The 288,358-nt window shown below is 39.3% G+C and overlaps 1 protein-coding gene across 1 annotated transcript; it reads right to left on the bottom strand.

The window, feature by feature from the left end:
* Positions 1 to 50,864: 50,864 nt before the first annotated feature.
* RORB (RAR related orphan receptor B) lies at positions 50,865 to 219,184 on the bottom strand. The gene is made up of 10 exons (XM_075828171.1): positions 218,823 to 219,184; positions 96,910 to 96,995; positions 85,692 to 85,833; positions 80,149 to 80,550; positions 67,374 to 67,495; positions 65,052 to 65,184; positions 62,545 to 62,652; positions 61,354 to 61,464; positions 57,053 to 57,165; positions 50,865 to 54,137 (listed from the first exon to the last, which is right to left on the bottom strand). The coding sequence occupies exons 1-10, from the start codon at positions 218,827 to 218,829 to the stop codon at positions 53,982 to 53,984; spliced, it is 1,380 nt and encodes a 459-aa protein (XP_075684286.1). The 5' UTR covers positions 218,830 to 219,184; the 3' UTR covers positions 50,865 to 53,981.
* Positions 219,185 to 288,358: the final 69,174 nt, after the last annotated feature.

Below are 288,358 nucleotides of genomic sequence, written 5' to 3'. Positions count from 1 at the left end.
TTCTTTGCTCGGTTCCGGTTTGAACTCCACTACCGACCTGCCGACAGGAATGTGAGGGCCGACGCCTTGTCTAGATCTTTTGAAACCGAGGACGCCATGGAATCTCTACAGAATATTATTGACCCATCCTGCATCTACTCTGTGAATCCCCTGCAAGTTAGAGACATTCCTCCAGGTAGGACTTTTGTATGTCTGGCTGACCGAGGAAGAATTCTTCGCTGGGGTCACAGTTCTAAGTTGGCAGGTCACGCGGGTGCTCGTAAGACCCAAGATCTAATCACCCATCAGTTCTGGTGGCCCACGCTACCCAAAGACGTTATGGACTTTGTCTCCTCATGCACGGTATGTGCAGCAAATAAAGTTGCTCACTCCAGACCTGCTGGTCTGCTCCAACCACTGCCTGTGCCCGTTGCTCCCCTGGCAACATGTCGCTATGGACTTTGTCACGGATCTTCCTTCTTCTGCGAGTTGCAGTGTGATCTGGGTGGTGGTGGATCGATTTTCCAAGATGGCTCACTTCATTCCCTTGACCGGTCTGCCGTCTGCTACGCGATTGGCTGACCTCTTCATACAGCACATCTTCCGTCTGCACGGCTTACCCCTGGATATTGTCTCGGACCGTAAAATAGGACTTCTCTTCGGCCTATCATCCCAAGTCCAATGGGCAAGTCGAGAGAGTTAACCAGATAACTTTGTTTCCAGGCGCCATGATGATTGGGTGCAGTTACTCCCGTGGGCAGAGTTCTCTTATAACAACCACATCAGTGAGTCGACCACTTCCAATCCATTCTTCATAGTCTACGGTCAGCATCCTCATATACCTCTTCCTGTTTCTACTATGTCCCATGTTCCTGCTACTGACTCGACCTTCAGGGACTTTCTACAGATTTGGCAACAGATCCGTTCCTCTATCCTGTTGACGGTGGACCGCATGAAGAGAAAGGCAGATACAGGAAGACGGACACCTCCACAGTTCCTTCCAGGAACTAAGGTCTGGTTGTCTTCTAGGAATATCCGGCTGAAGGTGCCGTCGTGCAAATTTGCTCCTAGGTTCCTCGGACCCTTCAAAATCTGGCTACAGATCAACCCAGTATCCTACAAGCTGCAGCTCCCCCCTACCCTCAGGATTCCTAACTCCTTCCACGTCTCCCTGCTGAAACCCGTGGTCCTGAACCGCTACTCCAGGGCTCCTAGTTCTACAGTGGTTCCTGGCGACTCATCAGGGACTTTCGAAGTAAAGGAGATTCTGGCTACCAAGAAGGTGGGAGGAAGGACATTTTATTTGGTGGTTTGGAAGGGGTTCGGCCCAGAAGAGAGGTCATGGGAGCCAGAGGAGAACATCGATGCTCTTGTCCTCGTGAGGAAGTTTCTCTCCCGCTCTGGTCCCAAGAAGAGGGGGCGTAAGAGGGGGGATACTGTAACGTCTATGGCCACGGTCCGTCGTTCTGCCTTAATCCCCGACGGCCGTGGCCATGGACGTCTTACCTGCTTGAAGCGTCGTCCTCCTGTGAGGCGCCGGCACTCACTTCCAGACTTCGAGTGTCTCCGGCGGGCGCCCGCGCGTGCACGGCCTTAAAGGGCCAGTGCGCGCATTTTTGCAGGAAGTCTGCAATATAGCCCAGGATGCCCTGGGCTATAAAAAGGGCTCTGCCCTCTTGCTCTTTGCCAGAGCGTTGTTTGTTACCCAAAGTTTGTCATGCTTATGGTCTCCCAGTGTCTTACATTTTCCCAGTGTACCTTGTTCCTGTATCCCGTATCTTGTTTCCGTGCTACCCAGTCCTAGTGCCGTGCTGTGCTATTGCCGTGCTGTGTCTACTCTTGATTTGCTACGCCTCACCTGACGTCTTCCCGCCGCCTGGTCCTGAACGTGCCTGCCTCGCTACTGTCTACGATTGCCTCAGGTACCCTCACTGAACTATTTGAACTCTGTACTTACCTGTTTGGCCAGCTGCCATCCCGCTACGCGGTACGGCCCAGTGGGTCCACACCCCGCACCGTGACAGGTGTGAGGAGGACGCTGGTACAGCGTTGAAATGCGTAGCCATTATTGTTTACAATAAATAGATATATATCTAATTATTCCCGTACTTTCTATCAGCCACGTAGCAGCGCCTAACAAGATCCTCAATTTTTCTCTTTTCTCCAATCATTTAATTAAAGGAACAGGCACTTCCTAACAGTACCCCCCTTTCTACGCGGGACCCCCGGACCCTTAAATCTCGGCCTAGGTTTCAAAGGAAACTTTAACCAGTTCAGGACCGGGCTATTTTGAGCCTTCAGGACCAGACACCGTTTAGCCCTTTTTAGCACGCGTTCGTTAAATGGGTATAACTTTTTTATTTGTTGGGCTAGCGACGTGATTTTTGTGATGTTTTTTCCATAGACAATGCAGGTTTCTTTTTTTATAAACATCCTTTTTGCTATTTTAGAATTTTTAGGCTTAAAGTTTGAAAATAATAGTAAAAAAATAAGCTCTTTTACGTTATTTTTTTGGGTAATAAAATAATTTTACCCTAAAATAGACCTTTTATTTGTGATCGTCATTGTCTACCATAAATTTGAATATATTACATGTCTATATTAGGGTAATTGGGTCAGGGATAGCGTTACGACAATAATTGAAAGTTTTTTTTTAGGTGGGTATTTTATGTGTATTTATTAATTTTTTTTGCACTTTACTTTACTTTTATTTTTTATTGCTATGTTCTGTCCCACAAAGGTCAAAAAAGACCTTTGGGGAACTTTTATATATTTTTTTTCTTTCTTTTACACCATCTTTTTCCAATGTAACTGGGGCTTCACAGCAGCCCCAGTTACAGGAAAAATAAGTCCTCTCATAGTGACTATTGTCACTAATAGGGCTGTGCTGGGTCTAGTTAGACCCAGCAGCAGTCTGCCACTAAAGGCATCCCGGTGATCATGTGACCAGTCACATGAACACCGGGACTAATAGAGACAGCGGCACGGCTGCTGTCTCTATTCCTATACACAGCATTCATTAAGCGATGTGTAAAAGAGATCGGAGAAGACAGAAGCAGCGAAAGCTGCTTCTATTCTCTTCTCGTGGTCCCCGGCAGTCATTGACTGCTGGAGACCCGACATTCAGCTGCCTGATCGCTCGGGCAGCAAGCTAAAACCTGTGCCGTCAATAGTCTATGGCGCGGGTTTTAAGGACCCTGACAGCTGGCCATAAATACACAGCCAGCGGTCGGGAACCAGTTAAATTAAAAATCTTAACCAACCGACTACATACACTGAATGGGCAGGAACCCACGTTCGTTCTTCTGCCCCATACCCCTTCCAGTGCACCAAGTAGTGGCGAGTACCCCTTACCCTTCTAGAATCCACAATCCTCTGAACCTCAAACTCCATATCTCCTTCTACCTGAACTGGAGGAGGAGGTTTCCTGAGTGGATTAGATGGCTGAATTTTTTTTTTTAAAGGAAGATTTGTGAAAAAAATCATGAATTTTAAAATGTTAATGACCTCAACAATTTCATATAGATCAATTAACCTAGGGGCAAACTTACGAGACTGCACTTTCAGTCAAAGATTTTTAGTAGAAAGCCACACCTTTTGACCCACACTAAACAAAGGACTCAACGTACATTTTTTGGTAGCGTTTTTCTCTTGAATAATTTGGGAATTCTTCTTGTTCAATTGAAGCTGAGCCCAAACTGTGCACAGTTTATTTGATTCAACTTCTACCTCAGGTTTATTGCTAGAAGAGGTGAAAATGAACCAAATAGTGGATAAAAACCATAATTATAGAAAAACGGTGAGGTATCAAGAGAAACATGGTGGCGATTATTTATGGCAAATTACGCTAATGGAAGATACGGGACCCATTCAGCCTGGTTATCAGTAATATAACACCTATGATATTGTTTTAAGGTTTGATTAAAGCGCGCGGTTTGATCATTAGTCTCAGGGTGGAATGCAGAAGGGGACTATAACTGTACACCAAGTTTCTTACAGAAAGCTCTCCAGAAGCTAGCCACAAATTGTACACCTCTATCAGAGACAATATTTTCCGGAGTACCATGCAGAGGAACCACTTCATCAATAAATAACTTAGACAAAGTTTTGGAATCAGGGAGTTGAGGCAACGGGACGAAATAACACATTTTACTGAAACGGTCCACCACAACCCAAGTTACAGTTTTCCCTTCAGAGGGAGGCAAACCGGTGATAAAATCCATGGACAGATGAGACCAAGGTTTCTGTGGAACAGACAATGGCAGCAGTTCACCCATAGGACGAGTCTGAGGAGTCTTAGTGCGAGCGCAGACATCACAATCAGAAACATAGGAACTCGCCTCACGAGACAAAGACGGCCACCAATAGAGCCGCGAGACAATTTTTTTTAGCACCCGTTATCCCTGGATGGCCACACAAAACAGAATCATGTAATTCATTGAGCAAACGGAATCTGAACTGAGGAGGTACAAACAACTTTCCAGCAGGAATGGTTTGCGGAGCGAGTTGCTGACATTCTTTAATTTCAGTTGCAAGATCAGGTGATATTGCAGAAACCACTATCCCGTTAGGTAAAATAGGTTCAGGATGAATGTCAGGGACCTGTGAGGAAAAGTAACTTCAAGATAATGCGTCGGCCCTGACTTTTTTAGACCCGGGTCTGTAGGTTACAATAAAGTCAATAAGAAATATGTAAAAATATTTTCTTGAATTCTAAATAAATTTTAGAGTATACATATATAGAGAAAAGAGAAGTTTGGATAGAATTACTTTTTCCAAACAGGATGTATACATTTATTTAAAAAAATCTCCTGGCCAGGAAACAAGCACATAAATGACTATATCATTATGGCCATTAGCATATTCCCCTTCATGCAAGATAAATTACCTATATAGTTTAGCAAAATGTGTTTGTTTTGTGTCAGAAACCGCTGGACTCAGTTCACACTTGCGGTTCTATATATTTTTTTAGATTTTAATCAGAAGCTGGCACAAACACTTCATCAAGCTAAATGATAATCAGAATAAGGGCTGAAATATCAGTTTTATGCCTGTTCTCATCTATATGCAGTCTGAGTTTAACAAAAATGGGGCGGAAGTACGCTACTGACTCTTCCTTTAGATTGATTCTTATCATTAAGATCAGGAGTAAATGGTAGTCTATTTTTAGACCATAAAATATTTTTACATATTTCTTATTATCCCAAAGAGTGCCTGTCTTGTTTCCGGAATCTTTTTTATTTTTTGTTTTGCATATTATTCCTTTGCGAAACGGCACCGTGCAATATTTTTACTGCATATTTTGGGAATTTCTATTAGATATGGTTTAAAACCAATTTCCTTTCTTTAGTTTACAATAAAGTCAAACCTGGTAAAAAAAAAACAAAGCAAGGCCCATCTAGCCTGTCTGGGATTGTGTCTTTAGGCTGATTCTAAAAAAGGTCATGTTTTTAGGTCAGGTTTTTAGTCAGTACAGTAATTTGTTGTCTAGCTCCCTTTAGAAAGTGGTGCCACTCTTCAAATGCCCATTTAATAGCAAGAAGCTCTCGATTACCTATATCATAATTTTTTTCAGTGATAGAAAATCTGTGAGAACAAAAAGCACAGGGATTCAATATAGTCAATATAGGAGATCCTTGTAGCAAGGTTCGGATAGCACTAGGTTTAGGCGTGGGTGCATAAGTAGGGGCCCAACCCGATCCAATAGAGAGAAAGTACTATGCACACCAGACACTGTCACTGGCTATAAATAAATTATTTATTTGGAAAAAAAAATCCCTTCTTGTGTGCATAGTACTTTCTCTCTCTAGGAGATCCTTGAGACAACACAGCCCCCACACCTATTTCTGAGGCATCAACCTCAACAATAAGGCTGGCTTCACACGACCTATTTTCAGACGTAAACGAGGCGTATTATGCCTCGTTTTGCGTCTGAAAATAGGGCTACAATACGTCGGCAAACATCTGCCCATTCATTTGAATGGGTTTGCCGACGTACTGTGCAGACGACCTGTTATTTACGCGTCGTCGTTTGACAGCTGTCAAACGACGACACGTAAAAATACAGCCTCGTCAAAAGAAGTGCAGGACACTTCTTTGGACGTTTTTGGAGCTGTTTTCTCATAGACTCCAATGAAAACAGCTCCAAAAACGGACGTAAAAAACGCCGCGAAAACGGTGCGAAAAACGCAGCAAAAAATGCGAGTTGGTCAAAAAACGTCTGAAAAGCAGGGTCTGTTTTCCCTTGAAAACAGCTCTGGATTTTCAGACGTTTTTGGTCACTACGTGTGAACATACCCTTAAGGGTATGTTCACACGTAGTCAACAAAAACGTCTGAAAATCCAGAGCTGTTTTCAAGGGAAAACAGACCCTGCTTTTCAGACGTTTTTTTACCAACTCGCATTTTTCGTGGCGTTTTCACGCCGTTTTCGCAGCATTTTTTATGTCCGTTTTTGGAGCTGTTTTCATTGGAGTCTATGAGAAAACAGCTCCAAAAACGTCCAAAGAAGTGTCCTGCACTTCTTTTGACGAGGCTGTATTTTTACGTGTCGTCGTTTGACAGCTGTCAAACGACGACGCGTAAATAACAGGTCGTCTGCACAGTACGTCGGCAAACCCATTCAAATGAATGGGCAGATGTTTGCCGACGTATTGTAGCCCTATTTTCAGACGTAAAACGAGGCATAATACGCCTCGTATACGTCTGAAATTTGGCCGTGTGAACATACCCTCAGGGACTAGAAAGATCAGGTTGAACAAGTACAGGTGCTTCCATAAAACACTGTTTTAGGCCTCGTGCACACTTCCGACACCGTTTTCACGGCCGTCTTTGACGGATCCGTGTGCCCGTTTTAGCGACAGTGTGCACTCCATGTTTCCGTTTCCGAGCGCTGAGCATGGTACTGTCCAGGGTGCTGAAAGAGTTAATGGGCTGCACTGATCGGCGGTAACTCTTTCAGCACCCTGGACAGTACCATGCTCGGCGCTGAGAAAATACAATTTTAATGTAATAAAAATAAAAAAAAATAAAGTTCATACTTACTTTCCTCCCGTCCGGCCTCCAGCGATGACGTTTCATCCATGTCACCGCTGCAGCCAATCACAGGCTGTAGTGGCGGTCACGCACGTCAGGATGACATCAGAAGGCCGGCCTCCAGGGATGACGTCCCACGTGACTGCCTCTGCAGCCAATCACAAGCTGCAGCGGCCCCTGCAGCCAATCACAGGCTGCCGCATCAGAAAGGAAGGCTGGACTGGAGGAAGAAGAGGGACTCGTCACCAAGACAACGACCGGGTACGTATGAACTGATTGATTTTTTTTTTTTCATTTTTAATCAGCAGTGATTGATAGAGACAAGTGGCTGCAGATTAGTGTAATATTTCTGTAATGTTTTTCTGCCCGCCCGGCCGTTGCTAGGCAACGGCTCCGTCACACACGGACAGCACACGGATGCCTTCCGTGTGTCTTCAGTTTTTTTGACGGCCCCATTGACTTGCATCGGCCTCACGGTCACGGAATCTCGGACCAAAGTAGGACATGCTCTACTTTGGATCGGAACGGAGCAACAGGACCGTCCAAAAAACTGAAGTGTGCATGGCCCCATTGAAATGAATGGGTCCATGTGCTAGCCGTCAGAAAAATGGCTAGCACCCTGAAGGAAAAAAACTGAAGTGGGCATGGGGCCTTAAGATTTCAAAGGCAGAGACCACACTAGGTTTCCAATTTACAAGATCAGAACCCACTTTCGTAAGATCCGTCAAAGGTTTGGCAATAAAGGAAAAATTATAAATACATTTTCGATAATAATTAGCAAAACCCAAAAACCGCTTCTGCAACCTGAAAATCTAAGAAATTAGCCGCAGAACCACAATCTACAAAAGCTTGACCAGAAACACAAATATTATTAAACCATACATTAATAGGCAAAATGACTTTTTTAGAAAATGTGGAAAAACCTGCCTGCCCAGGTGGCATTCTTGGGGACCATGTGGGCTCTGAATTTTTTCCACAGCTGGACATTCTGGACACTTGGAACAGTTCTTGAGTGTATGACCAGCGTCCCCGCAATAGAAACACAGCCTCATGCGTTTCTGAAAAAGTCTCCGTTCTTGAGAAGACATAGTGGAGCCCAAGTGCATGGGCTCTTGTGCATCAGATGAAGGGTTCTCAGCCCATGGAAGGGGAACGGCCATCACAGATCTTTTATTTCTGTGCTCACGTAGTCGTCGGTCCAGATGCACAACAAGGGTCATGGGATCCTCTAGAGTTAGGGGTGGAGAATTATTTTTTTGAGAGATCTTTCAAGGTTTCTGAAAGGCCTCGGTGGAATTGACAACGAAGTGCAGCATCATTCCACTGTGAATAAATTGACCATCGTCTAAACTCTGAACAATAATCCTCGACAGGACGCAGTCCTTGCTGGAGAGATAAGAGCTTGGCCTCAGCCACTGCAGTGACATCTGGTTCTCCATAAATTAATCTCGGGGCTGCAAAGAAGGTCTACACAGAAAACTGTTCAAGGGCAACAGGTCCCAATGAAAATGCCCAGGTCTGAGAATCTCCATGCAAAAGTGTAATGACGATACCCACTCGCTGTTGCTCAGTTCCAGAGGAGATAGGTCTCAGTTGATAGTACAATTTACAAGTCTCTTGAAAATTAGCAAAAGAGTTACGATCACCAGAGAAATGATCAGGTAAGTTCACTTTACAAAATTCTAATATGCCTGGGGCATAATAAAACCAAGATTTCCAACTGCTATTTGAAGTCAGAAAATAAAGTAAAAATTATTAACTTTAATTAACATGAATGCAAACGGCCAAACGACACAAAACCTACAGGGTAAAAATTGGCCAATGTGGTCTAGCAATATATGACAAGTACGAAGTGTAGCTAGAGTATTAGAGTGAATACGTTTGGTGTATGACAGCACGGGTGTAACAGTCAGCGGCTGCAGTATGCTGAACAGACACCCAAGAAAGCCAATATCGATTCATAATAAAACCCAGCTTTCCAACTACTATGTGAAGTCAGAAAATAAAGTAAAAATTATTAACTTTAATTAACATTAAATTGGTAACAGCCTCGGGCTTTAGGGCAACGATCGGAGACCACTAGCAGTGGTCTTGGATCGTATTTAACCCCTCAGATGCGGCACTCAATAGCAAGCGCCACATCTGAGTGGTTTGGGAGGGAGGGGGCCGCATCGGAGCGGTTTTCCCGGTCATCGGGTAATCTGCCTCTAAAGCCAAGGCTGTTAGCAACAGCCTTGGCTTCAGAGTGATGATCGGAGACCAATAACAGTGGTCTCCGTTCATGTGATCACTGTTAGGGCAGATTCACACGAGCGTTGCGTTTTTGCGCGCGCAAACAACGCAGCGTTTTGCGAGCGCAAAAACCATTTGACAGCTGCGTGTGTCATGCGTGTCTGATGCGCGGCTGTGTGATTTTCGCGCAGCCGCCATCATAGAGATGAGGCTTGTCGACGCCCGTCACTGTCCAAGGTGCTGAAAGAGCTAACTCTTTCAGCACCCTCGACAGTGAATGCCGAACACAACAGCGAAAAACCAGTAAAAAAAAAGTTCCTACTTACCGAGAACTTCCCGGCCGTTGCCTTGGTGACGCGTCCTTGGTGACGCGTCCTTGGTGACGCGCCTCTCTTGACATCGGGCCCCACCTCCCTGGATGACGCGGCAGTCCAAGTGACCGCTGCAGCCTGTGCTTGGCCTGTGATTGGCTGGAGCTGTCACTTGAACTGAAGTGTCATCCCGGGAGGTCGGACTGCAGGAAGGAGACAGGAGTAATCGGTAAGTTAGAACTTCGTTTTTTTTTACAGGTTCATGTATTTTGGGATCGCAAGTCACTGTCCATGGTGCTGAAACAGTTTAACTCTTTCAGCACCATGCACAGTGAATCTCTCCCGACGTCGCGGACCGGAATTTTTTTTGCCGGGTTCGGCCAAAACGAGTTTGGCCGAACCCGGTGAAGTTTGCCTCGGTTGTCGGGGTTCGCTCCTCGCAAAGACACTCCGTTTGGATGCTTGGAAACAGAAAAGCACGTGGTGCTTTTCTGTTTCCATTCATCCTTTTGACAGCTGTTGCGCAAACACGCAGTTCGCACGGAAGAGCTTCCGTGCGATCTGCCTGGTTTTCACGCACCCATTGACTTCAATGGGTGCGTGATGCGTGAAATACGCAGAGTTATTGAACCTGTCGCGTATTTTGCGCAGCGAACAAACGCTGCGCAAAATACACGGACTGTGTGTACTGCCCCATAGACTTCTATAGGGCATTGCGTGCCGCGCGAAAACCACGCGGTCTACACGCTGCCAAATCACGCTCGTGTGAATCCCCCCTTAAAACAATTCACAGTGATCACAAAATGAAAAACAAAGTATTTCTCCTACCTGTCTCTCTCTCTCTCCTCACACTTGTTACTCTGTAAGAGACAGAGAGAGAATTTTACTGTGACACCAAAGACACAAAATTACAAAAAATCTAATATATAAAATGTATATAAACTTCAATTGTATACCTAGGCTACAGTTATCCTTAGTGCACGTTCACACGTGGCAGAGTTTTTCCGCTGCAAATGTTGGTGCAGATTCGGGGCAATTACGCAATGAATCTGCACCAACCTTTGCATATTTGACAGATAGTTCAGACGTTGCAGAAAACACAGCGGACTTGCCACATATTTCAGTATTTGCATTGCAAAGGCTGAAATCTGCAGTGAAATTCTGCTTCTTCTCCGCAACAGACAGTGCATGCTGCGGACAGAAAATTCTGTACCGCAGCCTATGGTCCGCAGCGGAGTTTTCCACAACACCTGCACTAACTTGCCTAAAAATGTATAGAATCAAATGTAAAAAACGTTCGCTGGAGAATTCCACTGCGGACTGTCCGCAGCGGAATTCCACAGCAATTCTGCCACGTGTGAATGTGCCCTTTGGGTTAGTCTAGGGTTATTCTAGGTTCTATTCTAGAGTTAGTCTAGGGTTAGTCTAGGTTTAGCCTAGGGTTTTTGTGTAGTGTACGTGTGTGACGTCTGTGTATTTTTTTTGTGCAAAAAAAAAAAAAGTAAAAAAAAAATATATGGAAAAAAAACACGTTTTTTAGTCTACGTGTTTGTTCGACATCAGTTTTTTGTGAAGCGTGCTTTTGTGACGTCCGTGTATTTTTGTCTGTGAAAAAAAAAAGTAAAGAAAAAATAATACATTTGTCTGCGTGTGCGTCTGGTTACAGTCTTTGTTGTACGTGTGTGTAATTACAATGGCCCATAGAAGGTTCACGGTGGAAGAGGCATACGCCATGTTAATTTCTGACTCTGATGAAAGCGATACAGAAACCGCGTCCGAGTCCACAAGCACAGGGCAAGTCGCAGAAGTACCACACGGGCGATTCTATTCCCCTAGAATATATTGAGTGGATACCCACAGAGTCATTTTCCCCTAATATCGAAGAATTTATTGCCACACCAGGGATAAATATTAATGTGGAAAATTTTACAGCCCTTTTTTTAAATATTCATTACAGATGAACTATTAGAGCTGGTTGTCAACCAAACCAATCTGTATGCTCGCCAATTCTTTGCTGAAAAGCCAACGTCCTCCTATACAAAGCAGTGGCACCCCACAAATACTGGCAAACGTAAAAAAAATGTTGGGCTCATCCTCAACATGGGGTTAGTGAAAAAGCCCTCAATCCGGTCATATTGGGCAACAAGCCCTACACATGCCACACCTGTTTTTCCAGCCGTTATGACCAGAAGCAGATATGAAGTGCTAATGCGCTTCCTTCATTTTAACGACAATCACCAGGCCCCCCCCCCCTGTAGTGATCCAGGCCGTGACCGCTTGTATAAAATAAGGCCCCTGATAAAAACTTTGGACGAGTCATTTATGCCGGTGTACAACCCCGAAAAAAACCTAGCGGTGGATGAATTGCTGATGAGTTACAAAGGCAGGCTCTCATTCCGCCAGTACATCCCCTCAAAGAGAGCAAAATATGGTGTTAAAATCTACAAGCTGTGAGAGCGGTACAGGCTACACATCTGCCTTTAGAATCTATGAAGGCAAAGACCGTGATATTAACCACATTATTAACTCATTTACTTTCACACCGTTTTTGTAGGGAGAACCAAAAGGGAGGGTTGCTTATTGGATAATGTTTCACTGTAAAAATGCAGCAATACTGTATTTTCTGAAAAAACCTATTTTTTATTTCTTTCCACCTATTAAAAATACTCACTATACCCCTAGATGAATATTAGCAGGACATTTATACTTGTCAAAATGACCTGCAGTACCACGGCAAATATAGCGTGGTTCCCTAAAATCAGCTCTGGCATAAAAAAAAGTCTAAATGGACTCCTTCTATGATATGCCCTATAACGGGTCCATATAATAGATTAGACACACATATTTGGTATCGCCATACACGGGAGAAATAGCAGAATGTGGAAAGGTGTCACTTTTACCAGTATGTCATATGGTGTTTCGAAACGGCTTAAAGGAACAGTGTCATCACAAATTATTTTTTTATATGTTAAAGATGTTAGTGCTTTATTAAAAACGTTTATATTCATTTGTGTGTTTGTGTTTTACTTTTTCTTATTTTTACACTTTTTCTTCCCTATGGGGGCTGCCATTTTTTGTTCCATTTCTGTCTGTGTCGATTAACGACACATACAGACATGGAATACGGCAGCCACAGTCCCATAGGGACTGCGAACGGCTCCCGTCCCATTGACTTCCGTGTACGGCGTCTGTGTGGGAACTGCGCATGCGCCGCTCCCACACAGTCCAATTCGAAATTGGCGCCGTCCGGCGCCATTTTCCTGTGGACCGGAAGTCGCGGCCGGACAGTAATATTACTACTTCCGGTCGCGGCTTCCGGATTTGTGCACTTGGACCAGCGGCAGCAAACGGAGCGGACGGGCCGGAGGGAGCCGCGGCGGCAGGAGCAGGTAAGAGATTTCAATGTATGTTCGTGTTTGTGTGTGTTTACTACTGTATGTAAACCTACTACGCTGTGTGTTAGCTCAAAAAATGGCGACACACAGTGTAGGAGGTTACACCGTTCAAACCCCTCGTTTATCCCGGCACTAGCCAGGATAAAGGAGGGGGGGATGCTGAGAGCTCACTAGAGCGAGAGCTTTTAACCCAATGTTGCAATGCTGCAATTTTGGGAAATAGCTCCATCTAGTGACCAAAAATGGGTAGTATTATAAATTAGAAATAATTTATAATATTTCCTGACTCGTGAAAAAAATAAAAAAAATTTGAACAATTTTTAATCACCCACACACTAAATGTTTAATAAAAAACAAACAAACATGTTTTTCGGGCAACACCATGCCTTTAAGAAAAGTGACACTTTTGTAAAAAAAAACAAACATTTTTTGGTCCAAGTTTGGGCAAATAATATAAAAAGTGTGAAGGGTTAAAATAGAAATTGAACCACTAGAAATAGAATTTGGGGTGTGTATTTTTTTGTATCATGGTCATTTTTGGTAAATTCTGACAATCTGCTTCTCCAGTACTATGGCAAATGCAGCATGGTGCACTAAAACTAATTCTGGTGTGACAGGCCTCCAAAAGCCAAAATGGACTCCTTCTATGATATGTCCTATAACGGGTCCATATAATAGATTAGATACACATATTTGGTATCGCCATACACGGGAGAAATAGCAGATTAATGAAAGGTGTCACTTTTACCAATATGTCATATGGTGTTTCAAAATGGCTTAAGAAAAGTGACACTTTTCTAAAAAAAAAAAAATGCAATTTACATTTTTTTGGCCCAAGTTTGGACAAATTCTGTAAAAAGTGTGAAGGGTTAAAACAGAAATTGAACCGCTAGAAATAGACTTTAGAGTGTTTGTAGAACACAATGTTTTTTTACCATTATTTATTGGACTTCAAGTCCATTACCCATACATTAATACCATGGTGTAAAAAACTAAATTAAGACATTTTAGTGCGCAATTGAAAAAAGGGGCACTTGTGTTTTATACTATATTTCTGGTCAAAAAAAATAAACTACACCTCAGTCAGGTATCCTTATGATCAGGATAAATGAAAAATCACTACATTTGTATGATACAATTACTTTTATTTTCAAACTTTAAATGATGAAAAACCAAAATTTTTCTTTTTTTTCTGTCTTTCCACGGTTATAAAAAAAGTAACAAAAATGTAACCTATACATATATACCACAAAAAGGAAGCACTACATGTCCCAAGAAAACAGTGCAAAATTCACATCGATACATAAAACAAATACAGAGTTATACTGCGTTCTTCCATCTGTGAATAGCAAAACTGCGAAAATTGCTCTGGTCACTAAGGTTTAAAACACCTTCAGTATTAAGGGGTTAAAGGAACAGGCGCTTCCTAACCGCTACTACCACTAGGTGTCTCCCTTCCTGTAATCTACTGTCCATGCCCAGTTGTCAAGCACAATCAATATCTAGTTACATATAAAAGGAGATGGACTGCAGAAAGTGGGAGTGGATCTCTTCACAGCTTGCCCATAGAAGTCTATCGAAAGATGAGGGGGGAGCAGGAGGAGGTAGCAGAAGCAAAGACACAGACATACTGCCGATACAAGTGTCTAGAGAGGGGAGCTGGGAGCAGGATGAGGGAGTAGGAGCAGAGAAAGACACAGATATGCTGCCCATAGAGTCTATGGAGAGGGAGGGGGAAACTGGAGGAGGGAGCAGGAAAAAAGAAAGACACAGACATGCTGCCCATAGAATTCTATGGGGAGGGAAGGTGGGAGCAGGACGACGGAGCAGGGAGAGGCACAGACCCATAAAAGTTTATGGAGTGGAGCAGGAGAAGGGAGCAGGAGCAGAGACACAGACACTGTCCATAGAAGTTTATGGCGAGATGAGGGGGAACAGAAGTAAGGGAGCAGACTGAGAGACACCGATGCTGCTACCCGTAGAAGTCTATGGAAAGGGGAGGAGGGAGCTGGAGTAAAGAGGAGATACAGACACGCTGCCCATAGAAATCTTTGGAGAGGAGAGGGGAAAGCAAGAGGAGGGAGCAAGAGCAGAGAAACAGATACTGACCATAGAAGCCTATGGAGTGATGAGGGGGAAGCGGAGGAAGGGGGCCGAGAGAGAGGCACCAATGCTGCTTCCCATACATGTCTATGGAGACGGGGGAGGAGGGAGCAGGAAAGGGGAGAAGGTGTAGAGAGGAGACTCAGACACCCTGGCCATAGAAGTCTATGGAGAGGAGAGGGGAGAGCAAGAGGTGAGAGCAGGAGCAAAAACACAGATGCTGCCCACGGAAGTATATGGAGAGGGGAGGGGAGCAGGAGGCGGGATCAGAGTGAGAGACACAGATGCTTCTGCCCATAGACGTCTATAGAGAAGTCTATGGAAAAGCGAGGAGGAAGCAGGATGAGGTTGTAGGTGGCTATAAAAACCTATGGAGAGGGGAGGAAGGACTCTTTGTAAGAGTTAAATATCGCTCCAGAGCTGGATTCTCAGCTACACTGCTCATTACTTCTGTGTGATCTCCCCCATGATGCTGCAGCTTTTATATATATATATATATATATATATATATATATATATATAGAATCAAGCAAATAGTAGGAGCAGCACAGTGTGAAAAACCAAAAACGGCTGGTGCTAGCTTCAGATATCAAGGAGTGATGTGACCAGCCTTTATACCTCTATCACTCATGCGAGGGGCATGACTAGTGTGGATAAAGCATTGAGTGGTACTGAATTCTCCTGTGAGTGCAGGGAATTCCTGATGGGTCTTCTTGATATAGTGTTAACCTGTAACTACTTCCTTTTTAATGATGAGTATTTTATGCAACTCCATGGCAGAGCTATAGGGCCCAACGTGGCCCCTACATATGCCAATATCGTTATGGTTGATATATAGGAGACGTCGGTCTATGTATCCCACCACTTCACTTCGGTACTTGGGTGGTGGCGATACATAGATGACGTCTTCCTCATTTGGACAGGTGATCTGCCTAGTTTGAATAAATTTTTTGACTATTTGAATTTGATTGATTCCGATATTAAATTTACTATGGTGGTGTCTGATACCTGTGTCCAATTTCTTGACACTATGGTCTATATACAGAACAACAAACTTATGACGGATTTGTATGTGAAAGAGACAGATTGTAACAACTTGCTTAGTTTCGATAGTCATCACCCTAGGGGAATGATCAAATCTCTACCGTATAGCCAGCTTTTGAGGGTAAAACGGATTGTTGATGATCCGATATGTTTAGAACATAAACTTGATATGATGGTAGGGAAGTTTCTTGACAGAGGGTATCCGTAAAGACTTTTGAGGAAACATATTATGAGAGTGCAGCGAGCTGATAAGACACAATTGAGACAGGGCAGCAGGAAGAACCAACAGACCGCTGCTAGACTCCCTATGGTCTCTACATTCAGTGTATGCCGTTCAAATGTGGCTGGAATCATTAAAAGACATTTTGAGTAATTTTTATGACGGAGTGGTAGAATTTCAATCGCCCCCTTTATTTTCGTATAGAAGATCTCGGAATCTGAGGGACAAACTTGTTAGGACGGATGTTAGTGCAAAGAATAGTCGGGTCAAAGGTGGACTACAGGATCTGACACGTAATGGATGTTTCCCCTGTCTGTTATGTGACAGTTGTGCGATTATTCTGAAGGGCAGTTTATTCATACATCCCACCACTGGTAGAGCTTTTAAAATTACTTCACACTACACATGTAGAAGTGACTTTGTCATATATATCCTACAGTGCCCTTGTAATTTGATATACGTGGGCGAAACCACAACTGAATGTAGGTTAAGGCTAAACAATCACAAATCGAGCATACGGACGAAGAAAGTTGAACTCCCCGTACTTAGACATTTTGTGGAGATGGGACACAATGCACAACAGCTTATATTTTGCATTATTGACAGGGTTCTCCCCCCTTAAGCGGGGAGGAAATAGGGAACTGATCCTCAAACAACGGGAGGTTCAGTGGATCAATAGATTGAATTCTCTCCACCCAAATGGCCTTAATATGGATTACCCTTTGAATGTATTCAAATGACGATTTTGTGTTTATTTTTAGGACAAATTGGTCCGGCTACTTTTTGAGAAGCTTTTCATCCTCTATCCATGCAGTTTGTTTGATCTGGCCTTTTCTATCCTTGGGGATTCTCTTGCCTGGTGATACCTTTCTATGATCCATTTAATACTCTGAAAAATATCGGTTTTGATGTATGGGAATAGGAGTAATTATATTGTAATTGATTTTAATGTACTTACCTGTTTTACTTCTTCTTTTGTAGATTGAAGGTACGAGATTAATATTGGAAGACGTTTGCCAACTGGAACAAGGAATGCTGTACACATATGATTTTCTTTTTTCTCTCCATGAGATTGACTTTGAATTAAAACATTTTTTCAACCGTGTGTAAGACTATGGTGCGCTGACTATGCACAATTTCACTGTATCCATTTGTCAGTACATTTGACTTTATATATTGTTGCAGTCGTGAATGCTAGCCCTACTGATGGGGAGTTTTTAGAACTGGATGTGTGGTACTGAGCTTCCTTTTTTCCCAAGATCCCGGAATGAAGTGACATCTCGTACCTTTGTGCTGATGATACATCAACACATTGGTGGAGTAGCTCTTCGTGACACCTGAGGCTTCTGCATTGTGTATGCGGGTGATCTCTTGTCCCTAGGGACGCAAGGAGTTAAATGTTGAAAAACCTACTACTTATATCTATTTATAGCTCTTGCATACTTCGTTCGTAATAAAGGAGCATGATATTCACGACTTTACTATAAGTCCTTTAGTTGTAGTTGTAGTCTGACCATATATTTATAATAATGGCATATTTGCCTTCATTAAATATGGCGTAATCTGAAGTTCTGTACCTTAGTACGACTGCACGGGATTTTTGTCTCCAAGCAGTGACGTATTCGGGTCAGCTGTTGCATCGATGTGCAGTGTCATAGCAACCTAGTACACACGTGTTAGCATTACCCAATGGACAGTTAGTGTTGGGGCATGCGCAGATCGGCGACGATGGCGCCGGAAATTTTAGTTTACACATCTCGTGGCCAGGATTTCCTTGTTTATCCAGATTGGTGAGTGTTAGCTTTTGTGTATTGTATTGTGATTATTAATTAATATGCAATCAATGTATTTCACTATTTTATATACACATATTACACTTGTCAGAATTTTAAGTTTTCAATACTTAATGTCAGTGATTGACTCATCCACATATGTATTTGGTGTTTTGATACACTGTTACACATTATCATATCTTTAAATGTATTGTATAATTGCTACGATTTAGAACACTTGTTAATTGAGCTATTGCTCTTCCTATATGTGTCAGTGTGTGGTTTTTATTAATTGCTTGAAAATGCTTCCATGGAGGAAGTGAAACTTTGCTGTGTTGGGTGAATAAATTCATATTTTTGCTATTGAGTGCTGCTTCTGGGCTCTATTTTTGGTATTTATATATATATATATATATATATATATATATATATATATATATATATATATATATATATATATATATATATACACACACTACCGTTCAAAAGTTTAGGGTCACTTAGAAATTTCCTTATTTTTGAAAGAAAAGCACAGTTTTTTTCAATGAAGATAACATTAAATTAATCAGAAATACACTCTATACATTGTTAATGTGCTAAATGACTATTCTAGCTGCAAACGTCTGCTTTTTAATGCAATATCTACATAGGTGTATAGAGGCCCATTTCCAGCGACCATCACTCCAGTGTTCTAATGGTACATTGTGTTTGCTAACTGTGTTAGAAGCCCAATGGATGATTAGAAAACACTTGAAAACCCTTGTGCAATTATGTTAGCACCGCTGTAAACAGTTTTGCTGTTTAGAGGAGCTATAAAACTGACCTTCCTTTGAGCTAGTTGAGAATCTGGAGCATTACATTTGTGGGTTCGATTAAACTCTCAAAATGGCTAGAAAAAGAGAGCTTTCATGTGAAACTCGACTGTCTATTCTTGTTCTTAGAAATGAAGGCTATTCAATGCGAGAAATTGCCAAGAAACTGAATATTTCCTACAACGGTGTGTACTACTCCCTTCAGAGGACAGCACACACAGGCTCTAACCAGATTAGAAAGAGAAGTGGGAGGCCCCGCTGCACAACTGAGCAACAAGACAAGTACATTAGAGTCTCTAGTTTGAGAAATAGACGCCTCACAGGTCCTCAACTGGCAGATTAATTAAATAGTACCCGCAAAACGGCAGTGTCAACGTCTACAGTGAAGAGGCGACTCCGGGATGCTGGCCTTCAGGGCAGAGTGGCAAAGAAAAAGCCATATCTGATACTGGCTAATAAAAGGAAAAGATTAATATGGACAAAAGCACACACACATTGGACAGAGGAAGATTGGACAAAAGTGTTATGGACAGACGAATCGAAGTTTGAGGTGTTTGTATCACACAGAAGAACATTTGTGAGACACAGAAGAACTGAAAAGATGCTGGAAGAGTGCCTGACGCCATCTGTCAAGCATGGTGGAGGTAATGTGATGGGCTGTGGTTGCTTTGGTGCTGGTAAAGTGGGAGATTTGTACAAGGTAAAAGGGATTTTGAATAAGGAAGGCTATCACTCCATTTTGCAACGCCATGCCATACCCTGTGGACAGCGCTTGATTGGAGCCAATTTCATCCTACAACAGGACAATGACCCAAAGAACACCTCCAAATTATGCAAGAACTATTTGGGGAAGAAGCAGGCAGCTGGTATTCTATCTGTAATGGAGTGGCCAGTGCAGTCACCAGATCTCAACCCCATAGAGCTGTTGTGGGAGTAGCTTGACCGTATGGTATGCAAGAAGTGCCCATCAAGCCAATCCAACTTGTGGGTGGGCCTTCTGGAAGCATGGGATGAAAGTTCTCCCGAGTACCTCAGCAAATTAACAGCTGGAATTCCAAAGGTCTGCAATGCTGTAATTGCTGCAAATGGAGCATTCTTTGACGAAAGCAAAGTTTGAAGGAGAAAATTATTATTTCAAATAAAAATCATTATTTCTAATCTTGTCAATGTCTTGACTATATTTTCTAGTCATTTTGCAACTAATTTGATAAATATAAGTTTGAGTTTTCATGGAAAACGCAAAATTGTCTGGGTGACCCCAAACTTTTGAATGGTAGTATATATATATTTATATTTATATTTATATATATATATATATATATATATATTTTTTTTTTATATATTTATATATATATATATATATATATATATATTTTTTATTTTTTTATTTTTTATTTTTTTTTCTTTATTATATATTTTTATATATATATATATATATATATATATAGCAAATCCAAAAGTCCAGCAGCACTGGCAATCTGTAGGTGCAGGCCCTAGGGAACCATGTGTGTGTGTGTGTGTGTGTGTGTGTGTGTGTGTGTTATAGATAGGGAGAATCCTGCTCTCCTATCTCTTTATCTGTGTGCAATGTATAGCAGACTTGATAGCTGTTAGGCTTCGCCCACTAGCTCAGGTAAAAATAAAGATTAGCGTGAGAGCCTGCAGAGAGGAAAATTGCTAAAAAAAAATTAGGATACAAGTCATATAATGGTCAAAAATAGTGTTATTCCTCATTACAGTACACACATATGACAGTTTATTCTTAAAAGGAAAGGCACCTAAAAGGTTAGGTACGCTATAAGCAGTGGTGGATTAAGTAGACCATGGGACCCAAAGTTAGGCCCCCCTTCTCCACCGCCGCCCTGTAACTATTGTTAACACTTCCTTTTTGTCCAGACATTAACAAATGAATGTTACTACTCCCCTTGTCAAAAGACTGTGTCCCCACATACTGACAGTCTCCAACCATTGCTGACAGTATTGCACCGTGAAGGGACACATTCTCCTGACAAGAGGAATAGTAACACTTATTTGTCTATCAGTCCTGGACTGCACAAAGACTTTTTTGGGAAATACAAGGATTTCATATAATAAACATGTCAGGAGAGATGACAGATTGTCTATAAATCTAGTGACTCACAGGTGACGACGTAGTTTTTTCCTCTTTTCTTCTCCATCCGGTCCAGACTTCATGACGACTTTTCCCGGCCATGACCCATTTCTGCAGAATTTGCCATTCAGATGTCTTTGGCTCCTCACTTTTCCAACATTTCCACACCTATAAACAACGATAAAATTATCATGGTGCCACACACTGTGCCCCTAAATATAATACCACCAAACACTGCGCCCCTGAATAAAATAGTACCAAACGCTGGGTCCCTAAATATTATATCAGCATAGACTGCGCCCCTGAATATAATTGTGTCAAACACTGTAAAGCACCACATACACACAGCCCCTGTAGATAGCGCTACACACAGACCCCTGTAGATAGAGCTATACACTGACCCCTGTAAATAGCGCTACACACTGAACCCTGTAAATAGCGCTACACAGCCCTCCCCCTCTGTAAATAGCGTCAAATAGCCCTCCCCCTCTTGTATATAGTGCTACACAGCAATCCCCCTCAGATATAGTGATACACAGCGCTCCCGCTTTTATATAGTGCTATACAGCAGTCCCCTTTGTATATAGTGCCACATAGCGCCACCCCCCTTGTATATAGTGCTACACAGTGCCTCCCCCCCTTGGACCTGCAGCTCTTGTAATTGCTCAGTATAATGTCCCCCATAGCTGCCCACACAGTATATTGCCACCCATAGCTTCCCCATACAGTATAATGCCCTCCATAGCTGCCTCTACACAGTATAATGTTCCCCTTAGCTGTCCTACACAGTATAATGCCCTCCATAGCTGCCTCTACACAGTATAATGCCCCCATAGCTGCCACATATTATAATGCCCTCCATAGCTGCCTCTACACAGTATAATGCCCTCCATAGCTGCCTCTACACAGTATAATGTTCCCCTTAGCTGTCCTACACAGTATAATACCCTCCATAGCTGCCTCTACACAGTATAATGCCATCCATAGCTGCCTCTACAAAGTATAATGCCCCCATAGCTGTCACATAGTATAATGCCCTCCATAGCTGCCTCTACACAGTATAATGCCCTCCATAGCTGCCTCTACACAGTATAATGCCCTCCATAGCTGCCTCTACACAGTATAATGTTCCCCTTAGCTGTCCTACACAGTATAATGCCCTCCATAGCTGCCTCTACACAGTATAATGCCCCCATAGCTGCCACATATTATAATGCCCTCCATAGCTGCCTCTACACAGTATAATGCCCTCCATAGCTGCCTCTACACAGTATAATGCCCCCATAGCTGCCTCTACACAGTATAATGCCCTCCATAGCTGCCTCTACACAGTATAATGCCCTCCATAGCTGTCTCTACATAGTATAATGCCCCCATAGCTGCCCAACACAGTATAATGCCCCCAAAGCTGCCACATAGTATAATTCCCTCCATAGCTGCCTGTACACAGTATAATGCCCTCTATAGCTGCCTCTACACAGTATAATGTTCCCCTTAGCTGTCCTACATAGTATAATGCCCCCATAGCTGCCGCTACACAGTATAATGCCCTCCATAGCTGCCTCTACACAGTATAATGCCCTCCATAGCTGCTACACAGTATAATGCCCCCATAGCTGCCACATAGTATAATGCCCTCCATAGCTGCCTCTACACAGTATAATGCCCTCCATAGCTGCCTCTACACAGTATAATGCCCTCCATAGCTGCCTCTACACAGTATAATGCCCCCATAGCTGCCACATAGTATAATGCCCCCATAGCTGCCTCTACACAGTATAATGCCCCCGTAGCTGCCCCACACAGTATAATGCCCCCATCGCTGCCTCCACACAGTATAATGCCCCCATAGCTGTCCTATACAGTATAATGCCCCCATAGCTGTCCTATACAGAATAATGCCCTCCATAGCTGCCTTTACACAGTATAATATTCCCCTTAGCTGTCCTATACTGTATAATGCCCTCCATAGCTGCCTCTACATAGTATAATGTTCCCCTTAGCTGTCCTACACAGTATAATGCCTTCATAGCTGCCTCTACGCAGTATAATGCCCTCCATAGCTGCCTCTACACAGTATAATGTTCCCCTTAGCTGTCCTACACAGTATAATGCCCTCCATAGCTGCCTCTACACAGTATAATGCCCCCATAGCTGCCACATATTATAATGCCCTCCATAGCTGCCTCTAAACAGTATAATGCCCTCCATAGCTGCCTCTACACAGTATAATGTTCCCCTTAGCTGTCCTACATCGTATAATGCCCTCCATAGCTGCCTCTACACAGTATAATGCCCCCATAGCTGCCACATAGTATAATGCCCTCCATAGCTGCCTCTACACAGTATAATGCCCTCCATAGCTGCCTCTACACAGTATTATTCCCTCCATAGCTGCCTCTACACAGTATAATGTTCCTCTTAGCTGTCCTATACAGTATAATGCCCTCCATAGCTGCCTCTACACAGTATAATGCCCCCATAGCTGCCTCTACACAGTATAATGCCCCCATAGCTGCCTCTACACAGTATAATGCCCTCCATAGCTGCCTCTACACAGTATAATGCCCTCCATAGCTGCCTCTACACAGTATAATGCCCCCATAGCTGCCCTAACACAGTATAATGCCCCCAAAGCTGCCACATAGTATAATGCCCTCCATAGCTGCCTGTACACAGTATAATGCCCTCTATAGCTGCCTCTACACAGTATAATGTTCCCCTTAGCTGTCCTACATAGTATAATGCCCCCATAGCTGCCGCTACACAGTATAATGCCCTCCATAGCTGCCTCTACACAGTATAATGCCCTCCATAGCTGCTACACAGTATAATGCCCCCATAGCTGCCACATAGTATAATGCCCTCCATAGCTGCCTCTATACAGTATAATGCCCTCCATAGATGCCTCTACACAGTATAATGCCCTCCATAGCTGCCTCTACACAGTATAATGCCCCCATAGCTGCCACATAGTATAATGCCCCCATAGCTGCCTCTACACAGTATAATGCCCCCGTAGCTGCCCCACACAGTATAATGCCCCCATCGCTGCCTCCACACAGTATAATGCCCCCATAGCTGTCCTATAAAGTATAATGCCCCCATAGCTGTCCTATACAGAATAATGCCCTCCATAGCTGCCTCTACACAGTATAATATTCCCCTTAGCTGTCCTATACTGTATAATGCCCTCCATAGCTGCCTCTACATAGTATAATGTTCCCCTTAGCTGTCCTACACAGTATAATGCCTTCATAGCTGCCTCTACACAGTATAATGCCCTCCATAGCTGCCTCTACACAGTATAATGTTCCCCTTAGCTGTCCTACACAGTATAATGCCCTCCATAGCTGCCTCTACACAGTATAATGCCCCCATAGCTGCCACATATTATAATGCCCTCCATAGCTGCCTCTAAACAGTATAATGCCCTCCACAGCTGCCTCTACACAGTATAATGTTCCCCTTAGCTGCCTCTACACAGTATAATGCCCCCATAGCTGCCACATAGTATAATGCCCTCCATAGCTGCCTCTACACAGTATAATGCCCTCCATAGCTGCCTCTACACAGTATAATGCCCCCATAGCTGCCTCTAGAGAGTATAATGCCCCCATAGCTGCCTCTACACAGTATAATGCCCCCATAGCTGCCACATAGTATAATGCCCTCCATAGCTGCCTGTACACAGTATAATGCCCTCCATAGCTGCCTCTACACAGTATAATGTTCCCCTTAGCTGTCCTACATAGTATAATGCCCCCATAGCTGCCTCTACACATTATAATGCCCTCCATAGCTGCCTCTACACAGTATAATGCCCTCCATAGCTGCTAAACAGTATAATGCCCCCATAGCTGCCACATAGTATAATGCCCTCCATAGCTGCCTCTACACAGTATAATGCCCTCCATAGCTGCCTCTACACAGTATAATGCCCCCATAGCTGCCACATAGTATAATGCCCCCAGAGCTGCCTCTACACAGTATAATGCCCCCGTAGCTGTCCTATACAGTATAATGCCCCCATAGCTGTCCTATACAGAATAATGCCCTCCATAGCTGCCTCTACACAGTATAATATTCCCCTTAGCTGTCCTATACTGTATAATGCCCTCCATAGCTGCCTCTACACAGTATAATGTTCCCCTGAGTTGTCCAACACAGTATAATGTTCCCCTTAGCTGTCCTATACAGTATGATGTGTATGTACCTAATAAAAAAAATAACATAATTACTTACCCATTCCCGACGGGTGGGGGATGTTTCTCCTCCTCTGCACTGTCCAGTGAGTGACTCGGTGCAGACAAGTGACGTCACTACATCGCGCCTGCCTGCGCCGAGCCGCTCACGGCAGAGTGAATGCTGGAGGCGAGGCTCCAGCATTCAACCCAATTGAATCTGCGTCCTGGGGACGCAGGTTCAGTTGGAAGCGGGACCAGCGCGGTCCACAGCGGCAGCTAGTAGCACTAGAGCGCTGCATAGTTTTTTAAGATTATGTGCAGTTCGGGCGGCCATGGGCTCCCTGGGAGCCTCGAGCCCCCTGGGAGCCTCGGGCCCCCGGGCAGCCGCCTGAACCGCCCATATGATAATCCGCCATTGGCTATAAGCTATTTAATGTTTGTATGTTACATTAGGATTAGAGCTATATAAAAATGTAAAATAAAAGCATTTTTAATTTCAATCTCTCTCTCATATCTCTACATCACTACACCAAGGACTCTTGGTGGAGTGCACTTGGCTTTGAGGCATGCTAAGACTTACCTTTTTACAGAAGCTAAAGCATAATATTAATGAGAAAGCTGAACTTATTATATACAATGTGAGAACATATGTCTACATTTCAATAGTAGTAGAATCCAAATGTCTAATTTAGGAAACATTTGTCCTCCCTTATCGACTCACTTGTAATGCACTCTAGGCTGGTGCCTACCATGTTTACCTCTTTCACCAACCCTGGCTAAATAGCATTTATTTATATATGTCCAAAACTACTTTCACAATGTAAAAGCTGCTTAAATCTAATGCAATTGCATGAACTACTAAAGCTATAGGAATGCCTCTAAATCTAGACCTTTTTGGACTATTGATACAAATGTTAATTTAGACCCTTTAGCCGAAGCAAATAAGTTATACAATTTCTTGTGGGCATTGAGAACAATTCTCTATAAGCTTGGTCATTTGGGACAGTTTGGCTTTTGTAAACCATTGTTTGTTGTTTTTATTATTTTATGAATGGAAAAACAGAACAAATTATATGAAATCATTTTTTCATTTATCATCCATAAGGTCTAACGTCGTTTATGAAATAAAGATAAGCTGGAATTTGCGTTTGATACAATAATCAAATTGGCGTCAGTGATTTGGCTTTGTAATACAAACCACCCCATGGTGAGTATGATTATCTCACAGCACTCCTTCCTCCAGCCATTCCCCCATGTTGTGTATGCGTTGCCTAATTGTTGCTGAATATTGGTATAATGATTCACTGTTCCTTATGTCAGTATTAACCAGCTGCTTATATAACATATAGTTAAGTGTGTGCTTTTTACTAGGTAGAAGCAAATTGTGTACTAAAACGTAAATAGTTATAAAACAAAAACCTTAAAAGAAAATGACTCCCATAAAACCCCAAGTTGTGCATTACCATTAACATTCCCATTCCTGCTGTGAATAAAATAACTGAAGTTACGGATGCTTTATTTTGTCAGATAATTGAATGTTTACCAGTGCTATCCTGCGGTTTAGTTGTGGGATATGATAACAAATATATACTTTTTTCTTATTTGTATTCTTACCTTATCAGTTCTTGTGCCTGGTTTGCTGCAAAAGGAAGGGTATAGGAACTATAATAATGCTGCAGAAATTGTGCTTATGTTAGAAGATTCATATTTGGTTATATGTGCAGTGATTTACTGTTTGATTGATTTTGTTGCACAGAATTAAGATTGCAAAAAAAAATAATCTTGAATTCACAAATTTTTAGAGAATCATGGCATTGGAAGATCACAAACAAACCTGCGACCCAATTCCTTACTATGAATCACAATATCACGAATGCAGGGCCAGCTTAAAGTTGGTGGAGCCTCCCTTCCACCTCTGGGACCCAGACCCGACCTGATGTCCTATTGCAGATTTATATAGAAGAGATGGCCAAGCATGCGCATGGCTATCTGCACTGAAGTACCGTATTTTTCGGACTATAAGACGCACCCAGGTTTTAGACAACAGAGAAAAAAGTATTGGTTAAAAACAATAATTTGTTCAGTTTCACCACATTCTGAAAGCCATCACTTATATTTTTCCATCCATTTTTCTCAGCAAGTTACGCTGTTGCCATAACTCGAACATATAAGCAGGAAGACAGCAGAGCCAGGTAAGATAGATCGGGGCTTAGGGGGCCCCGTTCTAGAGATAGATGCGGGTCCCAGAGGTGGGACCCTCATCTATCTGACATTTATGACATATCCTGTGGATATCAAGAGAAAAAGGATTTTTGAAGCAGCACTAATCCCGAGTATGGTGCGGTGCATGCTGTCAAGCCAGGCAAACCCACTCCGGCATGATGTAAATTTCAAGTCAGGCTTGACAAAGACCCCTCACTCACTATGGGTCGAAACGTTGCCTGTCGTTTGTGGATGTCTTGACAATAAAACCACTTTGATGATTTGAAGACGTGTGCTGTTGTCCTACTACTTCTTTGAAATATCCTGTGGATATGTCATAAATGTCCTTCATGGGAAAACCACTATAAATGCTGCGGTCGCTATTGACCGCGGCATTTAACTAGTTAAACGGCCAGGAACAGCACCATCACTGTTGCTAGCCGTTAGTGCAGCGTGTCAGAAGCTGACGCCTGCAGTGTATGGAGCGGGCTCATCGCGTGAGCCCGCTCCATATATCATCCCCTCCCCGCTCCATGATGGGCCGGCACATCACGGGTCGGGAAGGGGATAAGTAAGGAGCGGTCAGGGGGCCCGGCACTGCCGTGTTCCCTGACTCCCGACTATAAGACGCAGGGACTTTTTAGCAAGATTTATTCTTGCTAAAAACTGTGTCTTATAGTCTGAAAAATACGGTATATAGGAGTTATGAAAACGGACAAGTCAAACATTTAAAAAAAAACTTTTTGGATGTAAAGAATCACCAAGCTACTATCTGGGAGGGTGGGTCATGTAATTCCCCTAGGTGTTCAAGTTGATAGATGTCTCAGTCCCTTTAAGGTAATAGATCTTAGAGGTTCATAAACCCCTTTCTTACAAGAACCTGATCTTACATCATATCTATACTGATAGATATATGAAATAAATTAATTGAGGAAACCTAAATGTCCAATTCTTTAATCTCACAGGGCTTCCTGCAACTCCTCATATCTCACATTTCCCTAATTTATTTACTTATTTAACGCCAACAAATTCCGCAGTGCTGTACAGAAGTTGTCCTCATTAATTGTCCACAGTGGGGCTCACAATCTAAATACCCTATCTGTATATTTTCCTCAAATATATAATCATTGTATGTCCATTAGGCTATGCTTTGCCTTGACATGAAGGTAAAAACACATTTGGACCCTCCGGACAACACCCAATTCTCTCTCTCGCTCATCCACCCTGGTATACAAATACTAGTAATTTTACAAAATTACTAGTTTTACAAATTTTAGGTAAATTATACATAAACCATGTTTCAGATTGCTCAGATTACTTTTTTACAGATTACTCTTTAGAATAACATATATTGGACTATATTCAGGAGGAAATGTGCTGTATTTTAATGACACATTGTAAAAATATATTTTGTATGCATCTTTACAAGACATAGTTAGAGCTGCATTGAATATTGATTCCCAACCCTAAGGGTTACACTTACTGCATTATGACAGCTTTTATTTAGTTGAATTATACTATATCTACATGTAGAACTATACTCTCTCACTTAGATTATGAGTATTAATAGTTTGGGTATTTTTTACTCTTAAAACATACTAATCCAGTATGTAATTATCACAGATCTTCATTATAGTTTTAAGGAAACAAGTCACCAGCATTTCACCTATAGAAATCTACTAACCCCTTGCTGGCCGCTGCTGTCAAAAGTTCATTGGCATTATCCCCTCTCCTAAACTAATCCTCCGATCGTAAATAACGATCTGCAAACATTTTGCGCCTTTTAAGGTAATAATCCGGCAGCCTCGTTTGTTCCTCTTCTTATGCCCGCCCACCACCAAAAACTGGCCTAGCCTGAATGCCGAAATATCGTCTGAGCTAGCGGGTATGCGCCCGTCATGTATGGTCCGACACCCGTCCCTGCTTTGCCTGGCCCTCAAAACTAGTTACTGCACATGCACCGCTATGGTGTTCCGTTGTGCGCATGCACAGGAACACTAAAAAACAGAATACTAATGGTACAGAGTCTACTTAGGAGATAATTATAGGTTACATAAAAATTATTGTTCACCCACTAATCGGTGAAATGCTGGTGACAGGTTTCCTTTAACTGAATATGTGGGCCTGTTAAAGCGACTGTCACTATGCATATGATGTCAGTGCTAAAAATCTCTATTCAGTCCTGACATCCTTTCCTTAATAGGCAGTTGCAATATGGGGAAGTGCTCCCTACACTGTACTGAAGCCTGCAATTAGACACCAGCACAGTTTAAGTGGATGAAGCTGGGGGACACAGATCCTTTCTGAAGCCGGGAGATGCTAGTGAATGAAAGAGAGGTGAGTATTTATTCTTCTTTACCCCACCAATGATTTAAATGGGTTGTCCTAGAATGAACAATTATCACCGATCTGCAGGATAGTTGATATTTGTCAGATCACTAGTAGCCACACGGCTGGGTCCCCCCACCAATCACAAAATGGGGGTCCCGAATCCCCAGATCCTACTCACTCCTGTAGATGGGTGATAATTGTAGAGTCTGGGAATACCTGCTTTAACCCTTTTAGGACGCAGCCTGTTTTGGCCTTGTGGCAAAGCCGATTTTTTTCAAATCTGACGTGTCACTTTATGTGGTAATAACTTTGGGAATGCTTTTACCTATCCAAGCGATTCTGAGATTGTTTTCTCGTGACATATTGTACTTTATGATAGTGGAAAAATTTGGTCGATAAATGAAATATTTATTCGTGAAAAACACCAAAATTTCGAGAAAATTTGCAAAAATTAGCATTTTTCTAAATTTAAATGCATCTGCTTGTAAAACAGATAGTAATAACACACAAAATAGGCACTAGTTAACATTTCCCATATGTCTACTTTATGTTTGCATCGTTTTTTTAACGTCCTTTTATTTTTCTAGGACGTTACAAGGCTTAGAACTTTAGCAGCAATTTCTCACATTTGCAAGAAAATTTGAAAAGGCTATTTTTACAGGTACCAGTTTAGTTGTGAAGTGGTTTTGAGGGCCTTATATATTGGAATCCCCAATATATCACCCCATTTTAAAAACTGCCGTTTTTAGGAATATCCCACATGTGGCCCTAGTGTGATAATGGACTGAAGCACTGGCCTCAGAAGCAAAGGAGCACCTACAGGATTTTGGGGCCTGCTTATTTTTAGATTATATTTTAGGCACCATGTCGGGTTTGAAGAGGTCTTTTGGTGCCAAAACAGTGGAAACACCCCAAAAGTAACCCCATTTTGGAAACTAGACTCCTCAAGGAATTTATCTAGGGGTATAGTTAGCATTTTGACCCCACAGGTATTTTGCTATATTTATTGGAGTTAGTCTGTGAAAATGAAAATCTACTTTTTTTCTGAAAAAACATAGAAATTTGTAATATTTACAAGGAATAAAGAAGAAAATGCACCTCAAAATTTGTAAAGCATCTTCTCCTGATTACGGAAATACCCCATATGTGGTAATAAACTGATGTTTGGACACACAGCAGGGCTCAGAAGGGAGGGAGCACCATTTGGATTTTGGAGCGCAGATTTTGCTGGGTTGGTTTTTAGTGCCATGTCGCGATTGCAACGCCCTGGAGGGAACAAAACAGTGGAAACACCCCAAATGTGACCCCATTTGGAAAACTACACCCCTCAAGGAATTTTTCTAGGGGTATAGTAAGCATTTATACCACACATGTTTTTTTGCAGAATTTAGTAGAATTAGGCCGTGAAAATGAATAAAAACATTTTTGTCCACTAAAAAAGTCACCCTAAATTTGTAACGCAATCTCCCCCAAGTATGACAATACCCCACATGTGGTAATAATTTATTTTTTTAATAGAAATTAATTAACCTTTGCAGGACTGATCCTTTTTTGCTTTTCCATTTCAGTTTTTCACTCCCCACCTTCCAAACGCCATAACTTTTTTATTTTTCCATGAATTGAGCGGTGTGAGGGCTTATTTTTGGCAGGACGAGCTGTAGTTTTTATTGGTACCATTTTTTGGTACATACAACTTTTTGATCACTTTTTATTACATTTTATTTAGAGCTTTGGTGACCAAAAAACAGTGATTTTGGCGATTTAAATTCTTTATTTCTTACGGCGTTCATAATTCGCTATAAATGCCAATTTTACTTTATTCTGCGGGTCGGTACGATTACGGCGATACCATATGTATATAGTTTTTTTATGTTTTGCAGCGTTTGCACAAAAAAAAAAAGCACTTCTTTATGAAATAATTTCTTTTCTGTGTCACCATATTCTGAGAGCCGTAACTTTTTTATTTTTTAGTCAAAAAAGCGGTGTAAGGGCTTGTTTTTTTGCGGGACGGGTTGTAGTTTTTATTGGTGCTATTTTGGGGTACATGCGACTTTTTGATCACTTTTTATTCCATATTTTTGGAGGGGTGGTGACCAAAAAATAGTGATTCTGGCATTGTTTTTAGTTTGTTTTTCTTGCGGCGTTCACCGTGCGGTAAAAATAACATTATAGTTTTATAGATTGGGTCGTTACGAACGCGGTGATACCAAATATGTGTACTGTTTTTTGACGTTTTAATTTTTTTCCTATAAGAGACTTATTATAGGAAAAAAAATCTTTTATTTTTATACTTTTGTAAAATATTTTTATTAATTTTTTTTTACTTTTTTCCTTACTTTTTACACTCTCTTTTTTTACCTGCAGCTCTGATCGCTGCTAGAATACATTACACTACCTAGGTAGTGTAACGTATTCCAACTGTCCGTGTGACGTCACAGTCACTCTGACAGTAAGGGCTTATTTAGACGAACGTGACGTACGTCCGTGCAACGCGCGTGATTTTCACGCGCCTCGCAAAGACCTATGTTAGTCTATGGGGCCGTGCAGACTGTCCGTGAGTTTCACGCAGCGTGTGTCCGCTGCGTAAAACTCACGACATGTCCGTTATTTGTGCATTGTTCGCGCATCACGCACACCCATTGAAGTCAATGGGTGTGTGAAAATTACGCGGAGCACATGGAAGCACTTCCGTGTGACGCGCGTGATTCGCGCAACAGCAGTAAAAAGTATGAATGAAAATAGAAAAGCACCACGTGCTTTTCTGTTTACAAACATACAAACAGAGTGTCATAATGATGGTGGCTGCACAAAAATCACGCAGCCACGCATCATATGCAGCTGACACATGGAGCTGTTAAGTACCGTTTTTTTGCGCGCGCAAAAGGCACACGCTCGTGTAAATCCGGCCTAAGTCTACGAGGACCAGCCAGAGGCTGGTCCTTATAGGCTTCCATACATGGCAGACCCGGAGTCCGTTATCTGGCCCCCAGGTGCCATCGCAAGCATCAGCAGACCCCACAATTGCATGGGAGCTGCTGATGTGCTACAAACCCCCTACATGCGGAGATCGCAATCGAGCTCTGCATTTAACGGGTTAATTGCCAAAATCAGCTGCAACGAGCCGCTGACTGTAACAGTGGAGTGTCAGCTGTCAGGGACAGCTGACGTCCCAGTTCCCGATGCACACTGTCACAGACACTGTCACCAACAGTGTGCATCGCGAACGGCAGTGACGTCCTGTCACTCTGACAGGAATTCTATCAGGAGGCTGGTCCTGATAGGCTTCCGTACATGGCAGACACGGAGGCCATTACTTGGCACTGGCCACCCGGCCGTACAGTTGCGTCATGGTGCGCCTAGGGTTTAAAAACCCCACAGGGGGCCCAGAAAGACTGCTTGGTCACTTTAAAATCAACAGAATTGTACATGTTGAAACTAACATACACAGTTCTTGAAAAACATGGGGGAAATAGGGGGAGGAGGGATCCTCCAGCTCACCAGCTCAGCGCCCTGCCCTCAGAACTCGCCCGGATCTCCGCGACGGCACACGGCAAACAACAAGGAGAAAGTAGAGAGATGATCCAGCGACGTACGGTGAGTAAAAGGAAATCCTAGTTTCCACTTTATTGAACAGTCAAATTGACAGTAGACACACAGGAGGGTGAACGCAATGTAGGTGGTCTTCCAAGGCAAATAGTAGAAGCCTACGCGTTTCAAATACACACAGTATTCTTAATCATGGCTGATAACAGTCACAGTCACATACACAGTTCTTCTCTGTCTGACATTGAGATCTCTCTCTTTCTCTCTGTTTCTTTCTTTTATCTATATTTTATCTGTAGAAGTTGGGCATTGAACAAGGATATATTGGCAGGAACGAAGTTGGGCAGTATCTTTGTCAGTTAAGGTTAGGATTTTGAATTGTAGTCTCTGTTTAATTTTGTCACGGGCAGGCCTTTGGAAAGGAGCGTGGACTCACTGTATCACTATTGGATTTGGTTTAGGACTAAATCGGAGTGAAGTCTAGAGGATTTCACAATTTTCACCTTCGTGTCCCCCACTGATGATATAGACTTTGCGCAGGAAATCCCCAGGTTGCGACCCTGGAGTATTCTCGAATAGCAACTGCTGACGGTTTGCAGATAGTATTTCCAAATAACACGCACCTGAAAATTTATAAAGCGTAGTCATACAACTCCGAGGTCAAAGCTGACTGAAATTAAGCAACACAATATACTGTAGATAAAAGTCAGGTTACCTTCGGCAGTGACTCACACAAGGTGTGGCAGTTCTGAGCAAGTTAAAATAATGACAGGTACTCCCCTAAATGCTAAGTGCTGACCGGCTCGTATATGCCTGTCCCTTCAAGATGTTGCTTGACACGCACACACGCTGCTATGTAGAGCCCAGGGATGGTAAGACAAGGAGGGATGTCGTCTGCATAAGTAGGCACAGTGCCAGCATTCAGAAGGGACTTACAAGGAGAGGTGGTATTAGAATAGATTGCACAAGTGTCCATCTGTTCATTAATCGGGGCAGGAGAAGTTGTTGCAGCAATCTAGCCAGGATATGAAAAGCACATGGACTTTGGTTGTCTTATTAATGAGGAAGAGACAAATGTAAGCCACTAGATAATGATAGTTGGGGTTTGTGGGATGTGTTGAGATTGTAGAAGAGAAGTTACAATAAGAGAACGGTTGCCCATAAGAGGCAAACTTGGGAAGAAAGTTTTAATTGGGAGTTATCAACAGAAATTATTATAATTTCTGTTGGTGCAGATTGTGAAGGAGGAAAAAAGTTCTGCCTTGTTCATGTAAAGTTGTGAAGGCAAAAAAAGGAAATGTCTGATGAGTGATAGAATGACGGGAAGATGTGAATTCCTGGCAGTCCTCGCCTAAACATATAAATACATGCTATGATATATGGTAAGAAAAATTACCTGTTGAGAAGATATATACTGAGATTATGTCCAATTATTAATTTGGTTAAATTCATGTTAGCACTGTATGTAACCTCACTAGCACTATGTAACCTCAAAAAATAAATAAATAAATAAACTACATGATTCAGTTAAAGGCTGAAAAGACGCTGGTTCCGAATCTGTCACCTGAATCTTGTGGGTACTTCCGCTGTACCCATGAGATTAGCAGGAGGAGCACGGATGTTCTACACAGCCTTACTCCTGCCACAAGTGATGAGATAACGTCAATCCTGGCAGTTTAACCCCTTAGAGGCCACAGTTAAAAGCGACGCAGCATCTAAGGTGTTGGAAATAGATAGGGGGCTCCATCTGTCAGCCCATTGGTGACCCGTGACACAATCGCAGGACGGTAATTGGTTACCATGGCAGCAGGAGGCCTAACAAATACCCCCAGGTCTGCCATCTGTAACTGCTTCAAGTCCCCAAGTGGAGAAAGAAGTTATGTCAAATTGCGTTTCATAAAGTTAAAAAAAAAAATTAAAAAGTACTCACCCAAAATGACAATAAATGAAACCCTATTTTCCTTCAAAGTTACATTATTTAAAAAAAATAAAAAATGGTTAATCTTAAAGAAAATAAATACATATAAGGCACAACTGCAATCGTAATGACCCATAGATTAAAGATCATTTATTATTTATACCGCACGGCTCATGTCATAAAAAAAAAAAGATGATGATGATTTATAAAAATTTGTCAATAAATTATATGTATCCCAAAATTGTACCAAAAGAAACTACAAATCATCCAGCAAAATATCAAGCCATGATATGGCTACATCGGCTGAAAAATAAAAAAGTTATGGCTCTCGGAATGTGGCCACACAAAACTGACTGTTTTTCTATAAAACATGTTTTATTGTGCAAAGTACTTAAACGTAAAAAAGAAGTTATACATATTTCGTATCACTGCATTCATACCAACGTGTAGAATAAAATGAACATGTTATTTTTACAGCATGGTAAACGGCGCAAACAAACCTGGAAAAAACAAAGGCAGAATTGCCGTTTTTTTACATTCCCTTCCAAATAAAAAACTAATAAAAGCTAATCAATAAATTATATATACCCCAAAATGGTGCTGTTGAAAAATACAACTCATCCCGCAAGAAAACAAGCCCTCCTACAGCTACATCGATAGAGAACTAAAATATTTATGGCTCTTGAAATATGAGGATGAAAAAAATTGTTTTGGTCATTAAGGCTTAAACAGGCCGGGTTGTTAAGGGGTTAAGCTTGTTAAGGGCAAATGCTCCGGTAAATAAAATGGTCAACCCAAAATGAAGAGCTCAACCATCAATGAGGTTATCCAGGTAAGAGTACGTGTATGTGGATGTTTTCCATATATCATAACTGTTAGGCCTCATTTACACGAGCGTAATATACGCGCGTGCGACGCACGTGCTTTTCACGCGTGTCGTACGCACCTATATTACTCTATGGGGCAGTGCAGACGATGCGTGAATCTTGTGCAGCGCGAGTGCGTTGCGTAAAACTCACGACATGTTCTATAATCGTGCGTTTTTCGCGAATCACGCACCCATTGAAGTCAATGGGTGCGTGAAAACCACAAAGGTCGCATGGAAGCACTTCCGTGCGAACTGCGTGATTCACGCAAGAGCCGTCAAACTGAATGTAAACAGAAAAGCACCACGTGCTTTTCTGTTTACAAACATCCGAACGGAGTGTCTTAGACATGAGCGAACCGAACTTTACCGGGTTCGGCCGAACTCGTTTTGACCGAACCCGGCAGGTGACAGTCACTGTGCAGGGTGCTGAAAGAGTTTAAACTGGTTCAGCACCCTGGACAGTGACTTCCGATTCCAATATACGTGAACGTGTAAAAAAAAAAAAAAAAGTTCTGACTTACCGATAACTCCCGGCTTCTTCCTCCAGCCTGACCTCCCGGGATGACAATTCAGTCCAAGTGACAGCTGCAGCCAATCACAAGCCAAGCACAGGCTGCAGCGGTCACATAGACTGCCGCGTCATCCAGGGAGGTGGGGCCAGATGTCAAGAGAGGCGCGTCACCAAGGACGCGTCACCAAGGCAACGGCCGGGAAGTTCTCGGTAAGTACGAACCTCTTTTTTTTTAAACAGGTTACTCGATATGGTGATCGGAATTCACTGTCGAGGGTGCTGAAAGAGTTACTGCCGATCAGTTAACTCTTTCAGCACCATGGACAGTGACTGACGTCGACTAGCCTCATCTCTATGATGGCGGCTGCGCGAAAATCACGCAGCCGCGCATCATACACGGATGACACACGGAGCTGTCAAGTGCCTTTTGCGCACGCAAAACGCTGCGTTTTTGCGCGCGCAAAACGCACACGCTCGTGTAAATGAGGCCTTAGGCAGCGGCAGTACAATGTAGAATTGCGCTTTGACCCCTGAGGATGTTTGAGTTGAATCATTATTGTTCATGGCTGGCAAGGATAAAAACCAACAGAGATGTTATGCTTACATTCAAATCAGGTTCATTTACTTCAAAGAATATGATATTACCACTATAGCTTTTTAATGAACATATCTTGTCGACATGACATGAAATATTTTATCAGAATCGAATAATAATCAGGGATTATAAATCACTTGGGACTAGGTGAATTAATCAGACTGTCATTACCTGTTTGACTACAGACAGAGCTTTATAAACAATGATTTCAGCTAAGAAAACAAAGTTTCTTTACAGTTAAATAGGATTTAGAAAGGTATTTTTAAAAGTTGATTCCTTTTTCTTTTTTGCTGGAAGTTTTAAGTAGATCAGTCAAAAGAACTTCAACACCAAGAAACACACAAAAATAAGAAACAGGAAACATTTGCATATTCAGTAGAAACTTTATATAAGAACACTCCGGGGATCAGATCAAACAGAAAGGATATTCTTCCAACATAAATTAATTCCCAAATCTCACGTTCAGAAGTTGTTTTCTTTTAAACAAAGGTTCTCACTGTGTTTTTTTGGGTTGTTTTTTTTTGCTAAATTTTCTTGGTATATGGCACCTCATCAAAAAAACAAACCTCAAGCTCTTGTTTTAATGGATCACTGTAATGTTATTTTTGGGAATTGGTGTAAGTCTCTTACTGGGTAATATTAATGTCAAGGAGTATTATTAAGGATTTTACGGTAATTTAAGTTGGCAATGGGTACTAGTCAGCATAGTATAATTATTTGTTAGGATCCAATACGCTATTATGACTCCCAAGTGTCTACCTTTTGCTTTCAATTAAAAAAAATGTTGTTTATAGCTAACTTAATAAGGTCAATTAAAAAAGATTTTACCTTGTAGCTTAAGATCCGTAGAACAAAACAATTATTTTCATCAATTGATATGACATTCGCCCAACTAAAAGTGTAGAGTTATGACTTCCTATCAGTCACTATGAAGGCCTCTTCTATATAATAGGTTTAAATAATAGATTTCAATTTTAGTCAAACACTATAAGGTGTATAACAGGTTAACCATATAGTGGCAGTGACTAAAGCTGGCCAAGAAGAAATTTAACATGCCCAATCCTTCGCTGGCAGAGGAGATAAGCCTCTGCTATAAGTGCCATGCAGTGGCTTCTCCCTCTCTCTCTCTCTCTCTCTCTCTGTTGAAATAAACATACAAGCTTATGGGAAAGTCCAGGGACAGACATTGCGACAACTATTGTGTATGGCTGTCTTTAGCTATGGGGCTGTGGAAGGTGCAATTTCACCTGGTACTCAATGTCTAGGAGCTCAAATGACCCTCTGTTCCACAAGAGGAAAGCAATGCTATAAATGGACTTTATAAAGATGTAACAGAAATAAACACATAAATAAATAGGATGCAATGACATCTTATTTTATTCGCATAATAGAATTATGCTAAACAGAGTTGTCTTACTAAACCAATAAACACTTCAAATGTATAATGAATATTGAGCCAACATTTATGTCACAATACAATGAAATCATTGTATGCAACAACATGTGACAGCATTGGCAAATAGGGGTTGCCCAGTTAAATATCTAGCTCTAAGGGCCCTTTTACATCAGACAATTATCGGGCAAACGAGCGTTCACAAAACACTCGTTCCCGATAATTGCTCTGTGTAAACAGGGCAACGATCAGCCGATGAACAAGCAAATGCTCATTCAACGGCTGATTGTATAGTTTATACAGCCTAAAATATTATCGTTGTCGGCAGCACATCTCACTGTGTAAACAGGGAGACGTGCTGCCGACATGATAGAAATGTATGAGGACGAGAGATCGGAGTAACGACCGCTCGTCCCCATACATTCCAGATAATAGCTCCTTGTGAAAAGAGCAAACGAGCGCCGATCAACGAGCTGTCTCGTTGATCGGCGCTTGTTTACACGGCACTTGTCGGGCCGTGTCATAGGACCCTTAGGCTCAGGAGCTTCCAGCGATGCCTTTAAAATAGATTCATGTTGTGTACTACATGTCCTGTCCGTTACTAAAGTATATAGATGGACCAGATGATTCTGCTTATGACCGCACCATGTCCAAACAATAGATTGCATACTAAACTTACACAGGCAAAAAAATATAATATAATTTCCCTAGAATTTGTAATATTTGTTAATGACGATAAACCATAGCATTGTATCATATTATTCTTCCTTAAAACTCTTTGATAATTATTCATTGGTTTTAAATTGACCAATTTCTGTGTAAGAAGATACTAAAACCATAAAGAGTTACTTATTTTTTTTTTTTAACACCTTTGCACCCTTGGTGACTAGCTTGTGAGGTCCAGTGGCAGTTGGTATTCTATGGATGGTCTTTAGCAGCTCCAGGTGAATATATAACCCCACTGTTGTGTTAACCAATTTGGGATTTCCCTTTAGACAAGACTAATGATTTTAATGAAATAATTTTACATTTTTGACATTTTCTTTCATCATTTGACCAGCAACTTTACATCAATATTATAGATGTAAATTAGCACACTAAGCAAAGTCCTAGCAGACTGTAAATTTAACCAGAAAAACCTATGGTACCCCCAAAATTATTATTAAAATTATAGTTTTCTATTGGTTTATCTATGTGCTACTTTGGTAAGTGGATTACTCCTGCAATCCTAGGTCTGAGCGAATACGCCCCTTATTCATACCACAAACAACATGATATTAATCTTTACCCTTTTTACTAACAATGAAAGAATACCAGGCATCTTTTTGGTTTTATATATATATTTTTTTAATTTTCATCAGCATTAAAGGAAGGAACATTGATTGTCATTTACAGAAAACATTCAAAAATCATGTGTGCTTTATAATGAATGCTAACAGTTCAGATAACTAATAATTTACATGACAAGAGCCAAAATCTATTACATTCTAAATAAACCATGAATCGCTCATTTTAAAATAGACGCTCCATGAGAAAAAAAAAGGCTAGGACAAAAAGTAAGCAAAATAAAAGAAAAAAGACCCTGCAACTTGGAGTTACTTATAGCAGACTTTAGAACTAAGATAGCAACAAAAGGGTAAATGAAACATTGAATACATCACATTACTGTGCTGTAAGCCACACAGGCAAGTAGAAAGGAATACACTATTTTACATTTAGATTCTAAAAAAGAAAAAAAATTCACTGTACAAAGCATACATACTGAAATCTGTTTTTTTATGACGTTTTAGAGAGTAATTTTCTGTACAAGAGTTTTCAGGAATATGGAAATAAAACATCTGCAATCCTGAGATGTAAGAGTTGTAGTTGACAGTATGAGTAATATATTGAGGAAATTTCACCTACTTTCAAAATTGATCCTTTATTAGGAGACATGAATTGTAGTGACTTACTAGTGACTAGGCGTAAGAGCCATAAAAATATCCAAAAACAGTATAAATATCTCACTAAGTAACAATGCAAGTAAAATGAGTAAACATTTTTAAAATTTAGAGGTGTAGATTTTGAAAAATAGTTATAATTTAGAGAAAAAACATGAGTTATTATTGTATTTAACATTTCCATATTTGGGAATAAGCAATTCAATGAACATAATCAAAGTAAAATGTAAACTTTATCTGGCCCTTACCTCTAGAAGACATGTTAAAGTTTTGAAATAATAAAAATGTCCATATCTGTACATCATGCATTATTGATTGGTTCATTATAGAATTGGTCAGCTTTAAATCCCCTAGTTATAATAATCATTATAAATCATTTCTCAAAAAATATTTAGGAAACAAACTGTTTTGGATTTTTAGGGACTATTAATTCAACTTGTTTTTTAAATTGCAAGATCATTTATGATTTTAATTGAATAAACTTGTCTTTCAATTTATACAGCTAAGAAATAGAAACGCAATGATTTCTCCATGACCACGTATGTGTCAATGTCATTGTTTAAAAGCTAGTAAAGGAAGAATTTTATTTGGTGTGTCGGAAATATTGAAATTTTGCTTGAATTCTTGGTGCCTCTGAGATTCCTAAATTTTGTTTATGACCTGGAAATGATAGGGTTAAAAATCTAGTTAGAAGGAATCCTATAGATTGTGAATGATCAAGAATGACCACTACACATTAAAAAGGGAAGACTAGTAGGGAATGAGGAGTGCAGTAATCTATAATCTATATTGAATGGCTTAGTTGACTATGCTATTCAATACAGAGGCATCCAGTAAAAAAACATATACCGCACGGTGTACTTTTTATTTCAATGGGAACCTTTGGGAAACATATGCCACTGTATGCATATGCAGTGGCATACGTCAGAGTCTTCCATCGGAAGTATACATTGGGGAAATGCTTACCGATGTATACATCTGACCGAAGGCTTAAACACAGTGTGAATAGAGCCGGCCAGATTCTGCACCTTTTGTACCTTGCATTGTAAATGTATAGAAAAGACCATTGCAGAATATATTAAATGTGTGTGTTGATTCATTTAACAAATGGAGAAAAAGAAATAAAAATATCTCCTATTTGAATCCTGGCCCATCCCAATCTCAGTATGAAATTTACTATAATCTGACGGGTATAGCTAATCTGAGTTATTTCAGAGCTACGGCAAAAAAGAATCTTCTATTTATTGAATTATTTGACGTCTTCATTTTGGCGCCCAGACATCAATTATTATGGTTTAGGCTATGTCCACACTGGCAGAATGGCCTCCGTTTTTGCATGGTCCCAGAAAGATATGACAAATGAGTGATGATCCATCATGATCTGTTATGATGAGTTTGACGGATCCGTCATGATCTGTTAGGATCCATTTTATTACACTTACTGAGGTTTCCATTATTTGTACTGTACAAAGCAATGGAAACCTGATGAAAAAGAACGCAAGTGTGAACAGAGCCTTAAAGATACATCTGAATATCATTATAGCTTTTCCTGTGTCTGGTATATTGCTGGAGATTACTTCACTAGCAAATCATCCTCTGCTGTGTCTTGGTTTCTGTAGGATGCAATTAAGGCACTACAGATAGAACATGTGTCACATTTCTACATATGTCAAATGGAGCAGAAGAGTAGTCACCCAGTATATAGTATGTTTATGATGTCATACAGTTTTCTTGTTTTTTTTGTTGTTGTTGTGTGGTTATAAATTATGATATTAGAAAAAACATTGCTTGCAAACATTTTAAACGTATGTATAGATTTAAAGACTATTTACATTTATATACTAGTATGACACTTATGGCCTATGGAGAGAGAGAAAAAAGCCATTTAAGGTGAATTTTTAAGAAATATTAAATTTTGCATTACATTTTTATTATTATTATTTTTTATACATTTTCATAAAAATGCTACTTTATATAGTGATGTAAAGGATGATACTACAGGATAACATTTTGTACGATGTAATAAAGGTGTTTGCCATAGATATGTGAAGTACAATGATATTTAACATTGGCAAAAAAATAAAACTGTGAGAACTTATTTACTTTAAAACGGAAAAAATGTGTGCATTTTTATTATAATTATGGGAACTTTAGTTATATCTTAAGAGCTCATGCACACTATAGTGTTACAGCTCCGTACAACCTACGAGTTGTATGTAGCCGTAATATGGCACCTGTAGAAGTCTATGGGGCCATGCCATACCTCCTAATTTTATGTGGAATCTAAAAGAAAAAAAATCTAATGCTGTATTACTGATACCGTATGGAGGCACCACACATGGGTTCATGGAGTGCCTATGTGCTTCCCCACAGGCTCCTTACATGTGGCTCTACCATGTGAATAAAGCCTAGTAATAACAACCCGTAGGTAGGAAAATGACAGTAGATCCTGTACTTGCCATGAATATGCTCTTTTACAAACCGTTCTATTTTCGTTAATAAGAACATCATCATTGTAATGCATTTAACATTTGTTTTGGTAAAGACCTCATATGGCTTACGGTACAGCTAAGTAAATAAGCTGACAATAATTCCTTCAGGAATAAGACTTAGTGCAAATTCACTTAATTATTTCATGCACGTATATATATTTCAAGTGCATGATAAAGAACTGATGCCTCTGGAAAATAATTCCTTCATATTTAAATTTTAGATTTTACATTTATTTTACCCCAAATTAATTAAAATATTTACATTTTTAGATAATGGGGGGAAAAAAAAATCACATCTCCATAAATTTTGCCACTGCAGTGGTTGTTAGCTTTATGACTGGGCTGCTCAGTCAATGAAAGAACAGTAATCGTATTATACACGAACGCTGCCACAATCATATTCCAATGCAGTGATTCTGGATGATAAAAAAACATAATATAAGTTAAGTCTATTTAGGGTCGTGAGAAGAAGAACAGACCATAATACAATAAAAATACAACAACCGCCACTACTATTAATAATAAATCTCATTGCCAATGATACTGTGATCTTTCTTCTGTTATTTAAAGGGACTAAGAAAATGGCCTGTTCTACTTTTTACAATACTATCCACCATCCACAAAAACAGGCAGAGAGAAAAATGCATCTATCTCAGGTCTAAAGAACCCCAAAAATGTAATAATGTGGAAAACAAGAGGCCGGTATTTCTTCAGGAAAAAAAAAATGAAACAAAAATGTAATATTTAAAGTTTCCCTATCTTTTGATTCTCTACGGAGTTTATTCTCATATAACCTTCACATATGTTTTGGCTTTTGTTATTTATGTCTCCTATATGTATACATGACAATGATGACCTGCACAGACACCGTAAATGATCATAAAATTTAAAAAAAAGATGTATTTACGGTATACATAGCTTACACCTTCAATAATGTTTTGTTTGTTTTTTACTTTAAATAACTATATGTGAGGTCTAATAATAATAATAATAAAAAAAGAATGGAAAATTGACCTGGATCTTCATATGGAATATTACTAACATGAAGAAAAAAAACGCTGGAGCCAGAGAGAATTGAATAATTTCATCTTATCATTTATAAAATGTACATTATCAGGATGGATAGTCAAAACTGCTTTGCACAACAATATAGTTAAAGGGGATATTCACTTTTGAAAATCCTTTGTTGTTACAAGGATCCCACATTGAACTGATCACAGCTGCGGAACCCACTCTAAGCTGCAGGGAAACCTGTCAGAAAGTGTGTAATTTCCCTTGCAGCACCACCGGTGGGGAAGTGATATATTACATCGTGTCTAATGGACATTGTGTGTAATGTATTGTTGTGCATGGTCCTCCGGAGCGACAGATGCTCTTAGTAGCCTTTCTCTGCTCCTAATGAAGATAAAAATGAGGGACTCCCTCTAATTTATTCTACTCTGGATGCCCTAATAAGAAAATGACAGCCCCTTCAACTTCATAATGAACCTTACGAAATGTGTTTAGGCCCATACACAATTAATGAGGGTGGGATGTAAATTGCTGTCTTCCTTACCTTGTCCTGTTCACAACTACTTGCATATTAGATTTGAGAGAACATTTTACAATAATTCATATACAATGAGGTAAACTACTTTAAATAATTATAGGAAAATGGCTAAATTGTATTGCAGAAGATAAGGTGGACTAAACTTTCTGTCTCGCTTTACAATGAACAGGTCATGCCCATGATGATTCCACATATTATTGCTGTAGTATTATCTCTTTGGTGCTAGAAGCCAAGAACCTATAGACCTGTTCATCAATAGTTAATTCAGCATGGAAAACAGTGTGATCAAATAAGAGATGAATACGCAAATGTTACAAAAGCCCAGAGTTCTCTAGTCCTAATTGCAAATATTGAACAGTAAAAGACATCATTGGAAAAAAGCCAGAGCATTTAATTACAGGTCACGTGAAAAGGAATTCAATGAAAATATACGGGTTTAAGAACGTTATATCACGGCATTGTTTTCTGAATTTCAAAATGTTACTTTATATTATACACATTATGTTCCATAGTAAAATAGAAAGCATCTCATAGGCTGCAAATGTGCTCATAGTCAGTAATATGGTGTCGATTTGAGCTATATTTACCAGGATCCTGTCCTGGCGGACAAGATATATAAATAATGTTTGGGCGACCTTGATGAAATGTCCTTTATGCTACAATAGAAAAATATTTACTCACAAAACATTTGCTATTCGGCTTTACATCATCAATAAATTAGCATTTTAAGGAATCAAACTTGTTGGTGGGACAAGTTGACTTAAAATTCTATAAAATTTGTGCTTTCATTAAATACATGATCTATGTATTATTAGACTCATACATAAGAAATAAGACATCATGTTCTCATTCACTATTATTAAATACATAGGGGTCATGGTTTTCGCTTGTGGGATTTAAAGGGGCTTTCCCCACAGAAAAGATGGCCTATCACTAGCTAGAACATGAAATCACTTCCTAGTCAGTTGGGTTCCCACCAATCCTCCCAATAAGGGGGCAATAACAATATTTAACTATACAAACTGCATACATTATTAAACAGATCTCTGACTACTTACTTTGAAAATCCATGTCAGAATGGCTGTATAATCCTTTCTCAAAGCTTTCCTGCCTGATTTTAAAATCAGCATTTTACGAGACCAAGTATATGCATGATATAATCTCAATCTCCGTCCACCTACAACTGACAATATCCTATGAGAGTCCCTCCTCTCTGCACCATGCGGAAATCTCACACATGCTCAGTATCATACTGCATGTTCCCTGGCTCTGCAGTAAAAAAAAGCGGATGGAGTTAAAAGCTGTAATTCCACACTAAAACTGCTGCTGGAAGACAGGCTTTCTCACTGCCGAGCCAGGGAACCTGCAGCTTGTACTGAGCATGTGCGAGATTTCTGCATGGTGCAGGGAGGAGGGACTCTTATAGGGTCTGGTCAGCTCTAGGCGGGAGGAGAATGAGATTACATCATGCATATACTTGGTCTCATAAAATGGAAAGGAATATACAGCCATTCTTGCGTGGATTTTAAATATAAGTACATCCATCTCATCAGGTTTAAGTGATCTATTTAATAATGTATGAAGTTTGTAGCGTCAAATCTGATGACAGATCTTTTTTTAAGTGATGCAGCTCCTTCTCAGTATTTGCCTGCACAGTGCCATTCTCTTCCACCCACTGTAAAGGGGGTACAACACAGCCCTAACCACTTGAATGGAGCTGTGTTGCAATTTCCTGTACAGCGGGTGGACGGTACCCACACTGTGCTGAGAAGCTGCCGAAGGAGCTTCTGACCCCTGTTTTCAGGATCAGCGGGAGGCACCGAGGTCGGACTCCTGACCAATCAAGAAGTGGTGGCATATCCTAGCCTAGAACAAGAAGGTAATACCCCTTTAAAAGAAAAACTGGATGAGGTCCCGAAGAGATAAAACAGATAAAGCTTCCCTATACACTGCTCCTTTCTTCAAGATCATCTTCTATTATTCCCTAAACAAATTGCAAAACACAATTGAGGTATGTGAATTAAACCTTGAATAGATGAAATATTTAAGAAGTGAACAGCAAGGAACAACATTTCTACAATTTGGAAGTGAACATGGTATTACTGCATATGTATTGAGTATCACTGCCAGCGATCACTTTCTCATGTGGATGTGAATCCAATTAATACAAATCTGAACAGGTTGGCAACTTTATTTAAAGGGGTTCCATACTGATTGGTAAATAATCTTAAAATAAATGGCAAGTACAGTGCTTTAACCTCCCAATTATTAATGTATAATAGATACATCTTTGCCGTGATGCTTCTCTATGATTAGGATATGTACAAGGACCTCTATAGACACATTCCATGTATAGGTCAACGTTATTGACAAACAATTGCCTGTCACTGTGGTCCTTTAAATAGATGCTAAGGATCCATATTTTATAAATGGGTATTAGGAGGTTAGAAAACTACACATGCTCTGTTATTATTAGAAAATATTATGTTATTAAAAAATATACACCCCATTAAAAATTATATTCCACTGTCAGATTACTTCAATATGATGGCTTGTATATGACCTTGTATATGACCTTTTGCAACTATGGGTGCTTCTAGACTTTCTGCAGCTTGAGGTAAAAAGCAAAATGGCTCCGTACTGCTCCCCAAATTCATGGCTCCTCACTGCTCCACGGATGGAGGCTACACTGCAAATCATTCTTGTTGTTCCCAATTTCTGAGGTATGTCAGGTCTGAATAGCATTTGGCCCCTAAAGGCTGACATCCCAGGGCAGCAAAAAAATAAATAAAAAATAATTACTTAGCATGATAAAGCATTTAGAAATGTGAAATTCAACCATAAATGTTGCAAGAGGATATATAAAAAGTCACAAATCACAGGTAATCTGCAGGTACATTTTCATACGCAGTATAGGTTCAGGGTTTTATAGCACACACATATAATACAGTAGATTGGAATATTAGTAACCTTAGAATATAATCACTGCTCATATTCTTCAAATAGTAAAATGATCTGAAATATTGATTGGTTTAGAAGAAGAATACATTGAATTGCATTTTATTCCCCAAAGAGGCTGACAATATAATCCCCTTGCTTGTGATTTGCTAAGCTCACAGTCTAATCAAGACAGATACAAGTGATTTTTATGAGCTGGGTTTTAAGACAGACCAGCCTTTAAGGTATAGTCTGCTCTCTGTAGTCTCCCATCTGTCCTTGCCTGCTTCATAATCCTTTTGAAGGTTGCTACTTCAGACAGGAGAAAATAAACAGATCGTAAAGTGGAGAAGAGAGGAAATTAATTCGAAATATGTTTATGAATCTGACCTTAATGTGGATTTTCTGAAACAAATGAGCTATTTTGTTAATCATTCATTTAATTCAAAAATAAAAAGCGGCAGATATTCTTTACACAAAATTACAAAAGACAGCATATATATCCACAATTTTAACAAGTTGGTACTGTGCATTTACAATTATTGCTGCTGTGTTTTAACCATCTTAAAGCACAATTACGAGCCATTGAATTCAAACAGTGCAAACTAAGTATAAATGACACCAACCACTCTCCATCAGTTTGTGTTTGTCTGGTACAGTCCCCAAGTGCATGCATTGGGCGTGATATATATGTAGCAATAACGGAACTCAATGACAATTCACCCCCGCATAAAACATGCAGATGTCGATTGAGTTGCTTGTAGTAACATAAGATTAGCTTTATGGGTAATGATACTAGAGCTCTTTTCACACTAGCATTGAAGAACCGCTCTCCAAAGTCAATCATTCAACCAACCAACCAACCAACCAACCAACCAACCAACCAACCGATCATAAATGAAGGGCTGTGGTAAGATGTCGGCTGGAAAAGCGCTAGGGCTGGTTGGTGATGTTGACCTCACTAAAAAGTGCCCACGTGTCATTATCCAACATATGAGGCTCATTGGCAGTGACTTGACTTTCAGATAAATTCAGTTTACTAGTTGTGGCTGTCAGGGCCCAAGTAAATAAAATTGTATTCTGAAACCAACATGAATTAATAATTTGAATGGATATATGACATTTCAGGTTTGAATGAAATAAATGTCCCATATGCTTTGGACTAAAAGTTTTTGTGTATTATTTAACGGTTAATTTAAGTAGTATGTCAATGTACTTCAGATTTATTTAGCTACTCACAGCTTGTCATGCCTAAGTAGGTGATTTGGCATAGAAACTGTATTATTTTGCTAGTTAGTTGGAGTTTTAAGCAATTCTTATCTACAATTGTATGATGAGTGCATTTAATAGTTCTGGTAAGTATGGACTCTTTTTCTGGTTAAGCTAAAAGGAAATGTATCAAGGACAAAATGTAGTCTGATCTTTAGAATTTAGATTGCAGTGGGAGGCAACACAATTATATATATATATATATATATATATATATATATATATATATATATATACACACACACTAATGTAATTTATGGACATGACTGATTTGGTAATGTATGTAGTGGTAAGTTGCATCATCCTAAGGTTTTAACTAGTGTAGGTAACTGTAATTTCACAATATTAATTAACTATGGTGTTCTTGCTCTACTAATAATACTTCTACTCTTTATCCTATTCTTAATACGACTATTAAACAGTCCTTACAACACATGCAGGTCACAGATGAAAGATCTAGCCAATAGAAGTAATTTAAGGTAGGAGGACCACCATTTTTTGAGGGTTTCTTCACAGAGAAGTATTAGCACTATAGTCGCCCTATAATGCTTCGATGTACGATTTACTAATAAACAAAGTGCTGAACAAATAGCACTGCATGTCTGGCAAATGTTTAATACTGATTGATAAAACAATAGCTTTGTTACTATTGTCTACACTTACCTTTAGTTAGTAGTTATTGACGGGAATATGTCATTAGGACAGACCCTTTTAACGTAATACATCTAATGGCTGTCCTGGGAATCACACCCCGATGAAAAATGTGCCATGTATGTAAATTAGTAGCCCTCTTGGCTAATTAACAGAGGGGGACCACATAACCACATCCATGGCACCTTTCCTGCTCTGGTGTCATGAATGTGGTAACATGGTCCCCCTTAGTCAATGTATGTACATGGATCACTTTGGAACTGGTTTGTGTTTTTTGGGGCATCTAAAAGATGAGGGCATCTAATAACCTGTCCGACCATTTCCTTGCCATCTGGGAAGTGATAACCTGCCCTAGTACCAGTAAGTATGGCCTTTTTCAGTGATATGGCATCTAATAGATGTTCTAAGTTAAAGGCATCTTTTGTACTACCACCTTGGTAAGCCTCTCGCTAACTATTTATTAAAAAAAAGATGTCTTTTTAGATTTTGAAATTGTTCCTATTCTGAAATAATGAAAGCAAAACACCAACATGTGATACGCACCTCACATCACAAACTTGTTATTTCATGGGGACCATTGTACATCCCCTGCATTACCATGTGTGCGCAACAGACTATTAGAAAAACAATAATTTTTCCAGTCAAACAACTTTTTCAATGGATACACATGGCTGGCTGTTTGTCGTGTATAATATGAATGCTATACATGAAAGCAACAGTTTTTGTTCGAGAAACTGAACTCGGTGTTCCCTCAAAAATGGTAACACATTTTTAGAGTGCCACATAGTGCAAGGCAAATTCAATATTGCTTCAGGAAACGCTAAAAAGGTTTCCCATCAGTATTTTAAGAAAATCAAGGACTTGGCTTGTATAATCCTTTGACCATGAGGTTTTTGTAGATTTAGTATAAGGATTTCTACTCCTGATTATTTTCCAGTTTCTGCTTAGAGAGTATGGTCATTTGAAGGAAAGTTGCATATGTCCTTAACTCCACTTCACATTATTTAATAATAAACATCCCTGAGTGGTCATCAACAGTGCAACTTCTGCATCAAGCAGTGATTGTCATCAAGAATATTAAATGTTACCAAGATTGAGGAAGTTAAACAATAAATAGACAATTCCTTCATCTTTAATAACATGCAACCCTATAGCCATTACTAATACAATTATTCAATGTGTGCTAATTTTATTATAGTATTTTTTGTCATAACATCAATCAGGTATTTTTGTGCTTTTCTCAAAAAGTGCTTGTTTTTAGCTTCCTTAGTAACCCTGCTCTTTAAAAACAGGATCAACCACGAGTTATCTAATGGAAAACTGATGGGAAAAATGATCATGTTTGAGATATAAGTCTGTGTTTAGGTATAGTATGTCAAATATTTAGCATTTTTAACTATATGTATTTGATTTTTTTGATACTTTTGCTGTGATCATTTTCTTTATCTGCAAGACTGCTATTTTGTTAAGAGCAATAAAAATGTTTCTATATGAAACACATCACAACTAGACATTTTATAATGCTGCAGAGGCTAATATGGTGCTAATTTACTCAAAAGGCAAATCATTACATACTACATTATTTTAGCCTCTAATAAATCTAAACGTCTATGTGGTACTACTGTATATGAATGGGAACTATTAAACAAATTGTTTAATTGACCACTGCTCTATTGCCCTGGTGTTTAAGCAATCTGCAAAATAGTCTACCATTGACAGGGAATACGACCCTTGGAAGTAATTCTTGAAACAAAAGGCTCACAGAAGTGACATTTACTCTAAATAGGATTAGGCCCTTGTTGTAAATGAAGACATGCTATACATCTGTCTTTACAGTCCCTGGCTATGTCAATTACTTACTAAATAGCCATTACACATTGTAAGCAAAACTTTTGTCACAATGAAGACGGGGTCAAGAAATGATTACAAATAATGATGGCTTATTAGATCATCTAAGGTTAATGTAGTGGATGGTCTGTAGTAAATATCTTTGTATATAAATGACTGATCTTTACCACATCTTGATAAGTAATAGGAATAAAAAAAATTCACGCAAAAAACATAAGTCTCTTATTACTTTGTTATTTTCATATTGTTTATCTTGTTTTACATCTCTATCAGGCATCCATGAAATCCAGACACCTCATACTACACTAATAGCTCTTCCTTTTGTTATGGTGACAACTTCCCTCTTCATTAGGAAAATTAATTTGTCGTCACAACCTAGGAACCAATACGAATTTTGTATTGTCCTGGCAATAAGTTATTTCAAGTCGCTTACTTACCTTGGGCCTGCGATGTGTCCAGCCCTGATCTATAGTTAAAGCAATGCTTCTCAATGGTGAGGAGCCCACTAAATGTTAATGAGGCGAAGCTAGGAAAGCAAATTTTAACAACATAATTGACTCTTTTTTTATACTAGGTGTCAGAAACAAATGAAAGATAATTTAAAATTCATTTTTAATTTCGGCATGGACTTAGAAAAAAAATGGTAAGGCTCAGGTATCACCATGTTCTGGCTGGTGTAGCCCCAGTAAAAAGGGTTTGCAAGGTTAAAAAGATACTTTTACCTAAAAGGATTTGATAATGGTCACTGGGTTTGGCTAGCATCTTATACTTCCATAAAAACAAAAAGTATTAATTTTGTTTTAACTGGTGTTACATTGAATTATCTTTCCAAATAAATATACAGAACCCATTATATGCTGTATCCGTAATTGTGAGCCTCCTTTAGAAATAAACAAAATATTGAGGCGTGCACCCACTTGTGGTCCAGTGCTGTGGTAATTTTCTCCTTTAGAAATAAGACAGTCTTCTATATTTTTCAGTATGGCTCTGGTGGATAGAATTATTTTTAACAGCACAGTTTGGAAAATCCAACTGCTCAAGGGCAGATCTTACAATTTGTGGTTATGTTACTAGTAGTTTGTGGATAAATTTAGTTGTGTGGATCAATGACATTGCCTTTTTTATTCTATATAGAAATGTAGAAAACTCTTTATACTATTTTCCTTTGCCCCATTATACTTTTCCTTAATATTTCCAGTATCATGGGAAAGTCATTATTATGATAATGGTATGTCGAGTGCATAATGACTGTTTCATTGAGTATAAATGCATTGGTAGATGACCTCAGTAAAGCTACACATTTCCAGTAACTTGTATATTTATTGCTCTATATGCTACATATTATTAGGCAAGATACAGGACTGTGTAGCTGACACCTACGTGGTGCTTTCTAACTGATAGAACTGTTTTACAGTACGAATAGAAAGAAAAGTGTAGTTAATCAAGTTAAAAAGGAAGTAGGGTTCAAAAAGTCTCATGTCTACTACTCACAAGACCAATTAATATTGCTGCTACACCTTCTTAAGTAGAGGAAACATTAATTCTGTATGTTCTGTATGTCAACATATACAGAATATTTAGAATTTATTTTGTAAGCCTACATGAACACTACCAAGCTAACTTAAGTGACGCTAAACCTGTTTTACATGATGATGCAAGCATCTCTTGGTTTAAGGATTCAGGCTATCAGTGCAATTATTTTGTCTCTATGTGTTCAAGAACAGCTGTATATCTGAAGTACAGAGGTACATACTATGAACAATTCAATAAAAATGTCCACTCTCCGTCAAAACTATAACTTGTTCTTTTATAATATACAAGAGCCTGTACCACCTTTCAACTTTGTCAATTGTTTTTGTTGATTCTGTATGGGAGTGTTGTGTCATTTTCAATCATTACACACCTGGCATGCTTTTTACTGTACATAACCCAATGTGACATTTTTACCATTTGGTAAGTATACAATACATTGGCAATTATTGTTCAAACAATGGCTTCTTTGATTGAAACTTGATTGCCCAAACATAAATTAAATACATAAATTCAAGGGGAAAAACACAACATCATCAAAGAAAGACAGAAAGAAAACTAGCGGAATTTGAGTGTAAGTACAGGATTACACCACGGCAAAGGTGCAGTTATTGGTATATATATATATATATATATATATATATATATATATATATATATATATATATATATATGCCATTACCATCTATACATGCATCTAAAACATAGAAAGAAGTCAAATTCACTTAAATTAGAGATGAAACGGTAATCCAGAGAGAAGAGTAATACTGTAGAAGTATATGCTCATAATGATATCTACAATAAATTTCTATAAATTGTTGTCTCTCAAATTATATATATAAAAAAAAAAGTAAATACACCCAGTGTTCTATATATTAAGATAAATGATTCGGCTACCAGAGGGCTTTGCAATACCTATTATTTTCTGCAGCAGCCTCTGGCAGCAAAAGTGTTAATCGGTCAGTTCCAAAGGAAAAGCAAACAGTTAATAAGAAGAAGAGAGAGAGCCCCACTCAGAGGTGCATATTTACATTCTTCAAACTGTAGCGGTGAAAAATAATTCTAGTAAGTGCAGGACATTCCTAGTGCTGCTGTAGTGATGCTTGTTTTTTGTTTCTTTTGTGGTTTCCGTCAGTCCTTTTGAGCACATTTCTTTTGTCTTAGTAGTGATGCATTCCATAGCTAAGTGAAAAATCCCAATGTCTTCACTTGCAGCCAGTGCTTGATTCAGGGTTAAATAGCTCCTTGTACAATGGAGGGAATAAAGTATTCACTATCTCTGGGTGAGATTGCTTAAATACCTGCAGCTTCTCTCCATGTAAGTTGCAAAGTGCGGTTATGTTTGGTATCTTGGCTATTAACTGTAAAGAAATGAAAGAGATGATTAATATGACAATCCATACTTAATCCCCATGGAGGGCTCAGATGATTTTAATGGAAATAAATGTAAGAACACAGCCATATTTAAAGTGTAGCTAAACGTTTGACAAACTTCTGACATGTTACAGTGACATGTCAGAAGTTTGGATTGGTGGGGGTCCGAGCACTGGGACCCCCACCAATCACTAAAACGAAGCAGGAGAAGCGCTCGTGTGAGCGTTCAGCCGCTTCGTGTCTGTTCGGCTATTTCCGGAAAGCCGATGTATCGGTGTACGGACTCATAGACTTTCTATTGAGTCCGTACACAAATACATTTATTTTCGGAAACCGTCGAACAGACACGAAGCGGCTGAGCGCTCACACGAGCACTTCAGCTGCTTCGTTCTAGCGATTGGTTGGGGTCTCAGTGCTCGGACCCCCACCAATCCAAACCTCTGACATGTCACTGTAACATGTCAGAAGTTTGTCAAACGTTTAGCTACACTTTAAAAGTTCATAAAGAAGAGACTGGCATAGGTCACCTGTTCACTGAATATTGTGACATGTTATGGGCCAACCAATATTTTTTTATTTATTTTTTTCACCAGAAATATCCTGCTATCAAATCCAATTGCTTTTGGGTATTTAAGGGGAACCTGCAACAATCCAAAGTGCACTTTTTTTTTTTAGAGGCTAGTGTGCATGTTTCTGATATGAGAAACTACATTAAAATCCTTACCGGGGCAAAGGGGGAGATTTATGAAAACGAGCGTTAAGAAAATCTGGAGTAGTTGCCCAAGACAACCAATCAGGTTTCAGTTCTCATTTTCAAGGGTTCTTTTTTACATAAAAGCTGCAATTTAATTGGTTGCTATTGAAAACTGTTCAACTTTTCCCTTGCATTTGTTTTGATAAATCTCCCCCAATGAGTAATTTGAAGTGCAATTTTTGTACAATACAATACTGTGGAATATAGGAGCTGCTCTCTCTATCTACATATATATATATATATATATATATATATATATATATATATATATATATATATATATATATATATGTCTGTGCGTGTAGGGTATCAAGTGTCAACAATTCAAAACTATGTTGTTCCAGTTGCACATAAAGTAAGACAAAAAAATATCAAAATAGACTGTGGGGTGATGATCAGAGATTAATCCCTGAATGGCCGGCCCATTTTAGACCTTAATGACCAAGCTATTTTTTAAGTTTATCCATCGTCGCATTCCAAGAACTATAACCTTTTTATTTTTGCGTCGACATAGATGTATAAGGTCTTTTTTTTTATGCGGGACAAGTTGTATTTTTTAATAGCACCATTTTCGGGTACATATAATTTATTGATTAACTTTTATTAACTTTTTGGGTGGGTAATGGGAAAAAAAACATACATTTTTCCACTCTTTTTTGCGTCTTAGATTTACGGCATTTACCGTGTGGTATAAATAACATAATAACCTTATTCAGTGGGTCATTATGATTGTGGCGATACCAAATTTATATAGATTTTGTATGTTTTACATACAAACACTTTTTTTCAAAATTATTTGTTTGTGTCGACATGTTTTAAGAGCCATAATTGTTTTATTTTTACGCCGATGCAGCTGTATGAGGGCTTGTTTTTTGCAGGAAGATTTCTAGTTTTTCATGGAACCATTTTGGAGTACATGCGACTTTTTGATCACTTTTTATCACATTTTTTTGAAGGCAGGATGAACAGAAAACAGCAATTCTGGCATTGTTTTTTTATTTGATTTTTTACTGCGTTTACCGTGCGGGTTAAATAATGTAATCGCTTTATAGGTGGGGTCATTACGGACGCGGAAATATCAAATATGTGTCATGTTTTGTTTTTTTTTCATATTAAAGTATTTTCTAAGGGAAAAAGTGAGTTTTTCTTTTTTTTTATTTGGGATTTTTATTTATTTATTATTAACTTTTGGATAACTTTATTTTTAGTCCCACTAGGGGACTTCACTATGCGATCTTCTGATCGCTTTTATAATACACTGCAATTTTTCTGTATTGCAGCGTATTATTGCCTGTCAGTATGAAACTGACAGGTACCTGCTAGGTCATGCCTCAGGCATGGCCTAGCAGGCATACACTACAGGCAGACCTGGGGGCCTTTGTTAGGTCCCCAGCTGCCATAGAAGCTATCGGCACCCTGCGATTGCCATTGCAGAGTGCCGGTGTGGTGAGAGAGGGAGCTCCCTCCCTCCAAAACCACTTGGAAGCGGCGCTTGCTATTGAGCGCCGCATCTATGGGGTTAAACGGGTAAGAACGATGTTGAAATCTATCCCGCCCGTTAGAGCAGGTGCCCGGATGTCCTTAGACCGCCCGACACCCGCTTTAGACGGCACAGGACACCCGTGCCGGGCTTATGACACAGCGCCGTGAAAAGGCGGCGCTCTGGCATAAGTACCCTCAACGGCCGCCGTGAAAAATAGTGGTTATATTGGCCATTTCCCAATGTTTTTACACATGAGATATAAGAAGCGACTAAATGGAATAATAGAATTATGTCATACAAGAAGTTAACTTAAAGGTATATTTGATGCGATTTAAAAGATATATACAAATCTATTTTAATGTAAAATTACAAAGAAAATTAAACAGCAAGAAATAAAAATAAAATAAAGTAAATGTAATATGCAGAATAAAAAGCTTAAAAAAGTCTGCTACCTTGAAAATACACATATGTAAAATATACCGTATGCCATTTCGAATCCCAGATTTCAATAAAAACTCTGATGCTTTTTAACACAATTATGTGCTATCACAAAGCCTACAGTCTCGAGAAGAATATTTTCTAGACACTTGTCATGTGTTATTTAAGTTCCATATTTCACGGCTATATTTCTACATGAAAATGCACTTCTTATGACTAGCACATACCTTTGCCAATGTCTCATCATCTAAGTGGTTCTTCTGAATCACATGCTGAAGTGCAAAATAAATTCTCTCTTGAAGCTTTTGAACTTTCCTCGGTTCTATGAGCCATGGCCGTTCTAAAAAAATAAAACATAAAAACAAATAAGATTTATAAGGTGAGTTACAATACCTGCATAGTATTAAAAGGATGCATACACCAATATAAGTAAAATAAAAGCAACATTTAGATTAGTTGCCCCATTCATTTGTTATAATATGCATTGTACTCTAACTCAAATACTGCCAGTGAGTTCACAGGAAACAAGCCGGAGTCCCAGTCCTACTCTAACCCTTTGCCAGCCTTCCACCCCCAAAACTTCACTCAATGAGATGCTTCACAACATGGATATTCATGGGTACTGCCAGCAATTCTCAATTATTTTTACCATGGGAGAATTCCTTAAAAAAATCGCCCCCTCGTAGGGAACACCATCTCTACTGTAAAAATGACAGCTCTGGCTGTTGCGGTCTTCTGGGGCACCCTAAATCCAGGATCCCAGAAAAAGGCTCCTGCTTAGGATACATATGGTACTACTGAGAATGGGAATGGAATGTGGGGGTGCCAATATTCATCTTGCTATAGTCCCTTATCGTCCTTTGTCTCTTCTAAAAATGACCTTGAGATTAGAATTCAGTAGTAAGTCAGTGGTCAGGATAATATCAGAACATTTACTGATGATAATAAACGCTTGCTTTTTAGAAGTAAAGTAAGGAGCAAAGTCCCATGCAGACACAAGCAGTTAACATCTTCAAGGCAAGGTTTCTCTATAAAATAATAATTGTAATTTACATCCTTACGACTTTTTTTTTATATGTTTTTGCGGCAAGTTTGCACATATTTGATAAAGCATTAGGCTTCGGTACAACCAGAGTAATAGGCAAAACAAATGCACATAGAAAGGAATGGATTAGTACTCTGACTTCACTTGGATTATAAAAGCTGGTCTCTCAGAAGAAACATTTTTCAGTCGGCTAAATGAAAATGCACCGTGACAGTCTATGGTTAAACAATTTAATCATAAGAATATCCCCAGAAGGATTCTCTTTCACTCCCTGTCTCTAATGCTTTCTAGTTAGCAACAAGGAAAGAGGATTTGATGTAAGAAGACTGGAGACTTAGAACAAATGTATTGACGAAAAGGAGGATGTGTTACTCTGCAGAGGGAACAACTCCTATTGTTAGAAGAGGCTTCGATGAGTTTACGACACTTTTCTAGACAACCACAATACAAGAGACTAAAATGGAGGTTATTTATATTGTAGAGAACTAAGAACAAATGAGCTTGAGAGCCTGGTCTAATTCTTCTCTTTTAGTCAATATATATAAGCTGGAGATGGTTAAACGGAACATCTGAGGTTTACATACAAGTGTCGTGTAATCCCTTCCTGACATAGCTCATACCCAATACATATGTTGGCTGAATTAGCACAATGCAATATAGATCTGTATTAGGGTCGTTCCCTGTGCAATGACCTACATAGTACAACTTTTTACATGTAAACCATCTACATTTTATAAGCTCTTATCCTCAAAATAAGAATAATTTGGAAAAATGTCAGCCATTTTTAAGATATCTTCGTCTCCTACACTGTTATACTGTACATGTTGGGTGACATCCATTATTGGCAGCTATTAGTGCCCATTGGTGTTGCTTCCCACAGACCCGGAATGTTATATAAATCTGCAATGTTATTAAATGTACATGACAATGGACTATATGTCATTCTGAGTTTGTGGGTAACTACCCCTTTGGTCTCTGAAATAGTTGGCATAACTGTGTAGGAGAATAAGATATGGCTGAACTGATATAAATAAACTTAAACGCAAGAAGACAACTCAGATAAAGGCTGGGTGCCCACGCTGCAGAATTTCCGCAATAGAATTCTGTGGGGAAATTCCGCAGCATTTACAGTAGCAGCAAAGTGAATGAGATTTAGAAAATCTCATGCCCACGCTGCGGAAGAAAAATGCACAAATGTAGTGCGGAAAGTGTCCTGCGGTGCGTTTCTCAATTCCGCAGCACGTCAATTTATGCTGCGTATTCTGTGCGGAGATGCTGCGTGTTTGGCCCATAGACTTCAATGGGGAGCAGAAATTCTGCAACAAATTTATGTTGTTGCGGTTTTTACAGCGTTTACGCAGCGGAAATGCAGTAAAAACCGCTGGGAATCTGCAGGTGCACGTATACTTTGATATAACCAATGTTTAACACTAAAGACGCAGGTAAAACCATTGTGGAAAAAACACAGGGTTTCCGCAGCAATATGAGCAGGAAAAACGCACTATTTGGTTTTCCTAGAGATTCTGCTGCACATTTTCTGTTACAGAAAATCTGCAGCGTATTCTGTGTCTGGGAACATAGGGTATGCTGCAGATTTTCTGTGGTTTTTCCTTAGCGGTTTTGCCTGAGTATCTAGCGATAAACATTGGTTATAGCAAAGTAGACGTGCACCTGCGGATTTCCAGCGTTTTTTTATGTAAACGCTGTAAAAACCGCAACAACATAAATTTGTTGCCGAATTTCTTCTCCCCATTAAAGTCTATGGGCCAAACGCGCAGCATCTCGCCATAGAACACGCAGTATAAATTTACATGCTGCAGACTCGAAAAACGCACCGCAGGACACTTTCTGCATGGTTTTGTTCCGCAGCGTGGGCATGTGATTTTCTAAATCTCATTCACTTTGCTGCTACCGTAAATGCTGCGGAATTTCCGCAGAGAATTCTGTTGCTGAAATTCCTCAGTGTTTACGCTATGTGGGAACCCAGCCTAAGGGTATACATACTAAAGCCCATGCAGCTGCTATGGAACATGTGAAAAAAGGGCTTCCAGCTCAGGCTAGCCCTATCCCCTTTTCTGTTATTTGTGAGCCTTCACCAAACAAGTAAGGAGGATAAGGGTAAGGGTATGTTCACACGGCTTATTTACGGACGTAATTCGGGCGTTTTCCGCCTCGATTTACGTCCGAAAATGCGGCTTGATAGCGTCGGCAAACATCTGCCCATTCATTTGAATGGGTCTTACGATGTTCTGTTCCGACGGTCATTTTTTTTACGCCCCGCTGTCAAAAGGCATGGCGTAAATAGACGCCCGCGTCAAAGAAGTGCCTGTCACTTCTTCAGACGTTAAATGGAGCCGTTTTCCATTGACTCCATGGAAAAACAGCTCCATTTACGTTCGGAATTGACGCTGCGAAAAAGCGCCTCAACATGTCACGACGGCTGAAATTACGGAGCTGTTTTCTCCTGAAAATAGCCCCGTAATTTCAGCCGTAACAGACGCTGCCGTGTGAACATACCCTTAGAAAGATCTGCCAGAAGAAACTAGGCAGGGTGGGGTTGCAACTAGAGCACAACTGTCCTGCCCCAGGATGTTGGGTGTGATGCTATGACCCAACACCAGCAGGGGGCTCAATTTAGATCTTTAAACTTTCCTAACATGTTTAAATTAGATCAGACCTTTTGACTTGTATCTGCAATCAAACGTGACTCCACTCAGTAAGTCAACCACTGATAATTCTTATTTATGTGGACTGATTGTGAGACTTTATTCTTTGTAATTTAAAAACATTGTGGGAATTTACCAAACTTTCTATAACAGTTTTCTGGCTTTGAAAATTCACAAAAGGGCCCAAAAGTCGCAATTTGCAACACAACTTTTGGTCTTTTTACACCACCCTTGGCCCTTTTGTGAAAAAAGGCATGTCACCCTCTAAAGCGTAGCAAGGTAGAGGTCCATGCCCGTACATTGCCCCCACCCTTTCAATCAATTGAATAAATAAAATAAAAAAATGTTATGCTCACCTCGCTGCTCCTCTTTTCTCCAGGTACCCTCAGCTTGTGGCGACTCATACAAGGTCCTGACATGGACATTGTATGTGACACAGCACTGATGAGGTTGAATGCTGCGTCCCATATAAGGCCCTGACACTGCCCGGCATCAGGTCCTTGTATAAATCGTTGCATGCTGAGGAAGCTCGAGGGGACACGCAGAGGCGTTAGGTTAGGTGAGTAGGCTTAGTGTTTATTTTATGTTCGGTAGAGTGGGGGTAGGGGATGGATGTTGCACGACCACATATATTGAGCCATGCAGCCAGCAAGAAGATGTGACAGATTTTTTAAGAGGCGCACCTGTCCAGCGGAGTAGATAGCTAAGACTGGCGTATGAAACAGCAGTCTTACTAAATCTACCCCATTGTTTTATAAATAGGTTAGAGCAACAGACATAAACAAGGCATATTTGTGGTTCATTTCAAAATGAGTACCTGGCGATATCAGTACGGCCGCAGAAAACAAGGCAATTTCTTCCTCCGTCAGCTGAAGTGAACATAAACTCTTTGCAAAGTCAAATGCTTCATTCACTAAATCATCAGAACCTGCAGGCCAAGAAAAGCAGAGTGAGAACTAGATGCTAATCACGGCTCAATGTTACGTGGAACACAGCTTGTAGTCCTGCCAGGGAAACAGGTGCTGGTAGAAAATAGTATTTTGGTTAGTTAAAATTTCACATTTTCAATCAACATCCTGTGGAGAGATAGAACAAAAAGACTAGATCTAATAGTCTTTTAAAATAGAGTTTTTTTTATGTCTATTATACTGTTTTACCAGCGGTTATATTTTCCCATGAAAGTGCAGCACTACAGTATTTAGGACTGCTTTTATTCCGGTGTAATTGACTGAATAATTGAAATGATAATTAGTATGATAATAATGCAGATAGGACCTGCGAAGGCTTTTTACAATCACCTATTGTAGACCAAAAGTGCATATACAGAATTCCATTGTTGATTACAAATGAAGCCCTGGGGACGACATCTAATAGATTACAAGAAAAAAAAATATGGCCATAACCGTATTCTGAAATATTATCAATAATAGCCTGTTCTCTAAAGTAGAATTTATATTTTTTTTTACCTCATCTATCTCCAAAAAAGACTCATAAATATATATGGCTGTACAGAATGTCATGCAAATTCAAGGCGATCCCCAAATCCTAAGGCTGTAGCTGTAAACCAATGTGGATAAAGTATCCTGTTGGGCACATTTATAAAAAGTTCACCAAATTCACAAAGCCGGCATACGGATGTATGGGAATAACGTCTAAGTGATACATGTTGGAGCATGTGCAGTAAAACGTGAAATGTTGCACAATGTGTTGAAAAATAAATGTCACATATGCAACATCTTTAGAGAACCCTTCTATAATGTAAAAAAACACAACATAAAACCCTCCTATTCCCATAATGGAGTATTTGCTATGAATGTTCGATAGAAAAGCAACACTATTTATTACAACAAAGATATTTTGCAGGTCAGATTTTTTTTTCCCATTGGTTATGATGGTTTTGTACATTTGCTCACAATGACTATCACTTTTTAATACTTTCAGATTATACTGAAAATAATACAAAAACTTTATGTGATAAATACATAAAAATGTACAGTTAATTAGTCACCTAATGACTTGAACATCTGCATTCCTCCATATTTTCCTTCAAAAAGAACAGTGTTGTTTAATGGATTGAAGGCACGGCACATTCTCACCAGAACTACTTCCAAACAGCCTGGCAAAAAAAATAAAAAATAAAACACGTCAAATAAATTGGTACAGTAATGAAGCAGGTACATCCCTCCCTGAATTAAACATACTTGAGCCTTTGGGTGCGTTCACATCAGAGTTCAGTTTCCGATGATGGGTTCGTCAGACTTTTCCGTCGGAGGAACCAGTCAACTGAAAGACAAATGGAAACCATAGCTTCCATTTGCATTACCATTGATTTCAATGGTAATGCTTCCATTGCTAATGGTTTCCGTTTGTCTCCGTACCGTAAGGTTTCCGGTTTTTTGACAGAATCAATAGCGCAGTCAACTGAGCTATTGATTCCGTCAAAAAAATGGAAACCATTTTAAACTACAGCTTGCTCCATTTCGTACTGATACATTAATCATGTTTTTTAAATTAATACATTTAGGTGGAGTACCACTTTAAGTCCAATAATCATATACTGTATTGTAATTACACAATCAACTTAAGGTTGTGTTTATATTATTATTATTATTATTATTATTATTATTATATTACATTACGACAGTTGTCCAGATAAACAATGGTGTTAGTATGGTCTCTGCATTTACATGCAGGAATATTTTGCTTGGATAGAACAAGGTACAAATTGTTCTTATCCTAGCAAAATTGCGCAATGCTACTCCGCATAATGGGATCTCTTTTTAGAATATAATGGAGATGGGTTTTTATAGTATTGCTGTCCTAGTAGCCTTGGTATCTGAATCTGGAAATTTGTAAGCAGATAAGATAACGAGAGATCCAATAGATCCCATAATTATGACCATTCACTGTACATATAGGTATTATTCCTATAATCCAACATTCTTGGACGGTTGATAAGACAAATTGTCTAATGCATTATATATGTATTATCCTTTTTTGCTTTACTTAATTATTGTTAATCTACCACAGACAAGAGACCACTTATCATACTCTTTGGAACCAACTAAGGCCCCATGCACCCCACCGTAAAAAATCTCCATAATTGCGGACCATAATACGGTCCGCAATTACGGACCCGTTCAGTTCTATTGGGCGCGGACACCTTTCCATATCGCTATAGATAGGTGTCCCTGCCGTGAAACCGTGTCGGGAATTATGGAGCATGTCCTACTTTTCGTATTTTACGGGCCGTGCTCCCATACTTTGTATGGGAGAACAGCCCCGAAAATGCGGCCAGCGGCCGTCGGTGCCCGCAATCGCAGGCTGTGATTAAGGGCATGGTCGTGTGCATGAGGCCTAAGCAACATGGAATTATTATTATTATTATTTTTTATAAAAAGCCATGCTCTGTCCAGATACAGCTGCAATAATTCTGAATATGAATTACGGCCAAGTGATGTGCCGTTTGCAATATTAATGTCATATTCAGAAAAGCACGATTTATTATTGCAACAAGCTGTTTAAAGTTCTCTGGAGATAAGTAGAATATGACCTTTCTCCAAAGAAGCATTTCAGACGCTCAGTCCCCTTTGCACATGTTACACACTACATACTGTAAAAAAAATGTGTATAATGTCAACAGTTTCATTAAAATTAACCTTTATCTAGCTGTTTTCAATAAATACACACCGTCATACTATTCAGCCAGAATAATTAAAGTTTTATATTCTGGCTTGACCCGAAAGCTGTCCCCACAGAACCCGATATTCCTTCCCGATTCAATGAGGCCAATAATAAGAGGCCATGCAGGGAATTTGATCAAATTGCTCAAAAGAGATTGCCACCTCCATGTGCTATAGTAACTGCCAGCATAGCAGGAGCTCCAAGGGAGGGAATATATTGCACCAACTGTGAGATATTTGGCTAACTATGGCCAATCTACAGTGTCCCCATCATTATATTTTTCATTAGACAAATGAACCTTAGTGCATGTTAATTATTTTAATACTGCTTTGTTATAGGTGTTTCTTTTAATGCAGATTTATGAATATATATTTTCCGCAGTGCAATGCTGCCACTAGGGGGAGCAAATTGAAGACATGCATCAAAGCTGGCTGCATTAATGGTAGATCCTGTAAGTAGATTTAAATCAGGGCACAATGCCTTTAAACTGCTAATACAGTTGAAGAAGTATAATATATTTTTAATAACCATGTTTTTTTTTATTCTGCTGAAACAATTTGTCGTAAATATTTTTGAGAAAATTACTCTTTAACATAAACTGAAATATATAACTTCAATGAAAACCATGAAATTGATCTGCTATATCTTATAAAATAAGGTAGGGGTTAAAAGATGAGGAACATATGTTTCCCATTTCTAAACATTGTATCAAATAATATTGTGGAACTGTTAACACCTGCTCAGTAGTCACATAAGAATGACTGTTACATAACACATATTCCGTAAAAATACAAGTAATATAAAATGTGAGCTTGAATGCCATCTGCTTACCTGACTTAAGTAGCAATATTTGATCATTCTGGCATAGTTCCATAAAGCCTGTTATTCGCTTTGCAAACTCCACAACATACTGTATTGCATGGGTAATCTGGATGGCACATTGTTGCCACAACGCTTCTCTCGACTGTAAGACACCAATATTAACAGGTATTAATTAGAAGTGTAAAGTAACAATTAACTCACACTGAACACCAAGCATAAAAGACATTTTTTGGTTGTCTTAATGGGTAACAATATTACTAATTTAGATATTTTGAAACCCTTAACAACCAGAGTGTTTGTATTTTTTTATTAAAATTCACTCTAAAATAAAGTATTGAAATGGGCACTTCATTTTGTTTCGGTAATTTAGGTGATGATATCTATATTTTCGGGAGATTGGGCCAGGTAATGTGTACAGATTGGTTTGGAGGTGGCACTGTGTTTTTTTTCCCATTTATTTTTCACTGTGACTAGGACATCACATGACCACTCTGTCCAATACAGTAGCATTTAAAGAGCTCTGTGTACTGTAAGCTGAAGAAGAAAAGCGAAAGCGGTAATAAACTGCTTCTCTCTTCTCTACAGCGTGTATAACAATCAAAGATAATATAATGGGATTATAAAGTATAATGTGTACATATCTGTCTGAATTAATGTGCAACAGATATGATAAGGCCACGTTCAGACGTAGCAGAATTTTTCCGATGCAAATGTTGGTGCAGATTTGGGGCAATTACGCAACGAATCTGCAGCAGCATTTGCATATTTGACAGGTAATTCAGATGTTGCAGATATCACAGCGGACTTGCCACAGATTTCAGTTTTTGCATTGCAAAGGCTGAAATACGCAGTGAAATCCCGCTTCTTCTCCGCAATGTAATGAGCATGCTGCGGAGGGAAAATTCTGCACCGCCGCCTGATTTATTTTCTGCAACGTCTGAACTAACTTTCCTAATAATGTATAGAAACAAATGTAAAAAACGGCTGCTGCAGAAATCCACTACGGACTGTCCGCAGCGGAATTCAACAGCAATTCCGCCACGTCTGAACGTGGCCTAATAGTCTAGTACTGTCAATATTTCTTAAACAGACCAGGAGTCGGTGCTGCAACTGTGTAAGTTAGTATACAGTGAAACTGGTCATTGGTTAATAAAAGTACATGCACAGTCATATATGCACTGTACTTTCTCATATAATAGCCAATACATATTAGTAACTAAAACAAATTGGGATGTGTTATGTGTTTTTTGTTGTTTTTTTAATCTAAAAAATATACAGTTTTTAAAACTGCACAATCTTAAAATAATATAAAAAGGGACAAGGCACCTATTTTCTGAAACAAATCTTGATGATTCAAACTAGTAGACTTTTGCTGCTATGGGGCCTTTAAAGAGAGAGGTCCTATTCCCGTTGCTACTAAGTGGAGAGAACCTGCACAGGGCTCCCCTTTCCAGGGAAACTGCAAACAAAGGATGGTGAACTATCGTCATGGAAACGGTGTGAGGTGGGAAGCAAAAACCAGGCCGTTGTGGGTGGTAAGACCAAGTGTACATGAGGTGCCCATCTTGATTTTTGGTAGGCTGCCCCCTCTTTCAGCCTCTGTGTTATTATTGACATTGCTGCATTTAAATGCAGGAGCAATGCTGACAATAAGACTATAGGGCTGCTGCAAATTCCCTGCAGCCCTCCCACCAGGGATTGCACATATTGTAGCATATCATATCAGGATATAGCTATTTTCCGTGAATAATTCTCTGATAAATACTGATGTTAATGTGTGCTGTGCTGCGGAATATATCAGTGGTGTTTGAATAAACAATAGTAAAAAAATATACATAAGATTTATCTGGAGGTTTTCTTTAGATGAGAAACCACCTCTCCGCCGGTTGAGGATAAGACTTACTGCCACATGTTTATAAACCTGATTCATTGGACTGTTGTAAACGTGAATAAACTGAGGAGATGGATGATGGTTAATCAAATGTACATAGATACAATGTGACATTTTCAGTGGGTTTTGATTCTGGATATTTCTCAAAAAGCCTTATGGGCCTTGATATTTTACAATTGACATCACTGTCAAGAAGAGTGCAATTCACCATGGCAACTTTTACTGGTGTCGTGAATTGGGCACACGATAAAGCCTTTCAGAAAAACTGGCAGTATTTTATATACATGCATCATATAAGTTCTATTGTGATATTTTGTTACAATTCTAATAGCATGAGTTCATCGTTGCGATTTTTTTTAATATTACCGCACATTTATATTTTTGCGTTGGTTAATGAATCACTTCAGGTTTGTAAGAGATTGCAGTTCTGTATACTATACCTTGCTCTGGTATATTTTAATTTCTTCATAAGAATGGGTCTGCCAAGCTAATTGATGAAGCTCGTCCACTGTGTACTGACACGTCTCCAAATGGGACTTTATGATATTTTGTGCAACTCGATCTGTGAAAATGATTTCAATCAAACAATCACTATACAAATATGTGTAAGCACAACAAGGTGAATATTATTGGGGTTCATTACAAGAAAAAATAAATTGAATCCTCAAAAATATAGTAATGTGTTCACAATTTTACCTGGTTCTGAATATAATTCTGTGATGGTATTAATATCTCTATTCATCATTAGGGATAAAGGGATGGTCCACATGCACAATTTTTAAAATAAAAAATGAATCAACTTTGCAAATTGTTTTAACTTAAAATATCCTATTGTTTTGCGTCTACATCTCCAATGCAGACCTATGTGTCGCTATGTTAACAGACTACAAACATTATTTGTGTAGTCTGATACTGCCGTCACACTCCCTCTCTTACAAACGTACATTTGGTTTAACAAGTAGTCCGTTTTTTCCCCCCTTGTGGCTGAGTGGGGAGGGTAGGTTGGAGGGTAATAATATTGTGTATTTTGTCTGTTTTAGAATTGTTATATTGTCTTTGATATGTATTAAAAAATATATATATTTTAAAAAAAATGTAGTGGACAGATGAACTGGGGTATGACTGCAGACTACATAGCTTTTGTTTGTAAACATGTCTGCATAGTGCTGTAGACACAAAGCTTATTGGCAAAGCTGTTATTTTTTTTATTTTAGATGCATTGAAAGCCTCTATTGTTAGGAAGCTGTACTTTAATATTATAATTTATAACTGAGGTGGAGTAACTATATTAAGTGAGTGAAGGGGCTTCCCCTGTCTTCGTACTTGTTAATGGAAAGAGATGAGCAAAGCATATTTCCTAATATTCAAACAGTGCAATTGGGGCACTTGCAATCCAACCCCTAAAAGAATTAAAAAAACAACATACTCCCCTCCCCTGGTCTCTCGTAGCGATGCGCCCCTGTCGGCCTCCTGAGATTATGTTGTTTTTTCCCATGTGCCCAGTGCTGCGATGCGTCCCTGGCAGGCTCCTGAGATGATGTCGTTTTGTTCCATGTCATCTCAGGAGGCCGCCAGGGGCGCGTAACAGCGTCAGTCACATGGGACAAAAGCATGTAATCTTAGGCCAGCAAGGACACGTCGCTATTGGAGGTGAGTATGGATTTTTTTTTTATCTCCTCTTCTCCCCCCTTCCTTTTTCCAATCTGTAGCCATTTTGTTGATTCATGTGCCGCAAACCCCAAAAGTTTTGGCGTATCTGAAACTTTTGTTAAATTCAGACCAAATTTGATTCGTTTGGAATTGATTCGATCATCTCTTTTAATGAATAATAATTTTGGGGTAGGCTGTTTAATTTGAAAGCTACAAAGTTTGTACCTTTTGTACAATCCAAAACTTTCATATAACAATTAATACATTTCCCCTTTGTGTTATTTGTAGCTTCCCTCAACAACAATGCACATTCTATAGAAAGATTGGCTCACATTTATTAATAATGGTGTATTTTGCACCAATAAAGTGGTGAGGGTAGTCAGTGAGGGTAGTTGGCGAGGATGGTGCCTAATTTATTAAAAGGCGCACACCTCTTAATAAAGTTGGATTTGGAATTAACTGCCTGTTTGAATGTATTTCTGCACCTGCTATGAGCAGCCGTACATTTGAGCCACTAGTTTGTGCCTTTGATAAACCAGTCTTAAAGTATGTTTACAGCTTGACCACCTTTACTTTTCTTTTTTCCTTTTCTTGGAGTTAGAATATAAATGTGACTAATTTTGGAGCTAATTTGGTGCAATTTTACATGTGACTTTTAAACGGTGTAATTTCTGCCAAAATCAGGCGTAATACTGAATAATAAATGTGGGCCATTATCTTCAGTATACCAGAGGCAAAAATATAGAACCTAAGTATATCTTAATATAAATAATTTTCTCCATAGAATGTAGGTAGCAAATGGAAATACTTGCTAGGATTTAAGAGTCTGCCCCTTTTTTTTTTAGATACAAAATATTTTCAGAACCAATAACATTTTTCTGTCTTTGAATAGTTTATTGAAGTAAAAAGATCAGCAGACACATGATTACACAGACTTCTATTTGGAAGTTAAAATTCAGGATGAAATTTCTTCCTTTTTATATTGTTTAGCTAAAATTCTGAAAAAAAGGAAATGTGCAAATCTATCTTGTCAATTCATCAAAATTTATTCTGAAACATGTGAAATCCTAATTTTATTTCATATGTTCACTGTTTGATGTTTACTTTTGGTAAATGTAATGGAAAAAGAGGAAAACTGATTTGACGATTGTAATCTATGGGTTGGTTTATTGGGTGGATTGTAAAATTGGTGGATTACTTTATTCTTTACTGCATTTTGCATTTTCTGACGTCAGGATATAATCACTCATATAGTAATAAACATCATATAGTAAAAGGAACCTTGAAATGACACACGTCCTCATTATTATACTCCACAAACATCTTATAGTCACAACTGTAGTTTCTTCTAAACAGGCCAAAAGTTGTGGATTTTTCTTACTTCTATATATTCAGCTGGCCACATACAGATAAAAATTGGTTGTTCAAAATCCAACTAGACCGATCAACTGTTTGGTAGATAACAGCCAGCCTTTGACCATCGTGAATATTTTCTACATTTTTTTCTCTAATGTGTGTGGACAGCTTTATTCTGTTCTCATGCTATTTCCAGCACAATCTCATTACCAAAAATATACTTTGCTTTAAAGTATTAGCATAATTCAATTTTTTATTACCTACATCGATATCCAAGTTTACACTGATTAATTAAATAGTATTTGACTTCTCAGTTACGTTTCTATGATTCTGCGAACGTTTCTATGTGTGCACAGATTTTTTGAATACATACATTTCTGTATATAGTGTCGAGTTCAGTGAGCCTGTATAAATCCCTCTTCAGTTTGCTCCCCCTAGTGGCAGCCTTGTGCTGCAGAAATGTATGTATTGAAGAAAATCCATTCTAGGGCCTGTGGAAATGGAGGCCAGCTCAAGTTGCCCACATACCCCAATGTGGTGTGTACTGGCATGTTTCCACAAGCACCTTCATTTTAGAAAATCAGGTAAAGGGTTAACAGTCTTGATAGCCCTGCAGATCTCTCCTACTAGAGATGGGAAAGAAGGAGTGATCTGCATGAACCAGTAACATTTTACTATGGGTCAGTCAGCCTCCCATCCTTCTGTAAAAAGTGTTGCTTATCCTCCTTGGAATAAATAAAGTGGTTTTATTATTTACAGGAATTGGGTATACTTCTAGGCGGCAATGTTCATAACAACATTTAGTTCATAATGAACAATGTTTTAGGCCCTGTTCACATCTGTGTCAAGACATTCCGTTGTTCTGTTCCATCAGAGGTTTCAACGGTTCCTCTTTAGGACGAACACCATTGGAGGCCGACGGAAGCTATTGACTTTAATGGGTTCTGCTGGCTTTCCTCTGTCGATTTACCATAAACTCTAGCGCAGCATGCGGAGCCTCCGACGCAGATGTGAACAGCCCCTTAGCCTTGTGTGCTAAATAATACAAAATACTAAGAAGACCGTAGACAACAACATCACAGTTTTAAATAATGTTTAAGGATCTAATTCCAAGGGTAGAAATACTGAATGATATTTTACCCAAAATAACTAGAAGAGGAAATGACCTGAAAGTAAATATTGAAAAACATCTTCATCATAAGCAAACAATATTATTTTCTAATTGCAAATGCAGCAGCAAATTGCAATGCAAATATGTTAAGTAGGATGGAAAACAATTAATGAAAATGTAAAAAAAGAAATGTGCTACTGGTTTCCTGCCTTCATTCCCTTCACTTTTACCTTTCATTCTTTTACAAAGCCGTCATTTTTGTTTGTGTAAATCAAGCAAACTAAGGTTAGATTAACAAATGAGAATATCCTAACATTTGGGTAACTGCTGTACTATCATATGTATACTTGGTATGTGTGTGTGTGGATGTATGTGTATGCAGTGCACCAATGTGGATTCTAAGGGTCAGTTCACACAGAGTTCTTTGACACATTTTTTTGACGCGGAAACCGCGTCGGAAAACTAGCCAAAAAACGGCCGAAAATGCCTCCCATTGATTTCAATGGGAGGCGGAGGTGGTTTTTTCCCACGAGCAGGAAAAACGCAGTGAAAAAAAATCAGCGTGCAGGCAGACCAAAATCTGGCTCAAAATTCCAAACGGAATTTTGAGGCAGATTTTCTGCCTGCAAAAAAACTCCATGTGAACCCAGCCAAAGGGAACCTGTCACCAACATTCCACCTCCCCAACCGTTCATGTAAGAATGTAGAAAGTGCTATTACAAGACTAATAACAAAATCCGGAAAAAAAAAATATTTGCAAAGTTTAGTTCAATATTTCCGGCACTGTATGTAAACTTGTGCAGAGGAGTTATTATTTAGTAACAATATGAGATGTCGTTATAAATGGTACTTACTCAAAATGGGCTAAAGTCAGCAGTGGGGTACCACAAGGATCGGTGTTAGGCCCAATTCTTTATTAATAATCTTGTGGACCGGATTTATAGTAAGGTGGCCGTTTTTACTCACAATGTAAAACATTTTAGGATACTTAACCCCTTAATGACCAGCCTATTTTAAACCTTAATTACAAAGCCATTTTTTACGTTTTTCCATCGTCGCATTCCAAGAGCTATAACTTTTTTATTTTTGCGTCGACATAGCTGTATAAGGTCTTGTTTTTTGCGGGACAAGTTGTTTTTTTTAATAGCACCATTTTGAGGTACATATAGTTTATTGATTAACTTTTATTAACTTTTTTTTGGGGGGGAATAAAAAAAACTGAAATTTCGCCACACTTTTTCTCATCCTAAATCTACGCCGTTTACTGTGTGGTATAAATAACACAATAACTTTATTCAGCGGGTTGTTACGATTGCAACGATACCAAATTTGTATAGTTTTTGTATGTTTTACTACTTTTACACAGTAAAAACGCTTTTTTTTCAAAATTATTTGTTTTTGTGTCTCCATATTTGAAGAGCCGTAACGTTTTTATTGTTCCGCAGATGCAGTTTTATGAGGGCTTTTTTTTTTGCGGGAAGACTTGTGGTTTTTATTGGTACCAGTTTGGAGTAGGTGCGACTTTTTGATCACTTTTTATCAAATTTTTTTTAAGTCAGGATTCACAGAAAACAGCAATTTTTCCATAGTTTTTTATTTCATTTTTTACGGCGTTCACCGTGCGGGTTAAATAATGTAATAGATTTATATTCGGGGTCGTTACGGATGCGGCGATACCAAATATGCGTAACTTTTTAACTTTATTTTGTTTTTTTAATGGTAAAGCATTTTGTAAGGGGAAAAAGTGGGTTTTTAATTTTTTTTTTCACATTTTTTTTTATTAACTTTATTAAACTTTTTTTTTACTTTTTTACTAGTCCCACTAGGGGACTTTAATATGTGATCATCCAATCGCTATTATAATACACTGCAATACTTTTGTATTGCAGTGTATTACTGCCTGTCCGTTACCTACAGCTACATCTGGTAGCGGAGAGCAGGGAGATTTGACAGCTCCCTGCTCTGTTTATTTATCCTGATGCAGTGCCGTAAAAAGGCTTATTCATCAGAATAAAGCCCATTAGTGACCGACGTGAAAAGGCGTATTAGCGGTCACTAAAGGGTTAAAAGGGGTTGTCCAGTCCTTAAAAATTGATAGCCTATCCTCAGGATAAGCCATCAATATCTGATCGATCGGGTTCTGACTGCCGAGCGCTGCTTCCCCTTCATTCCGGTCACTGCTCACACTGTGAATTGCCGACACAGCAGTAGCAGCGGTTCACAGTATTACAACCTTCTCTCATTGAAGTGAATGGGAGAAGGCTGTAATACTGTGAACTGCCGGTACTGCTGTGTCAGCGATTCACAGTGTGAGTAGTTTTTGGCTCCAAATTGTAAAAAAGAAATAGGGGAACTGGAGAAGGTTCAAAGGCGGGCGACTAGATTATTAAATGGGATGGCAGGTGTCCCTTACAATGAAAGGCTACAGACATTGGGCTTGTTCAGCTTGAAAAAAAAAAACACCTTAGAGGTGATCTTATTAACGTTTATAAATATATTTGTGGTCAATACAAAGTACTAGCAGATAATTTGTTCTTTATAACGACTTTACAAAGGATCAGGGGACATTTATTGCGTGTGGAAGAAAGACATTTCAGACATAAATATAGGAAAAGTTTCTTTACAGTTAGGGTATGTGCACACACACTATTTACGTCCGTAATTGACGGACGTATTTCGGCCGCAAGTCCCGGACCGAACACAGTGCAGGGAGCCGGGCTCCTAGCATAATAGTTATGTACGATGCTAGGAGTCCCTGCCTCTCTGCAGGACAACTGTAATCATGTTTTCAGTACGGGACAGCAGTTCCACGGAGTAGCAGGGACTCCTAGCATCGTACATAACTATGATGCTAGGAGCCCGGCTCCCTGCACTGTGTTCGGTCCGGGACTTGCGGCCGAAATACGTCCGTCAATTACGGAAGTAAATAGTGTGTGTGCACATACCCTTAGAGTTGTCAAACTATGACCTAAGAGGTAGTAATGGCAGATACTATATCAGCATTTTCAAAAAAGGCTAGATGTTTATTTAATGACGAATGTCATTGAGAGTTATAATTAAGGCTGGGTTCACATCAGCGCCAGGCTTCCGTTCCTTTCTGAGGGAGGAACCTATGAACGGAAAGCCAAACGGAAACCATAGCTCCATTTGCACTACCATTGACTTCAATGGTAATGCTTCCGTTGTAGTTGGCTTCCATTTTTTTTCCGTTCTGTAAGGTTTCCGTTTTTTTTGCGGAAACAATAGTGCAGTCGACTATGCTATTGTTTCCGTGAAAAAAACTGAATCCTTATGGAATTGAAACAAACGGAAACCAACTGCAGCAGAAGCACGACCATTGAAATCAATGATAATGCAAATGGATCTATGGTTTCCGTTTGGCTTTCCATTCATCGGTTCCTCCGACGAAAAGGTAGATTGGAAGCCATGAACGGAAGCCAGACGCTGATGTAAACAGATGCACCTACAAGAAACAAGGCAGCACATCCAGGAAAACAGGGACATTTATTCATCCACCAATGCAACGATTCAGTCCAACTGGACCTTTCTCAATGCTTGGACTGATTGGTGGGTGAATAAATGTCCCTGTTTTCCTGGATGTGCTGCCTTGTTTCTTGTATGTGCATCTTACCCAAGAGACTTTGGATCAAGTCTCACTGAGGCTTGCACCCGGTATTTTTATTATCTTTTTCTCTGGTGCTATGATATTCTTCCTTTTTTTCACTGATGTGAACAGGCCCTAATCCAGCAATGTATGATGTATAATTGATTGAGAAAGGTTGAACTTGATGGACATGTGTCTTTTTTTCAACTTATGTAAGTAACTATGTAACTATATGTAGTTCATTGGCTGATGCAGAATAGGATTTTGCTGAAGTTTGCCCAGACTGACGTCAATCAAAAAGCGGGAGTTGGCGGTACAGTGTGAAAGAAGTTATGCAAATGAGACAATAGAGATCATTTGCATAGAGCCTGAGAAAACATCAGATGAAATTTGCAAAGTTATGCAAGAGAACTTTTCATACAGGATGGTGTCGATAGTGGTCTGTTAGCAGCTGCTACATGACTGTGTGCTCTTATTAGAGGGTTAACATGTAGATGGGGACTGGCAGATGCAGATAACTCAAGGACATGGCAGGTTCTACCTGTCCGATCTCTTGTTTCATCAAATGATAAGTGACTACTTTAGTGTCTAGTTTATTAGCAGCTGTTTAATACTCCTCCCTCCGCAAAATACTTAAATAATAAGTATATTTGGTCAATAGCAAGTAGAAATTTTTGAATTCAAAACACCAAATACATCAATGTCTACATCCTAACTTGTCTTGAAAAGCGACAAATGTGTGTATATGTGTGAATATGTTTGAACACGGAAGTGAATAATGATTTGAATGCACATACTCGCTCCATTACAACACTGCATCTGCCAATACTCATAAAGGAAATGTTGTCACCAGCATCTCTTGGTAATGCCGCTGTTTGATAAATATAGCACAAGTCCCCTGCAAGTCACTTTTATTCAACTTCTAAAGCTACGACATATTGATCTGCCCCATTGTGCCAAGAACGAGTCTCTCTGAGATCACAGAAATATGTATATTGAGGAAATATAAAGAATGTGTGTGTCCATCCATAAACGTCTTTACAGATGATAAGGACATGCTGTAGCTAAGCAATAGGAGTCACTTACTAGCATTAAAGGGTTTTTTCCCATTACAGATAGTGATGACATATCACTATAATATGCCATCACATTCTGGTGGGTGGGGGTCCGACTGCCAGGACCAGACCGGTCCTGCAAATGAAGGTTTCACAGTACTGGTTCAGCAGCTGCAACACAGCTTTATTCAAGTCCAATGGGACCCCAACAATGACAAAGTGATGGCATATCCTAGTGATACGCCATCACATCCAGTGCTGGAAATACCCATTTAACAGCATTTTACATAACATCAATGAACCTATTAACAGTATTTGTAACTCATTGCAAATGTGATACTCTTTAGTAAGACATATCCATTGTCTAGACATTGTCTAGACATTGTCCATTGTCCATTGTCTAGACATATTAACAATTTATTTTTTTTTATGTGACTGCAAATAATAAGAAATACATAGGGACAACATATATTACATGGATTTGGATGCCAAAACGCACTTGAATATTCCCTTTTGACTAAGTGCTTATTCCCGGAACATTTTCTGCCAACCTGTTCTGTTCTTAACAATGCATAGACATTCAACAAGTTATCCGCTATCTCATGTTTATTGATTAGGATGAAAGAGCAGAGATTTGAGCGTACACTGATTTGCAGCAGAAGGCCGACTAAATGAGACTTCATTTATACCTCTTGGATCTCATGGAAATGTTTTTAAAAAGGTGGTGGATCAGAATGAAATACTGTCCTGCTGGCAGACACTCTGTCTACCCCACCAGACTCCATTCATGAGTATACTGTACAAGAACACTGATATATGTGACCACAGGATTAGATGAGCATAGATTTTAAAACATAACAGCTGTTTCTCAGCCTATGTCACTCAATACAAAAGAACTACAGTATTTAAAAACATGGCATACTTATCCAAAAATTTTATACGGAAGAGGACTTTATTATTCAAAATAATAGTTTCATGTGTAAACTCGTAATATTGTAGGGGTAAATTGCATCAGAAAATATATAATAAATAACTTCTAAAATTAAAGAGTAACTAAACTTTTAGAAAACTTCTGACATGTCATAGTGATCGGCGAAGGTACGAGCACTGGGACCCCACTGATCGCTAAAACGAAGTAGCAGAAGTGCTCGGTTGAGCGTGAGCCGCTTGGTTTCTGATCAGATTTTCTCGGAAAGCCGATGTAACAGTGTACGGACCCATAGACTTTCTATTGAGACTGTACACCGTTACATCGGCTTTCCGAGAAAATCCGACCAGAAACCAAGCGGCTCAGCGCTCACCCGAGCGTTTCTGCCGGTGGGGGTCTCTGTGCTCGTATCCTCACCAATCAAAACTTCTGACTTGTCACTTTGACATCTCAGAAGTTTTCTGAAAGTTTAATTACCCTTTAGGCTATGTTCACACGGAGTATTTTGGGGGAGGAATATCTGCCTCAAAATTCAGTTTGGAACTTTGAGGCAGATATTCCTCTCCCTGCACGCCGATTTTCGCGGCAATTATCGCGCCGTTTTTCGCCCGCGGCCATTGAGCGCCGCGGGCATAAAACAGCGAGAAATACGCTTTCTCCTGCCTCCTATTGAAGTCAATGGGAGGTCGGAGGCGGAAGCGCCCGAAGATAGGGCATGTCGCTTCTTTTTCCCGCGAGGCAGTTTTACTGCTCGCGGGAAAAAGACGCCGACACCTCCCATTGAAATCAATGGGAGGCGTTCTCTGGCCGTTTCTGCCGAGTTTTGCGACGCGGTTTCCGCGTCAAAAAACTCGGCAAAATACCCTGTGTGAACATAGCCTAAAGGGTATGTCCACACTCTAAACAAAAAACGGCTGTAAAATAAGGAGCTGTTTTCAAGGGAAAACAGCCTCTGATTTTCAACAGTTTTTGAAACCACAAACGTTTTTTGAGGCGTTTTTTGCGGCCGTTTTTGGAGCTGTTTTCTATTGACATTGCATTGACATGCATTCAAATGTCTAGTGGGTGGCGCTTGGATAAGAGGAGGAAGAATGGCTGATCTCCTGATGCACACAGAAAATTATATATATACCTCTCAATTTCAATTGCTATATGAGTCAAAATATGATCAAGGGAGAGGAGGAGATAAAGGGAGAAATGTCTGGGGGTTTTTGGTGGGTTTTCCATGTTTTGTGTTCCTTTAAAATACGTAAGAGCTCATTTATTAGCGCCATTTGCATTGATACACGAGATATCACATAGAAATAAAAAGACTTTACCAAATATAAAACAAGATGGTAAACACATCTCTTTCTTGTGTTTTTAATCAACAGTGGAATCCCTAAAAACCTTTACCTCAAACAGTGTTAACAGGTGGTTATATCTGCTATACAATACTTTGTGTTACAGGGGCTTGTTTTAGGTCCCTGCTACCCAAACAAGGAAGTGTATGAACACATTTGCAACCAAAAATTAAGCAACTTTGCAAATAATCTTGATGAAAAATGTGCTACCATGTTTTTTTATACAGCTCCTATGCAGACCTAGTAGGCTTCATGGTTACAGACTACAAACAAACAAACAAACCCTGTTCAGTCAAACCCTGCATTCAAGACTACAAGAAGTAAGCAAGGAGCATGAGACAGATGGAAGGAAGTATGACTACAGGGTCAGACTATACAAAAAGTTGTTTGCGGTCTGTATGTAATCTATGGATACACATATAATTCTTTATAAGTGCTAGAGACACAAAATGGAAGGATATTTTTTATGAAAGCTATTTGCAGATTTGCTTTAGATGAATTGCATAAGTAAATAATTGGTTGTAAAGGTATACATTACCTTTAATGAACCACACAGATTTTAACTCCTTGAAGTTCAAGTCATATGATTTTTCGTTTTAGTTTTTCAGTCCCCGCCTTCCAAGAGCCAGTGGTGTGAAGGCTTGTTTTTTACAGGGAGGAGTTGTAGTTTCTATTGCCACTATTTAAAATACCATATAATGTACTGGTAAACTGGAAAAAAAAATCTATGTGGGGTGGAATTGGAAAAAATTGTAATTCCTCCATTTTATTTTGGGTTTTGTGTTTACGTCTTTCACCGTGCGGTAAAAATGACAAATTAACTATATTCTGCTGGTCAATCCGATTACGGCAATACCAAATTATATAGTTTTTTTCTAATGTTTTACTCCTTTTTACAAAGACATACACAGCTGACAAGCTGTGTGAGCCCACTCCATACTTGTTCCCCTGCACCATGACGTATCAGCAATCTGTTTTCTCTCCTGACATTTTATTCCCCATGAAATAACAATGCTGGAGTTTCTTTTCTTAGAACTTTGTGTTGTGCTATTCCTCTGTTATTGGTCATGAAAATGTATTAATAAATTCATAACAGGGTGTTACAATTCCACTTCAATGGGGCAAGTCACTACACAGTCTGACAATGGCCGAGCATTCCTGTCAGTGTCAGACTGTGTAGGGACACACATTATTGACAAAAGGAATAAAAACGCCCAGTTGTCAATTTATTCATACATTTCCACACATTCCTCTGTCGTTTCTTCCATAAATTCATGAATAAATTGACAACTGGGTGTTACCATTCCCCTTATCAAAGGGGCGTGTCCCTACAGAGTCTCACTCTGTGAGCACTGATTGGACATTGTCAGTCTGAGTAGGGAAACACCCCCAACTGGTAACCGCGAGTTGTCAATATATTCATAATTTTTAGAGTAATAACAAAGGAACGGCACAACGTAGAATTCCAAGAAAAGATGCTCAAGAATTGTAATTTCATGGGGAATCAAATTATTTACTAAAACAGACATGTCAGGAGAGGAGGCAGGTGCTTTTTAAGCATCAGTAATTCTTTAAATGTTTTAATGAGAGACTGTGGTGAAAACCCAAATGAGTTCTAGGTTAGCCTGGCTATGCCTTAGGACCATATATTTGGTCTGAAATGCATAAGCATCTTCCCACTAATTCTTGTTCTATGCTATTTAGATTTTAACCTGATGAAATAAACACTCGAGTCCTGGAAACTCAAATTTCTCTTCACTGTTTAATAATCCTCATTTTTATCTCTTGCTAACTTCAATCATGGGTAATCAAGATATCCAAGTTCTGCTATGCAAAACTATAAAAAGGAGTTCAGGCACATTATCGATAGCCTGGCTTCTTTCTTCTGGAAGACATTTAGGGTCTTAGCTCATGGACCTCCACCATAAATATCTTTGAAGGTAACTGAAAGCATAAAAGCCCTTTAAGTAACGAACACATGTGCATACATGGTAGAAGAAACACATATAAGCAGAAATAGAAATAAGCTATTAGCAATGGTGGAGATGGAGCAGTGTAGAAGATTCTGTAAATAGAATAAAAACTTCCTTACGATAAATAGTTTTCTTCTTATATCATAAATCTTCAGGAGCACAGCTGTTTTATGAGCATCAGATAAATCATCTTACCTATTTCACTCATGCTTATTCCAGGTGTGATCTGTCCGTTGTTGAAAGAGCTATACATAAATAAGTTTGGTACGGACGTAAGGTCATAAATAGGTTCTTGCTTTATTTGTTTCATTCCAGTTATGTCTATGCCTGACTGGTCCGGGGAGGGCTGTGCAGAATCCACACTGTAGTAACCCTCGGATTTGGGCAAATCAATGACATGTCCATTGGAGTAAGTGCCTCCTGTTTCATTGTTGAGATTGCTTAGACCATTGCTGATGTTACTGCTATATACCCTGGCTAAGGCCTCTGCCTCTCCACTTTGCTGTTGTCTCTGTTCTTGTAACCGTTGCTGGTGTTTCTGGACTTCGGCATACAGACTATCTCGCTGTTTTTTTGACATTCGCCCAAACTTTACAGCTAGAAAAAATAAAAACAAAAGTAGATGTTATTGTTATAAAAACATAAAATTATAATTCCTTTCATGCCTTTTCTATTATTACATATGGAAAGATGTTGGGAAATTATATATTGTTGCCACTGTGCCAGTTGCATTCCGCAACCTTTATCTTTCACTAGATTTATTGGATTATATTGGGCAAAAGTGACAACCAAAGGACTAGGTAAGGACACGTTGCAGCCCCAAAAAAAAGCACTTTGTCTCCAGCCTATGGATATAATGGATCAAATAAATCTTCAGATAAATCATAGAAATAGAATGTAATTCACTAGTAAACGCCAGAACAAGTTAGACATAAAAAAAGATAAATTTAATATCCTACAAAGATCTACAATTAGTGAAGATCATAATGATCCATATACACATACAGTGAGTGAGCTTGTGCATTATGATCCATATAGATCTACAATTAGTGATCATGTGCATTATGATCCATTATATACCTACAATTAGTGATCATGTGCATTGATCCATTATATACCTACAATTAGTGATCATGTGCATTGTGATCCATTATATACCTACAATTAGTGATCATGTGCATTGTGATCCATTATATACCTACAATTAGTGATCATGTGCATTGTGATCCATTATATACCTACAATTAGTGATCATGTGCATTGTGATCCATTATATACCTACAATTAGTGATCATGTGCATTGTGATCCATTACATACCTACAATTAGTGATCATGTGCATTGTGATCAATTATAGACCTACAATTAGTGAGCTTATGCCTTATGATCCATAGAGATCAATAGATTTTGTATGCACAGAATTTTTATACAAAAAGCCTTTTCATTTTAAGGCATTAATAGCTAAAAGGAGGACTTTATTTAGTTTAATATGGTGCAAGCAAAGCACTGCATGGGGCACAGGTGCAATACCAGACCCGGCCCATGGTACTGTTTATGGGAAAAAAACAGACCCTTTTTTTCTAATCTCATAAACTTGTTTAATAAGTCTTGACCAGTGTGATTGGCAGGACAAGATATACCAAAATTTTCACCTAAGTTGCATACAGTGCCCAAATCATAGTGTTAACCACAGTGTCTATATAACACCAGTCAATGTGCCCGTATAAGAGTGTCAGTTATTGTCCCCACATTGTACTAGCCATACCATGCATATATTACTGCAAATCAAAGCTCGCATCTAATAGTGCCACCACAGAGTCTATATCAGAGTTTCAGTTCTTGGGGGGGGGGCAGTTTTCACGGAAGTGATCATATGCTGTACAGTCCTTTCCCTGGCTGCTGCAACCTTTGGTTTAGAAATCTATTAGAATCCACTTGTGCTTATGTTAATGTTATACTGGGTTCAGGAGGCAAACAGTAAATTGAGCAATATTTGACATTTTGCCATTTACTTTGACCATGTATGGTGAGGCCTATCATCTTGTTCTGGCTGGTAATACCTCAGTAGAACATTTTTGAGAAGCCTTGGTTTATATAATAGTGCTAGCCGTAGTCTCATAATATCGTTCTAGCCACAGTGTCCATATAGAAGTCACAGCCTCCTAGATGGGGGTCTCTTGCTCAAGGCACTTTTACTAGTTAAAGGTGAAACTTGGTGAATTCAGAAGTACTGTAGAAAACTCACAGAAGACACAAGCACACATGTATTGATATGGGTTTATTATGTGTATTTTTTTTTGCAGCGTTTTTTTTTTTAGTTTATTTTGCAACAAATGTATTTATTGCTGCATGCCGTTTGTTCAAGTTGTGAATTTTGTGGATGTTCTGATATTGGATTAGTTTCGTAGCTTGGTGGCTTGCAGAAGTGACTTTTGAACTTTTTAAAAAAAAAATATGTTATAAATATGGCTGAACAGTAACTCCACCCACAACCCTAACGCCAATGCACGTGGCTCAACCAGTAAATCTCTTTGACACAAATGAATATAGAGAATCTGTCACCAGATTTCCCAATATAAACTGCATACATTATTATATAGAGCTCTTAGACCTGATGAAGCTGGTATACTTACTTCGAAAATCCATGCCAGAATGGCTGGATAATACTTTCTCAATTTTTTCCCATCTGTTATTAAAATTAGCATTTTATGATTTTAATATAAGGCAGGAAAACTTTGTAAAAGGATTATACAGACATTCTTACACAGATTTTCAAAATAAGTACACCAGCTTTATCAGGTCTAAGAGATCTATTCAATAATGTATGCAGTTTGTATTGTGAAATCTGGTAACAAATCCTCTTCACATTAATGTACAAAGTATACCTCCTTATTTCCAGCAAATATGTGCCAAAAAAGTGGTGAACACTGTTTAGTGAATGTGGGCAAAGCCCATGTCATCCATTTACTTTTAGTTCTCCCCCCTCTACAAACAGCTGATCAGATGGCTCCCAGACACAATTCCACATTATTGTGACGGGGTCGAGGTCGATGTTCCATGTGTGAAACAGTTCTTGATATAATTTTTAAGGGATTTTTTATTCATTCTTCAATTTTATTGAGATTGTTGGATGACGCATTGCTCACACAAATAAATATAATTTCCAATAAACAACATAGCTTGCATAGTAGTTCAACAGGAAGAAATACAAAACATATAATAGGCTAATTATATTTTCGTGAAAGCACATTTTTAAAAACAGCTAGTAACAATAAGCAGTTGTTTGGGCTTTTAACAAACCAATTTTTATGAACAATATAAAATGCCGATTTTGCTTACATTGAGTACCCCACTGTTTTCATGTTTGTACAAATTGTTCTGAAACCTTCGGCCATGAAACATTCAGAGACAGTGATGTCTGTGGTGAAGAGACTAATTGTTCTGCTAATTCTTTGGCCTGAACAGAGATGCTTCAACACAACAAAGACCAGAAGAGAGTGCACTGCTTTAAAGAGCTTGTTAAACTCATTCATTGTTTAGCTGCCAAATTCTAACTGGTATCTGATGTAATCAATAGACCAGACATGACAATGGTAACAGTCCTTTATCGAATGCTCCTTAGGGTCTGTCTGGAACAATTGATCAACTGCTTTCATTTAAAGAACGCATTTACATAAGGTTTTCATTTTTTTTTCAATGATTTTATACCCTTGTTCCAATACTGGAAAAAAACGATATAATATATACACTGTAAACAATGCCATACTATATTTATATATTTTTGTTTTCTTTGTTGCAGAAACAGTAAGAGAATTCTTGAAAAATGCTATGTATTTAATTGAATCCATTTTTTCACCAATGCACCCAAAAATTCTTGTTTTAGGGAAAACAGCTCCAAATATACTTAGCACTATGATAGCATCTTATAATGGCATGCAACACCTTCCTGGCTGTGCTGAAATCATTAAAATCATTGTATTGTATCTATTACTTATATAGTTTGCTTTAAAAGCAAGTGCGATTTGGATAATAGTGGAAAGCATCAGTGGTAGGTAAGCCCACAGCCCAATATGTGCAAAATGAGTTGAAGAATGAGCTGAAAAGTTGGTGTAGTGGGGGCATCTCTTTAGGTGACAGTGGAGCAGGTCATTTTTATTTCCAATGTTAGGTAGTTGTGAGTAGTCGCCAGATGAACAACATTATTGAATCGTTATGCCTTGCCTTACGCTAGAAGTCTCTAGGGACCTGGATGCGCTGAACCATACGGTGCATTACCGACACTATGAATAGTATTGTGGCACTCTTATGAGCACTGTTGTTGTAGTACTGTGTGATGTTGTAATATGGGCAGCATATATGACATTATTTGGACACAAAGACTGACATAAACTGTCTGGTATTTTATGGGCCCTATGGCTTGTATCATATAGATATGCACTCTAATTAGTATCCGGAGGCATTGTGGCTAGCTTTTTATGGGCACGATGACAGGCACTATTATATATGTACTTTTCCCAATTACAGTTTAGTGCATTTAATCACTTGAAGGATTTTCTTGTTCATAAATAGTTGCTTGGTAAAATATAAAAAAAAAATATATTTTTAAATTAAGTCAGGTTAAAAAACCATGTATGACTGTATGAATGGTATTAAGGGGCCGATATTTCCTGTGGGCCCACACCACTTTGCCCCTTGTCGAAATTCAAATGAATGTTATTTTATAGTTTATTACTTTTCATAGATTCCTCCAGAGATCCAACAGGTTGCATTAAAACCTTTTTATTTCCTTTTCAATCCCTATGTACTCTGCCTTCCTCTCCTCCCTAGTCCCTCACACCCCGCTTTATAATATTTATTTTTTTTAACTCCTACACAATCTTTTTTTACCCTATTTCTTCCCTCCCCTAAATTTGGTGTTTATACCCTCTGAACTATTATTATGCTTTTTTGTACCTTGATGACAAACTTTTTACTAACCACATGATTTCCCCTCCCACAGCCTATTGAGACCAACATCATTCATTCTCTCTTACTGTAATAATATTACCCCTCTACATCTTAAATTCTTAGTTAAATCTCTCCTTTTCTACAAAAACTATTTTCTTTGTTCACCCTTAATTTTTCCAAAATTAAAGGGCCCTTAAATGTGGAGTCTTATGTAAAGTGGATTGCAACGTAAAAAAAACAAAAAACCTTTATGAACAATACTTTCCAGGATTTCTCCTCTTGATTCTGCTATGTTATAATCCAAGGGTTGGATAAAAAAAAAAAAAGCCTATCCTCTATATGTGTTCTAAGTACATCCATTTTGCTTCCCCATCCTCTCATGCTAGAGCAAGTGAAATTTTAATTTTAATACTTCATAGTTGACTGTAATTCAAAATTTATTGTGAGTTCTGAGCATACAGTAGCCCTCTTTATGCCAATTCAAACGTCCTTTTTTTTTTTAACTAACTGGCCAATATCGCTTAAAATTTTTTTGGGGGTATTTAAAACTTTTTACCTATTGAAAATGATTTGCTTGAACCTAGCTAACAGTAAGACTTAAGACTTTCAAATTCTCAGCTACTTTTTTCTAAACCAACCTGCACAGGGAGGTTGCTTGACCTTCTGAAACATCATAATTCCAATTCTGTACTTCATACAAAAAATATTGCTCTTTCCGTGCACCTTTTGCATCTTCACTGCATTAGATGAGAGTTTCAAAAGCCTACAATTTTAAAAAGGTAGTTGACTTACCATCTCTAGACATTCCCAGGGCAAGACACTTTTGCAGTCTACAGTGTTGGCAGCGATTTCTATTTGTTCTGTCAATTAAACAGTTCCTCTGCCTTGGGCAAGAGTAAGAGGCATTGTTTTGTTGACTCCTTCTGAAGAATCCCTGAAACAGTAAGATATAATAAAGTATGAGCTTGTTATTCATGTTAATTAGAAACACCGTAGTGAAAGATTGCCCCAGCATTAAAGAAAAACAGAATTTTGAGGCTATTGATTTGTACATAATTTGCTGCCTAACATTTTTGGTTTACACGACTTATAATAGGATGTTATATAGCCTAAAACTTAGCTCTATATAATGCAGGCAGATCTAATGAAGTACAGACTAAAACTTTTGAAGTGATCAAACTCTATTAAAGAGGCATATAAAAACTGGATGCCATATTCATGCCAGCCCTTGACACTTTTACTGATCCAAGCAACACTTTTTGCTTGTGCCGGTATAAAGGGGCAAGGTTTTCCACTAGCCACTAAAAGCAAATCATTTAGGAAGGTCTTCTGCTACTTTCTGTTGATCTGAAATTTTGCAGAAACGTATACCATGGTGGAGTGTACAGTACATGCAACACTTAATTTGTAATGATAGTACCGCTTTGCTGGTCTTAGTAAATGTCTCCCTATGTAATTTGACAGCTATACATACAGATGTAGCATTTCTATGTATTCAAATGGTTAAGTATTGCATAATAATGAGAATGGCCTGGTTTTGACCGGAGGAAGGTGATGGTAACCTAAATAATCACGTGTAAAATAAATGTACGTAGAAGAGCATTTCTCAATGCATAGTATGTAATTGAATACAGATGTGTCCTTCCTTACCTTTCCTTTTATCTCAACATTTCCTGAGATGTGCGGCGCGAGATGACTAGCTTCGAAAAAAACATGATTTTGCGATACTCTGTCATGATATGTCTATGCTATATGTGTCTTTGTGTGGACATCCAGTGGCTGTAATGTGAATTGCAGCCTGTCACGGGTTTTGCTAGCATGCCGAAATTTTGGATTGAATTGGTTTCATGAGAAACTTGACCACATTCAAGCAAAGGTAAGGGTGGACACATTTGTATATCTGTAAAAAAAAAATGAGTACATTGGGAGCTATATATATATATATATATATATATATATCTGTCGTCAGTTTGCACCCCACGTCATTGACTGTGTTGTCATTCGCAACATGACGAAGTAGCCAACAAATCTATCATGTCACCATTTATTAGAATCTCTAATGAATGTTTTGTTAAATCCATGCCATGAAGAATTCAAGCAATTATGATGACAATAGGGGTTCTGTCCAATAATAGAAAGGTATATTTATTTCCTCTTGCTTATATAGCACCAACATATTCTGCAGCGCTGTACAGACACTGTCATCAGTTAAATCAGACATATTTACAACAGAAGATGCTACATGGTGGTGTGATAAACGCATGGGCTGGCATTTTGGTTAGTCTCATGCATGAGGGAGGGACAAATGAGAAAAGTTTTTTTTCGTTGATGTAGTATATGAGATATGAGGTTTAAATAAATGTGATAGTATAGTCAAATGTTACCCTTTAGCAGTAAACAATATAGATGACAATAAAAGCCAAATGAACTAATGACTGGGCTGTTGAGTGTTTAATAATCATAAGTGTAGATGGAGAAGAGCGGAGGGAGCAAGGACAGTGCCTCTCGGCACTCCTACATACAGTGGGTGAGGAGATGAGTTTATTAAGAGTTGAGACTTGGAAATTAGGAAAAAAGTCAGTGAAAATGAAATGAAAACTGATAGAGAGCATGTCAGAGAAGGGGTTTGAGCAAACAGAAATAGTTGCAGGCTAAAACTATTTAGTCAATCCTTTCTTTAAACTACGTAGCGAGGTCACTGGATAAAATACAGGAGGGTGGAGGGCAGAAAAAAAGAGTTTAAGGTATTGAACAATTGGCATTTCTGGGATGGAAGATTGGGTTAAGATAATAGGATAAACAGGGCTGAGAACCCTAATACAATAGAGTATTAAATTACAATTGTGCATTCAATTCTGTAATAAAGATGAAGCACAATTCCATTTCATCCATAATATGGTGATGTTGTATATAAATAATATTACGAAGAATATTGTTTTTTTTCTACTTTACTCTCTAATATAGAATTTCCAGCCCCTTAGTTTTGATGTAGGTGCTGACTGTAGTGAGTGAGATTGATCATGTTGAACAACATTGGTAACAATAACACGGTCTTAGAGGGACTACATATGCAAGGACTTGACTGCATATGGTTGAGGCAGTGTGCCATGGATGAAAGAAAACGGGAACTAAAAGTTAGTTTTTTAATGTACTTCTTCTACATAAAGTTTATATCTCCACATAGTTTTCTGCTTTAAGGTCTGTTCTGTCTACTGTATCTAGGCTTATACTTAGAATAGTGGGCTCATTAACCATGACCTAGTACAGTAAAAAACTTTGTAGCTCACCCAATAAACTAGTAGAGGAACGGTGATGTATCACAGCAGTTTCCTAGTAAGTGTATCTAACCTACAATAAGTTTCTTAACTGTAGGAAAACATTCAGATGCCATAATTGTACTTTGTATGTCCACGCGGTGATCAGGAATCCTCCCATTTATAACTGTTCTAACACTTTTACATTTCCTCTAGCTTTTTCTTCTTTTCTTCTAAAGCCATTTACAGATTGCTTCTTAATACGCCATCAGTTTAAGTGGTACTACTTGTTTTCCCTCTCTTCCAATTACATGGCTTTGCTTGTTAGCTTTAATACTTTATGTTGCTGTCATTAAAAGGAGTTTACTTCTGAAAAGTGTGTCATTGACTTTTATTGTGATGCTAGCATGGCTCTGCTGGATCAGCCTACAGCACGTAGCTTTGTGAAGGGTAAATAAGGCTATGTTTTGTACTACACTATTATTACATGATTTAGGCAATTAGGTAGTGATGCAAAAAGAGCAAACAGAGAACACACGGAGGAAGGGACTGTTAAAAGAGTTCTCAATCAGCCTATACCAAGTGAACACAAAACTGTCCTAGATTTTGTGAAAAGTGAATGCCGACTAATACATTGGAAAGTTTATCTTAGAAATAATGTAGAAAACATATCACGACAGTCACAAGATGTCTACTGTTGGTGCAAATAAAGATTCCGATAGATTGGGTGTAAACCTTTTTGGTGCTTTGCTTCACTTCGAGATATTTGGCACAACAGGTGTCTGGCAGCCATTTCTATTACCTTCCCACTACTAAACTAACATATGTGGTTGTCGAATGTAACCAGTATAAAAACGTTAAAGGGGTTTATGTAGCAATTCACACTAGTTCTAGCTAGATTCTGATACTTGAGCTACAGTCTAAAGATCAGGATAAATGTGTGACAACAGTCATGACTACATAGATTTAGTATAAGAAAAAAAATCGGACACTTTAGTACCAGCTTCATCATGTGACCAGTAAATGACCATTCACCCTGTACAATGTTTACCTTATATAGTGCGGGACAGACATAGAGGTCACACATTACCAATGCATTATTAGTAAATAACTAGTATATTGTCCTTGGACCAGACCCTTTCCTTCATTTCCTCGCAAGTAATCCCATTGAAGAACACTACAATCAGCTTCTCCCCACACAGAAATTGGCAGTTTACAGGGTACAATACAAATGCTTAGCAAACGGTGAGAGTATTTATTAGTGTCCTTATAAAAGACACATCAACTTTTATGTTGAATTCAACATAATCGTCATACTTTTATTTTACCACACTAGCCATACATTTCTCCTGTTGACCTTAATTTTAGTTAAGTTTTAATATATTTCATGTACTTATCTGCACGTTAATCTCACCAAAGGGCAATTTTCTAAAATGCTGCCCACACTGTTATCATATAACCTTCTGCCTTTCACCTTACAAGAGCTTTATCTTTACACAATCAAGTTTTACATTATAATTTTAGCAAAATAACCATTTTTCTAAACTGGATTCACAGCATTTTTGCTAAATGCAGAAAACAGATACACTTTTTTAGAATTATCCTTCTTTGCATAATCTAACTGCTGCCAGTTGCAGATATAGTTTGTATTCTAAAGAGAAGAATTTATTAAAAGGGCAAGTTATGCACCATCATTTCCAAAAAATTGGCATGGACGCAGCCAAGCGACCACACCCGTCCATTTCCGTCCATGTCTTATAGACATTTGTCTTAATCTCCAAGGCAATGTTCACATCACTAGTGCAATAAATAAAAAAACTAGGAATACAGAATACTTCTATGCCGCAATTGCAATTTTACTTTTTTTTTTCCAATAAGTAAATGGTTCTAGGAAGATGGACTTCACTTGTCTGTTAATGACCAATGCTTGTACCAGTGTGGCCACCTATCCTATGCAAGTAGGGAGCATTAAACCCACAGTGTAGAGAAGGGTAGAGACTTTAGCTGCTTGACACCCATCAATCCATAAATTATTTATGTTGTATCCTATTGATATGCCATATACTGTATATTTGTGGTGGGAAAACCTCTTTAAGTTGTTTGTATATGGTCAAATATACTACTTAGAGATGAAAAGCATAGCTTAACTACATGACTTCTGAAATGGATAAAATTTATACAAACTTCATATATTTTTAAAACCCATCAAAGTTAATTTCTTGTGGAACATGATAACGGAAATATATGAATTAAAAAAAATGGAGTGTGTTCTGAATGCCATATTGATAAAGACCAACCATTACTTTAAGGCCTAATTCACACGAGCGTGTCCGTTTTGCGCGCGGAAAAAAGGCAGCATTTTTCCTGCATTGCAGTTCCGTGTGGCATCCGTGTACGGTGCGCGTCTGGGTTTTTAACGTGTGTTTGTCATCCGTATGTTACGCGGTTTTTACGTCAACAAAAAAAAGTGAAGGAGGTGTATTATTTTTTGCTCATCATTTCTTTAGCAACTGGTGCGTGAAAAACACGGACAGCACACGGATGACGTCCGTGTGCTGTCCATTTTTTTCACGCACCCATTGACTTCAATGGGTGCGTGATGTGCAAAAAATGCACAAGTATAGGACATGCAGTGAGTTTCATGCAGCGGACACACGCTGCATGAAAAAAACTGAATGTCTGAATTGTATTGGACGTGAATTACGTGAATCAGCTCTAACTGAAACAAATTGAAATTATAAAAAAAACTGTCATTTATGTTGATCTATTGTTGTGAAAGGTGGTCAGAAAATTGCAGTGAATGGTGCCGGTTAAAACTTTTAGTAGCCTGCGCTAGGTATGCACCCCTTGGGATATATAGCGCATATTACTCTACAAATGCCGTCAAATTACCCAACAGCAGATATAGCAGTCTTCGAAAATATGTCTTTATATTATTATGCAGTGCTGATACAAATTATACAATACTGACACATAAAATAAAAAACATCTTGCACAACTCTGCAGTGCTGCTTTGATACCTTCAAGAGCAATCTAATCTCAGGTTCGGCTTAATTTTGCTCTCATTTTTACAGGAACTACATAACAAGCATACAAAGTTTACATAACCTGATAGGTAGAACAGCTGGACTGACCTACTTCTTCACCTATTCTTGTTCAATGTGGTTAGAAGAAAAGATATTCCTGACATTGAGCTAATTAACACAAGCAAAATTTTGCAGGATCAAATAACTGCTAATGAAAAGTCGTAGCAAATAAAAGGGAAATGATAGATGCCTCATATACCCATCTGTATGTTTAATAATAATAATAATAATAATAATAATAATAAAACAACAGCAACCGTAATGGGTTCACCTCCAGCCACGTAATATTTCTATGCCAAGCTTCTGCCAATAGGGCCATTGTTGCCATGTCTTGCACTGCTGAAGGCTAATGAGCCCAAAACAGTCGTATGGAAATTGGACTAAATAGCTTTGCAATTATTAGGCAGTGTCTGTGTTATACACTAGGGCATAGTTGGCCACTAGGGGCAGAAAGTAACTAATTGCAAGTTTCCAACCACTATACCAGAAAGATGAATTTCCTCGTTGTGTGGATATGTGCTGGAAGTGAGCATGTAACTACCTTCTGAATTTATAAGGCCTTGTTGTGTTGGAAAAGGCCCAAAATTAATATTATCTAAAATAGTAAAAAATTACTGCATTCAATATATTTAAAAACATAATGCATAATCTGATTACTGACAATATTGCACAGATGACTTTATACCATGTATACTATATTGTGTTTTGATCATCTCTTATACACAATCCAGATCAATAACTTTACTGATTTACTAGAGAAATAATAAAAAAAGAATATTAGACAATATCCCAATCCTCTCTACATCTGATCATAAGACAGCAAACTATCAATCACTTCTTGCTTCGTTCACATCTGCGTCAGGGTCCCGTTCTGACGTTCTGTTGGATCTTCCCCTCAGAACGGGACCCTGATTGAACCAAACAGAAACCATAGGTTTGCATGACCATTGATTTCAATGGTGACGGATCTGGTGCCAATGGTTTTAGTTTGTCTCAGTTGTGCAAGGGTTCCGTTGTTTTGACAGAATGAATAGCGCAGTCGACTACGGTATTGATTCTGTCAAAACTATAGAACCCTTGGTTTCCGTTTGTTTCAGTCAGAGTCCCGTTCTGACGGAAAGCTCAGGCGGAACGCCGGAACGGGACCCTGACGCAGATGTACGAAGCCTTACAGTGTTTCATCTTCAGCTTACTCATGACAATTGATATGATAGGAACATTTGTTACCCTGACCGTGATTTTGCCATGATAATCTATTTTAATGTATCAGAATCTGATTCTACGGTCGCTCCAGGTTTTAGTACCATGAATAGTGGCCATAGCACAAACCATGCTAATCAGATCTTATCTAGTGTATCTAGACATTCTTTACATACACATTGCTATGCGTATGTGCTTTGGGTATGTATTAAACCATTGACATATATAGCCTGCGATTCTCTTTGTAACAAACAAAACGGCTAGGGTTGTCCAAGAAAGCGAGGAGAAGCAAAGAGAGGTTATATTGTACATGCCCTCCTGTTCTCTGCTGACCATATACACGGCATAAATGTGTTATGGGGGAAGCCAGTTTGTCCACAAACTATTGAGCATGTTGAACTTTTGCATGCCCAATATTTTATTTTCCCCTGAAATAAATGCTGTTAGTGGTTTCTGGCAGTCACTTCTGCCCCTCTCGCTGAACATCCATGCTCTGATGATCTAACCAGACATATTTATGTTGAGTCAGGGGAGATAGTTCTCAGACTGTTCAAACAACGGATATTTTATGTGCATGGCTAGGCTTAAGTTCCTTTTCACTGAGCGATACCTGGCCGGTAAAACAAGCACCGATCGATGATAGAGCACGTTGATCGGCGCTTGTAAGGTTCATTTACAAGGACCAATGGTCATAATGTATGTGGAGGAATGATCGGTAATATGATGCCACGTTCAATAGTGTCTGCGTCCTTAGGAAGCAGATACTATTGAACGCTATAGCAGGGAAGGGAGGTGTATCTCTGCTCTGCCATTTACTAGACTACAGGCAAGGCCGACATCAGGGGGGGATGACAAACTGGGCAATTGCCCAGGGCCCCCATCCTCTTAGGGCCCGCGGCTGCTACGGGGCCCAAGGCGGCACAGGCACCCTCATGCCCGGTGACACATTCTACATTCTAGTGACAGCCACATTCACTTGTATCTGCATCCTCAGGACGCAGATACAAATTAATACGTTAGGCCTGCAGCCTATAAGGCGCTGGGAAGACTCCCTGCGCAGGATGGAGTGATGACGTCACTGCCTCACTCTGATCTGCGCAAGCATCCCTCCCGGAGGCTGTGCAGCGATCCATCCATCTCGGGAACGGGGCAAGGTAAGTACAATATTTTTTTGGGGTGTTATGTGGCAAAATACGGTACACGGGGGGATTGCTGTGTATCACTATATATAAGTGTAGCACAATATACAAGGGGGGCTGTGTGGCTCTATATACAAAGGGGATTGCTGCGTAGCACTATATACATGGGGGCTGTGTGACACTATATACAAGGGGGGGCTATGTGGCCCTATATACAAGGGGGGAGCTCTGTGGCACTATATACAAGGGGGGGCTGTCGGGCACTATACTAAGGGGGCTGTGTGGCACTATATACAAGGAGGGCTGTCTAGCAGTATACTAAGGGAGGCTGTATAGCACTATTTACAAGGGGAGGATGGCTGTGTGGCACAATCTACAGTGGGCTGTGTATGGCGTTATCTACAGGAGGCTGTATGGCGCAATCTACAGGGGTCTGTGTTTGGCGCTTTCTACAGGGGGCTGTGGGGCACTATATACAAGTGAGGGGGCTGTGTGGCACTATATTCAAGGGGGGCTGTGTGGCACCATACAAGGGGGGCTGTGTGGCACTATATACAAGAGGGGGGCTGTGTGGCACTATCTATTAAGGAAGTGCTGTGTGGCACTATCTACTAAGGGGGGCTGAGTGGCACTACATACAAGGGGGGATTGCTATGTATCACCATATATGAGGCGGGGATTGCTGTGTAGCACTATATACAAGGGGGGCTGTGTGGCACTATATACAAGGGGAGGCTGTGTGGCACTATATACAAGGTGGGAGCTTTGTGGCACTATATACAAGGGGGGGCTGTGTAGCACTATACCAAGGGGGCTGTGTGGCACTATATACAAGGGGAGGCTGTGTGGCACTATATACAAGGTGGGAGCTTTGTGGCACTATATACAAGGGGGGGCTGTGTAGCACTATACCAAGGGGGCTGTGTGGCACTATATATAAGGGGGGGGCTGTGTAGCACTATACTAAGCGGGGCTGTATGACACTATTTACAAGGGGAGGATGGCCGCATGGCATTATCTACAGGGGACTGTGTCTGGCATTATCTACAGGGGGCTGTGTGTGGCGCTATCTACAGGGGGCTGTGCGTGGCACAATCTACAGGAGTCTGTGTGTGGCACTTTCTACAGGGGGCTGTGGGTCACTATAAACAAGGGAGGGGGGCCGTGTGGCACTATATACAAGGGAGCTCTGTGGCACTATATACAAGGGGGGACTCTGTGGCATTATACTAAGGGGGGCTGTGTGGCACTATATACAATAGAGGTTGTGTAGCACTATACTAAGGGGGGCTGTATGACACTATTTACAAGGGGAGGATGGCTGCGTGGAACTATCTACAGGGGACTGTGTGTGGCATTATCTACAGGAGGCTGTGTGTAGTGCTATCTACAGGGGGCTGTGTGTGGCGCAATCTACAGGGGACTGTGTGTGGTGCTTTCTATAGGGGGCTGTGGAGCACTATATACAAGGGAGGGGGCCCTTGTGGCACTATATACAATGGAGGCTGTGTGCACTATATTCAAGGGGGATTTGTGGCACTATGCAAGGGGGCCTAAGTGGCACTATATACAAGTGGGGCTGTGTGGCACCATCTACTAAGCGGGTGCTGTGTGGCACTATCTACTAAGGGGGCTTTATGGTACTATATACAAGTGGGGGCTGTGTGGCACTATATATCAGAGGGGGGGCTGTGTAGCACTATCTACTAAGGGGGGATATATGGCACTATCTACTAGGGGGCTATGTGGCACTATATACAAGGGGGAGGACTGTGGCACTATCTACAGGGGGGCTGTGTGTGACTCTACTGGTGGCTGTGTGTGGTGCTATCTACATGGGGCATTATTACTGTGGGGGCACAAAGGGCGCACGGTTACTGATGGAGCACTTCTAATGTGTCGAGAACTAAGGGATCATTTATTATCTACTGGGGCACTGTGAATTACGAGTTTGTTTAGAGGATGGGTTATAGGTGGGGAGGGTGCTGGAAAAGCAAGAAACCAACATGTCTGACCCAGTCTTTCCTAGTTACGCCCCTGATCATGAGACCTATCATAAATAAAAAAAAAGAAACAGCCTGTATCTATAAGTTTTAAGCCCATTCATATCTTACATTCTACACGGTTGTCTTCAGTGTATGTTACTTGATGTTATGTTGTATGTTATTTGATTCTAAGGTTCTTCTTGAAAGCATTACTATCATTTCAGGCAAATTTTTAGAAGTTGGCATGTATGTGTGTACTTGAGGAATAACACTATTTCTAACTATTATATCACTTGTAGCTGTATTTGTCACCAATTTTCTCCTCTGCAGACTCCTTCTCTAAAGGCACATTCACACATGGCGGAATTGCTGTGGAATTCCGCTGCGGACAGTCCGCAGTGGAATTCTCCAGCGGCCGTTTTTTACTTTTGTTTCTATACATTTTTAGGAAAGTTAGTTCAGACGTTGCGGAAAACTCCACTGTGGACCATAGGCTGCAGTGCGGAATTTTCAGTCCGCAGCATGCACTGTCTGTTGCGGAGAAGAAACAGAATTTCACTGCGTATTTCAGCCTTTGCAATGCAAGAACTGAAATCTGTGGCAAGTCCGCTGTGTTTTCTGCAACGTCTGAATTACCTGTCAAATATGCAAATGTTGGTGCAGATTCGTTGCGTAATTGCCCCAAATCTGCACCAACATTTGCAGCGGAAAAAGTAGTTGAGGAGACTAACTGCTATGATGTCTCCCATACACAGCACCCAGAGAGAAAAGGATATCCTTCTCCCCTATCTCACACAGAGACAGCAGCATGGAGGACATTATACAAAAGTAATGAACAGTGTATGATGCGGGGAGGGGAGAAGAGGCATCTGTTAGGTGGACAAAGAAACATTTCTGTAATAAGATTTATTGCAAAGTTTCTTATCTAGCCTTGTAGTATTGATTTATCAAAACATAAGTGAAACGTGCAGAAAAATGTGTGTTTAGACATTTCTAGTTTTTTAATGTTACTAACATTTTCACACAACCTTTTGATTGGTATATACTGGTGTATGTATCTATACACATAGAATAAAAATCTGTAATCATATCATTAATTAAGTGGAAAAATCGATTGTAGCTAAATCATAGCCGATAATTGTATGTAGCATATATTTGTAGAATATATATATGTATGTAGATATATATGCATACATATATATATTCTACAAATATATATATATGTATGTTTGTGTTTTTTTGTATAGGACTGCATGCCATTAATGTATGGAAAATATATATGAGACATATATAGATAAAACTTAATATATGCAGCACTCTAACTTGACATTTTGTCTTACTCTTACCTTGCAACCTTCACAAGTGATGACACCATAGTGGATTCCTGAAGATTTATCTCCACAAATTTTGCATGGTATCACTTCAATTTGTGCTGAAAAATAGAGAAGAGACAGCTCAGCTGACAGGGCACAATTTTATTTAGCCTCTTCTATCCTTGGTCAATGACTAAGGCCTCATTTACACGAACGTATTATACGCGCGTGCGACGCGCGTGCTTTGCATGCATGTCGTACGCACCTATATTAGTCAATGGGGCTGTTTAGACGATGCGTGAATTGCGCTCATTGCGTGTGCGCAGAAAAAAACTCACGACATGTTCTATAATCGTGCGTTTTTCGCGCACTCACGCACCCATTGAAGTCAATGGGTGCGTGAAAACCACGCATGCCGCACGGAAGCACTTCCGTGCGAACTGCGTGATTCGCGCAAGAGCTGTCAAACTCCTGAATGTAAACAGAAAAGCACCACGTGCTTTTCTGTTTACAAACATCCAAACGGAGTGTCAAATTCGAGATGAGCGCCCCGAACTTCACCGGGTTCGGCCAAACTCGTTTTGACCGAAACCGGTAAAAAATGTTCGGGTACGCGACGTCAGGAGACAGTCACTGTCCACGGTGCTGAAAGCGTTAAACTGGTTCAGCACCATGGACAGTGACTTCCGCTCCGAAAATCCATGAACCTGTAAAAAAAAAAAGACGTTCTGACTTACCGATAACTCCGGTCCGACCTCCCGGGATGACAGTTCAGTCAAAGTGACAGCTGCAGCCAATCACAGGCCAAGCACAGGCTGCAGCCAATCACAGGCCAAGCACAGGCTGCAGCCAATCACAGGTTGCAGCGGTCTCATGGACTGCGGCGTCATCCTGGGAGGTGGGGCCGGATGACAAGAGAGGGACGCGTCACCAAGGCAACGGCCGGGAGCCCGGACTGGGGGAAGCAGGAAGTTCTTGGTAAGTATGAAAGTCTTTTTTTATTCACAGGTTGGTGTATATTGTGTTCGGCATTCACTGTCGAGGGTGCTGAAATAGTTACTGCCGATCAGTTAACTCTTTCAGCACCTTGGACAGTGACGGGCGTCGACTAGCCTCATCAATATGATGGCGGCTGCGCGAAAATCACGCAGCCGCGCATCATACACGGATGACACACGGAGCTGCCAAGTGCCTTTTGCGCGCGCAAAACGCAGCGTTTTTTGCGCGCGCAAAACGCACACGCTCGTGTAAATGAGGCCTAAAGCATCAGATTTAGATGATTAAAAAGAAGCAAAATATAGCATTCAAAATGCATAAGTAGAAAAATAGATCTTCGATTTAAGCTTCTATTCAAATACATAATTTAATAGCAATATCCAATATTTGCATGCTCTAAGACCCAGCACAAACATTTCTCTAATCCCTCTGCAGTTAGAATAAACATTTTAATGCAACTTGTTTTGTAGTTTTTATGTTAATACTTTGCTTTTCGGGTTGATGTTTATATCATTAAATTGTTTACATTATCATTTACTTGTTTGTTATAATAATAGTAATTGAAATAACAAAGACTTTAAACAAAGAGTGTTAAATCTAATACAATCAATGTCCAATTCAACTTCAGTGTATTTATCCAGTGTGTTGTTTATAATCAAGAGGGATTATTGAATATGAGGAACGTAATGAAGTATTATACAACTTTGCCTTGCAACGGCTTTCTATATTTTGCTTCTGAATTGCACCCGTACAAGGATACTTGAACATAGTGATTGTGTTCTTGCCTGAGAGCCATTTATCCTTTGTGTCAAAGAAGGACAATTGAAGGGATGTGTAACTGAAAACTCCTGTTATTAATTGTATACACAAGGTGAAAAGAAGCTATTGCTTTCCTCGAAACATCTTAAATTACTGTAACTAACACTCTCTGTACCAAGTTTCCTTTGCAGTGTTAATGAGTGTCACAGTCTCTAACATTTCCTTCACAATGAATGTCTAATCGTGTAGGATTGCAAGAGTTTTCACTTTTTCTAAACCACATTGTCATCAATTCACTTAAGAATGTTTTTACACCCAACCAAAGCTTCATCCCCAATGACTATCACAGTTGTCCACAATTAGAACAATTGTTTGGGTTGCACAATTTTTAGGTGGAGTTATCAAAGGGGAAAAGGTTGGATTAGATTTTCTTCAATCAAGTCAGTTTTTTTCCCTTTATAGAGGACCAATACATAAATACTTTTTGCTTACATGCAAACATAAAGGTGTTATTGTATAAATTTGTGTATGACAGAAAAGTAATGCAGTATATCAATGTATTGCACCACTTGCCACTAAATATTGTCTGCTCTAAAATGGATTTTGTTTAAGGAGTTGAGAACTCCCGTGGTGGTTCAATTTATTGCAGTCAGTCTGGCTCCTGAGATTCCTGGTAGTCAGCTGATCCTGACTAGGAAAGATGCAGGTGGCCGCTCATTTCCCCTACAGCGGCCACTGCAGGGGAACTGTAGTATTACATGGGGGCTATTGAGTACATATCTACCGGAGCAGCTTGTTTGCAGCTATGGCTTATAAAGGGGGTCCCAAGTATGGGACCTCCTTCTAAGACTTTTTCATATGACCTAATAGGGCTTATGTACAGGGGTTATCCTTCAAGATAGGACAACCAGTTTAAAAGGAGCCTGTCACATTGAACATGCTGTCCTTTCTTCAGGTAGTCTATTATAGAGAAGGAGGAGCTGAGCAGATTGATTTATAATTTTGTGTTAAAAGATTCAACATAACCTGTAATTTATTTATATAAATCCATGCTCACTGTGTGAATACAGAAAGTTGGCAGTCACTAAGTAGGACCACCCACTGGACTCTTAAACCCAGAGTTAGAAGAGATTTAAATCGATAAATTACAGATTATCCTTTATATTTTCACACGCAACTATTTATCAATCTACTTAGCTTCTTCTGCTCTATAACATAATGCCTGCAGATCAGACAGCGTATTCAACGTGACAGGTTCCCTTTAAAAAAGAACAAGATAAAGAAGGGACACAAAAACATTTCACTGATTAAAAAATAAATAAAAATTGTGAAACACAGTTTATTCAGATTGGACCATCCTCGCTATGGTGGGCTAACGGCTGTTTTCTTCAGTGAGGTGGCCTAACAATTAACAACCACCACTGATAGTAAAACTTGGGTATGAATAATTAAAAGTTGAAATCCAGATTGTCCCATAATAATTTAAAGAGGCTCTGTCACCAGATTATAAGTACCCTATCTCCTACATAATATGATCGGCACTGTAATGTAGATAACAGCAGTGGTTTTTATTTTGAAAAACGATCATTTTTGAGCAAGTTATGCACAGTTTTAGATTTATGCTAATTGGTTTCTTAATAGACAACTGGGCGTGTTTTTACTTTTTACCAAGTGGGCGTTGCACAGAGGAGTGTATGACGCTGACCAATCAGTGCAGTGAAAGAAGCTGGGCTGGAACAATGAGAAGTGTATGATGCTGATTGGTCACTGATTGGTCAGCGTCATGCACTTCTCTTTACAACGCCCAGTTGGTAAAAAGTAAAAACACGCCCAGTTGTCTATTAAGAAACCAATTAGCATAAATCTAAACTAGCTCATAACTTGCTCAAAAATGATCGTTTTTCAAAAGAAAAAAACACTGTTGTTATCTACATTACAGCGCCGATCAGATTATGTAGGAGACAGAGACACTTATAATGTGGTGACAGAGCCTCTTTAAGGGAAAATATTAGTATAAAGATGTTCATCTGTGCTTCAACCAGAAGACCGAACTTTAGTGTCAAGTTCAGAGTTCTAATTTTTTGCAAACACTGTACTAAGGGCTTGGGAGTTAACATCATTGTGTGAATTGAAAGACAAGAATAAACGTGGTTGGGCAACATTGCATTTAAAAGGATGTGTTTCAGGTCTTTGTTATAAAATGTCGGTCCTTACCAATTTTCATATAAGTCCCCTGGTTATATAAGTCACAGGTTAGTGTCCTTTTTTTTTTTTTTTTAAATACTGGGACAAGAGGAAGTCAGTAACTATTGTCCTAGAGATTGCACTCGAAGACCTGGAGATTGCATTCCGAAAGTACAGAGGCAGATTTTCTATGATGTACATCCGAAAGAAGTTTGCCAGAAGATTCCTTTAGAAACACTACAAAATTACCTGGCTATACAGAACTCATCAGGGATATGTACTTGACCAACTCAACGATGAAAGCTACACCGCTATGAAAGTTTCAGCTCAGATATCACAGGCGGATGATTGCAAGCTCAACTGATCAGGCAGCTGTGTGGAGCTAATACTACAGTATCATTCTTTTTTTGCTTCAAGGGCAGACATACTTAATGTGCTACCTGTACAGCTACACATCGGCCAAGCAGGCAAAGGGTACATTGCTACTTTAAAAATAATAATAATAATAGGGTTCCCTGCTGTCCATTAGATTACATGGAAAGGACTAAGCTAATGTTTTCCATCCATGGCGCAAACTTACTAGTGGACAGGCAGGCCGATGAGGTATTTTCTGTAGAAAAGAAGGTGCTCTATTATTAATAGCACCCTCTCACCAAATAGCATTTGGAAAGATAGGGGACCATACACTGTTCTGCATAGGGACCCTGTGTAGTCTCTATCTGCCCCTGCCCTGCCAAGCCATTTACACAGTCAAACCTCAATCAGTGCCACTTGGAAGGAGATACCCAGTGATCTCGCAATGCAAGAGGACACAAAGAACTCTTGGAAGGTAAGAAGAAAAGTGAAGGTGGTTGCAAAGACACAGGCTGATTTGAGCTCCTCACATCCAATTCTCAATTTTACCCTTTTAGCTAAATTTCACATTTTGCTGTGATGTGCGTGGAAGTAAAACTTAATCACAGTATTTGGTAGATCTATCATGGATAATGAGACATTTTCTCCTTCTCGTTGTATCCAATTTCTTTTTCCAATAGTAAATAAAAGGATCATTTCATCACGTGGAAATCTCCTTATGTGAAATTAAAAGACTGATCATTTCATATGGCCAAAAATATGTCATGCATGTTTGACGTAAAGCTTCTATGCTTACCATTTTCCAGTGTATAAAAAGTGTCAGATCTTACCAAGCTATGTTATCTTGCAGGGGCTGTCACATGAAGACAACCCTTTTGTGAATAAAAGGTGGAGTGGCGATCAGCTGATTGCTGTAGGTCCAGCTTCTCTAAGCCCCAGGAATCACCCGCTACAGGGGAAATGTAGCATTACATTGCAGCCATTCAAGTGAATGGCTGTCCATGTAATGAATGGATAGGTCACATCTGCTAGAAGAGGAGCGTTTCTCTGTTCTGGCTTGTAGAAGGGAGCACTTAATAGGACATATGTACAGGGATGTCTTCATGAGACAACCCCTTTAATTCAGCTTATGCTATATATATATATATATATTTTTTTTTTATTTTTTATTAACATGTTTGTGATCAATAAACCAAACACGTCTTTGGACTTGATCATAAAAATAATTCAAGTTCAATTTTTTTTTTAGTATCATAGTAGAGAATGTTATACTGCTGTGTACACATATAGATGTTTAGTGCTGTTTGTTTTCTGATGTAAAAAAATTTTGCTTTACCAATTTTATCCTGCTATCACTATAGAAATTATATGACTGTCCGAAACAAGCATGTTTAAGGTGGAATTGTAGGAGATAGTTATTTCATGTCAATGTCCATCTTTATTTATCTAGAGAATTCTATCCAGTCATTTTTTTTTCTATAGTTGACAAATGTGGGCTTTATATGAAAGGAATCGTGTTAAATACTGTGCTGCTACAGTAAATGAGCAATGAACATTTTGCTATTTTACCCATGAGAAAACGGTAGTGTTTCTTCGAATTCTTTCTGATCATACTTAGTCTCTATCACTAGGCAGGAAATAGCCACGGAGTGAACTAGCCCACATGTACTGCCAGGAGGGAAATGGTCAGATTGTACAGGGGGCCTCCATTGCATGTTAATCTTTCATGCCAAGAGCAGAATAAAGAGCAATCCACCACTCAAGGGAGACAGGTAGCAGAGGGAAGAACACATCACGCCTGACTAAGCATAATCCTTACAATGCTCCCTGAAGGAAATTTATTTTAAAAAAAATTGGTCAATATGACTACAGCACGGTTAACTTTATAATGCAAGGCAAGAGAATCTCTTCATGTTTAGCAATGGAAAATGGTAGTCAGCCATTATGAAATATATGTAGGGTTTAGTAAAACATCTAGCAACTATCCGAATAGCATCATTAGTCAAATAAGCAAATATTCTCGAAAAATCCCACAATCAGCATCTACACTTATGAATAATCTGTCTTTTGTCAAGTTTAATATCACGTCTTCCTATTAAGATTTAAGGTGAAATACGTAATAAAACATGTTTTAGGGTTATAAAGAAATGACTTGAGCAGAGTTTTCTGAATAGAGCTGTAGGTCTGTTCTGCTGATACTGCAAACTTTCCCTAAAGAGATTAGGATTCTAATCCCAAATATTATAGTGCACAGCCTATCTTATATTTGAGCTCATCAGATCCAGCATTCTGCATGTAATCTCCAGCAGCATTACCTACTGTTTATATAAGCTGCTGCTGTTTGAGCAATGATGACTGAGCTCTTTCAATACACCTGGACAAAAAGAAACCAGACGTGCTCACACCGATAAGTGAGTGACGTATTTGCAGCAGTGTGTGCTCAAACGTGACTTCCTATTATTGTGACAGTGAAAGGATTCTCTGGGATCAAGAAATAGCTGTCATTTGATTCAGCATGTTAACGTTCTAATATACATTCGTTCCGCAAGCAGAGATCTCGAGCACCACAGTGGTTGTTTCATGTTCACATAGCTACCTATGCATAGACCGGATCGCAACCTAAGGGCTGGCATATGACACTGTGCATGGCAAACACTCAAAACGATATATTTTTTTATAACATTATATCATATGCTAAAATTCCTTTTTACTGTGCAAGATGTCAAATATAATACGTTAGAATCCATTAATCCGGCACAATGGGATCCAACAATCGCAGGATTATGAAATACACAAACATTTCTAAACAGAGGAGTCTAATAATTAATGACAATGTGCGAGCTGATTTGTCATTTTTGACGAGTGTGCAAACAAATTAATACAGGGTTGTAATCAGTAACCCTGTATTAATACACTTTTAGTCTGACTAATAAGTCTAAACAACCTCCCATAAATACAACTTCTAGTGTTAGTATTTGACAACACACCAAAGTTAAGGCGGTATTCCCAGAATCGACATTTATCACCTATCCAAAGTATAGATGATAAGTGTCTGACCGCTGGCACCCCACCAATCCCTAGAATGGGGGGTTCTGAGCCCCCCATTCCTCCTCACTGCACCACCCCCCCAGTAAGAAGGAGCTTAAATGGAGTGACGGTTGGGCATGCGCCTTGCCGCTCCACTCAATGTCTATAGAACTGACAGAAACAGCTTGCCCACTGCTTTATTCAATGTGTTCCCCACTGCGATCATGTAGTGATGAGGATCAGGGGCCTGGGACCACGTTCCTAGTGATCAGACACTTATCACCTATCCTGTGGATCAGTGGTAAATGTTGATTCTGGGTGTACCTCTTTAAATTTCAATCCCTAAATTGTTATTTGGGAGAATTGGACATGGATGTCACCAGAGGTGTAACTTTTGGCTCATGGGCCTGGTGCAAAAGTTCAGCTTTGACCCCCCTCCTCCCAGCCCAACAAATCCTCACTGACAGTCACATCAACTCACTCCTCTTGCACTCATGGGCCAGCTTTCAATTATTGAAGTAGTCTGCAGCTTGAGCAACGGTGGCCTGTGATGTGGTCCAGCTTCAATGATGTCTGCAGTCCCCTAGGTTTCAGGGTCTTCAAGGTCCCTCTTGCCATCCTATAGCTATGGCAATGGATAATTAAAATGTGTAACTATAGCGGTTGTCCCTTTTTAGCTCTAGTTTCCATTACTGGATGGCTCTGCTTTCCGACAGAAAAATCATTCCTAAATTGTGTATTTGATAACTGGTTACATAGAATGTATTGAGTGATCTCAGTGCTTAAAGATACAAGTTTTGTATGTCTCAATGATTTTCCCTTGCATTGTAGCTGTGACCGCCACGGTGAGGGAGGAAGAAACTCTATTGACAGCACATGACTTAAAGAGTCTGTCACCAGATTATAAGTGCCCTATCTCCTACATAATCTGATCGGCGCTGTAATGTAGATAACAGCAGTGGTTTATATTTTGAAAAACTATAATTTTTGAGCAAGTTATGAGCTAGTTTAGATTTATGCTAATGAGTTTTTTAATAGACAACTGGGCGTGTTTTTACTTTTTACCAACTGGGTGTTGTACAGAGAAGTGTATGAGGCTGACCAATCAGTGACCAATCAGCCTCATACACTTCTCATTGTTCCAGCCCATTGTTACAGTGTGATTGTGTAGTGAAAGAAGCTGGTTACTGATTGGTCAGCGTCATACACTCCTCTGTACAACTCATGTGCAACGGGCATAAATTAGATGCCCATCTTCCTACTACATTGTGTTGCAGAGAGTGGACAGTAATACATATTTGTAATACATGTCACATGAGTCTACCTGCGACTGACCCTATCCACTTCCCTGCACCAGACTCTGCTGACATCTAGTATTCGGAGTCTAGGAGGAAGGTCTCGGCATTGTTTACGCCATGTACAATAGAGAGAGCAGTAGTCCGAAGGGAAGGAAGTCATCTTGCCATAGTAACAGATGTCATTGCACTAGCAGCTATTAGCTGTCAGAGTTATTACTTCACAAATAATATCAGAGCTGAATTTAACTATTCACATCCTGACATTTAAAAATGTTACATCTGGACAAGAGATTTTGTGCTTCTTTGTATAAATGACTAAATCCATTAAGTACAATTAGGTCCCATTAGTGTTTTATGTCAGTAGGAAATATGGTAGAAATTATGATTGTAAAATACAAAAGGAGTGTGAATGTGTTGACAGCTGTTATATATAACATATATTATCACAGACACTCATTCCCATTTACAGACACTGCCTGACTATACTAACAATTGACAAACACTGTATTTCATATTTTTGCCTGCGCTTCTGGGGAGCTACAAAATATTGTACAAAGAAAAATCTGAGTTGCACACAATCTGGCTGCTTCTTCCATTTTCCAACATGGCTTAAAAAAGTAGATCTGTAATCTGATTGAATACCATGGGTAAGCACCACAGTTTATTTTACACAAGATTTCCAGGGCACTTCGAAGGTACTAAAACACTGTCCTATGGACTCGGTCTCTTAGTTTTTTATTTTTCTTAAGCATGCACTAGAATGCTCATAACACATTAATTTCCTCCCTTAAAGAGAGCTCTCGTGACTTGTCTATTTTAGTATATACTTGTATTCCCCATGTAAACAATACTGGAACATATTTTCTTAGAGCTCTGCACTGTGGCGTTCCCCTGTTATTCCTCCTGAAAATGTATAAATAAACTAAGAACTATGTATTACCGTTTTCCTTGTCAAAGGGGTGGGTCCTTACACAATCTCATTCTTTCAGCACTGATTGGACACTCTCAGACTGTGTAAGGACACCCCCCCCCCCCCCAACTTTTTAAAACCCAATTATAAATTTATTAATAAATTTCTAGGAGAAAAAACTGAGGAACGGCACAATACAGAGTTATAAGAAAAGATGCATTGTTCTATTATACTGAATACAAGTATTTACTAACACAGACATGACAGGAGAGATGACAAGTCCTCTAATGTCACCACTAACCTCACAATGACATTATTTAAGTCTGATAATTCATTTTGGCATTGATAGGAGCTTAAAACAATAAAATAAAAAAAAATTAAATATACAATACACCACAATATATCAGTATAATAAAGCAAAAATATAAATAAAATCCATTTTATAATATATTTTTTTTTTTAAATATGCCTCTTATAGTGGATGACATTGTCTAATGTAATGGCACTAGTTGCAGACAAAATCAAATCCTTGAAAGTGTTAGCGCATTTACTTATAATAACCTTACATATGTAGTGGAGATAAACAAACCAACCCATTGCTTTTGGTATTGTCTAGAAAACATTATATTTTCCTTATATACTTTAGCTTCTGATTTATAAAATTTTCGTTTTGGTCTTATAAAAATACAGATTCATGGTAAATTAGATCATGTCTAGTAGATCCTGGAGCTTATGTCCAATAATAGCATAATTGAATACATCCTAGCTTAATATTTATAATATTACAATAAAGTCTACTATGTTCTTAGAAGATTTACCCTATTAAACAAGTGCTCACAAAGGGACGCAGATGCCATTCATTAATTTTGTTGTGTGACGTTTGCAGAGTGCGATGGAAAAGAATTAATAGGATTCAGTTTGACTTTTCTACCTGCTCTGACGGAATCGACTGAGTCTACATGATCACCTGATAGGAACTAGTGAGAAACATTTGACATTTCTAAACAAATGCTCCAAATAGATTTTTTACTATAAACTTATTGATTAGTCTAAGCTGAACATCTATACACTTCAGATCAGTAGTAATCCCTCTTACTTCTATAATCACACTATAAGGTGACCTAACTAGATCAGAGTATCTAATATGAATAGATACTTTGTATGTGTTTGATGTTTTACTTGTCTATATGATACATTCATTTACTGATATTTACACATACTACATTAAGGTAAATAAGCAAAAACAAACAAAATGACTGCTTGCCAAACACTAATCACACTATATACTATATAGCCTTATTATATGTTTATATATAGACCTCAATATGTTTTATATCCATCAGGTATGTAATACAAATAGCATTAAGACAAACTGTGTTGTGTTACTACAACATTTGCACTCACCAATAACATCAGATTTCAGCCTGAGATAGTTCTCACACATTTTGTGTTGGTGAAAGACTGAGAGGGAAATGCATTCCCTAAACCATCCAGTCCACACAATGCTATGTCTCCAGGAGTCTATTAGACTTCATTAATGAGATTAAAGGAAAGGGATGTTAAAGGCATAGACTATTCCATTCCATTACGTAAGGATGAGTGACAGCGGAGGTAAAGAGAAATCACACTGGATTATTTCTCCAGGAAAGGTTTCTGAATTACTCCTTCCATTTGCTCTCCACTTAGCAATGATGATTAAAAAGGTCTATTACTAATACCACTGACATTCATTTATAGTCATTAAGATGAAATTGTCATGATAAAATAAGGATATATGTATTAAAGGCAAATATCTGTGATATCATATGAGATATATATATATATATATATATATATATATATATACACACACACACACACACACACACACACACACCGATCAGCCGTAAAACCACTGACTGGTGAAGTGGCCTGGTCGGATGAATCCCTTTTTCTTTTACATCATGTGGCCGGCCAGGTGCGTGTACATCGTTTACATGGGGAAGAAACGGCACCTGGATGCACTATGGGAAGAAGTCAAGCCTGTGGAGGGAGTGTGACGCTCTGGGCAATGTTCTGCTGGGAAACCTTTATCTACTGCTAACGTCTTGGTGCCAGATACCACAGAACACCTTCAGAGGTCTTGTGGAGTCCTTGCGAGACAGTTCAGAGCTCTTTTGGCGGCATGAGGGGGACCTACACAATATTAGCCAGGTCGTTTTAATGTAATGGCTGATCTTTGTATGTTATGATTGAACATAAAGACTTAATATAGCTATGGTTATTTTGCTATAGTATTCGCTTATTACAGACAATGAAAGATAAATCAGCCATTTATTGGGTAACCACCAACCATGCTATCTTTAAAATGTTTGATACCCTACAAATATGATTGGTTCTTAGTGAAGTATTAGGGTGACTCGATTCACACCATGTTGTTCAAGATCGGTGCATACACCGGGTAAATCTACCGAGGTATATGCTGGCATGCCCATAGACTTTAATGGTCAAATGTATGGCAAAAGGTTATCTTTTTGGCATAGGTTTGACCAGGATATTTCATTGTCCTGCAGCCCCAACTGAATTAGACAACACAGTTGACTGTCTTTTTAATGCAATTGTAGATAAAGAAAACATATACTATGCGGAATACTTTTTTGTTTATGGCAGTCAATGTAATTTAAACTGTTTAGACATAAGGCTGAATAATTCATAGCAAACAGACTATTTCAAATAATACTGCGCAACATGATTTATTTCATATTTTGAATTTATTTCTTGTTGTTTATATAGCGCCAACATATTCTTCAGCGCTGTACGTAGATTTTTGCCATTCATGTCAGTCCGTGTCCTTATTCACAATCTAATTTCCTTATATTAGACATAATAAATCCAATTTCATAGGAAGTCAATTAACCTACAGTATCAGTATGCATTTGGAGTGTAGGAGGAAACCGAAGTATCTAGACGGAACCCAAGCAAACACACGTTGAACATGGTGTAAAATCTGCCTTAGAATTATTTTAGTAGGCCCCAGATTTTCAGTCTATCATTGCTATTATTTTTACTACTTCTACATAAGAAACATTGTTAAATAATGAAGTAACCCAGTAAGTGTTTAAATAAAAAATAAAAAAGATGAAGCTTCTGTATAGTACAAAATCAAGATCTGCCATCTTGATGGCTCAGAAGGGTCGTTTAATAGGAAGAGAACATCTTCACATCTGAGCTAGTTTTTATTTATGTCACACATTTAAAGAAATACACTGATGTGCGTATTCAACATACCGGATTCTAATTTATAAAATTATTGACATATTACAGGCAAGAACCTCAAGCATGGAGGAAATGTTACTAAGAAGATGTTGATGACAATCTACAAGTAGCGAGACTTAATTTTCATTGCCTGCTCTGTAGTTATTGGTGGGTTACTGTACATTTTACTTTTTTGTGCACAGTGTCTGAGCAATATGAACACTATAAAAATACATTACTGCCTGGTATTTGTAAGAAGTACATCAGCCGTATATGTAAGAGCTGGGAAACCCCATATAACATTCTTGATACAGTTATTTGGACCTGTGACTCAAGTACAGGGGGCTAACACATGACTTCTGATGCGCTCCGGAGAGTTACTGTATTCTGTATTAGACAAGATATAGCACTACCGATTGACACCAATTACAGGATGAAGATATATGTTTGCAGGCACAACAACTGTTTTACATTTCGACAACAGGTACACTATAAACCTTAAATACTACAGGAAACTAAGGTACAGCAGAAATCTTCACTGAACCTAAATGAACATACCCAAATACAAACTTAATATTGAGAAACCTACTAAAAGTGATAACATTTCCCAACATCACAGAAGTTTAAAGGCTTTGTACACCTTTGAAAAAAATGTTTTTAATAAAAATTTATCTCGGTGTGATTGATGTAACTTTGGAAATACATTTTATTTAAAAAATCTTTTTAATTTTTGAGATACAGCTGCTTTGTATCCTGTATATAGAGCAGCTGTATCGTTCGCTAACACCTGAATCTCTCAGGTCAGCAGGACTGACAGGTTCAGTGACAGCAGTTCCTACATGTCCCTGACACACAGGATCCACCTGTAATCTATCACATCTAAGTTATGAACTTAAATGTGATCGGTAACCGCTCGATTCTGCGTGTCTCTCCCGCTGTTACTGAACCGGTCAGTGCCGCTGACCTGATGGATACCGGTTTCAGCGCTGTATACAGCTGCTCTGTATACAGGATACAAAGCAGCTGTATCTCAAAAAGTAATAATAATTTTTAATAAAATGTATATACAAAGTTGCACCAATCACACAGATAGACATTTTTATTAAAAAAATAGTTTTTAAAGTTGTATATAGTCTTTAAGCATAAATTCTCCAATTGCCCTCTACAATATTGTGACTGATCACCCCGTAAATTACCGGGTTAAATAACTTGAATTTTCAGTAGTAGCTCATTTCATTCATAATATGCTAAATATACGCTGCCTTGGGGAGCAGAAGTGGCTCTGACCCTTGGTAATTCAATGCAGCCACTTTAAATGCTCCATCTCTTCACCTCAATACAATAATTTCTCTCCACCATTAGTTATAATTTCCTGACTACCTACTGTAAATCCTCAAGCACACGGCAGAAACATGAATCATCCACATAATGCAGGAAATCATGGGTGTTGGGTATGTGACCGTTCATTTTTACAATTTCATCATCGCACACTATCGCTGTTCTCCTCTGACTAATGCAATGATTTTTTTCATAGGAAAAATTAAGAAAAAAATTGAAATATAGCATCAGAGTAGCCCCTTAATAATTTATTGCGCCTGCTGTTAACAGGATCTAGATAGTGAAACTGAAGTGAAGAGAACTGTACCGGCTTCATATATATTTTAAGAACAGAGCACTCTCACCAAAGAAAAATGCAGAAGATGGATTTGGTGGGATGCATACTTCAACATGTGAGGTTTTTAACAAAAGTGAAATGCCACAATAAATAAGGTATTTAAGCATGATGGGTAACCCTTTCACTTCTAGGAGACTTGATAGTGAACTACTCTCAAGTCCTAGGCTTATTACCAATCTTACACCATAAAATGCTTGAATTACAATGACTATTTTGAACCAATAGATGTATAAACTTTTGATAAATAGAAACTTTTTGTATTCTTGTCAGAAAACCCTTTACATCACACAGTTAATTCACTTCAGAGATTGTGATTGTGGAATATTAAAAAAGTGCAAAACTAAAAGCACAGTGGGGGTCAGCTATAAAAATTGTAAAAACAATGGTGTTCATCGGGAAACCAATCAAAATCTAGAGCAAGAATCAAGGATGTAGACAAAGGATGTAGACAAAGAAGACGGTACGCTATGGCAAAAATGTTAAATTAGTTCATTTCTGTTGCTGCTTCCCAGAAAGGCGGTCCAGTGCTTATTTGCACCCCTTCCCTTACGTCCCATCCTGCACAGGTTCATGTTCCATCATGGAAAAGGTGGATGTGGCCCTAAAATATGTACTCTATAGCCTGATTGGGTTCCATTGGCAACAAGACCATTTTCCTTTGAACTACTGATTATACATATGTATGTTAGTAAAACAGGATTTTCATAAAACTTACAAAATCTAAACTAAGTTAGGCCAGAAAAGAGTAACATTCGATCTGTAAAATACATGTCCACCTTTATTTTGATATTTTTATCTACACAGGTCCAAAATCCTTTGCTGATTAATAGAACTGTTACTGAGTTCCAACTCCCCTTTATAGTCGTAGAGTGAATTCTACAATTCTGGCAGCCATAAGTTCGTACCGCTTACTGAACACAGCTCTCATTGAACTCATTATTAAATATGTGCAGTATGCAGTAATCTTCTAAGCTCCCCCTAGTGGTGACTGCAGGCAGCTTGAATTTGTATAGTTTAACTCTATGTCTATGCAGGAGATTTGGAGCTCTCTATCAGAAAAAACAAAACTCCAACTCCTATAAAGATATATTACAAAATGAATCAGCACAACATTGTGGACTTAAAATAAAGTGATGATAAAAACCTGGACATTCCCTTTAAGTGCTAGAACCCATTATAAACTGTTATGCTAAGAGATGTGGGCAAGTTGAACAATTCTGTAATGTATGGGTCTTTTTCTCTTTTGCCTTTCTTTATTATGTGGGACTAGATTCCCTTATAGGGAACCAGGAAAAAAAAGTCTCAAACACTTGTGCAATACTGGTGTATAAAACGTTGTGCTGATTTACATACTGTACATGTCGATTATACTGTATTTTATCAAGTCTAATTCACCACTTTAAATAAGGTGTAAAATACATAAAATTAATAATATATTTGCACTTAATATATAACACTCAAATACTGTTCCATGAATTGTCACAAAAGTAAACACTGTGTCCTTAAGTCCTAGAATAGTATCTAGTGTAAGTATTCATTCTTTTCCCAATATTAAAAGAATCAGAGACATGTTATGGAGGTAAAGACCTGCTGATCTAAGACCTCTATGCCCTAGATCCTGGAATACACTCAACCTCCTACCGACAATATTTTGTACCCTCTAACAACTTTACCCTTTGATTGTACATTTTTAGACGTACGTGTAGCATGCACACAGGATGGAAAAAATGGGTAATGATTAAAAAATGTTAAATATATATATATATTTTGAAACCTTATAGGACTGCTTAGTCTTACTGTAGATTTATTTTACATGCTAAGCAGGAGAGCACGTATAAAATATCCTTGGTTTTTGGTTTGCCTTTGAAGACTGGCATTTTTAGAAGAAAGCTGCACACTATTTAGCCCTTTTACTCTACTTTTCTTCTGTCCTTTGTAGATAATACCACTGCATAGACTTCCAACCCTTCAGAATGACAGCCGTGTTTCATAAGCGTACACTGCACAGGAAAGAAAAGAGGTTGGTGTCAGAGAATAAAAGAGACTAGGTCCTTTGGCCTGATGTTCATGTTACCCAAAATAACAGTGGATAACAGGGGAGGAAGCTCAAATATTATTTGAGGTGGGCAAAGTGTATTCACTCCTTTGATGCTTTCTGTGGCTTCAAATCTTTCATTTGTGTGGTTTTATAACTGAAATTTCCTTTTTTTGGAAGTAGGATAAGGTATAGAAGGGCTAAGTATCATTCTTTAAAAGCTTACATTAATGTATATTTATACTGGGTTTTATATTAAATGGAGTGAAACTTTCTAACTTTTTCTATATATTTTCTATTTCAGTTTGCTATGATACAACATAATTTTAATCACACATATATCACAATTATAACATATAATTAGATCAAACTTTTGGTTTTCAATAAAAAGTTCACCCAAAAACTGGAATACTCAACTTTAGATGGAGTTTTCACCGCAGGAAACATAAGCGGAAGTAGGTCTGAGGGATGAGAAACTCATGTTCTGTTACTGTGGTGACCAATAGAGCCACTAAAGGGGACACAAGACTATAGAGCACTAAAATCTATACTGGGATTAAATTGTCAATTTTGATCTTTAGACTTTGCTTGGGTAATTTTGAGGGGTTTCTATGTTTTTGATTTGTTTTTAAAGAGGCTCTGTCACCAGATTCTCTAACCCCTATCTCCTATTGCATGTGATCGGCGCTGCAATGTAGATAACAGTAAGGTGTTTTTTTTAAAAAAAACGTTCATTTTTGGCCAAGTTATGAGCTATTTTATATTTATGCAAATGAGGTTTGAAATGGACAACTGGGCGTTTTTATTTTGTTATGTCCAACTGGGCGTGTATTGTGTTTTTAACTGGACGTGTTTACGTGTATGACGCTGACCAATCAGTGACCAGTCAGCATCATACACTCCTCTACATTCATTTACACACAGCATCACGTTCTTACTAGAACGATGTGCAGCCACATACACAAGTGTCCTGATAATAAATACACATGACATCCAGCCTGGACGTCATGTGTACTCAGAATCCTGACACTTCTGAATCTTTTCTGTGAGATTGCATTAAGAGAAACAAAATCTCGCGAGATTACGGAGCTAAACGAGATGTTGTTTCTCTTTGGAGTCAGAAGTGTCAGGATTCTCAATACACATGACGTCCAGGCTGTATGGTCATGTGTATTCATTATCAGGACACTAGATTAACATTAATCAAGTGTCCTGATAATGAATACACATGACCATCCAGCCTGGATGTCATGTGTATTGAGAATCCTGACACTTCTGAATCTTTTCTCTGAGATTTCCAGCAAGAGATTACGCGTGGCTTGCTGCAATCTCACAGAAAAGATTCAGAAGTGTCAGTATTCTGAGTACACATGACGTCCAGGCTGGATGGTCATGTGTATTTATTATCAGGACACTTGTGTTTCTGGCTGCACATCGTTCTAGTAAGAACGCTGTGCTGCTTGTAAATGAATGGAGATGAGTGTATGATGCTGACTGGTCACGGATTGGTCAGCGTCATACACATAAACACGCCCAGTTAAAAACACAATACACGCCCAGTTGGACATAACGAAATAAAAACGCCCAGTTGTCCATTTCAAAGCTCATTTGCATATATATATAAAATAGCTCATAACTTGGAAAAAAATGAACGTTTTAAAAAACAAAACGTTACTGTTATCTACATTGCAGCGCCGATCACATGCAATAGGAGATAGGGGTTAGAGAATCTGGTGACAGAGCCTCTTTAAGTTAGAATTACTAGAAAAAAGATTCAAAGAGCATTTCTTTATTTGCCCATTTGAAGTAATACTAAACCCTAGTCGTAGATTAACCAAGTTTTACATCCAGGGTAGATTTAAGCAGAAGATATCTCAATCTTGGCCTCATGATCATGCAAACTTGAGGCCCTTTTACACGGGCCAATTATTGGGCAACGAGTGTTCATATAAACGCTCATTCCCGATCATTGCGCTGTGTAAACAGGGCAATGATCAGCCGATGAACGAGCAAGCACTGAATCATCGGCTGATCGTATGGTTTATGCAACATAAATATTATCATTGTCGGCAGCACATGATAGAAATGTATGGGGGCGAGCGATCATGGTAACGATCGCTTATCCCCCATGCATTGCTCCTTGTGAAAGGAGCAAATGAGCACTGATCAACGAGCAGTTTCTTTGATTGCGCTCCTTTACACGGCCCAAGAGGACCTTTAGGATATGGGACTTTAGATTCAAAATAAATAATATCTGACAAGAATAGAGTTGGGTCCCTTTATCTAGGGAAGTCTAGACAGTTGAATTAGTAGGTATGGCCTGTTTTCAGTTACACAAAGTAATTAGGGTCACATTTTTGAAACTTGTCTAGACTTCTAGCTGTATGTTAAAAGTTGTCCTTTTTTGAGTTACAGAAATGCAATATCTTTCTGAAGTTAGATTCAGAGCTCATACACACAATCATATTACAGCTTGGTGCATGAACTGTGTATTTTAGTGCCAAGATCAGGATCGGATACCATCCTGTCAGATCAGGAAAGTCTTTCACAAAGCCAGCTTCTGTAAGGATCCGTAATTCAGTTGTATCCCAAATTTTCCTCCATGTCTGCAAATGGTATTCAAAGGGGAAAACCCAATACTGAGACGAGTAGGGCTTTACTGTGCCACTATGCCAATCATTTATATTTCCATCCTGGCAAATTACAAAACAACAGAGCTCACACCAATGTCCAGATAATCCATTATCTGGAAGTCTGATTGGTGGCAGGTATAGGTCTCTGTAAACCACTATTATATATAACTCTGTTTTGCAATAACCTAACCTACAAAATTTCTGAACTAGCATAATAAATATGTTTTGAATGTCCGACTGTGCAAGTTGTTGCAAAATAGCAGTTTTAAAAATATTTTAACCTTAACCTTTAACTTTAACTATTTTGGTTCAAGCACTTACAGCTTATTCATGGTATAAAGAAAAATTGTGCAATTTTCTAATTCGTTTGTGCATTAATACCTAGCGGTTTTTAAGATCTCTGCTTGCAGTCATTCCTAGTAATATGATGATCACACAGGTGCTCAGCTCTTTTCAGTTTTTAGATCTCCCTCATGTATTGAACCCTGCACCTATGTGATAATGACATGACCAGGACAAATTTTCATTCTCTTGATGTAAACTATGAACTGTACAGATGTAGCAATCCTAATCTTGATAACTTATCACTTAAGCCATTGAAAACCATTCAAAAAGTCAAGTTAAAGGGTTATTCCCCAGTTGAGTCATATTTTTTTTAAATGCATCCTAAACCTAAATAAAATTCTAAATCTAGTGTTTATAAAATGTAAAAAAAATTCCTTCCCTGACTACCTTTTTTCCAACTTGATAACTTAGCTAGTGCTGGTTATCTTTTATAAAAGGGGGCGTGAGCGGCTCGATGTCAATCAAGCCACTCTGCACTGTGCGCGCTCCCGACGTTGCTAGATAATATAGTTCTAGCAGCATCGGGAGAACGATCGTCTCAACCTGTGTGAACACCCATAACAACTCCACTCGCAGCACCACCGCCCCCTCACGATCAGCTCCTTACACCCTCTCGCTGCAACAACGCCCCCCCTCTGCAAACCCCTGTCTCCCCCCCTCACGGCACCAACGCCCCTCCTCTCGATAAGCTGCATCCGCCCCCCTCGCGGAAACATTCCCCCCCACCTGTGTGAACACCTGTAACAACTGGAGCCGACCACTGATGCATCCACCCGAGAGGTGGCCGGGCCGGCATCTAATGCACATGCGCTGATATGCGTGTTAACAACAAAACTGACATCCTCTCCTAAGGACAGAGAGGATATCATTGTGCAAGCGCGGCCACCGCTAAAGGAAATCAGCAGTGGCCGGATCCCTAGGCAATGAGCAATAAACAAAGAGAAGCTGTCGGTAAGATGGAGCCATGATATCTCGCAAAGTACAGCATTAAAAAAAAAAGGTATTTACAAAAATGCCTAATTTTATGTTGTTAAGCTTTAGGCCTTATTCACACGAGTGTATTTCATGTCGGTGTTATGCGCGTTAAAACAACGGACGTCACACGGACCTATGCAATTCAATGGGGCCATTCAGACAGTCAGTGTATTTCACGCAGCATGTGTCCGCTGCGTGAAACTCACTGCATGTCCTATACTTCTGTGTTTTTTGTACATCACGCACCCACTGAAGTCAATGGGTGCGTGAAAATCACAGACAGCACAAGTACGCACTTCCGTGTGCTGTCCGTGATTCATGCAACAGTTGCTAAAGAAATAATGAGAAAAAGAAAACCACCTCCTTCAGTTCTTTTTGCTGACGTAAAAAACACAGAACTGCAATGCAAGAAAAACGCTGCATTTTTTTACGCGTGCAAAACGGACACGTTCGTGTGAATAAGGCCTTATAGGTATATTTATCAAGATGGGAATACCCCTGTAGTTTCTTGCCACTGTGTATCTAATGCTTTAAAAAAGTCAAGTCAAAGATTGCTACATCTGTATGTATAAGAACTCTAACTATAAAAACTATATGCATAAGAAATTGAATATTTATGCGAGTATTCAAAAGTATACGAACGGTGCAGTAAATGTATTTTATCACAGATTTGTATTTAAAAACTTATTCAAGTAAGAATGACTCTAGCAAAATGATTTTACATTTTGCTTTATTTTGCAATTAATAGTCTTTTAGGCTGTCATTTCAAAACCCCGACATTTCTACACCTCATCAAGCTAAACTTTTAATTGACGATTTGTAAAGACTAACGGGAAAATAATAGCTGCTTAAAGACCATCAAGAGGAGAACAAATTAACTTAACATAGAACAATGAATAGGTAATTACAAAATGTCAATCCTTGTTTACTTAATGGAACCCATGCAGAAAATAAAGTAGGTGATAAAGAAGTGTATTTGGAATCGAACATGGTGTCATGATGTACAGATACAACAATTAAAATAAATCAAGTCAACAAAGAAAAAACACAGATGCAATGTACAATGTATTCTGTAAAAGGGAAAACATCAATTTAGATTCTATAGGTTAACATTGTTGATAAATACCAGGAACGTATACTGTAAGCTGAATTTAATTACTATACTCAACACATCTAAGGATGAAACCATGGGCAATACATAACTGAGTCATGAGAGGGCAGAGAGAATCCAATGAGAGGCCCATGCCCATTTATGTGACCTTCCTTTGACTGAGTGAACAGCAATACTTGGAAGCTTCAAAGCCAACAGTAAATAATAACATGACTATACGAGAGAATTACTTTAACCCTTCCTGACATTTGTCGCAAGTATATGTCATGGAAAGCCAGGGCTACCCTCAATTTGTCGTATACTTATGAGAAATGAATGGCACAGGCTCAGAAGCTGAGTCCGTGCTATCATCCCCGGGTGTCAGCTGTATGTTACACCTGATATCCTTCTGTAATGGCAGGGACCGAAGCTAGCTCCAATCCCCGCCATTAACACTTTAAATGCATCAGTCAAAAGCGACCGCTGCATTTAAGGTGTTTGCAGCTAATCGCCACCCCAGCGACGAGATCGCAGGGGTGCCGATGGCTGCAATGGCGACACAGGCCTCCCGGTCTACCTAGTACAGAATCAGATTAGGCCTCGTCTGGAGGCAAGGCCTAAAAGGCTTCCGGTTCCGATGGCAAGGGTTCAGAAGCTGAGCTTGCATCATCGCCATTGGGTGTCAACTGTATGTTACAGCTGACACACTGCTGTAATAGCAGGGACCAGAGCTAGCTCCGATCACTGCCATTAACCCCTTTAGATGCAGCGATCGAAAGTGTTCGCTGCATCTTACTGGTTTGTAACAATTTGTCAGCCCTGATGCGGTCACAGGGCTGCCGACAGCTGCTATGACAACAGGATGCCTAATAATTGCCTCCTGGTCTGCCTTTATGGAAGCTTAATCGGCTTGTTGTCAGTGAACGACTGACAGTTCTAATACATTGCACTACATAGGTAGTGCAATGTATTAGAACATAAATCAGACAATTGGACCTTCAAGTCCTCTAGTGGGACTAAAAAAACAAGTGTAATAAAGTTTCAAGTAATAAAATTAAACACAATCACCCTTTTTCCCTTATCAAGTTTTTTATTATTGCACAAAGTAAATAAACCATATATATTTTGTATTGATGCGTCAGTAACGGCCTGAACTATAAAAATATTATATTATTTATCCTGCGCGGTGAACGACGTAAAACGAAAGCCCTGTTTTTTGGTCACTTTGCCTTCTAAAAATTGGAATAAAAAGTGATCAAAGAGTTGCATGTATTCAAAAATGGTACCTATAAAAACTATAGCTCGTCTTCCATAAGCAAGCCCTCATACAGCTCCGTCGATGAAAAAATTAAACAGTTATGGCTCTCACAATATGGTGACAGAAAAAATACATTCTTTTTACAAAAGTAATTTTATTGTGCAAAAAGTTGTAAAACATAAAAAAGTGCTATAAATTAGGTATCGCTGGAATCGTACTCACCCGCAGAATAATGTTAACATGTAATTTATAATGCATGCTGACCGCTGTATAAAAAACAACTAAACAACTATGCCAGAATTGCTGTTTATTAGTCACCTGGCCTCTGAAAACATAGGATAAAAAGTGATCAAAAAGTCGAATTCACCCAAAATGGTACCAATAAAAACTACAGCTCATCCCGCAAAAAAAGCAGCCCCCATTCCCCTACGACTATAAAAAAAGAAAAAAAGTCAAGGCTCCCATAAGTCAGGAAAGAAAAAATATGCAGTTGTGCAGGTCCGAGGGGAACATGCAGAAAGGATTGCATCACAGCGTAACATGCATCTATGGATTATTTTATTGTATTGTTTTTTTATTATACCACCTGACTATGATTGTGATGTACTCCGCACAGCTTACCTATGCCCCCACATTAAAAACTTAAATACCAGCAAAACTCCAAACAAAACTACTACCAAGCAAAATCCACGCTCCAAAAGCCAAATGCCTCCCTTCTGAGCCCTACACTGTGCCCATATGGTATCACCATACCCAGGCGAACCCTTTTAACAAATTTTGTGGTGTGTGTCTCCAGTGGCACAAGCTGAGCATGACATATTTGCCACTGAAATGGCATATCTGGGAAAAAATTTGTATTTTTACGTTTTCACCATCCCCAGCACAATCACTTGTGGAAATGACCTGTGGGGTCAAAATGCTCACTACACCCCTTAATAAATGCCTTGTAGTTTCCAAAATGGGGTCTCCTCTCAGGGGTTTATTTTATTACTTTACATCAGATCCTCTGCAATTGTGAACCAATACTTTGTAAGTCACCAAATTAGGCCTCAATTTCACATGGTATTCTTTCAATCCTGAGCCCTGTCGATCGTCCAGGCAAAAGATTAGGGCCACATGTAGGGTGTTTCTAACACTGGGAAATACAGGAGAGCTGTCTTGTTATGGTGGCACAAGCTGGGCACCACATATTGGCATATCTATGGAAAAATTGCCATTTTCACTCTGCAACATCGAGTGGACACTAATTTCTGGAAAACACCTGCATGGTTAACATGCTCACTACACCCCTAGGTTTTTGTTAAGAATGAAATATTTTGAGCTAAAGCTACGTCTTATTGGAAAAAAATAAAACATTTATTTTTACTGCCCAATTCTAGTAAAATCTATGAAAGACCTGTGGGGTCAAAATGCTCACTACACCCCTAGATGAATTCCTCAAGGGGTGTAGTTTCCCAAATGGATTAACTTTTGGGGAGTTTCCACTGTTTTGGTCCCACAGGGGCTTTGCAAAAGCGACATGGTGCCAAGAAACCAATCCAGGAAAATCTGGGCTCCAAAAACCAAATGGCACTCCTTCTATTCTGAGTCCTGCCGTGTGCCCAAACAGCAGTTTATGACCACATATGGGGTATTTCTGTACTCTGGAGAAGTTGCTTTACAGATGTTGGGGTTCTTTTTTACCTTTATTTGTTGAGAAAATGAAAAATTTGGAACTAAAGCTATGTCTTTTTGAAAACAAATAGATTTTTTTTTATTTTTACTGGCGAATGCTAATAAAAATTATGAAACACCTGCGGGCTCAAAATGCTCACTACACCCATAGATTAATTCTTCAAAGGGTGTAGCTTCCTAAATGGAGTCACTTTTGTGGAGTTTCCACTGTACTGGTACCTTAGAGGCTTTGCAAATGCGACACGGTGCAGAGAAACCAATCAAGCAAAATCTGCACTCCAAAAGCCAAATGGCACTCCTTCCCTTCTAAGCCCTGCTATGTGGCCAAACAGCAGTTTTTGACCACATATGGGGTATTTATGTAGTCCGGAGAAGTTGCTTTTACAAATTTTGGGGGGCTTTTTCTACTTTATTCCTTGTGGGAATCATTTTATTTTTTTTAGCTAAAACGACATCTTATTTGAAAAAATTAACATTTTTCATTTTCACGTCGAAATTCGAATAAAATCTATGAAACAACTGTTGGGTCAAAATGCTCAATACACCCCTAGATTAATTCCATGTGGGTGTAGTTTCCAAAATGGTCTTTTTTTGGGGGTGTTTCTTATGTTTTGGCACCACAAGACCTCTTGAAACCTGACATGCTACCTAAAATTTAATCTAATAAAAAAAGGGCCCCAAAATCCACTAGGTGCTCCTTTGCTTCTGAGGCCTGTGCTTCAGTCCATTAGCACACTAGGGCCACGTGTGGGATATTTCTAAATACTGCAGAATCTGGGCAATGAATATTGAGTTTCTTTGGTAAAACCTTTTGTGTTACAGAAAAGAATGGAATAGAATTCTTGCAAAAATAAATGAAATTTGTAAATTTGACCTCTACTTTGCTTTAATTCTTGTGAAACGCCTAAAGGGTTAAGAAACTCTCTAAATGCTGTTTTAAATACTTTGAGGGGTGCAGTTTTTTTAAATGGGGTGATTTATGTGGTTTTGTATTGTATGGGCCTCTCAAAGCCACTTCACAACTGAACTGGTCCATGTAAAAATAGCCTTTTAAAATTTTCTTGAAAATGTGAGAAATTTCTGCTAAAGTTATAAGCCTTGTAACGTCCTAGAAAAAATAAAAGGATGTTCGAAAAACAATGCCAATCTAAAGTAGACATATGGGGCATGTTAACTAGCAACTATTTTGTGTGGTATAACTATCTGTTTCACGAGCAGATACATTTAAATTTCGAAAAATGCTAATTTTGGAAATTTTTCGCAAAATATTGGTGTCTTTCACAATTAAAAACTAAATGTATCTACCAAATTTTACCAGTAACATAAAGTCCAATCTGTCACGAGAAAACGGTCTCAGAATTTCTTAAATAGGTAAAAGCATTCCAAAGTTCTTAGCACATAAAGTGACACGTCAGATTTTTAAAATACGACTCTGTCAGGAATGTCAAAAGTGGCCAAAGTGGGAAGGGGTTAAAATTACCTTCCATGATCTATTTATCATCCAGGAACAGAATTAACTTGATTATCTGGGAATATCTTTTTAACTAGATGTGTTTTATTAATATAAAAGGAAAATATGTACCAAAAATTATATAACAAAACATTTTGCAACAGTGAAATAAAAGGAAGAAGAAAAGGTAGGAACCGGACGATATCCTTCAGTCCTCTATGAGGGGAGGGGACATAGCAGATGCAATTGCAATTTCTATTTTTATTATTATTACATTTCTAGGGACACATAACGCCTTATGCACATGACAGAGTATTTGTAAGAGGCTGAACTTTAATGTGTTCGACTAATATAGCTAAATATTAGAGAAAGATATGATATCTTCACTTTATCACAACAAAAGTGAAGGAACAGTAGTATAACAAATGGTGTGATTATTGTGATTAGACATTATTTATGATCATTTGCACTTTAAAAAACAGCAAATACAATTTTTCTATCCAATACCCATAATGCAGTGAATTAAGAGTATCTCTCAAATGCCCATCTGTCAAAATTATATTACTACATGTCCAGACAATTTTTATGTTCATCAGACAGAATTTCACTTATGGAAAGGTTCAATTCTCATTAGTATTCATCCAATATTCCTCTAAACCATCTAAAGTGTTTGAGCTGTCTTCTGTCACAAATTATATTCCGCTGTTTCATAGTTATATGTATTCCTTCTCTCAATGTCTTCCAAATGTGTCCACAGAAAATGACTGCCATAGCACTCCATTATTGTGGACTAAGAATTACTTATTTGTAGCATTAGACTGAATTTTCCTTCTAAAGTTTTGAAAAAGTTTATTTTATTTTATTTACTCTTATACAGGGCATTATGTACAGATGTGTCCTTCCTTACCTTTCCTCTTATCTCAACATAGATGTGTGGCGCGGGGTGACCATCTTTGAAAAAAACAAAACATTATTATGTGATACTGTGTGACGAGATGTGTGTCTATGTGTGGCCACCCAGTGGTTGCGATGTTAATTGCAATCTGTTAAAGATTTGCTAGCATGTCGCGATAATGTATTGAATGTGCTTAATGAGAAAGTGGAGTCCTTAACCAAACTCAAGCAAAGGTAAGGCTGGACACATCTGTATACAGAAAACGTCATTATCCTAGGAGAGAACAGAGTTGATAAAATTGCCCTCTTTCAGACGAGCATCTGTTTGTACTGTGGAGACACACAGAGAAGTGGCTGCGTAGATGTGGCGTATCTGACCAAGCTGCCTGACCCAGTATCATAAAGTCCTGTCCTAGATGTTGGGTGTCTCTTACTGTTGTGCTAGATTATGGCAGTTGCTTCTCTACATTTCCCTGTCTACCCCAAAGAGTACAATCTAAAAACATCTTTATTTTTTGTATACAGGAAATAATTTAAGCAAATTAAATAGATTAAGGGACTTCTTGCCAGTTCAACTAAAACGGTAGCTGTCATTTTAAGAAACGTCTGAGGTGTCATAGTGGTATATCAGAAGTTTTGACCAGTGGGCTCCAGGTGCTGATCTCCCACCGATCATGCTCAACTAAGCGATATGCCCCTTCGGCTGTCGTCCGCTTTCTCCAGCTTTCCTATGAGATTGGTATACGGGCTTTTAGGAGGTCTATAACTTAGACCTGCCTGCACCCTGCCCTGTGAGAGGTAGAAAAAAATCAAACAGAACATTTCTTTCCCTTCATTCTAGTGATCAGTGGGGTCTAAGCCACCAGGACACTAATGTTAAAAACTTCTGACATGTCACTATGAAAGGTACCACATTTGACTAAACTAAGATGGTGTCTGTGTCCAGCACATTGCTTACACTTTACTTAAAATCATCATCAACAACACAAAATATATTTATTAATGGAAATCCAGTATAAACCTGGCACAAACATACCATTCAGCTTCCATTTCTAACACATAAGTTTATATTCCGTCACTATGTGTTTTTGTCTGCCACAAAACTGCAAAGGCTGTTTATTAGTCGGGGAGGGGGGGGGGCATGTAAATGTGCAGTAAAAGCTAAGACCTTTCACGTGTTTGTATCAATATAGCCTTATTTATGTCCATATGTGTTTGTCTGTGAATGTATCTAGTAATTATATCTCACACAGCTTCCCTAAGGCAGTATCTCTGATAGAAGTTAAGTATAAAATATCCACCATTACGCTGCAGTAGTTATGTAACTTGACAGACTGTCTGAATGTACTTACTTTCCTCTTTATTTACACAAGGGATCATCAATAATGGATGCTAATACAAATTGATTAGATTGTACTGGAGAAAGGTTTAAGTGAAATCGGAGTCGGATACATAAATACTGTAATAGCGTTTTTAACTGTAGAAGAATATAACATAACGGTAGCTAGCCGGTACCAGACTCTTTGGGGCTCCGTTTTTAAAGACCACTAAAAAAAAATATCTGTGATTATGTAGTATAGGATACAACCCATAATGTGTGGGGGTCATTTGTGATGGTCACCGAGTACAAAAACGGTCGCATTCGCAGTTTCTCCAATATTTGTGTGTTTTAACAAGTTCTTTACCTAAGAGAATTGCCTTTGTGCAGACATTGAGAAATATGCTTGGCAATATGCGGTTCTGTTCCATCAGTTGTGTTTGTGGCTCTTTAAATTTCAGTGATGGATTTGTAAGTCTATTTGAATAACAAAAATGGAAAAAAGCAGAGAAATTTCTAGACATTCCCTCTGCGAATAGTTCGATACAGAACCTAAACCAAAATCAAATGTACGGTCTTTTGAAAGAAAGACATTTTTTTCTATCTTCCTTTTTCTTGTATAGGTTTAATATAAAAATCTTTAGTCACATACAAGTAACAAGCCACTATCATACTCACACTTACAACAAAAATGTAATGAAAAGAAGAGGGACAAAGGTGCTGGGATTGTTACAAGACGCAGCCCTGATACACGTACCGTAACTGTAATGATCCCAGCACCTGTGTGTCCATCACATGACCATGGACAGAACTTTATCCACTGAAAGTAAACAATAAATGTTCCTACTGAATAACAACAAGCAGAGATCTTGAAAACGTGCAGAATTGATATAGAAAGTTTATTTGAAAATTGGATAACTTTTAATGATACCAAAAATAAAATGTATTTGCTGAAACCAGACAACCCCTTTAATCAGAACGCCAGTGACCATTGATAGGTAAGAAAAAACTACAATACAAACAGTTTTCTTTAAATTATTTATCCTATTTCTTAAAGTATTGAAAGTTATAGATGTTAATACTGTAAGTACAGATAAAATGGATCCAAGAACAGCATTAGCGCCCCTGTTAACAGGTTATAAACTTCACTAATCAAATTAACACACATTAAACTTAATCTTAACCCAACTGCACTGTTGATTCTTTGACAGTCATCACACTCATAGCTGTCTTCTAAAAAAACTATTTTTAAAACCCTCCCACCCTTTATAGTACCTACTTACTCCCCTCCCCTTCATACCCTGGAATGAACTATAATAGAGAGAGGGCACATCTTGAAAAACTCTACAATCGATGGTGTTCACGGCCAACTTCTTAAACCTGTTTCTAAACATTTATTCAATCATGACCAATAAAAGGGTGTTCCAGACATAGTAGATCATTGAATATCACTAGGATATGCCATTAGTAATTATTGGGGGCAGACTACTTGGACTTTTATTGATCCCCAGCGTTGTGGTGGTAAAACCTGTTTTTCACAAAAATATTTTTTTAAAGTTTTCTCATAAAAGGCTTAAAGGGGCTGCTCCATCTGGACAACTCCCTTTCCTCTTGCTGCAGTTATAGCTGAAAAAGTTGTCAGCGCTTAGATTAATGCAGAAATAACATGGAATTACAGAGCCAATAGAGGTGGCCCAGAGTGAACCCCACTTTATATAACTCCATATATTCTAAAAGGCCATATGGACAGAGGTTGTCATGGGAAAACTTGCTATGTAATTAGGGTCACATCGCTTAATCCTTACTGCTGCCAAGAATGAACATGACCCAATGCTGATTTTAAGACAACCCTGAGCATTTCGAGTAGTTCACAGTGAACCGTACACCAAATATATAGCACAATGGAGTTTATCATAGAAAGTTTTTTCTTACACCCGTTTTGTATGTGGAAAATCATAGCCCTCAGATACGTTTTTCTAAACACGGCTAAATAGGCTGAACAACAATCACGAGAATAATTTCGCTTATTGTAGGTTTCAAGCGAATAGTATAAAGTTTAATTATTGGCGGGTTCTGAATTGCTATTTTTGGAAAAAAGACACAACTTTTATATTTTTTATTTAATTCACTGAAATGATCTATCTTTAAATAGGAAAACACAGTCTGTTTGAGCAATTGGTAATAAAAAATAGATACAAGATGATTTGTGCTCATAGAAAAATATCTTGTTCGGTATGTAGCACAATGATTTGCATAGATAGGGGATGTCATGGAAAGAAAGATGCCAGATAGATTTCTTATTTAGAAACATGCCGTATAAAACGGACTTTTCCCATTATGCAATGTTTTGTGTGTATCTCCTGAGGGTTTATTCTATCAGTAGCGAGTTATTTAAGATGAGTGATGGATAACTTAACACAATTCAGACGTCTTCCTTTTCTCTGCTAAGTATCAGGTGTGGGAAGAACTGCATGAATACTTAATGGGTGGAACATTGTTATAAGTGAGAAAGTTTATGTGTGAACTTTGATCGTACGTATTAATGCCTTAATCCTTTGTTATTGACATAACAGCCATTCTACTCGATTTAATTGTTTCTGGAGCTACAGCATGGACCAAGTCCAAGACTTCCTAGAACGTTTTCTATAGACCCGATGAATTCCACTTGAGCTTTAATCCTGTCCATGTCGAATAATTGCACTTTTTTTTTTTTACAGTAATTTGATGTGTATTTTTTTTATATTTGCTACTGTGCTCAATGTTTGCATGTGCAACCCCCTTTGGCTGTGTATGTGTTAAAATGCTTTGCTAGATTTTTATTTCAAGAGCACTCAAGGACAAAGAAAAAGCTGCTTGTTTCATTCCGGTTTTATCTCAGACTCCTCCCGACTGTTACATTGGTAAAGGGATTAGCTTGTAAAGCATTAATTCCCTTCTCATGAAAATAACAAAACAACAAGTATTGACAATTTGATCACATCACGGAACCTATTACAGATACAGTAGCACACAGTATTCCGAATAATCAGGCAGCTATAGGGTTACATTCACTGTTACGGGAAGTCCGATTCTTTTTTCCATGTTAAAAAAATACAGTACCGCTCTACGAAGCAGCATATAACTCATTAGCACAATCTTGCTAATTGAATTTGATTTAGTGTCAACACTGTCACGGTCACATAGCAGCACACCAATAAAATTTCAGTCTGGCTTGCTGTGATCATTAAACCCAGTTATCTAACAACAGGAGCTTGGCCTCTGTGCTGTAGGTTGTCAGATCAAACTTGCCTGAACATTGGATTTTTACCCGGAGGCACATTGGGGAGAGGGAAGCTATTATTGCTTTAGGTTCCCTGGAAATTATTAGGACGTTTCAAAAATTCTAGATAAAGAGCTGAGCTTATTGCCACTTTATGCTGTGATCCCTGTTACTATCAAAGGCATTCTCTGTCTGCTCGATAAGGCCTCAAATATCATTAACATTAGGGTAAAAGGAACATAGGAGACATATTTTAAGGTCACATTAAGGTAAAATTTAGTTTGCCTTTGTGCTCGTTCCGTCAGCATCTTCTATTTCTTCTTATTTTAAAATCTATTTTATGACACTAAGAGAATCATATCAGAGCCAACAACAATTTTTGGAGGAGATATGTCACCACAAAAAAACAAAAACCCTTCAAATTCTTTGTTTATTGTTGGTGAAAATAAAAAATCCATGGCATTAAGGAGATCTATTCCTATTGTCTTTCAATGCTATAATGATGCAGAGATAGATTAAACCGTGATATCATATGCTTCTTTGTCCTGCTCTATAATCGGTTTCACTTCGATAACAGAGCACAAACCCATCATAAGCGCGAATCGGGGGACATAACAACCCCTATATCAGGAATGGGATAATTTAGAGGGGTATTCCAATGCGTTGGAACATGTGAACCGGACATGTCAAAAGATGTTGGGGTTTAGGTGATGGGATGCCGGTACCTATATTCAGCATGGAGGCCTCCTTTTTGCTGAAACCAAGGGATATGATGGAAACCTATCATGCTAGCAATATGGCTTGCCTGAATCCTGCTGGGAACTGGTGTTTTAGCATGCTTTTGTATCATAACAGTACATATATATCACACACCGATTAGTCATAACATTAAAACCACCTAATATTGTGCAGGTCCCCGTCGTGTCGCCAAAAAAGCTCTGACCCACCAAGGCATGAACTCCACAAGACCTCTGAAGGTGTCCTGTGGTATCTGGCACCAAGACAGATAATTAAATTCCCTAAATTGCGAGGTAGAGCCTCCATGGATTGGACTTGTTTTTCCAGTACATCCCAAAGATGTCCGATCGGATTGAGATCTAGGCAATTTAGAGGTCAAGTCAACACAAACTCTTTGTCATGTTCCTCAAACCATTTTTGAACAATTTTTGCAGTGTGGCAGGGCGTACTATCCTGCTGAAAGAGGCCACTGCAATTAGGAAATACAGTTGCCATGAAATGGTGTACATCCACATAAATGTCAGGACCCAAGGTTTCCCACAGAACATTGCCGTAGGCATTAGAGTGCCTTCGCTGGCTTGCCTTTTTCCCGGCGATGTGCATTCCGGTGCCATATTTTCCAAAGGTAAGTGATGCACACGCACCTGGCCGTCCACGTGATGCAAAAGAAAACGTGATTCATCAGACTAAGCCACCTCATTCCATTGTTCGATGATACAATCTGCAATGCACTGTGTTCTGGCACCTTTCTATCATAGCTAGCATTATCTGTTTCAGCTATTTGTGCGACTAGACCAGGCGGGCTAGCCTTCTCTCCCCATGTGCATCAATGTGCAGTGGGTGTCCCAAACCTGATGCCGGTTCAATGTGTGTCTATATATGTGTGTGTATATATATATATATATATATATATATATATATATATATATATACACACGTAGATATATATATATATATATATATATATATATACATACATATTAAAGTAACATTACATTTAATGGGGGCAAATTTATTTAAGTTCTAGGTATGTGTGTATGTGTAGGTGGGGTACACTGAACCTTTGCCCTGGGTGAAAGAAAACCTAGCTACAGCTCTGGCTCTTGAAATGATGTGTTAAAAACTCCAAATTGACCTGACAGGTACATCTACTTATGGACTCATTGACTTTATTAGAATGTTGTATTAACTCCTTCCTTTTCAGAGTGTACAATTTAGAGGGAACTCTAGTCACAATGTCCCCAATAATTACTATTTAGGGTTTTAGATTAGATTAGATTATTTCGGGCACATAAACCAATCGGAAGTACACAGACGGGTTGCAGTTAGGGTTAGGCTAGAAATTATTTCCATTTACTGTAACTGTATTAATCAGCTCAATTATGAAATCATCTACTCTAACCTAGATCTATAACTGTGATTGCAAATTAAGTTGTCAAATATGGAAACTGCTTTTAACAGTCCCAATACCCTTTGATATGGTAGTAACAATGGGTTTTCAAGAAGTACCAGTGTGTCTGCTTGCAGGGCCTAGCTATAGGGGTAGCAGATGCATCCGGACCCCGGTGCTATGGTGTTATAAGTATTATAACTTGTGCATGGTAGGTGATGGGGCTAGTAACAGGTTTTTCAGATTGGCCCAGGACCTTTAGGTTATGCCTCTGTCTGGTAGTATAAATAGGATGGTTTGGGCTTTTCGTCCGTTTAGCAATATGATCGGGATGCAGAACATAATCCCTGTAGTCTCCATATTTTAGCACACATACTATTCTAAGGTACAGAAAGCGTTTGCTTCATGAATGATTGTGTCTAGGGGAAATATATTTTGGTTGAGACATTTACACACGTAGGTGGCATGATTTGCGTTGAGTGCCAAGTGCCAGTCTTGCCCTGGTCTTTAATCAAAATGGTCTTTGATTCTCATAAAGCCATTTCGTCATTACAAGGGATGTTGAGATTATGCTTCTGTTTTGTTGATTCACTCCTCCCCAGGGGTGCAAGCATCTCCGAGTACTTTAGCATAGAGCCTGGACTCTTACTGTTGAACAATTCAGGAAACACGTAGAGGTTACTGTTTATTTTTATGTGCTGTGACTGCCTGGTGTGCCCTCGCAGTGTATTAATTCAGCGGCTCAACCCCAGAACACCTTTCCAATGTTTTGTAGCCCTCTTAGCAGTAAAAAGGATAAAGTACTACCATTTAGCAGCACACACAAAACTTGAGATACTGACACTAGGTTTAAAGATAAGCCAGAGAAACAGTAGCTTTATCATACCACTTGAAACATAGGAAGGAATATATATCAAATTTACTATACAATATATTTAACCCATTGTAAATTACACACACAGAAGCCAGACAATAGCTGTGGTACATGACAAAGATGAATCTGAACTTACGACCCACTGCACACATATGTCTTTTTGAAGGGTGAATATAGCAATTATACTTCAAAAATCAATAGAGCACACACTCTTTAACAACCCTTTTATATTACATAATACGGGTCTTTGTGATAGAATATAATCTTGTGACCTTGTGATAAAAGCTTGTGAGTAAAATTGCTGTAATTAGCCCCTCTTTGGCACAAACTAAACATTTTCAATCCTCAAGATATATTACGTACTTTTTCACTGATGGTTGTAGAAAAAGGAATTATGGGAAAATATTTTAACAATAGCACAATTAAAGCTCAATTGGTCTAAGCAGATAGTGTTGACTTTTTGTTAAATCTGAAATAAATAAATCTATCTATCTATCTATCTATCATCTATCTATCTATCTATCTATCTATCATCTATCTATCTATCTATCTATCATCTATCTATCTATCTATCTATCTATCTATCTATCTATCTATCTATCTATCTATCTATCTATCTATCTATCTATCTATCTATCTATCTATCTATCTATCTATCTATCTATGTATCTCTCTATCTATCTATCTATCTATCTATCTATCTATCTATCTATCTATCTATCTATCTATCTATCTATCTATCTATCTATCTATCTATCTATCTATCTATCCAAACAAAAAAGATCCAGCAGCACCGGTGGAAAGATGTATGAAGATGTGGGTGCAGGCCCCAGAGAGCAGACCAAGCTCTCAATATCAACAGAGATCCAAAAATAGGCAGCACACCATAGATTTAGTGAAAAAAAGGGCTTGAGAAAGGCTCTAGTGGATAGAGCTGAAATGTCGCACTTGGGGCCAATAAAGTACCCTCTTTTTTTTCACTAAATCTATGGTGTGCTGCCTATTTTTGGATCTCTATCTATCTATCTATCTATCTATCTATCTATCTATCTATCTATCTATCTCATATCTATCTATCTATCTCATATCTATCTATCTATCTATCTATCTATCTATCTATCTATCTATCTATCTATCTATCTATCTATTATCTATCTATCTATCTATTATCTATCTATCTATCTATCTATCTATCTATCTATCTATCTATCTATCTATCTATCTATCTATTATCTATCTATCTATCTATCTATTATCTATCTATCTATCTATCTATCTATCTATCTATCTATCTATCTATCTATCTATCTATCTATCTATCTATCTCATATCTATCTATGTATATCTATTTAATATTTAGAACAAAAGCATAAGAATCAATGGCTTCTGAACCACATTTTTTTTTAAACTTGGCCACAACCTTTTGAGATAAAATGGAGTCATGGTAATTAAGTACCTTTTTATCAACCCACCATGAAACCTAATTTCCCTATTAAATACAACAAATTGAAAAAATAAAAAAATATCACAGTCTGTTCAAGCTTGGAGAGCTCCCATCTTCCTCATTGTGGGGGAAGGGGAAATTGTTCTGAGTGCCATAACATACAGTAGCTGTAGTGCATTCATGCATAATAATATCTGAGGTACAGAAAATTAGCTCTCCATTAAGCTGTGTGTTCCAGAAAACCTACCAGGGTCATTCTCATGCAAGCGGTACCTCCTCAGGCCAGCTATTAGCATGCTCAGCCTCACTGTCAAATGTGCACAACAGCATTCATTGCATAAAATGAATAAATATAATACATCATATCTTATATTTGAATGTACTTTTTAAAATAAGATGCACATGTACATCTTGTGTTAATCTAGAATAGTTGAATTCCTAAAATACATACATCAACATTGACCACCAGCCCTACTGCAGACTTGTGGGTGACAGCACAAATCTCCATGGCACTTACGAGCTCCGCTGAGTTTTTCATACACTGTAGGTAGTGCCCATCTAGATAGTGCCACACAGTGCCCATGTAGATAGCACCCCATTGTCCCCTGAAGATAGTGCCACACTCCCTGTAGAGAGCGCCACACTCTCCCTGTACATAGCGGCACACACCCCTCTGAAGATAGCGCCACACACCACCCTATAGAAAGTGCCACACACCCCTTGTAGATAGTGCCACACTCTTGATGCACTGTCCTCTTCTCCAGCAATGCAGGCCCGCTTTCTTCTAAGCAGACCTGCTCCAGTGGAGCGATGCAGGTGGCGCAATGACGTCATCGCGCCACCCGCATCACACATAAGCACCAAATGGACGGAGAAGAGAAACAATAGTTCCCTTGCCTCGCCAGCACTGTCCCCTGGTTAGGGACAGGATCAGTTTTTAAAGAGGTTTTACCATGAGAGATATTTATGACATATCCACGGGATATGTCATAAATGTCAGATACCTCTGGGACCAGCACCTATCTCTATAACGGGGCCCCCTAAACCCCGTTCTACCTTTGTCTGTTCTCGCTGACTCCCGACCACTTCCTGATTACATGGTCGGGAGTTACAAAAACAGCTGAGTTATGCTGTTTCTGTAACTCCTATAGTAGTGAATGGCAGTTACGGAAGCAGCGTAGCATGCGAGCTATGCTGTTTACGTAACTTCCATTCGGTTCTATGGGACTTACGGAAACAGCGTAGTTCAGCGAGACACCCTGTTTACGTAACTCCCGACCATGTAACCTTTTTCATAGTTGGAATTCAGCCGCAACACAGAGGTAGAACAGGGTTTAGGGGTTTCCGTTCTGGAGATGGGTGTGGGTCCCAGAGGTGGGACCCGCATCTATCTGACATTTATGACATCTTCTGTGGATATGTCATAAATGCCTCTCATGGGAAAAGCCGTTTAATGGCTGTCGCACAGATAGCTTTCTGAAAAACGTCCGTTAAAAACTGATCTGTTAAATTCTATGGGCGATCTCAAAGAATGAATCTATATCGAATGAGCTATGCTACCTGCTGGTCATAAAGAGGGTGTGGCTAAAAAAAAAAGGGTTGTGGCATTGAGCTGATCTGAAAGGGTCCCAAGTGACTCTGTAACCCAAGGACCCACAGAAACTGTATAAGTCCCTTATTCTGGACCCGTTTTCAACTTACAATACATTAATAAATCTGCTCCAATGTACAAAAACAATTCACAAATGATATGCTCCTTAGGGAGGAGTAAACCAGATTTTAGCACTCACTGGTATACAAACAGATTTACCCCACCATAAAAATATTAGGACTTCGTGAATTTATAAAAATCTAGCAATGGTTAAAAATGACCATTGAAGATTTTAGATTCACCATTTCATTACTTTGGAAATGACCATGGACCTTTTAAAAAATAAATTTTTCCTGCTTTGTACGAAGCCTTATTTACTGTTTGTTGTTCGTGTTCGGGTAATGGGACTTTAAGCAGATTTAATTGCTTGAATGTACATTCAATTGAGATATTTTCCATCTATTAGGCTTTTCAGCGGTGTTCTAAGGTAAGGCATTAATAAAGATTCAGACAAGGGATACACATATGAATAGAGGACACTGTGCAGCATTAGACATACATATTTTCAGAGGAGACGTAGAAAATGATGGCGGATGAGAAAGAAAATGTATTCAAGATAACTGAATTAAAAGACGAGTTCACATCATATAGCCGGACTCATTTTGATAATTTGATGCTAGGCATGAATGTTTGCAGATAGTGTACTGCAGTGGATAAAATATAGTAAATGGGAAAAATCTGAATAGGAAATCACAGACAGGACAGGACATAATTAGAAATAATGGCACTCGAAATGACTATACCTTTTGTCAGGCATGAGATGCTCATATAAAACAAACCCGAACTTCCTCTTTTACAGTCACACATAAGGAAATTTTACAGAAAAGTCAAAACGAAACAACTACTGAAGTTAAGAAAGTAAAAGGAGATTATAACAATAGGCACATTTATAAAAAAAAAAGTAACTATGATTAATTACATCTCCCATAAGACATTGGTACTAAATACCTTTAGTTGAATAGAAACCAGAAGACACATAGAAATGTCATGGAAAATAGGTGGTACTCAAAAGCCTAGGTCACATGAAGATAGTAACACCTGGCACATTACTGCGCGGGGAACTAGTGATTCCATACTGGGTATGCCAGTGCCAGGCGGTGTAAATTCTTGGTCTGTCATATTACAATTAGGTGTCCCCATTGCATTGCAGATAGTGGAATAGCCGTGTCCCTGTCACATTAGAAATGATATGCTATGTATAGTCAGCATGTCATCTCATATAAGGCCCAAATATAGCAGCCTCCTCTGCTTAGATCACAGGACATTTCCTGATACAGCTGTAGCAGAGCTAAGTTTGTCATTAGGCACAACTCTTTGTCCTTTCTGTGGTTTTACCTAAGACTCAATTATCTAGGTTCAGAAAGTTATCATAATCTATAAAAACAGGCCCAAAGAGTAAGATGAGAAATTCAGTTCTACTACATATGTACTTGGTGCCCCCAGGCTTTACTCACATAATTATAATTACTGGGGAATCTAGGACTGAGAAGCAGATGGGACTCATTACATACTGTAGTGAAGGTACAGAACCGGTTGGCAGAGATGTGGCAGAAGTCAATATCAAACAGCCAGTATGAAGGTCAAAAATATTTGCATGGTCTGAGATGGTAATAAAGTAACATAACGTACATGCACCTAGATAGTAGCAAAGCTAATGACAGGCATTTGAGATTTGGAATTGTACCCAGGTTCTCAGGTGCCCGGGTTTAGAGGGAGTCAATCACATGGAGAAGGGGACAATAGTAGAAAGCAAATCACACAACGAGTAACACATTTTACTATTCATTCAATTCTAGTGTCCTTTTTTTTATACATGTTTATATTCGAATACATAGACAACAGCATAGTGTTACTTTATTGCACTATTCTAAGGCTTTATTCACACTAGTGTCATGGCTTCCGTTTATATTGGAAACCATGATGCTGTGATAGATCTGTTGTCTAATTTGACAGCAAGGATAGCACTTTAAACTGCAATATTTTTGCCGTCAAATCTGCAGTGCGGCTTTTTGTCCTCAGAAAAAAAGTGATATGCTCATCATTCCTGCAAATTACGCATGGGAAAACCTTTGGTTAAGCTTCATTGACAATGCGCGGAACCGCTGGCACATCTTTTTAAACTACACGTAAAAATTGTGGTGAGCGATGGTCAGGTGGTGTGATCTAAAAATGTTCATATATAAAATTGTAGTACAGGCTTATCATAAAACTAATACTAATCTATTTTTTTTTTTACTAGCACAGAGACATTTGACTTGTACTGTTAGCAGTCACTATGACCCTTAGCAGTTTGTAGGTATCCATTATAAATCAGGGAAAGATATTTAACCAATGTCTTGCTGTTCTATGCTGCCACGTTATACATATTATATAGAAGAGGTCATGATAGCTAGTAATACGTAGTAAACAAATGAAAGCGATCTATCAGTGTTGAAGAAAGCCCAATTTCAGTCTGTAATTCATGTGCCCTACAAAACGAGAAGAAAACTAAGCTATGGGTTTTCATCTGTCTACCCAAGAACAGCTGTTTACTCTAGAAATCCAGGTAATTAAAATCCTTCCAGCAAAGACAACAGAGAAAATGATGTAAGCGTCAATTTTATGTTGTGCTAAACCAGGGCTGCAAATCTGCTTGTTAGCCACATGATGTCACTGAAATCTACAATGTGAACCAGACCTCGCCTAATGCAAAAACTTTGACAAATTTGCAAATCGAAAAAATAGCTCAAGGGATAAAACTGGAGGATTTCTCATTAGTTATACATTAAAATAGTGGCTTACTGTACGGACACTACATTTGTTATTGAGTTAAATAATGTAGCGGACAATGAATATGATCACAGTTTATTCTTCTGCTTTTTTTGGGGTCATGTAAAAATATGGGTACGATTAGAGCAAAGTATAAATCTAACCATTGAGCACTAAACAATATGACCACAATCTCTTCTGCAGTCAGTGGTGTGAAATAATCCTGCCTTAGGTTCTGCTATTGGGTTCACCCAAAGTTAGTCACTGGGCACATGTTCATGTTCTCTCCACTCAATGCTATATAAGAAAATGTGTTTGGTTAATGCCATGGTGTCGGCATAAATTCTGTCCTTTTAAGTCTCCAGAGGAGGTATATTTTATGTATGGGGCAAGGCTACAAGAAGTTTAGTATGGTCCAAAGCTTTCAAAGCCCTTCTTGCTATTGTTGTAACTGTTGCCTTTTCTACAGGGACTGAAACAAGCACCCTTCAGCTGATCTCAGAATTGAGGTACTACTGGTAAGAAAGGCTTCCCATCCAGCTAAGAGAAGTATACAGATATTTTTTGAAAGTGAAATAGTATAGAATTGAAATCCTTAGCAATCAGTATGTTACTTTTCAATAAGTAGACGCCAAGAAAAATTCAGGTCCTTAATAATTCAGATAAGGACTAGAATAACACCAGGATACAATTAGGTGATATTTACGTCAACAATCGGCTCAAACTCATTAAAACTACGTGCCTAACCCCCAGCCTACTTTACCACATGAGGCATGGTTATGGTGAACATAGCCTTGGCAGCCCTACTGGGACCATTGGATTTTTTGCAAGGACCAGACCAACCCTACACTCTCATTTTGATGAGTGAGCAAGGGTGAATAAGAGGTTAAATCTGTAGCCCAACTTTTAGTTTTTGGCAAGATATGGCCGCTAAGCATTTCATGAGTGAAAACAACAATTTTTGGCAAATGTGGGTACATACAGTATATACGATTTTACTGTAACATTTATCTTTAAAGTATATAAGTCATTCCTAAGATGTAAAATAGCTTAAGGCTGATCTGATATCCCAGATTCATTAATATGTATCTGGAATTGTAGAGAGATTTTCTAACATATTTCGGCGGTGTCACTGGAAATTGTCATGTTCTGTACTGGATGTTACTTGGAGTACTCCTCAAGGATTTGGGACATATAGGGGAGCACATATTAATAATGTCACTCATACGAATTTTCACTTTCTTTGTCAGCCTGCACATTCCTTAACATATCACACAACACTTAAAGCGGTTGTCAAAGATTCCAATAAAGTGCTGCTTTCTTTTTCCAGAAACAGCACCACTCTTGTCCATGGGCTGTGTGTGGTATTGTAGTTCAGCTCTATTTAAGTAAATGGGGATGAGCTGCAATACCAGACACAGCCCAAAGACAACAGTGGCGCTGTTTCTGGAACAAACAAAAAAAAGAAGACAGTTTATTATAATGTCGTACAACCCTATTAAGAAGATTCGATGAGACTGCCTCTTTAGACTACAGCTGGTCTGCTATGCCATTCATGAGCATTACTTATTTGTCATAAGAAAATGGCATATTTCTTTGATAATCAGTACGTATGTCTGTTGAACCATTCCCCTAGCATAAGGACAAATGTGTTAGTATATTGTTGAAATGTCCAGAGATGCAGTTTTTTTTCTATTACTGATAGAAGAAGGAAGAGACCTGAGAAGATCCACTTGAGTTCCGCAGAGTCTGCAGTGCACATATATAGCTATTACAATATAGTATATTGATGTCACACACTACTATTTCTTGAACTATCAGCAGCCTGTCTAAGCCACTAATTATAAAAGTGACATTTGAGTACAGCGGCCAATGCCCTATTAGGCCACGTTCAGACGTGGCAGAATTTTTCCGCTGCAAATGTTGGTGCAGATTTGGGGCAATTACGCAACGAATCTGCAGCAACATTTGCATATTTGATAGGTAATTCAGACGTTGCAGATATCACAGCGGACTTGCCACAGATTTCAGTTTTTGCATTGCAAATGCTGAAATCCGCAGTGACATTCCGCTGCTTCTCGGCAACATAATGAGCATGCTGCGGAGGGAAAATTCTGCACCGCAGCCTGATTTCCGCACAGTTATTTTCTGCATCGTCTGAACTAACTTTCCTAAAAATGTATGGAAAGAAATGAAAAAAAAACGGCTGCTGCAGAATTCCACAGCAATTCCACCGCGTGTGAACGTGGCCTTAGTCTATGTTAATGTACTTGGATTGGAATAAGATCTTTATCAGGAACATATGGATGATGTTGGAGTGTACACATACTTTTGCGCATGTAGTGTAAACTTATTTGATTGTTATAAGAAGCAAAGCATTTCGTATGAGTTTACATTTTTATTTTTAATAAGAAATTTCAAACATTAACAACACAAAAAAATATATATTTTCTGTGAAATCATTACAAGTTGTAGAAGACTTTAATAGAAAATGTTATAAGATAGATGAAAATATAATAGTAGGAATGATTACAATAATAATAATAATAATAGTAATCCTGATGTTTATGTTATGTTTTATTTCAGTAATTGCCAACACTGTATACATCTACTTTATACAACTAATATATATTACAGTCAATAAACAATTATAACAACTAACACCAATCTCGAAATTTCAATCAATTAACTGGCATCAACAATTGGCATCATTATTATATTACATTTATCTTTTCCATTAAAAGCAAGAAGTAATAAAATAACACATTGTATCCCGACCATTTGTAATATCTAGTTATTTTACCATGCCAGGCTTCACTCCTGTATGTTAAGTTATTGTTAAAGTAAGGCAGCTCCATGACTATTTTCCTATGGGAAATAATAATAGTCCTATTTATAGCTGAAATCCTATGCCATTTACTGCACTTGTGTCACTAGGCAAAGGTAAAAAATGAAGCATTTCTATTGGCTTCCATTTCTACAGAATTAATGGAAATGAATGCTCTAGGCAAGACAAGAATAGTACAGTTTGCACCTGAATAGCAAGCCCTCTAAAAAGGACTGTCCACTGTTTGACTTTGAACGCGAAGGGACTCATCCATGTAATATCTTGTACTGACTTAGAGTTTACACACAAGTACAGACCTGTAAGTAGGAATAGAGCCTCGATAGAAATCCCAAAACATATACATGCTTTGTAACCCTCAAAAACTGATACATAACATCACAAAATCATTACATGACCTCTGGGAAGCTTTAATATCAAGACAAACGGAAACCATTGGCACCGGATCCGTCACCATTGAAATCAATGGTGATGGAAACGGAAATCTCTGGTTTCTGTTTGTGTTAGTCAGGGTTCCGTTCCGGCGGAAAGCTCAGACGGAACGGAGCCCTGACGCAGCTGTGAACAAAGCCTTAGGGCACGTTCAGACGTGGCGGAATTTTTCCGCTGCAAATGTTGGTGCAGATTTTGGGCAGTTATGCAACGAATCTGCAGCAACATTTGCATATTTGACAGGTAATTCAGATGTTGCAGAAAACACAGCGGACTTGCCACAGATTTCAGTTATTGCATTGCAAAGGCTGAAATACACAGTGAAATTCCGCTTCTTCTCCGCAACAAACAGTGCACGCTGCGAAGGGAAAATTCTGCACCGCAGCCTATGGTCCGCAGCGGAGTTTTCCGCAATGTCTGAACTAACTCCTAAAAATGTATAGAAACAAATGTAAAAAACGTCCGCTGGAGACTGTCCGCAGCGGAATTCCACAGCAATTCCGCCACGTCTGAATATGCCCTTAAAGGCATAAAATACAAAGTTTACAAATGAATAGTATCAGTATGCAGAGATTTGGATAAGGCTCTGTGTTCCCGCTTGTGTACGTTTATTTTAGTCAGTATAAGGGCATGACCACACATGGCGGAATTCCTCCGCAACTGTCCGCATCAATGCCGCACCTAATCCGGGTTGCGGATTACGGCTGCGGATCTGCACAAAATGTGCAGAAAATTGATGCGGACTAGCTGCTGCGGACTGCGGGAAAAGTGCTTCCCTTCTCCCTATCAGTGCAGGATAGAGAGAAGGGACAGCACTTTCCCTAGTGAAAGTCAAAGAAATTCATACTTACCGCCCGTTGTCTTTATGACGCGTCCCTCCTTCGGCATCCAGCCCGACCTCCTTGGATGACGCGCCAGTCCATGTGACCGCTGCAGCCTGTGCTTGGCCTGTGATTGGCTGCAGCCGTCACTTACACTGAAACGTCATCCTGGGAGGCCGGACTGGAGACAGAAACAGGGAGTTCTCGGTAAGTACGAACTTCATTTTTTTTTACAGATACATGTATATTGGGATCGGTAGTCACTGTCCCGGGTGCAGAAACAGTTACTGCCGATCGCTTAACTCTTTCAGCACCCTGGACAGTGACTATTTACTGACGTCTCCTAGCAACGCTCCCGTCATTACGGGAGCCCCATTGACTTCCTCAGTCTGGCTGTAGACCTAGAAATACATAGGTCCAGCCAGAATGAAGAAATGTCAAGTTAAAAAAGCAAGACGCATCCGCAGCACACATGACATGTGCATGACAGCTGCGGACTTCATTGCGGAACTTTGAATCTCCATTGAAGTCAATGGAGAAATTCCGCCATGAGTCCGCCACTGCTCCGCAACAGACAGAGCATGCTGCGGACACCAAATTCCGCTCCGCAGCCTATGCTCCGCAGCGGAATTGTACGCATCGTGTAAACGAACACTGCTAAATTAAAGTGAAAGTCAATGGAGAAACGGCTCCGCTGCGGAATAACGCTGCGGAGTGTCCGCAGCGGAATTTAAGTGAAATTCCGCCATGTGTGAACCCGCCCTTAGGCATCCTACACACGCTGCAGATTTTGTTGCAGAAAATCTGTTCTATTCATCTTAATGGGCTTGTTTCTGCTGTGTATAGCTTTTTTTGCAATAGAATCTGTAGAGTGTGCGGGGGTCCTTAAGTTGTTTTTTAAAAGTAACAATAGTAAAGAATCCTACTAGTCCTGTTTGATTCAACAGTAAATGGGGTTTAAAAAAAAAATAAAAATAAAAAAGGAACGGATACTAGTGTTAAACAAATCACAACAGAACCATCATGAATCCTGTAAATACGCAGACCATGACGCCAGTGTGAACAGTTTTTAGTGTTTTTGTTCCCCCGACCAGTACCACAATGTAGTTTTCATTTATATTAACATTTAGGGTCAGTTCACACACAATCACCCCCCCCCCCCCACAACACACACACATTGATTTCAATGGGAGACAGAGGCGTCAGAGGCGTATTTATTTTTTCCTGGGCTTCTTTTGGATGCTCGTGGGAAGAAAAAAAAGTGGCATGCTCTTTCTTGAAGTGGTTTCTGCCTCTGACCTCCCATTGAAATCAACGGGAGGCAGAAAAAACCTGCGGACCTCATTCTGAGCATTTTTTGCCCACGGTTTTTGCATTACATTCAACGACTGCAAGCAAAAAAACACTGCAAAAAAAGTAAAAAAAAAAGCGTCAAATAACGCTGCCAATTAAAAAAAACCTAAAGGAATTTTCAGGCAGACTTTTTTCTACCTGAATAAAACTGTGTGAACTAGGCCTTACTAAAACTTCTACTAAAATAAAAATGCATGTATTTGTTTTTACTACAGTTTGTTTGTGCACAAAGTATAATATTAATTATAATAAAAACTAATAATATTTAAAATCATATACACAAAATGCTTATTAATACAAACATTAAACACAACATCTAAACAATGATGCCTTGATCATTCACATTGTTAATAGGGTGTGATAGCCTGATTGACTGATTTATTGTTACATAAAGTTTAGGATTTTGTGGGGAAGGAGACCTGAATAGCTCCTAAATAGGATAGGAAAGTCATTTACAGTGTGGAGGTTCTGTTGGCTGTGGAAATAATCTCATATATCATTTAAAATCGTGTGATGAGGGATTTCAGCAATTGCTGTTCTAACAACAACCTCAGGGCATTTGTCTTTCCCGTCTCACTCCACTTCAGTATTTTTCTCTTTCATTTTAATAATACCCGTGAGGCTACGTTATTGTAAAATAAGTAGATTTTTTTTAGATACAGTCTGCTGCTAACACAGTTACATTCACATTACACAGTAAGAAACAGCTTGGGTCTTAAAAAAAGAATAAAAATAAAGCAAACACTTTTTCAATAAATATGCCATGCTTAACACACATATAACACTCATTTTTAGGATACCTTAGAACTGCACTTCAACCAAATGGGAAGAAATATTTGTAGTATTTTTACATATGGTAGATCCTGTAATCCTCATCAGATCTATAAAGGCTTATTAACACTTTGGGCCCCTTACGAGAGATTTATGATATTGGCCATTTTGCCTCAGACAATAACTTGGGGCTCATTTACTAAATGATTGGGCACTATATGTCAACATTTTTTATTACACTAGTATTAAAGTTACATATTAATATGATTCATTTGGATTTAAAAATGGTAAAATGTCTAGCAAGTTCCGCTTCTCATATTTGCAAATCCCAACCAGTTCAAAGAAGGCAGTAAAATTTGCCTTAAAGAGCATCAGTTACCAACTTTTTGCTGCCATCACTGAGGGCAGCATAAGGTGGTGACAGAGATACCGATTTCCATCGTTATAAGTGTTATGTGTAAGCGAGGTGTACTTTTTGTAAAACTTATATTATAATCGGCGAACTGCTCGCATCGCGTGGTGAGAAAGTGTCTGGCCTATTCATGAGGTGCCGATAATCCCACACTACTGCCCCTGGCATACAGAGAAAACTGTCAATCAGCGGCGGATGGGCAGGCTTATCGGCACCGCATAAATACGTCAGACACTTCCTCAAAGCACAAGTTTTGCAAAAAGTACACCTCCCCTACACATAACACATATAATGTTGAAATTAACGTCTCTGACATTATGCTGCCCTCAGTAAGAGCTGACAGAATCTCTTAGTGACCGGCCTATTTTGGGCCTTAATGACCGAGGCCATTTTTGTAAAGATTTTTCATCGTTGTATTCCAAGAGCCATAACATTTTAATTTTTTCGGTGACATAAGCGTGTGAGGTTTTTTTTTTTTGTGGAACAAATTCTATTTTTTATTGGCACCCTTTTGGGATACATAGCTATACCAAATTTATAAAGTTTTATGTTTTACTATTTTTGCGCATTTAAAAACTGATTTGTTTTTGTATCGTCATATTCTAAGAGGGTTTTTTTTTGTACGAGGTCTTATTATTTTGTACAAGGTCTTATTTTTTGTATGAGGGCTTATTTTTTTGTGGGATGACTTGTAGTTTTTATTGGTACCATTTTGGGGTACATACGACTGTTTGATTGCTTTTTATTGTGTTTTTGGAAGGCGGGATCAATAGAAAACAGCAATTCTGTCAGGTAAAATAAATTAATAGTTTTATAGTTCAGGTCACCTCACCATGCAATCGTTTGAAATAATACACTGCAATAATTCTGTGTATTATGCCTGTCAGTGTAGAACTAACAGGCATTTTATTAGGCCCTGCCTCTGATAAGCATACACTGGTGTCAGGCCTGGGGGCCCTTGTTAGGCTCCTGGCTGCCAAAACCATCGGCTCCCTGCGATTGTGTTGCGGGGGTGCCAATGGGGTTACGAAGGAACCCCCTCCCTCTGAAACCACTAAGATGCTGCGGTCGCTATTGAACGTGGCATCTAAGGGATTAAAAGGCTGGGACCAGAGGTAACTCAGATCCTGGCCGTCAGAGTAGGAGCCCGGCTAGCATTAGATATCTTTGAACACCCTCTAGCCAGCACCAGACTTTCATGAAAAGGCGGCGTTGTGGCATAAGTACCTTTAATGACCACAAAAAAAAAAAAGCGTATTGGATGTCATTAAGGGGTTAATAGTGTTGAATGACCTAAGAAACAGGGTCTGCTTTTATTTTCTTCCAGAAAAAGCAGCACTCTTATCCATGAACACTGTCTGATATTACAGATCAGCCCCATACCCTTGAATTAGCTGCTGTAGCAGAAATGGCCCGTGTAGAAGAGCTGCCCTATTTCTGAAGAAAAGCAGACCGTTTCTCTGATCTTATACAACCTGTTCAAGTTATAACATGTAATATATAAACATGTTGGCATATTAAGTGTATAAAATAAAGCAATACTTATGACACTAGTAGTCAGTGCTCAATTGTCCATCCCTATGGACAGCATAGTGCCTTAGGTGCATGTTGCCATTTTTTGGGACACACACACACGTACAAGCATATTACTTATCTGTAGAGCTATAGACCATTCCACATTCAGTGACTACTCATTTATAAATGGTGCGACTTTTTTGAATTGCATACATTTCCCATAATTTAGATGTTTATACAGGTATTCAAAGCCTAAGTCAACTGCAATAACTCACATATGTAGGAGCAGCTTATATGGATAGTCAAAGAAACAGTGTAGATGATCTGAAACCTCAGCAACCTAGATTTACATGAAAGTAGTGCAGTTACATTAATTCAGCCTGGCATTCACAGCTCTAGATTTTTGCCACATTTTCTGGAGCTTTAGACCTTTTTAGATTCCTTTTAGACCTTTTTAAATCCAATTATAAAGTATGGAAATCTAACTTCTAGTTTTGCCACCTCGAAAGATGTCCTCCATAGGTCATCTTCAACTCTTTCAAGGAGTTCTAACTTTGCCACTGACCTGCCATGTCTCACTTTAGACTCGACGCTCGATGCTTGCACCCATAAATCCCCAGACAATTCTGGACAGGGATGTAGTCTTAAAAAAAACATGCCTGGGCTACAATGTCTGTAGAGGTAGTAAGCCTCCGGTAAGCTGCTAAATTTGTGCAATATTTGAGGGTGTGGTCATGAAAATAAAGGGCATGGTTATGTAAATAGGGACTGTGGGAAGGTGATGAGAATACTGTATACTTTACAAACAACTAATAGACTGGCACTGCTGTTTAATTATAATAGTACTTTATTTGCCACACACCGAAAATCGTATTTACTAAAGAGAAAGCTGCGGTGTGCAAGAAATGGAAAAAATCATCCAAAATCATAGGTGTATACAAAAAGTTACTTTATTTGAATAATGTAAAAGGATAGACACACTAAAAAATAAATTATAAAGTACCTAAACAGTACTATAGAGTTAAGGGGTGCAGACAATAAAGGATCGCTACCCTTAGGGACCTCTTCCCCTCCAAAAAAAATAAATGGTACTAAATATGTACAGTACTAACAAAATACTGTAGCTATGAACCGAAAACAAAATACCCCCCCCCCCAAAAAAATTTGGCCTATACAAAATAAATATAATAATAATATTATTATTATGTCACAATAAAAAGAATATGAATTGTAACCTCAAGCATGTCAAGAAATAACCTGCAAATAAATGTTATAATATCACCAATCAGAAGAGGTGGTACAAGCAGCTGGGGGAGGGGAAAGTTCATGGCAAGCCCCACAGATATCACCAACAGATGTGGCTTTCGTACTGTGATAGTATACTTCTAAATAATACAGTCATACAGTTATCATGTAGAACCACTATAAAAGGGCTAAATAATATAATCACATCATGGCCACATATTACCACCATAGAGTTACTCGATAATGCCCCAATACCGTTACTGAATAAGAAAAACTATTCAGACCAATATTATCACCATAAAGTAACCATATAATGGTAGATACCAGATTTTCATATTAGAATACAGTACAGAACAATTAAATCCAGTGAATGACGTCTACTTTATGCAGTCATTCACTTTCCCTTTTCTTCTTCATCCGAGGCAGACACCCCCTAACTTCTCCCGATCATAAATCCTCTCTGTAGTGTTTGCTGCCTAGACAACTTGCTTTTCCAGCAACCTCCCCACCCTTTGCACAAAATTCAGAGACTGCCGCCCCTCTAAGGCTGGATTCACGCAAGCATGTTCGGTCCGTAAAGGACGGAACGTATTTCGGCCGCAAGTCCCGGACCGAACACACTGCAGGGAGCAGGGCTCCTAGCATCATAGTTATGTACGACGCCAGGAGTCCCTGCCTCTCCGTGGAACTACTGCCCCGTACTGTAATCATGTTTTCAGTACGGGACAGTAGTTCCACGAAGAGGCAGGGACTCCTGGCGTCGTACATAACTATGATGCTAGTAGCCCGGCCCCCTGCAGTGTGTTCTGTCCAGGACTTGCAGCCGAAATACGTTCCGTCCTCTACGGACCGAACATGCCCGTGTGAATCCAGCCTTACAGTACCTGCTGCTGCCCCAAGAGCTGATAATACTGTACCTGCTGTGTAGTAAACTAAACTTCAGAAATAATAATGTCATAACTATAGTTAACCCTAAAGTAAGTGTCCCAGACAATCATAGTTCCCCGCACAATAATGTGCCTATCTTTGTGCCCAACACAGTAATAGCCCCCCTTAGTGGCATCAAAACAATAATAGTGTCCCTATTTGTGCCCACACACAGTAATAATGCCCCTACTTAGTAAAGGTACCCCTAAACAATAAAACTGCCCTCAGCACCACCTACTTAGTAAAAATGAAACCTTAGTGTCCTCCACACAGTATTAGTGCCCCCTTAGCACCCAGCACTGAGCAAAAAGTCCCCCTAAGTGCCCTCCACATATTAATAGTGCTACCTTTCTGCCCCACACACAGTAATAGTGCCTTCTAGGTAAGGCCAAATACAGAAAAAGTGCCCCTTTAGTGCCCCACATAGTAATATTGCTCTCTAAGTTAGCCCCAACAGAGTGAATGTGCCCCTTTAGTGCCACTGCCCCACCTTAGTAAGTATTTTCTTTAAGTTAGCCCCAATACAGCAAAAGTGACCCCAAAAATTATAAACATTACCCTGTCCCCGATGAATGGAGCAGTTCAGGCTACAGAGCCCTTCAGGCTAGGAGTGAAAGATGGCTCGATGACGTCCCAGCTCCTCGTAAGCCGCAGGCCTGAAGTGACCTGTGGCCTACAATGGTGATAGGTGGGGCAGGGAGCCGACGGAGGACGCAGATACAATTGGAATTGGATCACCTTACTAGTCAAAAAAAGTGCCTGTTAATCGCCCTGGTGCTCCTCAGGACCATGACACCCCTAATTCTGGATTAAAATTGAGTTTGGTGTTCTTAATGGTTCCTTAAGGAGATGAAGATCAACAGATACCACGTTGAAAATGTTTCTGTTTTTGTATTGCTTTAAAATCTGAAGCATGTTTCCCTCTAAACTGTGCGATCCAGAAATTATAGTGCTAAAAATAAAAATTGTGAAATCAGTTATTCAGGTTGGAATCCCAATAAAACTATTCCTTCTAACTGTTAGCATACCAGAGTACATTTTAGAAGGTGCATTATCTGAAAAACAATTAATTTCATAGCTTACCCTTCTCCACATGTTGAGAGCAGTGCCCAATGATCGCATAAACATTTGAATAGCACTACCTGTCTGTGCACTACCATACTGTCCTGTATGTTGTAAGTCGGTATAGTTGTGTCCAGCTAATGTTTTCTACTAAAGGGTCCATTTACTAAATCACCCTGGCTGTAAACTAGAGAGAATCCAGATAATAAAAAATTGCATTAGAGTTATGGGATCCAAAGGAAAACTGTTCATTAATGTTATGGATTTTACAGTTACCGTGTTGATGAAGATGGGGAAAAACAATGTGTGTTCATTATGTTCTGTCCATAAAGCCTTCTCTCCAGTGATCAGTGCAACTTGAGAATTAAATAATACACCGCTTATTGCCGAAGCACTATACTGTGTATAGAGTTGTCTATCTGCTATTTGAGACAATGGACAAGATACATTTGCGTTTAGATATATAACAAAAGGAATTTAAGATTTTTAATAAACATAATTCAGCTTCATAATTATTTTTTGTTTTGTGTATTGGTGCTTTTCTTGATCTTAATGATGAAGACTTCATTTTGAAGTTTTATGAAAAATGGAGCTAGCATATTTATTCTTAATATGTAGCTTTTAATTATCAGCAAATGGGCTGGATATGAGGGAGGAAGATATAAACCCAAAGTTTTAGAATTCTTAAAAAAAAAACTCCAGTCATTAAATTCAAGTGGAAATTACTAATTAGAACATGCTGGCTTTATAAATACTACGTTAGGTTTAGTTTACCTTGTACTAGTGGGTGAAAAAAAAATCATTTTTATGTAACCTATAATTATCTTCTAAGTAGGCTCTGTACCTTTAGTATTCTGTTTTTTTGTGTTCCTGTGCTGTATTGTGTATAAAAGAGTCATATCTTTGTTTGAAAAGTCATATCTTCATTCCTCAAGCCTTTCCGAGTTAACCCCACCTCCTTACTTTTGATTGACACATGCGCGCTATCTCAGACAATATTTCGGCATTCAGGGCGGGCCAGTTTTCGGCGGTGGCCGGGCATAAGAAGAGGAACGAACGAGACTCATGGATTATTACCATAAAACTTATTTACGGTAGGAGGAGGAGTTTAGGAAAGGGGATAGCGGCAATTAACTTTTGAAAGCAGCGCCCAGCAAGTGAGTAGAGTTCAATAGGTGAAATGCTTAAGTCCAATTGAATCAATAAAGCTCATTAATAAAATCAATAAGTTAGAATGTGCCATGAAAAAGTTTCTGTGAAAGTTTAATTTTACGAAGTATAAGGGCCAAAGCAAAAAAATGGTGTAAAGCGTGTAGTGGTTTCTAGAGTGTTCTAGTTTCTAGAGGGAAGTTCCTCTGTTTCATTCAAATGTCCTAATGGTACATATGAATGTAGGTTTTCCAATTAGGACTATGCCTTTAAAGTACACCTGTCATAACAAAGGGACATATACAAAATGTGTAAGAAAGGTAAGTAGGGGCAGATATATTTAGAAGATACCATATTTACTGCATCGGGCGCTTAGCCTACATACCCTTGTTAATTTAGAAGCCGTCCTCCGCTACCTGACTTTACTCTACATGTTTCCAAAGCTTCCAGAAGCCCGATGAAAATGGCAGAAATTTTGCATTTCGCTACATTGATGCTTGAATTTTATGAAACCCAGGCTGTGGGATTTTGAAAGTGCACATAGCACCCATTAGATCAAGCCATGTGATTCGACTTGACGAAGGTCTAGGATGGACCGAAAAATTACTTGTAATATCTAGATGTAATCATCTGTAAAAGAACAATCAATTGGATGGAATACATGCACACTTCCGCAATTTACGTGCTGTATGAAACAAAATAATTACATCAATATGACGTGAATTAATTTTAAGATCTAGTCTGGGGTTGAATTTATGTGTCTGGTCTGGGGTCTGAATTTATTTATATTGCTAGAGATGCTTGGGATGGCTGCAGAAGCAGGGAGCTATAGATGTCTGGGCAGCAAACTCTGCAGTTGGCAGGAGAAGTCGTCATAACAGTATGGGGTGGATGAGGAAGAAAACTTCTACAATTAGAGAAGACGTCACCTATGAGTCACTGGTTTTACAGAGGAGCTACATGTCTGTTATAGTAAATCCTTGTATTCTCCATGAGATAACAATTCTGGAGCATCTTTGTCTAGAACTCTGTGTTGTGATGTTCCTCTGTTATTTATCCTGGAAATGTAGTAATAAGGCCTGGCCTACATGGAGACTTTTTGTAATGCAACTAATTCATTTTAAGTTTAGAGCTATAGTTGCAGTAAAAAGCAATACATTGAGTTGCATGCAATCAGTAGTGCTACAAAAAGTCTCTGTGTGGCCGAGGCCTAATTGACCTAACTGAGTGTTACCATTCTCTTGTTAATAGGAGGTGTTCCTACACAGTCTGATACTGTTTGAGAGACGATTTTACAGTGTCAGTGTGTAGGGACAGAGCCCTTTGACAATTTAGTCATACATTTCCAGAAGGAAAAAAACAGAGGAATAACACAATGCAGCATGAAGATAAGGCTATATCTACATCATGTTTGTGATGTACATTCCCTGTATATGCAGCATATGCGCTCGATGTGCTGTATATGCCAAAAATGTTCATAGCCTATAATGGGCTTGACGTATACCAAAAGAGTCTTGGTAAAAAGCGTTTACACTTTTTAGTACAGGGAATTCTGCCAAAAATGTACTACATTATTTTTTTTTCAATGGATGTCTGTACAGGTATGGAACTGCATATATCTTCGGCATACATCACTACTATATGTTTGCTGTATTTGTGATTTCCCATGAATTTCCTATTTCATTCATCAGGCCCCCTCTGATGAGCAGAACTAGGGGGCAGCAGCGTTTACTGGAACACTTAAGCCCCTTTCCTGCAGAACCTGACACAGTGGCGTTCATGTACGTAAGACTATGATAGAAACTGCCGCTTAGCAGTGGATCGGACCGAGCTGCAGTACCAAACCCAGTGGCATGGATACAAATGTAGTTGTGTTGGTATTGCAATGAAGGGACCATGACACTCCAGCAAACACCGCCTTTATGAGACTCTGGGTGAAACCACCACCAAACGCTCATTGATGGCCTATTCGGAAAGCCCCACCGCATTGTATTTGACAGAGTTGAACACCGCTTGCACCTAACAGATGAATATGCTGGGAATGTGGTACATTGTGAGGAAATCCCTTCCTGTCTGCAGGCTCTTACTGTATTAGCCCCACAGTGAGCCCTGTTACCATGCGGCGTTATCAGGGAGAGATTCCATCATACTGTACAACTTAGCAGGACAATGCTGCTGCTAGGTGCAAGGAGTTAGAAGGCCTGTCAAATCCAGTTTGGGCTGTTCTGTATACTCACATATCTCTGTTCACATACGTATTGCAGATTGTCTGAAGTACACCTATTTTATGATAAGTCATTCAGGAGAAAGTCAGAAAAAAGATGTGTGTAACCAGGGAGGGCTGCAAGGAACAAAATCAAAGTCCCCATTAATATGGAGATTCAGGGAAGTAATTATTGTTTAGACGCCTACAAGTGCGTCTAAAGATATACAAAATATCTCTTACTGTATTCTGCTACATTTTAATATTATATGACACATACAGCTGTTTCTGTATACTATCACACAAGAAAGTCTTGGTATCTGGCCCCCTGCTGCCTCCTAAGCTGCTAAATGATTGCTCAGACAAAGGTCTCCACTGTAATGTATGAAAGAGAAGATTTGCAGTCATATGCTATGCGGAGCAGCCCTGGTGAATGAAATTCACTGCAGTAGTGACAGGCTGAAACCAAGTACATACCAGATCTGATTACAAACTTACGTAAGAATGTCAGATCAACATTTCTCAGAGAAAAGACTTGAGCTTATTGGATGCGGTATACAAATAAACACTTCGGGGAATTATACTATTCATCAGTTTATGGAAATTATAGCTGACATATTTGCCTTTAGCATGTATGTATATATATATATATATATATATATATATATGTTTATATGTATATATACATATATGTTTATATGTGTGTATATATATATATATATATATATATATATGTAGCTAAGAAAACAGGTAATAATGCAGACCGATGCTGCACCTTGATGCAGCTCATAAATCCTTAAAGGGAATGTGTCGCTAGAAATTTTTTTTTTTTCAGTTAAACAATTAGTATTTGAGTGATTACACATTGTTTTAATTTTTTTATTTTTTTCACAAGTCAGGAAATATTATAAATTAGATTCTAATTTATAACATTTCCATGTACTGGCCACTAGAGGGAGCAGTTCCCAAAATTGCAGCATGGTCACTGTGGTAAAGCAATTTCATTGATTTATGCTGCAAATTTGGAGTGGACACACTCTCTAGTGTCCTCACACAATCCCCTTCCCTTCTTCTGGCTAGTGCCAGGAGGAGGGGTTTGAATGTCTTCAAACCTCCTACACTGTGTGCCCATGTCATGTTATCTTTACTACTATGATTATCTACAAATTATTTTTCTGAGCTTCTTTAGAGTCTTAAATCCAGAAAATAAAACAACTTTTGGATGACTACTAGCGTCACAGTGGACACCCTTATCTTTGGAAGTGAATTGCAGTAGCTCGCCTTTGACGTCTTGTCACAACTTAACAATTAGAGTAAGAAGTCTTATGATTACTACTGACTTAAGTGCTTTATGGAATGGCTGGTAAATAAACAGCATTTCCTTCACTTTCTCCATTATGCCATTTCACTAGTATTGACTAGTTCTTAGTATTGAACTGTCACATAAGAACAGTAAACAATGATATAAGATACACAGTTCCCTGTTATTTCATAATTTTGACAATCCAATGTGCAAAATCATCACATTATTTTTGGAGTGTGGGTTAAGTTAATGACAGCTCTACTGTATTACTGGAGGCCTAGATAAGGCAGGATAGTAAAGGCCCTCTTGTACAGCCCGTCCTGGGCCGTGTAAACGAGCGCAGATCAATGAGACAGCTCGTTGATCGGCGCACATTTGCTCTTTTCACACGGAGCTATGGATGGGGACAAGCGCTCATTACTCCGATCGCTCATCCCCATACATTATTATCATGTCGGCAGCACATCTCCCTGTTTACACAGGAAGATGTGCTGCCGACAACAATAATATTTACTTTTTTAAAACGATACGGATCAGCAGATGAATGAGCGTTTGCTCGTTCATCTGCTGATCGCTGCCCTGTTTACACAGGGCAATTATCGGGAACGAGCGTTCTATGAAAGACTCTTAACACTATAAGCTATATGCATAGGTAAGACTTTGTATGCATCTCCCTGTGGGAGGGCCTGTACGCCATCATTTCCTGGAGACTGTAAAAATCTTCGAGATTTCTCTGTCAATTGACTTCCATTCATTTCAGCTGCCATAAAGTGCACACAGCCTGCTGTACTGATTACACAGGAAGTACAGGAAGGAGGTGTGTGTCTCCAATATGGCCGCCCCAGTGAATGTTTTACAAATAAAAAATAAATAGCTACAACATTAAAAAAAACACCCTATATATTTAAATCTACTTAATGAAACTAAAACCAAATACATGACACATTACCTTTCAAACCTGCCAATCAGACAGGCTATATAAGTAAGAACAGTGGGGGTCAGTCCTCCGGGATCCCAACGTTGCTGAGAACCAGCTAAAGAACATGACAAACATGCACTTTTCCCTTTCCATATATACTTGAATAGGGGAGTCCGAAACAGCTGAACACACTCATTTAGCTGTTCCTGACAGACCCATTTACTGTTTGAATTTCCGACACCCATATTCAAGTTTATGGAGAGGGACAGCGTATTCTCATCCTGCCCTTCAGCCGACATAGGCTACTAAGGGCCCCTTATTCTCGGCAACATTCTGAGTCCCCGAGGTCGGACCTTACCATTCTGCTGACGTCTCCCTGCTGATGCTCCTCCTCCCCTCTTTCCCTCATACTGTTCCTATTGAATGACAGCAAGCAAAGATCTTGAACAATGTAAAGAATTTAAACAGAAAGTATATTGGAACATTTTATAAATTTCATTATACAAAGAATAACATTTATTTGTTGAAACTGGAATACCCCTTAAAGCATATACATGAATAGACACATTCTAATAAATACTTTATTCCCTTCACTGGAGAAAAGATTATTTAAAGAGCTACTGGAAATATTAAAAAAACGGCTCTAAAATCATCCCAAGAAGTGACATGCATTTTCTTTTTCCCAGACGTTTTTATAAAAACGCCCCGTCGGAACAGAACGCCGTTTTTCCCATTGATATCAATGGGCAGATGTTTGGAGGCGTTCTGCTTCCGATTTTTCTGCCGTTTTTCGGGACGTTTCAAAACCGAAAAACGGCTGAAAACACTACGTGTGCACAAACCCTTACTGTGAAAGAAAAATGTTTTTTTTATTTTTGTAGAGTATGCCCAGCATGCAATATTTAGGGATGTCAAGCTTTGAATGTGGAAGTGAATTAAAATATGAAAAGTTTTAGTAAATGAGAAGAACTTTGGGGAATTGGACCAGTAAGAGGGTTTTACACTGGGTGATTATTGGGCAGACAAGCGTTCAAATAACGCTCGTTGCCGATAATTGCCCTGTGTAAACAGGGCAGCGATCAGCCGATGAGCGAGCAAACGCTCATTTATCTGCTGATCGTATTGTTTTAAAAAAGTTAAATATTATCGTTGTCAGCAGCACATCATCTCCCTGTGTAAACAGCAGACGCACTGCCGATATGATAATAATGTATGGGGACGAGCGATCGGAGTAATGGGCGCTTGTCCCCATCCATAGCTCCATGTGACAGGTGCAAACGAGCGCTGATCAACGATGTCTCGTTGATCGGCGCTCGCTGCATCGGCCGATTATCGGCCAGTGTAATAGGGCCTGTAGTCTGGAGTCTTCCTGCTTTAGAATTTCAATGGTCCAATGGTTTACATTAGTTCTTCTTGTCAGTAGAGGTTCTCCGCCTTTCTAGATAAGAACAGATTAATATATATCTTAAGCTGCTAAAAAATATTCGGCTATACAGTCGTATTTGGACAGTGACACCATTTTCATTATTTAGCCTCTGTACATCACCACAAAGGATTTAAAACAAAGCATTAAAAATAAGATTGTAGTGTAGACTTTCTGCTTTAAATAAAAGAGGTTTAACAAAACTATTGCATTAACTATTTAGGAATTGCAGCCATTTTTTACATAGTCCCATCATTAAATGCTGAGTTTTCTCCCTTGAAATGTTTTGCCAGGCCTTTACTGCAGGAGCCTTCAGTTGCAGCTTGTTTGTGGGTCTTTCTGCCGTCAGTAAGTGAAAAGCATGAAAAATCGGGTTGAGATCTAATTACTGAGTTGGCTATTGAAGAATATGAAATTTGGTTGGCTTAAGGGTGAAAACACAGAAAACGGCAGCAGCATCTGCGCGAAAGCACGTCCACATGCAGTGTCGAATGACCGTCCGATTTTGACTGCTAAAACTGTGGTATTACCAACAAAATCGTGCGGATGCTCGCAACTGCATGCAGGCATTATTTCGCTCATGTGTGGCTGCCGCTCTGTGTGTTCTCGCCCTAAGAAGCTCTTCAGTTGCTTTCGCTGTATATTTTGGGTCATTATCCATCTGTGCTGTGAAGCGCTGTCCTATCAGTTTTGCAGTTTGGACTAAATCTGAGCAGAAAGTCTCGCTCTATACACTTCAGAATTCATCCTGCTACTTCCATCTGTAGTCACATTATCAGTAAACACCAGTGACCAAGTTCCATTGGTAGCCATACATGTCCATACCATAACACTAGCTCCACAATGTTTCACAGATGATGTGGTATGCTTCGGATAATGAGCCCTTCCTTCCTTCTTTATACTGTTTTGTTCACATAATTCTGGTACAAGTTCGTCTTGATTATATCTGTCCAAAGAATCTTGTTCAAGAACTAGGTGGGGCTTTTTTTTTTTTTTTAGATATTTTCTAGCAAAGTCTAATCTGGCCTTTCTGTTCTTGAGTGTTAAGGTGGTCATACACATTGCATGATTTGCATCTAGTGGTTTGCATCCTGAGATAAATTCTCTGTATTTACCGTACATTTATGAAGGTGTCTCTTGATTTTAGACTTTGACAATGATATACCTATCCCCTCGAGAGTGTTCTTGACTTGACAAGATGTTGTGAAGGTTTTTTTTATTTTTTTTTTCCAAGGAAAGAATTCTGCGATCATCCACTTTGGTTGTCTTCTGTGGTCTTCCAGGTTTTTGGTTTTGCTGAGCTCGCAAGTGCATTCCTTGTTGAATTGGACACTCCTAAAGTTTTTGCTATCTCTCTGAATGGTTTCTTTTATGTTTTTCGCTAAATGATGATCCCTACAAATGTATTGACACCTCTTTAGATCCCATATTGTGAGTTCTCATCAACAGCTACTACATGCAAATTCAACACTTAAAATAAACTACAGGCCTTTTATCTCCTTAATTTGTCATAATAGAAGGAGGAAACAGCCCACACCCGGCCATGAAACAGCTTATTGGTCAAATGTCCAATAAAGGTTCTTTTACACTGCCAGATTTTCTGCCCGGTAACGAGGCAGAATGACGATCAGTGATCGTTTGCTCTATTTACCTGGAGCAATGATCACGAGTATGGGGACAAATGATTGTTAATACGATTGTTCATCCCTATACAGTTTGCTGTTTGTTGGTAGCACATCCCCTGTTTACACAATCATTTTTTTGGATGCAAAAAAGTGCGATCAGCTGTTCGTTTGTTGGCTGATCGCTGCCATGTTTACATGAAGCAATGATCAATAGCAAGCGTACATACACACTTTCGTTCGGCTGATTATTTGCCCGTATAAAAGGGCCTTTACTTTTGGGCCTATGAAAATACAAGAAATATGTGAAAAATGTCTGCAAGGTCATCAGCATTTGTTATTACATCTGAATCCGTATGACATTTTCTTATTCTATTTCTTATCAACACATGACAAAATATGCTTATAAAACAGGTGCACATGTATTCAACAGAATATGAAATTTTTAAAAGAACACTTCTCTCACTGGTGTAAATTTATGAAGTGTAAAATATGCCTTGTGCTTGTTTATATGTAAAGTTTTACTGCTACTTTCATCTCACAAAATAAAGGACTCCATTTCTATGCTGCCTTTATTACCTTGATGATTGAACATATAGTATCAGAATTTTTCCCAGACTGTTAAAATGTACATAATGTTCGTAAATGCTAATTCATATCTTGAAAAGTAAATTACATGAGCAATTTGAGTCATACTTTTTAACTATAAGTTTACTTTTCTATGACGGTTTAGGTTTTTATTACGATTTTGGTGCACTTTCTATTTGTGTATAAGTTAATTGCTATACATGCAATTCTCTAATATATTTCTGTGTACCAGCCAACAGTCCTTTTGTTTAGGATTGTCTAGGAAACTGGACTGCAGAAAGGCAGGAGTTATGTATAAAAGAGGTATTTCTACGCCATTTGGCGTGTGTTCCTGGCTTGGCAGGGCTTACATATACGTCTGGTACTTGACTCCCTCTCTTTATGAGTGGGCGAACAGCGTCACATTCCCAGCAACAGCTGTACTAATGCTGTTTAGCAGACTATAGACACCATTTACCACACCTGTAGTCAACAGCTGTACACATATAAATGGGATCTGACATCACTAGGTATTTCTCTGTCTGCTCTTCTTTGTTACCTGAATCGATCACACGCTTTATAGAAGTATATTAGAGAACTGTAGATCATGTTATACTCTAATCAACAAACAAATGTGGACCCAAGGTCAACTCTATTTTTATAAGTTGCTTTCCATCCTGGGCACCACTTCTCTGGATGTTTTTGAAGGTAAGTGACTGCCAGTCTATATCATCTGTATATAAAAAAAAAACTATTGAGAATATGACAATATAGAGTTCAGAGTATCGGTTAGAAAGAGGATGTGGAAAATTACTTTTAGGGCTTCTCTAGATTTTAAAGGTGGGTGTCAATGTTAGGTAACTCAAAGTTTTTATTGCCATGGGTGTAACTATCAGGGTAAGGGCCTTTGCAGCTGCTATGGGGCCCAACAGTTAAGGGGATAAGGTGTAGTATGTGATCACTGTGGATGAGGGGATAGTTAAAGTAGTAGTGCAAAAGTCCAAAGCCTTATTTAATGCTGGAGAAGGTCATGGTAAAATTGGGCCCCATTCCAACTTTTCCAATAGTGTAAAATTTGGGGCCTAAAATACAAGAGCCCTATTTTTTAAGTCTGGTATGCAATCAATGCTGAGGTAAAAAGGTTACATTTATAACATATATATATATATATATATATATATAGTTAGATTTATCATGTCTTTTATCCTGAGGGTAAAAAAAACTAACATGTACACACTTTGACTAAATAATGACTTTGGCCATGTCTGTACAGACAGGTCATAGGACCCAAATCGCAATATTGAACTTTTATGTTATTCAAGACACACACATTTTCCCACCTTGAGTTGCAACCTATAACTTTGATAATGTTTTGAGCTACTGTGTTGATGGATTAATATGTTTACATGGACAAACACTAGCATTTTGTTAGTTTAGGAGACCTCCCACTGCGTAAATATGCCATAATCTCCAATTTGCGCTATCAATGTGTGATTAGTGAGGGTCCTATAACTGGGCCCTCAACAAATTATGAAAAAAAAGCTTGGAGGGTCACTGCATTTGTGTACTTTTACCAGAAGCAGTGCCACTCCAGTCCAGAGGTCCCTAAACTTTTCTAGCTCACGAGCCACTATCAAATATGACAAATGCAAATAAACTCATACATAGCATTTTGCTGAAATATAATTTTACATTAATAATGTTATCAAGCAAATGGTTATATAGAAACATTCATTTGTAACCGATAAAACTGTAGCTTCCTCAAACTATCAGCCTATATTTCCTCTTGCTCAGTGTTGCTTGTTCTGAATTATTGTTTTGCCTTGAAAATGTTAACCTGATGATGTAAAAATAATAATTAGCAGATACCTCAGTTATAATTAAAGTATATAGAGATTGGATCAATCCTTCTCTCTTTACCATTGTAACATGTCAAAACCCATTAAAATCTAGCCTCAATTATCTATTAGAGATTAAAAGATACAGTAGTAAACGGGTGAATGTACAATACATGGGCTGCTCTATATAAACACAGTAATTATGCAACCATAGAGAAAAAAAAACGCAACACAAAGAAGAAAAACTAGCATACAATCAGTAAATTGGTGTAATTTTGCTTTTAGTTACTTGATTAATATTTGCAAGGTGTCATAAATATGTAGTCCTTCAAACAAAACAACATACACTACCACCAAGGGCATAAATACCAGGGTAGCAGACATGGATTTTACCACGGATTGTGCTCCTTGTGAATGGGGATTCCGCTACGTGTGAATGGGGATTTGGAAACAGCTGGTTGATCGGCGCTCGTTTGCTCCTTTCACAAGGAGCTATTATCAGTAATGTATGGGGACGAGCGCTCGTTACTACGATTGCTCGTCCCCATACATTTCGATCATGTAGTGCTGCACGTGTGCTGCCGACAACGATAATATCTTTTGCTGCATAAACGATGCGATCAGCCAATGAACAAGCGTTTGCTCGTCCATCGGCAGATGGTTGCCCTGTTTACAGATATAAACGCACATTTGCCCGATAATTGGCCCATGTAAAAGGGCCTTAAGTGATAACTTTTCTGCAGACAAAAGATCGGATAAAGATAATTCTCTGAAGAAATCAACACTGAGACTAAGGGTCCTTTTGCAATGGCTAATTATCATGCAAACAAGCGTTCACAAAACGCTTGTTTCTGATAATTGCCCCGATTAAATTGCCGTCGCCTCACAGATTCTGGCACTTTTTTTTATTTCTTTACTTCTAGCCCCACCATTTTTGAGACATTGCTGCCATTAGTTCTGGTGCCCGATAGGCCTTTGACTATCAAGTGGGTGGTTACACCATGGCAAGTTGACTTGACAGTCAAAGACCTAATTTGCATATCGCGCAGCAAAACAAACGACACCAATATCTCAGGAACGGTAGGTTAGAAGACAATAAAAAAGCAGCGGAATTTGTGAAGCTCCGGCAAAATAAATGAGATGCCAGCTGCAGCTCATTGGGCAGGAGACAGGTCCTCTGTTCTAACCAGCAGTGCCACAACTTGTGTTAGTATTACTAATTATAGGATGAAATATGTTATGATGTGGCTGATTTCTTTAATTTGACATGGCCAATGAGCTATAATTACACTTACTAGGAAATTGATGTTTTAACTATACAGTAAATAATATGTATAACTGACAAATGTAGATGACTAATGTATTAGAAATGGCTTCTCTATGTCACCAGAAGTGAAACAGCCATTGCAACATTTCTTAACTGTAGCCACCAAAATTGGTCTTGTTGCAAACAGTAGCACAAATAGGCCAAACCTTGAATTTCGACTCACTACAAAGATCCATAATGGCCATTCTGGATTACTTGTTTTTGTACAATAACTTTGGTACAAACTGATCTCTTATTTTTAGGTATGGACTATAGATACGACCTAAAAGTCTAAATTCTGTAATTATATTTTTTTCCTAAAAAACATTTTCAAAAAGATCTTCCATCACAACAGAGGTGCTTATGTGTTCTAGCTGCTGCGGCGTGTCTCATTGTTTTGACATTCTTTTAATCAAAAGGTTTGGTTTGTGTCTCTTAGTGAGGTCTTCTGAATAATAAGCAAGTGACGCATTTTACAAGCAATTACTCATGAAATACACAATTACTATTCAAATGAGCCAAAAGACTCTGAAGTCTAAACTGCACGTTCACATTTGTAAACTTATGTCCTCCCATGTAAAAAGGTATAATAAAAGTGCTGGGAAGAAAAAAGAAGGAAACTTTTATATCCTAAGCAAGTTAATAAAAAAAAAAAAGCAATTGAGTTTGAAGACTTGCCATGGGAATAGACAAATGTGCCAATGTTGATTGACCATTCAACACGTTCAAATAATATACAGTACCTTAGGAGACCAGTAATGGAGGTTGGAATGTATTCATTGCACGAGACTCAACGGGACACACCTTTATCGACGGTATGATACAGCACATGATACTGTTGTGTGAATTAACAATGTATGAGAGTAGAGATTTGTAACAGATAGGAAACTTAAACCTACAGTTAACTTTACTCATCTTTAGGGTAAGGATCGCCAGGTATTAGCTACAGTAGGACACCTGACAGCACAAACTCTTCATAGATGTAGAAAAACTTAAATAACAATCTTACAAGGTTATAGAAGAAACTAGACAGAAAACAAAACTCTGTCCTTTTGATCTTAGAATTCGAGTCACAGACACCTATCCCCAACACTATTTTAAATGCAACATATGGTCCTGAAACTAAGCAACTGTACTGAATGCTAAGCAGTTTCTGTAGACCAGTTTTCTTTTCAATCCAATAACTCTTTGTAGTTCAGTTTGTTCTGCTAATCTTGGTATAGTCACAAAAACAGTTTTACTTCCCAAAGAAAACTTCTACGTATTGAAAATACTTCCAGGTATGAACTTAATATTCACTCAATACATCAACTTTTGAACAAAATAAAGACTCATGGTATACTAAGGTAGGATTTAATTTCTAGATCTCTTAATACTTTATGTAATATTGTAATAAGCCATAGTAAGTTCTTATATATTAAAGTCCCACATTAGAAGACAGCCCAGGAATATCTTCACTCTTATTATTAATGCAAGTCATACACTTTAGTCAATTGATCAATATTTTGGGAGTAAAATAATAGGTGGCGAAATAGCAGTATCTTTGACTTTCATATACCATTTTATAGGTCATAGACCATAGAGTCATGCACAAAACTGTTTCCTTAGGAAATAGACAATTCCAGGGTACCTTCAATGATGATGGCCGTGTTTGACTCCAAACGTTTAAAAATGACAGCAGGAGATGGAGTCAGAAGAGGGGGACAAGAGAATCTTTTAGGAAGTGGCTTCCAGCATTGTACAATTGTTTAAGCAACCGCCTTTTACTATGTTGTTTTGGGGTTTCTGACCTATATTGGGCTCATACAGAAAGGACAACCACTAAGGAGAGCAATTTTATAATTCATGAATTCCATACCTCAAGGCCTCATGATGCATATGAGCGTATTTTGGTTATATACAACTTTTAAGTTGTACGTAGATGTAATATGGGGTCCATTGTCTTCTATGGGGGACTACTTTACCTACTTCAATTTCATACATAGGAATATTGTGGATTTTTCGGTTGGATTCCATATAAATATGGCAAAAAATAAATGTACCATAGTGCCCCACAAAGGCATATAAGGCACCAAATGAAGTGCCTATGGCTACAAAGCCACATGTGTCTCCATACAACCTCTGTGCGCATAGCTCTGCCTATTGCATGAGGCCTAAATTTGCATCGAATATTATAAGAATTCACACAAGAGGGCACCTCATGGACTTTTCTTTCCCTGTTCAAAAGGTCTTTGCACCCCATTTTGCAGATTATGGTTGCTTGCTATTCATCTCAATGCTGGATTGCCACAGATAAATGGTAAAGCAACCTGGCAATAGTCAAGCCATGAAATTCTTTATCCCCGGATGTGGAATAAATGCTATTTAAAACAAACAAAAATTTAAGAAGAGAACATCAATAAAGCACCACTGTCATAAGACGGGGGTACTTTAAACAAAGGCAACTGGAAGACTCGCATAAAGGGTTTAAAAGTGTAGAATGCCTGTTGTATAGTCCCGCAAAACTGTTGTTAAGTGGTGCTATTTCTCAGTGCTTGTGAAAAAGACATATTCTTGTGGCAACAGTGATTGAAGGAGTGCTGCTGACTGAAAGGCCTCTCCTCCTGAAGCACTGTCTGAATGCCCATTTCAGAAGGTTTGCTAAAGTGCATAACCATTTATGAGCACATTACAAGTGGGCTTATTTAATTAGAGTATTTAAGGCTGCCGCAACATTACATTATTTGCTGGAATGCCACCAATACTGTATCAGATACAATGGGATCGGACCATTATCGTATGTGCTAAAAAAAATCCAATCCAGTCACCATTTTTTAATTCCTCTTACTTTTTGGGATATATGTAATTTGCTGTGAAGCCTCACTGCTTTATACTAAAACAAAACTTTTAAAGGACATTAAAGCTAGGCATTTTTGCTTATAGTATTTGGGGACACTGTGGCTTGCAGTATTTGGAGGAACGGTACATGTTACTGTTTGGGGGCACTGTGGCTGACACTATTGGTGAGGAGTCACTGTGTGTATGAGGTAGATAGATAGATAGATATGATGGACAGCTAGGAGGACACAGCACCACAGAGACTCCTTCACGGTGTGGTGCTGTGTTCTCCTGGTTGTGTGTTGATGTTGGATTGGCTATCCTTTCCATGGTGAAGAAAAATCCCTCCACATCATCTACCCAAGTGAAGAACCTCTCCTACAAGTTGGTGTATCAGTATCTAAGTCTACCAAAATGAGAAGACTTCATGAGAGCAAATACAGAAGAATCACTACAAGGTGCAAACCATTAATCAGCCTCAAAAATAGAAAGGCCAGATTACACTTTACCAAACATGTAAAGAAGCCGCCCAGTTCTGGAACAGCATTCTTTGGACAGATGAAACTAAGATCCACCTGTACCAGAATGATGGGAGGAAGAAAGTATGGAGAAGGTTTGGAACGGCTCATGATCCAAAGCACACCACATCCTCTGTAAAACATGGTGGAGGCAGTGTGATGGCATGGGCATGCATGGCTGCCAAAGGCACTGGGTCACTCGTGTTTATTGATGATGTGACTGAAGACAGAAGCAGCCGGATGAATTCTGAAGTGTTCAGGGATATACTTTCTGCTCAGATTCAACCAAATGCAGCAAGGTTGATTGGACGTTGCTTCACAGTACAGATGGACAATGGCGCAAAACATACTGCGAAAGCAACCCAGGAGTTTTTTAAGGCAAAGAAGTGGAATATTCTGCAATGGCCAAGTCAATCACGAGATCTCAACCCGATCGAGCATGCATTTCACTTGCTTAAGACAAAACTTAAGGCAGAAAGACCCACAAACAAGCAACAACTGAAGACCGCTGCGGTAAAGGCCTGGCAAAGCATCACAAAGGAGGAGACCCAGCGTTTGGTGATGTCTATGGGTTCCAGACTTCAGGCACTCATTGCCTGCAAAGGATTCTCTACAAAGTATTAAAACATTTTATTTATGGTAATGTTAATTTGTCCAATTACTTTTGGGCCCCTGAAATGAGGAGGCTGTGTAGAAAAATTGTACAATTCCTAAACGTTTCACAGGATATTTTTGTTCAACCCCTTGAATTAAACCTGAAAGTCTACACTTCAATTGTATCTCAGTTGTTTCATTTCAAATCCATTGTGATGGCAGCAGAGCCCAAATCATGAAGATTGTGTCACTGTCCAAATAATTCTGGACCTGACTGTAGATAGACGGCCAGCTATGCCTCTCTATGTTTCTTCTCTTTACCTATTATGACTATTTATCCTTTCTGAAGATTTATCCTTCATTATTATTTACCTTGTTAAATTGGAATTATTATAAAATAAATAATGCCACTGGTTTAGATGGTCTGGTCAAAGGATTCCCCATAATGAATTATAAGGCTATACTGTATGTCTGATGTGGTGCCTGTAAATTAAATTTGTATGGGGGCAACCTGACTGTCCCAAAACGAGGAATGTCCCAATCCTTATTGCAGCCGGGTGTGAAATAGTCCAGCTGTATTATTGTATTTAATCTCTTGCTGCGCAAATCAAAACAGTATGTACAAGTTGCAGTTAACCTAGCAAGCAATGATATTGTATGGGCAGGAGTATATAAATCCTTGGCATATGATTTGCGTCCATGCACAAGTATTATAAAATAATTAGTATGATGACCATTTTCCTATTTCTCAACAGATAAATAGTAATACATTAGGTGGTATTCTGCGTCCCCAAAATGAAAGCTTCGCAGCATCCCAATTATATTCAATTACGCTTCTAGTGTCTATTTTTCAGCACTCGGTTAATGGAGTATTCATGGTGTATTTACAGTATTGTTTTTCATCATATAATTTTTTTATCATTTCTGTCACAGAGACATTAGGACAAATTAGATGATGCACACTGAAAATGACCCCTACTATTAGGTTTCTGGCTTCAGCAAATGCACATACACCTGTTTGTGTAACTGACCCTATTTTACCGTTTTATTAGTATATTAAATCTTCCTTATACATAACACATTCTGTATGTTCATCAAAGCCAAATTATCCAGAAAGCATAATGACATAATTGCTATATCGTACACAATAAACAGAACATTTCAAGCCTTAGATTTAAATGATGCACAAATAACCTATTCAGTGCCAGAGGGTATGAGAAAATTCTGTGGAAAATGTAGTGAGTGTGCATTTGTCAGAGAATACATTAATAAAACTGGAATAAGCAGCCTACAGATTTATGTTATCTCTTGAAAAAATTGCTATTAATCTATGCATCTATACTCTGCTGTACTCGATCTAATATTAATCTATCTCATATCTGTCTGTCTATCTATCTATCTATCTCATATCTATCTATCTATCTATCTATCTATCTATCTATCTATCTATCTATCTATCTATCTATCTATCTATCTATCTATCTATCTCATATCTATCTATCTATCTATCTATCTCATATCTATCTATCTCATATCTATCTATCTATCTATCTATCTATCTATCTATCTATCTATCTATCTATCTATCTATCTATCTATCTATCTATCTATCTATCTATCTATCTATCTATCTATCTATCTCATATCTATCTATCTATCTATCTCATATCTATCTATCTCATATCTATCTATCTCATATCTATCTATCTATCTATCTATCTATCTATCTATCTATCTATCTATCTATCTATCTATCTATCTATCTATCTATCTATCTATCTCATATCTATCTATCTCATATCTATCTATCTATCTATCTATCTATCTATCTATCTATCTATCTATCTATCTATCTATCTATCTATCTATCTATCTATCTATCTATCTATCTATCTATCTATCTATCTATCGTCCACTGCCCAGCAGCACCAGCTTGAGTAACAGATGGGTGCATGCCTTAGGAACCCGATCCTTGGTTCCAAAGTTTCCAATATATCCAAAAATAGACAGCACTCCGATTCAAAAGTGAAAAATGGGTTTTTTATTTACCATTGTGCAACGTTTCGGCCCAATAGGATGAGCCTTTTTCTATCTATCTATCTATCTATCTATCTATCTATCTATCTATCTATCTATCTATCTAGCTATCTATCTATCTATCTATCTATCTATCTAGCTATCTATCTATCTAGCTATCTATCTATCTAGCTATCTATCTATCTATCTATCGCTTCAACTATCCATTATTTTTGCTTGCATGAGCAGGTATCTAGCTGGAGAAGAAATACATGATTTTGAAGCACTTTTATAACAATGTCACATCATACTTGGTCACAGTTCTGTTTCTCAGATCTTATGTGTCACATAACCAGCTGAAGATACTGCTGTGCTGCATCTGTTTTAAATCTGCCTCTCCTAAAAATAAGCACTTTGTTACACTAACTTGCCTGAGATCCTACTGCACATCTAACAGTATGGCTTCTGGTTTTAACAAGCTTGCAATTGTATCATATCCAAGGGCTCAGTAACATTTGTGACTGATTGAGATTCTGATGTTTTGTTATGTTACAAAACTCTGCAGAGCTACAAATGTTTGACAGCCTGATATACTGAAGCCGCTACCCCACACACATATTAAAGTCTAGCAGCCTTTGTGCCGGGCTCATTTGTTTATAACTTTACTTTTATATATAGCTGTAAACATAGCTGACAAACAAAAAGAAACAATTCAGACAGCGATTGTCTATTCCCTGGTATTTAAAAGGTCTATATATGGATTATTGGCTTCATTAATTATAAGCTAAATCACAACGGTTACATTCAGTGGGTGACTACTTTTTAGTCTCCTGACACTTATATATACATTGCTACTACTGAGCTGCGACAGTGTTCCTTTTCATATGACAGGGACTAACCTGTCAAACCTCACCGCCACTTTACTTTTTGGAAATAAGTCGCACTGCATGCATCTTGGAAAGAACCCCCCCTTTCCCCCCCAAAAAAACTGTACAGGGCTTTATAAATAATGCGTTCAGCCTTAATGCCATTAATTTCAATGCAATTTTGCCAAAATAAAACTGCCACATTTGCACTGATTCATTTTTACCAGCTGTCATACTTGTCAAAATGTAAAAAAAAAGTCTAATCAACGTCAGTACTTCTTATGTATAACTCTCACAGGGAATGATGGGTGACAACCAATATAGCTACCATTAAAACTTCCAAACATCCATGTTTTCCTGACCCCTAAATACTACATCTAGCTTAGGCTTGTTCACACCATGTTTGGTGTGTACGTTCGGGATACACACCGGGAAAATCTTCTGACGTATAGGTGTGTCTGTAGACTATAATGGGCCCAGGGTATGCCAAAAGAGTGCACTTTTGGCATATGTCCGAGTGGTATATGTTGATATATAATTTTTTTTTTCACTGTATCGGAAATTATATTCACTCAGCGATGATTGACTGCTGTGTATCTGAATACACATGACTTGGATAAGTAGAGTCGAGTGATCAGTAATTATTCCTTACCCCCTTAAGAATAATAACACATGACACCAAGGTTGGATTTTAATGGCCACAGCAGCCGTTTATTATAAATTTTATCAAATTATAAATTTTATAACCAAACCTTAAATAACCTAGAATTCCCCAACATTGGAATTCTTCCAGAATACACATACCAAACCCTTAACAGGGTCAATATAAATAACACCCATAACTTGACCAGGGAAGCCCTTGAGGTTACCACAACTTAGAAAAAATAGCCATCTGCCACCACCACTTGTTTTTACCTCCAGCCGTAACCCGGCTCGAAGGCACCGCTCACTTCTTGCAGATGGCTTTGCCCATAAAGCACTTCAAAGGGGTAACACCCTAAGAAGCCTTCCACATATTTTAGGGGACGCATACCCCTGATGCGACCCCCCCCACCAGTTTTACTGACCAACCTCAAGGACTCCCCACGCCAGCCACCGTGACAATGCAAACACCACCAATTATACCAGACAACAACCACCATTCATGACCCACACTTCTCATTCCAAAAACCCGTAAAGTAAAGGGCGGGTGGGCGGGACTCCTGTTGCTGTGTTACCTCCCGCTGTCTCCCTCACACTGAGGAAAACAGCGGGAAGCCTGAGACTCCCACCCCCTCCCTCCCAAACCACTCCCCTTCACTCCCTGCTACGCAACCTTAACCCCTTCCTCACCTGTTCCCTCCTATCCTGTCATGACGGCCTCCCCTTATTCCCTGCAGTGCGGCCGCTCCTATACCCCGTCAATGACTGTGAGGAGGGCAAGGGGAGCACTCCTCTCATAAATACGTATGACTATGGGTATGTTGTACTCTTTGAACACTCCTATTAGCCAAACGGCACAATTTTTTTAAGCTTTTCTGACTAATAGGAGATCCTACCTGTCCTCACACTGTGCTGCCCTTATAAAATGGAGCATAGTCTGATGACAGAGCTGATTTAACTATATGAATTATATTCTGTAAGAATGTATGCAAAATCATGATGCAAATATAACAATAATCTCTTTTGAATTTAACTCAAACTCAGAACTCTTTATTGGCACTGAAAAGTGATAAACTCTGCAATGATATACAGATATAAAAATGAGTGATTAAGGGTGTCTGTATTGGGAGATCGCCCAAGGCATTGCCTGCAAGGGCCTGAATAAATCACAAATCATAATACAAAAATATATTCTCTACAGTGGTGTAAATGATAGATTCTGAGTGATTAAAACTGTATACTCTGTTGCTTATTGCTACTTCTGTAAAACGACCACAACTAAACTCACTTTATCCATAGTGCTGGAAAGTGGAAAATCCACAAGCGATTAAATAGTAGTCTGGTCAGAACATGAATGCTCGCTTTACATAAAGGACCTCCACCCAGTTTATGTGCCAGAGCGAAGATCAGCGAATAATGAAAGGCTCCTGCTTTGATGGACCCGGCCCATCCGGCCATTCATTTCAATGGCTGCCATATAATACTACATTTGGAAATATATGGCTGGCCATAACTTCCCCTAGCGATCATCGCTGGGCCTGCTTCATTTCAAAAAAGGGTTGCTTCAATGATGCCACTATTTCATAATAAACTGGTAACTGGTTTGAGGTGGCCTTCATTACCTAATACACAACAGGAGCAAACAACATGGCATCTCTCATATACTACATACTGGAAAATGCAATACACAGTGAAAATACATTGAGAAAGAGGTGTAGATGATTAAATGCAGAAAAGAAATGTAATCAGAAGGCACATGAATAAATGTTAAATGTGAGGCGCCCATGTGGTGCATTTTCCTGTCAACATAGAATCATGTGATTCCGCCCCTCTACCCAATCAAAAACTGGTAATAAGTGATGTTTGCTTTTGACAATTATCCTATAATGTTCACATAGAAGAATGATATGGTAATCCAATGGAAGTAATGAGTTTGAGGTGGTCATTGGCACTCATATGAAGAAGGGCTGGAAATTTGAGGGTTTCAAGTAAAACTATTAGTTACGGAACCAGTTGTTGTGTCTCTATTTTCTCAGACTATTCATGGATTTTGCATTTATGTACATTAGCAATACTTCTTCCTGCACATAAAACCTAGTACTTTATCTATTTGTCCATTAAAGGATTTTTCTTACGGTAGTAATTTATGGCAAATCCACAGGTATAAGTCAAATCCCTGACTCGTTAAAGTCCATTGCAGTTACAGAAACAGCTGAGAAGTTTGTCACGGTCAATTCACCATTCAGTATCTACCTACATGCATTCGCCACCTCCGGTCTCCAAATAGGTGTGGGTCCCAGAGGTGGGACCACCATCAATTAGATATTTGTGGCATACCCTGAATGACTGAATAGTTCCAGAGCTTGCTGATCTATACAAAGCAGTGAGAAATTGTCAGCTCATATAAGCAGAATGATCATTCTCATATAGTGATCTGTATTCCTTTGTTCTACTGATTCCTTGACTTTTTTATTTGGTTGTTTCAGCAGCTGCCAAACCAAATCCATTTTTGACCATATGTGGTCAAAACCCATAGGGGGGATTTATTAAGACTGTCTTTTCATACACAAGTCTTAATATAAAGAAAGTTGTGGTAAAATGCTTCCAGTTCATTAAGAGGCGCACACATCTTAATAAACTAGGCGCATATCTGGCCTGTCCGTGCACCAGAGCGTCAAATCTGCTCCATAATTTACACCAGTTTCTACCGTAAATTATGATGAATTTGTCAAGCTGGCCCTGCACCTTCAGCTAACCTCGGCCTTTTTAAAAAAGTGGTTTGAGCGCCAGAAATGGCACACAAGTCGATATCTTTTACGCCAATTGTGACTTTTGTGCCATTTGCAAGTTTTCTATGCCAGTAAGCTGGCATAGGACAAGTTAATAAATACCCCCCATCGTGTCCTAACATTATTATTTCACAGTGTAACACTGTGCAACGTTCTTTTTGGAGCTTTGATGCTCCATTTCCACGGCTACTGTAATTCCACTGGTAAACTCCCATGCCTGCACCTGCCACTAGAGGCTTTCCATGTTTACCCCCTGTTAGGTTCAATGAGAGGCAGCCACTATTTACCTCAATAGAAGATGAATATGGAACAATCCACCTAATAGCGGCCCCCTGCTTGTTTCATAACTGGAAAGCTCTAAGTCCTGATAAACTTTATGAAGAAAATTATGAACATAAACATTTTGTGTGCTTTACTGAAGTAAAAATGTTACTGGATATCCAATATAAACATTGTAGGATTTATTGTGTCCATGCGGCATGATGCTACCTGTATTATTTGTGCAGTCTTTCCAATGTGTGTTTTTAGATGTGTTAGGCTGCATTAGCTAGCCTTGGTTTCAATACGCTATTCTCTATGAGTTATATGAATAGCTTAGCATTGTATATTATCCATAAAGTACAGGTATTTTGCTTTTGCACAAAGATAAATTGAACACACAGTGCTCTCAGTCAGCACAATTGGCAACATAATGCCACTTATGTGCTCCCTACACCTTTCACTGCTAGCCTCTCGTTTCACTGTGTGCTGGATGTCAACAAGAAAGGGCTTATCTATTCTACAGCTCCTAACAATGGCTTCACCAATCAAAAACATTCTGCATCAAACTTCTGACAGATACAACAACACCCAATTCTTTACTAGATGTAATGACGAAAGCAGCAGACACAGTCCGATGATGAAAATATATTTTAGTGCCTATATACCATGTACAATGAATGCCATATGCCATTCATAGTTAGTATAAAGCTATCTTGGAAGTTATAGTGGTTTTAATAGATGATTAATTAAGTATTTGCGTATTAAGCATGTAAAGGACAAAGCAGCAGAGCTGAAAAAGGGCACCCTATTATTTCTGATGATAAAGAGTTTGCTGTGCTCCAGTAATGGTTTATACATTCAGTATGTACATAAATACCTCTGATTTCCCATAGCTAACTATAATCTCATTAATATTATAGCATATACACACATATACATATATATATATATATACACACACACACACACACACACACACACACATTGCAACCTCGAGCTCTTGTTCATTAGATCACGACCAGAGATAATATATCTTGTTAGGATTATTATATACGCTGTACAGGTACCTGTGCTACATATCCTTTGTCAAATAACTAATTAAAACGAGAAAAATGATACAACTTGAATATAGGCCAAGGATGGAAGAAGACTAGTTTTCCAGCCAGTTGAATAGCTCGGGGAGCTAACTAGACTTTTATGTGGCCCTAATATTAGAACAACCACAGAAAACAAAACAAAAGATGAGATATAACTTGAAATTTTGTAGGTGCATCGGCTACCTGACGCCTAGAATTGTGCGGCCCCAATATATTTACTTTTAAGGTGGTTCTACTGCCTGCATCTAGGTGTCATCTTATTACATAAACAATAATCAGTATATGTGATGTATTTGGCAGTACATTTTGGTTTCCTACAATCTAGCTTTGGCGAAATAGCACAAAAAGATTATGGAGCCAGCCTATTTGGCTTTAGGTGCACCCGAGATAAGTTTGGAAGATAACAGCCAATTATAAGAACAATACAAAATGTATATGTATTATGTAAAATATTTGAATTATAAATGTGCAAAAAAAAAAACCTGCTCCTCACACAAAATTCCCACAAATGAGTTCTCGTGCACACGGCTGTATTACGGAGTGATATTGTATGGATAGGTAATATTGAACCATAGCCTGCACTAGGCCCAACCTGTGCTTCAATGTGACGATCATTTTTTATGGAGACACACAGAGTTTTTTTCTAACGGATTCCTGTTAAATACGTGTAAAAAAAAATCATGGCATGCTCCAATCTTCGAGGGAAACTTATGATGTCCCACGAAGCCACCACGCAGGAGAACACACGCAATAATATGCTGCACTGGGTCCATGCATGCAGCTTTGACATGTGCATGAGCCCTAAAGCTGTGAAAGTAAGACAGAAGACTGTTAATGTAAGCAGCTAAATAGGCACATTGCATACCCAAACCTTTATGTGTCACAGTCTCACCGGCTTCTAGGCTGGGCAGCCGATCAGTTGCTAGAGTACTAAGACGCCGGATCAATCGGCTGTCAGGTCCGGCGTCCACTTACATTAGGCATTGCCCTATTTAAAGTGCCTCCTCCTGGCCTCATGTGCCAGTAATCGTTTATTCTACCTGGTTCTACTACTGCCGCGGCAACTTGGCTAAGCATCTCAGTGTTTGGACTTCTCAGTTAGATTTCCTCTGACTATCCTTATTGTTTTTCCTGTGTGCGGTCTTTTCTGGGTCTGAATTACTTTGTGCTGTGTGTTCAAACCCAGCAATTACATTTCACAAAGAAAACCAGTTTCTTTATTTGAACCTAGTTCTTCCTGCTTTAAATATTATCCTGCAGGATTTGTTAGGTGTTTTCTGGTTTACCTTTTACTTGTCCTGCAGGATTTATTACATGTTTTCTGGGTACCCTGCTGCTGTTATTGTCCTGCTGTATTCATTACGTGCTTTCTGGTTTACCTTTTGCTTTCAGGCACCATTCTACTCATACTGCCAGTCATCAGCTCCCCAGTGGTGATCCTGATATTCCGCAGCTTCTAACAGGGATCGTTCAGGGTTACTAGGAAGTTCCTGATAGTGAGATCGCTCTTATCATGGCAGCAGTCACGCTCTAGATAGGGATGATCTACAGTTAGAGCCATTTTAGAGCTTGCCCTGCAGACCTCAAAGGTTGCTTACTGGATAACTTGCACGAAGTCTGACTGAAATACTTTTTTGAGTTTAACGATATCGTGACATTATGTGGCATGACCAAACAGCTGACTGTCAGTATGTAAACAAACAATCAGACTCCATCATCAGCCCCCCCCCCCCTCTTCAATATTAGCCATCGGGGATCCAATTTTAACTTTTAGTTTATATTGGTAAATGAAAGCACTCCATGTACTAATATATATCAGGCTTATGTATTCTATATATTCTTTCATAGAATCCTTTAAAGTGTAGAAATTATAATAATTCTTATAAAAGTGGAAAAGATAAAAGTTACAGTTCTACATATGCTCACTGTATACAGAGATGTGCTCAAATGCAATAGCTACTTTTCACCGTTGTGAACCATTTACCTGAGCGACAGATAGCAATCAATAATGGTTTTCCCACTTTTGATAATATACCACTAAGGTCACCCACCGAAACTGTCAAATAACAAAAAATATTCTGATGTTTTTTCCCTCCATTGTACAATAAACCAGTGAAGCTGGTTACCACTACATGTTGTGATGGTAAACACTGTGAATTGGCTCAGCAGAAGATTGCACACAATAGTTGTGTCTGTCAATGTTGAAAATGAAGCCTACCTGCTGTGAACCTATAAACACTTCTTAATACCAAATGTTTGAAGAAGCCGCTTTCTTGCCCCAGACGTTCAGTCGAGCTGCTGGTGATGGACTCTTACCCTGTACCAGTGTTCTCTAAATCAATAAATTGATAAGCAGTAAAATGTAGATGCGACTGAACGTCAATTACTGTAGATTTGAAGAGAACAGATTTGCTACAACATTAACCAGATTTATCATGACTAAGACAGAAATAATTTTCACTTGCCGAGATTATGAAGTACACTTAAAGGGGTTTTCCAAGAATCATAAATGATCACCTTTCTACAGAATTGGTGATAATTTTATGATCGCTGTGATACCCTCCTTTTGGACCCCACTAAACATGAGAACTGGGGTCCCGAACCCCCTGTTTCTCCTCACTGCTCGACCACAGTGAGAAGAACATTAAATGGAGTAGCAGTCAAGCATGGGACTCACAGAAACAGACGATTACAGCGCTTAGCTGTATTCGTCATTCTCATAAACATTGAATGCAGTGGCGGGCGCATGCTTAACCACCAGTCCATGCAAGCTCTACCTCACTGCTAGGGGTGCAGTGAGGAGGATCTGGGGGCTCGAAACCCCTGTTCTCATGCTCGGTGGGGGTCCCAGCTATCAGAAAATTATCACCTATCCTATGATTTGGGGGAAACCCCTTTACTTAAAATGCACTCTGGTGGAAAAGTTACCAAACCAGTGTCGGCATTTTAGATTAGGCCTAAAAGAGCTATTTGTAACTTCCATAAAGTTATTTATAGAATATGAAACTATATTTAAAAGTAAAAGTTGTGGCATAACTAAGAAGTTATTGTTGGTCAATAAGCACATTCCTTGAGCCCTGAGTCTATTTTGTGTCAATAGTATTTATTGTCAGTAAGTATATTAAAAGGCTATCAAAGAACAAGAAATGAGAAAAATGATAATAAGGTTTAAATAAAGAAAGGGGAATCCAATTGACAAAATCTATATCCAGCCCTTTAGTTCAAGTGAAAAACAATCAGTGGAAGATGAATATCAGAAGCACCTCAAAGATTAATACTTAAAGGGGTTTTCTGTGATCTAACTTTGATGGATTATCGTTAGGATACGCCATCAATATGTAGCCCCATAATTAGCAGAAAGAGAGGGATTTCACTGCTGTATGTGAGCCAGTGCTTCTCAGCCCCAGCTCAGTCCCCTTGACCCATCGCTCAGACATTAATGGCCTATCCTAAGGCTAGTCGTCAATGTAGTGTTCTGGAAACCATCGCTAAAGGAATGCTTCAGAAGATATTCAGCAGGGGTTGCACTTTGGTTGGATACACCTGACAGAGGGTGAGATGAAGTATAACGCTTACTAGAAGCCATTACACTAGTGTGAAGAGACAATGTCATTGTTTTAGTTACAGAACAAATAATATTAATTAATAAATCTAATTATATACAACAAAAAATAAACTGTTTTGTTTTGCTTTAGGCACGGAAATATGCTTGACATTTCACCACATTTTCGGAAGAAAAATGTATAAAATTACATTCTTGTTGCCTAATAAGAGTTTTTGTTATATGGAAATTTCAAATCCTACTCATCCTAACCATATCCATGTTAAAGGGTTTTCCCTCTAAGAAAATGTATCTCCTATTCAAAGGGTAGGTGATAAATGTATAATTGTTATGGGGGCCCCATCATGCGCTACTGACGTTCCATTCAAAATCCTCCTCACTGTGATCATGCAGTGAGACGGAACGGGGGCTCGTGAACCCCATTCTGGTGGGGGTCCCAGCAATCAGACATTTATCACCTATCCTGTAGATAGGAAATAAATGTTCTTAGTGGGGAAAACCCCTTTGAGCCTGAGATCCAATGGAGCCTTAACACATCAACATAACATGCAAATAAGGGGTATCTCATAATATTACCCCTTCTTGCACTAAAACTAATACAAAAACATGTTCAATACAAAAACAAATACAATAGATAATATCATGTCATTGTATGCTAAATATCATATAACCTCTTAAAGATTAAATTCTAACATTATTGTACAGTACATAAAAAAATCAATAATAAAATTAATACATGAATTTATATACTAAATAATTATTTCCAAATTATGAAAGTACAGCATTATAGTCAGTGAACCCATTATACAAAAAAGCTTCTGTATGTAAAACGGTGACATAAATATATAATTGTACATTAATATTAATGACAAATCCAGATAGAAATGTAGAATAACAGGGCCTTAGGCCTTGTGACATAGTTGTCATTTAATAGGAAGTATTTTACATATACATCTACTACTATTAGTGCAGAGTCTTACTATGAACAAATTCCTTCCATCAGCCCAGTTAATGAGTGTTTTTTTGGGACTCGGCTTTGCATTCAGAAAGACTGAATATAGACAAAATATGGAAGCATACATTAATCATTCCTTTTTCTGTTGTTTGGAGCATTTCCAGTCGCTTTCAGTAACGCTCGGAATGTATGGCATTATTACATATAACTTAATTTTTTTATGAATAATATTGCAGGTTGTTACAAAGAAGATGCAACAACATGGTCAATGAAATTAGTCAGACGGCACCTGTCTATCAAGTGTTGTATTATTGATAGTTGGATATATTTAACCATATATATGTATATATATATATATATATATATATATATATATATATATATATATATATATATATATTTCACTGTATTTAAAGAACTTGTCTGTGTTAGGCAAGAGTTTGGACTCTGGTTTGCTGTTTCCTTCCTCACTTCTGAGTATAGAGTTCAGATATAAAATTTTAAGAAAGCATGAGCGGCCTGGACACACAATCCCAGATGCAGCAGTGAAATCTCCCCAGATGACCACTTGTTTGAAAATACCCGGCATTGTCCAGACAGAATTTTTCTATGACGATTTTTTCCACCGACCAAAGACCACTTTTTTTTAGTGAGGACCCCTTTGAAAAGACCACAATTTGGACGGGTCTGCACCGCACCATTTCATTGGACCAGAGAACAGGGGGAGGAAACTTGTGTGGCATTTCACGGGAGAGAAGTTGCCAGCAACGCAGTGAAAGCAGGAGGAAAATAATTTCCAGTATCATGGAGGGAGGAGGAGGAGGGAGGCTGTCATAGAAGGGGAGGATGCAGAACGGGATTGCTAAGACTAAGAATGAGCGGGGAGTCATGCTGGGAACCAGGAATAAGAGGACAGTCATGCTGAGGACTAGGAATGAAAGGAGAGCCATGCTAGGGACCAGGAATTAGGGGGAGTCATGCTGGGGACTAGGAATAAGAGGGGAGCCATGCTGGTGTACTGTACTCTATAAGAATGAGGGGGGAGCCATGCTACTGTACTGTTAAGAATGAGAGAAGAGCCATGCTGGGGATCAGGAATGAGAGGGGAGACATGCTGGGGACCAGTAATGAGAGGGGAGCCATGCTGGGGACCAGGAATGAGAGGGGAGCCATGCTTGGGACCAGGAATGAGAGGGGAGCCATGCTGGAGACCAATAATTAGAGGACTGCCATGCTGCTACTGTCAAAACTCTTAAAAACATCAACTAGTCCACAACAGGTTACGGTGTAGGAAAACTTGCATGCTGTACTACCAGAGAACATGTCATTAAACACATGATAAAATACATTATTTTGGGCTTTCCCATCATTTTTTGTGCATATTTGTGGGCTGTACATGCTAACTGCATCAGACATTTCAACCTGCATTCTGTGTACTAGAGGATCACTCTCTTATAAGAGACAATTTTTCTGCGCAATTTCAGGTAGTCGGCTGAAAGCGGTTTCACTGTACTTTGTACAATGTTTTAATATTTGTAACACATTATTCTTTATTTTACCGTGTTATATCTTTTTTGATACATTTGGTAAATTACAACCGTACCACCCCAATAGTATTTTTAAAAGATGTTTAATTAACAGTTAATGTTTCTCAGCAGTCAAACTGGGTTGTGCCTCAGAATATGACATCCACTGTGGATATGCCATAAATGTCTAAGATAAGAGTACCCCTCTAACTGCAGTCACATCTGAGATTTTAGGTTCTGAGTGGAGTTAGGCTATAACTGACTTACTACGCATGATGATGACCTTAGTGTATATGTGCCTGTTATTGGGAAAACAGCAATATATGTTAACAAAAAATATATATGAGAATTAATACATTCCTTGTCCAGCACTCAAGAGAGAGCACACCACAGAGGCAGACCATGTGGCGTACTGTCCTCTACAGAGAAATTGCATTGTGGGGAATGGCCCAAGGATCATATAAAGGGCATAAAAGGGAAAACAAACATAGGCTTTTCTGTCCTGGGAGGCAAAACCCAATATCATATGGGTTGCCAATGTGTGTGTGTGCTCGAAAGCATAAGAAAAATATTTTTTATAATCCCGGACATGCGTTCTTATTAAATTAAGCATAAATGTTCTACTTGCATATTTTATTTCATGACATATTTTAGTGCTACCAGACATTTCTTTTTCCTGCTGCATGGCAGGACAATGAAAAAAAGATGGGCTTGTGCTGCAGTTTGATTTTTAGCTAGAGTGACATTATGTCACACAGCTATTCCTTCAAGCACAGAAGGAACCAAAAAAGCTTTCACTACAACCAATGTGACCTCTGAACCTAAACATCAGCAGCTTCAATGGCCTGGGGATAGGACATTCCTGTAACTGGAATCAGACAGCGTGATGCACTATTCTTATTTTATATTGCGGTTTGTCTTTGTTGCTTGCTGTTGATCGAGATACACTATCTGTTGATTATTATGGCTGCCTGTATCTCATTACCTTGTTCAATTCTAGATTAACCTGATATTTGTGAAAGTCTTTCTTGCACCTTTACAATATTAAACACTTTCATTGCAAAATTGATGAAGTCATGGAAAGCAAGTCCAGCACCTTAAGTACAGTCACTTCATAGACACTTCGGCAGGTTTAACATTTCTCTTGTCCTATTAAAAACCATAAGACATTACTTGTCCCTGTAGAAAACAGTGATGATGATAAAAACAATATTCAAACTATATAAGTAACAGAAATAAATAAACTAGTGTAAATAGTACTAATAATACTTTACAGGATGCCTTTCACGGGACAGGTTGCATTAAATTAGGTTATCTGGAAGATGCACTGTCATAGTTGAAAGTTGAACTAGTTGGTGCATTCACCCACCCCAAAAATGCCACCCTTACAAACTGCTGATTAGACCCCCAATTAGAAGTTAAGCTACTATTTCATAAGCAAAAGGGCCTACCTGTACATATTTAATGGGGTACCTTACTGATCAAAGTGGAATCGGTGTTGGTGGCGGATTTCCTTTAAGTCCAACATAAGTTGGAACATTTTTGGACAGAATCCAATTTAAATATTTGTTTCCCACATAGAATCATAATATACAAGTCTTGAATAAGCCCTTCGTATGAATGTGGATTATCTAGCTAGTACAACTGTTGCAGGTTATGAATCACGCCATATCCCAACCCCCCTAATCCAATGGATTTTAATGTAAAATGCCAGATAGTCGGGCACCTGCTGTGGTCCCTATTCACTGATTATGAAATCTATCTTTTGCGTGACTTGTGGTGCGTAATTTTTAGTGTTCTGTAAATTCAGTGACCCAATTCAGTCATATTGGGTCACACAAATTGTGAGAGTCAATATTTTTCTATGTATGTAACTGACAAGCACCAGTCCCGTACATATGTTTTTTATTAACTACAATGTGTATGCAAGTAAAAGTAGGCTTTACATATACTGAAAATGTATAGTAGGAATGGCACAAGCTTAAATTGGTTAATATAAATTAGATACTATACCCTGTGGTTATAACCAGTGTATATACAGAAACAGTTAATGACTGCTATACCTCAGGTTGATTATTGCGAGATATATCTTCGGCTTTACCTGTATTTCTCATGAGGTGAGTGCTGAAGTTGCCAAGCACCAGTAAGGAACTATATCAATAATCACAACTGTGAAATTATAGTGAATACTGGGTAATTACAGCTCAGGCAGCAGTCAGTGCAAGAGTTGAAGTGCTTGTTTGGGATCAGGGACTGCAGGCAATATTTACAATGCAGTATTGTGCCCTAGGGCAACCTCCTATGCAGGAGTATGCCTTAGAGTCCATTTAAGCCAAGGCTGGAAGGCGTGTGGATAAATAAAGACCTGTATTCGTTAGGTGCCATGCTCAGCTGCTGTGTTTGTTATATTTAGTAGTACTTTTGATATGCAGCTCTGGTTATTAGAAAAATCAATCTACTTTATATTTGCTTGTGAACGTGTTGACTTTTCTGCTGTGGTATAATGATCCTACAGTCTACATAAGCTAAGTAAGCCAGTTGTCTAATGAAGCTACGTCCGGCGCGCGTTTACAGGGCAGTAAAAGACCGATACCACCATATTTAAAAGTGCCATGAGAGCTCGATCCAGCAAATTATATGTGCAGTCTATATTAAGCTTAATAATTGCAATCATATCTTACACTATCTACATTACATTGCAGAATTTCATACTTGTGACTAAGATTTTAAAGTCATAGCTTGCTAACTTCATATTTGTATCCTGAGCCTCTCTATATGACGATAAATTCACTTCATTTAGAAATTAAATGTATAAACAAAAGCTGATATGGAGCCATATGATATATGAACATTGTGATGTCAGTGGATATCCTCTCCTCTATCGACTTACTAGTGCTCTGTCATTGGTTATTGATCTCTACTCTGTGGCATGAGGTCTTGGTCTTATAGGCAAAAAAAGCTCGCCAGAGTACCACTGTATGGTACCTCAGTACGGCATCATATTTGAGATATTCTTCTCTAAAAGCAATGGAGAAAATACCTGGGCAGTAAGGAATACAATAGAAAAGGCCTCAATTTTATTTCCTATGAGAGAATCTGCAGAACTCTGAGAGACAAACCTCGGTATACCCACCTAAACTTTTATGGGTGCCAAATTACAACTCCGTAAAACTCATAATGCCCCCATGTGCATTACCCCTAATTCTTTACCGCACTTTGAACATTCTTGCCTGCATCAAAGTACACATTTGTACATTTGACCCAGATACAGTCTGGGTTACTGGGTCATTCCAAGTTGTTTCATTTCCTCACTGTCCTAACATGTGCTTGGTCCCCTGCACATAGTCAGCACATTTATTTAAGAGACAATTGAAGATTATGTTTTTCAATATTTTTATAGCACTTTTGGGAACCTGATGGAATTGACCCCAACGGTAACGTGAACAGAGCCTTACTCCCAGAAATGGCCCTTTATGTACACCTAAGGCTCTTTTCACATCATATTTTTAAATTACGTTTAGCATGTACGTGGGAAAATCATCTGACATACATGCTAAACGTGACCATAGGTGAGGCCAAAAAAGTCAAATTTTGGCTTCTGTCTGACTGCTCTACATCAGTAAAAACAAAAAGATTGGAATAGCATTAAACGTTAAACATATACGTTATTTTTTAAACAGGGTAGCCAATGTATGGCATCTATCACAGGCATCCATTAAACGGAAACATTATGAACATTTCATAACATATACGTTAAACGGATGCCATCATAGCCTATGGGTGCCGAATGCGTTAAACTGATTCTTAACAGTGTTATCCGTCACCCATAAGCTATAATGATATCTGTTTAATAGATACGTCATGAAAAGGGTCATTAGAGTTCATGAAGTATGTTTTCAAAAAGAAATACCATTATAGCCACTGTTAGGCAGCTAAAAAAAACACGTGGTAGGACATCAGTAGACCAAAGAAATAGATGGATGCAGGTATGCCAAAGATAGGAAGGCTTTCACTCCCAGTGCGATATCCAAAATAGCAGTAGACGCGACAGCATCCAATTCTGTAATCAAAAATATATTGTCCCCAAGATGTCATATAGAAGAAAAAACAGCAACGTTTTGACCCGTAGTAGTGACTGGATCTTTCTGACCAAGCTTGAGAAAGTCCTAATCACTACTATGGGTCGAAACGTTGCTATTTTTCTTCTGTATGAGAACTTGGGAACAATAAATTTTTGATTAATCAATTGGATGCTGTCGTCTCCTCTACTATTTTACTGTTAGGCATCAGTCACAGCCTATTTAATGGAGATTTTCCTACTGTATACGTCAAATGCAGGCCTAAAAACGTGATGTGAACATAGTCTAGATAGGGTCCTTATATTAAGATAGCATAACGCTACAATTAGCTAGCAGCCAGAAAGTTTATCTAATTTTGCTTGTGTATATTATTTGCTCTTTTGTTTATTTCCTGTTAGCTTAATATTTATACTTCTGATTAGAACTGTGGAAATAACAGTTTTAATGTTCATTTCATTTTTAAACTGCTAAATATGCTGAAATAATTGATAATATGCCAGCCAAGAAAAATGCTTTTTGGCAAAGCCGATCCCGAAAAACTAGTTATTTTAAAATCTGAAAACAAATGCTGTATAAGCCGGCACTCAACAAAAATCACTGCAGACGACTAATTAATCCATTATATAACTATAACTAAACACATTTGCAGCATATGGTGGTACTGTGACAGTGCTACACGAGCTGATTCACATGTCTATTACTTATTAGGTGAATAAAGGCTCAATATGGCTGGTGTCCGAAGGAAAGAAGCAATATAATGAACGCACATGCATATGAACATTGTGATCATGTCAGTTCAACATGAGTTGCTAACAGATTACATTTATGTTTAGTTTTAATGTGAGTAAAGTGAGGAATTCTGTCACTTTTCACAACTTTTCATCAATACTTTTTCATTTGTCGGTTGTGTAATATTTTACAGTAACTCTACATACAGTTCACTAACTTTACAAATATTTTTCTGTACTTTTGCCGTTTAGATTTTGAATTCTAGCATGATTTCTTTCTACTCACATCCTAAACTACATTACAGTGCACTGCTCCCTTGTTTTAAGAATCCAGCAGATTAGCAGATTTTAAATGTAGCGTTGGATATGACTGGAGAAGATATGTATTTTAAAAATTATATAAGAAAGTATATACAAAGTTCCAGCATTTTATGTAGATTCAAACATATTGTAGATATGTTCATACGTGGACAAAATTACCAGTATATATGGATATATGTACATAAAAAATATGAGTCAAAAACTAAAGCTATTTGGGAGGGCAAACTGCCAGAATCAAGAGATTTTTTTTTTAGGGTTTGATGCTAAAATGAGTCATATTATATTTAGACCTTATAAGGCCTTGCTTAGATGGCAACTTCAGCAAAATACATTCTTTAACTTTTCCCTATTATTATATGATGCGTGTGGTTCAAGTGCTCATACGCATGTATGTATTCTATACATTTTCAGAGGATTTTCTATGTTTCTGTATCTCTGACCAGATTAAGAGCAGCGTCAAGCTCTGATATCAATGGAAACCATGTAATGCTTTATTTTTTCAACAGTGGGACTCCCTATGACTAACTTTACTCTAGTGCACCTACAATGTGTTCTCACGAATGTACAGCAAGATTTAAGCAATATATGGTAGTGGTGTGAATCTCATAAATTAAATAACAATAGAGTACACTTCATTCCAAAGGGTTGTTTAGGTTAGACCAATAAAGGGCCAATGTTCATAAAAATGCTAAAATTTAAATCCCCCTAATTTATCTATTTCTGTTTTACCACCCAAAATCACCTCAAAAGGCATAAATTGTCGGCAGAGGTAATTTTTCCAGAATAGCGCCACCGTTGCATTTTTGTTAGCATGCCAATGAGAAAAATGGAGTAAGTTGACCAGGTAGTGGTGATGGTGGTGAATATTCAGATAAGCTCTTGACTGTAGAGGAACATCAATTGGCACCCTGAAAAATTCCCTGTCCAAATCAGATAATCCCATTCCAAACAATTAAAGAAAATAGAACAAATACTAAATATAGTATCGCAAGTGATATTGTTTGTTATCTCATTTCTCCCGGTGTAGAATATTGATGCAATGATCAGGTCGTATATGTCATATTGATAGTAATGTATAAATAGCACAGCTTAGGATACAGTATCTGAAAATAAGCCATTCAAGACACACCTGTCCTTATACTAACTTATTGCCAACTCTAGCTGCATACATATTGCTACTTCGCTCTCCAGCCTTCTATTACATGGCACTTTGGTGACCTAACATATTTATAAGAAGAAGTGCCTTTCCCAGTGGAAAGTAAAACAAATCCCTATTTCAATGGTAGTGAGCTCTTGGTCAAACACTAAGCTAAGGGGCCAGAGTCACAAAGATCCAGTGATATCTGTCTGCAAGTTATCCCTTATCATTGGTAGCACAACATGGTTTTACTGAAATAAATTCTTTTTGTTACATACCAACACAGCAAGTGCCACAGAAGGATCAAATTACACTTTCCATCTGCAGTCTAGATTAAATTCAGCCGTGAATAGAAAATAAAAAAAGAGCAAATTATATCACTTCTTCTGATGTTTAAAAAGGAAAGACTTATTTCCGATACAAACTGGGAATGTGATAAAACTTGACTGTTTGCAAATAATCATGTGCCTTCTTTCTCATTACATAAGGGTCGGCAAATGGAAAAATTAGTATCTATCCCGCCCAAGTTTACCAAATCCTTACAAACTATTTTAAGATCAGCTATATTTGTTTTATAGGTGCAAATATAAAAATAATAATCCACATTAGTAATATAACCCATATGGAACACACAGAGATATAGGCTTTGGCATAAGTTTTTCTCTAATGACATTTCATACTACTTAAATCCTGGAAAAATACTTCCCTCTTCTATTTATACTTACCTTTGGGCCTCATGCACACAGCCATATTAAACAGGCTCCCATTCAAGTGCACCGAGCTGTACAGTACCTCTGTATGCTCTGATTTCATATGGAGGAAGAATTTCTTCCAGGGGTGAATAGCCCCGTACATACGGAACCTCTACGACAGTACATCGAGATCGTGCAGATCTATACGTGGGTCTGCAGTATGCATGGAGCCTTAAGAAACTGTGTAAGAACTCTTTCTATATGAGAGATACACAAGCTTTTTGGGTCTGAGGGCCACATTGTCTAACTGTACTACTAGTGGGAGTTACTATATATTGATGACTTAATGTATGCTCAATGTGGTTAAGACCCAATGGGAAACTATTTCCAAGCTTTATTGCCCATAGTATCATAGGTGAGATGACTGAAAAAAATCAAGCAGGCTTTGCCATTTTTATGGCAATATTGCACGTTCCTATGCCCAGCAGTAACACTGCTAGAGGGACAACATACATCACCATATAGCCTTGCCCTAAATGATTCTGGCACTATTCTATTATATAAAAAAAATTATTATTGGTCTGCTCACCATACATGTGATCCAGGACACCACGTTAAAATTACATCGGTGCTTCGGACAGGGGTTTCACCTCGGAGGTATATAGTAATCCACAATAGTAAAGAGTGGTCCGGCACACGATCCAAATAAAATCAATACTGCTTTATTCTGTCAGATTATAAGAACAACATATAAAATTCCTAGGAAAGAACGCTTACGCGTTTCGAACCAACAGGTTTTTACTCATAGTTATGAGTAAGAACCTGTTGGTCCGAAACACGTATGCGTTCTTCGTGGGAATTTTATTTGATGTTCTTTTAATCTGACACAATAAAGCAGTACTGATTTTATTTGGATAGTGTGCCGGACCACTCTTTACTATTGTGGATTACTATTATATTAAGCCCTGTCTATCCCTCAATTCTAGGTTTCTCCCCATTGGAAGGAGAGATCAGGTCTGCAAAAAATCAAAGCAAACATACTTTTGTCAGATTTGTCAGCAGCCCGTTCCACACATGTCACGTATCATCTCTTAATACTTAGCATTAAGAGACAATACAGGGTATTGTGACTCTAGCTGTCTGCAGCCACACGAGAGGCCTCGTGGCCCCTGGACCACAAGTTGTGCATGTGTCTGCACTTTCTCTTGCTCAAGAAGCACGTTAGGTATGTTGCACTAGGTGGTAGCTTCTTGACAAAAGGCCGCTTTTTATTAAGTAGCAGATATGGCAGAGAGCTTGTGCTAACTCTATGGAGACATTTATCATGAGCTGTGAGACATTTGAATAAATTAAGAAAAAAAAAATCACAATTTTAGACTGCATCATGTTCTTTTTTTATCCTATATGTAAGGTTGCTATTAGGCGATCCAGCAAAAAGAGAAGTGCAACATCCAGACAGTTGTGGTCCAACAAAATCTTTTTATTCACCCACCAATCAGCAGGGATCCTTGCCTTGCCACTGGTGGCAGTGAAAAAGTAAAAGGGTGCTGCCTCTTTTTGAATTGAAGATGGAAAAGTGTAGGGATGTAATGTATATGTGCCAAAATGCTGCAGTCAGGAAACGTTCTCAACTCCCCGCATGGATAGTGCACCCCAGCTAACTGTCTTCATTGAACAAGCCTTTATCAATATATATGTCACATATTTCACCAAAACGAATGACAATGTGTACATCGATTCTTCTAGTGACACACAGTACTAATAAATCTGCCCCATAGTCTTCTGTTTACACTTGAAGTCTACACGAAATTTGCCACCTTTTTTTGCAGACTGTAAACTATATTTAAATCACGGTCATATCAAAAGCTGAATATAATTCTGAAAAACTGATGTGTCCTTTAAAAGCCACAGGTAATGGCTAGATAAGTCACATATGCAGCACAATGGGATGCTTATCGTAGACAATATTCAAGGTCAGTAGAAGGTGCTCTCAGTGGTCCTTTTCATCCCATAGATTCTAAAAAGCACAAAAAGACACTGTGGAGATCAGAAGAAAGAAGGTTACACCTGTATTTAAAGAATTTGCTTTCTGTAGTTAGACAAAGAAAGTTCTGAATGCAGTGCTAAGCAGGGTAGTGTAAAGGGATTTAATTCATAAAATATCACACTCAGAAATAAAGGTTTCCTCTTTTTAATCATCAAACCTTTAAGCTTCTGGAGAATCTATGGACTATCTCTGATGAATATGAATGTAAATGTACATGTTTATTAAGGTGACGGATGAGCAAAAAGCAGACACGCTCTTTTTTTTTTCTTAGAAATTAATACTAGTAAGTAAGAAGTACAGTAGTTTAAAGGTTAGATCACACATTGTGAATTGGTGTTAATTCTGCACCGAGAATCTGCCCCAAAATCTACATAAAAATGTTGTACAAGAGTAATTCCACTTTTCCTGCCTGTAGGCCCTCTGTACACCTTCACAAATTGCTTCAGTTGCCAGTAAAATCCATTTAGTGTATAGCAGTAAAAAAAAAAAAAGAGGGAGGAGGGGGAGGCAGCTGCACTATCTCTCCCTCAGTGTGTATGTGAGACTGCAAGCAGTGAGAAGGGAAGGGAAGAAGTCGGGAGATGTCTGATTGGCTCAGAGCACACAACACAGCTCTGACATCACACCAGGAAGAGCTCACCACAGAAAAAGACCCAAAATATGCAGGTTACAAAAAAAATTCTGGCTCCATCTATTATACATCTACAGCTGCCTAAAGTGTCATTCTGTGCATACAGGCAATGAAACGGGGGAGAGAGGTAATGAGAGAGTAGATATGGGACATTGGTAGTCAGTATAAAGCCAGGACAGTTTATGTCATGTGAGAGATGCATTAGAAAAAAAAAAATATGTAAATGTATTAAACTAAGATTTTCTTTTTCAAACTGAAGTCCTATCATGTCCTATGATCTTATCATACTGGCACTTCACCCCATGTGGCTCATACGCTAGGCCGTTCCTGTAATTTCAGCAATAATCTTGGTAACCATGATTTTAGTATCATTATATACTTGCTGCATTTTCTAAGGATGGGAAGTAAAGACATTTCGGAGTGATGAAATGATATGAACATTTTTTTTGTCTTGTAACATTGTAGTGCTTGGATAACATTTACTTTCACTAAGACTGAAATAACTACATTTTCATTGTGTCTATAAACCCCAGAGCACCTGTAAATCTTATAGCCAGTGCAAATTGGCTTACATTCCAGGCCATCTAGAGCAAAATGTCCCCAGTGCAAGATACACACGTTGAAAAGCAGCCAAAGCGATACAGTGAGATGGTTTGTATTCTGGGGTTATCTATTAGCTAAAATATATATAAATATTTCTATTCAATATATATAGTGTGATCAGCATATTTTAGGCATGCTAAACTGTACACGATAAGTCTGAATATCTTATCAGCAATCGTTCATCAGCTGTTCAAGAAAAAAAATGTACGTCCAGATATAGCAGACCTGAGTTTGTCGATGTTTTATGGCTGAGTTTGCCATTTAGCTCAACTCACCATGAGATCACAATGTGTTATATGTTCAGCTTGAAGCAATTGAGTTCCAATCCTAAATCAGCACCAGAGCCCCTTTAAAGATTATGTGAAACGACTCCACACTTTTCCTTTCTTTCTTTTTTCTTTTCTTTCGCTTTCTTCCTTTCGAGTTATCTGTATAGTAAGCTCTAACATTACCTCATTATTGTGATGATATCATGATATGACATTGTACCTCTGCACTGCTCCTATATAGTTCCCTACCTTCTTATGTGGCAGAGGGGTATTCTAGAGACCATGGCCCTGGTAAAATTTCTTCTCCTGACACTTCTATAGATAAATACTTAAATCTGTGTTTTTACATAAATTTGAAGGTAAACCATGTTCAGAAAGTGCTCTAATTTGAATGCATATATCCATAACTATATGTTGATGCTTTAGACCCTAAATATGCCTCTCCCATTATCTCGGTGGTCCACCTGCCAACATTGCGAAGTGAAAATCAGATAGCTACTAGATATCCATCAGATAACTATTAGGTAAAATTATACAGAACATAAACTCACCATTTTAAATAGCCCGAGGCATCTCCCTAAGGAGAGAATATATTTCATTTTGTTTGTAATAAAACCCACAAGCAAGCTTCTATGCAGAATATGGGACTCAAAGAGAGGTCACAAGAGTACAATATGGACAACTATTCCCATTGGCTAAATATCTCAAAAAGGATAAAAACTATTCAGTAACTCTAATGCTGGCATATTTTGGAACTAATTGAAGCAGTTTTGCTTTTAGAGCCACACAATCTGTCCTTTATACATATCCCTCCTTATCTCCATGATAAACTTGAGTACCCTTTGATGTATCATTATGCTTAGAACTTCAATTAGTAACTAAGCAGACATCAAGAAAACCTTGTGGCACACGGCACATTACAATAATTGATCTACTCGTCTAACTTAACATAGTATATTTTTGGTCTTCATAGTGATAGAGCTTAACAATATATTTGTATATATATATATATATATATATATATATATATATATATATATATATATATATACTAGTCCTTCTCAATGAATTAGAATATCATCAAAAAGTTAATTTATTTCAGTACTTCTATTCAAAAACTGAAACTCATATATTATATAGATTCATTACACACAGAGTGATCTATTTCCAGCATTCTTTTCTTTTAATGTTGATGATTATTAACAGTTAATGAAAACCCAAAATTTACTGTCTCAGAAAATTTGAATATTATATAAGCCCAATTTCAAAAATTATTTTTAATACCGAAATGTTGGCCTACTGAAAAGTATGTACAGTATATGCACTCAATACTTGGTCGGGGCTCCGTTTGCATGAATTACTGCATCAATGCGGCGTGGCATGGAGGTGATCAGCCTGTGGCACTGCTGAGGTGTTATGGAAGCCCAGGTTGCTTTGATAGAGTCCTTCAGCTCGTCTGCATTGTTGGGTCTGGTGACTCATCTTCCGCTTGACAATAACCCATAGATTCTTCATGGGGTTTAGGTTAGGCGAGTTTGCTGGCCAATCAAGCACAGTGATACTGCGGTTATTAAACCAGGTATTGATACTTTGGCAGTGTGGGCAGGTGCCAATCCTGCTGGAAAAGGAAATCAGCATCTCCATAAAGCTTGTCAGCAGAGGGAAGCATGAAGTGCTCTAAAATCTCCTGCTAGACGGCTGCGCTGACTCTGGACTTGATATAACACAGTGGAGCAACACTGTTGCTCAGTGGTCCAAACTCCTGTTTTCAGATGACAGTAAATTATGCATTTCATTGGGAAATCAAGGTCCTAGAGTCTGAAGAAAAAGCAGAGAGGCATCAATCCAAGTTGCTTGCGGTCCGGTGTGAAGTTTCCACAGTCGGTGTTGGTCCACCATGTTAGATCAAGTCCAGAGTCAGCGCAGCCGTCTACCAGGAAATTTTAGAGCACTTCATGCTTCCCTCTGCTGACGAGCTTTATGGAGATGCTGATTTCATTTTCCAGCAGGACTTGGCACCTGCCCACACTGCCAAAAGTACCAATACCTGGTTGATTAACCACAGTATCACTGCCCTTGATTGGCCAGCAAACTCACCTGACCTAAACTCTATAGAGAATCTATGGGGTATTGCCCAGATTAAGATGAGAGACACCAGACCCAACAATACAGACGAACTGAAGGCCGCTATCAAAGCAACCTGGGCTTCCATAACACCTCAGCAGTGCCACAGGCTGATCGCCTCCATGCCACGCCGCATTGATGCATTAATTCATGCAAACGGAGCCCCGACCAAGTATTGAGGGCATATATTGTACATACTTTTCAGTAGGCCAACATTTTGGTATTAAAAATCATTTTTGAAATTGGGCTTATATAATATTCTAATTTTCTAAGACATTAAATTTTGGGTTTTCATTACTTGTTACCATAATCATCAATATTAAAAGAAAAAAAATGCTGGAAATAGATCACTTTGTCTGTAATGAATCTATATAATGTATGAGTTTCATTTTTTGAATAGAATTACTGAAACAAATAAACTTTTTGATGATATTCTAATTCATTGAGCACTAGTGTATATATATATATATATATATATATATATATATATATATATATATATATATGTGTGTATATATATATATATATATATATACACATACACACACACTGAGTCTATATATATATATATATATATATATATGCACAGAGTCTTTATATAATCACATACCCCCTATTAGTAAATGGCTCATATGACTAAGTTTCTGCTGTTACTGTCTATTCATACATATATTTTGAGGTGTATCAGTCCTTACATAACTAATGTCTGCAATCAGGGCTGGAGTCTTCATTGGGCTGTGACTAGGGGTGGCCGTGCAGGAAAGGGCAGCTGCTCCTCAAGGTCAGGGTTGAATTACAATTCATACTGTGGTTGCTGGTACACTAGTCCCTTTAATACTTAAATAACATTATCCGATTTGCCAAAATGTTTTTAAACTGATTAAAAAAATCAAACAAAAAACATTTTATGGTAAAGGAGGGTTGCAATAGAAAAAACAAGAAAACGGTGTCTCTGTGTCACCAGTTCCGATGATTGTCTATATAATGACCCAATAATAAATTAATATGATGTTTTTGCAGAGCAGGAATTGACACAGAGAAGCCTTTAAGGAAAAGTCCAGTCATCACATATTTGTACAATGATGACCGCCCCTTTTTGGATACTAATAGGACACCATCGTGTAGATGTAAAGATTACCCCCAATAAACCCTAAGATGCATTGTTTTAATCTGTTATTTTTTAAGGGTGGAGATAAGTTGTGTGAACCTGACAACTGACACCTGGTTATAAATACTGTCCCTCTCTTCTGAGCGTAGTCCGGCCTCCTGGGATGACGCTGTAGTCCATGTGACCGCTGATTGGCTGCAGCAGTCACATGGGATGAAATGTTATACTAGGATGCCGGGCTGCGCTCAGATAGAGGATTGCGTCGCTAGGACTACAGCCGGGAGTATAAACTTTTTTTTATTAATTTTACATAAAAAAGTTTTGTGTTTTTTTTCTCTCTGGCGACACATAGTTCTTTGTTGCAGGTTTTACCTCCCTATTGAATTCAATTTAGAAAACCTGCAAGAGCAGCGATTCCACAGCATAAATTGGCATGCTACAGCTTAAAAAACCTTACCGCAGGTCAATTTCTGAACGTTTTTTTGGCAGATTTTTTCTGCTGTGAATGGTTGAGAATTGTTCAGATCTCACCCACACTGCTGCTACTGTAGTACATTGCGGATTTTCCACAATTAAATCTGTTGTGGAAAATCCGCAGTGTTTACACCTAGTGTTCCTACCCTTAAGCGTGTGCCTTTTGCGCATGCAAAAAACGCGGCGTTTTGCCTACGCAAAAGGCACTTGACAGCTCCGTGTGGCAGCATCATATGATGCGCGGCTGCGTGGTTTTCGCGCAGCCGACATCATTATGACACTCCATTTGGATGTTTGTAAACAGAAATGCACGTGGTGCTTTTGTTTTCATTCATCCTTTTGACAGCTGTTGCGCGAATCACACTGTTCGCACGGAACTGCTTCTGTGTGACATGCGTGGTTTTCACGCACCCATTGACTTCAATGGGTGCGTGATTCGCGAAAAACGGCCAAAGAACGGACATGTCGTGACTTTTACGCAGCGGACCAATGCTGCGTAAAAATCACGCACATGTCTGCACGGCCCCATAGACTAATATAGGTCCGTGCGACGCGCGTTAAAATCACGCGCGTTGCACGGACGTATATAACGTTCGTCTGAATAAGCCCTTACTGTGCATTAAACACAAGTGTGATTGAAGCCTAAGGCTGGGTTCACACGTTGCAGTCAAAATACGTTTCGAATTGAAGCAAAACACAGATTTTGACCGTGATGTGAAAAGCCAGCCTTAGAAAGCAACTATGTAAAGGTATGGAGAAAAGCACAGCAAACATTACATTGCATTATTATTGATTGTTGGATAGATGATCTTTCAGCAATATACCCTTTACTTATTCATCATCATAGTTAGATATAAGTATCTCCCTCCCAACACCTTATTTGTAGCCGTTCAGAAATGAATGTAAGGCTGCTTGTATTTTCAGCTGATTTTGGAGGATACTGATTAATAGACCCCTTTGAAGTTGTGAAACCAATTTTGTTAGAGCCATATACACTGTAATCTGTGGCAATTGGACTTAAGCCTCCTCTTCTTGACTCCCTGAATCAGCTGTTTCTGAGAGAATTTTACAGACGGTTTTGAAGAATTAGCCCCCTAAGCGTCAATACTGAACAAACCTCTGCCATTTCTATGTCGTCCTCTTTCTAAACCTACAATAGTTTAATGGCTAAATTAGATCCCTGGAGGAAATGAACCACTAAACAAGGATCGTTTCTTCTTTGTTCAGATCAACATATAAAAACGCTGAGGACGGAGCATCAGATTGTGTGAATGAGAGGGGAAAGAGTCATCACTCAGTTATATACACAGACACATACACACTTGCACACATACATACATTCGATCATACACAGACAAAAACAGCCACAAACACATACACACCACACAAATATTGTATGAGCACAAATATACATAGACACAGACTTGAACACATTCACATATACCAAACATACAGACACACAAAAGAACACATAAACACCACACACATATGAACGTTCACAAATCATACACACTTTCATACGTATATACAAATATAGAAAGCACACAAATACATACACATATATAAATACTTACACTTCACACGCACATGAACACAAATACACACACACACACACACACACACACACACACACAACTTCTCACAAAACAATCTGTATGAGAAAATAATGTCAAAAGCCAGGCTTTTGAGGAAGATCGGATTTTAAACCAAAATTGTGTAAAGGTTGCATAAAGTGGTAAAATATCATTGGAAAAACATAATAAGAACATTTTGGAAAATATGCATGAGCTAGTCACTATATTTCAGTAGGTAAAACCACTAATTGCAGCCATTATATTGCCAATAGGGTTTATCACCCAGCGTTCCACAGACCCAAAATGGAATATAATATATCTGCAGTGTTTGTCATTTAAGGTCTGGCAATGTACTCACGAACACGGAATCCAGAAAGAAATATGCTTCAGGTTTCTATCAGAAAGGGGAGCGTTTATGTGCATATATATATATATACACACACACATACACAGTATATATACACTACCGTTCAAACGTTTAGGGTCACTTAGAAATTTCCTCATTTTTGAAAGAAAAGCACAGTTTTTTTTCAATGAGGATAACATTAAATTAATCAGAAATACACTCTATACATTGTTAATGTGCTAAATGACTATTCTAGATGCAAACGTCTGGTTTTTAATGCAATATCTACATAGGTGTATAGAGGCCCATTTCCAGCAACCATCACTCCAGTGTTCTAATGGTACATTGTGTTTGCTAACTGTGTTAGAAGGCTAATGTATAATTAGAAAACACTTGAAAACTCTTGTGCAATTATGTTAGCACCGCTGTAAACAGTTTTGCTGTTTAGAGGAGCTATAAAACTGACCTTCCTCTGAGCTAGTTGAGAATCTGGAGCATTACATTTGTGAGTTCGATTAAACTCTCAAAATGGCTAGAAAAAGAGAGCTTTCATGTGAAACTCGACAGTCTATTCTTGCTCTTAGAAATGAAGGCTATTCAATGTGAGAAATTGCCAAGAAACTGAAGATTTCCTACAACGGTGTGTACTACTCCCTTCAGAGGACAGCACACACAGTCTCTAACCAGAGAAGAAAGAGAAGTGGGAAGCCCGCTGCACAACTGAGCAACAAGACAAGTACATGAGAGTCTCTAGTTTGAGAAATAGACGCCTCACAGGTTCTCAACTGGCAGCTTCATTAAATAGTACCCGTAAAACGCCAGTGTGAACCTCTACAGTGAAGAGGCGACTCCGGGATGATGGCCTTCAGGGCAGAGTGGCAAAGAAAAAGCCATATCTGAGACTGGCTAATAAAAGGAAAAGATTAATATGGGCAAAAGCACACAGACATTGGACAGAGGAAGATTGGAAAAAAGTGTTATGGACAGAGGAATCGAAGTTTGAGGTGTTTGGATCACACAGAAGAACATTTGTGAGACACAGAACAACTGAAAAGATGCTGGAAGAGTGCCTGACGCCATCTGTCAAGCATGGTGGAGGTAATGTGATGGTCTGGGGTTGCTTTGGTGCTGGTAAAGTGGGAGATTTGTACAAGGTAAAAGGGATTTTGAATAAGGAAGGCTATCACTCCATTTTGCAATGCCATGCCATACCCTGTGGACAGCGCTTGATTGGAGCCAATTTCATCCTACAACAGGACAATGACCCAAAGCACACCTCCAAATTATGCAAGAACTATTTAGGAAAGAAGCAGGCAGCTGGTATTCTATCTGTAATGGAGTGGCCAGCGCAGTCACCAGATCTCAACCCCATAGAGCTGTTGTGGGAGCAGCTTGACCGTATGGTACGCAAGAAGTGCCCATCAAGCCAATCCAACTTGTGGGAGGGGCTTCTGGAAGCATGGGGTGAAATTTCTCCCGATTACCTCAGCAAATTAACAGCTAGAATGCCAAAGGTCTGCAATGCTGTAATTGCTGCAAATGGAGCATTCTTTGACGAAAGCAAAGTTTGAAGGAGAAAATTATTATTTCAAATAAAAATCATTATTTCTAACCTTGTCAATGTCTTGACTATATTTTCTAGTCATTTTGCAACTCATTTGATAAATATAAGTGTGAGTTTTCATGGAAAACACAAAATTGTCTGGGTGACCCCAAACTTTTGAACGGTAGTGTATATATACATACATATTTTTTATATTTAATAATACATGTGATTACAATATAGCTGGGTTCACAACATGTTTGTGTCAAATGTCTCTATAGTGTAATACACCAATCGCATTTCTCTCCTCGTCAGTGCAGTGTGAAGTGGGCGGGTAGATGTAAATGAGTGACATCACATGCCTCTTCCTGTCTGGAGGCGATTTCAAACTACTGACTCCCCCTACGTCCCATGCAGTAAAATGGTATTCTGAAGTTATGGGGGACCTGCTCCTTAAAAACTCACATAGTTCATGGGGAAGACGCTGTACTGTGCAACTCTTTTAAAAGGCAAAATAGAAGTTAAAAAATAATCTTCTCCATGTGCTGACAAATATGCCTAGTAATGCATCAGTCTAGCAGCCAGCAAAGCCTGTCTGCATATCTAACAAGATAGATTTAGCATTCAGAAGTTTTGGGATACTGAATGTCAACTAATGTTGTCCATGTTGGCTGTCCCCCTACTTTCTCAGAACATATAACTGAGAACCATTAGAACAGAATTTATAACAACCTGAAAGAATAGGGATCGGTTCACATCACTTTTTGGAATTACGTTTCACGGGACCATTTCAAACAATCTGCCGATCATATGCCTCAGTCGTATTCAACTATAAAGTTGCAGATTTTAGCCATTGATCTTTTTATATGTTTCTTTTTAAACAGTTGTATTGAAGACAATAGTCAACAATAATATACTTTTCTTTACAGTTGAGGCAAAACTATAATGGCATATACCAAAAGAACACTTTCTGAAAGTCTATGAGCACGTTGGCGTATATGTTGGATGAATTTTCCATTGTATATGCCAAATGTTGTGAACCTTTTCCAAGACAACTGGAAGATTTATTTAAAGATGATGCTGTTGAGCATTCAGCATCGAAGTTATACAGAGGAAGAACAAATCTTACTGCTTTTACCTTATTGATAGAATTGGTAGTATTAATGCAATTGTTTAGAATGACCTCAGGTATATTATTTTATGTAAGTAATATGCATGTTTTGATATCATTCTCCTAACAGTTTTACAAGTGTTACTTTACAGGTCAAAAATCTATAAATATATCAAATATATTGACTATAAATCGTAGTGGAATACCAGTATTAAATACCATGGTCTGCTACATTTGAGTCAAATAGTGAGTGTTTAACTAGCACAGCATCAGCTTGATCTCCATTGAATTGTGAAGTAATGGAATTGGATCTGGCCTTAGAACAACCTACAGCTACCACTTAACCACTAGAACAACATGTTAGCCTAATAATGATGGAAGTCTCTATGCATAAGCAGTAATTGCAATTCCTAAGGTTTTAACTACAGATCTGTGCACCATAATGCAGATTATGAGCCATATGGTAGAGTTGTCTTAATCACTCACTCGCTCTTGTAGATTTTTCTTTTAACATCTTGTTTTCTTTTCTGGTTGTCAGAGAAAGATAGGAATTGTTTTTAGAATAAGTCATTTTTTCTGTTCGAAAACTACTAGCAACAGTTTTTAAAGCAATCACACCAATTATCTAAGATTTTACTAATATTAGATTTACTCCTTTTGTTCTTTAATCATGCCATTGCCCGGTGGGTCTATGAGCAGACAGAACACAGCCTGTATTCTGCCTATAGAGTAGCATACACCGACTGTCATGAACCAGCCCATTCATTTTGATCGGTACACTGAAGAATATTATGGGATCACTCGTGACGAAAGTTGTTCCGATAATAGATAAGTAATAGAGAATAACTGTATTGCACATGTAATTCCCTAAAATATACTGTAAATGTTGGTCCATGTAGCACTTTGAAAGAGATTCTAGCCACAGAATTGATTGAACTGCTATAACCCAATGGAAATAAATGGAATGCATAGCTACAGGGCAGATGCATAAGACTTGTCTACCATGTTTAAGTAAAAAATAAATATTTATTTAACTTATACTTGCCCATGTAGATAACCCTTGATAAAAGATTATAAAGCAAAGATTTCACCTTCTAATATGGATGTTATTTGAAGCTCAAATGGGTTAACATGGAGTACATTTTCCCACTATTCACTCAACCCCTGCTATAGTACCTTTACAAACTTGGTAAGTCATTTTAGAAACATCTGAGGCTACTTCTTGGCCCATGGTCCTCAAGTGTCTTGAAAATACATGCTAATGTTATGCAGATGATCTATATTAGGAAAGAATTTGCAGAAGATAGATAGATAGATAGATAGATAGATAGATAGATAGATAGATAGATAGATAGATAGATAGATAGATAGATAGATAGATAGATATGAGATAAATAGATAGATAGATAGATAGATAGATAGATAGATAGATAGATAGATAGATAGATAGATAGATAGATATGAGATAGATAGATAGATAGATAGATATGAGATAGATAGATAGATAGATAGATAGATAGATAGATAGATAGATAGATAGATAGATAGATAGATAGATAGATAGATAGATAGATATGAGATAAATAGATAGATAGATAGATAGATAGATAGATAGATAGATATGAGATAGATAGATAGATAGATAGATAGATAGATATGAGATAGATAGATAGATAGATAGATAGATAGATAGATAGATAGATAGATAGATAGATAGATAGAAATATACACACAGAGAGAGCGAGAGAGAGACAGACAGAGATAAGAGATCGATGTATATACAAAATATTATATGTACTGTAGATATTTTATTTTACACGCATTAATAATGACATAAAACACAAAAATAATGAAATAAAAGAACAATTGGGGCCATGAATCATACTTTGTCGGTCACTATCTCTCTATTTTAATCTACCCCACAATGGAAGTAGAAAATATTGCATATAATTTGGGTAGGCAAAAGTTATGTATTTTATGTGTATGCATAAATACATGGAATGAAATCTCACAAGGAAAATATAATATAACAGGTTCAGATAGACAGACCCTCCACTATCCTAGGTTTAGTATGAATTAGAATTGAGCAGAGACTTTCTCTGTATTTTGACTGATTGTGTGCAGGACTTTTGCTGCTTGCAGCTCCCCCCTGCTGATATAATTAATCCACAGTGAACCACCCATCTGCTCCTATATTACTGTTCATGGGCAATGGATTAGATGGGCATTGAGCTGCATAATTCCCATTTTCTATATAGTGTAATGTGCAATGGCAGTTACTTTTAAAGCCAGGGTATTGGTCAAATAAATAAACTTAAAATAAAGAAATAAATATATATATATATTTTTATATATATATATATATATATATATATATATATATATATATATATATATATATATATATATATATAAATTATAAATTCATACAATTGATAAAATGTAAACAGCACAATTACAACACATTTCTAAAACATAAACTGATTAGACGAAATATATGCCAGATCAGCGTAATCTTCTGGAGGTGGTTTTATAGGCTCAACCATTCAAGCACTCACTCATCAACACAAATAGCATGGGATATCAACAGTCTACCCATTAATTTCCAACGTCTCCTTGTAATCCATATCCAAGTCTAAAACTTATTGTTTAACAATTGTTTACAATTTTACATTATTCTAATATTGAAAATTATAACTTCTGCTAATTGAGTATTTTACTGGGTCTATTTAAACTTAATACAAAGGACGAGTATTTTCTTGAAGAAACTGCTTTTATATATATATATATATATATATATATATATATATATATATATATATATATATATGTTTATTTATTTCACAAATGCATTATTTACATACACAGTGGGGGAGGGGAGATCGGTATATATAAAAAAAATGACAAAAAAATATCAGTAGGGCCCATGGCAACCTAAGTGATTTCAAATGTAATGTTCTAGATGAATATTTAAGAAATAAAAAAGCTACTTTGTAAGTGATCAACATGAGAAACATCACTATTGTTTATCTAGACTCACTTCTATATATATATATATGACTTATTTGCCTTTATCAATAAACTGTTGGATTGTTAACCCCCTTTTTTGTTTACTGTAGTTCTGGTTCACAAGAATTTCTAGCCATAAAGTAGCAAAAATGAAGTAACCCCACTCTAAACATTATATTAGAGAAATTCATTACTAGCAGTATGTATATATAAAGGAATCTCGGGATTTAGTGTGAAAGGGGTATGTTCATCTTAAGAATTAACGGTATAACGCTAGGCTTTGCCATCCATTGTTACATGATAGTTGGGGGTCCAACCACAGAGACCATCCACCCACTGTGCAGCGAACTGCATCCCAGCTCTAATAAAATAAATGCAGCTGTGTTGCCCTTCCCTTCATAGCTGGAGTAAAACTGTGAAGGAGTCAGTTAATCGCTGTAGCCCCTTCATTCTGAGGATCGATGGGATCCTGAAAGTCAGATCCTACTGATCAGGAAGTGATGGCATATCCTAGCAATATAACATCATTTGTAATAGTGGTAAAACCCCTCTAACTAGGAAGATTAGTGGAAGATGTAATGGCAGCTTCAGGGTATGTTCACACGCACTAATTACGGACGTAATTCGGGCGTTTTTGCCCCGAATTACGTCCGAAAAATGCGCCTCGATAGCGTTGACAAACGTCTGCCCATTAAAAGCAATGGGCTGACGTTTGTCTGTTCACACTACGGCGCGTAAATAGACGCTCGCATCAAAGAAGTGACCTGTCACTTCTTTGGGCATAATTGGAGCCGTTATTCATTGACTCCAATGAAAAGCAGCGCCAATTACGTCCGTAATGGACGCGGCGTTCAAGCGCCTGCACATGCCGTTACGGCTGAAATTACGGGGATGTTTCCTCCTGAAAACATCCCCGTAATTTCAGCCGTTACGGACGCTGTCGTGTGAACATACCCTTAGGCTGGGTTCACACGACCTATCTTCAGACGTAAACGAGGCGTATTATGCCTCGTTTTATGCCTGAAAATAGGGCTACAATACGTCGGCAAACATCTGCCCATTCATTTGAATGGGTTTGCCGACGTACTGTGCAGACGACGTGTAATTTACGCGTCGTCGTTTGACAGCTGTCAAACGACAACGCGTAAATTGACTGCCTCGGCAAAGAAGTGCAGGACACTTCTTTGGACGTAATTTGAGCCGTTTTTCATTGAATTCAATGAAGAACAGCTCAAGATTTACGAGCGTCAAATGCCTGCTATCGTGTGCACATACCCTTACTGGATGCCACCCAGTTTTTCCTGAAAGAGATATAAGAAATGGCTTAATCAAGTATGTAATAACTCAATAACTTAAATTCCTAGGGTTTTTTCAATTAAAAATACTTTATAAATCGAATTCTGTTTTCATGCAAGCAATTGTGCTGAGTTAATGGCTGCATAGAATAAGACAGTGATATGGTAGGTACCCTTTGAACCTAGGGCATATTGCGCTTAGTGATGACAATAAAGTAAAACCACATGCTAGTAGATATATTCAAATATATGCTTTGGAAAAAAATAAGAGGTTGTTTATCATGCCACATATTCCTACTTTAAGTTACGTCTAAGGTCTGCGACATAACTGATACGATGCACAACTGAAGCCTTCTTTTCATCTTCTCTCTGTACATAGTCACCAAGGGTGATTAATCAAACTCTGGCGCAGCTTAACACAGGACTTCCTGCTGCAACTTCAATTCAAGTATCTGGCCGCATGAACCAGGAACATTATTTGATAAATCATCCCCAGAGAGATCATTATTTCAATTCATTTTACTCTGACTTACCAGTGAAGTTTAACATTTCTACTACATTTTACAATTGCTTCAAGGTTTAACTTATTTTTATAAGGTCTAAAAATGAGTCCATTATGCACAGAATACAAGAAGCAAAATCAATTCACATCCCTTAAGTGTAAGCGTTCGACAGAAGCGTCATGTTTGCTCTGTAAATGTCACCAAATTAAAATGATAAAATGATTGTCGGCATAATAAATAAAGATTAGCAAGGTTTGTTAATCTGTTAGAGAGCAAGGAATACTATACAACAATTTGGATCTTACTCTTCCTTATATTTATAACCAGGGTCTTTGTGAAAGGCATTTTGCCGTATGAATGCTCTAGGGGCAATACATGTGAAAAGTGCTTCATGACTGTTATGTTTCCAAACAGAAAAATGGCGCAGTCTTGTGTCAGCATTCCACGGTATGCAAAAAATTGTCTTACGTTGTGTGAGAATCCCCCCCCCCCCATATAAGGTAAGGGCTACGTGGCACAATGCAATTTTCCTTTGAGGAATTATTCATTTTGGAGGAAAAATTTTGGAATCAGTTTAAATATTTGGAATCGTACCACGATGAATGTTACTATCGGCATGTAGCCTCAGCCTTAGACAATAAGAATCTAGAGATGGGGCCAATTTTCATAGTTTCAATATGTCACACATGAGAATACTTATACAAGTGATTTTCTGGAGAAAAACTTTTTTCTAGCTGATTTGCCAAATTCTGTCTATTGCTCTGAATACAGACTGCTACTCTGTCAGAGTGTCTCTCCGTTCTGGCTCATTGAAGAGGTCCCTAATAATCTTCATAAGACGACCTCTTAAATAAATTCAGCAATACTGTCCTTTGCCTATTCTTTTAACCAAGATCAGAAATACAGCTAAGATTTGTTCATATTATTTCACTACAATTTTCTTTTCATTTGACTTTATGTTTGGGTGACCACTGTTTGACTACGCAAAGCTACATGTAAAGAGGTGGTCACAGGAAGCTATTCTGCTACACAATACAGAGCCTCTCAGGCCTATATAAATTTGTTTAGGTCCCTCCCATTTTGGCAACGGTAAGTACTAGAAGATTATGAAAAAGCTTCAGGATAAAACCATTAAAAAAAAAAAAAAAAGATTTTATAAAATTATATAAACACGTATGACGCCACTGCCGTGGACACCTTGAATATCATCAAGTATGCCTGGTAATGATATTTTTAGCAGATTAATTAGATTAATATTCTATTTCCACATGGTATTTATAACATCCCTTCCACTTACAAAAAGTGGTCAGGGAATGAAACTGGTGATCTGGAAAATATGTTTTATGGGACATGTCTCTAAGGGGCAGAATAATGAAATACATAATTTATAGTTTTCCTTTTCTTCTTTGCTTTCACTAAAAATATTACTAGGTATCTATATCTGAAAATATATTATAAGTTCTTTAAAAGTATTGATTGTATTACAAAGATTTAACAATTAATTTTTAGGGATGCCAATTAAAACAATGGAAGCCAATTAATAACACTCCAAAGAACTACACTGATCACATGATGAAACAAAATCATGGGAAAGCAGCAGATGGGCAGGCAGCAATCCCTATTCATTGTTACTGCTACTGTTCAGAATTATGAAATTATTGCTGTAGGTATTCATAGCTGGAGAAAGTACAGATTTTTTCCTATGCATAGAAGAAATTCTCAAGTGATTGAAAACACACTGTATTCTAAAGGAAATTCAACCACTAAAATAAATGTTACTAATAAAAAGTTAAAACTTCTAGTTGTTTGACTGAGGAAAAAAATCATAGTTGGTCAAAGCACCTTTTGCCCTATTTGCTACCACTGCTACATTGCTACAGGCTATTTATACTGGTTAAAGGGACAATCTCATCAAGACAACCCCTTTTCAGATGGAGGCCAATCTAGTGATCATGGCAGGTCTGGCTTATGAGCCTTTATCATCGGGGGAAGATGTGGCCAGCCATGCAATTCATCTGCAGTGAAAATTTAGTTTTGTCGTCAATTCATATAAATGGCCATCCTTCTGGGTCCACCAGAGCAAGAGCTGCTCTTTGTTAGCGTCTCTCCACCCTGAATAACAGAGGTGGGTGCCAAGTGGGGGGGACCCCTTTTTATGATGTCCATATGCCCTAATATGGAAATGAGTGTCTTAACTGAAAAACCACTGGCCAATACAACTAATCTCGAGAATTTATACGGCAAAATATATTTTACACAAAGATTGATTAAAAAGATTATGTCATCACTCCTACACAGACATCATAAAGAATTGCCGCCAGGAAGCCCTAGCCATAACATGACTTGCCGTTCTACACTGTAGTACTGTACAGCTATAGAACTATTACTATATTAATATGCATAAATGTTTGTTCGTTCTATTGACCCTATATAGACTTACAGTAGCATGTCTACTTTATTAATAATAAAATGCTCTAAGTTATGAAGGCAAACACGTTCTGTTATAAACATGCCTAAAAAATGATTTCCGCTCAATTACTATTGTCTCATACTGATAAAGTGAGCTACATTTATTAGCCTGTACATTCATTTCCCCACAATACACAATGTAAGTTATTGGGGAAATTAGAATATTTGGACGCCTTTGTGATTTAATAGCTATTCCCAAGAAAGGGGGAAACAAACGGTAGACATTAAGGACCCCTGATGCTCTGTGATTTTATGATACGCTGCTTTATTCTTCTCCTAATGTTGGTCAGAAAGTACATTTCAGTAATTACATCAGCTGAGAATTGCACAGTTTGTAGAATAACACGAGTCACAACAATTCTTCTGTTTCCCAAATTGGAAATACATGTTCCTGGTACAACTTTATACTATTCTTAAAAGCTAACTCGACGACATTTACCGTATGATGAATATGGGATCTGTCAATAATCTAATAATTGACTGTGACATAGGTCGGATATGACGGATTTCGGTTATTGTAACCATGAGAGATAAACAATGCCAGAGCAGATGGCAAATGTTGATCCTCACAGAGCTATTGAAATAACATAAACCTATGGTTGAGCCACACATTTATGTTATTGGGGTATCTGGGGTGGACCATCATTTGGTCCACAGAAATGTAATGTGTAAGGCTGCTTTAAGAAATAATAGTGTTAAATAGATGATTTTCAGCCGCCCTTTTTGAAACTTATTATGGTTATTATTCATGTGCTGCCTATGTTACACTATTGCAGATATGTCTTATGATCACCATATGCATGGTATCTCAATATGGGGATAGGAATCTTAGAAGGGGAGAAAGGATCAGGCAGGTTAAAATCCAACCCGACACCTTGTTTATCCCATCAAGAACATCAGGGAACAGTAAGGCTGTCACCATATACATTAGAGTCTGCAAATCTTGTATAAAATAGTAGAATCAATTGACAAATATCTAATGTGTATAGCCAGCCAAAGCAAGGGCTCTAAAGGGGCCCAAACACGTTAGAGAGAACTTAGTTAAACCTGATGATTTTGGCAGAATTGACCCAGGATCCAATGTGTATGTGGAGTCACCCAAGTCTCCACTGATGGCAGCTATCATGGAAAAGCAGCATCGGGCATGTTGGATTTCAACATGCTCGATCCTTTGTTCCCAGTGGAGATAAGCCACTGCAAGAGGTGTCTGACAGCGGCTTTTTTCTCTCTCCACGTTGAAATAAAATGTACGCTCGGCCAAGCATGCATATTTATGAAGGAGTCAGGAGAAATAACTCTTAGCCGACAGTTATTTGTGTATGGCCATCTTAAGATATTGTTAAAAGTTCATTATAATAATGTGCTAATCTTGTTTTAAACATTGTAATTGTTTGTAAAAATGTCAGAATCAAATCTGAACCCTTGCTTAGTATTGAGAAATGTTAGCAAAATCATGTCAGAATCAGTCCTATATCTAGATGTAAAGGACTTCTTGCCAAGGCTATGACACTTTCCTCCGCATGCAAAGCTGATTCATTAACAGTAGAAGACGCATGCTATTGCAAGAAGAAAGAAAACGTCTATTTTTGACAAACCTTAAAAATAATTTTAGTATAAAACAATGCAATTTATGATATTTACAACAAATAAATGAATAATAAATGACAGACAAGTTGTTTACAGCCAGTAAGGACACATTTACCATACAGGCAGCCCTGCAGGGCCTGGAGAGGTATATAGCTAATGTCGGCTTCACAACCCTCTTCAATGCATGGTGCCAACCAATACTGGTCTCCCTTGGTTAGAAAACGACCGTTTCAAACATTATAAATGGAAAGGAGAGGAAACTGAGAGCATCTCAAACAATAATTACTGTGATTGAAGTGATTTCAAGAGTAATGTGCAATGTTATATCATATACTCTATTTAAAAAATGTTTCTGTTTTAAATCCAGTTATTTTAGTTATTTGCCTTTAAATTGCCCAAGAGGTGGCGTGATAAGAAAACAGCTGTGGTTGTCCAAACGATGATCACTACAGTATAATGATGTCATAGCGGTGTGCTGAAGGGCCTGTATCTGGATGTACTTGAACAATACCTCTATCTTGGAATGAGAAGAATTGACTGGCATAGCAATTATTCCACTCCTGGACCGTAAAGGAATATCCTTAAAATCTGACCTTTTGGGGTACTTGAGAAGGTTAAGAAACTCGGCAGTGAAGGAAATAGAGAAGTAGAAGTAAAATCAATAGTTAGAATTTCTCACTAGTAAGTTACAGAAGCATATAAACATCCGTGCTCTCGGGAAGAGACATAAAACACAAATGACTTGCATTACATGAATGTGTTGCATCTTCACAGGTTTAGCCGGTTAATGCACTTAGAAGTACAGCGTCCCTCTCGTGCTCTAATGGCGACATGGTTTTGCTATTAACGCGCTGTCATACTTATTTGCATATTAAAGACATGTTAGTGTGAACGTCAAAAAAGAAATACAAATGGAAGACATATACATAAAGCATATTTAAATAAATTAATATAAATGGTTTTGACTCCGGCGATTACCGGATAATCTTCTTTTTGTCACTAATCATATAGATGCTTATAGTTTACATTAATTCACTATCTATTGTATTGGAAATAAACACTTCATGTACTCATTTCATAGTGAGCTTGTGGTGGGTTTTTACAAAGTGGCCAATCTCAGCAAGTTGAGATGCAGTATAAAGCATGGAGGAGGGATAGAGCAATAGTCTGTTCCAGTGAGGAGACTGTAGGTGGATTTAAGACTACCGTACACTCCCTGCAGGCATTGTAAATAAGCTGCGGTCACTAACCATAGATGCGTGGTAACAAAGCAGCTCTTAAAAGTAATCTATCATAGTACACATAATAGTTGAACTGGTTAACTTACCTGAATAGCGCTTTCTCCCTGATTCCAGAGCCCTTTTTTATTTTTTTCCTGGACCCCCCTGTTCCAGAGATGTGGCCCACTGTTGTGTTGGTTCCCTATATACTCATTTGTTTCAATTAGCCAACGGGGTGGAGCTAGTTTCCCTGCCTTTGATGCTAACCAATCAGCGCGAGGCATCTTGTGGGTAGTTCATGCCCTGTTGGCTAACTACAGCAAATTTCAATATAGAGAGTTAACGCAACAGTGCGCCATATCCCTAAAACGGAGGGACTCCAGGAAAATAAATAAATCAGCGTAGGAATCAGGGAGACAACACTACACAGGTCAGTAAAAATGTAATTTGTTTTTTTGGGTTTTAAATTATGTTCAAATAGCCTAAAATGCTAAAATAATCAACTGTATAAGCTACTCACCTCACTGATTTTTGATAATTATGACAGCACTAGTCTCCTTGGCTCCCATCGCTCCCTCTCATCAATCTAGCAAGATAAGCTGTGCTTAGTTAGACGGTGGACAAAGGAGATATGCAGCATGGTAGTGGGCAAGTATTAGTGATAGGAGTACATGACAAATATTATTCTTTTTGCATTGTAGGCTATATGAATATACTTTTAAGATTTTTTTTTACTTATTACTACAAAACGACCCACCACCTCCTGTTTAAAAAATGAAGAGACAACATCGGAGTTGAGGATTGAATAAAGATAGTTCTCGGATTATAGTCAATAGTGCAATGGATTGTGAACTGATTCAAAGACACTTGGAAAAACCATTGAGAGTAAAAAATAATGAGTAAGGGTCCTATTACACAGCCCAACGAGTGCCGTGTAAACGAGCGCCAATAAATAGGACAGCTCGTTGATTGGCGCTCGTTTGCTCCTTTCACACGGAGCTATGTATGGGGACGAGCGCGTGTTACTCCGAACGCTCGTCCCCATACATTTCTGTCATGTCGGCAGCGCATCTCCTGCCGAGATGTGCCGCCGACAAAAATAATATTTTATGCTGCCTAAACGATACAGTCAGCTGATGAACGAGCGTTTGCTCGTTCATCGACTGATCGTTGCCCTGTGTACACAGGGCAATGATCAGGAACGAGCGTTTTGTGAATGCTCGTTTACCCGATAATTGGCCGATGTAAAAGGGCCCTGACTGTGTGATAGTTACGGATGAACTTCTAGTTTTTTTCTGAACTATGTTAAATAACGAACATCAAGCAATCAAATCAATCATTGGCCCTAGTAATAAAAAAAATAAAAAAAGTAAACAGGAGATAGGCAAACACATAATCGCCAACATGAGAAGTTTTGAAGGCCAAAATGACAACCTTCTAGCTTTCCATTCACCATCAGTTTATAATTTACAAACACAATGACCACTGTTATATTTACGAACATTGTGCATTGTGGATTTCTATTTGTTATACAAATCAGAGTAATTGTATGGGTTAGCATCACTCCAGCAAGTTATCCTTGAGTGTTTGACTATTAGTGATATTGTGCTACCATTACCAAAAAACTAAATAAAATAAACAGGTATAATAAAACCAGTACAGAACTAATAAAGTCAACTTTGAAAGTTCCATATGTGAACTATCAATTCAACATAAAGGTATTCGATATTTATTGCACATCGGTGAGAAGAAGAAATATTATTTCTTAATCCACCGCAGGCAGATGAAACTCTTCCCATACACTTAGGACAGTGTTCTAACTGGATCCTAAATATAAATGTAGCAGAGCTGAATTTGTCATAGCACCCATTGTCATAACCCTTAGAAATATTAATGTTTTACTATAAAGGTTGCATTTTATACAGACTATATATATATATATAAAAGCTCACATGGAAGATGCAGGTAATCAAAATTTTCTGGGCTGTCCCTCTCTATTTTCAGCTTGTAGAGGAATCAATTCCTTAATAGTGTTATGGAATTTTGGTTCATGCACTGTAATGACTTCTGAAAGTCAGAGATATCAAATAATATTATGAAATAATTGCGTATATTAAAGTTTCTGCATAAGGCCTGGTTCACACAGGTATTCTCTTTAACATTGAAAGATATCAGGAGTGCACTGTACAATTGCTGTACACCCTTTTTCTAATTATTGACTTCCATGAGCATACAATGCACTGGCATGGGCACCAACTGCAAAGAGCAAGATCGCCCATCATGTAAGTTCTGGATCACTACTGAGTAAATATGTAACAGTAAAAATGCCCATGTGACACAGCCATAAACGTACTACCATGCTGAATAATCGTCTTTTCTTATTTTGAAAGCTAAGGGTTCCATTTACTCAGAAGTTGTTTTTTGGTGACTTAGTAATTTACAGTCTGTGATGCTGTAATATAATATATAATGGGAAAATCTCTTCTGAGGGGACAATACTTCCATTTTTTTGGAATCCCATTGAAATCAATGGGTCCGTGTGCTGTGAGTGATTTCCACGCACAGCACACGGACGAGTATTAAACTAAAGCTTAAAGCATTCTGCAAACCCAACATAAAATAATTGATTTGTCTCTGATACGTTAGTAGTGGCCTGTGGCCTCAAGTGTTCCCAATTTAGCTAAACAATGGGGATATCCTAAGGCCTGAAAATGGCATGGACTAATGTTAGAAGTCAGGTCATGTTAGAGGTTTGTGAAGGAGATGCCTTTCAATATAATATTCTAGCTGATTCTATGTAAAAGAAAAATCAAGGAAAATAACTATATCGTAAACAGATAAAAAGTTGATATTAATAGGGAACTATTTAAATGTGTTAATGTCCTTAAATGAAATAAATAGACTTTAAATTGAGATACTATCTGAATATCAGAAACTTTACTCATCTAGTCTTAAAGAGGCTCTGTCACCAGATTTTGCAACCCCTGTCTCCTATTGCAGAAGATCGGCACTGCAATGTAGAGAACAGTAACGTTTTTTGTTTTTTTTTGTTTGTTTTTTTATTGTGTGTGTACATCTGGGCGTTTTTACTTGTTTTACTAGCTGGGCGTTGTGAATAGAAGTGTATGATGCTGATGAATCAGCATCATCCACTTCTCTTCGTTACACCCAGCTTCTGGCAGTTCACAGACGCACAGCGTGTCCTCGCTCATTTGACGCAATGAAGTTCCTGTGGGAGGAAGTGAGTGACGTCACAGCGTGATCTCGCGAGGACACGCTGTGTGTCTGTGCACTGCCAGAAGCTGGGTGGTAACGAAGAGAAGTGGATGATGCTGATTCGTCAGCATCATACACTCCCATTCACAACGCCCAGCTAGTAAAAGAAGTAAAAACGCCCAGATGTACATACATAATACACGCCCAGTTGTACATAACTTTAAACACGCCCAGTTGTACTTAAAGAGGCTCTGTCACCAGATTTTGCAACCCCTATCTGCTATTGCAGCAGATCGGCGCTGCAATGTAGATTACGGTAACGTTTTTATTTTTAAAAAGTTATGACCATTTTTGTATTTATGCAAATGAGGCTTGCAAAAGTACAACTGGGCGTGTTGAAAAGTAAAAGTACAACTGGGCATGTATTATGTGCGTACATCGGGACGTGTTTACTACTTTTACTAGCTGGGCGTTCTGATGAGAAGTATCATCCACTTCTCTTCAGAACGCCCAGCTTCTGGCAGTGCAGATCTGTGACGTCACTCACAGGTCCTGCATCGTGTCGGCCACATCGGCACCAGAGGCTACAGTTGATTCTGCAGCAGCATCAGCGTTTGCAGGTAAGTAGCTACATCGATTTACCTGCAAACGCCGATGCTGCTGCAGAATCATCTGTAGCCTCTGGTGCCGATGTGTCCTCGCTCGTCTGACACGATGCAGGACCTGAGAGTGACGTCACAGCGTGATCTGGCAGAAGCTGGGCGTTCTGAAGAGAAGTGGATGATACTTCTCATCAGAACGCCCAGCTAGTAAAAGTAGTAAAAACGCCCCGATGTACGCACATAATACACGCCCACTTGGACTTTTACTTTTAAACACGCCCACTTGGACTTTAGCAAGCCTCATTTGCATAAATACAAAAATGGTCATAACTTGGCCAAAAATGCTCGTTTTTTAAAAATAAAAACGTTACTGTAATCTACATTGCAGCGCCGATCTGCTGCAATAGCAGATAGGGGTTGCAAAATCTGGTGACAGAGCCTCTTTAAGAAAGGCTCATTTGCATAAATATAAAAATGGTCATAACTTGGCCAAAAATGCTCGTTTTCGAAAAAAAAATAACTTTACTGTTCTCTACATTGCAGCGCCGATCTGCTGCAATAGGAGATAGGGGTTTGAAAATCCGGTGACAGAGCCTCTTTAAGTTTTCAAGAGAATTTACACCATAATATATGTTCTTAGTTTCTGGGAGTGCAAGAAATAATTTTTGTTAACAAAAATGTATGTGCAACTAAAAACAAGCATTGGGCTTTAGAAAGGAGCAATTATTTGCCTACAAATTATTATTGATTTTAATAATTGAATTAAAAAATGTCAGCCATCGGGAAATTGTAGGTATCGCCGTATAGAACTGTCCAGCTGATTTCATGTATTACAAACTTTTATATTCTAGGCAAGTTATTGTCATTTTATGACATGCGTAACGTATCACTATTTGCCTTGAACAATGGACCGTGGCTTGTTAAAGTTGTAGTACATATTATAGAAGAGTCTGCCAGCCCTTCAATATAGAAACGGGTACCCAAGCAACTTGACCTTTGATTTCTATAGCACTTCAACTATATGGGAATTACAACTATACACACTAGCCTTGAACGAGTGATAGCCATGTATCTCAGAAGGACATATTCTGGCCTATAGGACTAATATGGGACCTAAATTCTACATCAACATGTTTCGGTTCCACATTCCTTTTATTTTAATACTGAAAATAGGAATGGTCTGTTCATCAGACATGATAATGGTTGGCAGGTCTCGTTAATGTTGCATTTATGATACTGTAGCACTAGCGTAAAAAGACAAATAACCCGGGAAACATTCATAATTACGTTCTGAAATGTCTACAGCCTTGCGTCGTTGAGAAACGGCCATCATTAATAAACAGTGCGGTAACTTGGTTGCTCATTGGTCCACACAGTGTCTTTTCGAGCCAGTCTGGAAGTGTTCATTTACAGCATTGATTGTGAAAGATTGTCACACAGTCATGGTCTGATCACCATGGCCCATGTCTATGCCATTGTCTGCCCATCATGTTGTTCTAAGGAGAACTCAGTGTAACTATTCTATTGTGTGTTATTTACACAACTGTTTTATTTAGCTGCATTTGCCCAGGATGCCGTTATAACACCTGTGGTTTCTCTCAATCTACACTGAATGGCTGGGGTCATGGGTTGAAAGGGCAGCATATGGGCCACGCAAGGGGCTAGTTAACACAACCCATTATAATGGGGTACTGGTTAAGCTCATTCCTATTCATCAGATGATTAGTTCAATCAATATTTATTCCTGTGTGCTTCCTTTGTCTTTAGCTACAAAGCAGACATCCTTCAGTTTGAGAGCACAAGCCTTGTCTAGGGTGAATTCACTGCTTTATTTGAAAGAAACAAATTGATTTATTTGGCAGCGAAAGACACTTTCATTTGATGCTCATCAGTTCTGTTTGAAACGTCCAGCCGTAAAAAGAACAAAGGCGCCAACTTTTATACAACTCATATATAGTTGTTGTTTCTTTTTTAAAGAAATGTAAGTTAACAATTGGAAGATTTCATTTTTTACCTAATATTGGAAATTCATCAATATAATAAAAAGAATATTTGACAACGTGAAAAGATATTGGCTCCGCTAATAAAAGTTTTACATTGCATTGTCTCCAAACTAATACAAAGTCAATTTTCAAGGGTATTTATTACTATTATTATTATTATCATTATTGTTACCAACCAAACACATTTTTACATTTTACTACCGAACTAACATACCCAACTCCATATGAACATAGCCTTATGGCTTGTGTAACAATAATGTACAGGGAAGCCATGTTATAAATGACTAATGTGTTGACGTATTAATTATGCAAGTTACATATAAAATTTATATACACTTGCTTATCTGTTCTCACATGATAACAAATGCAACTCAATCCGTGCACGAGAGGAATACAGTATGCTATCCAGTGGACATAGGCATGAGCAATTGTTCCGTTCCTTTTAACTATTAGTTTGGGCAGCAAGGAATATTATGGACAACAGCAATGCCAAGGTTACACGAGATAGATAATGGACTGGATACAGGGCACAGGAAACAATCCACTGAGGCTGACCAAGGTGTGTGACAGTCTGGATACATGTAAATAATGAGCAATTATCAATGTGTCATCATAAATCCTGCATACTTCATCATTACATACTTTGATTTTGCTTAAAAAAAAGTATGAGAATTTCACCCAAATTTTTTTTTATGGGCCTCACCATTAACAATTTGTGCGTTTATTTTGTAAAACTAATCACACTCAATACAACTAATAAATAATACAATATAATATAATTATACATTATATTACATATTCAGTGGTAAAACATACATGTGTGTCTGTAGCGGAGTAGATATATCAATTGAACATATAATCAATGTGCCTCATGGAGAATTGCTTCATAAACTATGTGTATATATATATATATATATATATATATATATATATATATACACACACATATATATATATATACACTAATATATACACACATATTTATATATACATATATATATGTATATATATATATACACACGCATATATATACATATATATATATATATATATGTAAATATATATACATATATATATATATATATATATATATATATATATGTGTGTGTGTGTGTGTGTGTGCGTAAAATGTTATTTATGTATTTTGACTGCTAGATTTATTCTATATAATAAACAATGATACTGTCCTAACGCTCCCATTTTGGGGAAGGGGTGCTATACTGATTGTATACTTTTTGTCTTGTTAAATGTTCTCATCCCTATTACTAGAGAACATCCGCTTGGTTTAGCTAAAGCTGTCAGACAGAGTGCAACATTGAATACACCACAATGGTGTTCACTGGAGCAGTGTTATACTGAAATCATTATAAAAATCACACTAATCAGGGTCCGTGTTATTTCTGGATTATATTCTTATGCCTTATATCTTTGCGGCCTGGGATCCATTATAACAGATACGTTTTGTCAGTGCAATTGCTAAGAAGATATACATCTTGGTTTTGGCTATTTTCCAAAGCAGCATTTAATAGAAATATTAATTGAGTATCAGTTTGTTAGATAGCCGCTGAATGCTAGGCCTTTGAACACGATTATTTCATCATAAAGAGGAAAATGTAACTAATCTAGGTTGTCTTGTACTTTCAGGTGTTATGCAAACTTGCTTTTAGATTGAATTCTGCCTTTATACTATAGAAAACTAATAGCTACAGAGTCTCTTGAAAACAAGAACCGACACTATTTCTGCCCTACTGTATATTATACAGTCTCCACCCATGTCAGGGGTCATGAGAAGGGGATAGGACATCACTTATATAGATTAGAATTATTGTATATAACATACAATGACATGAACCATATCCTGTAAGTCATCACACGTGTGGATATACAGGACAAAATTAACAAATATACTATTTATATATATATATATATATATATATATATATATGTATATATGTGTATATATATATATATATATATGTATATATATATATATATATATATATATATGTGTATATATATATATGTGTGTGTGTATATATATATGTGTGTGTGTATATATATATATATATATATATATATATAAATCTGCTCTCAACTAGGCTAAAATAAGATATATTTTTAAGCTTTCGTTCAAATGCCCTAAACAATCCAACACTAATTTGTGTTTGTCTCGGTGTAGCAGGACACTAGGGCATCAGTGCAGATACTTTATAAATCTATAAGGGAATTAAATGATCGGGTGAACAGCGAACAGTCCTGCACATCTCATATATGTGATGATCTGACACAACAGTATTACATAATAGATTTCTCTGAGTATTCTATAGCACTGTATTTCCTATTACATACAGGACAAACAGATGTAGCAGAGCTGAATTTGTCATTTCAAAATTGAGACCTGTTGTTTTTATACTGTGAGTAAACATGTAGTCGGGTTACCTGCAGTCCTATGTAAAACCACAGGCAGTGATATGAAGAGGAGTTTTGCCAGTTGAAAAACTCGACTCTACTATATCTTTATTTCATATTCATCTACAGAAAAATGACCACTCTTTTGGTCCTCAAACAATCAAATACATTTTTCTTAAATAAACACCTTCTGTATGGAGCACATTCCATTTTAATGCGAGTCTATAAACATACTAATAAGTTGTTACCTTTCATTTGGGTAAGTAACCTTTATCGAGATGATATTACGCTTACTTTCTATAACTAGCTCTACTAACTTTCCAAGCTACGTGGATGGCTCTTGGGCAGCTGAAAGGTTCCCTTTAAGATAACTAGAATACTTTCTATTCTCCTTCACATTACTGAAGGCAATGCTCCTGGTGTATGATTACTGTAATTATAAATCTACTACAACTTTCACATCAAATATTAGAACTACCTTGATTCATATCTGGGAATGGAGTGTGACCCATCATCTACTTTTCAACACCACAGACCATAGATCGCTAGAGATCAGGACTGGTTGCCCCCAGAAGTGTAAATGAGTCACATTATCTCTCCATGTCTAGCTATTACCATGCCACACATCTCTCTCACCATTCCCATTCAGGAGAGTTCAGACATGATCACTTGGCTTTGATGCCAAAGGAACTGTCATGATTGATGTTGGGCAAAATGCAATACAAGGAACAATAACAAGCAGTATCACATTTTGCCTTCTACAGTATTTGTAACTCCACTGACTATAAAAAAAAAAATCCTTGATGTTGGCCCTAGATCAAAATGTGGATGAATGTGAGTTCAAAGCTTTAGATACAATCCACTTGATTGCACACAGCAAAAAGAGAGATTTGTGTAGAGGATGGAAAGGTACATCAGAGAGGAGCAATTGTTGAAAACAATCTAAATATCGCCTTCATATGAGAGTTACCCTTCATATGAGAGTTACCCATGCTGGACCTTATTGGATACATGGGCAATATTACAAAATTACTCTTACCTGACTATGAGCGATATATCTATATAGATATATACCTATATCCATATCTATATCTATATATATATATATATATATATATATATATATATATATAGATAGATAGATAGATAGATAGATAGATAGATAGATAGATAGATAGATAGATAGATAGATAGATAGATATAGATATCTATCTATATATGTATATATATATATGCATATATATATGTATATATATATGTATATATATGTATATGTATATATATATATATATATATATATATATATATATATATAGATATATATATATATATACACACATACACACACATGTTCTGTCTCCCTATGCACTTATTAAAGAGTCTCCTGGCTATAAATCTGCCTCTGCTTCTTATTCCTCAGCAGATCTTTCATCTTGTCCAGCAGTATGACAACCAATTTACTTGCAATCCTATTGATCAAGGACAAAACTTATATTCAACTGGTAACATATCCTGCAACTCCGCAATTAAAGTGTGCAGTGACCACTGGAAACATCCTTCTAGTTTCCTCTACTCTCCTTGGCAAGTCATTTTTTCCTTAGCCAAGCAACAAAAATACAATTATCACTAAATTTAAATATCCTTTTTATTACTATAATTGCTTCAAAATCCCTTCAACTAAGCAACCTCACACTAATTTGTATGCATTATTCCCGAGATAAGTGCCAGATCAGCATCTTTAGCAGCTATTGTGGTTGTGCTGGTAGGAAATAAATAAGTAAAGGACCCAGATTTTTAATTAGGAGCGAACAACTTTTCTATAGTATAAAAAGTCACCTGATAATAGGACATCAATCCTAACGGCCAGTGATTTCATTCCATAATGAAATCAATGTACAGACAACGTATAGTATAAACAATCGCCATCTTCGACTATGGATTTTAGATTTATATTGACGTAAGGATTTTTCATAAGACATAAACCTTTTTAACGTAAATTGGTGTGTCTATGGTACCCAAACTATCCGATACCACCAACTAATCTATAGGTACATTTATAGGCTGTGTTTTAAAGTATTCTATAAATTGTTGACAGCAATCATGTAATTCTGACATCTATCTGGCAACATATATAGCTGTGAATGATACATAAGGATCATACTGCTTCTGCCAATAGAGGAGCTGCCATATAGTGATCCAATATGTCAAATTATCACTTGTAATAAAAATCACTATGACCCTACTCAGAGACGTATACGTTATACGTTGCCCTATAGCAAAGCGCAGTGTCACCTCCATTATAGTCGGTTGTAGAAGAAATTAGGTTACGGTCGGTATCGCTAACTATTTACGCAACAGCATTATGTCATGAAGACCTGTCGTTGAAATGATCACATAAGGCATTGTAAAAGTTCTGTTTCTTGGGATTATATCTGTGTGGTTTTATCGTCTTTCTTTAGAGCATCCTCCATCCTTTAATGGACGTCCGTAAACGATGGACTACTTATAAAGTGCAATCATTGCCGTCAGCAAAGTAAGTAGTCCTGATTGAGTATTAATTGTAAGAAGTGTGTGTGTGTACTGCGCCTTCAGTCCCCGTCCCCGCCATCCTTCCACATACATACAGCGCTCCAGTGGACATGTCTCCGCTTGGAGAGATCATACTGCCAGTGACCTGGAAGAAGTGCCTGATTCAATTGGGATGCACAGACAGAGAGATCCAACCTACAGAGTACTCAGCAAATGCAATAGCGGAGAGCAGTACAGTAAGCAAGCTATTGTGCCAGGGGAGCCTCTTACTAGCCGCTCGCTACATGAACCTGAGGGACTATGCCCTCCAGGTAAGTGATAGATACAACCTGCACACTATAAACAGTCTCCTTCCTTCTGACGTCCGTGTTACGCTCAACATTTTTTCCAAAAATTTTGGCAAAATTTGACCGTGTTGACCCATGATTGTACACTTTGACCTTTATCCGGCGACCAAACTAGAATTCATATCTATGCTTTCTATAGACGGCGGGACAGGCGGATAGGTTATTATTTTTCCATGGCAATATTTCGATTTATGCAACGTACGAAGCCATAAAACAATTAATAATGAGAAACAATTGCACTGTATATGGAAAGCATTAAGGTCGTCTGACATAACTACACAAAGTCATGAGAAAAAGGCTCAGCAGGGGGACAGGACACAGAAAGAAGCAGGAACTATTGGGTGAACTCGGAAAGAGCAAGTGTTGGCACCATGTAAGTACCCTCCAAGTGCCCCCTTACCTCGCATGGTGGCAGTGAGGCGGCAGACTTCTCTCTCAGCGCAACCATGAATATCCCAGGCTGGAGAGTTAGCAGACAAATCTCCTCATAGAGACGGAGAGCAGCAGCTGTAGCGAGCCAAGCATCCCTTCCTCGCTTCCTCGGCTCGCAGCTCCGCACGGCTTTCTTCCCCTTGCTCTTCTGTGACACCGCTCCAGATTTCTTTCTGATCACTTGCACGGATGAGGAGGGGGCTGGATTATGCAATGGGGAGCAAGTGAGCTGACACACACAACAAGCTAACCGAAGCCAGGGAAGAATGAGAGGCTGTGTGCAGGGAAGAGCATGTGGCTTTTCACATGACATCTGTGTCTGTTATTAACTGTAGGTGCAACAACCACTAAGAAAGTTGTAGGGACATGACCATAGCGAGCTCGTAATGCAAATCCTGCTGGCTGTGGCCACGCCCCCTAAACAGCCTGGGACCGCCCCTTTATACAGGCTGTGGACGGTCCGTTTGTTCCGTCGCCTGACAGAAAATATGTTACATGAATGCAGTTATTGCATGTGGAAACCTCCTATCCTGCTCATATAACTATCCACACAGCTCCCACCTGAGCCCTTGTGACTGATAGCTCTGCTTTTACCTCATAACACCCCAGTACTGCAAATTGTCACTGTATTGGCTGCAGTTCATCGGACTATACATTCCCTTCCAGATCTGCTGAAGGTCTCAGAATACACATATTGTTTTAGTCCTTTGTCGCTGTCACCAATTGTAAGTCATGTATACAGACCAATTGGTGGCATTTTATACCTCCCAGGTTTTATAGGGCAAAGCAGCCAAATGTCTCATAAAGCCCCCATAACAGTGGCAGCCACAATGCTCCTAATACAATAACATCATAGTGCTCCTAGAATGCTCCCTCAGTCACAGTGGTTCCCAATGTCGGCCACAGCACCCACAGTCAGTCACAGTGTCCCTAATATAAGTAACTGTGCCTCCAATCAGCCACAGTGCCCTAAGTATTAGTCACTGCGCCCCCATGTGAACCGCAGAGCCCCAAATGTCAACCACATTGACACCAGGGCCAGTCACAGCGCCCCCAGTGTGAACCGCAGAGCCCCAAATGTCAACCACATTGACACCAGGGCCAGTCACAGCGCCCCCAGTGTGAACCGCAGAGCCCCAAATGTCAACCACATTGACAGCAGGGCCAGTCACAGCGCCCCCAGTGTCAGCCACACTGCCCTAAGAGTCAGCTATATTGCCCCTAAAGTCAGACCCAGTGCACCCACAGTCAGTCATAGTGTCCTTAACCCCTTCCCGACATACGCCGTATATATACGGCGCTGTCGGGAGGTGGTTCCCGCAAAGCGCCGTATATATACGGCGCAGTGATGGTGCGGGCTCAGAAGCAGAGCCGGCACTATCACTGCGGGGGGACAGCTGTATTATACAGCTGGCACCCTCCTGTAACTGCCAGGACCGGAGCTACTCTCCGATCCGGCAGATTAACCCCTCAGATGCTGCGCTCAATAGAGCGCAGCATCTGATAGGTTTTCACCCGATCGGCAACCCAGTGATGCAATCGCTGGGTTGCTGTGGCAATCGGACGCCAGAAAATGGCGTCCGAGTCTGCCTTGTACGGGAGCCGATGAGGACCCGCCTGCGGCGAGTCCTCATAGGCTTGCTGTCAGTGAATAACTGACAGCGCTAATACACTGCACTACGTATGTAGTGCAGTGTATTAGAGTAGCGATCGGGGCATCAGGCCCTCATGTCCCCTAGTGGGACAAGTAAAAAAAGTAAAAAAAAGTAAATAAAAATGTGGTAAAACAATAAAAACACACACATTTCAAATAAAAATAAAGCTAAACTGACTTTTTTCCCATAGTAAGTCTTTTATTATGGGAAAAACCGTAAAAATAAAAAAAACTATACATAATTGGTATCGCCGCGTCCGTAACGACCCAAACTACAAAACTATTATGTAATTTATCCCGCACGGTGAACGCGGTAAAAAAAAAACATGAAAAACAGCGCCAGAATCTTTGTTTTTAGGTCACATCTCCTTCCAAAAAATGCTATAAAAAGTGATCAAAAAGTCACATTTACTCCAAAATAGTACTAATAAAAACGCCAATCCGTGCCGCAAAAAATAATCCCTGACACCGCTTTGTGCACGCAAAAATAATAAAGTTATGGGTCTTAGAATATGTCGACAGAGAAAACAAATGATTTTATAAAAAAAGTGATTTTATTGTGCAAAAGCCGCAATACATAAAAAAAACTATATAAATTTGGTATCGCCGTAATCGTATCGACCCGCAGAATAAAGCTAACATGTAATTTAGGGCACACTGTGGATGCAGAGAAAAAAAAACAATAAAAAACTATTCCAGAATTGCTTGTTTTTGGTAATTTCCTTTACCAAAAAATGAAATAAAAAGTGATCAAAAAGTCGTATGTGTTCTAAAATGGTACCAATAAAATCTACAGCCCATCTCGCAAAAAACAAGCCCGCACACCGCTCAATCAACTGAAAAATAAAAAAGTTACGGCACTAGTAATGCGGTGATGAAAAAACATCTCAATGCGCAGGCCGGAGGGGAACATTCCTTCAGTTTCAGGGCCCTAGTATTTAGGAACTAGGAAAGGGCAGGGACATAGCACATCCGCTGGAAGCGAGGGCGCCCGTATAATACCAGCGCAAAACTTTCCCAGCAATATTTCCCAAACTACGAAGGAGAAAAAGTCCCCAAAAGGTGCAGAGCGTTACAGAAGGGGGATAAGAAAGAAAACCGTTTATCAGTGTGACCCCGGCCTGCGCATAACGGATCGCTTCACAGCGTAACACACATCTATGGATAATTGTATTATTTACCCCATTATTATACCCTCTTATTATGCCCTGATATACTCCGCACAGATTACATATACCCCTGATATACTCCGCACAGATTACATATGCCCCCACATTATAAACTGAAATACCAGCAAAACCCCAAACAGAACTACTACCAAGAAAAATCCATGCTCAAAATGGCGGTCTTTCCCTTCTTAGCCCTACAGTGTGCCCAAACAGCAATTTATGGCCACAAGTAAGGCATTACCATACCCGGGAGAACCCGCTTAACAATTTATGGGGTAAGATTCTCTAGGGGCACAACATATTGTGCGGTGAATGGGCAGATCAGTGGAGAAATTGCAATTTTCACTTTGCACCATCCACTGCGTATTCATTTCTGAAAAACACCTGTGGAGTCTAAATTGTCACTACATCCCTTGATAAATGCCTTTAGGGGTGTAGTTTCTAAAACGGGGTCACTTTTGTTTGGTACATCAGGGGTTTTGCAAATGCAACATGGCATCCGCAACCCATTCCAGCAAAATCTACGCTCCAAAAGATAAATACCGCTCCTTTTCTTCTGAATGCTCCCATATATGTAAACAGCTGATTATAACCACATATGGGGTGTTACCGTACTCAGGAGAAATTACTTTACAAATGTTGGGGTGCTTTTTCTTCTCTATTCCTTGTAAAAATGAAAAATGTGTATCTAAAACTACATCTTGTTGGAAAAAAAAAATATTTTTCATTTTCATGGCTTAATTCTAATTAATTCAGCAAAAAACCTTTGGGATCAAAATTTTCACTATACCCCTAGATGATTCCTCAGGGGGTGCAGTTTCCCAAATGGTGTCACTTTTGGGGTGTTTCCACTGTACTAGTACTACAGGGGCTCAGCAAATATGACATGACACCCAGAAACCATTCCAAAATCCAAATGGTGCTCCTTCCATTCTGAGCCCTATCGTGTGTACAAACAGATGTTTGTGACCACATGTGGGGTATTATTTTACTCGGGAGAAGTTGCTTTACAAATGTTGTGGTGCTTTTTCTCCTTCAGTCCTTGTGGAAATGAAAAAAAAATACCTAAACCTACATTTTCTTTGAAAAAATGTAGATTTTCATTTTTACGGCCTAGTTACAATAAGTTCTGTAAAAAACCTGTGGGGTAAAACTGCTCACTCTACCCCTAGATAATTCCCTCATGGGGTGTAGTTTCCAAAATGGGGTCACTTGTTGGGGGTTTCCACTGTTTTGTCCCCTCAGGAGCTTTGCAAATGCGACATGGCCTCCGCAAACCATTCCTGCTAAATTTGAGTTCCAAAAGCCAAATGGCGCACTTTCCCTTCTCAGCCTCGCCGTGTGTCCAAACAGCCGTTTATTACCACATGTGGGGTATTGTTTTACTCGGGAGAAATTTCTTTACAAATTTTATGGTGCTTTTTCTCCTTTAGTCCTTGTGGAAATGAAAAAAAATTAGCTAAACCTACATTTTATTTGAAAAAATGTAGATTTTCATTTTCACAGCCTACTTGCAAAAATTTCTGCAAAAAACCTGTGGGGTCAAAATGCTCACTATACCCTAGATAATTTCCTCAAAGGGTATAGTTTCCAAAATGGGGTCACTTGTTGGGGGTTTCCACTGTTTTTTCACCTCTGGGGCTTTGCAAATGCGACATGGCCTCCGCAAACCATTCCTGCTAAATTTGAGCTCCAAGAGCCAAATGGCGCTCTTTCCCTTCTAAGCCCTGCCGTGTGTCCAAACAACTGTTTATTACCACATGTGGGGTATTGTTTTACTCGGGAGAAATTGCTCTACAAATGTTGTGGTGCTTTTTCTACTTTAGTTCTCTTGGAAATGAAAAAAAATTAGCTAAACCTACATTTTATTTGAAAAAATGTAGATTATCATTTTCATGACCTAGTTCCAAAAATTTTTGCAAAAAAACTGGCCGGTCAAAATGCTTGCTACACCCCTAGATAAATTCCTCGAGGGGTATAGTTTCCAAAATGGGGTCACTTGTTGGGGGTTTCCACTGTTTTGTCACCTCAGGGGCTTTGCGAATGTGACATGGCCTCCGCAAACCATTTCTGCTAAATTTGAGCTCCAAGAGCCAAATGGCGCACTTTCCATTCTAAGCCCTGCCGTGTGTCCAAACAACCGTTTATTACCACATGTGGGGTATTGTTTTACTTGGGAGAAATTGCTCTACAAATGCTGTGGTGCTTTTTCTACTTTAGTTCTTTTGGAAATGAAAAAAAATTAGCTAAACCTACATTTTATTTGAAAAAATGTAGATTTTCATTTTCATGGCCTAGTTCCAAAAATTTTTGCAAAACAACTGGCCGGTCAAAATGCTTGCTACACCCCTAGATAAATTCTTCGAGGGGTGTAGTTTCCCAAATGGGGTCACTTTTGGGGGGTTTCCACTGTTTTAGTTCCACTAGACCTGTTCAAAGCTGACATGGTGCCTAAAATATATTCTAATAAAAAGGAGGCCCAAAATCCACTAGGTGCTCCTTTGCTTCTGAGGCCGGTGCTTCAGTCCAGTAGCACGCTACGGCCACATGTGGGATATTTCCTAAAACTGCAGAACCTGGGCAATAAATATTGAGTTGCATTTCTTGGGTAAAACCTTCTGTGGTACAAAAAAAATGGATTCAAAATGAATTTCTGGAAAAAAATAATGAACTTTGTAAATTTCACCTCTACTTTGCCTTAATTCCAGCGCAATGTCTAAAGGGTTAAGAAACTTTCTAAATGCTGTTTTGAATACTTTGAGGGGTGCAGTTTTTAAAATGGGGTGACTTATTGGCGGTTTCTAATATCTAAGGACCTCAAAGCCACTTCACAACTGAACTGGCCCCTGTAAAAATAGCATTTTGAAATTTTCTTGAAAATGTGAGAAATTGCTGCTAAAGTTCTAAGCCTTGTAACGTCCTAGAAAAATAAAATGATGATCAAAAAACGATGCCAATCTAAAGTAGACATATGGGGGATGTTAGTTAGCAACATTTTTGTGTGGTATAACTGCCTGTCTTACAAGCAGATGCATTTAAATTGAGAAAAATGTTAATTTTTGCAATTTTTCGCTAAATTTTGGTGTTTTTCACAATAAATACTGAATGTATCGGGCAAATTTTGCCAGTAACATAAAGTCCAATGTGTCACGAGAAAACAATCTCAGAATCGCTTGGATAGGTAAAAGCATTCCGGAGTTATTACCACATAAATTGAAACATGTCAGATTTGAAAAATGAGGCTCTGTCAGGAAGGTCAAAAGTGGCCAAAGAGGGAAGGGGTTAACTTCAGCCATTGTGACCCAAACGGCAACTATAATACCCCCAGAGCTAGTCCAAATGCCCCCAATGTCAGACAATATCCACAGAGCAAGCCACAGCACCCTTAGTGCCAGACACATTGCCTTCAATGTCAACCATAATGCCCCCAGACAAAGTCACATTTTCCCTAGAATCAGATGCAACAGTCTGCTACAGTGTCCACTGTATTAATCACAATGACCCCAATCAGATACAGTACCATTAGTGCCAGCCACAGTGCCCACCTCAGTACCCTAAATGTCAGCCATTGTGCCCACATTGTGCCCCAAATTACAATTATAGTGCCCCCAGTGTCAGCAATAGTGCAGTCAGTGTCAGCCACAGTGCCTTCAATTTCAGTTACAACGCCCACAGGCCGCGGGCAAGGCCAGCCGCTGATGGCCGCGGACAGCAGCCCACATTTTCTGCCCGTGTTCCCATACAAAGTATGGGAGTACAGCCCATAAAAAGCAAAAAATAGGACATGTCCTATCTTTTGCGGTACACTTCACGTAAATAAACGGGAAGGAGTCCGTGGACAATAGAAGTGAATGAGTCCGTAATTGCGGTCCGCAGTTATGGATAATTTTTACGGTCGTGTGCATTTGGCCTAAAAGCCCATTTACACAAACAGATAATTGTTCTGAAAACAATACATCTATCATTATTACGAGTATTATAACGAGTATTTTATCACTAGTCTTTCAGTCGCTACATGATAATCGTTTACGCAAATCTAAAAATAATTGTTCGTTGTTCTGATATTATGGTATGTAAACATGAATCCTTTGATTGACAGCAAATATGTGACATTGTTTGGCTGGGTTTCCACGTAGCGTAAATGCTGGGGAATTTCCATAATGGAATTCTGTTCAGAAATTCTGCAGTATTTGCAGTATTGGGAAAGTGAATGAGATTTGAACAAACGTCATGCACACGCTGAAGAAAAAATCTGCAACCAAAACGTTGCGGGTTTTGAATTTAATGGGGACGTAAAACCCGCAACAAATAGCCAAGTGTTATGTTTTGTTTTTTTGTGGTGGAAGCGCTGTGATTCCACTGCAAAAATGTATTTTTAAGATGCCCAATATTGAAACAATCAGTAAATCCCACAAAATTGTTAAATGAGAGCTGGATGTGATAGGCAGAATGTATACAGCGCGCACAGCTCTCATTCACTTGCACAAAGTCATTCAGGAACTCTCGGATCACCTGACCTGCAATATACAGTATGAGCAGTGAATAAGAAATGCAGCAGAAAGAGAATGGAAACCTGCTGGAGATATAAGACAATGGTGCCCTATACTAATACTCAGAGTGCCATAAGCTGCATAAATGGAAGTGTAATGCAGTGTGCAAATAAGGGTATGTTCACACGGCCTATTTACGGACGTAAATCGGGCGTTTTTGCCCCGAATTACGCCCGAAAATAGCGCCTCAATAGCGCTGACAAACATCTGCCCATTGAAAGCAATGGGCAGACGTTTGTCTGTTCACACGAGGCGTATATTTACGCGCCGCTGTCCAATGACGGCGCGTAAATAGACGCCCGCGTAGAAGAAGTGACCTGTCACTTCTTTGGCCGTAATTGGAGCCGCTATTCATTGACTCCAATGAATAGCAGCGCTACTTACGGCCGTAATGGACGCGGCGTTCAAGCGCCTGCACATGCCGGTACGGCTGAAATTACGGGGATGTTTTCAGGCTGAAACATCCCCGTAATTTCAGCCGTTACGGACCCCCGCCGTGTGAACATACCCTAATAGTAACAAACAACGTGCAAATAACAGTACCAAGCATGAAGACAAATAATACACACAAATAATGCAACTATTAGGATTTCTTCACATCATGTCTTTTGTTTATAACAGAAACCAGTACGCATTGCCGATTTGTTGTCCAATAACAATACTGGCGCCTGTCAGACCCTATCGACATACAAAGGGTTCTGCTGGGTTCCGTCATGGGGTCCACCGTTTTTACAGGAAAAGCTAGTTGCTGCCAAATATGACAGAATCTGTGGCTCTGGCACAGATGTGAACAGTTCTCAATTGTACATATAAGGGGCTGTCGACTGCGCTATTGATTCCGTCGGAAAACCGGAAACCAGCCGGAATGGTGACGAACGGAAAGCATTAGCGATGTTGCCATCACCATTGAGATCAATGGTGACTGAAACGGAAGCTGTGCTGTCAGTTTCACTTTCCGTTGCGGGGTTCACCCGACGGAACCCTCCAACGGAACCCCGAAACTGAAATGAACGGTGATGTGAACAGGCCCTAATTCATCCAGCTCTTTACTGTACTATAAATAATACAGATATATACTTAACACACAACCAGGGGTAAAAACAGGATTTTGCCAAGGTGAGGGTTTCATTGGCATGGATATGTGCATGCTCGTGTAGACACAGATAAACCTGGACAGGCATGTACCACTAGATTCAGTCAGTGCTCTCATAATAATGTTCACATACAATACATATAATCATAGACAAAAAGTGCCACTGTTCTATACACATAAGGCTGGGTTTACACTTGAGTTTGGTTTTCCATTGTTCTGCCCCATCATAGGAGCAGAACAATGAAAAAACCACAAGTGCCGGATCCATCGCATGACGAACATAAACAGCGCCCAACAGAACAGTTTGACTTTAGTGGCCTCCATCGGGTTTCCGTCATTATGTCCGAAGTTTTCTGGCATTTTGGGCTGTATCTGCTATGAAGATGTGTATGAAGGCTAAATAGTACCTCTAACCAAACACGTAAACAGAGCCACAAAACTGTTTATGCTGCAATAAACGTAATATCTACATATGCTGTATATATAAATAATACCACCATATACAGTATAATACCTCCATGCAGTATGTAAATAATACCATTATACTTATATACTGTTCATTTAAATAATACTGCCAAATACTTTTTGTATAAATACCAATATATACCGTATAGGCAGTTGTGGGAAAAATGCTGCAAAGTAAGAATGCTTTCAAAAATATAAAAGTTTTTTTTTATCAATTAACAAAATACAAAGTGAATGAACAGAAGAGAAATCTAAATCAAATCAATATTTATTGTAACCACCCTTTGCCTTCAAAACAGCATCAATTCTTTTAGCTACACTTGCAGAAAGTCCTGGATTTTGTAGGCTTATAGTCAGGTCTATGATTAACCAATTATACCAAACAGGTGATAATGATCATTTTCATATGTAGGTTGAAACACAGTCATTCCCTGCAACAGAAACAGCTGTGTAGGAGGTTTAAAACTGTTCGGACAAGTCTGGCCAGAAGTGGTCTTCATGGAAGAATTGCGGCCAAAAAGCCATACCTTCAATGTGGATACAAGGCCAAGCGACTCAACAATGCACGAAAACATAGGAACTGGGGTGGAGAAAACTAGCAGCAGGGGCTCTGGACTAATGAGTCAAAATTTGAAATATTTTGCAGAAACAGAAGGAAGTTTGTTCACCGAAGGACTGGAGAGCGGTTACACAATAATAAGTGTCTGCAGGCAACAGTGAAGCATGGTGGAGGTTCCTTTGCAAGTTTGGGGCTGCATTTCAGCAAATGGAGTTTGGGATTTAGTCAGGATTAATGGGGTCCTCAATGCTAAGAAATACAGGCAGATACTTATCTATCATGCAATACCAACAGTGAGGCATCTGATTGGCTCCAAATTCATTCTGCCGCAGGACAACGACCACAAAACATACAGTCAATGACATTAACCCCTTAAGGACACAGCCTGTTTTGGCCTTAAGGACACAGCCTATTTTTTCAAATCTGACATGTGTTACTTTATGTTGTAATAACTCCGGAATGCTTTTACCTAGCCAAGCGATTCTGAGATTGTTTTCTCGTGACACATTGGACTTTATGATACTGAAAAAATTTTGTCGTTAAATTCAATATTTATTTGTAAAAAACACCAAAATTTAGAGAAAATTTGCAAAAATCTGCATTTTTCTAAATTGTAATGTATCTGCTTGTAAAACAGATAGTTATACCACACAAAATAGTGACTAGTTAACATTTCCCATATGTCTACTTTATGTTTGCATTGTTTTTTGAACGTGCTTTTATTTTTCTAGGACGTTACAAGGCTTATAACTTTAGCAGCAATTTATCATATTTTCAAGAAAATTTCAAAAGGCTATTTTTTCAGGGACCAGTTCAGTTCTGAAGTGGCTTTGAGGGCCTTATATATTAGAAACCCCCTATAAAACACCCCATTTTAAAAACTGCACCCCTTGAAGTACTCAAAACAGCATTCAGAAATTATTTGAACCCTTTAGGCATTTCACAAGAAATAAAGCAAAGTAGAGGTGAAATTTACAAATTTCAATTTTTTTTTACTAAATTCATTTGTAATACAGTTTTTTCTGTAACACAGAAGGTTTTACCCGAGAAATGTAACTCAATATTTATTGCCCAGATTCTGCAATTTTTAGAAATATCCCACATGTGGTCCTAGTGCGGTAAAGGACCGAAACACCGGCCTCCGAAGCAAAGGAGCACCTGGTGGATTTTGGGGCCTCTATTTTATTAGAATATATTTTAGGCACCATGTCAGGTTTGAAGAGGTCTTGTGGTGCCAAAACAACGGAAACCCCCCAAAAGTGACCCGATTTTGGAAACTACACCCCTGAAGGAATTTTTCTAGGGGTATAGTTAGCATTTTTAGCCCACAGGTTTTTTGCTAAATTTATTGGAACTTGTCTGTGAAAATGAAAATCTACTTTTTTTCTGAAAAAACATACGATGTTTTCGTTTTTACAAGGAATAAAGGAGAAAAAGCACCCCAACATTTGTAAAGCAATGTCTCCCGATTACGGCAATACCCCATATGTGGTAATAAACTGCTGTTTGGACCCACGGCAGGGCTCAGAAGGGAACTAGGGCCATTTGGATTTTGGAGCGCAGATTTTGCTGGAATGGTTTTCGGTGCCATGTCGTGTTTGCAAAGCCCTGGAGGGACCATAACAGTGGAAACTCCCCAAAAGTGACCCCATTTTGGAAACTACACCCCTCAAGGATTTTTTCAAGAGGTATATTTAGCATTTTTAGCCCACAGATTTTTTGCTAAATTTATTGGAACTGGTCTGTGAAAATGAAAATCTACTTTTTTTCTGGAAAAACATACAATGTTTTAGATTTTACAAGGAATAAAGGAGAAAAAGCACCCCAACATTTGTAAAGCAATGTCTCCCGATTACGGCAATACCCCATATGTGGTAATAAACTGCTGTTTGGACCCACAGCGGGGCTCAGAAGGGAAGGAGGGCCATTTGGATTTTGGAGCGCAGATTTTGCTGGAATGGTTTTCGGTGCCATGCCGTGTTTGCAAAGCCCTGAAGGGACCATAACAGTGGAAACTCCCCAAAAGTGACCCCATTTTGGAAACTACACTCCTCAAGGAATTTTTCTTGGGGTATAGTTAGCATTTTGACCCTACACGGTTTTTGCTGAATCTATGGGAATTATGCCGTGAAATTGAAAATCTAAATTTTTTCTCATAAAATGTAGTTTTAGCTCAGATTTTTTCATTTTTACAACAGATAAAGGAGAAAACACCCCAATATTTGTAAAGCAAACTCTTCTGAGCACAGCAATACCCCATATGTGGTAATAAACTGCTGTTTGGACACATGGCGGAAGTTAGAAAGGACGGATCGCCATTTGACTTTTGGAGCTCAAGTTTTGCTGGAATGGTTTGCGGCCCCATGTCACATTTGAAAAGCCACTGAGGGGCCAAAATACTGCAAACCCGGCAAAAGTGACCCCATTTGGTAAACTACACCCCTCAAGGCATTTATCATTTGCCTGGACATATGACGGCTTAGGAGTGAAAGGCGCATGTGAGACCAATTTTGGTGATTTTCGCAGCATTAGCCCACAACGGCAGGGCTCTGGGGTCAAATAGTAAAACAAACCCCCAAGTAGTGACCCCCATTTTGGAAACTGCACCCCTGAAGGCATTTTATTAACGGGTGTAGTGAGCATTTTGACCACACAGGTTTTTTTTTTTTCTATTAGAAATGAATGCTCAGTGGATGGTGCAAAGTGAAAATTGCAAATTTCCACAGGTATGTGCCATTTTAGTGCACAATATTTTGTGCCCAGTTCGTGCCACTGAAGACAAATACCTCAAACTGTTAAGCGGGTTCTCCCGGGTATGGCGATGCCATATATGTGGACGTACACTGCTGCTTGGGCACGCTGCAGGGCGCACCATTTGGCTTTTGGAGCGTGGATTTTGCTCGCTAGTTGTTCTGTTTGGGGTTTTGCTGGTATTTCAGTTTATACTGTGGGGGCATATGTAAGCTGTGTGGAGAACATCAGGGGTATAATAAGAGAGTATAATAATGCGGTAAATAAATAATAATCCGCAGACGTGGCCGGTGTTGCACTGATAAATGGCGCCCGATATTATCCGCTTTTGGACACTCTGCACATTTTGCATCGCCATATTCTGAGAGCCAAAACGTCTTTATTTTTTTTCCCTGGAGCTGGGTGAGGGCTTATTTGTTGCGGGACAATCTGTAGATCTCATTGGCACCATTTTGGGGTACATGCGATTTTTTTTGATCACTTTGTATTAAATTTTTTTGGCAAGCAAGGTGACCAAAAACCTGCAATTCTGATGATTTTTATTATTATTTTTTTTACGGCGTTCGCCATGCGCTATGAATGACAATTTTACGTTATTCTGCGGGTCGGTATGATTACGGCGATACCATATATATATAGTTTTTCTTAAGTTTTGCAGCGTCTGCACGATAAAATCGCTTTTGTTTCAAATAATTTATTTTTGGTGTCACCAGATTCTGAGAGCCATAACATTTTTATTTTTCCGTCAAAAAAGCTGCGGGAGGGCTTGTTTTTTGCGGGACGGGCTGCGTTTTTTAATGGTATAATTTTGGGGTACATGCAATTTTTAGATCCCTTTTTTTATTCTGTTTTGCAAGGGGTAGTGACTAACAAAAAGCGATTCTGGAATAGTTTTTTATTTAATTTTTTTACGGTGTTCACCGTACGGGTAAAATAGCGTGATATTTTTATAGTTTGGGTCGTTACGGACACGGGGATACCACATATGTGTACTTTTATTTATGTTTTTTGGTTTTTCCTATAATAAAAGACTTATTATAGGAAAAAAGGCTGTTATAGTGTTTTTTAACATGAAACTTATTTTTTTTTTACTTTTTTACAACATTTTTATTAACTTGTTTTAACTTTTACTTTTGTCCCACTAGGGAACTTGAAGGCATGAAGCCCTGATCGCTATTCTAATACACTGCACTACCTACATAGTGCAGTGTATTAGAGCTGTCAGCTATTCACTGACAGCAAGCCTATTAGGCTTCGCCTCCCGGCGGGGCCTAATAGGCTTCCGTACTAGGAAGCGATTGTTAGGCTATGGTTGCCATAGCAACCATCAGAACACTCGCGGGTGCCGATGGTTGTTATTAGCAACCATAGGGTACGATCTAATCACTTAGATGCAGCGATAGCTGCATCTAAGGGGTTAATCGGCCGGATCGGAGCCTTGCTCCGGTCCTGGCCGTTAGGGCACGATGTCAGCTGTGACAAACAGCTGACACCCGCGCCCGTGGCAACCATCGTGGTTGCCGACAGGGCTACAAGCCACTTCGATGCATCGATCACGTTTATCGATGCATCGAAGGGGTTAATCGGCCGGATCGGAGCCTAGCTCCGGTCCTGGCCGTTGCAGAGGGGCGTCGGGCAGCTGATTCCCGGCGGTGATAACGCTGGCTCAGCTTCTGAGCCAGCGTCATCACATACACACGTCATAGAGCTGTGATTGGTCAGTCTGCTTTGACTGACCAATCACAGCGATCGCCGGCAGGAGACCGCTGTGAATGGTCCCCTGCCGTCTTACTGTGCCGATCAACTGTCATAAACAGTTGACGGCACAGTTCTGTCACCTTGTCCTTTGACAGGGTGACAGTTTTTAGCCAGGACGCACCGGTACGTCCCTGTGCCTTAAAGCACTTCAATGCAGGACGTACCGGTACGTCCTGGTGCGCTAAGGGGTTAAGAACTATCTTCAGCGTGAAGAAGAACATGGAGCCCTGGAAGGGATGTTATGGCCCCCACAGAGCCCTGATCTCACCATCATCGAGTCTGTCTAGGATTACATGAAGAGACAGAAGGATCTGAGGAAGCCTACATCCACAGAAGATCTGTGGTTAGTTCTCCAAGATGTTTGGAACAACCTCCCTGCCGAGTTCCTTAAAAAAAATATCTACATTTGTAACATTCGTTTTTTTCTAGATCATGCTGTTTGCAGTGCGTTTTATATTAAAAAAAAACACTTTGTGTATGAAATTATTCTTACAGAATGAAAACGTTGTGAATCCCATAAGAAAACTTATTAAGTTTGGATAAAAGGGATTTCCTAGGATTTAACCCATTAAGGACACGGCCAATCTTCATTTTTTAATTTTCTTTTTTTCCTCCCCGCCTTCCAAAAGCCATAACATTTTAATTTTTAGTCGACAAAGCCATATGAGGACTTGTTTTTTGCAAGACAAGTTGTCCTTTTTCTTGCTACCATTTACCATAACTTGTACTGGGAAACTACAAAAAATAATCTGTGGGGTGAAATGGCCACAAAACATCGATTACGCCTTTTTTTGGGGGGATTTTGTTTTTACGGCGTAAAAACAATATATTCACCTTATTCTACGGGTTGACATGGTTACGGTGACACCAAATTTATATGTTTTTTTTTATGTTTTACCACTTTTATAAAAAATAAACTATTTGCTAAAAACAATAATGTTGTGTGTCGCCATATTCTGAGCCATAACTTTTTTATTTTTCCTTCGCTTGAGCGATGTGAGAGCTTAATTTTTGCTGGGCGAGCTATAGTTTTTATTGATACCATTTTGGGGTACATGCGACTTTTTGATCACTTTTTATTGCATTTTTTTTTAGAGCTAAGGTGACCAAAAAACAGCAATTTGGGTGTTTTATATATATTTTTTTATGCCGTTTACCGAAAAGGTTAAATAACGCTATATGGTGATAGTTCGGACTTTTACGGACACAGTGATACCAGTTAGGGTATGTTCACACGGGTTATTTTCAGCAATTTTTGGACCGTAAATACGGGGGCTGAACGCCTTTCCCTTGAAAACAGCTCTTTATTTTCAGCTGTTGTTTGTTAAGCGTGTGAACATACCCTTATATTACCTGTTACGTTTTTTTAACCCCTTCCCGACATCCGGCGTATATATACGGCGCTGTCGGCAAGGTGTTCCCTCAAACTGCAGTACAGTTACGTCGCAGTGATGGTGCCGCCTCAGAAGCAGAGCCTGCACCATCACCGCGGGGTGACAGCTGTATTATACAGCTGGCACCCTCCTGTAACTGCCAGGACCGGAGCTATTTTCCGATCCGGCTGATTAACCCCTCAGATGCTGCTCTCAATAGACCACAGCATCTGATGGGTTTTAACCCGACCGGCAACCTAGCGACGCAATCGCTGGGTTGCTATGGCAATCGGACGCCAAATAATGGCGTCCGAGTCTGCCTTGTACGGGAGCCGATGAGGACCCGCCTGCGGCGTGTCCTCATAGGCTTGCTGTAGGTGAATAACTGACAGCGCTAATACACTGCACTACGTATGTAGTGCAGTATATTAGAGTAGCGATCGGGGCATTAGGCCCTCAAGTCCCCTAGTGGGATAAGTCAAAAAAGTAAAAAAAAGTTAATAAAAATGTCGTAAAACAAAACAACACACAAATTTCAAATAAAAAAAGAAGCTAAACTGCCTTTTTTTCCCATAGTAAGTCTTTTATTATGGGAAAAACCGTAAAAAATTAAAAAACTATACATAATTGGTATCGCCGTGTTTGTAACGACCCAAACTACAAAACTATCATGTAAATTATCCCGCACAGTGAACGCCGTAAAAAAAAACCATGAAAAACAACACCAGAATCTTTGTTTTTAGGTCACATCTCCTCCCAAAAAATGCTGTAAAAAATGATCAAAAAGTCACATTTACTCCAAAATAGTACCAATAAAAACGACAATCCATCCCGCAAAAAATAATCCCTGACACAGCTTCGTCCACGCAAAAATAAAAAAGTTACGGGTCTTAGAATATGGCGACACAGAAAACAAATGATTTTATAAAAAAAGTGATTTTATTGTGCAAAAGCTGCAATACATAAAAAAAAAACTATACAAAAAAGAGAACGAGAAGCAGCACTCAAATAAAGTAAATTTATTCATCCAACATGGAACCACAACGTTTCACCTCCTCTATGAAGGCATTTTCAAGTGAAAATGCCTTCATAGAGGAGGTGAAACGTTGTGGTTCCATGTTGGATGAATAAATTCACTTTATTTGAGTGCTGCTTCACGTTCTCTTTTTTGGATATCTAACACATAAGGAGAGGTCACTCCTTTATTTTTGAAGCTTTGCACCAGCCTAGTCAGGCATTTGTTCACAGTGCTGCTCCAATCCTCTGCTTTTTTCTAAAAAAAAACTATATAAATTTGGTATCGCCGTAATCGTATCGACCCGCAGAATAAATTTAACATGTAATTTATGGCGCACTGGGGATGCCTAAAAAAAACCCAATAAAAAACTACTCCAGAATTTCTTGTTTTTGGTAATTTCCTATAACAAAAAATTAAATAAAAAGTGATCAAAAAGTCGTATGTGTTCCAAAATGGTACCAATAAAATCTACAGCCCGTCTCGCAAAAAAAAAGCCCGCACACAGCTCAATCAACTGAAAAATAAAAAAGTTATGGCACTAGTAATGCGGTGATGAAAAAACATCTAAATGCGCAGGCCGGAGGGGAACATTCCTTCAGTTTCAGGGCCCTAGTATTTAGGAACTAGGAAATGGAAGGGAAATAGCACATAGCACATCCGCTGGAAGCGAGGGTGCCCATATTATACCAGCGCAAAACTTTCCCAGCAAAATTTCACAAACTACGAAGGACAAAAAGTCCCCAAAAGGTGCATTGCGTTACAAAAGGGGGATAAGAAAGAAAACCGTTTATCAGTGCGACACCAGCCTGTGCATAATGGATCGCTTCACATCGTAACACACATCTATGTATAATTGTATTATTTACCCCATTATTATACCCTCTTATTATGCCCTGATGTACTCCGCACAGATTACATATGCCACCACATTATAAACTGAAATACCAGCAAAACCCCAAACAGAACTACTACCAAGCAAAATCCATGCTCAAAATGGCACTTTCCCTTCTTAGCCCTACAGTGTGCCCAAACAGCAATTTATGTCCACAAGTAAGGCATTACCACACCCGGGAGAACCCGCTTAACAATTTATGGGGTAAGATTCTCAGGGGCACAACATATTGTTCGGTGAATAGGCAGATCAATGGAAAAATTTCAATTTTCACTTTGCACCATCCACTGTGTATTAATTTATGAAAATCACGTGTGGAGTCTAAATTCTCACTACACCCCTTGATAAATGTTTTTAGGGGTCTAGTTTCTAAAACGGGGTCACTTTTGTTTGGTACATCCGGGGTTTTGCAAATGTAATATGGCGTCCGCAAACCATTCCAGCAAAATCTACGCTCCAAAAGATAAATACCGCTCCATTTCTTCTGAATGCTTCCATATATGTAAACAGCCGATTATAACCACATATGGGGTGTTACCGTACTCAGGAGAAATTGCTTTACAAATGTTGGGGTGCTTTATGAATATTTGATTGGTGGGGGTCTGAGCTGCAGTACCAGGCACAGATACCCATACAGCAAATGGTATGTGGTGCCTTCAATCTGCTTATGCTTTGCGGTGGTCCTGATCCACATCCCTGGCAATTAAATATTGATGTCTTCTCCTGAGGATCGGGATGGACAACCTATTTTGCTCTGCTTTAAGGAACCACAATAAAATATTCTATTTATAAATAAATACTATAATAAATGAAATATTGCAGCTGTAGAACATGTTTAGTGCTGAGTGAAATGAATATAATTATACTTCATATGGTGGATGTGTGTATTATATTAAATTATAGTGTTGGCACTGAACACAAACCAGACACTATCAAAAACTGCCATGAACATGGTGGATCCAACTCTTCAACACTGTCTGGAATGGAATCAGAACCTACATCTTGTGATGTTATATTCTACAATGAGACATGGAGCATCTGTACACACTTCCTGTGTTTACATCATCTAGAATCTGGGTGTGGTCCATTTACACATGCTTCCTGTGACATCATGATATAGGCCTCATGCACACGACCGTAGCCGTGTGCACGGCCATGATTTTCGGGTTGGCCGGCAGCGGAGTGTCATCCGCGAGCCCCCCCCCCCGCAAATCGCGGGCCGTGCACATGGCCGCGGACATTATTTTCAATGAGCCTGGACCGCAGAACACGGACGTAATAAGGCATGTCTGTTCTTTCTGCGGTCCGGGCTCCTGGGCCATGCATGGACCGTGAAAACCACGGTCGTGTGCATGGCCCCATAGAAATGAATTGGGCCGCAATACTCCCGTGGATTTTCGGGGGAATTACAGCCGCAAAAGCACGTTCGTGTGCATGGGGCCATAGTTCTAACATATTATGACATCATCAGGCCTATAAGTATGTCTCACACCTTGACAAATATGTCAGTCTTATCTCTTCACTCTAGAATTGTTTCTACTCCGAGATCATTGATAACATCTGCTGCCCGCTACCATAGAGAGACGTAAGTGCTTTGCGGTATTTATATTTTTATTACAGAACTGTTCTGGAATTATGTGAATACTAAACTTCATTTTATTTTTTTACTTATGGGTAGTCTTTACAAGAACAACAACAGTAACATATAGAACAGGGTTCTTAAACATGCGGCCCCAGCGGCTGTCATCTGCAGCCCGCGTGGCACTGTATCTCCCTCGGGAGAGGAGAGAGCGGTCTGAAGGAGAAGAGTGCCGGTACTCCTTCATGCTGTCACACAGACCCTGTAGATAGTGCACGCCCCAGTAGATAGAGCTCCACACACCCCACCCTGTTGACAGCGCTACACCCTCCCTCTCTGTAGATAGCTCTATTGGGGCTTGATCTAGGACTGGAATCCCCAGCCAGAGCATTGCCAACGCTTTGTCCGGGGGTTCCTGTGCTGGAGGAGCCCCTGAAGTCACTGTCCATATATGGACAGTGATGTCAGGAGCTTCCCCAGAGGAGAAGTCCCAGAGCAGAGACTATACTAGCGCTCTGCTCCAAGACTCCTGCTCTGGGGAAGCCCCTGACATCACTGTCCATATATGGACAGTGATGTCAGGAACAGAGCAAGAGTCCCAGGCAGAGCGCTAGAAGCGGCTCTGCTCCAGGACTCCTGCTCTGGGGAAGCTTCTGACATCACTGTCCATTTATGGACAGTGATGTCAGGAGCAGAGCTGGAGTCCCAGGCAGAGTGCTATTAGCGCTCTGCTCTGGGACTCCAGCTCTGGAGGGGAACCCCTTAAATCACTATCCATATATGGATAGCAATGTCAGGAGCAAAGCTGGAATCCCAGGCAGAGCGCTAGTAGCGCTTTGCCCGGGACTTCGGTTCTGGGGTTGCCCCAGACATCACTGTCCATATATGTCCCAGGAAGAGCGCTACCAGACAAAACATATATCTTGGGGCTTGTGCCCCTGATCTTTTAGAACCCTAGCTGTTAGTGCTGGATTGATGGGTCACTAAAGAGATCCAGCGATGCAGCTGAAAGTTATGGGTAGGTCAGCTGTTAAGAGAAATTGGGGGGCCCAACAAAAAATTTTTGCAACAGGGCCCATGAGCTTTTAGCTAATAGAAGCTATAGTGAGCATATTGACCCCACAGGTTTTTTGCAGAAATTATTGGAAGTAGGCCGTAAAAATGAAAATCTAATTTTTTCCCCAAAAAATGTAGGTTTAGCTAAGTTTTTTTCATTTCCACAAGGACTAAAGGAGAAAAAGCACCACAACATTTTTAAAGCAATTTCTCCCGAGTAAAACCATACCCCATATGTGTTCATAAATGGCTGTTTGGACACATGGCAGGGCTCAGAAGGGAAGAAACACCATTTGCAGTTCAAATTTAGCTTAAATGGTTTGTAGGGGCCATGTCGCAATTGCAAAGCCCCTGAGAGGCCAAAACAGTGGAAACCCCACAAAAGTGATTCCATTTGGGAAACTACACCCCTCGATGAAGTTATTTAGGGGTATAGTGAGCATTTTGACCCCACAGTTTTTTTGCAGAATTTATTGGAAGAAGACCGTGAAAATAAAAATGTAAATTCTTTCCAATAAAATATAGGTTTACCTATTTTTTTTTTAAATTTCCACAAGAACTAAAGGAGAAAAGCACCCCAACATTTGTAAAGCAATTTCTCCTGAGTAAAACAATACCCCATATATGGTCATAAATAGCTCTTTGGACACACGGCAGGGTTCAGAAGGGAAGGAGCGCCATTTGAAGTTCAAATTTAGCTGGAATGGTTTACGGAGGCCATGTCGCATTTGCAAAGACCAAAACAGTAGTTTGACCAAAACAGTGGAAACCCCCCACAAGTGACCCCATTTGGGAAACTACACCCCTCAAGGAAATTATTTAGGGGTATAGTGAGCATTTAAATCAATGACACAATTAATAATCAATGGATGTGTGATACACTTTGAAGCACTCCTTTATGCACAGGCCAGATTTGTCGGGGCAGGTTTCGCACTGATAAATGGTGTCTTTTCTTCTCCCCCTTAGGTAACACATTTTGCACCTTTTTTGGGTCCTTCCCTTTTTACCAGTGGAGGGTATTTCACTGGACAAGTATTGCCCAGGTACAATACGTGGACCATCGCTTCTAAAAGTACTGGGGCCCTCCCCTTCCTGGTTCCCAAATACAAGGGCCTTGATAACCACCCCTTGAAAATTAAGGAATGTTCCTGTCCGGCCTGCACATTGGTATAGCACACAAACGTTACACAATGCCATCTGTACCATGTGCATGGCCAGCTTTTTGTACGACACCTTTGTTTTCCACATGGCACTGTACGGCTTTAGTACTTGATCAGAGAGATCAACCCCGCCCATGTACTTAATGTAGCCCAGAATGCAATTTGGCTTGGGGGTCATTGTATTGCTACCTCATACAAGGACAGGGGTGCTGATGCTACCGTTGTATAAATTGTCTTTACTCCAGTATTGCCTAATCTCTGGCTTTTTTACTAGGACCATATGTAGCACAAGATACCAAAATGTCACCATCTCTACTGCCGCTATGGGGGTTCACCTTGCAAATGATAATAAAGCAAAGAGTCCTGGCACTCACAGATTCAATTTATCTTTTTCTTTTATTCACAAGACGTGTTTCGGCTCACTAGCCTTTCTCAATTGTACAAACATTTGAAATAAGTGGACATTTATATATCATGTCATTTCCGGTCATGTGATAACATTAGCATACTAAACAAACAGGAAACTAATCTCAATCAAGAAAACAAAGCATGACTACACTTATATAGTATTTGAGCAATTTCATTCATAAGTAAGGAGTTGTTCACCTCTGAATATCAACAAAGAATTCATTCATGGTGCTTGGATTCAGTCATGTGATGAAGTGGACGATACTATTCATTATAAATGTTCGGGATTTCTAGACGAACATGAAACACAGGTAACCCATATTGGGCATTAAATGATGTACATATTTAAAAAAAAAATTATTGAGTTTTAAATCAAATACAGTTAGGTCCAGAATTATTTTGACAGTGACACAAGTTTTGGCATTTTAGCTGTTTACCAAAACATGTTGAATATACAGTTATATAATCAATATGGACTTGAAGTGCAGAAAGCTTTAATTTGAGGGTATTCACATGCTAATTTGAGGAAGGGTTTAGGAATTAGGAATTACAGCTCTTTAATATGTAGTTGACTCTTTTTCAAGGGACCAAAGGTAATTAGACCATCATATCAAAAGCTATTTAATGGACTGCATGGGCTATTCCCTCGTTAATCCATCATCAATTAAGCAGGCAAAAGCTGGAGTTGATTCCAGGTGGGGCATTTGCATTTGGAAGCTGTTGTTGTGAACCCACAACATGAGGTCAAAGGAGCTCAATGCAAGTGAAACACACCATCGTTAGGCTGAAAAGAATGAAGAAATCCATCAGCGAGATAGCACAAATGTTAGGAGTGGTCAAATCAACAGTTTGGTACATTCTTGAAAAAAAAAGAGCGCACTGGTGATCTCGTGAACTTCAAAAGGCCTGGAAGTCCACGGAAGACAACAGAGGTGGATGATCACATAATCCTTTCCATGGTGAAGAATTACCCCTTCACAACATCTACCCAAGTGAAGAATACTCTCCTGGAAGTAGGTTATCAGTATCCAAGTCTACCATAAAGAGAAGACTTCATGAGAGCAAATAGAGAGGGGTCACCACAAGGTGCAAAACAGTAATTAGCCTCAAAAATAGAAAGGCCAGATTAGACTTTGCCAAACAACATGTAAAGAAGCCAGCCCAGTTCTGGAACAGCATTCTTTGGACAGATGAAACTAAGATCAACCTGTACCGGAATGATGGTAGGAAGAAAGCATGGAGAAGACTTGGAACGGCTATTTATCCAAAGCACACCACATCCTCTGTAAAACATGGTGGAGGCAGTGTGATGGCATGGGCATGCATGGCTGCCAAAGGCACTGGGTCACTAGTGTTTATTGATGATGAGACTGAAGACAGAAGCAGCCGGATGAATTCTGAAGTGTTCAGGGATATACTTTCTGCTCAGATTCAACCAAATGCAGCAAGGTTGATTGGACGTTGCTTTACAGTACAGATGGACAATGACACAAAACATACTGCGAAAGCAAACCAGGAGTTTTTTAAGGCAAAGAAGTGGAATATTCTGCAATGGCCAAGTCAATCACCAGATCTCAACCCGATCGAGCATTTCACTTGCTTAAGACAAAACTTAAGGCAGAAAGACCCACAAACAAGCAACAACTGAAGACGCTGCAGTAAAGGCCTGGCAAAGCACCACAAAGGAGGTGACCCAGCGTTTGGTGATCTCCATGGGTTCCAGACTTCAGGCAGTCATTGCCTGCAAAGGATTTTCTACAAAGTATTTAAAAAAAACATTTTATTTATGGTAATGTTAATTTGTCCAATTACTTTTGAGCCCCTGAAATGAGGAGGCTGTGTAGAAAAATGGTTGCAATTCCTAAACATTTCACAGGATATTTTTGTTCATCCCCTTGAATTAAACCTGAAAGTCTGCACTTCAATTGCATCTCAGTTGTTTCATTTCAAATCCAATGTGGTGGCAGCAGAGCCCAAATCATGAAGATTGTGTCACTGTCCAAATAATTCTGGCCCTAACTTTATATAAATAATATATTGTTTTAATAATCAAGGACTTGCGGGTATGGTTGTTCACCCGATCGTGATTCCAGATGAAATGTTATTCTCAGCCATAACATGAAACTTAATTATTTGCCGGAACTCATGGTCTAGAGAAAAGGAAAAAAATATATATGTTAAATCAATTATGTTTTAATCTTCAATATCTTATCAGTAGAATGTTATATATCTATACGGTGACATTTTTATTAATCATTTTAAATGTTTTAATTATTATTGATTATTCTCAAACCTATAAGATTTTAACTGATGGGAGAATATTATACACTATTATTGAATTTTAGAGATCTCATAATCACGATTCAAGCCTTAAGGGTGTCATTTTTGAATTGTATGTATCCAGAACGCTTCACGTTTTTTAATGTCCCCTCCTCGTCTTGGTAACCATACTTTTTCTATGATTTGACATTTTAGTTGAGAGATCATATGTTTTTTTTTCAAAAAATGATGCAGTATTGGGAGAAGTGTGTTTTGTCTCCTAATTGTAGACTTGTGTTTGCATATACGATCCTTAACCCCTTCCCGACATACGCCGTATATATACGGCGCTGTCGGGAGGTGGTTCCCGCAAAGCGCCGTATATATACGGCGCAGTGATTGTGCGGGCTCAGAAGCAGAGCCGGCACTATCACTGCGGGGGGACAGCTGTATTATACAGCTGGCACCCTCCTGTAACTGCCAGGACCGGAGCTACTCTCCGATCCGGCAGATTAACCCCTCAGATGCTGCGCTCAATAGAGCGCAGCATCTGATAGGTTTTCACCCGATCGGCAACCCAGTGATGCAATCGCTGGGTTGCTGTGGCAATCGGACGCCAGAAAATGGCGTCCGAGTCTGCCTTGTACGGGAGCCGATGAGGACCCGCCTGCGGCGAGTCCTCATAGGCTTGCTGTCAGTTTATAACTGACAGCGCTAATACACTGCACTACGTATGTAGTGCAGTGTATTAGAGTAGCGATCGGGGCATCAGGCCCTCATGTCCTCTAGTGGGACAAGTAAAAAAAGTAAAAAAAAGTAAATAAAAATGTGGTAAAACAATAAAAACACACACATTTCAAATAAAAATAAAGCTAAACTGACTTTTTTCCCATAGTAAGTATTTTATTATGGGAAAAACCGTAAAAATAAAAAAAACTATACATAATTGGTATCGCCGCGTCCGTAACGACCCAAACTACAAAACTATTATGTAATTTATCCCGCACGGTGAACGCGGTAAAAAAAAAACATGAAAAACAGCGCCAGAATCTTTGTTTTTAGGTCACATCTCCTTCCAAAAAATGCTATAAAAAGTGATCAAAAAGTCACATTTACTCCAAAATAGTACTAATAAAAAACGCCAATCCGTGCCGCAAAAAATAATCCCTGACACCGCTTTGTGCACGCAAAAATAATAAAGTTATGGGTCTTAGAATATGTCGACAGAGAAAACAAATGATTTTATAAAAAAAGTGATTTTATTGTGCAAAAGCCGCAATACATAAAAAAAACTATATAAATTTGGTATCGCCGTAATCGTATCGACCCGCAGAATAAAGCTAACATGTAATCTAGGGCGCACTGTGGATGCAGAGAAAAAAAAACAATAAAAAACTATTCCAGAATTGCTTGTTTTTGGTAATTTCCTTTACCAAAAAATGAAATAAAAAGTGATCAAAAAGTCGTATGTGTTCTAAAATGGTACCAATAAAATCTACAGCCCGTCTCGCAAAAAACAAGCCCGCACACCGCTCAATCAACTGAAAAATAAAAAAGTTACGGCACTAGTAATGCGGTGATGAAAAAACATCTCAATGCGCAGGCCGGAGGGGAACATTCCTTCAGTTTCAGGGCCCTAGTATTTAGGAACTAGGAAAGGGAAGGGACATAGCACATCCGCTGGAAGCGAGGGCGCCCGTATTATATCAGCGCAAAACTTTCCCAGCAATATTTCCCAAACTACGAAGGAGAAAAAGTCCCCAAAAGGTGCAGAGCGTTACAAAGTAGGGATAAGAAAGAAAACCGTTTATCAGTGTGACGCCGGCCTGCGCATAACGGATCGCTTCACATCGTAACACACATCTATGGATAATTGTATTATTTACCCCATTATTATACCCTCCTATTATGCCCTGATATACTCCGCACAGATTACATATACCCCGATATACTCCGCACAGATTACATATACCCCTGATATACTCCGCACAGATTACATATGCCACCACATTATAAACTGAAATACCAGCAAAACCCCAAACAGAACTATTACCAAGCAAAATCCATGCTCAAAATGGCGGTCTTTCCCTTCTTAGCCCTACAGTGTGCCCAAACAGCAATTTATGGCCACAAGTAAGGCATTACCATGCCCGGGAGAACCCGCTTAACAATTTATGGGGTAAGATTCTCTAGGGGCACAACATCTTGTGCGGTGAATGGGCAGATCAGTGGAGAAATTGCAATTTTCACTTTGCACCATCCACTGCGTATTCATTTCTGAAAAACACCTGTGGAGTCTAAATTGTCACTACATCCCTTGATAAATGCCTTTAGGGGTGTAGTTTCTAAAACGGGGTCACTTTTGTTTGGTACATCAGGGGTTTTGCAAATGCAACATGGCATCCGCAACCCATTCCAGCAAAATCTACGCTCCAAAAGATAAATACCGCTCCTTTTCTTCTGAATGCTCCCATATATGTAAACAGTCGATTATAACCACATATGGGGTGTTACCGTACTCGGGAGAAATTACTTTACAAATGTTGGGGTGCTTTTTCTTCTCTATTCCTTGTAAAAATGAAAAATGTGTATCTAAAACTACATCTTGTTGGAAAAAAAAAATATTTTTCATTTTCATGGCTTAATTCTAATTAATTCAGCAAAAAACCTTTGGGATCAAAATTTTCACTATACCCCTAGATGATTCCTCAGGGGGTGCAGTTTCCCAAATGGTGTCACTTTTGGGGTGTTTCCACTGTACTAGTACTACAGGGGCTCAGCAAATATGACATGACACCCAGAAACCATTCCAAAATCCAAATGGTGCTCCTTCCATTCTGAGCCCTACCGTGTGTCCAAACAGATGTTTGTGACCACATGTGGGGTATTGTTTTACTCTGGAGAAGTTGCTTTACAAATTTTATGGTGCTTTTTCTCCTTTAGTCCTTGTGGAAATGAAAAAAAAATAGCTAAACCTACATTTTATTTGAAAAAATGTAGATTTTCATTTTCACAGCCTACTTGCAAAAATTTCTGCAAAAAACCTGTGGGGTCAAAATGCTCACTATACCCTAGATAATTTCCTCAAAGGGTATAGTTTCCAAAATGGGGTCACTTGTTGGGGGTTTCCACTGTTTTGTCACCTCTGGGGCTTTGCAAATGCGACATGGCCTCCGCAAACCATTCCTGCTAAATTTGAGCTCCAAGAGCCAAATGGCGCTCTTTCCCTTCTAAGCCCTGCCGTGTGTCCAAACAACTGTTTATTACCACATGTGGGGTATTGTTTTACTCGGGAGAAATTGCTCTACAAATGTTGTGGTGCTTTTTCTACTTTAGTTCTCTTGGAAATGAAAAAAAATTAGCTAAACCTACATTTTATTTGAAAAAATGTAGATTATCATTTTCATGACCTAGTTCCAAAAATTTTTGCAAAAAAACTGGCCGGTCAAAATGCTTGCTACACCCCTAGATAAATTCCTCGAGGGGTATAGTTTCCAAAATGGGGTCACTTGTTGGGGGTTTCCACTGTTTTGTCACCTCAGGGGCTTTGCAAATGTGACATGGCCTCCGCAAACCATTTCTGCTAAATTTGAGCTCCAAGAGCCAAATGGCGCACTTTCCATTCTAAGCCCTGCCGTGTGTCCAAACAACCGTTTATTACCACATGTGGGGTACTGTTTTACTCGGGAGAAATTTCTCTACAAATGCTGTGGTGCTTTTTCTACTTTAGTTCTTTTGGAAATGAAAAAAAATTAGCTAAACCTACATTTTATTTGAAAAAATGTAGATTTTCATTTTCATGGCCTAGTTCCAAAAATTTTTGCAAAAAAACTGGCCTGTCAAAATGCTTGCTACACCCCTAGATAAATTCTTCGAGGGGTGTAGTTTCCCAAATGGGGTCACTTTTGGGGGGTTTCCACTGTTTTAGTTCCACAAGACCTGTTCAAAGCTGACATGGTGCCTAAAATATATTCTAATAAAAAGGAGGCCCAAAATCCACTAGGTGCTCCTTTGCTTCTGAGGCCGGTGCTTCAGTCCAGTAGCACGCTACGGCCAGATGTGGGATATTTCCTAAAACTGCAGAACCTGGGCAATAAATATTGAGTTGCATTTCTTGGGTAAAACCTTCTGTGGTACAAAAAAAATGGATTCAAAATGAATTTCTGGAAAAAAATAATGAACTTTGTAAATTTCACCTCTACTTTGCCTTAATTCCTGCGCAATGTCTAAAGGGTTAAGAAACTTTCTAAATGCTGTTTTGAATACTTTGAGGGGTGCAGTTTTTAAAATGGGGTGACTTATTGGGGGTTTCTAATATCTAAGGACCTCAAAGCCACTTCACAACTGAACTGGCCCCTGTAAAAATAGCATTTTGAAATTTTCTTGAAAATGTGAGAAATTGCTGCTAAAGTTCTAAGCCTTGTAACGTCCTAGAAAAATAAAATGATGATCAAAAAACGATGCCAATCTAAAGTAGACATATGGGGGATGTTAGTTAGCAACATTTTTGTGTGGTATAACTGCCTGTCTTACAAGCAGATGCATTTAAATTGAGAAAAATGTTAATTTTTGCAATTTTTCGCTAAATTTTGGTGTTTTTCACAATAAATACTGAATGTATCGGGCAAATTTTGCCAGTAACATAAAGTCCAATGTGTCACGAGAAAACAATCTCAGAATCGCTTGGATAGGTAAAAGCATTCCGGAGTTATTACCACATAAATTGAAACATGTCAGATTTGAAAAATGAGGCTCTGTCAGGAAGGTCAAAAGTGGCCAAAGAGGGAAGGGGTTAATTCTCTGCATTGTTTCACCTATATAAAGGAGGCCACAGGGGAATTTTATCAAATAAATCACATTTGTTAAATCACAAGTGTGATATCCCCGAATATCATAGGGTCATCCGCTGTGTGGATGAAAAAATTGTGGTCCCTTGATTATGTTGGAACACTGGTGACAATTAAGACATTTAAAAATGCCTTCTTGTGTCTGACTTACAAAAGTTTGTTTAGTCAGTCCCTTCTCAGTGCCCAAATCGGCTCGTACTAGTCTATCTCCAGGTTTTTTGTTACAACAAAGTGGTAAATTTTTTAATTCCTCTACTCAGGGATAAGCCTTCTTCAAAACATGCCAGTGTTTTTTGATTACCGTGTCAATCTTAAAATTGAGAGGATGATATTTGTGAACAAATGGTATTCTTGGGTCTGAGGTACGTGACCTTGGAGCCTTATCTGTCGTAGTCTGATCTAAATTACTTGACGGATATCCCCTTTGTGTGAATTTATTTTTCATTTCCTCTAATCTCACAGTTAACTGGTCATTATTGGTCACAATTCCTCCAACCCTCATGTACTGCGATTTAGGAATCGCTATTTTCACAGAACAGGGGTGTGAACTTTCAAAATGCAAGAAACTATTTCTGTCTGTGGATTTTGTAAATAAATCGGTGCTGATCGCTCCTGTTTCGTTCTTGATCACCATTGTATCCAGAAAATAGATTTGATGCTGATCTATCGTGATAGTAAATTTAAGCTCTGTCCACACAGTGTATTTTGCATATGGACAGGGCCACGCGAGTCCCTCACCACTTTTGTTGAATATTTGAACAATGTGTGGATGGACAGAGCTTAAATTTACTATCACGATAGATCAGCATCATATCAGTTTTGAATTAACTGATGTGGTCGCTATTGACCGCGACATTTAACGGGTTAAACAAGCGGGATCTGCATTAGTGTGACGTGTCGGATGTAACTCTGTGAGCCCGCTCCATACTTCCCCTACCCGGCTATGACGTAGCCATACGTCAAATGTCGGGAAGGGGTTAAAACATAATTGATCAAACATACACATATTTTTTTCCTTTTCTCTAGAGCATGAGGTCCGGCAAATAATAAAGTTTCATGTTATGGCTGAGAATAACATTGCGTCTGGAATCACAATCGGGTGAACAGCCTTACTCGCAAGTCCTTGATTATTAACCCCTTATTGACCGCCGATACGCCTTTTCACAGCGGTCATTAAGGCGCTTTATTTTAGGCCATCGCCTTTTCACTGCGGCCTAATCAACTACCTGCACGGGTGTCCGCTGTGGGATGACAGCTGGCTTCCTGCTCCTATGGTAGCGATGGAAGCTTACTTTGACCGCGGCCGTTTAACCCCTCAAATGCCACGGTCATTAGCAACTGCGGCATTTGAGTTGTTTGCAGAGGGAGGGGGCTCCCTCTCTCACCATCAGTGGCCCGCAAATGCAATTGCGGGCATCCGATGGGGTGCTATGGCAGACGGGGGCCTAATAAAGGTCCCCAGGCCTGCCCTGACTATATACCTATTAGGCCCTGCAAAAGGCACATCCTAATATATGCTTGTCAGTTGTAGGCTGTATTCACACGAGCGTGCCGTTTTTGCGCATGCAAAAACGTGGTGTTTTGCCTGCGAAAAAGGCACTTAACAGCTACATGGGGCATCAGCATATAATGCGCGGCTGCATGCTTTTCGCGCAGCCGCCATCATTATGACACTCCGTTTTGATGTTCGTAAACAGAAAAGCACGTGGTGCTTTTCTGTTTTCGTTCATCCTTTTGACAGCTGTTGCGCGAATCACGCTGTTCGCACGGAAGTGCTTCCGTGCGACATGCGTGGTTTTCACGCACCCATTGACTTCAATGGGTGCGTGATGCGCGAAAAACGCCCAAAGAACGGACATGTCGTGACTTTTTTCCGGCGGACTCACGCCGAGTAAAAATCACGGACATGTCTGCATGGCCCCATAGACTAATATAGGTCCGTGCAACGTGCGTGAAAATCACGCGCGTTGCACGGACGTATTTCCCGTTCATCTGAATAAAGCCTTATACTGACAGGCAGTAATGTTCTGGTATACAAAGTATACCAAAGCATTATATCTGCGATCTAATGATTGCATAGTGGAATCCCCTAGTGGGACTTAAAAAATAATTAATGTAAAATAAAAATTTATAAAAAGGTACACATTAAAAAAAATATAACCATTTTTTTCCCATAGATTTATTTACTAAAAGTGTAAAAATTAAATAAAAATATATGGTATCCACGCAATCGTAATGACCCAAAAAATAAAGTTATCATATTATTTAACCTGCAAGGTGAAAGCCGTAAAAAAAACAAACAATGGCAAAATTGCTATTTTTTCCCATTCCCCTCCAAAAAAATTATAATAAAATGGTTACTCAATAAGTCCCATGTATCCCAAAATGGTAGCAATGAAGTCCTGCAGAAAACAATCTCTCATATGGCGACATTGACGGAAAAATAAAAAAGTTATCGTTCTTGGAAAGCGGCGATGCAAAATAAAATTGTTTTAGTTCAAAAATGTTTTTATTCTACAAAAGTAGTAAAACTTAAAAAAGTATACATATTTGGTATCGCCGTAATCGTACTAACCCATAGAATAAATGTAGTATGTTATTTACGCCGCACAGTAAACAGCGTAAATGTAAAATGCATAGAACAATGGCTAAATTTCTGTTTTCTTTTTATATCCCCCCAAAAAAAAGTTAATAAAAGTTAATAAAAAAATTCTATATACCCGAAAATGGTGCCATTGAAAAATACAACTCATCCTGCAAAAAACAAGTCCACATACAGCGTCCACATGAAAATAAAAAAGTAATAGCCCTTTGAATGTGACGATGGAGAAACTAAAAAAATTGCTTGGTCATTAGGGCCAGAATGCATGCAGGTGGAAGGGTTTAAAACAATATATTATTCATATATTTTAATTAAAACACAATAATAAAAAGTACGTATATCATTTAATGTCCAATATGGGTGTCATATCCATGGCCGCGGGCCGTCAGGTTCACTCACCTCCTGACTGTTGCAGCCATGGGTCTGCGAGCGCTGGCCCCAGTCTCCTTCTCAGGAGACGCCAGCGCTCACTTCCGCTTACCTTGGCCGGGTCCTATAGGTTGCGCGCGCACGCTTGTGCCTGCTCTTAAATGGTCAGCTCGCGCACCGGAGTTTAATGTCTAAATTAGCCCATGAGTACCCTGGACTATAAGAAGGGTCCAGCCCCTTCTTCACATGCCTGAGCATTGTTGTCGTACCCTAAGTTTATCTAGCAAATGGTCTCCTAGTGTTTCCCAGTTCCCAGTGTTCCCCGTTCCTTTACCTGTATCCTGTGCTACCTGGTCAAGTGCCGTGCTGAGCTGTAGTCGTGATGTGCTGTATTCCACGCCTGTCCTGCTACACCACGCCTGACGCCTGCCTGCTGCCTAAGTCCCAGCTGAGCCTGTCATTGCTACTGTCCGAGCTGCCACAGGTACACTATACGAACTATAAACTGTGACCTGCGTCCTGTTGGCCAGCTGCCATACCGCCAAGGCGGTACGACTCAGTGGGTCCACGCACCCAACGTGACAATGGGTAACTAACCTGTATTTCATGTTCGTCTAAAAATCCCCAACATTTATAATGAATAGTATCGTCCACTTCATCACATGAATGAATCCAAGCACCATGAATGAATTCTTTGTTGATATTCAGAGGTGAACAACTCCTTACTTATGAATGAAATTGCTCAAATACTATATAAGTGTAGTCATGCTTTGTTTTCTTGATTGAGATTAGTTTCCTGTTTGTTTAGTATGCTAATGTTATCACATGACCGGAAATGACATGATATATAAATGTCCGCTTATTTCAAATGTTTGTACAATTGAGAAAGGCTAGTGAGCCGAAACACGTCTTGTGAATAAAAGAAAAAGATAAATTGAATCTGAACTCTTTGCTTTATTATCATCTGGAATTTACTCCCTTCCACGAGCACCACACCCTGTACTGGAGTGCAGACCATCATTTGGAAATACACCTTGCAAATGATGACATGGGGTTTTGGGCTAAAAATTGCTGGGCGCATAAATTTGTCTGGGCCACCATTATAATAGCAAAATTCTCAGAGAAAAAGACCTTGAAAAAGTAAATTTCTCTGAGGACTGCCGTCTCAAACTGAATTCCTGAGCTGCCTATGAAATATGGAATGTTAGGCTCCCAAGGGGTGGGTTCCACATGGTATCACTCATTTGGGGGGTTGCCTCAACTGTTGTCCTGGGGCGCTTTTGTGTGAGTTCCTCATGGCTGGATGAGGATGATAAGGAGAAGGAGGTCAAGAGGAATGGGGCAATTTCCTCTTCTCCCTCGCTGGCCGAATCAGTGTCAGAGGCCAGGATGGTGTAGCTCTCCTCGGCTGAATAGACCCTTTAGGAGGATTGGGACATTTTTATTAGGTAGTGCTCCAACACGTGTAGTACTCTTTTTACAGAGGTGGTTGTGTGTATTGTGCTTTTACACATGTATATCTCATTTAAAAAAAAAAAAAAGGAACAGAAGAAAAATAAAAGAATAAGATAAAAATTTAGGAGAAATACATTTATTGAACGTCTACTATAAGGCTGAGTTCACACGGGGTGGATACGCTGCGTAATAGGGAATTCCAGGTAAAAAACCGCAGCAAACTGTGGTGCAGTTTTTCATTCGGAAAGTCAGCTGCAGAAAACTGCAGCACTTAGCCGGTCTGCTAGCAGGCCGGCCTCCTGGGATAACGTTTTATCCCAGGAGACCGCTGCAGCCTGTGATTGGTTGAGCGTCAGTCACATGGGATGAAGCGTCATCCCAGGAGGCCGGCCTGGAGGAAGAAACACAGACTCCTGGGTAAGTATACGATAAAAAAAAATTTAGAGTTGCGTTTTTTGTGTCGGAATCGCTGCTTACCCACTGCAAAAAACGCAACAACTGCTATTTGTTGCAGGTTTCATCTCCCCATTGAATTCAATGGGTTAAATCCGCAACAAATAAGCAGCGTTTATGCAAATACAATTGACATGCTGCAGAATTCAATTTTGCACTGCAGGTGAATTTCTGAGCGTTTTTTTCCGCTCAGTATTTACGCAGCGTGTGGATGAGATTTGTTTTATCTCATCCACTTTGCTGCTACTGTATTTGCTGCGGATTTTACGCAACAAATTCCCTGACACTAACAAATTAATCCTAACGCTGGAAAAAAAAACTGTCAAAAAAATTGACTACACTAAATTTGGGCTACAATTGTGTCACTATCCGATTAAAAATTTAGTGAACAACCTTCAGTTAAAAAAAACGGAATGTCCGTCACTAACTGACGCTAATCATAACTCTGTAAATTTACACTAAAACTGTTGCTATGCTATCAAAAACGTAGTGAACAAACTTCAGTTAAAAAAAACCTGAAGGTCCTTCACTAACTGACACTCATTCAAGGCACATTCAGACGTGGCGGAATTGCTGTTGAATTCTGCTGCAGACAGTCCGCAGTGGAATTCTGCAGCAGCCGTTTTTTACATTTCTTTTTATACATTTTTAGGAAAGTTAGTTCAGACGTTGCAGAAAATTACTGTGCGGAAATCAGGCTGCGGTGCAGAATTTTCCCTCCGCAGCATGCTCATTACATTGCGGAGAAGAAGCTGAATTTCACGTCGGATTTCAGCCTTTGCAATATAAAAACTGAAATCTGTGCCAAGTCCGCTGTGTTTTCTGCAACGTCTGAATTACCTGTCAAATATACAAATGTTGCTGCAGATTCGTTGCGTAATTGCCCCAAATCTGCACCAACATTTTCAGCGGAAAAATTCTGCCACGTCTGAATATGGCCTAAGGCTTCAATCACATCTGCGTCGGGACTCTGTTCATGGGTTCCGTCGGACCTTTCCATCAGCGGAACCTATGAACGGAATCCAAACTGAAACAAATGGAAACCATAGGTTTCCGTTTGCATCGCCATTGATTTCAATGGTGACGGATTCGGTGCAAATGGTTTCCGTTTGTCACCGTTGTGTAAGGGTTCCGTTGTTTTGACGGAATCAATAGCGCAGTCGACTACGGTATTGATTCCGTCAAAAAGACTTGCCGGAAGGGGTTAAACATACTATTTATGGGTTCTAATTACATGATAAAGCATGTACAAACAGAATGTTAAAATGAGTTCAAATGAATTGTTTAATTTGAAGGAACACTAAATGTAAATAAATAAATAAATAAATTGAAAGTTGACAATTACACTTGTCTTTTTCGATTCTACCTTGTCTAATATTGAAACAAAAACTGTGAGGGATTTATAAAGTATTATAAATATAAATTATACTTTCATGTGCATACCTGGAGATCATCCCCTCTTCCTTTTACAAACCTCACATCAGACCTGTGACTGGCTGTCAAGACAGCTGGTTGTAGGAGAAGGCCTCCCACACTTAGGCTGGGTTCACACAACCTGTTTTCAGGCGTAAACGAGGCGTTTTACGCCTCGAATTACGCCTGAAAACACGGCTCCAATACGTCGGCAAACATCTGCCCATTCATTTCAATGGGTTTGCCGATGTACTGTGCCGACGACCTATCATTATACGCGTCGCTGTCAAAAGACGGCGCGTAAAATGACAGTCTCGTCAAAGAAGTGCAGGACACTTCTTGGGACGTAATTGGAGCCGTTTGTCATTGATTCCAATGAAGAACAGCTCCAAATTATGTCCGTAATTGACACCTCGCAAAACGCGAGTACATGCAATTACGTCTGAAATGCAGGTGCTGTTTTCTCCTGAAAACAGCTCCGTAATTTCAGCCGTAATTGTCGATATCGTGTGCACATACCCTTACCTGTCTGCCATAACAAACCAGGTATGCTAATCCTCACCCTTTAGTAAAGTCCCTTTTTGTTTACGCCTATCATTCATATATAATGAACACACTAAATAAAATGTCTGTTTTTTCCTTCGTTTCAGGATCAACAATGTTCATTTAGAAGCTGCACTCATATCAGAATAAATGATGCTTACATCATGTAGAATAATGTATTTTGACGCTATCCTCTAGCATACTTGCTTGTTACACTAAATGCAACATGTACTGTAAATTATTAAGAATGTTAGAAATCATCATGGATTTTGGTGACAAAAGCAAACACTCTAATTACAGCCTTGTGGCTCGGGAAATTCCTCAGTTGTGACAACTAGAATTTCTCCATTGCGACTGATTATATTGTGTGCATACTAGAATTGCACATTATAATATGAGCTAAATTATAATGTGCTGTCACACTATAGCACAATATAATCAGAATAGGTGTTATTTGAGTGGGGGGAACCACAAACGTGGGAAATGTATTAAAAAACGGCATCAAAAACTACATGTGATTCCAGCATTAATGTACTTCTCTGATGGTGCTTTAGATCCATGTTTCTCAACTTCTTGCCTCAGTTATCCTCAACAGTTCATGTTCTAGGGCTTAGGGTGTGTTCACACGCTTAGCAAAATATGTCTGAAAATATGGAGCTGTTTTCAAGCGAAAACAGCTCCTCATTCTCAGACGTTTTTGTAGCAACTCGCGTTTCTCGCGGTGTATTTTACGGACGTTATTGGAGCTGTTTTTCAATGGAGTCAATGAAAAATGGCTCCAAAAACGTCCCAAGAAGTGTCCTGCACTTCTTTTTCTTGGGCGTCTTTTTACGTGCCGTATCTTGACAGCGACGCGTAAAATTAAGCGTCGTGGGAACAGAACATCGTAATTCCCATTGAAAGCAATGGGCAGATGCTTGGAGGTGCCGTTTTTTCAGGCGTAATTCGAGGCGTAAACGGCCTGAATTACGTCTGAAACCACTCCGTGTGAACATACCCTTACTCACATATTGTGGTTTTGTCATATTTTTTTTTGATATTTTTTGTAAAACTGTGAAATCGGAAGCAAACAGGGGTACATAAAACAAATATTTGCTAAGAAGGACAGACATTTTAGTTTAATAGAAGAGGACAAAACATGCCTCCCAATTTTCAGAGAAAACAAAGAGACAGCAGTGAGTTTCATACAGACCCTGGATTAATAGTGCTGTATAATAGGCAGATAAATAGTACACAGAGTGGCATGTAAAACCCACCTACTGCCAACATTGCACAGATAGAACACATTCATTTAGTGTCATACATTGCCCCCATACATGGTGCATACTAGAGTGCCATACTTTGCAAGTAAGTGGCACATAGTGGCCAGATAAAATAAAAAAGGAGATATTATGTCAAAAAGTGGCCAGAGAGTGATATCTGGTACCCAGATGGTGCTTTGCTTTGCCCATATTCTCATAGAGTATCCACAAAGAGGCAAATAGTTGCAAACAGTACCCAAAGAGTGCCATACTTTGCCCAGGTAAATAGTGCATCCAGTGTCCATTTAGATCCTAAAAATGCCTAATAACACCAGAGTCAACCTATCATAAAGCAGCCTTACCTTCTCCTTTTTTTCCTGTGCTAAAAATTAACCAGTGAGGCTTTAGTATAGAGTAGGTTTCCAAGTTCTAAGGGCATGACCAGACGTGGCGTATTTCTTCTGCCACTGTCCGCATCAATGCCGCACATAATCTGCGTTGTAGATTCTGTTGCGGCTCTGCCCAAAATGGGCATTAAATTGATGCGGACTAGCCGTTGCGTATTGAGGTGAAAGTACTTCCCTTCTCTCTATCAGTTCAGGATAGAGAGAAGGGACAGCCCTTTCACTAGTAAAAGTAAAAGAAATTCATACTTACCCGGCCGTTGCCTTGGTGACGCGTCCCTCTCTTGACATCCAGCCCGACCTCCCTGGATGACGCGGCAGTCCATGTGACCGCTGCAGCCTGTGATTGGCTGCAGCCGTCACTTGGACTGAAACGTCATCCCGGGAGGCCGGACTGGAGAAAGAAGCAGGGAGTTCCCAGTAAGAAGGAACTTCTATTTTTTTTACAGGTTGATGTATATTGTGATCTCAAGTCACTGTCCAGGGTGCTGAAACAGTTACTGCCGATCGTTTAACTCTTTCAGCACCCTGGACAGTGACTATTTACTGACGTCGCCTAGCAACACTCCCGTAATTACGGGTGCACCCACATAGTCACCCGTAATTAGGGGAGCCCCGTTGACTTCTATGGGCCTGCCTGTGCCGTAATAACGGCCCGTGATTACGGGCGTTTTTACGTTAGTGTGCATGGGGCCTCAGTCTGGCTGTAGACCTAGAAATACATAGGTCCAGCCAGAATGAAGAAATGTCATGTTCGTAAATTAAATATGCTACGCAGCACACATAACATCTGCGGACTTCATTGCGGAATTTTGACTCTCCATTGAAGTCAATAGAGAAATTCCGCAATGAGTCCGCAACAAGTCCGCTACACGTCCGCAACAACCAGTGTATGCTGCAGACACTAAATTCTGCACTGCAGCCTATGGTCCGCAGCAGAGTTTTCCGCAACGTGTAAACGAACCTCACTAAAAAGCTGTGGAAAGCAATGGAGAAACGTGTACGCAGAGGAATTCCAGAGCAATTCCGCCACGTCTGGTCATGCCCTAAAAGTCATTACTCCTTTTAAAACTTTTAGGGCACGTTCAGACGTGGCGGAATTTTTCCGCTGCAAATGTTGGTGCAGATTTGGGACAATTAGGTATTGGCTGCGGCCAGTCCGCTGCGGAAATCCGCAGCGGACATTTTCTCCATTGGTTTCCACACCTTTTAAGTTAGGTTCGTGCACACGTGGCGGAAAACTCTGCTGCGGTCCATAGGCTGTGGTGCGGAATTTGATGTCCGCAGCATACACTGGCTGTTTCGGACGTGTAGCGGACTTGTTGCGGACTTATTGCGGAATTTCTCCATTGACTTCAATAGAGCTTCAAATTCCGCAATGAAATCTGCAGATATTATGTGTGTTACGTTGCGTATTGGTTTTACGAACAGGATAGTTCTTCCTTCTGGCTGGACCTATGTGTTTCGAGTTCTATAAACGTATTTTTTTCCTCCCGTAAATACTGGCTTAAATTCGGGGCCTTGGTCACACGTATTGCACCAGTATTTACGGACCCGTGCCCGTAAATACGGGTCTGGTGTCACCAGTATTCCACCCGTATTAACGGGCACGTTTTCGCTGCAAAATTGCACTGCACTAATCGGCAGCCCTTCTCTCTATCAGTGCAGGATAAAGAGAAGGGGCAGCCCTTCCCGTAGTAAAAGTAAAAGAAATTCATACTTACCCGGCCGTTGTCTTGGTGACGCGTCCCTCTTTCAACATCCAGCCCGACCTCCCTGGATGACGCGGCAGTCCATGTGACAGCTGCAGCCTGTGATTGGCCTGTGATTGGCTGCAGCGGTCACATGGGCTGAAACGTTATCCCGGGAGGCCGGACTGGAGAAAGAAACAGGGAGTTCTGGGTAAGTATGAACTGCCGATCGTTTAACTCTTTCAGCACCCTGGACAGTGACTATCCCCTGACGTTGCTAGCAACGCTCCTGTAATTACGGGTGCACACACGTAGTCACCCGTAATTACGGGAGCCTCATAGACTTCTATGGGCCTGCCCGTGCCGTAATTACGGCCTGAAATCGGACATGTTCTATATTTTTCAACGGCACGGGCACGTTCCCGTGAGTATACGGGGAGGTACCAGTGGCCAATAGAAGTCTATGGGCCCGTGATTATGGGCGTTTTTACGTTTGTGTGCATGGGGCCTTAGATGAAATGTTTTAAAAGACAGCAGGAGGTGCTCTTCACCTGAATACGCAACGGCTAATCCGCATCAATTTACTGCACATTTTAGCCAAAGCTGCAACAGAATCTGCAACGCAGATTACGTACGGCATTGATGCGGACAGTGTCGGCAGAAATACGCCACGTCTGGCCATGCCCTTACACAACGAATCTGCAGCAACATTTGCATATTTGACAGGTAATTCAGACGTTGTGGATATCACAGCGGACTTGCCACAGATTTCAGTTTTTGCATTGCAAAGACTGAAATCCGCAGTGAAATTCTGCGTCTTCTCCGCAATGGAAAGGGCATGCCGTGGAGGGAAAAATCTGCACCGCAGCTTATTTTCCGCAAAGTAATTTTCTCCAACGTCTGAACTAACTTGCCTAAAAAGGTATAGAAAGAAATTAAAAAAACAGCCGCTGCAGAATTCCACAACAATTCCGCCACGTCTGAAGGTGCCCTTAGGATTGGCAGAACGAGAAATGGGACACCTGGAAGAGTGGAACAGCAGCCGATGTCTGGACTGTGCAGCTGGATCCAGGACAATTGTGGGACCTAGCTAAGGGGCCTTAACAGGGTATAAAGGGGTAGAATGATAATGGAAGAGCGATTTCAGTACACATAAAATTATTTATCTGGTCAGGTTTGTGCTGTTATCCAAAGGCTGGAATGACACATATTTTTGTGCAAGTTTTTTTTTTTTAGCAAAACACAAAAGTGGGTACAATAAAGAAGGAAAAGTATAAAGTGATAGATAGAAGTTTTTCCTTTATACTTTTCCTACTTTATTGTATCCACTTCTGTGTTTGGCTCAAAAAACTGTCACAAAAACAACATGTGTGATTACAGCCCAAGGCCAGGATCACACACACGCAGTTTTGATTCAGTTTTTTGCTTAGTTTTTTTTAGCCAAACATAGGAGTGAAACCTCTTCTAGCTTTGGCTCCGGAAAACTGAACCAAAACCAAAAATTGCATCAAAACTGCGTGTGTGATCCTGGCCTTAAATTTAAAGCCCAGCTCACTTGCAGTGGACAATCGTGCTGCCACGGCATGCGGGCGTGATTTCAGCCGCATGTGGCCGTGAGACCATATCCTCAGTAGGAACATTTATTATTTACTTCCAGTGGATAATTTCTGTCCACCGTCATGTGATGGACACACAGGTGCGGGGATCATTAAAAAAACTCAAAAAACCACAAAAAATGCCATATTTACTAAATGGGTTGGTAGACACCAGGTCCCAACAGGACGCAGACAAGCCAAAAATGGCACATAGGCAGGGCTCAGGTGCATTAAATAGTAAGACTGGATTCACACGAGCATGTTCGGTCCGTAAAGGACGGAACATATTTCGGCCGGAAGTCCCGGACCGAACACACTGCAGGGAGCCGGGCTCCTAGCAGCATAGTTATGTACGACACTAGGAGTCCCTGCCTCTCCGTGAAACTACTGTCCCGTACTGAAAACATGATTACAGTACGGGACAGTTGTACCGCAGCGAGGCAGAGACTCCTAGCGTCGTACATAACTATGATGCTAGGAGCCCGGCTCCCTGCAGTGTGTTCGGTCCGGGACTTCCGGCCGAAATATGTTCCGTCCTTTACGGACCAAACATGCTCGTGTGAATCCAGCCTAATATCCACTCCCACTAGTCTTGAGGGAAGTCGCTGCTCAGTCTTATTACTGCACACAACCAAAGCTTCAAATAAAGCTTTTTCTGTGTATTGGGATCATTAGAAGACACAGCTCTGATACATATACTGTAGATGCAACACCACAATTAATGTTTCTACTGAATAACAACAAGCAGAGAATTTGAAATCTGTGAGGAATTAATGCAGAAAGTATATTGGAAAATTGTAGAATTTTTTATATTGCAAAAAATAACATTAAAAAGATTTTTCGGAGAGAGAAATTTGATGGCCTATATTCAGGATAGGCCATCGATATCTGATCAGTGGGGGTCCTCCTCTCAGGACGATCAGCTGTTTTGCAAGCGCTGCTTCGCCTTCATAACATTGAATGGAGCGGCAGCGCACATGTGTGACCGCCACTCCATTTAAAATCCTCCTCACTGCAATCGTGTAGTAAAGAGGAACGGGTGTTGGGTCCCCCATTCTAGTGATTGTGGGTTGTCCCAGTGGTGGGGCCCCTAGCGATCATACATTTATCACCTGTCCTGTGGATTGTTCATAAATGGTAATTGTGGGAAAACGCCTTTAAACTGAAACCTGTTAGCTCTAGCTTAATACCAATGTGTATCAAATTTATATGGAATTGCATTTAGTATGTCTAGGTGTCTAATACTTTATGCTTTTATGCAAACAAATATAAAAATAGATTACGGCCCACATTAATTGTTCAGTTTATGCCTGATATTGGCAGAAATTGTACAGGTTAAAAAGTCGCATCTAAATTTGTGCCCCAAGTTTGCAATATTTGCCTTTTCACTCCAAAAATAAGTGTTGAAAATGTATGGTTGCAAATAGTAGACATAAAAAGGAATTCAGTCAGACAATTTAAAATGCACCAGATTTAATAAGAGGCATGTACCTTTTGATAAATTAGGCGCAATTGTTGCCATCTAACCCTCTTCAGTTTAAGTGGTGCAAAAAACTTAATTATTATTAATAAATGTGTGCCAATGTTGCTGATGTTTATTGTTACTTCTTCTGAAGGTGGAAAAAGATGCTACTTTACCCTAGTAAGATAAATTACAAAGCTTCATGTATTCGCAAGTAGTACTAATTTAACCCCTTCCCGCTTTGGCCACTTTTGACCTTCCTGACAGAGCCTCATTTTTCAAATCTGAAATGTTTCACTTTATGTGGTAATAACCTTGAAATGCTTTTACCTATCCAAGTGATTCTGGGATTGTTTTCTCGTGACACATTGGACTTTATGTTACTGGCAAAATTTACTCGATCCATTCAGTATTTTAATTGTGAAAAACACCAAAATTTAGCAAAAAATTGCAAAAAATAGCATTTAAAAAAAAAATTAAAGGTATTTGCCTGTAAGACAGGCAGTTATACCACACAAAATTGTTGCTAATTAACATCCCCCATATGTCTACTTTAGATTTGCATAGTTTTTTTTAAACATCCTTTTATTTTTCTAGGACGTTACAAGACTTATAACTTTAGCAGCAATTTCTCACATTTTTAATAAAATTACAAAAGGCTATTTTTACGGGGGCCAGTTCAGTTGTGAAGTGGCTTTTAGGGCCTTATATATTAGAAACCCTCAATAAGTCACCCCATTTTAAAAACGTCGCCCCTCAAAGTATTCATAACAGCATTTAGAAAGTTTCTTAACCTGTTAGACATTTCACAGGAATTAAAGCAAAGTAGAGGTGAAATTTACAAATTTCATTTTTTTTTGAGAAATTAATTTTTTATCTATTTTTTTTGTTGTAACACATCAAGTTTTACCAGAGAAACACAACTCAATATTTATTACTCAGATTCTGCAGTTTTTAGAAATATCCCACATGTGGTCCTAGTGCGCTAATGGACTGATGCACCGGCCTCAGAAGCAAAGGAGCACCTAGTGGATTTTGGGCCTCCTTTTTATTAGAATATATTTTAGGCACCATGTCAGGTTTGAAGGGCTCCTGCGGTGCCAAAACAGTGGAAATCCCCCAAAAGTTACCCCATTTGGGAACCCAGACCGCTCAAGATAATTATCTAGGGGTACAGTAAGCATTTTGACCCCACAGGTTTATTGCAGAAATTATTGTAAGTAGGCCGTGAAAATGAAAATCTACATTCTTTCAAAGATAATGTAGGCTTAGCTAATTTTTTCTCGTTTCCACAAGGACTAAAGGTGAAAAAGCACCACAACATTTTAAAGCAATTTCTCCCGAGTAAAACGATACCCCACATGTGGTCATAAACAACTGTTTGGACACATAGCCAAGCTTAGAAGGGAAAGAGCGCCATTTGTCTTTTACTCTAATTTAGCAGGAATGGTTTGCGCAGGCCATGTCACATTTACAAAGCCCCTGAAGGACCAAAACAGAAAAAATGCCCAAAAAGTGACTCCATTAAGGAAACTACACCCCTTGAGGAATTCATCTAGGTGTGTAGTGTGCATTTTGACCCTACAGGTGTTTCATAGATGGGCAGTGAAAATAAAAACAATCCTTTTTCTTCAATAAGACGTAGCTTTATCTCAAAATTTGTATTTTTCTCAGCAAATAAAGGAAAAAAAGAGGTTAATGGCGGAGATCGAAGCTAACGTCAGCCCCTGCCATTAGAGCAGGGTGTCAGCTATAAGATGCAGCTGACATCCGTGGATGATGGCACCGACTTAGATTCTGAGCCAGTGCCATCCATTAGTCGTAAGTATACGACAATTTGCGGGAAGCACTGGCTATCCATGACGTATACTTATAAATGTCGGGAAGGGGTTAATAATAATAATAATAAATAATAATAATAATATAGATATTGTTTTAACTAATTTAAAAACAAAACAATAAAAAAAAAACATTAAAAAACCTAACACTAATTATTTATAAAAATGTACACTTAGTGGACAGTTTATTATAATCACCTTTTTAATACTTTGTTTGACTACTCCTTGCCCACACCCACATAAAAATACAAAGTCCAACAGTACCAAGCTCTGATCCAAGTTGGGTGCACAGCTCTTACGGAATCTTGATTCCCCATTTCAATAATAGTAGCAAAAATAAATAAAGTTTGAGACAGCACTTTGGATTATAAAGATGAAAAAACTGATGTTTATTCACCAATGCATCGACTTTTCAGTCCTCACAATGGGGCTTTTTTCAGGCCCCATACCCATATATTAAAGGGGTTTTCCAGTCCCTAAAAATTCATGCCATATCCTCAAGATAGGCTATCAATAACTGATCGCTCGGGGTCCCACTCCTGGGTCCCCCGCCGATTAGCTATTTTGAAGGGACCGCAATTAACATACGAACGCTGCTTCCCTTTCATTACGGTCACTGCTCATAAAGTGAATCGCCGATACAGCAGTTGCGGCGGTTCACAGTATTACAACCTGCTCCTATTAAGTATGGCATTGTACTCTATTGAGATAGCATTAGTGTATCTGTTGAGATGCTAAGATCTGATTTTGTCTCTGATTCAGATTTTCAATTAAGGTGACCATAGAAAAAAATTTGTGGCCTTGATCAGAAAGATCATTGGGAAGGGGACACAAATATAATAGATCATTTTTATTATGGAAAATTTAAGTTGTATCTTTTGTACCTTTTGCATTTTCTAAGGCAATAGTGAGCATGTTGGATCATTAAAAAGTATTGTCACATCTTTGGCCAGCGGAATTCAACAGCAATTCCACCACGTCTGAATGTGCCCTTATACCTCATCAATATCTGCATACTAATCACTTTGCATAAAAAGACATACTGGTCTTAATAAACTGGCTACTAATTGCAGGTCTGGTCTTAGAGGTGTGTGACCTGTGCCTTTGCACAGGACACATCTCTCCAGCAGGTGGGAGGGGGTGCTACGTTGGCTCCCTTCCCCGGCTTGTGTTTCAATAGTGCCAGGGCCCGGCGGCACAGCAGCTGCCTTTCCGCCTGGGTGCTTCTTCTGCTTCTTCGCTACCGCTGTAGCAGCCATGACGGCTGCTAGCGGTGACATGGGGCATGATGGTGCTTGTGCCGCCCATCGAGACAGGCCCCCCCATGGCTAGCAGCCACTGCGGTAGCGATGCCACATTCAATAGTATCTGTTTCCTTAGGACGCAAATACTATTGAACACTATTGCACAGCAGGGAGGTATCTCCCTGCTCTGCTAAGTACTAGGGCCACTGTAGCTCCCTGAAGGAGCGGAATCCCCGTGTGGCTGGGGATTCCGCTCCTGTATGGAGCGCTTGATGTCTCTGTCCATATATGGACAGTGACATCAGGGGGAACTCCTGAAGCGGAATCCACGTCCACAGCGTTGCCAACGCTGTGACCAGGGATTCCACTCCAGGAGAAGCCCCTGACGTCACTGTCTATAAATGGGCAGAGACATCAGGGACTTATCCTGGAGTGGAATCCCCGACGCTGTGACTGGGGATCCCACTCCAGGAGAAGCCCCTGACATCACTGTCCATAAATGTACAGAGACGTCAGGCGCTTCTCCTGGAGTGGAATCCCCGGTCACAGCGTCGGCAACGCTGTGGACGGGGATTCCACTTCAGGAGTTGCCCCTGATGTCACAGTCCATATATGGACAGCGACATCAAGCGCTCCGTCCAGTAGCGGAATACCCAGCCACAGGGGTTTCCCGCTTCCTCAGGGGGCTACAGTGGCACTAGCTACAGAAAGGGGGATGGTGCTATCTACAAGGGGGATGTGTAGCACCAGCTACAAGGGGGCTGTGTGGCACAAGGGGTGTCTGGCACTACCTACAAGGGGGCTGTGTGGCACTACCTACAAGGGGGCTGTGTGGCACCACCTACAAGGGGGCCGTGTGGCGCTGCATACATGGGGCTGTGTGGCACTACTTACAAGGGGGCTGTGTGGCACTACCTACAAGGGGTGTCTGGCACTACCTACAAGGGGGCTGTGTGGCACTACCTACAAGGGGGTTGTGTGGCACTATCTACAAGGGGGTTGTGTGGCACTACCTACAATGGGCTGTGTGGCACTACCAACAAGGGGCTGTGTGGCACTATCTACAGCGTGCTGTGTGGCACTATCTACAGGGGGCATCTGTGAGTGGCGGGCTAATGGTCATTTTACTGTGAGTGGCAGGCTGATGGTCTTTTTCCTGTGAGTGGGGGGCAATATACTGAGGGCACTATACTGTTTGGGGCACTTAGGGGGCATAATACTGTGTGGACACAATTAGAGGACAAAATACTGTGTCCTTGAAGGGGTTATAATATATTCAATTATGAAATATTATAATTATACTGTATTAGGGGCACTAAAGGGGCATTATACTGTGGGGGGGCATTATACTTATTTATCGGGCATTTTTTTTATGGTGGGGTGGGGCGCCAAAAGATAATTTTGCACGGGGTGCCATCTATCCTAAGGCCAGCCCTGACTAAGTGTATAACTAGTTGAGCTGTACATAAGGGGAAAAAGCAAAATGTTAACATTTAATTTTCATATTCACTGACAAATGCAGTGAAATTTGTCCATTTACAACCAGAAATATGTGCTGAAGGCAACAATTGGCTACACAAAGTGCAAAATTATCTGATGATCACTTTACATATCTTAACAGCTCTGATATAGCTTAGAGATGAGGAAATGTAGATAATCACGTTTACTGCAATACTTGGGTATATTCTAAACAGAAAAGATTATTTCCTGCATTCTTTGCTACCAAACATACCGGTATCTTGCTTGCCAATATCACAAAGCCTCACCCCCTGCTGTCTTATTGCCCTCAATTTACTAAAGCAAAGTAATATGTAGCTGGGTATCTTAAGGGAGACTTGGCAGAGATAATAAAGCAGCATGAAATGATGTTATAAGGTGTTGCTAGAAACTACCCCCTTGATGCAATTTTAGTCCAAACACTTGTCTGAGGAGCTCGGACCACACTGCCCAAAGCAAAGAGCTATTTTGTTTCCCTTTATGTCTAAAATTCTCTAGTGAAAATATGTTGTCTAACACAAAGAGCTCAGAGAAGGGAGAGCAGAAAACATATTGCACAGTGTCATGCAGCATCTGGCAGCTCCTCCCAGTGCCAGGCAAGCAGCAAATCCGTAGGGTACCCACTGAATTCTCTGCTGAGGAACTAAAAGGAGGGGGAATCGAGACCTTTCATATCATAGAGGAAATCCTAGATAGAGAGATACTGCAATCAAACCAATTCACTGTGACAGTTCTCTGACATTAGAAAAAGTTGAAAGTCACATTAGTCAAAGATGCACTGTAACTGCAGGCTGGATTATGATTTTCCGAATAGACTGATCCATGAATTAATTTAGATTTTTATCTGTATACAAATGTAGCAGAGCTGAATTTGCCATGTCATTGTTTCTGACAGTCACCACGATAATTTACTCATAACAAACCTGGAGGCAATATACATTTTTTTCATTTCTAAATTCTGAGGCATACATGTTCACCAGTCCTAACTTTTGATGAACTTTCTAATCTTTTAGTTTTTATATGCTATATTGTGTTGCTTCTGTAAGGAGTCTTACTGCATAGCCCTCGATTACTAGAGAATTATGTGCCATGCGTGTGATGTGTTATTCATAGAGTCTATATCTGGTTAAAAAGGGCCCCTGGCAAAGCTGATTTTGTACGTGGAATTTGCCATTGGCTAGTCAGAGCAAGCAGCTTCTTGCTCTCCATTCCAAGCGGGGCCCCCTTTTATGACATCCAGATTCTACAATAGGTGATATGGAGACAGGCAAGATGAGACAAGATTTAGGCATGTGCTCCATGGTCAATGCTGCCAGGTGTGTGTCTTGCGCAATGTATGCATGTCTTGAACATCCGTTTGAGGGTGAATATCCCTGCACTAGATGCAGCATGTTGTGTATTTGGAGGCACAGGTTTTGGATCTAAATTTCCTGCTTGCAACACTTAGGAGCATTGCAAACCTGTAGAGAAGTTTAGAGCTCACTGTGCAGGCACTAGCTGAGGAGGAGGTGGGTGAAGGTGGGCAAACTGAGGACCCAGACATCAGTAGCTGGGTAACAGTTAAAACAATGGGTAGGGGGGAAATTGCCAGGGTGGCTAGTCCTAAGCTGGCACACCCTAGTAAATATGCCGGTTTGGCTGACATTAGGGATACAAATCTAGAGCTAGCATCACTACAGCAGGGCATTGCTGCTAGCAACCAGAAGAATCACTGCTGTAGGAAGGATGGAAATAGTAATACAGCAAAGGTCAGACAGATGCTGGTTGTAGAAGATAATTTTATTAGTCAGACTGATAGGGTCATCTACCGCCGTGACAGTGTGTTGTCTTCCAGGTACTCGGATTCATCATATTGGGGATCGTATAGACAGATTGCTTGGTTGGGCTGGGGAAAACCCGATGGTCATGGTACTCATCAGTGAGAGCTGGTTACAAAATTAGTATGAGCTGGAAGGTCCTTAACCCCTTCCCGACATCTGCCATATATATATACGGCGCTGTCGGGAAGGGGTTCCCGCAAACCACAGTACAGTTACATCGCAGTGGTAGCGCGGGCTCAGAAGCGAAGCCCGCACCATCACCGCCTGGTGTGAGCTGTATATTACAGCTGACACCTTCCTGTAACAGCCAGGACTGGAGCTAGTCTACAATCCGGCCGATTAACTCCTCAGAGGCTGCGCTCAATAGAGAGCGCAGCATTTGAGGGTTTTTTACCCGACCATCGGTACCCGATGCAATCGTTGGGGTACCGATGGTTGGTATGGCCTCCGTGTCTGCCTTGTCATAGGCTTGTTGTCAGTGAATAGCTGACAACTCTAATACACTGCACTACGCATGTAGTGCAGTGTATTAGAATAGCGATAGGGGCTTGAGGCCTTCAAATCCCCTAGTGGGACAAAAAAAAGTTTTAAAAAGTTAATAAAAATGTAAAAAAAATAAAAAATGTTTCAAAGCCAAATTGCCTTTTTTCCAATAATAAGACTTTTATTATTGGAAAAAAAGGTAAGAAATAGAAAAAATTATACATAATTGGCCACGACTAAAACTATAAAGGTATTTTGTCATTTATCCCGCACGGTGAACGACGTATAAAAAAAATATGAAAAACAACGCCAGAATCGCTGTTTTTAGGTCACATCTCCTCACAAAAAATTGAATAAAAAGTGATCAAAAAGTCACATTTACCCCAAAACAGTACCATTTAAAACGACAACCTGTCCCGCAAAAAAACTAAATCCCTGACACAGCATTGTCCATGCAAAAATAAAAAAAAGTTATGGGTCTTAGAATTTGGTGACACAGAAAACAAATGATTTATTTTAAAAAAAAGTTATTTTATTGTGAAAAAGCAGTACATGAAAAAACAATATAAATTTGACATTGTCATAATCGTATCGACACGCAGAATAAAGTTAACATGTAATTTATGGTGCACGGTGAATGCTAAAAAAAAACTCCAATGAAAAACAATTCCAGAGTTGCTTGTTTTTGGTTATTTCCTCTTCCAAAAATGAAATAAAAACTGATCAAAAAGTTGTGTCTCCCAAAATGGTACCAATAAAATCTACAGCCCGTCTAGCAAAAAACAAGCCCGCACACAGCTCCATCAACCGAAAAATAAAAAAGTTATGGCACTAGTAATGCGGTGATGAAAAAATATCCCGATGTGCAGGCCGGAGGGGAACATTCCTTCACTTTCAGGGCCCTAGTATTTAGGAAATAGGAAGGGAAGGGACATAGCACATCTGCTGGAAGCAAAGGTGCCCATATTATACCAGGGCAAAGCTTTCCCAGCAAAATTTCCTAAACTACAAAGAAGGAAAACCCCCCAAAAGGTGCAGAGTGTTATAAAAGGGGGATAAGAAAGAAAACCGTTTATCAGTGTGACACCAGCCTGCGCATAACGGATTGCTTCACAGAGTACCACACATCTATGGATAGTTTTATTATTTACCCCATTATTATACCCTCTTATGATGCCCTGATGTATTCTGCACAGATTAAATATGCCCCCACATTATAAACTGAAATAAACGTAAAACTAACAAAACTACTACCAAGCAAAATCCACGCTCCAAATGGTGTTCCTTCCCTTCTAAGCCCTACAGTGTTCCCAAACAGAAGTTTACGTCCATATATATGGCATCGCCATACCCAGGAGAACCCGCTTAACAATTTATGGGGTAAGATTCTCCAGTGGCACAAGCTGGGCACAACATATTGTGCACTTAAATGGCATATCAGTGGAAATATTGCAATTTTCACTTTGCATTATCCACTGGATCTAAATGCCGACTACACCCCTTGATAAATGCCTCTAGGGGTGTAGATTCTAAAATTGGGTCACTATTCTTTGGTACATCAGGGGTTTTGCGAACCATTCCAGCAAAATCTATGCTCCAAAAGTCAAATGCCACTCCTTTTCTTCTGAACATATGTATAAAAAGCAGTTTCTAAACACATATGGGGTATTACCATACTTGGGAGAAATTGCTTTAAAAATATTGGGGTGCTTTTTCTTCTTTATTACTTGTGAAAATGAAAAATGTTGATCTAAAACTACATCTTATTGGAAAAAAATTAATGTTTTAATTTTACCGCTTAATTCTAATTAATTCAGCAAAAAAACATTTTGGGGTCAAAATTCTCACTATACTTCTAGATGATTCCTCAAGGGGTGTAGTTTCGCAAATGGAGTCATTTTTAGGGTGTTTCCACTGTACTAGTACTACTGGGGCTCAGCAAATGCGACATGGCGCCCAGAAACCATTTCAAAGCCAAATGGCGCTCCTTTGACTTCTGAGCCCTGCTGTGTGTCCAAACAGTAGTATATGACCACATATGGGGTATTGCTGTACTTGGGAGAAATTGTTAACAAGTGAAAGGGAGCTTTTTCCCCTTTAGTCCTTGTGGAAATGCTTTTTTTTTTTCAATTTTACAGCCCAATTCTAATTAAATCTATGAAAAACCTATGGGGTCAAAATGCTCACTACACAGCTATATAAATTCCTTGTGGGGTGTAGTTTCCAAAATGGGGTATGTTTAGGGTGTTTTCTTGGTTTTGGTATCACAAAAACTCTTCAAACCTGACATGGTGCCTAAAATATAATCCAATAAATAAAAGGCCCCAAAATACGCTAGATGTGCCTTTGCTTCTGAGGCCTGTGCTTCAGTCCATTACCACACTTGGGCCACATGTGGGATATTTATAAAAACTGCAGAATCTGGGTAATACATTTTTAGTTGTATTTATCTGTTAAAACCTTCTGTGTTACATACAAAATGGATTAAAAATTAATTTCTGCAAAAAAATGAAATTTGTAAATTTCACCTCCACTTTACTTTAATTCCTGTGAAACACCTAAGGGGTTAAGAAACTTTCTAAATGCTGTTTTGAATACTTAAAGAGTGCAGTTTTTAAAATGGGGTGATTTATGTGCGTTTGTAAAGTATTGACCGATCAAAGCCACTTGAGAACTGAACTGGTCTCTGAAAAAATTGCCTTTTGAAATTTTATTGAAAACGTTAGAAATTGCTGCAAAAGTTATAAGCCTTGTAATGTCCTAGAAAAATAAAAAATTATGCCAATCTAAAGTAGACATATTGGAAATGTTAACTAGTAACTGTTTTGTGTGGTATGACTATCTGTTTTACAAGCAGATGCATTTACATTTATAAAATCGCTAATTTTTGCAATTTTTCGCTACATTTTGGTGTTTTTCACAATTAAATAAGATAAGGTCAAAACTGGCCGCTACGGGAAGGGGTTAAAAATGTTTTTGGGGAACTAGAAAAGAAGCTCAAGTCCAGTACCTCCAAGGTAGTGTTTTCAGCAATATTATTAGTGCTATTATCATCACTAGAAAGAGGAGTTTAGGTAGTTAAATAAATGGCTTAAAAATTGATGCAGGAAGGAAGGGTTTGGGTGCCTGTATTACTGGGCTGACTTTTCTACAGACTCTGCGGTAGGGACAGGCGCACCTAAATGGCAAGTGGGCAGCAGTGCTGGGGGAAAGAATAGTTAGACGGCTGGAGGAGCTTTTAAACTGGGTGGAGTTACTAAACGGGGTTAGTTAAAGTGATTTTCCTGTACTCCAGGATTTCCGTCAACTTAGAAGAATGATCCTAATGAAGAACTTGTTTTCTTTGGCTAAGAGGAGGAATATTGAGAACTTCAGCTGGAGCCACTGGCACAATACCATAGGTGTCAATTATGTATTGTGATCCAGGACCTTGATTTTCAGAATACTAGGTGTAAAATAATGCATCAGCCTTGACGTTCTTGTCTGGTAAGCATCGGAGAAAAAAGTTACATCGAGAGAGGAAACAGACCCAACAAGCCTGAAGAGGATTCAAACGAAGCGATATGGTTGGTGTAAATGGTAATGGGATGACTGGCTCCTTCCAACAAGTGTCTCCATTCTACGAGAGCCAATTTGATTGCCGGGAGTTCACAAGTACAATCATTTTTCGCAGCTGGGTAGAAGGTTTTTAAGAAAAGCCCACAGAAAAGAATTTTGCCTTTATCTCCTTTTTGAGAGAGAACTGCACCTACTCATACTGATGAAGCATCTACTTCCAGAATTAAATTTTGTTTGGATCCAGCCTATGGAGAACTGAGGCAGAGTAAAAAGCCTGTTTAGGGCTGAAGAAAGCTGAGTAGACCTCAAAAGTCCAGTCTTCAGCATTAACACCCGGGAGGGAGATGCCGCCAAGAACTCACATGTCCATGGCCGCGGCCGTCAGAGGGTAAGTCAGAACGACGGGCCGCGGCCATAGACGTTACACTTTTCTTCTTTGGTGGTTTCCATCTCTGCTCTTACTAAAACGGGTGTTAATGCTGAAGACTGGACTTTTGAGGTCTACTCAGCTTTAAAGGGCCAGTGCGCGCACAATTGCAGGTAATCTGCAATTAGTCCAGAATGCTGCTGTACTATAAACAGGGCTCTGCCCTCTTGATCATTGCCTGAGCGTTGTTGTATAACTAACGTTTGTCTTTCAAATGGTCTCCTAGTGTTTTCCAGTTCCCAGTGTTACCCATTCCTGCTGCCTGTACTCTGTATCCTGTGCTACCGTGCCTTTGTACCGTCTAGAGTTGAAGTCGAGCTGTGTCTTGCGCTGCATCTGATGTGTTACACCCACCGGGTGTCTGTCTGCTGCCCGAGCCTTATCTTAAGCCTGAAACACTGCTACTGTCTACATTGCCACAGGTACTCTTTCTGGACTATAGACATTGTGATGTACCTGGTTGGCCAGCTGCCTATCCGCTATGCGGTACGGCGCAGTGGGTTCACACCCCGCACCGTGACAAAAAGTGAGGAATGAATTAAGCATAATAATTGGAAAATCCTAAAAATTGCTATATGGCTTTAAGTCCTTGGGGACGAGGCCATTTGAGTACTGTGAATAATTATGCTGGATCCAGTTGAAGTCCGAAATTATATAACCGTGGAAAGGTAAACTGGATCTATACAAAAGACAATTCTCCAGCTTGGCATAAAAATAGTTCTTACTGAGATGTGAGACAATTCACACTTGTTTGTCATTAGTGCTGATATCTGGGGAGAAAACAAGAATATCATCCAAATACATAACAACACAACTGTAAAAGACATCTCGGAAAATGTAATAAACAAATTCTTGGAAAACTGATGGAGCATTACTGAAACAAAAAGGCATGACCAAATAATCAGCGTCCATCTCTGGTAATAGATGCAGTTTTCCCTTCATCCTCTTCATGGATTCAAATTAAATTGTATGCACCACGTAAATCAAGATTGGTGTAACTCTTCGATCCTTGTTGTCGGTCAAAAATCAAAAAAATTAATAGCAGCAGATATTTGTTCTTTACCGTGATCTCATTGAACCCTCTACAGTCTACACAGGGCCGTAAAGTTCTGTCTTTTTCTCACGAAGAAGAAGACAGCTCCAGCAAGGGACGATGATTTGCGAATAAACCCCCACTCCAGGTTTTCTTTGATGTAAAGGGACATAGCTTCAGTCTCTGGATTGGACAATGGATATACCCTACCCCGAGCAGAATTGGGTATTAATTCAATTATGCAATTGTAAGGTTTGTGAGGTGGAGAGATTTCACTTGGTGTCTGCAGAAAATGTAGTATAAGGTATTGTCAAACCGTTAAGAATTTGTTTTACAGGCCAAGGCCTAGAGGGATCCATTACTAGCAGACATTGTTGGTGACAAGCATAGGGTTACCAGAAGTCCAATCAATAACTGGAGAGTGCTTCCGTAACCAGGGAAGGCCAAGAAGAATAGGACTGAGGGAATTTCTCAAAACATAGAAATTTAATTTCCATGATGGAGTGTTCTCACTTGCATTATTGGCAAAAATTCTCCATCTACAGATGCAATGGAAAGGTGTTTGATCAACTATAGCATGGGAATCCAATAACAAGCCACCAGAGAATGGCAAAGATTTAATCCAAGTATGTAGACAGCAGCTTGCGTTGGTGGCATTTGTGCCACAGGTGAAACAGCAGGCATAGCTTGAGAAGACAAGGCATTAAGGCAAGAAGGAACACTTTGCAACAACTGAAACAATTAATCATGGCAGACACGCTGTTTAGAAAGTTCTTGGGCCTGGTTGAAAACCAGGCAGGGGAACATCAGCAGGGTCCATGGCCTCAGCAAACTGTTACGGGTGAATATTACAGACTGTCACAGGAACAACAGAGGATGGTGTTAACCCACTGTGTTGCCAATGGATTTGAGAAGGGCTAAACTGCTGAGCGGAGTCTAAGGGATAGCTAGGTGTTCACCCTTTAACCGTACTCGGAAATTCGGACTTGGCCACTAGTATCCCCGGTCACTACCCCCAGAGTAATCTCCATTGGCAACGGCCAACGTGAATAGACAAGGTACAATGAAAGTGGAAAGATGTAAGGTCCGAACTAAGGCGTAGGGAAGGACAGGCGACAGACATTCACACCCGGTTAGTAGAGCCAGAGGTCAGGGCAGGCGGCAGATGATATTCACAGTAAACAGGCAGGTCAAGGGTCAAGGCAGGTGGCAGATGGGGATGGTCAAGTTCAAGCAGAGTCAGTAACAGTAAATTCAATAGTAAATAAAGAAGAGCATTACTAGTAGGCTAGATTAAAGAACCGAATTACTCAGGCACTGGGGGAAGGTACCTTAAGTACGTGGAAAAACTGGGTAAATTGGGATTTGTCTGTTTGTAAAATTTAGCCGGAGAGCTGCGCTGAATAATCACATTGGCAGGGGCTGTGACAGTGTAGAGTCATTATGTGTAAATATCGATGGAGCGGGCAAAAACTGTAAATTACTAATTAGAGTTTGATAAAGGGTCACCTAACATGGCTGAACAGGCTGAGGATGAAATGCTGCAAAAAAAAAAAGAAAGGGCAGCAAATAATAATGGGATACTTATTATGAGGGATTTAGACTATCCTTACTTTAATTGGGACATAGAGGCCGCTGCAAGTTTTTATCCACAATTTGAGATAATTATTTCTCTTAGTTGGTTGATAAGCCAGCCAGAAGAAATGCTCTGCTGGATCTGGTCTTGTCTAATAGACCAGACTCAATATCAGATGTGGAGGTCCTTGAGCACTCGGGCAACAGTGACCATAAGATGGTAAGTTTCAAAATAATATTCAGTAAAAGTACAAAGGGGAGATAACCTGCATAAAACCTGCAACTGTAGGAAAGCAAAATTCAATAAAATTAGGGAAGAGTTTAGTCTGATAGACTGCGATCATGTACTGGAAAGGATACTGAAGCTAAAATGGAAGTTTTTAATGATATATGACATGAATCAGGGACGTAGCTAGGGGGGGGCAGGCGGGGCATGTGCCCCGGGCGCAACTTAGAGGGTAGCGCCAGCGCCACCCCCTCCTGCACTATAATTGTACCTGCATCTATAGGATACAGGTACAATTAGAAGCAATGAATGGCCGGGTACGTTCCGTGCCCGGCCATTCAGCGCATTTCTACGAGTGAAGTGGCATGATACTTTGCGCCGCTTGCGTAGTTGAAAGGCGCTGAATGACAGGGAAAGTCATTCTGCCCTGCCATCACCGCCTTTCATAGACGCTTCGTTAAACCCCAGGAGACCTGCGCAGAAGAGAGCAGGTCTCCATTGTTGCCGGACGGCGTGGGAACGGGATTAAGGTGAGTTTGAATCGTTTTTTTTTTTTATTGTAATAAAAAAGTGTGTGGCTTTATCTAGGGGGGGGGGACTTTATCTACGGAGGGCTCTATCTACAGGGGGGCTATATACTGGGGTGGGCTATATGTGGAGCACTATATATGGGGGGGCTATATCTACAGGGGCAATATATAGGGGTGGGCTATCTGTGGAGCACTATATACAGGGGTGGGCTTTATCTACAGGGGAGCTATATACAGGGGTGGGCTATATCTACAGAGGGGCTATATACAGAGGTGGGCTATCTGTAGAGCATTATATACAGGGGTGGGCTATCTGTGGAGCACTATATACAGGGGTGGGCTATATCTATAGGGGGGCTATATACAGGGGTGCGCTATCTATGGAGCACTATATACGGGGGTGGGCAATATCTACAGAGGGGCTATATACAGAGGTGGGCTATCTGTAGAGCATTATATACAGGGGTGGGCTATCTGTGGAGCACTATATACAGGGGTGGGCTATATCTATAGGGGGGCTATATACAGGGGTGCGCTATCTATGGAGCACTATATACGGGGGTGGGCAATATCTACAAGGCGGCTATATACAGGGGTGGGCTATCTGTGGAGCACTATATACAGGGGTGGACTATATGTGGAGCACTAAATACAGGGGTGGGCTATATCTACAGGGGTCTATATACAGGGTTGGGCTATCTGTGGAGCACTATAGGTGGAGCTATTTGTGGGACACTATATACAGGGGTGGGCTATATGGGGGCACTATCTACAGGGGGCTCTATGGCAGGCACTATCTACAGGAGGCACGGTGTGTGTGTGTGTGTGTGTGTGTGTGTGAGAGAGACACAGTGTATGGTGCTATAATAATTAGAGGTGCAGTGTATGGCGGTATTATATTTAGGGGCGTAGTGTGTGGTATAATGAAAACTTTATCTTTGTTTATAGGTGTAGAAATTTTGGAAAAGTGACAAGCTGAAGACATCTGAGTGGCAAACTGCAGAAATAGGCTGTCACCGGGAGAAGTCATCATAGAGGTCTGGACCGGATGGAGAAAAAGAACTAGAATATGAGACGTCACCGGTAAGTCACTTAATGTAAATGTTTATTCTGCCTCTAATCAACACTGTATTCACTGTATGATCTGCAGCTAGATGATGGGCGGTATGATTATGATATGATTTTTTTTTTTGTGAAACAGCATCTCCCAGCATATCCTTACCATTGTTCGGGCCATGCTGGGAGCCAGAAACAAATTAGTGCAAACCTATACGGCAGGGGTTGCACTAAATTGAGCTGTATTTGTGCTGGTGTTGTATATACACTACCGTTCAAAAGTTTAGGGTCACTTAGAAATTTCCTTATTTTTGAAAGAAAAGCACAGTTTTTTTCAATGAAGATAACATTAAATTAATCAGAAATACACTCTATACATTGTTAATGTGCTAAATTACTATTCTAGCTGCAAACGTCTGGTTTTTAATGCAATATCTACATAGGTGTATAGAGGCCCATTTCCAGCAACCATCACTCCAATGTTCTAATGGTACATTGTGTTTGCTAACTGTGTTAGAAGGCTAATGGATGATTAGAAAACACTTGAAAACCCTTGTGCAATTATGTTAGCACCGCTGTAAACAGTTTTGCTGTTTAGAGGAGCTATAAAACTGACCTTCCTTTGAGCTAGTTGAGAATCTGGAGCATTACATTTGTGGGTTCGATTAAACTCTCAAAATGGCTAGAAAAAGAGAGCTTTCATGTGACACTCGACAGTCTATTCTTGTTCTTAGAAATTAGGGCTATTCCATGCAAGAAATTGCCAAGAAACTGAAGATTTCCTACAACGGTGTGTACTACTCCCTTCAGAGGACAGCACAAACAGGCTCTAACCAGAATAGAAAGAGAAGTGGGAGGCCCCGCTGCACAACTGAGCAACAAGACAAGTACATTAGAGTCTCTAGTTTGAGAAATAGATGCCTCACAGGTCCTCAACTGGCAGCTTCATTAAATGGTACCCGCAAAACGCCAGTGTCAACGTCTACAGTGAAGAGGCGACTCCGGGATGCTGGCCTTCAGGGCAGAGTAGCAAAGAAAAAGCAATATCTGAGACTGGCTAATAAAAGGAAAAGATTAATATGGGCAAAAGCACACAGACATTGGACAGAGGAAGATTGGAAAAAAGTGTTATGGACAGACGAATCGAAGTTTGAGATGTTTGGTTCACACAGAAGAACATTTGTGAGACACAGAACAACTGAAAAGATGCTGGAAGAGTGCCTGACGCCATCTGTCAAGCATGGTGGAGGTAATGTGATGGTCTGGGGTTGCTTAGGTGCTGGTAAAGTGGGAGATTTGTACAAGGTAAAAGGGATTTTGAATAAGGAAGGCTATCACTCCATTTTGCAACGCCATGCCATACCCTGTGGACAGCGCTTGATTGGAGCCAATTTCATCCTACAACAGGACAATGACCCAAAGCACACCTCCAAATTATGCAAGAACTATTTAGGGAAGAAGCAGGCAGCTGGTATTCTATCTGTAATGGAGTGGCCAGCGCAGTCACCAGATCTCAACCCCATAGAGCTGTTGTGGGAGCAGCTTGACCATATGGTACGCAAGAAGTGCCCATCAAGCCAATCCAACTTGTGGGAGGGCCTTCTGGAAGCATGGGGTGAAATTTCTCCCGATTACCTCAGCAAATTAACAGCTAGAATGCCAAAGGTCTGCAATGCTGTAATTGCTGCAAATGGAGCATTCTTTGACGAAAGCTAAGTTTGAAGGAGAAAATTATTATTTCAAATAAAAATCATTATTTCTAACTTTGTCAATGTTGTGACTATATTTTCTATTCATTTTGCAACTCATTTGATAAATATAAGTGTGAGTTTTCATGGAAAACACAAAATTGTCTGGGTGACCCCAAACTTTTGAACGGTAGTGTACTTTAAATTAAAAAATAAGCATACTCAGGTTCTGACAGGTTCTGATGCCAAGCAGCGCCAGGGTCTTATATACGACGCATCACTTAATGTCATCATTGCCCAGTACGTTGTATAATCCGCAGCCTTCTAAAAGAGCCTGAGTGGACCTAGAGTGGAGAAAAGGGGTGGTGAGGTGGCATACTTTTTCTTTAAATTTATTTATTTAATTGTCCAATTTGGGGGTTGGGGTGTCTGATTGGGGTGAGGTAAGCTACGAGGCCTAGGGGATGGCATAAATTTCCACTATAAATTAATCAAAAACATTTGTTGAACCACTGTGGCCCACCCGCTGCTCTATTCTGTCCAGCAAAACGTTGGAAACTGTAACGAAAGCCCGATGGAACCCATTAAACTAAATCTGGCAGCTCCGGTTTTTCATTATTTATGGACTTAGATGCGATTGATAACAACTGGATCCTGCGTGAGAGACACGCAGGACCACCTTTTTGCCGAGTTGTGATTCCTGCTGACCTGAAGGATTTGGCTATGCTGGCAAGATACCGCTTCTATGTATACAGGATACATAGAAACTGAATCTCAAAAAGTAAATATTCCTATATCCAAATCGAGGCCAATATAAGAATAGAAAGCAAAACTAGAGGGAAAGAGAAGCCTTAGATGAGACTTGTTTAATGAAAAGAAAGATGCCAGTAGAAAGAAACTGAAGCTAGAGACAAGTAGAAAAGATAAGCAAGAGGAAACAAGAGAATAGTTGAAGACAAAGCGATTTAGTTACACTTGAAAGCTCCGCAGATTTACTCAACAGTTGGGTTGTTATAGTTGAATGAATGGAAGCAGTAGCAGTGTGAAGCAGTTACTACATAGTGATTTCCGATATGCGATCTATGTACAATCCTATAATATGGTGTAAAATCAAGGATAATGTTCTGTCAGAATATATATTAACCCTTTAGTGACCAGCCTATTTTGAGCCTTCATGACAGCGGTGATTTTTTTCGTTTTTGGATTGTCGTGCTTTAAATTCATTTTAATTCTTCCGTAAAGACATAGCTATGTGAGGACTTGTTTTTTGCGGGTCGAGTTGTATTTGTTGTTTTTTTGGGGGTAATGGAAAAAGACCCCTGAAATTCTGCCATTCTTTTTTGCATCGTAAACTTACGCTTTTTGTGGTATAAATAATATAATCAATACGATTATAGCAATACGAAATATATATATATATATTTTCATGTTTTAGTACATTTGCACGTTAAAAATCCTTTTTTAAAAAAAAAAAGTATTTGTTTTTGTGTCGCTACATTCTAAGAGCCATAACTGTTTCATTTTTCTGCCGATGTGGCTGTATGAGGACTTATTTTTTAGGACTTGTCGTTTTTATTGGTAGAATTTTAGGGTACGTGTGATTTTTTTTATTTTTTGTTATTGCATTTTTTTGGAAGGCAGGTTGAACAGAAAACAGAAGTTTTGGCATTGTTTTTTTATTATAACATTTTTTACAGCATTCACTGTGAGAGTTAAATAACATAATAGTTTCATAGATCTGGTCATTACTGACGCAGCGATAACAATCATGTGTAGCTGTTTTTTGTTTTTTTTCTCATAATAAAGCATTTTGTAAGGGGAAAAAGTGGGTTTTTAATTTTTTTTACTACAGATTTTTCATTTATTTATTATTAACGTTATTATTCTATTTTTTTTATTTTGTTCCACTATAGGACCTTCACTACGATGGCCTTTAAACGCTTTTGTAATACACTGCAATACTTCTGTATTGCTGTGTATTATGCTGTCAGTATATAACTGACAGGCATTCTACTAGACATGCATTACTGGCAGACCTGGGGACCTTTGTCAGGCCCCCAGCTGCAATGAAAACCATCGGCACCCAGATATTGCATTGCAGGGGTGGGGATGAAACCACTTAGATGTCTCATTCGCTATTGACCACGAGGTTTAAGGGCTCAAACGGCAGGGATCGGAGGTAACTTTGATCCCTGTCGTTATAGCAGGAACTTGGCTATCTTGGCTGCTTTGAGGCTCAGTTTTCCAATACGTACCAACATTTGAATCTCAAACGGCGGAATATTTGTAAGACCTGTCCCCTTTCTGCCCGAGAACACTCCCTAAAACTGTGAAACACATCTATTTAATGCAAATGAACATAGCCCCATTTGCTGTCCAAGTAGATGACTATAATCACATGGACACAGCAGCCGGTGTTTGGCAACTCACTTTTGCATTACTGACCATGGTCCCCCTTGTTGTCATTGTCTTTTCTTATATGTCCCCAGCTATACTACATATGATCATATTTTGCTATGTCCTAACCATATAAATATTTATATAGACTATACATTATGTAGTGTGCATTGAGATAAACTTAGTATACAATATTTTAGTCCGAACTTCCCACCATTTTCAAAGCTTCCATATTGTTGTTTTTCGAGCTATTTCCTCTTAGGTGATCTAAAATGAGGGCCTGAAGAGAAAGTCCATTCAGTATATGAACCTTATAAACATCGATAAGTTGAAGTGTTAAGCACTGCCTTTCTTAAGATGCCCAAAGACATTATATTTGTGATGACAGGTCCCACTGAAATTAAATGCATATTGGACCTCCCAAATGTCCCCCATTCGCACATGTCAGGGGACACTTGCTTTAAAGGAACAGTGTCATCACAATTTTTTTTTTAATATGTTAAAGATGTTAGTGCTTTATTAAAAACGTTTATATTTATTTGTGTGTTTGTGTTTTACTTTTTCTTATTTTTACACTTTTTCTTCCCTATGGGGGCTGCCATTTTTTTTTCCATTTCTGTATGTGTCGATTAACGACACATACAGACATGGAATACGGCAGCCACAGTCCCATAGGGACTGCGAACGGGGCCCGTTCCATCCACTAACATGTACGCTGTCTGTGTGGGAACTGCGCATGCGCCGCTCCCACACAGTCCAATTTGAAATGCGCGCCGTCCGGCGCCATTTTCCTGTGGACCGGAAGTCGCGGCCGGACAGTAAGATTACTACTTCCGGTCGCGGCTTCCGGACTTGTGCACTTGGACCAGCGGCAGCAGACGGAGCGGACGGGCCAGAGGGAGCCGCGGCGGCAGGAGCAGGTAAGAGATTTCTATGTATGTTCGTGTTTGTGTACGTTTACTACTGTATGTAAACCTACTACACTGTGTGTTAGCTCAAAAAATGGCGACACACAGTGTAGGAGGTTAGACCGTTCAAACCCCTCGTTTATCCCGGCACTAGCCAGGATAAAGGAGGGGGGGATGCTGAGAGCTCACTAGAGCGAGGGCTTTTTCCCAATTTTGCAATGCTGCAATTTTGGGAATAGCTCCATCTAGTGACCAGCAATGGGAAATATTATAAATTAGAATTCATTTATAATATTTCCTGACTCGTGAAAAAAATAAAAAAAATTAGAACAATGTTTAATCACCTACACACTAAATGTTTAATTAAAAAAAAAAAAACATGTTTTTCTGGCAACACATTCCCTTTAAGTTTTTAGGTGGGAACTTGGCATCGACACTTGCAAACACATTTTAGAAAAGCTTGTGGTCTGGAAAAAGTTAATTTTTCTATTCACTAATGGTACATTTTGCAGACAGTGACAATCTATCAATCTTTTACATGAGAAGGTAATAACTTTTTAATGTTTTATAGGTGACTAAAGTTCATATCAGGCAGTTTACTCATTTGCACTATTTTAGTTATTTTGCCTGAAAGGTTGACATAGCTCATGGTGTGGAATACCAATAATACCTACTATAGTGAGCTTCTTTTTTGTTTCCTTGAAAAATCATTTTGCTTTTGCATCCTGCAGGTCTGGATTTATGTAACCAAAGCCCAAAGGCAATAATAGCACAACCTATTAAAGGCAAATAAAGATGTGCAACTTGTCTGCCTTTATTTTCCTTTGGAAGAAACGTAATCTTATAATTAATCGTAAAACTACTCTTGTCTTAAGTATATTTGCGATATATAATTTTATAAATAAATCTTTGGCATCAGATTATATAAAAATATTTTACTGAGTACTTTACAGTGCTCCTTTTTTAGTGGTAAAATTTCTTAAAGCGGAAGTTGGCTTTGGACAATTCATTTTTTGTAGGAAGCATGTCCTCATGATAGGCCATCAATATTAGATTAATGGGGTACAACTCTCTACACCCCTGCCGATCATATGTTTTAAGGGGACGTGGCGCTCGAGTGAGCACTTCAGACTCTTCATTGTTTACCTCTGATTTCAGGCTGTTCATACTTGCACACATTATTATAGTCGTAACGGCTATGCAAGTTATTGCAACACTGTCCCATTCAAGTCAATGGGACAGCGCTGCAATACTTTGCCCAGCTGCCATGAAAGTAACGGCTTGTGCAAATAGGAGCAAAAATTTAACCGATGTAAACAATTAAGAGGCTGCAGTGTGTCCCCTACAAACAGCTGATCGGCGGGGGTGCTGAGAGTTGGACCCCCACTGATGTTATATTGATGGCCTATATTAAGTATAGGCTGTCAATTTTCAAATCTTTAGTAACTTCTTAAGAATTTATGGAATATCCAGAGGATATGCCATAAATGCTTGAAAGGAGCAGGTCCCACCTCTGACACCCTCACCTATTGGAAGAATAGAGGTCCCATGGCCCTGTTCTCTAGTTCAGGCTAGTCACTCTTCCCATAGAAATCAATAAAGAGGTGGCCCTCTCCATGACATTTATGGGAGTTACAGAAAGAGCAGAGTGCCAGTTGCCTGTTTGCCTCCTACTTACCTGCCTATTTGTTTCCTACAGGCCATGATTGATACACACAACTAATAATAACATCAGTCATAAAGATATAACACAAAGTATCACATGCAGTACAGGACTGTGTCTTTACAGTTGGTCATGTGGATAGAGGAGGGGAATTGCTTCATATTAAGAATTTACTAAGTGGCTACATTCAGGTCTTAGCATAGATGGCGCCCCGTGCAAAATTATCTTTCGGCGCTCCACCCCCATCATAAAAAAAATTCCCCATAAAAAAGTATAATGCCCCCCCACAGTATAATGCCTTATATAGTGCCCCACACAGTATAATGCCCCTTTAGTTCCCCCCATACAGTATAATAATAATAATAATAATAATACTTAATATATATTATAACCCCTTTAAGGACAGTATTTTGTCCTCTAATTGTGCCCACATAGTATTATGCCCCCTAAGTGCCACACACAGTATATTGCCCTCTGTAGTGCCCCTACACAGTATAATGTCCCCTTAGTGTCCCCCATACAGTATAATACCCCCTCCCCTGGCTGTCACACACAGCCCCCCTTGTAGATAATGCCCCCTGTAGATTGTGCCATACAGCCTCCCTGTAGACAGTGCCATAATCCCCCACCTCCTCCTTGTAGACAGTGCCATACAGCCCCCATCTCCTCCTTGTAGACATTGCCATACAGCCCCCACCTCCCCCTTGCAGACAGTGCCCCCCAAACAAAAAAAATTGTAATTGCCTAGGCCCCGTTCCCACGAAGAACTGAGCTGCACCACAACACCGACGATGGGATCCTTGTGTAGGCTGGCATGATCCTGTAGCCTAGTACAGAGTTTCCAAACCTTTTTGGACTCGAGGCACCCCTGGAAAAAAAAAAATCCTCAGGGCACCCCTACCAAAATTTGTTTAGAGAAAGACAGAAAACAGCTGAAAACAAGCACTACACTCTTAGGGTATGTTCACACAGCGTTTTTTGTAAGGCAAAAAAATCTGTCTCAAAATTCTTTCAGGATTTTGAGGCAGATTTTGAATTGAGAGTGTTATTTGACTTTTTCTTTTACTTTTTTTAAGCTGTTGAAGCTAATGCAAAAGACGCAGGCAAAAAAACACTCCAAATGAGCGTCTTAGGTTTTTTCTGCCTCCTATTAATTTCAATTAGAGGTCAGCCCGCCACTCTCACTAAAATGACCATCAGTCCGCCACTCACAGATGCCACCTGTAGATAGTGCCCCACAGCCCCCTATAGATAGTGCCACACAGCCTTTTGTAGGTAGTGCCACACAGCCCCTAGTAGGTAGTGCCACTCAGCCCCCTTGTAGGTAGTGTCACACACCTCCTTGTAGATAGTGCCACACAGCCCCTTGTAGGTAGAGCCACACAGCCCACTTGTAGGTAGTGCCACACAGCCCCCTTGTAGATAGTGAGACACAGCCCGCTTGTAGGTAGTGCCACACAGACCCTTGTAGATAGAGCAAGACAGCCCCCTTGTAGGTAGTGCCACACAACCCCCTGTAGATTGTGCCATACAGCCTCCCTGTAGACAGTGCCATAATCCCCCACCTCCTCCTTGTAGACAGTGCCATACAGCCCCCATCTCCTCCTTGTAGACATTGCCATACAGCCCCCACCTCCCCATGTAGACAGTGCCATACAGCCCCCACCTCCTCCTTGTAGACAGTGCCAGAGAGCCCCACACCTCCCCCTTGCAGACAGTGCCCCCCAAACAAAAAAAATTGTAATTGCCTAGGCCCCGTTCCCACGAAGAACTGAGCTGCACCACAACACCGACGATGGGATCCTTGTGTAGGCTGGCATGATCCTGTAGCCTAGTACAGAGTTTCCAAACCTTTTTGGACTCGAGGCACCCCTGGAAAAAAAAAAATCCTCAGGGCACCCCTACCAAAATTTGTTTAGAGAAAGACAGAAAACAGCTGAAAACAAGCACTACACTCTTAGGGTATGTTCACACAGCGTTTTTTGTAAGGCAAAAAAATCTGTCTCAAAATTCTTTCAGGATTTTGAGGCAGATTTTGAATTGAGAGTGTTATTTGACTTTTTCTTTTACTTTTTTTAAGCTGTTGAAGCTAATGCAAAAGACGCAGGCAAAAAAACACTCCAAATGAGCGTCTTAGGTTTTTTCTGCCTCCTATTAATTTCAATTAGAGGTCAGCCCGCCACTCTCACTAAAATGACCATCAGTCCGCCACTCACAGATGCCACCTGTAGATAGTGCCCCACAGCCCCCTATAGATAGTGCCACACAGCCTTTTGTAGGTAGTGCCACACAGCCCCTAGTAGGTAGTGCCACTCAGCCCCCTTGTAGGTAGTGTCACACACCTCCTTGTAGATAGTGCCACACAGCCCCTTGTAGGTAGAGCCACACAGCCCACTTGTAGGTAGTGCCACACAGCCCCCTTGTAGATAGTGAGACACAGCCCCCTTGTAGGTAGTGCCACACAGACCCTTGTAGATAGAGCAAGACAGCCCCCTTGTAGGTAGTGCCACACAACCCCCTGTAGGTAGTGTTAAACAGCCCCCTTGTAGGTAGTGCCACACAGCCTCATTTTAGGTAGTGCCACACTGCCCCCTTGTAGGTAGTGCCACACAGCCCCCTGTAGATAGTGCCACACAGCCCCTTGTAGGTAGTGCCACACAGCCTCCTTGTATGAAGTTCCACACAGCCCCTTGTAGATAGCACTCCCCTTCCTGTAGAAAGTGCCAATGTAGTTCCCTATGGCCGGAGATTCCGCTCCTGGACGGTGCCCTTGATGTCTCTATATATGGACAGTGACATCAGGGGCAACTCCTGAAGCAGAATCCCTGTCCACAGCATTGCCGATGCACAGCGTTGGGGACTCCAATACAGGAGAAGCCCCTGACGTCCCTGTCCATATATGGACAGAGACATCAAGTGCTCCCTTCAGGAGTGGAATTCCCAGCCACACGGGGATTCCGCTCCTTCAGGGAGTTACAGTGGCGCTAGTAGATAGCAGAGGAGAAAGATACCTCCCTGCTCTGATCTAGTGTTCAATAGTATCTGCGTCCTAAGGACGTAGACACTATTGAATGTGGCGTTGTTACCGTTGTAGCAGCCACAACGGCTGCTAGTGGTGCCGCCGGCCATAGGGGAGCCCGTCCCGCACAGGCGCCCTCATGCCCGGTGTTGTCGCTAGCAGCCATAATGGCTGTTACAGTGGTAGTGACGCCACTGAATAAAGAGGCGCCCGTGGGGAAAGGCAGCTGCAGTTGCCAGGCCCGGACACTTCTAAAACACAAGCAGAGTAAGGGAGCCAGCGCAGCGCACCCTTCCACCTGTTGTAGTGATGCGCCCTGTGCAATGGCACAGGTCGCACACCCCTAATGCCAGCCCTGGCTACATTAGTCTTAATCTCCATCTTGAATGTTATTTCTAATTGTGATATCCATTTTTTTTAGGACTGTAGGTGCATACGAACTGATCATATTTCAATATGAGATAGTTATTTCCTCAAATGCATTGGCTTATGTTTTTTCTAGGTTAAAAAACATTTTCATTTGGCCAATTACTGTCATAATACTAGCTAGCCATAAGTCAATGCACATGGTGCACAGTAAGACAATATCATGTTGTGTTTACTGTACATTTTTAATTAAATTTTCTACATGAAGTAGCCTCGTATTAAACTGAGTTGCTATCATATGGATAAAAATTAAGTCTTTCTTTACAATTGTTCATATAACATTGAATATCTAATCTTTGGCATTACAAAGTATTGAAAGGTAACAGTTCAAGGCCAACTTGGTCTTAGTGTTATCCTAACACTGTCTAGTTTGCCTATAGACTGTTGTACAACACAACCATATAAAAAAAGCTCACCTTATTTCCAACTTCTGCTGATTTTGGCACTGTGTGCAAATGCAATCTAAGCCGTGCTAAATATGAATTTGGCCCATTTACCAACTTTGCCCCCTTGGTTTAATTAAAAAGTTTTAGATACATTTTGTAGGACCCTGAATAAGTGGAGATTGATAAATGTATTTTAGCTTAGACTCCAACCTTCCCCCTAAAAAAAACTATTCTGACTACCTAATGAATACACTCTGCAAGTGCCTAAATCAGATTAAACTTAGATCTATCGCATTTCATATAATAAAAAGAAAAGGTAGCGCCATTAGAACTTCTGGTCCTGCACTCTGCAGGTTAAGTCATTCCTTATTCTTAAAAATATGTGTGATTGCCATTGGATGTGATGGGGGAGGGAGCTGTTTTGCATTTTCGATAAAAAGAATATAAAAAAACCCTGAAAATTGGCATTATCAGACAATAGTAATATAGGTGGGTGATAGTGTAAGCTCTCTTTTTATACAGAGAACTTTTGTATTAGCTTGAAGGCCAGGAAATAAGTACAGAATAATATTTAAATAATAATTAATAATTGTGACACAATAACAGAAAATATGGTACAGTACAGTTATCTTTAAGCCAGTATTTTCTTTGTCAAAGGTAAGAATATTGAAGTTCATTAGAATATAAATATATACTGTATATATGATTGAACAGCTTACAGGTTATTACTTTACTTTATTTTTAAGATCATAAATTGTGATGTTATGTAATAATAGTTTGTTCCCTTGTGGTAATTCTAGATGTAGTTATATGGCTCTTGGTCAAAATACCAAGAATACCAAATTACAACTTATCATGTATTATTTTTCTCTGTAAGCCTTACTGTTATACTCTTCCTGCTAATCCAGTTCATCAGGTTCGAAGTTCATTCCAGTCTATCAGTCCCCTGTACTTCTAATACATTTTTTTTTTTTAGGTGAGGACCATTAGCTCCTTACTAAGACAGATATATTTGGCACAAATGCTATCTATCTATCTATCTATCTATCTATCTATCTATCTATCTATCTATCTATCTATCTATCTTTCATCTATCTATCCATCAGAAAAAGAATGGCGACAGCACACTGCGTACACCAATGCAGCCTAAGCCACTAAATATAAATAAATATGCATTACTGCTAAATCTACTTATAATAGGGAGTTTCTTAGTGCACATTTTAATCAAAAAGTGTTTGCCTACCTGCCACGACACGGTGACCTCTGTAAGGTGGGAACCTATGCTGCACATACACCCAGAACTGGGACTAAGTGTAATGACGGAGTAGAGAGACAGACAGGTGAGCCCTAATCTACCCGCCACTCAGTCCCTGCCTACTTGCAACACCTGTGACTGCAAATATACAGCAGAAAAAGAAATGGCGACAGCACACTGCGAACACTAATGCCACCCAAGCCACTAAATATAAATAAATATGCATCTTCTATCTATCTATCTATCTATCTATCTATCTATCTATCTATCTATCTATCATCAAATAAAACAAATCAGTTTGTCTGCTTACAATTTATTTCAGCTTGCATTACACTATAATTAAATGACATAGCACAGAGTGCATAATAAATACATACTGTATATACCTGTTACATACTTTCCCAGGATTTTACGTTGCTCTTTTCCTGCTGCCCGACCACACTGTATTGCTGCAGCAAAGTAGTGTTATTATTTTTTTTCCTGTTGCTGTGCTCTGTTGCTATGCAACAGAATGCTTATTCGTGGGCTGCCTTTGATGATGTCATCAGAGTCTACTATTTAAACGAAGCCAGGTCTTTTACTCATTGTGTGAGAATACATTTCTATATGGACTCTAGACTGATATATACAGTTCCAATATTTTTTTTTAATCAAAT

The sequence above is a fragment of the Rhinoderma darwinii genome, chromosome 1, assembly GCF_050947455.1.
Source record: "Rhinoderma darwinii isolate aRhiDar2 chromosome 1, aRhiDar2.hap1, whole genome shotgun sequence".
Classification (NCBI taxonomy): domain Eukaryota; kingdom Metazoa; phylum Chordata; class Amphibia; order Anura; family Rhinodermatidae; genus Rhinoderma; species Rhinoderma darwinii.
The sequence above is the reverse complement of the archived record's forward strand: the minus strand, read 5'-3'. Positions and strand labels throughout refer to the sequence as shown.

Bases quoted from the DNA above. Each gene is read 5' to 3' on its own strand.
- RORB (XM_075828171.1), bottom strand. The intron at 65,185-67,373 runs GTATAGTATACA...GGTGTCTTACAG, and splicing joins TTAAAATATACCAGAGCAAG to TCGAGAGAAGCGTTGTGGCA. The intron at 54,138-57,052 runs GTATGTGCTAGT...ATTTCTTTACAG, and splicing joins ATGATGAGACATTGGCAAAG to TTAATAGCCAAGATACCAAA.